Source organism: Hydra viridissima, unplaced genomic scaffold, assembly GCF_058129835.1.
Source record: "Hydra viridissima isolate aposymbiotic clone 2 unplaced genomic scaffold, HvirCarnegie_v1 scaffold_3, whole genome shotgun sequence".
Lineage (NCBI taxonomy): Eukaryota > Metazoa > Cnidaria > Hydrozoa > Anthoathecata > Hydridae > Hydra > Hydra viridissima.
In genome coordinates this window covers 2,077,459-2,365,816 of record NW_028324302.1, presented here as the reverse complement: position 1 = coordinate 2,365,816, position 288,358 = coordinate 2,077,459, and the positions used below count along the sequence as shown (strand labels likewise).

The 288,358-nt window shown below is 29.5% G+C and overlaps 11 protein-coding genes, 1 long non-coding RNA gene and 3 pseudogenes across 27 annotated transcripts in view; 7 read left to right on the top strand and 8 right to left on the bottom strand.

The window, feature by feature from the left end:
• The window catches only part of LOC145201419 (uncharacterized), a 24,387-nt gene extending 1,902 nt beyond the window's left edge, over nucleotides 1-22,485 (bottom strand). The window contains exons 1-23 of one of the 4 annotated variants that reach the window (XM_090081744.1): nucleotides 22,352-22,485; nucleotides 20,645-20,763; nucleotides 18,276-18,610; nucleotides 17,121-18,192; nucleotides 16,795-16,945; nucleotides 16,413-16,600; nucleotides 16,019-16,102; nucleotides 14,874-15,155; nucleotides 14,141-14,290; nucleotides 13,517-13,768; nucleotides 13,090-13,328; nucleotides 12,463-12,642; nucleotides 12,118-12,241; nucleotides 11,651-11,797; nucleotides 11,401-11,579; nucleotides 11,006-11,304; nucleotides 10,834-10,910; nucleotides 9,799-9,959; nucleotides 9,314-9,521; nucleotides 8,964-9,173; nucleotides 8,644-8,712; nucleotides 7,293-7,528; nucleotides 6,927-7,048 (exon numbers count right to left, since the gene is read on the bottom strand). In XM_090081744.1, the coding sequence (XP_089937870.1) occupies nucleotides 6,927-7,048; nucleotides 7,293-7,528; nucleotides 8,644-8,712; nucleotides 8,964-9,173; nucleotides 9,314-9,521; nucleotides 9,799-9,959; nucleotides 10,834-10,910; nucleotides 11,006-11,304; nucleotides 11,401-11,579; nucleotides 11,651-11,797; nucleotides 12,118-12,241; nucleotides 12,463-12,642; nucleotides 13,090-13,328; nucleotides 13,517-13,768; nucleotides 14,141-14,290; nucleotides 14,874-15,155; nucleotides 16,019-16,102; nucleotides 16,413-16,600; nucleotides 16,795-16,945; nucleotides 17,121-18,192; nucleotides 18,276-18,610; nucleotides 20,645-20,762 (4,883 nt within the window). In that variant the 5' untranslated portion in view covers nucleotide 20,763; nucleotides 22,352-22,485. Of the gene's footprint in view, nucleotides 1-6,412; nucleotides 7,049-7,292; nucleotides 7,529-8,643; nucleotides 8,713-8,963; nucleotides 9,174-9,313; nucleotides 9,522-9,798; nucleotides 9,960-10,833; nucleotides 10,911-11,005; nucleotides 11,305-11,400; nucleotides 11,580-11,650; nucleotides 11,798-12,117; nucleotides 12,242-12,462; nucleotides 12,643-13,089; nucleotides 13,329-13,516; nucleotides 13,769-14,140; nucleotides 14,291-14,873; nucleotides 15,156-16,018; nucleotides 16,103-16,412; nucleotides 16,601-16,794; nucleotides 16,946-17,120; nucleotides 18,193-18,275; nucleotides 18,611-20,644; nucleotides 20,764-21,006; nucleotides 21,420-22,351 lie in introns of those variants that run through there. The other 3 variants (XM_090081740.1, XM_090081742.1, XM_090081743.1) reach the window with 3 other exon arrangements.
• A 1,598-nt stretch (nucleotides 22,486-24,083) lies between these two features.
• Nucleotides 24,084-27,084, bottom strand: LOC149890579 (protein adenylyltransferase Fic-like). The gene is made up of 3 exons (XM_090083299.1): nucleotides 26,708-27,084; nucleotides 25,922-26,566; nucleotides 24,084-25,075 (listed from the first exon to the last, which is right to left on the bottom strand). Exons 1-3 carry the CDS (start codon nucleotides 26,922-26,924, stop codon nucleotides 24,588-24,590), a joined length of 1,350 nt encoding a protein of 449 aa, XP_089939425.1. The 5' UTR covers nucleotides 26,925-27,084; the 3' UTR covers nucleotides 24,084-24,587.
• Nucleotides 27,085-28,306: 1,222 nt separating this feature from the next.
• LOC149890578 (paired box protein Pax-2a-like) lies at nucleotides 28,307-28,627 on the bottom strand. The gene has a single exon (XM_090081935.1). The coding sequence runs from the start codon at nucleotides 28,625-28,627 to the stop codon at nucleotides 28,307-28,309; it is 321 nt and encodes a 106-aa protein (XP_089938061.1).
• A 29,243-nt stretch (nucleotides 28,628-57,870) lies between these two features.
• On the top strand, nucleotides 57,871-108,709 carry LOC145201403 (MAM and LDL-receptor class A domain-containing protein 1-like). Its single transcript, XM_090082748.1, has 105 exons — nucleotides 57,871-58,061; nucleotides 58,646-58,811; nucleotides 60,951-61,109; nucleotides 61,216-61,377; nucleotides 61,510-61,763; nucleotides 61,874-61,997; nucleotides 62,854-62,991; nucleotides 63,145-63,401; nucleotides 63,510-63,600; nucleotides 64,828-64,974; nucleotides 65,055-65,320; nucleotides 65,425-65,590; nucleotides 65,707-65,853; nucleotides 65,944-66,212; nucleotides 66,335-66,530; nucleotides 66,834-67,132; nucleotides 67,622-67,712; nucleotides 68,805-68,942; nucleotides 69,346-69,623; nucleotides 69,867-70,035; nucleotides 72,036-72,179; nucleotides 72,542-72,771; nucleotides 72,879-73,059; nucleotides 73,158-73,411; nucleotides 73,509-73,596; nucleotides 73,895-74,041; nucleotides 74,216-74,484; nucleotides 74,592-74,682; nucleotides 74,791-74,931; nucleotides 75,441-75,709; nucleotides 76,288-76,441; nucleotides 76,602-76,748; nucleotides 76,845-77,116; nucleotides 77,209-77,299; nucleotides 77,378-77,515; nucleotides 77,652-77,806; nucleotides 78,002-78,194; nucleotides 78,343-78,486; nucleotides 78,628-78,881; nucleotides 79,222-79,387; nucleotides 79,491-79,634; nucleotides 80,175-80,431; nucleotides 80,624-80,714; nucleotides 80,911-81,051; nucleotides 81,141-81,397; nucleotides 81,504-81,735; nucleotides 81,866-82,131; nucleotides 82,215-82,461; nucleotides 82,726-82,997; nucleotides 83,079-83,169; nucleotides 83,267-83,407; nucleotides 83,685-83,941; nucleotides 84,043-84,274; nucleotides 84,535-84,708; nucleotides 84,795-84,895; nucleotides 85,008-85,173; nucleotides 85,268-85,578; nucleotides 85,933-86,134; nucleotides 86,346-86,510; nucleotides 86,632-86,891; nucleotides 87,056-87,146; nucleotides 87,297-87,440; nucleotides 87,834-88,108; nucleotides 88,267-88,546; nucleotides 88,762-88,939; nucleotides 89,064-89,374; nucleotides 89,512-89,765; nucleotides 89,866-89,956; nucleotides 91,637-91,798; nucleotides 91,933-92,123; nucleotides 92,233-92,854; nucleotides 93,372-93,634; nucleotides 93,750-93,840; nucleotides 94,091-94,231; nucleotides 94,459-94,721; nucleotides 95,332-95,563; nucleotides 95,748-95,907; nucleotides 96,430-96,550; nucleotides 96,630-96,720; nucleotides 96,936-97,100; nucleotides 97,187-97,291; nucleotides 97,373-97,585; nucleotides 97,689-97,977; nucleotides 98,123-98,256; nucleotides 98,624-98,883; nucleotides 99,080-99,332; nucleotides 99,711-99,839; nucleotides 99,957-100,214; nucleotides 101,749-101,894; nucleotides 102,067-102,262; nucleotides 102,498-102,716; nucleotides 102,852-103,071; nucleotides 103,147-103,379; nucleotides 103,746-104,023; nucleotides 104,176-104,399; nucleotides 104,574-104,707; nucleotides 105,233-105,409; nucleotides 105,730-105,927; nucleotides 106,033-106,311; nucleotides 106,446-106,655; nucleotides 106,739-106,922; nucleotides 107,033-107,304; nucleotides 107,411-107,683; nucleotides 107,781-108,186; nucleotides 108,333-108,709. Exons 2-105 carry the CDS (start codon nucleotides 58,751-58,753, stop codon nucleotides 108,559-108,561), a joined length of 20,592 nt encoding a protein of 6,863 aa, XP_089938874.1. The 5' UTR covers nucleotides 57,871-58,061; nucleotides 58,646-58,750; the 3' UTR covers nucleotides 108,562-108,709.
• A 6,157-nt stretch (nucleotides 108,710-114,866) lies between these two features.
• Nucleotides 114,867-127,135, bottom strand: LOC145180295 (DNA-directed RNA polymerases I, II, and III subunit RPABC1-like). Its single transcript, XM_090082749.1, has 8 exons — nucleotides 126,842-127,135; nucleotides 122,855-122,943; nucleotides 119,862-119,923; nucleotides 118,389-118,446; nucleotides 117,223-117,304; nucleotides 116,336-116,416; nucleotides 116,113-116,250; nucleotides 114,867-115,162 (listed from the first exon to the last, which is right to left on the bottom strand). The coding sequence occupies exons 1-8, from the start codon at nucleotides 126,896-126,898 to the stop codon at nucleotides 115,097-115,099; spliced, it is 633 nt and encodes a 210-aa protein (XP_089938875.1). The 5' UTR covers nucleotides 126,899-127,135; the 3' UTR covers nucleotides 114,867-115,096.
• Nucleotides 127,136-127,384: 249 nt separating this feature from the next.
• On the top strand, nucleotides 127,385-128,674 carry LOC145202526 (uncharacterized). The gene is made up of 2 exons (XM_090082746.1): nucleotides 127,385-127,699; nucleotides 127,816-128,674. The coding sequence occupies exons 1-2, from the start codon at nucleotides 127,438-127,440 to the stop codon at nucleotides 128,424-128,426; spliced, it is 873 nt and encodes a 290-aa protein (XP_089938872.1). The 5' UTR covers nucleotides 127,385-127,437; the 3' UTR covers nucleotides 128,427-128,674.
• Nucleotides 128,675-130,361: 1,687 nt separating this feature from the next.
• On the bottom strand, nucleotides 130,362-135,576 carry LOC149890577 (uncharacterized). Its single transcript, XM_090082744.1, has 5 exons — nucleotides 135,410-135,576; nucleotides 131,786-131,876; nucleotides 131,221-131,508; nucleotides 131,017-131,094; nucleotides 130,362-130,740 (listed from the first exon to the last, which is right to left on the bottom strand). Exons 2-5 carry the CDS (start codon nucleotides 131,859-131,861, stop codon nucleotides 130,523-130,525), a joined length of 660 nt encoding a protein of 219 aa, XP_089938870.1. The 5' UTR covers nucleotides 131,862-131,876; nucleotides 135,410-135,576; the 3' UTR covers nucleotides 130,362-130,522.
• On the top strand, nucleotides 134,515-191,059 carry LOC145180696 (uncharacterized). 4 transcript variants are annotated; one of them, XM_090082662.1, is made up of 55 exons: nucleotides 134,515-134,655; nucleotides 134,878-135,004; nucleotides 151,609-151,636; nucleotides 151,785-152,279; nucleotides 152,617-152,932; nucleotides 153,048-153,226; nucleotides 153,319-153,444; nucleotides 153,526-153,648; nucleotides 158,456-158,608; nucleotides 158,822-158,944; nucleotides 159,071-159,193; nucleotides 159,384-159,527; nucleotides 159,601-159,723; nucleotides 159,837-159,959; nucleotides 160,064-160,204; nucleotides 160,298-160,420; nucleotides 160,576-160,701; nucleotides 161,344-161,466; nucleotides 162,065-162,208; nucleotides 162,290-162,412; nucleotides 162,555-162,710; nucleotides 162,858-162,980; nucleotides 163,208-163,351; nucleotides 163,527-163,646; nucleotides 163,745-163,867; nucleotides 166,180-166,323; nucleotides 168,603-168,725; nucleotides 168,974-169,120; nucleotides 169,481-169,621; nucleotides 170,007-170,342; nucleotides 170,533-170,737; nucleotides 170,952-172,109; nucleotides 172,395-172,478; nucleotides 172,581-172,823; nucleotides 173,487-173,787; nucleotides 174,325-174,552; nucleotides 174,626-174,751; nucleotides 174,987-175,152; nucleotides 175,302-175,366; nucleotides 176,396-176,668; nucleotides 176,853-177,608; nucleotides 178,391-178,609; nucleotides 178,711-178,831; nucleotides 179,403-179,565; nucleotides 179,712-180,078; nucleotides 180,189-180,351; nucleotides 180,570-180,799; nucleotides 181,212-181,317; nucleotides 182,344-182,657; nucleotides 183,093-183,267; nucleotides 183,392-184,030; nucleotides 184,451-184,729; nucleotides 184,870-185,139; nucleotides 185,217-185,432; nucleotides 190,810-191,059. In XM_090082662.1, the coding sequence occupies exons 2-55, from the start codon at nucleotides 134,975-134,977 to the stop codon at nucleotides 190,953-190,955; spliced, it is 11,436 nt and encodes a 3,811-aa protein (XP_089938788.1). In that variant the 5' UTR covers nucleotides 134,515-134,655; nucleotides 134,878-134,974; the 3' UTR covers nucleotides 190,956-191,059. The 4 variants fall into 4 exon arrangements, 3 of the variants coding, with proteins under 3 accessions (XP_089938788.1, XP_089938787.1, XP_089938789.1); XR_016451011.1 differs by lacking the exon at nucleotides 134,515-134,655 and having other exon boundaries at nucleotides 134,841-135,004; nucleotides 183,392-183,855; XM_090082661.1 differs by lacking the exon at nucleotides 134,515-134,655 and having other exon boundaries at nucleotides 134,841-135,004.
• On the bottom strand, nucleotides 138,648-139,728 carry LOC149890576 (uncharacterized; annotated as a pseudogene). The gene is made up of 2 exons (XR_016450388.1): nucleotides 138,823-139,728; nucleotides 138,648-138,722 (listed from the first exon to the last, which is right to left on the bottom strand). The product of XR_016450388.1 is annotated as an uncharacterized LOC149890576 (transcript).
• Nucleotides 144,755-148,274, bottom strand: LOC149890575 (uncharacterized). Of its 4 annotated transcripts, none has more exons than XR_016451251.1 (4): nucleotides 148,195-148,254; nucleotides 146,909-147,438; nucleotides 145,203-145,332; nucleotides 144,755-144,927 (listed from the first exon to the last, which is right to left on the bottom strand). It is a non-coding gene; the product is annotated as an uncharacterized LOC149890575 (long non-coding RNA). The 4 variants fall into 4 exon arrangements; XR_016451252.1 differs by lacking the exon at nucleotides 148,195-148,254 and adding an exon at nucleotides 147,544-148,029; XR_016451253.1 differs by lacking the exon at nucleotides 146,909-147,438 and having other exon boundaries at nucleotides 148,195-148,274.
• Nucleotides 191,060-192,286: 1,227 nt separating the features above from the next.
• On the top strand, nucleotides 192,287-194,829 carry LOC149890574 (uncharacterized; annotated as a pseudogene).
• Nucleotides 194,830-197,935: 3,106 nt separating this feature from the next.
• On the top strand, nucleotides 197,936-243,259 carry LOC149890571 (uncharacterized). 4 transcript variants are annotated; one of them, XM_090082690.1, is made up of 17 exons: nucleotides 197,936-198,047; nucleotides 206,348-206,393; nucleotides 206,607-206,922; nucleotides 209,559-209,728; nucleotides 210,344-210,466; nucleotides 225,589-226,089; nucleotides 227,243-227,564; nucleotides 227,736-227,911; nucleotides 233,600-233,725; nucleotides 233,889-234,356; nucleotides 235,732-235,884; nucleotides 236,028-236,522; nucleotides 236,919-237,074; nucleotides 237,317-237,469; nucleotides 238,719-239,250; nucleotides 239,420-239,624; nucleotides 239,877-240,410. In XM_090082690.1, the coding sequence occupies exons 1-15, from the start codon at nucleotides 198,024-198,026 to the stop codon at nucleotides 238,901-238,903; spliced, it is 3,414 nt and encodes a 1,137-aa protein (XP_089938816.1). In that variant the 5' UTR covers nucleotides 197,936-198,023; the 3' UTR covers nucleotides 238,904-239,250; nucleotides 239,420-239,624; nucleotides 239,877-240,410. The 4 variants fall into 4 exon arrangements, with proteins under 4 accessions (XP_089938816.1, XP_089938818.1, XP_089938815.1 ...); XM_090082689.1 differs by lacking the exon at nucleotides 197,936-198,047 and adding an exon at nucleotides 204,821-205,529; XM_090082692.1 differs by lacking the exons at nucleotides 236,028-236,522; nucleotides 236,919-237,074; nucleotides 237,317-237,469; ... (1 more) ...; nucleotides 239,420-239,624; nucleotides 239,877-240,410 and having other exon boundaries at nucleotides 233,889-234,554; nucleotides 235,679-235,876.
• Nucleotides 216,274-218,848, top strand: LOC149890573 (uncharacterized; annotated as a pseudogene).
• LOC149890572 (uncharacterized) lies at nucleotides 222,620-223,596 on the bottom strand. Its single transcript, XM_090080930.1, is given in 5 exon segments — nucleotides 222,620-222,756; nucleotides 222,759-222,819; nucleotides 222,894-222,942; nucleotides 223,192-223,448; nucleotides 223,504-223,596. Coding segments are annotated over 5 exon segments (597 nt in total).
• Nucleotides 243,221-257,662, top strand: LOC149890570 (polycystin-2-like protein 1). 3 transcript variants are annotated; one of them, XR_016451014.1, is made up of 20 exons: nucleotides 243,221-243,350; nucleotides 243,425-243,550; nucleotides 243,789-243,954; nucleotides 244,105-244,169; nucleotides 244,371-244,643; nucleotides 245,678-246,433; nucleotides 246,956-247,174; nucleotides 247,283-247,403; nucleotides 248,043-248,205; nucleotides 248,349-248,715; nucleotides 248,826-248,988; nucleotides 249,240-249,469; nucleotides 250,033-250,138; nucleotides 251,745-252,058; nucleotides 252,461-252,635; nucleotides 252,764-253,227; nucleotides 254,872-255,150; nucleotides 255,299-255,568; nucleotides 255,646-255,828; nucleotides 257,416-257,662. XR_016451014.1 is itself a non-coding variant. In XM_090082686.1 (20 exons), exons 1-20 carry the CDS (start codon nucleotides 243,255-243,257, stop codon nucleotides 257,559-257,561), a joined length of 4,857 nt encoding a protein of 1,618 aa, XP_089938812.1. In that variant the 5' UTR covers nucleotides 243,221-243,254; the 3' UTR covers nucleotides 257,562-257,662. The 3 variants fall into 3 exon arrangements, 2 of the variants coding, with proteins under 2 accessions (XP_089938812.1, XP_089938813.1); XM_090082686.1 differs by having other exon boundaries at nucleotides 252,764-253,402; XM_090082687.1 differs by lacking the exons at nucleotides 243,221-243,350; nucleotides 243,425-243,550; nucleotides 243,789-243,954; ... (1 more) ...; nucleotides 244,371-244,643; nucleotides 245,678-246,433 and having other exon boundaries at nucleotides 247,134-247,174; nucleotides 248,043-248,210; nucleotides 252,764-253,402.
• Nucleotides 257,663-288,358: the final 30,696 nt, after the last annotated feature.

The following is a 288,358-nucleotide window of genomic DNA, read 5'->3' as shown; positions in this document are numbered from 1 at the left end:
GAAGAAGCTAAAGAAGCTGAAGAAGAAGTTTAGGAACTTGCTCAATTCATTTTCATTCCAATTATCATCACTGAAAATGTCAAAACTTTCATGGGAATCATCATCAAAACATTTGTTATTAAAAGGGGATAAAAAGTTGCTGAATAAATGCTGGCCTCCAACTCTTAGAATACTCTCAAGATAAAAGGAAGAAACTGGCTGATATCAGGTTTTAACACTTGTTCATATTTTTAGAGTAGTTCTGTACCTACGATTGCTAAGTAGTAGCCTCCATTTTTAGCTAGACTCTTTATTTTTTTTAATATATAAAATTAAGATTAATTTTATTTTATAGAATTAAATGTAGAATTAAAATTAAAACGCAGCATACTAAAAAACGTACATGTTTAAGATCATACACAACCTCTATCAACTCCCATAACACTCATTTTCACAACATCGTTCAACATTTGAACACGTAATAAAGTTTGAACTCCTAAATCTGTAAAATGGTTGCCTCTTAACTTTACATGCTGTAATATTTTGTTAGTATAAAAATTTCTTGGTTCAAAACACTGTAGTCATAAAGCTCATTTCTCGTAAGTGTTAGAGATTGCAAACACTTTTTAGGTTCTAAAAAATCTCTAATCATTTTCCCAGCTTCATCTGTGCTATCCCCACTAACAATCCAGTTTCTATCAAGGTTTTGCTCTTTTAAACTGGTATTTGCTTGAAGTGTATTAAATAAAGATATGGCCTCTGAATTATGGATAGCAGTCCATGATAAATTGATTGATACTAAATGATTTTGGTTTAAAATAGAGCACGCTTTAGACATTCTGTTTTTCTTCATAAGTGCAACCAAAGATATGAATATAGGTATTATAACAGCCAAAGCTATTTCACCACCATATGTTCCCATATTAACATTATGAAGGTTAAGAGTAATAATAGATGAATTATGCATTTATAAATCTATTACGTTATGAAAATAAGATTTCTGAGCTCGCATCTAAATTCTTAATGTTTGTATTGGACGACTAGGCACCAGTTACATCTTTTATTCTAATAGAATACTCCTTGTCATCATCAACCATTTTTTTAGTTTTTACACCTGCTTTATCCACCTCTTCAATTGCAATCTGGGGTAGGTTTAAGTGATTGTAGCTTAATTTGCATAATTAGCATAATTAGCTTAATTTTAGTTAAAAATGGGTTGTTTTCTCCTAAAACTTGTTCAAAATTTGCTCTAATTATTTTTTCTCCAACAGTCATAGGTTGCTTGTTATATTCTTTTATCTGCTTCAATTCCGATTATGCCATAGTTATATTTTAAGTTGAAGTGATAGCTAAGGTGTGTTCCCGGAAATTTCCTTCCCAGGAATTTCCAGTAAAAGGTAACGGAAAACTCATGAAAAATCAAAGTTGAAACCTCCCGGCAATCTGAGAATTAGGGAGATTCTACAATCAAACTCATTCCGATCGAAAATCGTAAAAACAATGAATTTTTTTGGAGCATACAAAATTGGGGCAAACCCGATGATTCCAAATTGAAAAAATATTAGCGGATTCCCTCAAAACCAAAAGAGATTATCCAATAAGTATATTGTTTTTACATTTTGTTTTGTTTACATTATGACAGTTGTGTAAATTTTCAACTTACCCTGATATGTAATAGAATTTATTCCATGCTTAGTTGTCTGTTTTTGTGGCATGGTTAAGTTGTTAAAAGTGGGTTATCATAGGTTATGCCCACATGTTGTTCTACTATTAAAGTAGTTATGAAGTCTGGAACGAAGGAGACCGTGTTGTTGATTGTAATGAACAATTTAGAACTGGATTAAATCATAGAAACGAAGAACTTTGAATGTAAGATACAGGATGTCAGTAGGGAAGTTTCTTAGGCAGAAATGAACTATTCGTATTGCTCTATTTTGAAGCGAAACAATTTTAGAAAGACAGACGGTTTTAGATTGTCCCCAAACTTGGCATGCATATAGTAAATGTGAACCAAAATTTGAGTGATATATAGATAGAAATGTTTTAAAATTAACGTAGTGTAAAATTTTTGCTAAAACGCCACTGGAACGGTTTAATTTGAGAGTAAGGTCATTTCTGTGTGTTTTAAATGAAAGTTTCTCATCTATCATAACACCAAGATAAGTTATATTACAAGACATAGGCAGCTTTCGGCCACTTATTCTAAAGTTCAAGTATTTTGGAAGATTCTTGTTAGTTTTTTTAGAAAAGTTAGTATATTGTATCTTAAATATTACTATTTTGTTTTTTTAGCATTCAATGAGATTTTATTTGCTCGGAGACATTGAACAAGACTGGCCATATCCTCATTAATATATTTATTTAGTTCTTGAGAAAGTTTGGCATTAATTGAAGATTTGTATCATCAGCAAAATGATACATATTTGAATGTTTGATAGAAAGATTAAGATCATTGATGTAAATAGTAAAGAGAAGAGGAATAAATCTTTTATGAACCTTTCTCTGCATCCAGCCAGCACAGTCTTACAATGAAAAATATGTTAAGACATATCACTAAGACAATTATAAATCATAGAATTTCCAATAAAAAAATTATTTTTTCTAAGTTATAACAAAGACAGGCACGTAGCAGCAATCAAACAGTTATTTTAAAGTAATGAAATTACTATGTCATGTTAAATAATTTTCAACACACTAAATAAAAGTTATCTCTTATTGTTATTGTTGCCTGTCTGTATTGACCCTATACATAATGCCATTTCCACACTTAGTATATTATATTTAATGTGCTTTTAGTATTTTTTATCCTAACAAAAGTGGTAAGAGGGAGGGGGGGTCAAAAGCTAACTGTACTGGATGAGATTGTTCTTGAAGTTGTCGTCAAGACTAGTCTTGCTCAAAGGACTCCAGCTCCCTAATGATGCTACTGTCATGTTGAAAGATGCTTTGCCAACAACAACCCAATCTGTTTCAATCAACAATGAAAACACTATATATTATATATTATATAATTTCAACTTTTTAAAATAATTTTTAGTTATGGATCTGGGAAACTTTTTTATATTTTGGCTCAGAATGAATTATCCAAGAAAGATGTAAACTTAAATAGTTCAATAGAATGTAGAACAACAAGTTTCTAGAATCAAATCCTAAGTTTTTATAGTAAAATTCATTGTGTTCTACTGCAATGTAAAGAAATCTGAATAAAATTATATGCAAAGCAGTTTCTTTCATTATTTGTAACACTAAACTTAACAGTCTCTTAGCTTTCAAATAACAACTATTGATTGAGACTGAAATGTTGGAGATTGGATTGGATTTCTGATTTTATTTTCAAAACAATAAACTGTTAGTTGGGAGAAGTTAGCTCAAATTTTCAGATTTACGATTTCCGCTACACAAAGTTCGCATAAATTTTTATTGGGTTTTTACGTGTAGACTGGCAGAAATTACGAAATAATGTTTGTAGTAGTAATACGTACACTTCAGCGGATTTCAGATGAAATTATCGTGAATTCCGATCGGAATGAGTTTGATTGTAGAATCCTCCGGGGAAATAGTGATTTCCCGGGAAAATAGTGATATCTCGGGAAGTAATCTCCCCGAACCCGGGAAAGACTTTTCAATTTTCTCGCAAAGTTTTTTGAAACTTCACAGCTTTTTTCAGGGAAACCAAAAGTGTTGCTTGAGTGTTTTTGTAAACCTTTTAATTTCGGAACAAATTTTTATCGCAACGACTAGAAAGCGCCTTCTAGTGTAAAAACTTTGTGGTTTGGAGCCATTTTGATCTCCAGAAAAAATTCAAAGCATTATGTAGGTATTGTACCAATTTATTATTATGCAAACGGCGGGAGTAATTATGACTCTCTTAAGGTAGCCAAATGCCTCGTCATCTAATTAGTGATGCGCATGAATGAATTAACGAGATTCCCACTGTCCCTATCAACTATCTAGCGAAACCACAGCCAAGGGAACGGGCTTGGCAAAATCAGCAGAGAAAGAAGACCCTGTTGAGCTTGACTCTAGTCTGACTCTGTAAAGACTTGAAAAGACGTTTAGAAAAAATGCGTATTATTTTTTCGCAGAAAATATATGAAGATGAGCCACCAAATAAAAAAACATATTCAATTAAATTCGGATTCTATGATAAAGAAAATATCATTAAGTGGAAGGTTGCTTCGTTTTGCAGCTGTAGATGGAATTTTTGCAAGAGGAATCACGAAATTGGATCAAGTTCGTGATTTGCTTTGAGAAAAAAAGCTCCTTTCTCCCTAAAGCTCAAACATGCTCTTATGATACTTTTACATATTTGTTATAAGGAAACGAAAAGAATTTTGAATGGAGGAGTCATTGATCTTGGATTAGAGAGAATGAAAGGTTCGTTTAAATAAAATGATTGTCATAAATTTCTTAATGTGCTTGAAAAATGGAAAAAATGGGCAAGGCCTCGCCTGCTAAATATCAATCTTGTATTGATCATGCAATCCATTTAGCAGTAGTAGATGTAACTTATAAAAACCAAGATGATAATAATAATCAAAATGTTTAAATTTTGTTGCATGTTCAAGAGTTTAACGATATTTTGCAACTATGTGTTACAGGAGTTAAAAGAAATTGTATGTTATTTTAAATATGTGTGGTTTGATATTAGTGTTGATTTGGTGTTGCATTTATTTTTAAAAGTGTTCGGCTAAAAATGTGCGCTACTGCTTAGCTCTAAAGTTTGTAGGATCAGCATTTATTCAGCAACTTCTTATCTCCCTAAAGCTCTCATGTACAAACACATTTACGGAATATTTCTGAAGCTAAAGTTTTAATCATAGCATTAAGTCATAGCAGGTCTACAAAGTGGCTAATGAAAAATCTATTTTTAAAGGAAAGATTTTAGAAAAAATTAACAAAATTGTCCTCTATAACCCTTGTAAGTTACTTACTCCACAGCTTTACGTTATGTAAATGTTGATAACACCCTTAAGGCGCACATCTATATTGAGTTTCGTTGATGCTACGCTCAAAGTTTAAATCATTCATTTATATGGCAAATTTTTTTACATTAAAATTCTCCAAACACTAATCATTACGTTTAGATAACATTTTTTACATGAAAATATTAGTTTTTTATAATTTACTTAGTTTTATATCAAAAATTGAGTGATAAAGATGAAGATTATAGGAGTGAGGGATTTAGCAAAAAGACGGAACGAAACAAAACAGGGAGTATATCAAAAACTAAAACAGGATCGCTCTTTTCATAAACGAATAGAAATGTATTATAGTGGGACATTGGTGTTTTAAGATTGTGATGTCATTAGTAATGAGGCTATCAAAAAAGAACTACTCGATGCAAATTTAAAGAAATAAAGTTAAACGTTTAAGAAATCTAATTATTGAAAAAACTTTTAGTATTTCTTGTACTTCTTAAATAATTCAAATAATGAGAGCAGCGCCTGATAGTTTAGCTTTTCATCAAAAGTAGCTAATGATAAACCAAATTTCGTGTACGCAATATTGTTGATTTTTTCCTCTTTATCAGCTGTCGTTTCCGTAGGAACAACTTTGGCTACATCCTTCCCTCTTCTAGAAATAAAAACTTCTTCTCCAACCATAACTTAACTTTTGTCAAGTTATGGCTGGATAAGAAGTTTTGCAGCAATAACTCTTCCTGAAGAGTTATTGCTGCAAACGTTGAACAAGCGGGAGGTTTGACAGTTTTCTGTTCAGATAAAGAACAAGAAACCTTGTTCGAATGAAAGTTGTAGCTAACTGTTTTTCAGTGATTAAATTATCCAGGTTCTCTGTGAGTGTTGAGATGAGTCAAAAGGGTGAGTGTTTTAACATATATTTGGGAAACAACGTGTTACTACTAAAGTATTTTTCTGGCAGGATTTTTTGCATTGACTTTTGTTCTTTCTTTGGTTCGGACACTGAATACTTTTTAAAAGGTCAAGTTTTACTTTCTATCTTACAAATGAGTCACGTTACTCTTGTATTACCATTAAAAGTACAACAATCCAATCAATTATCAAGTAGATCCTTCCTTTTTTCTAAGGGTTTAACAGATTCCTTTGGGTATTTTATCCTTGTAACAATCACTGATTATGTTCTTCATCAATTTTATCTATCAATAACTGTGATCTGAACATATTCAACGTTTTCAACAATTCTAAGTGGTTTTTGGCCACAGATAAAACATCTTTTTTCTAAACTCTCAAAGCGCTAGTGCACTGTTGGGCACTTTTAAGTGTAGCTGTTAATATCCACAGATTATAAATCTTAAGGTTGATATTTTCATAGTAACAAAAGTATTTTTACTTTGAGAGGCATTAACAGGTTCGGTCACTGGATAGTTTTCTAAAAACTGGTTTTTGGTTGGGTGAGTTTTTTCGTATTTTAGTAGTTTTTATAAAGTTGTTATAAGGAAAAAGTTTAAAACTAACGTTAGAAACAAAGTAAACTAAAAACTTATTGACATATTTATAGGAATTAATGATAAAAAGTAATAATTATTCACATAAAAAGAACGCATAAACTATTTCGAGAGTATCTCGATTATATTTTGACGTAATCAGAAACAAGAAGCTGTTGCCAAAAGCGGCATTTCGCTCTCAACATTTTCCAACACTTGCAATGACAAGTGAAAAGCAATTGGTTTCATCAGATTGCCTTTTGAAGATGCCGAAAATATGCTTTCAGCTCCGCTTCAGCTGCAACGTTGTATTTACTTACACAACGTTCAAATTTACTCAAAGGATCACACTTTTCCAATCTTTAATATGATTTATTTTTAAAGCGCTTTTTGTCTTTGCCAACTGATGACTTTTTATTCGGCGAGTTGATAAATAAAAATCCAGCTACATGTTGCACCTTATGAACCCGATTTTAGGGTGAACCCAGAATATCAAAACGGAAGATGCGAAACACGAAAACGCTTTGTGTGCTTTCGTTACCTCGATACGGTTGCACACGGGATTTGTTTGGAGAGAAATCCAAGATCATCATGAAGTTTCTCAATTGCTGATTTTTTTGAAGTCAACGTCCCCCCGACACCAGTAAGAAGTTCTTCAACAATCTAATAGGAAATCAAATGATAAAAGGAAAAAAAAGGAAAAATGAAATTTACACTTCTCGTGAAAAAGATTTTTTTTGTCATCTTATCAAAATATATCTTTTTTCTGCATCTTAGTTAAGCATTCTTCAGATCAAGTACTGCTGTTTAAAAAAAGTAATGCTTTTTAGCACTTTTAGTTTAAGTGTTACTTTATAAATAGACCTATTTTCAGTAAAATTGAAGAAGAAAGATTTGTCTTTCTTACTTTTGTGGCTGATTCAAAAGTAGCAGATGTCAGCGTTTTAGACACATGTTTTGATTGAGCAGCGTATCTTCTGCTTGCAGCAATCGTTGCCATCTTCATATTTTCTAAGAACTTTTGTATATCCATTTGTTTATCAGTATTGATAACATCAGAGAAGGATTTTCGTAACATGCGAAGTGTTTCTCGGTCTTGAGTTGCTATCTGTTGCTCAACGTTGCGAATCCACTTTGAAGTTCCTGAAAATTAAAAATTTCTCTTCAATACTTCAACAAAATAATAAACAATAAAATCTAGAAAGTCTTGGTCTAAACTCTTTTTCTTACAAACAAAAAAACTCGTTTTACTAGAATCAGCGGAAGATCAAAGAGAAACGAGAGGACATTATAATAAAAGCCCTTACAACATATCAGCTAACGAATAAAAAGCAGAATCTATCTTAAAAATATCATTATTGAATTGAACAATGCGGCAAAGATGGCCTTGAAAAAATTTGATAGTGTTTTGAAAAGGAAAAAATAAAATTATAAATAAAATAATAAAAATCATACTCATTGTTTCAACACAAAATTTTTGTCTGAACAGACAAAAATTTAAAGAATATACTAACTACAACTCGGTATATGTTAGATTACATGTATGATTACAACATGTAAGATTACATTACAAAATGTAAGATTACATTACAAAAAACAGCCTGAGCGGAACATTTTCAATTTCATAGAAACGTAAACAGACTTCTCCTTATACAAGCATAGAAATAGAAAACAGAAAAACATTTGATAACTTGAAAAAATGAGACTTATTTGAGGGAGGCCAGTGTAAAAACCTACTTGACTATAACAAAGTAAAAAACTTTTCTATAATAAAAAAGACAAAAAACTTTGCATAGTTAAAGAAGGCTGCATAGAACAAAATACCAACATGAAATTTTGTTATTTGAGCTTCAAAAAGAAAAAAAAGAGAAGATTTTTGAATGAGAAGTAAAAATATAAATGACGAGATGTAAAAAATCATCAAAAAAAATTTGAATTATCACAAGAATTTTTTTTTATAAATTTTGTCTGAAAAAGTAAAACATTTTAATGATCCTTTCAAAAAAATTGATGGTACTTTATCTGCTGTTGTTAGTGAATTTGTAATTCACTAGAGTGCTTAGCTGTCATAAGTTTAATTTGTAGCAAAAACCATGACTACTATGAAAATCATTCAGTCAATAACCTTCAATTCATTAATTTAATCCACTATTTCCTAAAGTTAAAAAAATAATAAAAAAATATTTTTTTTTAAAGTGTATTCCTGTTCAAATGTTCATGATCGACTCAAAAAAAATGAAAATTTTGTAAAAACTTGCCATTTTTAAGCTTGTAAACAAAGAACAATGCATCCGCAATTTTTTCTTCACCGATGTTGTCTCGCTTACCTTAGTTAAAAGATAAATAAAACAGTTAATTATACTTATAATAGAAGAGACAGCATTTCTCAAACTTTCTAAACTAAAAAAAATTTTTTTTTTTTTTTAAAACTTAAAAGTGAACTTATGCTGTTTAATCCCTAATTTATGCTAATTATTTATACTAATTTTTTTAACTCTTAATCTCTAACAAATTTATGCATCTTTGATTATAATTGCATAATACAGTTGTTAAACATTAATTTGACTCATTAACCTACAGTTGTGTATGATGTTCCTCTCTATTTGATTTATATTGGCAATTGAACTTTTCACTTCAGTAGCAAAGCGGTCTTTCAAGCTTTTCAACTTCACCAGCAATGAATTAACTGTTTGAGAAACAATTGCATAATTTGAGACTAATCCCCTTGTTTTGGAGCATTTATCAGGATCATTGATATCTTCAGGAGTATCCGGGTAAACATAAATGTCTAAAATAAATTATAGCTAGTACCTCTTTTTGCTGACATTCTTTTTAACTTTAAAATACTATAAAAAATTCCACTTTTTCATTCATACGATACACTAAAACAATAGTAGGTAACAAAGGTTGACACATTTTATAGTTTACCTGATCCTAAAACACTATCTTTTGCTTCTATCTTCTCGTCATTTTTGTAAGGTGTAAATGGAGAGTCATCTTGTGAAAATGACCATGGAGAGTCATATTCAAATGCATCCAAGGTCAAATCATCACGAATGGTTAATAATGGTGACTTGGTATATAGTTGTTTACGTATGTATTCAGGGTCACGTAAAACTTCTGATAAAAAGACAGCCTAAACAAAATAAACAAGATTTGTTTTCAGTTAGTTAAGCTTTTTGCCTATTTTTTATAAAGAAATTGACCCAACATGCCAGTTAATTAATTATAACTCTTACAGCTTTAAAAATCTTTTTAAAAATTTTTTTACTTACACTTTAAACAGTGATAATCCAAGTAATAACTCAATAAAACAAAATTTTATATTTTATTTATAAACATTTTCAAAAAATATTTATGTTAACGCAAACACTTAATTTGAATAGGGTTTGTTAGTTGAACATAAATCATACATTTTTGCTTGGAGAATCTTCTCCTGGGTGATCTTCCTCAGGAGTTTCAATCATTCCTTCTAAATCCTGTTCTTGCGTTTCTAATTCTTTCACAAACTTTTTAAGTTCTTCCTTCTTCAGGATTACTTCATCAAAGCCTAGTAATGCTTCATGAATATCACCTTTAATTAAAAGAAAAGTTGATTTTGCCCAAATTTTTAAAGAGGAAAATAAATTGTAGAGAAATGTAATTCTAATTTATGGAGTTACAATAAAAAGCGATTCAAATGCAACAGTTCAAATCTTATTAAAATCCATTTTTTCAAAGTTGATAATATATTAACTTTGAAAAAAGGATTTGAATTTCAACTTTTGTAATGAACCTTTATTTAAAAATGTTTGGGAACTGCAGTAGAGTCATTTTAACAGCGTAAAAATTTCTTAGTATTAACAAACCTCAAATTTTATTTTGAAAAAACTTCCACAACTCATCGATCAAACTTATGGAAAAAACTTTAAAACCTCTCACATTAAGCTTTATTTTTGGAGAAAATTTTATTATCATTAAACAAACATTTAATATAAAATCTAGTTAAAAACATTTCAACTTTTTTTGAGCACGTTAAACTTGATGTGAGAGTTTTTAAATTTTTTTCCAAGAAATCATCATATTTTTCATTTGTTAAAAAGTGTGCTAGTATTAGAAAAACATTTCTTTTAATCCATAACTAACTAACTTTTAATCAACTACTTTTTTGTGTAGTTGAAAGTTGGGCTCAGGTAAATTTTTTGTGAAGTTGACAGCTGAGCTTAGATATGTTTTAAATAAAAATGTTTTGTAGATCATGCCTTGATAATTAATGTACTTTTTATTACATTATTTTTGTAATCACTTTAAAAAAATGTTGTCAGGATAAAAACTGCTGTTTTACTTAGCTTTGAATTCTACAGATGTCATTGGTTCATCATTAACTTTTGATTAAACAAACAGAAAAAGTTTAACAAATGAAAATTCATCTCCTCGTTGGACTTTTAATGTAAGGAAACATAACTTACTCTTAATAACTCCTATTCCTGGAAAAAGTTGTTCAGCAATTGCTACAGCGATGTTTTTTTCAAAACTTGCATCCAGTCTTATGAAGAAAAGAAAATTAAAAAATCATTAAAAGTAAATAAGCACCAAGAAATTTTCTTCAAAATAGGTACACATATGCAAAACACATCCTACTTTGCAAAAATATCCATAGTCAATCGCTTCCGTTGACCAAGAGTAGCATCAACAGTTAATGTAAAGTATGTTGACACTGCTTTATTTAGTGGCATATCAAAGCATATGTCATGGATTTCAATAATATTTGCCTTTGAAAAGTTAGCTACTGCTTCCATAGCTTCTTTACCAGCACCAGTAACTTTTTGGACTTGTTGAGCAACCAATACGGTAGAATTAATCAGATCTTTGGCTTTCTCAACAAATTGTTTAGTATTATCCAATATTTTATTAATAATGGACATTGAGTTAAGAAGAACCTATAGAAATTGAAACTGAAATAATAGTAAAAACTGAAACTAACTCATAAAAGATTTGACTTGCAATTTTATTGATGGTATCTCGATGACACTAACCTCCTCTATCACTTTTTTTTTATTTGCTTCTACTTCTTTATACACTTGCTTTCCTTTGCAGTTGGCAAGACATGCAACATCGTGTATTTTTCGTTTACAGGGCTCCCATTCAGGGCTAGAAATCCATCTACTTCGCATCTTTTTCCAATGCTCATTTATCGAAGGGCCACCAATACAAACTAATTAAAATAATTTTTAGTTTACCATTTCAAGTTGTAAACAAAACAAAAACAAAATATTGAAAAGTCACCTTTCTTGCATTGCTTCACACATTGAGTTTCCATTAATTCAGCAATTAGATCAAGTTCCAATGATCTCCTTTCTACAGCTTCTTGATATGCTTTTAATTTAGAAGACCATTTTACAAACTTTGCATGTGCTTGGTTATAGAGAAACACTGAAAAAGAATGTTTTTCACTTCTCATATCAGTCATTAACATCTTTCTAATACTAGAAATAGTAGAAACTTAGTTTTATCAATTACTTTAATGTTAAAACAGTTGGTAAAACTAAAGCTTTCAAAACTATACCAAAAGTAAAAGTGTGACATTTAAATTTTATATCATAAACAATACCAAACAACAAATTTTAAAAATTTTAAATTCATTTTAACATATTTAAGTAAAACACTTTAAATATTTTTACTTATACATTTCGATAAAAAATCTAACGGTTTTTAGATAAATATTTATATAAACTATATAAATATATAACAACCAGAATCAGCAATTCTTTCTTCACTCTCTTTTAGTGCTTTTGCAGTTTCATCCGCTACATTAGATATTGTTTCAGCTGACTCAGCATTTACATCTGCAACGCTTGATAAAAAGCAAGAAGAAACCTAAAAATTATTCATCAGCTTGAAAAAAGTTTTAGGAAATTTTTATAGTATGCAAGAGAAAGCATTGTGACTCAGTGTGTAAGTAAAATGTAACAGATTAAAAACAACAAACCTAATAAAAATTAAAAATGCAATAGACACAACAAATATTTTAGTGGCAATGTCCAGAGTAGGATCAAACTTTAATTCAAATATTATTATTGTCATTGTAAGAAACTTACTTGAAACACTGATGCAACTAAGTCGCCATTTTCATATGGAGCAAAGACAGTTATATTTGCCATAATTAAGTTGAAAAGTTTTCCGTATAATAAAAATTCTATCCCTTTATCATTGATTTGCATGTTGACATTTGCACCCACTCCAAGGAGTTCAATATAGCTTTTAATTTCTACATTGAACTAAAAAAAATTCCTCTTAACATTTAGAAGCCAGCTTGTATGATTGATAAAATTTATGTAGTAAAAAAATATGATTGATAAAATTTATGTAGTAAAAAAAATATAATTGGTCAAATTTATGTTGTAAAAAAAGTATGATCGATCAAATTTCTGTAGCAAAAAAGATATCATTGGTCAAATTTATGCAGTAAAAAAATATGATTGATCAAATTTATGTGGTAAAAAAAGTATGATCGATCAAATTTCTGTAGCAAAAAAGATATCATTGGTCAAATTTATGCAGTAAAAAAATATGATTGGTCAAATTTTTAAAAGATAAGCTATTTATCACATTACATAGAAAGGGTTCATAGAAACATACTTAGATACATCTTACTCCCCCTCCCCCCCCTTTCCCCTCCAGAACAATATCATTCTATTTATATATAGATGAAATATTTAACATACCATTTGATTGTTCAATGTAATTAATAATTTTCCTCCATTTTCTTGATCAACTTGACTCTTTTGTAAATAAACTAGGTCTTGACCAATTAACATTGGTGGCATGTTTGCAGAAAATCTGACTTCATCAGCAGTGACATTTATGAAACAGATCAAGTTCATGGACAAAATGTTTAATTTGCCATAAAAAATTAAACCTGAACCAGATGTAAGATCCATATTTAAATGGTTGATATGTTTATCTAAAAAAATCAAGTGTAAAGATGTTTACTAAACATGACAAGGAATCTTCTTTTTTTTTCTATAATCAAATCACATAAAGACTGTTGAATTATCTTTAAAAGGTTGCCATGAAAACCATAATACTAAGATTGAAAAGTAAACCTATCATTTGATTGGTACTTGGCTATATAAATTACAAAATGAATACTTTTCACATTTGTAGTGTAACCAAATTTTAGTCCATCTGGAAACTTGGCATCTTTAATAACTTTAAACAAAATAACTTCTTGAAGAAATGCTCTTGCAAAGTCCACCATAGTTACTGAATCAATTTGTCCATAAAAGTAATCATCAAAATGATTCACTGGTTGAAAACTGATAATAGCATCACTAACAATATTTTTCTGCAAATCAATCTCATTGTTTATAAATTTCCCAATATGCATTGATGCTTTCAAATCTGAAATATTATTTTAAAAATGATTACAAGCTAAAAAATTACATAAAAGCAATTTCTAGCATTTAAATACTTTAAAAAAGTTACAGAATCAACTGAAATTTTACTACACAAATTCTTAGTACTTTTAACTAATAACTCAACACCAACAGTTAATCTCAAGAACAAGCAGTTAATCTCAAGAACGAGAACAGAGGCTCCCAACAATTTTTTTTTAAAACATCTTTTGGCAAAAAATGAGAGGTGAACACAGTAAAAGTAATTCAAACGTAAGTGATTTATTGCATTAAACAATACTGGGATAAATATTTATTTTGATTTGCTGAAAGATATTTAAATATCTCTAAGGTAAATGTCCATAATATATAATCTTACACAGTTTATTAATCATAATATCAGAATGTAATGCTGCAGTCATTATAACATTACTAAATGCAATAAAAGGAAAACCAAATGGATGCTTCCAACTATCTGCCAAGTGTAATGTTATGATTAACTCTCCAGTTGATCCCATACTAATCAAACCTTGAAAAAAAAAAATGAGACAAAATTCAAAAAGGAGGGATTTTTCATAAACATTTTTAAATATATATAAAATTTCCTATGGATGTAATTTTTAATTAACTTTCAATAATTTGTTTTTATCTTGCTCATTTATTTTAAACTGTTTTAAAATTTTTCCACTAAAATTATTACTTTGTAAAGTGATTTTAATCATCGTGTAATAAGTATTTTAAGATTTATTAGGAAAGAAACTTAAAAAAAAAATCTCACAAAATTATCATATACACAATATGGTGGAATCATACATAGTTATAAAAAATTAAACATACTTACGCTATTGTCATTTTTATTTAAATCTGTTAAAACCCTTATTATTGTATGCATAATGCATTAAAAATGGTTTCAATTTGCTGAAAAATTAAAATTTGTGTTACTGGTTGTGTATTTATTTAGATATTCCTAGTAATAAATCTTGTTAGGTAAAATTTAGATTTTTGAATTTCACATTAAGGTTTTTCAGATAAAATAAAAAATAAAGTTCAATTTTTTAATTGAAATAAAATCAGAATTTTTTTAAATATAAAAAAAATATTTAGGTAAAAACCTTCAAAAATCAATGAAGGATCTTTTATTCCGATGATACCAACAATAGTAATTTCAGACTTCTCTTCAACTTTTATCAAAAATCTTGCTTGTGTCAGCAAAATGTTTTTGCCAATCTCAATTCCTTTTCCTCTATAAGGAGCTCTTAGAACTAGTCCTGCTTTAGAGATGTCACCTTCTATGAACAGCTTTGTGCCACGGAGCATTTTTTCTTTAGCAAACTCACATATCCTTTCTCCATGACAATTACCTGGTATAACGACTGAGGAGGAAAATGTAACTCCTAAAAAAATATTTTCATAAACATGTTATTTTTTTCTAACAGTTATATCATCCAGCTTCAACTGAAATTTTTTATTTTTAAAATTAAACTTGTATTTATTTAGAAATCCAAGTTGTTCTTAAACATTATTTCTTTTATTATAGGAGCATTGAACCATCACTGAAAATTCAGAGCAACAGACATTATTTGTAATTTTGTTTTTGGCAGATAAATAAGTGAATTTCTTGACGTTTTTATACCATCAAAACAGTTTTTGTTTTACTTTACTTTAATTTACAAATCTATGTATTGTATATAGTCATCATACCATGTATATTTAGCAATTTGACTGTAAGGAATGCCAAAAAAATTGTAAATTGACAGAAGGTGCAGAGAAAAAGTTCTATTTAGTACTCTTTTTTTTTTTAAAAAGAAGTGTGTAAATAGAGTTTTTTTAACTAAAAATTTTAATATTTTATAAAAAATATATAAGGTGTGTTTCTAGGAGATTAATATTTTCATCATTTTAACGGAACATTTTTTGACCCATTCTAAGCAGCTCAAAGTTTTGACTATATACACCTAAATATATACACCTATATATCCAGTGTATATATTTACAATAGCTATATGCTCAATGCTTGCCTAACAACTTGCAAAAAATTAAATGTACAGCTATTGAAAGTGTAAACACAAAATTAAATATACAGCTATTGTAAGTAAATACTTGCAAGAGCTGTACATTTAATTTTCCCTTATCAGTATACACATAGATAATTGAAGCAAAAGTGCAATTAAAATCTGTTATAACTTTTTGACTGCCTATCAAAATCATGTTTACAATGTAACCTATACTTTTATGTTAGAATGAAAATGCAACAAACCTTTTTTTATAAAAACTTTGTTTTTAAACTCTGGTGTAATGAATGTAATTCCTTTCATATCTTCAGTATTGGAAACCATCAATGCTAAAAAGTATTTTAAAATTAATCTCTTTACTGTGTTATCTTAAGTTACCTTTTAAAGTTAATGTTATCTTAAGACCAAGATGAACTCCAAACTATCTTTTAAGACTTCAAACAGTGAAAGTAACTAAATAAGTCCTGACTTGTCAAATTTTACAAAAAAAATTTCATAGTTACTTACAAGTCAGGTTACATGGTGTACTAGGTTACTAGGTGTATTAAAAATGAATACATTTGTAAAACTTTTTAAATCATTAATTAAAAAAAAAACTCAAAGTTCTAAAACTCAATTTAAACAAGGAATATAACATACTGGCAGATAGCTTGCTGAGCCATTTCACTTGGTTTAAATCTTTTTGATAACATCTTTGAATAAAATCATCCATTTGAAACTCATTTAAAGCTAGTCCAAATATCATTTTCCTTGCTCCATTAGAATCCAGAACATAACCTTCAAACTTTGATGAGTTGTAGTTAAAAAACTGTGGAGTTCCAACAAAACTATAAAAAACTTTTTTTACTTATTTGGAATTTCCATAAAAATCAAAATAATATAATACTATATATATTGGCTTAGCAACTTTTTTCAAGATTTTGAGTACAACTACCAAAAAAAAACTAACTAAAAAAGTTTATAAAAAAAATTTCCAATAATTATATAAAAAAATCACTTTTTGAAGCAATAAAAAACTTACTGCAGTTTCATATCCTCATTGAAATCTGCATCAATTCTTACATCTAATAAGTCATAATTTAAGAATTCAATCTGGCCAATTGTTGATTCAACGACTTGTTTTGCACCAAAGTTTGTGGCTAATTGTTTGGTTGTTATTTTATCAATTTTCCCTAATTTACGATTGATATACAATTTATTATAAATAATATATTGTAATAAATACAAATAAAATAATTTGAGAGCAAGTAATTATTAGCTGCAATTTTGTTAAAAAAAAACAACTTCTTGTTTACGTATAATAAGAAATAAACATAACTTTAAACCTAAGATTAGGTCTTTACATACCTAAAAATATGTAATGATCGTTTTTTTTTTCAAGTGAAACATCCATATATGTTCCTGCAATTTTTTTTCGTGCATGCATTTCAAACTTCCAACTTTCATTTCGCTTACGAGTAATCTCAAACTCTGAATTCCTCACTGACATTAAATCTTTTCCCATGATTAGCTCATCTGGTGCTAAGCATATTACATCAATATCTTTTGTTGTAATATCAACAACAAATTTTTTAATCAGCACTTCAGGAGGTACTTGAAACACTTTTGAAAAAAGAGTGACTGGTACTTTGGGGATTAACACATTAGTAACACTAGCCAGGTCAAAAAATAGTTTTTCAGGAAATTTGAGAGAGCAAAGAACATCATTAAGAAATACTTGAAGAAAAATTTTCCTAGGCTCTTTTATTCTTTGAGTGATTTTATCAGATGGTAAATGCAATATCAATTTGGCGCCTTTTGATATGTTTTTTTCTGCAGAAACATATTTTCCCAACAACATGTTAATATTTTCATCTCTTAAGTTGTTTAAATCTTCATTGGAAAGCTCTAATACAAGATCTGTTACCACACCTCTCAAAATTGGGAAATTTTCAAGACTTTTTCCGGTAACTATTGAAATAACAGAATTTGGTTTGATGTTGCTTATGCTAGCAAGCAAAGCTACCCCAGTAGGAGAATCAACTGGTTTTTGAACTGCAACAAAGATCAATATTGTTCCTAGAACAGCAAGGTGAATGTCTCCTCTAAGTACAGCTTCAAAACTTCCATCTACCCCAATATACCCAGTTATAACTGGGTCATGCAAATTTACATCTGTAAAAATATGTGTGTCTACAGGAGATTTTTTATCCAGGAGCGCTTTGTTAGATAGAGTTTGGTAAAAATCAAGTGCAGTTATTGTAGATATTCTGATAGAAAATTGCGCCTCAAGTGAATTTTTTTTTTTATTCAAAGATATTGGTGCTGTATGTTTTCCTATAATTACATTTCCAGTTACTTCAATTGAAAATTTTTCAAAATCTGGTGAACCTGAGACTTCTTTATCATTGAATGATGTTAAAACTTTCCCATCAAAGATCTAGAGCCAAATTGTATTTAATATATATACATTAAATAAAAACTTTATTTTTAATAAACTTGTGCAAAAGTTCCACTACAAACCTTTAGCTTCCCATTGATGACATCAAAACCTTCTTTTGCTGTGCTTTCAATATCTATTTCACCTAAGCACCGATCCAAAATGAAACGATCAACTTGCAGAATTCTCATCGGTATAAAGTCCTGAGAGATATTTTTTATGTTTGTTTCTCTATAAAATAACTGAAAAAACTTGGGCACAGTTAATCCTTGACAACTGGATTGTTTTGGCAGAAAAGTAGTTTTACAATCATCTTTAGCTACTTCAAAAATACAGCCTAAAGCTTCAAACTGTGTACCTGTCTTTATATCATCGGTCATTAAGGATGAAATCTTATCTGGTAATGCTGCAATTGAATCTGAAAAATTATTTTATTATATGTGAATATATAGAATAGAACTTACAAATATATATTAAGTCTATTTTTTAGTACCAATATGATTTCTTTCTATTCCTAATTTAAACTAAAATTTGATTTTTATTTGACATATTTGTTATCAGATGACCGGTACTTCATTTAAGTATTAGTCATCTGATAACAAGCAACGTACGTTTACTTTGTGACTGATACAAAAATCATAGAGCTCAGAGGCACATTCCTTGGTTTTTTTTTACTTTTTATACTTTAAACTATAATACATACTAGTTGTTACTGATTCTTCATCATTTGCATAAACTTTTCTTTAACTAAAAAACTCTTTAAAAAACTTATCAACCAATGTATAAGATTTATACTTAATATTTAAAACAACTTAAAGAGCAACTTTTTTTTCTAACATAGAACATTTTTTCAAATCTATAAGAACCAAAAACAAGAAGCCAAAATCATAGCCATAAACATTTGTTTAACAGTTTAAATCTTTTAATTTCTTTTTTTGTCATTAGAGTTGGCGAATATAAAAAATTAAAAAAAAAATAATAAATATATATAAAATATAAATGATTTTTTAAAGTTTTATTTATTAGAACTTAATCATGTGTTTGTGCTTATGTATTTTTATCATATTATAAAGAGAACCAAAAAAGATGCAATATTAAAATATCATTGTACAATATCAGTACTAAGTGTTTCTTTAGTGATAAGTGATGCATCAGAAGATACATAGATGTCTCAGAAGACACAATTTGTCAATTGAATTGTCAGAGAGAGTCAACCTGAGCTTTGTGGAAAAAAGGTTAAATGTACATTTTGTTGTACAAATAATAATAAAAAAGATACAGTACATTTTGCTTAAGATCAAGTTAAGGATATTGTGTGCAAAGAAATCATCAAAAGTTTCTAAAAGAATTAGTTTATAAACCTTTTGAATAGAGCACTCTCTTTTTAAAACTATTGAATAAATTTTTAAAGAAAAAACTTTCAGCTCATTTATTTTTTTAAACTTTGCTTTTTTTTTAAAAAGATTATAAAGTTTATTGTGTCTTTTTTTTTTGAGGAGAGTTTTTTTTATACCTTTAAGTCTTGTTTGAGAATAAAATATTCTCTTATATGTCATAAAACCTGCCATGTACTTTTGAATTCACAGTGGACACTTTTTTTGATATTAAAATCTTCTATAATTTTTTTGACATTAAAAGAGTTTTCTTTTTAATATTTCATTTCACATTCAATATTTTTAAGTTAAATAATTTTTCTTAAAATAATTCCATAAAAACTTTTCTTATGTTAAACCAAGATATATACCAATGATGACCAACTCATTTTCTTGTATATCTTTATTTGAATCTACTGTATTTTCAAACAACAAGATAAATTTTTTAATGAAAATTAGATGGAAAACGTGTAAATTAAAATATATAAAGTAAAATATGTAAAAGCTGAAACTTGAAAACATTATTCTAGGCCAACTTTATAGCATTAAAATTTTTGTATGTTATTAATAATAATATTAATTAATATATTAAAGTTTAAAAATATGGCAGCTCAAGTAAGGTTTATGATGAAATCAATATTTCAGCTTTGGATTCAGAGCTCTCTCATTTAGAAGCTTTTAATAATTTTAAAAAATTTTCAATGTCATTTTATAAATATTATTTGAAAACTTTATTTATCAATGCATTGTGATTATTTACCTATAAAAAGCTCAAGCAAATAATTCTGTAAAAGCACATTAAACTTCTTTATAATTTAATGTGTCTCATACAAGTACAGTTTGTGTTAATGATTTTTTTTTTCTCATTGTAATTCATTTATTCATTTTTGTTTTTTTTATTATCATTTTTGTTATTGTTATTACTGTTATTTCTATTGTTGTATTCTGAAGCATTATGTCTGTATTATTGATTTTGAGCCATTACTATACAAATTTTAAGAAATAGTCTTAAAGTTATTTTTAAAAAGTGAAATGAAAAATATAAAACAACTAAATTAAAAAACAATAACATAAAAAACCTCTTTTTAGATTAAGTTTCTTTAATTGATTGTGTTTGTCTTCATTACTTGCCATCACCAATGCAGCCAAGAAAAATAAAGCCAAACAAAATAGAACTAACCACCATTTTCCCTTCATGCTATAGTATATAAGTACACATAAAAAAGACATACCCATTGTCATTTATATAAAGTTAAATTACAAATACTATTCATTTCAATAATATTTTATATTTATTAATCACTAAAAATTATTTATTTGAAAAACTTAATCATTGGGATTAAGAATTTTAATTCTTTCTATTTTAAAACTGAAATTTTAAAATAGAAAGAATTACAATTTTCACCATGAAAAAATACAAAATACATTTAGCATCATTAACCTTACTAATTTTTATAGCAACCATCTCTCAGCACTGTCCCTGAATTTTTCAGTTATGAAGTACTCTAATTTTTCTTATGCAACAACCAGCTTGTAAAATTCTGGCTTTAATATTGCATATTTATATGACTCGTATAGATAACAGCAAATGGTTTATTCCCTAAGTAGACTTTCATACTCAGTTCATAATGTTAAATGATCGAGGAGCCAAATTTTTTTACATAGCTTATTAATCAACATTCTTTTTGTAATAAAATCTGATAGCATCAAATCAGATGGTAGAGCAGCCTTTCATGCTATCAACATTTTGCTGTTTTGACATTTTTGTCCAGATATTTTTCGTACTGTTTACCATATTATTTATACTATAAGCTCATTACCAAGCTATTTCTAAAATTGTAAAAATCGCAAAAATTGAGAACAGATGTTATAGGAGCACGAATATTTAAGAGTAAATCATAGTTTGAGGAGTGATAGAAATATAGCGTATCAAGTCGATTTCAAAATTAAAAAGTTAAATAGATAAATAAAAAAAATCAAGTATTGTTGTACCTGAATTTGAGAAGTTAAATAAGAAAATGAAAATAGAAGAATATAAAAAGTTCAAAAATGTCATATGGTATGGAACAAAACAATTGTGATCACGGCAGCTATATAGTTATCTTTCTTAATCAATTTCATCACCACCAATTTAGCTAAATGAAAACAATTAGATCCGTCTGGTGATGCAATAAAATTAGTTTGTTACACTACCAAAATGTAAACATAAGAATGATCATTTAAATGAGGACGGCTCGTCGTTGTGGAATATGTAAAACGTTGTATGATAGTTTTTAGTACTTTAGAAACGAACGGGAAATCAGAGAAAAGGAATTGCTTGTTCTAAAATGTGCTGATCTTCAAAAGATATAAATGAATGAGTTGCTGCCAAACCCATTGAGACTCTTTGAAAGAATTGAAACATCGACGTCGAAAAATGAGATATTTTTTGACATGCTGACATTTATTGTTTCAGCCTGGAATGTCAAAAAAAAAACATATCGTGTTAAGTTAACGAAATCTTTTCTTGACTAGTTCACCAAGTTTGGGTAAGCTGGTGTAGAAAATACGGCAGCCAGAAGTTGTTTTAAAAAAGAGGAAACAATTCATACAAGATATTAGACACAAAGTAAGGAATAGAGAATTTCATAGCATTTTATACCGGTAGTATCTCACCATCAAAATACCGCATTCAAAAAAAACGCACGATACGAAAAACTACACATTTATGTCACTTAATGTGACGCACTTAAAGTGGCAGTTTGCGCCATAATGGTAGACAATAGAAATGTTTAAGCAATTATTACCTTGTATGTTTGTACCATTTAGAAAGCCATGAGCAGGTTATTATTTTTTGATTTACTTCTTAGAATAAAAAGTATTGTCGTATTTTAATTTAGCTTTTTATTGGTCTTAATTCCGAAAGCACAACAAAGATCATACCCAAACTTCATTTTTTTTGAATTAAAATCTTGATTAAGATTGGTTTCTATCATAAACTTTTATATTTAACTTCAAAAGGTGTTTTATGAAAACAGCGTTATGAGTTACGATGAGAATGTTTTGCATGACTGCAAACTTTGTAATGGCGATAGAAAATTATTTAAAAAAAAGCAAAAAAAAATTACGCAAAGTAAATTTTCATACTCTTTTTAGATCCGACATTACCCCTCTAACCATCATGTAAATACAGATGATTGCAATTGAAAATGCGTTCAACTACAATTAAATTTACAATGGACGATAATGTAAATAAAGTTCTTTTGAGGAGAAATAAGAGCTATTTACCAATGCGTATAAAATAAAAAATGATTACTCTAGCATTGGTCAGTAAAACCATTCTTTTTGAAGAAATGAACAGGTGGAAACCAGTTGAAAAAAAAAACTTTTATCTTGCCTAATAAACGGCTGGTAAATGACATTTGACTGCATTTTGCACGGCAAAATTCGCAAACAAAAAATTTTTTTAGTTTTTCTAAAAAATGTTTGTCTATTATATGAATTCGTTTTTTACTTTTGTAAAGTTCTAACTCAATTTTTATCAATTTTTTTTTAAAAGCTGATTAAAAATTTACCACCTTTCTTTAACTTTCCCCTTCCTTAATATAAAATGGCCTAAAGGATTCGAGAACTTACGATTTTGCAGACTCTTTTTACTAAGTCTGGGTAATTGAAAGACAGAATATACAACCTTGTTGATGTTTAATCAATTAACCACGTAGTATTTCGTTTGTGGTAAAGCAATTAGACTGTAGCAGAATATTCGTCAGCTGATGAAGAACGATCGCGAAATTTAATGAAGGCAAGTAAAACGTGATGTGCCGAATTTACATTAGATGTTCTGAGTATTGCTTGAATTTAGACCTGTGGAAATGAAGACTGTAGTTCAGGTTATCAACGTTGATGATGAATTTAGAAAAGATTTTTTCACAATTTTCATACAGAAAGACGAACTGACAGTAATATGCTCGTCTAAAATGACGTTGGAGAAGGTCAAATAATATCTTAAAAATATTCAGTTGAATGTTTGTAATTTGCTCATCTTTCGAAAAAAAAAAAAAAAAAATTCTCATCAAGTAACAAATATACTGCATCATTCAAATTCAAAATTTATTTATAATATATAAAATAGAAGAATTTATTATAGTTATATCTATATATAGTTTGTATATGTATATAATAATAAATATATCTGTTTGAACTTAAATATATAAAAGTTGTAAATCATATATATATATATATATATATATATATATATATATATATATATATATATATATATATATATATATATAAACTAGAAAATAAATAGAAAATAATTAGAAAATAATCAAAAAATTGTAATCAGAAACCAAAGTGAATGTTATCAATAATACACATATATTTATAATATAAATCAAATATATAGATATAGATATAAAATAAATCACAATTGTTTTGATTTCTGATTAATATTTGTCCAACATAATTTTATAGAAGTTTCAAAATTCTAAATAACTTAACATTAAAAACGACAAATAATACAAATACGAATGCATCTTTTAAATGTTATCAGATTTATCTAAAAATTGTGCCCCACAATAAAATAACAGTTGGTGAAGAAAACAGAAATAATATTTACAAATAAATAATTATCACCATTCCAACCAGCAGTGGTTTGACATATCAAAAAAATTATATGTATTCATATTTTCATATAAACAAATTTTCTTATACATACAACTGAAATTCTATGAACTTTTAAAATAACTTATCATTATCACTTATCACGTTATCTTCATAAATTGTAAACCATTAAACACCTCAAACCTATCAAAAAATTTCTTTTTTTTTTTTTTTAATTAAAATTTTTTTTTAGAGATAAGAAATGTATAAAACTAAATTTAATAAAAGTACTTTTTGTATAATATCAAAGAATAGAATGTAAGAAATTGAACAAAATATTTAAACCTTTTACACATTTTTTTTTCAGAAGCTCTTTGTAAAGTTAAAAAAAAGATAGAAGTTTATGAAAAAGTTCTACCTTACTTATAACAAAAATCGTTATCGCATCTCTGCACACTTTCTATTAAAAGTCGATTCTTGTGTCAATGAAGAAGCTTGGTTAAACGGATTGAAACACTCCATGAGGTGAGCATTATTATCTGAAGAGTCTGAATCTGAATTTATTTGACGCACAGTTATGGAAGATAAATATTCATCTAAAGTATTTTCAGTGCACCGTGCAACAAACCGTATAAATGGTCTAACATCCCCCATATTTGCAGTTTGCAATAATTCATAATATTCATATCTTTGTTCTTTACGTATAATAACTGGTGGGTAGCCAGCTCGCATGAGAAATAGGTTCATAAGCAAGCGTGATGTACGCCCATTACCATCAATGAATGGATGAATGTAAACAAGTTTGTAATGAGCTAGTGCAGCCAACTCTATGGGATGCAGCAATGTCACATCACTTGATGATAACCACTTTTGAAATGCATCCAAATATTTCACCATATCCAAAGGATTTGGGGGAATGTGATCACCTTACATATATATATGTATATATATATATATATATATATATATATATATATATATATATATATATATATATATATATATATATATATATATAATTTTAATAGTAATTACATTCCCAAAAAGTTATAATATCTCCCAAAATAGTTTTTATCAATCTTACTGCTTTGCAATCCTTATCATGCATAAAAAAAGTGATTAGCAAATAATTGCTTACCAGACAGTAACACTTGATGTTTCACTATATTTCTGTATATTTCTTTTGTGATCATTACTTTTAGAGTAATATTGATTTTTAAAGTAATATTTTTTAAACTTTAAAAATAAAATTCAAGTGGATGTGTTTATTAAAAATCAGATATCAAGTCTACAGGACTTGACAAGTTTAGATCATAAATAAACAAGGCAATAAGTAGTAAGCTTGAAAATGATTAATTAATTTTATATGCAAAACTAGGCATATCTAAACCACTGTTTAAACAATAAAATATATTTTAGTAAAGGTATATGAGCCACATATAAATAGTTGGTAAATAAATTGCAAGATATTTTGCTATTACGTGGCTCACTATTTTTAACAGCTGATTTCTATCACATAGGCATTATGTGATTTAAAAAAACATTCAAGTTATGGTGTTTTCACATAAAAAATGTTTTTTCAGTTGTTTTGTTTTTTTGCTTAAAAAATTTTTTTCATCTTTTTCAACTAGTTAAAAAAGTGCTTTTTGGATGCAACAGTATTAAAATTAATTGAAATAAATCCAATTTTTAAATAATAAATTGGATAAATATAAAGTTAGATTAACTTTCTTTTAGCATTTAAAAAAATAATGATTTAAATACTTATTTACCTACATACACTTGTTCTTGTCTGTATAAACCAGCATCAAGTGGGTGTGTATGACCTAGTACTCTCTTATGTATTTGCAAAATATGCTCAAGATTAACAGGACCAGGTTCATTGATTAATGTTACATTTATATATTTAAGTGCAGAGTCCATTCCTAACACCTCATTGTGTTCTAAAATACTTTTTCCCCCAATTGCCATACCTGTTTCTAAAATAGCTCTTGTCATTGATAAAGTCATAGTATTACCTTCAATACCGTTTGTGTGATAAATATGCCTATAGTATGCCTCAAGTTTAGCTCGTGTTAATGCAGCATTTCCTTCTGGGATATCCATTAGTGCAAGGCGTTTTGATTCAATTCTCTGCAACATCTCCATATCTTTAGCTTTAACCCTAGATGAACATCTGTTTTTGTTTTCCTTTGCACGAAGATGACCAGGGTAAATTACTAAAGCTAATGCATAGTGATGGTCTGCATCTATAATATCACGTGGCTCTATTATTTCTCCATATGCATTAAGAACATCTGGGTTTCTAGGACTTAAAGATTTACAGTGTTTCAAAAGCTTGATAGCTTTTTCATTATCACCTTCATGGTGAAGACTTAATGCTTTCTGCATGATAGTATTTGCTTCCAATGCAATTCCTATATATAAAAAAAGTTTAGAAACATGAAATAACAAATTAAGAGTAATATAATACTTCAGAGTTTTAGATATACTTTATAATCAACAGAATGTAAGGACAATTACAATATAATAGAAGAAAATCTTTTAAAAAGTCAAACCCTCATTTTGTATTTCTCTCTGTGGTACCGCACTAACATCAAATACTTCATGTTTATCATCAACTATAGTTAGTAATGCAAGGGAAGTTCGGTTTGGGTACTTATTAGAAATATTTAACCAAAACAGAATTTCATTTAAATCTAACTTCAAAACCATGTACGAAACCACTGCCAAAAGGATTAAACTGGTGCATAAGAGTGTTCTTTTCAATATCATCTTCTTCGTTGTAATTCATATCATAAAACTTTTAAAATCCTACTGAAAAGCACGTAAGAAATCCCTTTTTTTTTTCTTTTTTTTTTTTTTTTTTTTTTATCTAAAATATAAAATTAATTTGTTCCACTCTCTCAAGCAAAATTAGTTTCGAAGATTTCATGACTGTTTTGATTACTTTTTCGGTTGCCGGTACGCTAGATTTAATATTTGACAAATCGCAAGGTTAGAATTATTTTGTTCTATCTCCAATTTTAAAAGTTGGAAGAAAATGAGTTATTAATTTTAATTAGTAATAATTACTTTTAAAATACGTATTATTTTTTAATTTTTTTTCTAAATAATTTGCTTAAACATAAATTATTTAAAGTATAAGTTATTATTTCTTTAAAAATAAAAGTTAAAACTTTAAACAATTTTTACTTTAAGAAAAAATCAAAAACTTCCTCCCAACATTTAAACTTGGAGATAGAACAAAATAATTCTAACCTCGCGAAATGTATCAGGTTGGGTCAATGATATACAGTCAGGATCAAAAGTTTGGAACATTGTATAAAAAAAAAAAGTTTTCATTAAATTATTCATTTATTTTATCAAAATATATTAGTAACGATGATAATTGACAAAAATAATAACTTTGAACTATTAGTAAAGGTTTTATGAATTTAATATTTGGTATGGTGTCCTTGTGAAAGCAACAATTAGCTAGGCGGGTAGGCATAGAATGAATGAGTTTTCTCAAATATTCAGGAGTCATAAGTTTAGTCCATACCTGCTTAATTTCTTCTTGAAGATCATCTGAAGATGAGGGAGGCAGTTTCTGGACTTCGTTTTTGAGATAGTTCCAGCAGTTTTCAATGGGATTGAAAACTACTGGAACTATCTCAAATCCGGTGAATTACCAGGCCAGGGGCCAATGACATCAGCCCCTTCTCACGTAACCAACTGCTTACAAGCTTGGCCCAGTGACAGGGTGCTCCGTCATGCTGAAACTTGTTGGTATTCGTGATGTTCATGAATAATTTAAGTTTTTCTTGAAGTATATCAAGATAAACAGGGCTATTTATTGTGGCGTTAGGAGGCATAAACCATAAACCGCCACTTTGATTTGCTGCAATGGCACCCCATATCATGATTTTAGGGCAATTTTTTACAGTCAAAAGCAAATATTTGGGGTTGTATTGTTGACAAGGTGCGCGCCTAACGTTTGTAGAACGACCACCAAATTTTTCGATTAATGATTCGTCGCTAAATATTACATTCTCCCAATCTTTCGCTGACCAGTCCTTGTATTTCTGACAGAAGGCTATACGGTCTCTAATATTTTTTTGAGAAAGGCAAAGTTTTTTTTGCTGGAACATGCTCTTTAAATGAAATTGTTTTCACTAACGTCTTCTAATGATCACAACACTTGGTGCAACACCTGTGGGGAATACCTCAGATGAAATTTCAGAAGCACTGGCAAATGGATATGCTTTTGCATAACGATGCATGCGATTATCTGCCCTTTTTGTAGTTAACTTTGGTCGTCCAGTTCTAGCTTTGCTTTTAAAATCACCAGTTTCGGGATATCTCTTCAATGTTTTTATAATACAGCTATGTGTTACATTAAAACGTGCAGCAATAGAAGTCAGTGTCAATCCTTGTTCACTTAGAATAGCAATCTGAGCACGTTTTTCTGTAGTTAATTCATTAGTTCTTCCCATAATTATTATTTTATTTTTTGCTAAAATAACAACACACTATGACTAAAACAAATTTAAATGTTTATAACATAAATTATGCATCCATATAATATTAATACTCAAAATTTTCAATTAAAAAAAACATATTTAAACACAATTTTCAAATTTATGAAAATTTTTTAAATGTTCCAAACTTTTGATCGTGACTGTATGTTAATATTAAGGGTCTGCGTATCGTTTCATTTCCGTATCGTTATCATTCCGATATGATAGCGGAAAAAAGTGTCATCGGATAGAAGAGAGTTCCGTTATATACCGAGATTTAAACCAACTATAATATCGAATAAAATTTTTTTACCGTTTTTTTGTTGTAATTATTCCGACGACACTTTTTTTTTTCCGCTATCATATCGGAATGATAACATTACGGAAATGAAACGATATGCAGACCCTTAGTTAATATCATTGGGTTGGGTAAAATGTAATCAGCTAGAATAGAATAACTATAAGCTCCCAGTAACAGATTAACAAATTGTCCAGTTTCAAGTGTTTAGTGTTTTATATTGCATCATGGTAAAGTTTTAAATATTTTCTGTTCCATTAGCAGGCTCTATGCCCATAAAGTCCGCTTATAGTTAACTTTCACAAATCTTTACTTCTTACATGAGTATTACATTGAGGTGCAAATGATTACTTATTAACATTAATGTTTTAATTCAATAAATATGGTTCGAGAAGTGAAATTTTATTACGGCAGATTGCTTCTGCCAGAAAAAGAGACATAATATACCCAAATCTCTTTGTCGTGCAAAGACGTTTCATAATGCCCGATACTGTTTGCGACAGCTTTTTGGACGCAAATCTGTAACTTCTTCATATTTAAAGTGTTTTTTTTTTCTTTCTGTAGGGTGAAGCACACGTAATAGCCATATCTACCAAGGTGGATAAGTTTTTAAGACACCATTTTGAGAAGTTTTTTTCGACGTTGGTTTTTTAGATAGAAACACTCTAACACATTAGGCTATCAAGCATGAAAGAAGTTGTTGGCAACTGCAGGAAAGACGGCCAAGATAAAAGATTTTCTTAAAAGGAAGGCACACACCTATATTAATACTTTTTTTTATCAAGTAGAAAAGCAATAACAATAGATCTTTGGCTTTTTTGGTCAATTTCAGCGTTTATTGCTCTAATTATTAAAGGGTTTAAAGCCGTAAGAAGTTGCATTCCATCTGCATGCGTTATTTTTCTGAAAAATTTTCGTATCAATTACTCATTAAAATTATGAGTATAATTGTTCCAATTCTTTTGAGATTCATGAGATAAAACTACTACAATATGCGGATTCTGGGACATTGATACTTTTCCATACTTAAGGAATTCAAGATGGTATTGTGTTTTTAAAATGTAAAAATGTTATTAGATTTCCATCTCATTGTTAATATCATGCCGGAACCTGCAAAGAAGTATAAAACTGTATCTTTTTCGTAATTTATTCTAGACTGAAGAGTTGATCATAGTTCATAAATGTAAAGCATGGTTTTAGTTTGTAATGTCCAAGGGCTAGGGTGTGAATACCGTCTTGCAAGATGTGTCTTTTGTCATCGTTAGCGCTGAGTGCGACTTTGTTGATTTCTTCGGTGTAAACATCGTGATGATGAGATCGGATAACGTTCATAGCTGCAAGCTTTTCATTTCCACTTAATAAGCAGTCTTTATAATCTTGATGAGTGATGTGTTTTTGAACGACTTTATTTTTAACCCCTTTGCATCTTTTCTCTTCTTTTTCATATGTTTTGTAAGAGTAGAGCTTAGGACGAAGCCCAACAAACTCTTTAATTAGTTTTCCACCGGCCTCGTCTTTGAACATGCCGATAATCTTATTATTTAACCCTACTTTAAACCCAGCGTTTTCAATAGCAGGATGGTCTTTAGAAAAGTTGCTTGTGTCAAATTTGGTTTCAAGATCGTTAGCAATGTCTTTGTAAAAGTCTTCCGTTTCTATTTCATAAAAGAGCGAGTCAGTGTCAGTCATGAGTAATTTCAGCTTATCCCCGTATTTAGGTTTCATGTAGTCGTAGTGATGTTCATACATGAGGGTTTTGCTGATGTCTAGAACGCTTAGTCCTAAGTAAACAGGCTTGTTGTAAAAGAGTTTTGTTCTTTTCATATGAACCGCTGCAAGGTTTTCATCAAAAATGGTATTTCTATCATAGTTAGGTTTTCTTGACAATTTTAAGACTTCTTTTCTTGTGGTGATTAGTTTAATATCAACATGCTTTCGAATATTCTCCATGGTTTTTCCAAAGACAGAGTTATTCATGAGTTTAAAAAATTCTTTTTCAAACTCGTTTTTAGCTTTTGCTCTTAATGTGGTGTTGAGATCGATGTATTGTTTCATGAAAGGTTCTTCTTCAAAGGTAACACCTCGATGAATTTTAGTAGTGATCAATCCAAGTCGTTCATAGAGTTTTAGGTTTTCATGATGAATGACGTATTTTTCTTTGTTGTTTAAATTAGGAACGAGCTTGTCCACTTTATTAATTTTTAGTCTTTCAGGAGCTAAAGGATAGTCGTTGTGTAAATCGTGTAGACTTTTAGGATAATCCAAGTCCACTTCGAGAATACAAGGCATGGATTTCCAATTAGCGAGCTCCTCTTCAGTCATCCATCTGAATCCTCTAAAAGGAAGAGGCTTACACATAGCCCATCCATATAAATTATTTGCGTCTAAGTATTGAATGAATTTAGAAGGTTTTGAAGGATCATAGTCTGGCATGTATTTGTTGTTAGCAGTTCCATGTCGTTTGCTGATCATGCAAATTCCACCACGTATCCCTTTTTCTATCATATTAAGCATATCAATATCAGACAGAAGCTCTAACTGAATTCCAGTTAGCTTTAACATAGCATCCCAAGCCAAACCAGGTGAGGTGTAATACCAAGCAGGGTCAAGCTTGTAATATTCCATGCAAGTGTCTCTGAAATTTTCAAAGATATCAGCAAGTATCAAGACGTCAGACATGTTGTACAGTTCTTGATAATCTTTAAACGTTTTACATCCAAATACATCCCAAACGTTTTGAGCATGCGCATAGTCTTCACAGCTTATTCCCTCATCATTCAGTTTGGAATAGAATGATTCAATAGGAGGCAATTGCGTTTCGGAGAACTTTTCAATCGAGTCCACCCAGTCATAAGGGTAAACTCCTTTTTTTCTTAATAAATCAAACTTTTCTCCAGAGTAATATTGAGCAACGTTTTTGCATTGGTCGTTGTTTAGATTTTTAGCTAGATCTTCTAACTTGAAACTCATGAACCTGTAGCTGTCGATAAACCTTAGCTCTTTCCATACTTCCTGAAGTTTACCTTTCTTATCAGTAAATTCTCTCACTTTGATTTTTTTCGAGAAACTGATATATTTTTCTTCATTGTTGGGTATGCAATTAAGCTTTCCACCTAATTTCTTGATGAACAAATGGCTGTCATAGCCAGACAAATTATGTAAAATGATGGGTATGAATTTTGGAAGTTTATAATCCAAGTTGCATTTGTTATGAGCAGCTCCTCGATACTTTCCAGTCAAATGACAGTGGTCTAAGACTTTGTCACCGTTAAGGTCTTTTTCGCAAATATGACATAGGGTTGCAGATTCATAATCTTTCTCATCCTTAACAGTCATGACTTTCTTTTTTATTAAATCAATCTTGTTAAGAATCTTTATAAGATCTGATTCAAGCATGGTTATAAACTTTTGAGCTACGTCATCCTCATCGCTTTCAGCTGTGTACATGACTGGTTTTCCCTTGTAAAGGTTATCGTCAAAGCATTTGATATAATAGCAGAAGGAGCTTGGAACGTGCTTTTGGTATTGTTTGGTGTATGACTCTTTATTATTATATTCAGTGTTATCCTCGATGGGTTTGATAAAACTTTCAAAGTCAGCAAATACAACGTATGGAACTCTCATAGACTTGTTATAGTTTTTAAACTGAACAGTCGTCCCTTCTTTAGGAAGTTCGATTCTTACTGCATCGTTGTCATAACAATAAGGTTGATGCTGTTGAAGCTTTTCTTCTTGATCATAGCCTTGCAAGCAATTTCTGCAATAATGTTGTTTTCTTTTACCTTTTGATGTTTGTGTAGACAATAACCTGCTTAAACTTTTAATAAGACAGTAATGGTCAGTGTCTTCGTTTGAAATAAACAACAAATCAACACAGTGATTTCGATCAACAAATTCAGATATTCGCAAAGGATAAAGTTTTTCATTTTCATACCCAAAGACGTTAATGTTAATGTCAGGATTATTTTTCTCAAACTTTTTAATTTGAGCGATCTTGACAGGAAACTCCATTCCATCCCAATTCAGCTCTTCTGATTTTAAAATAAGATCATTGTCAATTCTTTCGTTATGCGTATTTTTCAGATTCAACGCTCGAGCGACTGACCATTTAAAGCATTGATTGTCGTTGTTTTCCATGTTGATGATTGTCTTTTTGTCTTTCAGCTCTTTAGGCAACTCCATGTAGGAAGAACCGCTAATAGGCTCATAATCAGTAAAGTTAATGTCCATCCTTATAATCTTAGACAGGATACTATTAGATCCTAAAGCATTGTATTTGACACTACTTTCCAAGACTTTCTCTTCCATCTCACCCATGAGCTCTCTTACATTTGTAGTTGCTAGAACAATCTCTGATCTTGATGAAAAGCTTGCTTCCCGAGTCACTTCTGCACCAGTCATCATGCTTACAGATTTCATTTCGCACGTTAAAATAATTCTTACTCTGGTGTTTCTCCCCCCTTCCATGGTTTGAATAGCAGACTCTCTCACCAAATTAAAAAAGGATGCAAGATCGTTATATCGAGAAGAAGGTCTATAAGAAAATTGTCTCATAGAACCCTCCGCTGAATGTTCAGTCATTTTAAACTTTACTGTAAATGGCTTTGGTTTTGGTACAGGTTGTTTATACTCTGTTTTTGATACAAGCGATTTGATAGACTTTATCTTTTCATCGATTTTGTTCGCTGCTTTGCTTACCTGATTCTTGACTACTTCGGGAACGTAAGGCTCCACCCATTCTTTAACATCATTTAACTTAGTTTTAACATAGGACGCCACACTTTTTGTAGCTTTTGTCAGAGTTGAAAATAAACCAGGTCTTGGTGTAGGAACCGGTCTAGGTGTAATAACGTTTGTTGAATCCTCGACTGATGTATCAAGAATAGAGGGTTCATCTCTTGTCGTCTGATTTTGCAAGAGAGAAGAAGGCTTGAATGAAATCAAGTCGCTAGACCTCGGTCTTGGAGCTGTCACAGGTCTTTTAGCTGCAGGACGAGGAGCTGGCACAGGTTTTTCAGATCCAACAACAATCCTTACTTTTGTCGGTTTTACAGAAACTTTTGTAGGCTTTATAGAAACTTTTGTCGGTTTTACAGAAACTTTTACAGGTGGTTGAACAAACCTCACCACGGTAGGATTAACAGGCAAAGGTCTTGCCTCAGTCGTTCGTCTACGAAGAGCAGCAGGAGCAGAGACAACTCTAGGAGGCTGCAAAGCCATTATAAGTTCCTTCTTTCTCATTTTAGAGTATCCTCTTATTTTCTCCTCTTTAGCAATTTCTTTTAATTCTTTCACAGTTTTACTTTCCATTTTTATTACGGAAAGATTTTTGTTTAAGCCACTTTCAATTTTTCGCTCTTTGGCGGTAGTTTTTGCTTTTTGCTTTTTAGCATCAGTTTTATCACCCATTTTATTAAGGGAAAGAAAATTTTTTTCGGTGCATTCAATTTTTCGCTCTTTAGCAATTAAATCTGGTTTTGAAGAATAGATACTCATTTTATCTCTGCCGTGATTTTCTTTAAGTCAATTCAATTTTTTTAAATCTTGGCACACTTTCAGCATATTTTCTTCTTCGAAAAGTTTTTATCGTTTTTTAATTCTTTTCGCGGGAGAATTAAAAACTTATGAAACAAGATAATTGGCAAAAATTTCGCTTATTGAGTCGTATACATGTGCTTGACCCATTTCATCAAATCTAATCGTATACTTTCTTCCCCACTCGTCATGTGCAGTAAATTCACATCCAGTCGCATGAATTTCTTTTTCTTCATCAAACAGATGCGCATGACCTATGGTATCAAATTCAATCACATACTTCCTCTCCATCTTTTTATTTATGCCAAGAATTTTATTTAAGTCAATTTTTTAACATGTTAAAAGTTAAAAAATCAATTTTGCTGCTTTTTACGTTTTTCAAGCTTTTCAGAATTTAAAAATTCAATCTTGATTCCATCATCCACCTTTCCATCTCGACGCTCTAAATATCTCCATCCACGTCCAGTCCCTGCCATCGCTTTGTAAAGAGACTTGTATTCAGTCACCTCACCCGTTTCAATGTTGGTTATTCTCACAGTGATGGGTTTTTTCTTAACTAAACTAAGCCATTCCCATTTCGGATCAACATGTTTTTTTTCTTTTGGAGGAGGCTTTACTTTTTTTTCTTTTGCTCTTTCTAAAATCTCATCTTTACTGATCAAATTATTTTCAACCGCAAGCATCATCAACGTTATTAAATCATCTGCTGTTTTACTAACACCGTTTTCATTCAACAAATTTTTCAAATACGATGTTGTATATCTCATTTTTATTATACCAAGATTTTTTTTAAGTCAATTCAAAAATCATGATTCTTTAGAATACTCTCCAATGACTGGTCTTGTGTTTTTTATTGCTTTCACAAGCTCATCCTTTTTCATTTCCGAGTAACCTTTTATCGCATGGCTTTTACCTAATTCACGCAATTCTTTTACCGTTTTGCTATCCGTTTTTATTCAGATAAAAAAACTAATAAACAGCAGTCATGTTGGTTCCATCTGAAACAAATTTAAGCAGTTTGTCAGAAATAACCACTGCAAAAATAACGGTATTTGCAATAGTTGAAGTTCGAAATTTAAGGTTTACCACTAATTCAGCTGTTTCCGACGCCACTCTTTCTTTTTGCTTGCTGATATCCACAAAGAACAACGGATATAATTTTATATATTCAAGCAAGCTTAACCCAGATTGACAAACAAGTTCATTTGTACCGTAATATTTATCATCAAAAGAGAACGCATCTGAATAAGCCATGACCACTCTCTTTTCTCCAAAATTCAAGTCGTAATTGTAATTTGGATACTTTATTCCATTAACAGTCACGTAAAAATTGCTAACATCACAATGGTCAAATAGTGATGGATTAACTGTTTGACTGGAATTTCTGTTTGTCTGAAGTCCGAACAAGATAAATCTTGGAATGCTTTTGTCAGTGACTCTTCCAAGCGACCAGGTAAATTCTGTTTGACCGGCTGGAATAAGCTGTCTTTCACATTTGTTTGATTTATAAGCCACTTGAATGGGAATTTTTTGAGCTATTAAATTCATGAAATCAGTCTTTTTCGAAATATCCAATTCAACGCGAGGCATATAAAGTCTGAATTTTTTAAGGTTGATCATTCCTCCACTAACGCTCTCCGCTCTATAAATCGCATCATCACATTCTTTCTTTGTAAAGGTGATGGTATGCCTAAACCCATAAACAACTTTGTCATAGGTTTCGCAAAATCCAAAAATGTGCTTCAACGGAATTTTAAACGAAAAAGCTCCAACGGATGTAGTGTCTGCAAACAAGTGGTCTCGTCTAACATTGAATCCTGAATTTCCAACAAGATTTGACGTATCCATATACCACATCTGTTTTAATCCATCAGCAAACTGAAATCCATAAGGATATTTCATCAATCCAAGTATGGTGGTGGCTGGACCTGGATACATCACTCTTTCCACTTGCTCTCCCGACAAGTCATAAGTCACATCATTAAACAAATACATCAAAGCGTTGTTCACCAGTGCAATGTTGTCTTTAGCATCGTAAAAGGTTCCATCGCTCTTTTTCAACACTCCTTCAATAAGAATGTAAGCCTCTGATGGTACTGTTTGAATCGATTGACAGTCAATCTCAAAAGTAATCGTGCCTGAAGAATTTAAATCGAGATTGGTTGGAAGGTACTCAAAAAAATCAACTTTTTCAATACCAATATCATACTCTGGGTTCTCAGTAACTCTTAATCGCTCAGTACTTATCATTTTTTATATAATAAAAAAAATTATTTAATTCATTTAAATGTCTCTCATTGCAAGACATTGCAAGTTTATAACAAGTCATCGCAATAGAATGCTATCTTCATACTATTTTCATGCCCTGCCCCATTTTCACCAGGTCTTGAATTCGAATCGCGTTCTTTTTAGACATTTTCTTAATTTGAATAGATGAACCAGTCTTTAATTTTTCAATGGTCTTTTTACCTTTATCAATAGCCACGTCTTTAGCAGCGGAGATGGCTGAAAGGGCTAACTCTGTCCCAGCAGATTTTGCAGCTGTAATCGCTTCTTGCCCAATTTTACTTGTTGCAGCATTTTTAAGCAAATTCACTGTTGCTTTTGACACACTTGACGCAGCTGCTCTTTTCATGAAATTTTTAATCATGTCTACAATACCACCTCCACCAACAACGTTCTTTTTCACATATCTTCTTTTGTTCACAATGAGCATTTTTTTTAAATAAAACAATTTTTTTAAATAATTTTATCAATAGTGCTCATTAACGATTTATATTCCTCTTTATTAATCTCTCCTTGTCTCAACAGCTCATCGCAAATAGCAACAGCCACATTTCTTGACTCTTTATTCCCAGCATGCCATGCAGCAATACTCAATTCAAGCTTTTCCACCAACGCATTAGGATCGCTCGGAAGAATAATGACACCACTACCTTTTTTACCTTTTTCAATACGCATCATTTTTTCCCAAATAGGAGCAATAAGTTGTTGATACTTTGGTCTTCTTGATGATTTCGGTTTATGCGGTTGCGAATCAGATCTTATAGCATCACTATCCATTAAAATTTTTTCATAATTTTGCAAATCTTCATCGGTATAGCTCTTTGGTATTGTTAATTCAGTCATCAGTTCCCAAAGACCTTTTGTTCCATTATACTTTTCTTCACCGACAATGATATCATTTCCATCTATTTCAACCTCCATTTTTCCAATGTACATTTTATCTCCAACTTTGTTCACTTCAAAAGGCATTTTGGATACAAATTTTCCTTTAAGCATCTTTTCATTGCTCTCGATGATGGGTTTAAATAGCTTGCTCACATCAGCTTGAAAATTCGTATCTGAAATGTTGTCATTAATTTCTTTCACAATTTCATCCCTTTTATTCAGGTCTTGTATTTTAAAGAAAAACATCTTTTTAAAATACGTGGAAAAAAAAACATAAATTGGTTTTTACGACTACGTTGATCCTTTCTTAAAATACGTGGAAAAATACATAAATTGGTTTTTACGACTACGTTGATCCTTTCTTAAACAAATTGTTAAACGTTTGAATCGCGTCTTCTCGTCCTTTTTGGATCAAGTTTTCTTTAGTAACTTCATCTATCCCCTTTTTGGTTTTGGTTCGTATTTCCTCCATCAAGGATTTAAATTTTTGAAGCTCATCAATAATCAATTGAAACTCTGAATCGTTTATTTTTCCATCCATCAACGCTTTGGAAATGTGCTCGCTAATCGTATTCAATTTCGACTCTGCCAACACTTTGATCTTTTCATGCTTCTCTGCTTTTAATGCTAGTTTTTTGTTGACTTGTCCTCCTACAATGGATAAAAACCCCATTCCAATAGCCACACCTTCACACGCAATTGCAACAGGGGCAGCAGCGATGGTTGATAAAAGACCAATTCCAGTCACACCCAAAGCAATGCATAAGGTTTGGATTGTATTATCTACATTAGAAATGATCCTAAACACGCGATGGTACTTTTTGCTTAGATGAACTCGCTTTGCTTTTTCACTCTCTATCTCTTTCTGAATCTCGCTTATTTTATGAAGCCTATAAACATGCCCTTCATCTACAGGAGCTGATGGAAGAACTGGATAAAGTTTTTCATTCAATATTTCCATTTTTTATTAATAAAAAAACTATTTTAAATCAATATAGTTAATCTTGCAAAGTTTTTCTCCTTTTTTAACGGTGACTTCCTTGTTGTTATAATTGTGTATGGTTATAAATATCTCATCCACAGACTCGGAAAAAATAGCATCGTTTTTGAAATAATTCAATTGGTTGCTTATTTTATCCATCAAAGTGACGACAGCAATTCCTTTGTCTAATTGTAAACCTACAGACAACGATATCTGCTTGTGAGATACAGGAGGAAATTTAATGTCTTGTTGAGCAAAAATCTCATATTGTTTGTTAACGTTGAAATAAGGTGGATGATCTAACGTTTTCGTAGACACAATAATGTTGTTTGGTTTTCTTTCCTCCAACTCTCTAACCCTCTCTTCCAAAATTTTTAATTGCAAATCCAAACTATGAACTTCTGCTGAGGCAACATTTCTAAAAAACTTGTGAGGAGCATGCATTTTACATATTAAAAATAAATTTTTTAGATCATTTTATTCTTTATATGTGAGGAATAAAATGATTATCGTTTTAAGCAGCAGAAGCACACACTCTATATTCATCCTTTTTAAAACCTTCAATCAACGCCTCAATCTTTAATCTATTTCTTTTCTCCTCCTCATCATTGATGTAAATGATAAAGTTGTTTCCACCCGTTTCATTACGCATATCTTCTAACAATTCATTATATATATAATCATCATATTCATTTTGTTCTTCAACACTCATCGAATTGTAATCTAAAACTATAGTATCATTGTAAGGTCCATTGTAAGGTAAATCTTCAGGATCAACATCTTCTGAACTAGGCAAACTAAATACAGCAGCTTCGTCTAAAACATTAAAATCATCATCGCTTAAATAATATCTTTCCATAAATTCTTGCGTAAATTTTTCAGTATATTCTTCCATAAATTGTTCATAAATTTCTTCTATTTCATAAGTAAATTCATCTCTCTCTATCAACTCTAACGCATATTCTTCAAGACTAGTAATTTCTTCCGGCGTTGGAGGTTCTATCCTTTCATTCATTGCATTTAGCCGTTCTATCATCGCACGCTGATTTTCTGACATACTCATTGTTATTTTTTATATGAAAAGAAATTTATTTAACTCAAAATTCAAATTTTTTTTCTTATCATACAAAAACAGCGTGTCTATTTTTGCAAACTTAACAATTCATTATTATCTACCCATGAATTAAACGAGTCTGGATATCCTAACCATTTGACTAACGACTTGCTCTTGGTTTTGCGAATGATTTTTTCAATTCTAAATATGTCTTGATTGGTCTTTTGCATCTCCTGCTCGTAAAATGTACCTTGAATTTCTTCACCGTTAGCATCAGCGATTTTATACGTGGGTGGATTCGTATACTGAACATTTGACACGGTAAAAACCTCTTCAGTCCATCTCGGTGTATACCCCTTTTCAAAATGAGACTTCTTTTTTACAATTCGCACTTGATCACCCATGGAAAATTTTGGTTTTGCTGGTAATGTTTGATCCTTTCCATACAGACTCCACCAGACCCTACCTTTATTCTTTTCATCGCTAGCTTCCACTGGTGTCATTTTAATAGAAGAGTGCTTTGTGTTGTTGTAATTTTTCACCATCTCATCTAATACGTCGATGTATTTATTAGTGTTGTTAGCTGAAAAATATTTAAACATTCTCTCTTTCATTGTTCTATTCCATCGTTCAACAACAGAACTTTTTTCTTCATTTTCAGTGGAATACAGTTGCACACCCAACGCTCTCACATGTCTGTTGTAAAACTCTTTTCCTTTGTCTACCCACAATTTGACGCATTTTCTTTCTGTGAAAATCTTTTTCAACGCTTCAGCCACTTCAAGACCTGTTTTGCTTTTTAACGGAACAATCCATCCATACTTTGAAAACACGTCGATCACCATGAGCAAATATTTTACCCCGTTGTTGAATTTTGAAAACGATTGCATGTCAACCAAATCAGCAGCCCATATCTCATCAATGTCGTTCACAATCACTTTTCTTTTCTTAAAATGATGAATCACCGGTTTATGAAGCTCCTCTGCAAGTTGATCCGTCCATTTCAAATCACTCACACCCAATCCGAATTTAGCTTTGGCTTTGATGATGGGTTCGATGATTTTTCGCTCGCTTATTTCTCTCTGAGTAGGGTTTGGAATGGAGTTCATTTCTTCAAGCATCATTCGATCTGCTACATTTCTGCTTTTAACATCGTTTAAATATTTATAAGCTAAATCGTGGTGGTATGCTGCATTGTCTACTCTATCCACCGGTTTGCTCCACTCTTGATACATGTCTGTGGAAGTAAGCCTTTTGTCTAAATTGGTTCCCGGTCCAGCAAAATTCATCCCTGGAATGTGCATTTCTCCTGGAAACTTTACCCATGGAAGCTTTATTTTTTTTGAAAAATTGTTGATCGATTCCACCAAGTCTCCTCCTTTTGCAGCCGAAACAAACTTGCATTTTGTTATCCCACAAGAGTCGCAAGTTCCTTTAAGCATATTTCTATTGTTTTTTGTGATCTCGTTTTTCAAGTGAATGGTTTCAGTCTCTCTTTTGCATTTAACGCAGTACATTTTAACATAAATAAAAACTTTTTTAATATAAAAAATATGGAAGTGATGAAATTGTCGTGTAAAATTGGAAAAACCAAAAGAAACAACAGCAAGCTTTTACCGAGAAGCATTCGAGGAATCATTGTTGGAAAGTCTGGATACGGAAAAACAACGTTGCTACTCAATTTACTTTTAAGACCTGGATGGCTAGATTACAATCATTTGCAAGTGTTTGGAAAATCTCTTTTTCAACCGGAATATAAAATACTCAAAAGCTCGTTCGAAAATAAACTTCCTAAAAAGGATATTGTTGATTTGTTAACGGATGATGTACAAGACGAAATGGAAAAATTGAATTTAATCCATGAAGATGTTATTAACGATCTTTCAAAAAAATATTCCAACAATGATGATATGGAATGTCAATTTTTCGAAACAGCAGACGATGTACCTGAACCTGAAGATCTTGATTCATCCAAAAACAATTTAATGATCTTTGACGATTTGCAATTGACTAATCAAAACAAATGTGAAAAATACTACATCCGAGGAAGGCACTCTAACGTCGACTGCTTTTACCTCGCTCAAAACTATTTCGAGATTCCAAGACATACCATTAGAGAAAATGCTAACTTTATTTGTCTCTTTAAACAAGACCAAAAAAGCGTTAATCACATTTATCAAGATCACGTTTCCTGTGATATGAAAATAGAAGATTTTAAAGCCTTTTGCAATCATTGCTGGAATGAACCTCACGGATTTGCTGTCATTGATCTCTCTTCTAAAAAGAACGAGGGAAAGTACCGAAGCGGGTTTGATGATTTTTTATTTTTCTAAAACAATTTAAAAAATAATTATTATTTTAAAAATGACAGGTATAATCATCGGTGTAGATGGAAAATCAAGTGTTATCACTACTGAATTTTTGGATAAAATCGTTTTTGACGAAGGAAAAAGTTATGAAATGGCTTTTCTCGGTCTTGAGACTTACAACAGCATTCCAAATGTAAACAGTAAAAACAATTCTTTCAAATACAGCATGGACAATGGAGCTCATTGGGAGAACATTAACATTCCATCAGGAAGCTATGACATTAAAGACATCAACAATTATTTACAAAAGACCGTCTCAAACACAATAAAAAATTATGCGTCTCAAAGCGCTAGCTACGTCACAGCAAATAAAATCAGCTACTCTCCCGATAATATAAAAATCGGATCCAATTTAAGCACTTTAAAATCAACCATCACACTTGGAATGAATTATTTGATGGATTTGAACGTGGAAAACAGCATCGCATCAGTTTTAGGGTTTACTAAAAGAAAATTAAATTCCAATTCCGAATACGAGTCGGATCAAATCGTTAGAATTTCAAGCATTAGCACCATCAGAATCGTTAACAACGTTATCGGATCATCCTATATTAATGGAACCCAACTCAATTGCATTTACTCCTTTTATCCAAATGTTAGTCCTGGCTATAAAATCATTGAGAGACCAATGCATTTGATTTATCTTCCTGTTAAACTGTTTGAAATTTCAACAATGGTTACTCGCATCATTGATCAGAATGGAGATTTGGTTGATTTTCGTGGAGAGGATATTGCAATACGATATCATATTCGAGAAGTGAAATAAATAATTTTTAATACATAAAAAATGAGCAATTATCAAAATATCAAAATTAATATCTCGCAGAGCCAATCTGATAAAATTAAAAAAGCCATTCAAGACAAAACCGATACTAGCATTAAGCTTTCTCATCAAGACTTGAACGGTAAACATGTTCTCGCTATCACTAATGCGCAATTGAATAAAATTAGAAAAGCGTATGAATCTGGAAAAGGTGTTACACTCAAACTGAGCAAAAGACAACTTGTACACAACTCAACCATTGAAGGTGGATTTATCGGAGCTCTTCTACCGTTACTAGGTATGTTAGGCAGCACTCTTGCTACAAGAGTAGTTCCTGCTCTCACCACTGGATTGTTAGCAGGTGTAGGTTCTTCTGCCGGCTCTGCTATGGTTGATAAAATTGCAGGAAGAGGTCTTTTTTACATGAGCAAAAATGGGAAAGGAATGAAGATAAAAACTTTAGGTGGAGAAGGATTGTTTATCACCCCATGGACTAAAAATGTTTACGGTGATGGACTCTTCATTAAAACTGGAAAAGGCTATCAATCTGCTGGAGCTGGATTATTACTCGGACCTAACTCACCCTTTAATAGTATACCCTTTTTAGGTGCTATTCTATGAAAATCGCTTGTTAAAAAATTCGGATAAACTTTTTAAGAAATTAAAAAAAAAATGATCGACTTTCAATGGATTGATGTAGAAGGAATTGTTTTACCTAATGAAGCTTTAACTAACTTTCAATTGATAAAGGCTGCTAAACAGTTAAAATTAAAAAACTTTCAAGGTGTGTTTGTCAGGGATGAGTTACCAAAAAAGCCAATGAAAAAAGAATGTGGAATCGTGAATACGGGAGATTCAAGCACTGGTGGATTTCATTGGGTCTGTTGGTATAAAGACGGAGACAAAAAATACAGTTTTGACTCTTATGCCCAGCCTCCTCTTGTCGAGCTCGTTGACTATTTGAAAAGCCCTGTTTATTATAACAGCGAGAGAGTTCAGTTTGGTGATACGTCTTATTGTGGTCATTTGTGTCTTTACATCTTAAAAAAATTGAATGAAGGTCTTGACTTTCAAGAAGTTATCAATACCTTGTGGTGAAATTTTTAAAGAATAAATTTTTTTTAAAAATAACAAACCATAAACGTTATCCGATCTCATCATCACGATGTTTACACCGAAGAAATCAACAAAGTCGCACTCAGCGCTAACGATGACAAAAGACACATCTTGCAAGACGGTATTCACACCCTAGCCCTTGGACATTACAAACTAAAACCATGCTTTACATTTATGAACTATGATCAACTCTTCAGTCTAGAATAAATTACGAAAAAGATACAGTTTTATACTTCTTTGCAGGTTCCGGCATGATATTAACAATGAGATGGAAATCTAATAACATTTTTACATTTTAAAAACACAATACCATCTTGAATTCCTTAAGTATGGAAAAGTATCAATGTCCCAGAATCCGCATATTGTAGTAGTGATAAAGCACTAGCAAAAACCTATTGTCTTTAACAGCCTGAAGGCAGTGCAGAAGCACCTTGAGTAGGTATATAAAATAAGTAAAATGAATTGTTTTACTAACTGATAATTTAAGAATTAAAATATAGAAATAAAACTAGACTATCTACCTCGTTTCCTATTTCTTTTTGTAAAGAATCGGACCTAAATGTGAACAGGATACTAAAATAATAAAAAGGCAATTGTTTAAACAGAGCTCATGAAAAAATGTACAAAACGGCATTTGCAAATTCGCACAAAAGCGAGGTTAACGAAATAAATTTAAAAAGTAATTTTTTTTTTTATTTCTTAACGTTTTAGTAAATGCAATATTAAAACTGAATTCATGTATATTGGAGTTTTGAATCAAAACCTTGAAAGAAATCGTTTTATTGCTCTCTTTTTGTTGTGGAAAATACAAATATTCAAATACCTTTTAAAATTAATATTAGGAAAATATGCTAATCTAAGTTAAGAAAAAGCTGTTTATTTTGTCCTCTACAATTTGCAAAGAGGTAAAAATAATTTTAAAAAAAGGCTCTTCATTTAATTATAAAGAAAATCCAGGTAGCCGACTATTTTATGAGCATTGATTCAAAGCATAAATATTTTTAATTTAAACAACTCCTTCGTAGTTTTTAATTATATTGAAGTGTCAGACGGCAATGTTTTGGAGCATTTATCCTCTTATAGACCTATAGGAAGTCAAGCTACAAATGCACTTGTTGTCACAATTTTAGTCTTCTTAGACAAGCGTTGAATTGATATAATAAAGCTTAAGAAGACAGTCTTTCGACATAGCAGTAATTAGGTCAGAATGCTATATATTTTAAGATTTTTTCAAGAATAAATCAGTTGAGTCAACATTAGATTTTGAAACCACTTTTTAATTTTTTACACTTACTGTTTGATTACTATGACAAGAAGGCAAATGAGAACAACAACAATGGATTGATGAAGCCAGATGTTTACAAAAAGAAACAAAACAATTATAGTGGCTCTAAAGAATTTGTGCTACAAGGAAGAAAAAAATTAAGACCGAAACATATCTGCCATAATTGGAAAAAACTAGCCACTGAAAGGTTCAGAGTTAATTATAAGTAAGGATGTTGATCAGGAATATTTCAAAGGATAAAAAATTTGTATTTCTTTACAATTATAAATTTTTAATAAAAGTTTACAAAACTGAAACTACTGAGAAACTGTTATCGATTTACACTAATACTTTAAACGAAAAAGTAAAGATAAAAACGTACTTGAATTTGTTTTCGCCGTTTTCTAACCAATGCTATAATTAATATTAACTGTCTATCAATTTGGCACCACTTTAATTAACAGTACTGTAAAAAAGTTTTGATAACTAGTACCTGGCTTTCTAATTTATCACTTAACAAGATCTAAGGTCATCTTGCATATATGGTGGAATCAAAAAGGTGTGGTGTATTATGAGCCACTAAAATTTACGGAAATTATCACTTATAGCTATGACAACTACCTTAATTTAAGCCAACTATTGAAAGAGAATTTCCTGAATATGTCAACGGACACAAGATCTTGATCTTTCGATGTGGTAATGCTATTAAAAGGCTCCTGATTCTGTGAAAGATGGGATGAAGATGATTCTCAGCGCGGTACTGTATGAGGGAGGCTTTAGTCAAGAGTACTCAGGGAACTAAGGATAGGAAAAGAGAGTCTGGGTCAGTGATGTACCGTCTCCTAAGGTTTTCGAAGTTGCACAAAGTGTAATCTGGCGTAAGGATCCTGTTGAAAAAGGCGAAACAACCTTTGTAATAGCGAGAGGTTAGAACTATTTTGTGTTATCTCCCATTTTAAAAGTTTGGAGAAAATGGGTTATTAATTTTAGTTAGTAATAATTACTTTTAAAATACGCTTTATTTTATAATTTTTTTTCTAAATAACTTGCTTAAACATAAATTATTTAAAGCATAAGTTATTATTTCTTTAAAAATTAAAGCTAAAATTTTAAATAATTTTTACTTTTAGAAAAATCAAAAACTTTTTCCCAACGTTTAAACTTGGAGATAGAACAAAATAATTCTAACCTCGCGATAGGACGCTATTGAGGTGGGTTTAAGAGAAATCAATGTACCCAATCTAAATTGTCCTAATAACCTTTTTTTGGTTAAAAGAAAATGAGGTAGAGATGTACCTTAAGGAACCTGCTATACCAAGAGAAGAGAATTTTGTGAATTTTAGAAGATTAATAGGAAAAAGTTGTCAAGTCTTAGTAAGCTTAAGAGGTAATCCGTCTCAATTCCTGCTGCATTGGCAATTTCTGTAAGGGTTTTTTGACGGAAAGACGTTACAAAAATTGTACAACAGTAGTAGTATTTTATTTCTGATAAAAATTCTAACTAAAAATGTAATGCGGCGTTCCTGAAGGTTTCATTCTTGGCTCACTTTCTTTTTCCTAATTTATGTCAAAAATGTTTCAAATGTTTTCGATCTAATCAAAAGTTTGCAGGTCCAAATCTTAGAATTGCTCGAATAGAAGCTCTTAGAATCTGCTCTTAGAAACGAAACTGACTGTTCAAATAAATCATCGTTAAATGCAAAAAAGCATTTTTTTAGAGTCATTTTAAAATAAGTTATTTCATAATAAAACCTCTCTAGAATCTCGACTTTTTGGTTTGAAACCGTTTAGTTAATGGCTATTTGGAATGTTTTAAACTCCTTAGCTTATATTTTTGAATTGTTATTTTTTTTCTTTCACTTGTTTTATAACTGCATTTTCTAGTGATAAATTAAACTGTTTTAGAATTTATACCGTTACAATCTACTTTGCCACGGGGCAAGCTCTAAAAGACTTTTAGAGGGGTAAGCTGTAAATGTTTTAAATATTACACACTAAGTTTCAACATATGAACATTTAAAAAAACTAAAACAAACCTAAAACAGTTTGTTGAATAAAAAAAAGACCTTTAAATAAGATCATGATGCAATAAGACGAGTCTTTTAGCGGCAGGCCACTACGTTTCGAAAAAAGCCTTCGTTTGCACTTGTTACAAACAAACTTTTTGAGATCCTTGCATCACATAGGTTTGAAGATAGTATTGTAATGGTGTTACGTGAGTTTTAAATTTTGTATCATGATATGACGTGTTAAACACCAATCCAACTTCTTTTTTTTTTAATGTATATATATATATATATATATATATATATATATATATATATATATATATATATATATATATATAATGCATATATGTATATATATAGCATTTAGAGGACAACAAATAAAAAAAGAAGAAAACTGAATTTTGATTTTATAACAATTTAATGTAGATATTTAAACCTAATTAAGATTTAAAACAGTAATAAACAAGTCAAAAACTGAATGATTATAGCATACAAACATTAAAATATTGAAAAAGTCAAACATTCAAGAAATTGCTTATTATCGTTAAAAGTTTTATCAAGTGCATATAAAAAAAAATACGGTTTAGGGTTTTAAACTGAATTTCTTTCTATTTTCCTCTTAAACCAACTATAAATAGTTATTTAATTGATTAATGGTAGTTAGGTTATCGTAAAACCTATATGAAAGTTAAGATACTTAGAAATGTGTTAAATGAGTATGAAAGGCTCTAGGATCAAAGAGAAATACCGCGCAGATTATTACTTTTAGAGAATTGCGTATGAAAATATTTCAAACGGTGGTATCCAGGGTTAGGAAGGTAAAACAAAATTGCTGAACGCGTGAACAGTCTTACATCTCCTCTAGTTGACCCAAGGTTAAATTTCTTGAACTCACCAAAGGCTTCAACGACAACTGTGTAAAACGTGTTTAATTAAATAGAAATAGAAACATTTTACAAAAGTATTACTGCTTATACTAACGTTAAAAAAACCAGTCCGACGCACAATGGGGCAGAATTCACTTTTACTGGACAAAATTCGTAACTAATTTAATGCTAGAGCTATATTCACTAATATTAGTATGAGTACTGATATGATGTCTGCGCTCTTTATGAAGGTAATACAATCTCTCTAATTCGAATCTCCTTAATTCGAAAACCTCCGTAATTCGACTAAATGTAAAGTCACGTGAAATGCGCTTAAGAAACTCTTTTGTTTAGCTTTCTATAATTCGAATCGCAATAATTCGAAAACATCCATAATTCGATTGGATTTTTCGGACCCTTTAGTGAGAATCTCTCTGTAAATCGATTTTTTTATTTTCTTACGTGTAAAAAGTTCGTTAACCGTTGAGTTCTTTTTTCAAATTTCGAACGTTTTGAGTTTTTGAAAAACGATTTATATGAACTATTATCTTTTGTTTAAAAAACATCATGGCATCAAAGAGATCTCTGACATCATTGTAAGCGGGGTAGATGTTATATTCTTTCTCCAAGGCTCGTCTGCTGAATATTTAGTTGTTTTATCTGTATGTGAAATATTTAAAACGTTCTTGGCAGCAATAACAATAGATTCATCTCTAAATTTTTTATCAGCAGCAAAAAATAATTCATTAGATGAATGAGATTCAATTAAACAAGATACACGACTTTTTTTAGTTTTATTAGAACTATTATCAAATGCAACTAGTTTTCGACCACGTCTACTTGCAGTTGGTTCATTGTCTTTTTTTCTGACCATTAAATATTCATTAAGCCAGTTCACAAACTTCTTTTCAAAATTTTTGACAGTATAGTTTGCAGATTTCCACTTTTTCTTATACAAATAAACAAATCGTTAAACAGCATATCTAAAATCAACGTCTTTAAAATCAGCAAATTTTGGCTGAATAAATTTCAATATATCTACAGTAATATTTTGTTTTGAAATACTATGATTGTTTTTTTGGAGAAAGTTATGAATGTCTAAGTTTAATAAAACTATATCTAAATAATTTTTGTAACAAGTATTTTTTGTTTAAAAGTTTAATGTTATAATATATATGCCGCCTGGACTACTAATACTTGTTAGTAGTTAAGTTACTGCAAGTGTAAGTAATTAAAAGTAATTAAACTTTTGTTAGTGTTAGTTAATTAAATTACTAAAAACTACCGAAAATATGTTGTTGCTATGCTATGCAAAGTAAGGTATCCATAGTAACCAAAAAAAATTAACCTCATAAGAATTGTGAATCTCATTTAAATACATACCCCCAATAATGTGTACTTAGCGCTAGTAAAATACTGTTAAAACAACGTTAATGTAAAAATGAGTTGTTGCTATGCAAAATTTAGTACCACAGCAACGGGGATTTAAGGGGACGAGCAATCAATTGAAACTCGATTGAAGCATCATATAGCTCAAATATATATAAGACAACACATGGCAAACTGTGGTAATTATTAGTTAAAGTGCGGCAAAAAATAATTTTCTTAAGGAATTTTTTTTTTTTAATCTGTGATTTTTAAAGTGTAACTGAGATAACATGCTATGACGAATTTATTTCACACATTGGTTTTTCTTATCTCTAAATATTTTCGAATGACATGTCCATTTTTTGTTTCAAAAACGTTGATGTAATTGAAATATAACACAACGTTGATGTCACCGTTCATTACTAACTTATAATTTTTTTTTTTTTTTTTTTTAATTTCAATATTCAAATGCTTAGAGTCCTGGTAACTAAGGGATTTAATATAAATTAATTATCAGTAAATTTCTCCTAATATATATAGATATTAAAATTTAATAAATCTTCAAGATTAGAAAACTAAAAATATTCCCATTTTGTCCACCTACTGGCCCACTGTGCGACGGCCAGAGGTAAGCTTGTAGATTAAATTGGTATAAAGAGAGAACGACGTCATCTATGGAAAAATTGGAAGGAATCGGGTTTCAGTGGGTAAAACTTTGATTTAATAAATAGGAATGGCTCTCGTTAAAAGATTTAAGTTTGAAAAGTAATGCGATTGCTTTACCATAACCTGGGTAGAAAAGTGGCAGTGGAAGTATTAACTTTTGGGGCAGCTTTAACTTTAATGGAGCAAGTTAGTGTAATATCTATATAGGTCGAATCAATCAATACACCTGTATAGAGGCACTCGAGAATTGCATGATTCCATCAGCAGACCTTCTGATTGATCGAAACAAATGAAAGCAGTTTCAGCGTGGCTTGTGGGATGCAAATGAAATAAATTTAATACAAGAAGCAGTTCAGTCACAAAATTTGAATTCAATAATTAGGGAGTCTTGTCACGTGACATTTTATCGCGAAAAAAAATATATCGAACGTTTTTGAAAAACTTCGTCCAAAAACCGCAACAAATGACTTTATGTAGGTGTCGAAGAATGAAAACCCACCCATGAAAATAAATAGTATATATGTATATATAGATGTTATTTTTTTTAGAAAAGGTTGCACTACAATAATATTTTTGGGGACATCGTTTTGCTTTAGAATTGATAAAGTTATTTAACTTTAAATGTTTCAGTTTTGTTTATATACAAGTAAATTAAGCTAATTCTTTCGTCCCCACATAAAAATAGATTCTGCAACTATTTATTTATTATGTCAATCAGTTTTTTTGTTTGTTTTTGGCAGTCTAATAGGGTGGGTTTTTTGTTTTCTAAGTGGAAATTTTATAAATTTCCCCCGTCTTTAGATATTTTATTGTTTACGCAACTTTTTACGCAAGAAAAAAAAAAGATAAAGTTTTTTTTTTCGGTGCCAAAAGTTTAACGAGAAACTTTACGGAAATATTTCATAAAATGTATACGAATTGAAAATATTAAAACACAAATATCTTTGGAACTAAATAAGCTACAGAAGTGGTTGAAACCATTTTGAAAACAAAATATATTAAGGAATCCAATGCATTTTAAATAAAAAAGACTTACATCGGCTATAAAAATTGCCTAAGCTCCCTACAATAATATCTCTTTCGGGTTGGATCAGTCAAGGTCCAAATAAGGTTCAAATGCATAGGGAAAAACCTCAATGAATGGGACAGTTTTAGCAAAGTGCTTTTTAAACGTAGATAAAATTGTTTAATATATATATTTAAATATGTTTGACAACCACCTATTCTTGCTCAATGATATAGTAAAACAAAAAAATTGGATTTGCATTTGGCTCTTGGTAAAAAGAGAGTTTTATTGGAGCATGGCATTTGTCCCATTCATTAATTATGTCTCATCGAATGGGACAAAAATTAAAGAATTAAAAATGAACGTATTTAATTCAATCATTTTTCAAATTAGTTTGTTAATTGTAAATGTAGTTAAATATATAGATACATATATAAAGACCGCACAAAAAATATTTTTAACTTTAAACTTTTTAACTCTAATTTAATTTCAATCAAAGTAGAACTTTCTCATTTTAGAATATTTTATTTAGTTATTTTTATTTGAGTAAAATATTACAGTATAAAGTGTGTAAATAATACCCATTACCCATGGGGGTAAAAGTAAGAAACTGCAGCTTCCCTCTGTTGAGCTGTAAATAATACCTTACTAAATTCATTGAATTAGTAGTATTTTGTCCCATTCAATATGCGCATCACTTTATCCAAAAATGATTAGTCACACCAAAAACACCATTATTTAAGCTTGAATGTTTTACACATTGTAGTACTAGACTGCTATCTATTTAAGGATGGAATTTTATATCATATCTTCAAAAATTGCTGCAAAATCAGAAAAACAAAAATATTTTTAAAAAGTACTTTTTACATTCGAAAACACAATAACATCCAATGCCATTATGGTCATAGCGCAATAGGATGGATGAGTCGGTCAGTTGATTTCTTGCTTTTATCACTCTTTGTTACAGGAATTTGAATATCCTTACATCGTTGCTTCTATAAGAATCTGAGTTTGTCCCATTCAATAATCGTCCCATTCATTAAGGTTCTCCCCTACCTAAAAGAGTATGCTGGGATAATTTAGATAAAAATTTTCATGATTATTATTGTTGTGCGAATTTTGATTTATTGCATATTTCTTCATGATATATTTTTGAATTATACATGTTTTAATGATTTAATTATTATGTTTAACAACGCTTTAAAATATCGTTTTTTGTTTTAGCATGACGTCATTTAAGAAGAATTTTTCATGAATGTAACAAAAAAAAAATCAATACCTTCTTAAGTTTTTTCTTTGTATTATAAATTTTTTTAACACTATTTTTTTTTAGGTACAAGTGTACGAAAATTTTGGCCCACAAAGTTCATTAGGTTGTTAATAATATCAATTTTTTTTCAAAGGTTTCTAAAACCGTCAGTTTTCTGTTTCTAATTTTCAAAAACCGTCGGCTAACCGTCGATTTTCCGTTTTGAAAAAACTGCTAACGACAAAATAATAACATTCAATCTTTGTGATCTTTTAATATGCGATCTTTAAATAAAAAAACAAATTCAAAGCTTTTTTTGTTAAAATTATGACACTTTGAATTACTTCGTTATAAAAAAATTTAAGACATTTAATTAAATATTTGTTAAAGATTTATCAGAAAAAAGAGAAAGAATTTTTGTACATGTATTTTTGCAAACCGAGCGAAACCAATTTCTACTGATGTGGAACGTAAACATGTTCCACTTCAGTAGAGGTTGATTTGATGCTTAATAGATCATTATACAATCTATTTAAGTTTTTATCATTTATCAATTCAGAAAGGTTATTTATGTCAAAGAGTCAAGCAACCAGTTTTCCTGCGGTGGCAATAGTATACTTTAAAAGAACATTTGCAAGATCTTTTAGACAGCGTGACAAATTCAACACACCCATGTTAAGTCCATTCGTGATTTTATCTTTTCTTAGAAATCTAAACTAATTTTGTTCTCAAAATCAGCTCTCAAAATCATTTTCAAAGAATGAAAAATACAGTACCTGCTGTTGACAAATCTATCGCAGTTTGGAGTGCAATCAAATCATTAAAATCTGTTAATTATATCAAAAGCTAATTATACCTGTTAATTATGTTCAACTCCGTGAAAGCTTCCAAAAAGGGAATGCTTTTTTTTTTTGAAAAGTGGAGTAATCATTGTGGAAATCGAATTCTAACTACGTTTGACGTCTAATTTTAGTGTCGAATTCTGTAATTAATTTTTTTCTGTACGAATAACGTGTACATTTCTGTACGTGATTACATGATTGTGCACAGAATATTTTACGCGTTTAACGATATCGCGTGCGTATTTAAGTACGCTGCGATAATCAATATCTTCACCGTAATTCCCTTGCTCTTCAAATTTTAAATCTATGATATCCTTAAAATTACCACAGCCATATAATACGGTCAGAATCTGTTGTTTGTCTCACCATCAGTTTCAAGTTTTCTTGTATTAAGCGTTACAAACACCCAACGAATGTGATTTAAAAAGGACTGCGGAGCATTAGGAACTTAACGCGTAAATTTCTTATTTACCGCTACTCCATTTTGACCAGATTTACATATATCCTTCTCTACAACTCTTCCGAACGAATTTAAATTTTATATCAAATCCATGTCGCATACTCATCTATCGACTCACTCAAATTGTGTTCTTCACCCATTTTTTTTCTTTAATTTCTACAACCATTTGTTTCTTCTTATTATTGTATTCTTCATGATTTTTGTAACAGAACTTTCATTTCCTGAAAGAGTGAATTTTTTTCGCTGAATTACACATTCCAAATTGATGACGTTTCTAAAAACGAGATCATGAAAATGTCACTTTTCACAACTCAACGATTTTTTTAAATTTAAACTTTTGCTTACCATAAAGAACAATTTACTAATTTAAAAAAAATTTTATAAAATAAAATTGTAGTTGAGCAAAATTAAAGAACTTTAGTACTGTTACTCAATTAATCGGAATAATTTTTTCGCATTTTTATAGCTGCCATTTTGCATTATTCTCCCGTACTTTTCAAAGCTGATCCTAACGAGGTCTTCTAAAGTTTATGAAATATCTATTTTAGAAATTCTAGAATCAATTTTTTTCTTCAGAGGTATAATTTATGTATTGTACATATATATTATAAAAATTTATGCAGAGCTTATACGTCTACATTAAATGTTCAATTTGCATATTGTGAGGACGGGGTTTTTATAAATTAATTTAATGTTTAAGTGTTTGATTTGTGAGAAAGATGATGATGGTAAGGGATCAAGGAAGGTTTGAGCTATAAATTTATGTGGAAGGGGTATTAGGAAGATTGGAACCGAGGTTGATGGTCTGGGGATTTCTTGGTTAGGAAAAGGCAAGGTTTGTAAATAGTTTGGTTAGGAATGGGCAAGGTTTTATCTAAAAGATTAAAGTTACTTTTGCCGTCCTAAGTAAATTTTATCATACAATATATTTCAATAAACGTTCTATTAATGTGTAATGGTTAGCACACTTTCATCCATTAAGTTTATAAAATACAAATAATGCTCTTTTACTCTACTTGTAGTGCTCGATACTTTTTTTATCAACAAGCTCTTCTAGCTTTAAACAAATATCTTTCTTTTTAATTAAAAACGGCGAAAATTCTATTTATTTCTTTACTTTTTCTGTTTTATAAACAATTTCAAATTCTTTAGAAATAAAAACTCATCCTCTAAAAATTCTTCTTAAAAATCTTTCTTAAAAACTTTGACTTCTTCTCTTCATTTAAATAAGAAGAGGACCTTATCCTCCTTCTTTTTCGTTTATTTTAGAAGTCCTTTTGCTTCTTCATTTCATAAGAAGCCCTTCTTCTCACTCTTTTTGTTTGTTTGTTTTTTCAGAAGTCCTTCGTAACTCTTTTTTTATGCTTTTGTAGTTCTCCATTATTATTTGTTTCGTTGCTATATCTGCTTATCATTAATTTACTTTACGGGTAAGTAAGTCTCTGCGTGTACGTCTTCCCTTAATCACTGTTCTTATTTTTTTCTTCATTGCGTTTTATCGTGTTATCATTTATTTTTATGACTGGGCGAATAAGCCTCCGTATGTACGTCTTTTCGCTGTTTTTAACTTTTCTCCCTCCTCACAATATCATTATTAATCTCTGGTAGGTTAAATATCTTTATTAGATTGTTAAGATATTTGTGTGTGTATGTCTATATACTACAGACAGAAAGTTTATGGCAGGATAGTTAAATGGTAGAAATAAATTAACTGGAAAAACTAACAAGTATTTACATAAACATATCTGTCGATAGTTTTTATATAAATATTATGTATATCTGGGCATTCTTTACCGTGTAAAACATCAAGATAAATTGATGCAAGGATGGAAGATGGATGCAAGAATGAAAGAAACGATTCAATCAAAATCCCCTTTGTCCTATTTCTACTTTATGATGCCTCCACTTGAGTATTTACCTTCAACTTTGGCAAATTAAATTAAACTTTGTTATGCAAATCGATTTTTCTAACACTTTGTTATTGCAGTTATGATAATATTTCAACTGAGTGCTTTTTCAATTTACAAAAACAATACTAAAAGTTTTTCAAAAAAGGTGTACGTAAAGGTGTGCTACTGTAGATTTTAAAGAATGTACATCACGGCTCCAATGAAAACCGCGCTCATGAAAACCGCGCTCATGAAAACCGCGCTCATGAAAACCGCGCTCATGAAAACCGCGGGACTGAGGAGTAAAGCGAATGATTAAAGGTCTGAAACACATAACTCAAAAATATTGAAATTTTTTTCAAAAATTAAAAGTATATGTTTGAACTCTAAAAATTCATTTTAAATAAAAAAAAAAGAAAAATATACTAAAATAAACTTTTTGATTAATTTAAAAAGATAAAACGCTGGGTACGCAAATAAAATTTCATTGGCGTCATAAACAACTTAACAATGACGTTAAGTTTGCAAATCTATGAAACCCTGAACTATTTACCCCAAGTTACAGAGAAGTACAAAAATGTAATATTGTATATTAAAAATCTGTTTTTTCATGAACTGCTATTATAGAAAACTGAAGAAGAAAAAAAAACAACAGGAAATAAAAAAAAAAAACCCAACTGAAAGAAGCGCTAAGTTTTAAACTTAAAAAAGCTGAAATAATTTTAGAAAAAAAGAATTTTTTAACAGCACGAAAAAATCTTAATGTAATTCCCAAACAAACAAAAAAAGAATGGCGTCGGCGTTTGATTTACTACAGACAGTCTCACAAGGTCAACTTGAAATATTCTTTGTGAACTAATAAAACTAGATGACACTTTGTGACTTCTAACAAAGAAAATGTGTACATAGTAATTAAGCCGTCATATAACATACATTTCTAGCATTTCACGAGTCAATAAAGATATTTATCAAAGACAAACGTTTTGCACTTCCAGCTATTTTAAATACGAGACATATAAAAAGGTGTGTTATCACCTGTAAGTATCAATTAAACAAGAGAAAATATTTATCTTCTTTATCTAATCCTAATCAAAGATCCTTTTTTTTTGTCGAATTTGCAAAAAAACCTCGTTGCATAATATCTGTTTCATTCACAGACTTAGTAACTTTTGTAAAGTCTAAAAAAATTAAACAAACAGCTTAAATATAGCTCCTTCTAAATTTGCTCAGTTATAATGTTATGAACGCAACGCTAAGTATTGATTTGGTCATCAGTTGAGAAAAATCTTTTGAAATTCTGAGTTGCTAAAACATACATAATAAAAAAATAAAAAAGTACAAGAAAAAAAAAAAAGAAAAAAAAGAAAAAAGAAAATGAAAAAAATATAAAAATAGATTTTAGTGGTAGTTTACGTGACTTTAGGTCGTTAAAAGAATAATCCTTTTCATATTAGAGTTGTGTGAAAAACGCCTTGACAGTAAATAAACTGCAAAAATGTCCCAACTACTGCAATTCTTTAAAATTTTCCTTACAGCTACTGTTGTTTTGATTGAGATTTGTATTGAGCGTTGCGAACTCTAATTGCATTAAAATAGAACAATTTTTTGCTGTTACAAACGCGTTAAGAACCTTCTTTAGCGAAAGAAATAATTTACTGCAAAAATTGTTTAGATGATTACTTTCTGATTAGTATGTAAACTACTTCATGTGTTAATCATAGTCTGGACATGGTTGTTAAAAAGCACTTTGCATTTTATAAAGTTTAAATGAACTTTATAAGTGAATCTTGTAAATAACTCACTACTTTGGAGAATTTCACAGAAGTTGTGGCTTCCGTAACAGCAATATTTTATTGCATAAAGAATTTTTTGTTGCGTAACACATTTGTATTAAAACGCTGCCTCATTTTCCACGAATTGTTAAGTTAATTTTTAAAAGTCATACTTCAAAAGTATGATTTGACTCATCTTTCTGCTACATTTTGATGCTTTTCCTCATCTATCAAAATTTCCAGTTTTTTTTGGCAAATAAAAAAATCTTCTTCTAATTTTGTTACAAAAATCAGCTGTCTATGAAACTTTATCTCTTTCCGAAAGGCCCAAAAGTGTGTTTATTGAAATATTAAAAGCTCAAAGTATTGTCACATGAATGCCGTGTATGAATTTATATAATATAGTGGTAAATGCTATTAATAATAGAACTGCTTTTACATAATTTTTGTTAAGCAAATAGTGATTTTTTAAAAATTTTTCTAGATTTTTGGTTCTTACTTGATTGGACCAATATGTTTTCATTTTGCAATGACACTCTGTTTTCCTGGGTCCGAGTTTAAACCGCGTGACTTTTAATACAGGCTCACCCTGTTTTATGATCATATTTGAAGTTTTGAACTATTCTGAATCAGAATTTTTTTCTAGAAAACTTGGCTTGATATCTAAAGTTAAAATATAAGTTCTTAACTTTAGACATAAAAGCGAAGTTGAAGTCTGAAGCTTGGACTTGGTACGTACTTTTATAACTATTTTAAATTGTGTTTTCTTTTTAAATAATTTTGCAAACAAAAGCAAAGTTTTTAAGTTTTAAAAGCTATTTTTTAGTAAAAATCACTGCTTTTTTAAAAAGCAGACACATGTTTTTTCCAGCTAAATGTCAAGTTTACCCGCCTTTTTTTTTTGAGAAAATCTGGTAACTGTGAAGCTAGACATCTTGGCATTAATTAACAAAATGATGTATATCAAAATGTTTTTTAAACAAATTCCATGTCAGCTATTTTCTATTATCGTAAAAGTGAAGTTGGGAACGGAAAAGTTTTTTTTGTAAACACTTGTTTTTCATAAAATTAATCGAAAACTCATTTATATCTCAATTCTCAATCAAAAATAAAAAAAAATGCTAATTTTTTTATTTAAATTGATGAACAATGAAAGCAGAGTGTGTGACCAGGATATGCTTTCATTTTTTTGATGTGTTTTCATTTTTTAAAGTGCTTTCATTTTTGACGTGTTTTCATTTTTTTTATTTTACTATTTTTGTTGCTGAGTGTAAAAATAAAAAATTATTCAAATTTTTTAAATTTGAATTTTTAGATTGAAATAAATGAAGATAGTGTACAAAGTGTCTGAGAACTCAAACCAGTGCTAAAACTCATAAATCAACGGGGAAAAGAGGGGCGGTTATCGCCTTGCAAAAATATGGGTCGCCGTATTGTGGCATCTAAAAGTTATTCAATTTTAGTAATAGCTTCTGTTCTAGGTAAGCAGGTTAATATTTTTGTTTAACGGCTGTTTGGTTACCATGGCTATTAAGTTCCACCGTAATTAAACGTTTTAAATAACAGGTGTTTTATTACGTGGTTTTTAAGACAAACTATTAAATAGCCAAATTTTTTGCAAGCACTTCATAAATATTTTAATTCTGAGAAGCAACCTTATTTCGGTAAAAAAAAAATTTCCTAAAGAAAAACTTTCGCGTCCTTTTTTATCACGCACTGATGCTTCCCGATTACATCCGAAAATATAAGTGAAAAACCATATTTTATATCAGACACCAACGTGTTTCAAAATGTTTAGCATTAAAGACTAATGAAATCTTCACGCAAAATCTATTCCTCTCTAAACTATGGGTCTTCTTCTGTTGTCTTCAGTTGATTAATTGGTACAAAATGGCTTTGGTATACTTTTAGTACAAAATGGCTTTACTTTTGTAAATATCCTATAAAAGTTTCTAAATCCTAATTCCGCGCAAATCGTAAAAAACACAAAACTTGTAAAACCGTTTAAATAGTCGGATTGTCTCAATTGAATTGTAAACCTGAAATAAAAGTGACTTAATTTGAAGAAGATTAATTTCAGATATTCTTTTCGATCTCGACGCTCCGGTAGCGGTAAGGATCACTCAAATTCAATAGGCTTCATTCAGTTGGCTGGAGGCAGCCTAAAACCGGATATCAAGACTAAGAAACGAGTCTTTAAAGGATTGAAGTGGAATAAGTACAGCATTAAGATAGTTATTCCATTTCCTCTGCAATTAAAATTTTTCCTTAAAAATTAAAACATACTGATACTTTAGCTTGGAGATGAAAGGATCTCTTTAGAGGTCCTTTCTTCTCCAAAGGAAGTCACTCCTTTCTTCTCCAAAGGAAGTCACTCCTTTCTTCTCCAAAGGAAGTCCCTCCTTTCTTCTCCAAAGGAAGTCACTCCTTTCTTCTCCAAAGGAGGTGCACTCCTTTCTTCTCCAAAGGTGGTGCACTCCTTTCTTCTCCAAAGGAGGTGCACTCCTTTCTTCTCCAAAGGAAGTGCACTCCTTTCTTCTCCAAAGGAGGTGCACTCCTTTCTTCTCCAAAGGAAGTGCACTCCTTTCTTCTCCAAAGGAAGTGTACTCTGCAAAGTCACTAAATATTATCTTAATCATGAGGAAGCAAGTTTTCAAGACAAACTAAACCCACTTTAAATTTTTCAAATTTAAAACAATTTACAAGAAAGAAGCGGAAAGTTTTGAGTTTTGATTTCAAATTATGTTTTTATTTATAAATTTTGCGAAGAGACCTAACTTCAGAAGCAAAAATGCACTTTACACGTCTGAGAAATCGAGCGAAAATTCCAATATCACCAAATAAAAAGGTAAACCCAGGTTTAAAATTGATGGCCAAATGCGTTTTTTTTTCATTGGTGGTGATTTAGGTTTGACAGATTTCTTTGCACTACTAGTATTGTTTGTTTACAGTTTCCATAACAATGTCTTCGTCGCCTACAACATAATGGAACTTCTATAAATATTACACTAGGGAACATCTCGATTCTCTCAGGCTAAAAATTTTAAAAATCGCCATTAATGAAAAGACTCTCTTTTTTGTAGCACCACAGCTGATTGTTTAGGGGAGAAAAATTTTGTCATTTTGTTTTTTTGAACTTAAAAGCAGTGTTCCTCGTGCAGTGAGTGCTACTTACAGCATTATACAAAGCTGAACTCTTATCTACCATGTTGTTGGGGCCAATTACCAATCGTCTGTCGCAGACAATAGTCTCTCAAAAAATTGTCGTGGAGTTTTCACTTTTAGTAAAGAGCTCTTGATTAGTCTACTTCAGCTTGATGGCTCTAGATCAACCTTAGTAAGGGTTTCTACAGTACTGACATGTTTCTTCTTCATGTTTCTCAACCGATTGATCTTGAGAGTATTTGTACGGATAGATCATCAATGCGAGTGCTAGATCCTAACAACCGTCACGCACCTTTTGGAAGCCCCCCTAATTTTAACTTTATGTTTCATTTTACTTTGCCGAAGTAGCTCGGAGATTCACATTAAAAAGAAATATCTTTGCATAATATCTGCGTAAACAATATCTTTTTTATAAACAATTTTCTATTTTATTAAAAATGTTATGTTTTATATAGGTATTATTTCATGTCAAGATTGTGACTTCGAAACAGGACTTTGTAATTGGACACAATCAAATAAAGACGATTTTGATTGGACAAGAACTTCCGGTCAAACTACATCTCAAGGAACTGGTCCTCAAACCGATCATACATCATTAGTTAAAAATATTACAGGTAACACTATGATATCAATAGTTCTTACTGTAAGGTCTGCGTAATTTACTTTTTTTAAGCACACTGTCTAAAACTTAGTTTAAACAATGGTGATTTGATGTTTTAGTAAATACAACTGGTGGTAATGCAAAGGGAGCACCCTGTGTTTTCCCATTCAAGTATTTGAATAAACTAAACTATAAATGCCTACCATATTTTGGTCAATCATGGTGTGCTACTGTTTTTGATTATGATGCATCAAATACCTGGGGGATTTGCCAACCTGCAGGTAAATTAGATATTTAGTTTTTTGTTTAGCTTAGGTCAGTTTGTATCATACAGATCTTTACATCAGCTTTGTTTCTCTTTTTAAATTATGAATTACAATAAAAACTTTTAAAGTTATTTCCTATATTAAAAGGTTTTTATGTCTACATTGAGACCAACAGTCCTCGAAAGCAAGGTGACACTGCATCATTGATATCCCCAGTTATTAAAACTGGACCAAAGTGCTTATCATTTTGGTATCATATGTATGGGCTTTCTATAGATACACTAAGTGTATTCACTGTTCAAAATGGTAATCGTAGTAAACCTTTATGGAAATTAACAGGAAACAAAGGTGATGTATGGCAGCAAGCAAATGTAACCATAAGTACCAGTATGCAATTTCAGGTGAGGTACCTATTCTAACATTTAGTTACTTAATTGTTAGTTGTGTATTTATTTGGTTTTTGCAAGTTTGAGATATTGAGTTACTATTAAACATCAGTTATTCTTTTTAGATTGAATTTGAAGCTATTAGAGGATATGATTACAGAGGTGATATATCACTTGATGATATTACAGTTACAGATGGTTCATGTGGTGAATTAAAATCCAACTCATCTTCCAATCAAACTAGTTATGGTTAGTTATATTTATGCTTAATAATGCACTTAAAAAAATCTTTTAAAAATATCTTTAAAAATTGCTCTAAAATGCAAAAACCAAAGTTCACAGACAGTCATGAAAATTTATTATGATGATGAAATCATTAACATGATTGTTTTATGCATAAATTTTTTCCAAAAATGTTATGGTGTGTCCTCAGATAAATGCTTTTTCTTGGTTTTATCTATGTGTTTTCCAATTTGTTAAGATAATACAAACAATAATTACCTTTATGTGTTTCTTTTGTAAAGTTAGGTTTTGCTGTATTAAAATCAATCTACAAATGTAGTTCATTAGAAAGTTTATATTAGCTTCAATTAAATCCTAATTATCAATTAGAGTTATGCTTTACTAGACAGTACTTGATAGATAAAATATAAAAATTTAACTCTGATGATTGCATTTTAATTATAATGATAAAAAAAAGAAATTCAGTGATAAAATCTGTTGAACATTAAAAAATTTAATCATTTTTTTGATTCAACTATAATTCTATAGAAATAGGTGACTGCTAAAAAAAGGTTTTTGTTTGCTAAATTTGATTTGATTAAGAGTCTCCTTGACAGCTCTCAGCTTTCCACTCAGCTTACTGCTGACTCAGGAGTGTAGTAGTGAATCCATGTTTCATTAGTTGTTACATACTGACACCAAAAAATCCTGTTTTTTTTTTGCATAGTTTTGAAAATGCTAAAAGCAGCATTTGTAAAACTCAATAATCTAGTATATATTTTGTATTACTATCTCTGGATCCTGGCACTTTTTGATTGTGATAACTGGGACACAAAAAAATTTACAGGTTGTTCAAAATATTATTAGTATTTTGTATCCTCAGGCTTATGCACTTTTGAACAAGATAAATGTGGCTTTAATGATGATCCAACTGGCCAGTTCACGTGGATAAGAAAACAGGGTTCAACACCAAGTTCAATGACCGGTCCATCCTCAGATCACACAACAGGAAGCATCTCAGGTAAGGATATGCTTCACATATTGGAAATTTTGCAGCTAGTATGCCTTGTTTATCAGAGTTTGATTTCCTTTTTTGGATGGTAAAACTGATATTAATAGATATTGTTTCACTTTTTTTCATTTAATAAAGTGCTTCATTTTGTTTTATATTTAGGTTATTTTGTGTATGTGGAAGCTTCTTCAACCAAAGTTAACGACAAAGGACGTTTTTCAAAAACTTACACCAATTTATCACCAAAAGGAAGTTGTTTAAAGTTTTGGTATCACATGTTTGGTTCACATATGGGAGACTTGAATGTGTACATTAACCCTACCATATTAGGGAAGGGCATTCCTGATTTTAATGTTACTGGACAGAAGGGTGATATTTGGATTAATGCTGAAGTTCCAATCAACACCACAACAGCTCTGGTAAGTTTTTGCAAGTTCTATAAATAGTCAGTTTCTGAACTTAATTTTGTTTAAAAGTTTGAAATATTTATGAAGATAAAGTAAAAATCTTCTTATTCCTTTTAACAGGTTGTATTTGAAGGTGTAACAAAGTTTGGTTATGAAGGGGACATGGCCATTGATGACATAGAATTAACCATGGGTCTCTGTGCTAAACCAGGTTGGTTTTTATCAGTTGCTTATTTTTTGCAATAAATGTATGTAGCAGTGTATAAAAATGATTTTTTCCAAGTTTTCTGGCAACGTTATGATTTTGCTAAATATATACATCTCTTATACCATGAACAAATGCTAGTAAAACATTTGTTTTTTCAGCAAAAGTAAACTCTTCTGTTTTTAATGGGAGTTTTTTGTTACTATCCAGTTTCCCTATGCTCTTTGATGTAACTCTTTAATCTTACCTCAAGAATGTGATTTTTTATGATCAAGACACTTTTATTTTGGTATTTGTTTAAGATAATAAAAAAAAAAGCAAAACAAACTTCTGTTCTCTCTTATCTTGAACTTTCATTTACTTTCATTTGCTGATTTGTTATATTTAATCTGAACACTTAACCACTTTAATTGTTGAGCAATCAGAAAAATGTAGCAGCTCAGTAGTACTACAAGGATGGAGATTTTTGCAAGATCTAAAACAAACAAATAGAAATATTTCTCAATGCATATGTAACTCACTGCATTTCAAATTTATTGTTAAAAAATAAATAAAATAAAAAGTAAAACAAACATTGAGAAATTGAATTTTTATTTCTTTTTCTCATCCACTTTATGAAACAAATTAAAGATTAATGTTAGAAAATTATGCATTTTTTCACTTATTTTGATTCTTGGATAAGTAACCTCCTCAACATTTCTTTCATCACTAAAAAGGAAATTTTTTGAGAATATCATACAGAACCACCAGCAATAGATTTTCATTCACATTAAGCAAGCACCTTTTGAAAATTATTTTCTGCAACATCATTTAGAACTGTTTTGAATATGGTAAATTAGTTTAAATTTTTCGGGAAGAAATATTGTGCTTAAACAATATAGTAAAACATATTTTTTTAATAATATGACATAAAAGTATTCTCTTTAGGTTTTTTTTTTTTAAGCTTCAATCTTAAGTTTAGAAAAGTTTAGTTAAGAAATACAAATTCATTTTTTTTTCTTTCAACAATTCAAAAAAAGTTGATGTATAGTTCAAATACATTTTTAAGTTGGTGTTTAAGTTGAGGTTTGTTTTTAATTGGTTCTAAAAGGCTTAAAGTTCTAACATATACACTGGATTTAAAGCTAGATAATATACCTCAAAATTTAGTATTAAGTTCTATTTCAAATTGCTTCACAATACCTGATTTGGATTGCAAATAGTATGCATCATGAGTTATAAATTAAACTTTAGGATTCTGTGACTTTGAGAGCGGTTTTTGCACATGGTATAATATACCAGCTGTTGAATCTGCAGATGACTTTGATTGGATCATTGGCTCTGGAGAAACTCCAACTTTGTTTACTGGGCCAACTGCTGATCGTAATGGAAACACAAAAGGTTTGTTTAATTTATATTTATTTATTTATTTATTTTTATTAAAATTTCATTTTTAAAAATTGTTATATATTTTTTTCCAGCAAAATATGTTTTCATTGAATCATCATTTCCAAATAAACTTAACCAAAAGGCTCGTTTGGCTAGCCAGCTTTTTAGTCAGAGCTCAAGTGGTGTTGGCCAGTGCTTTTTGTTTTATTACCATATGTATGGCACATCAATTGGTACGTTAAACATTTATGTTAATTCAAGCGATTCTGAAAAACTTGTGTGGACGCAGTCTGGAAACAAAGGAAATAAATGGTTCAATGGTCAAGTAAATGTTGGTATTGCAACAACAGCTTATAGGGTAAATTTTATTTTATGAAATGGTGTAAAATTTATGTTAGTATAAATAAGATTTACAAAAAAACCTTCCAACAGAAATTAAGAGTTTTAATAATTTTTTTAAAGATCATTATTGAAGGAGTTGTTGGAAATAGTTATCTAGGAAATATTGCTGTTGACGATTTTTCATTCCGCACTGGTAGCTGTGCTGTTGTACCAGCTGATGCTGATCCCTTAGTTACTCAATCAACAACTGGAAAACCAACAACAAGTGTGACTAAACCTACAGCAGGTATATAAATTATTTTAATGTCATTTTTGTACTATTTATCTCTTCAAGACTTCTGCTTTATCATTCATGTTTATAAATCATACACATAAATCATGCATAGTTATTTTTTTTGTTAGCTCCCATTTTTGAATGTGACTTTGAGTTTGGGTTATGTTCGAGCTGGTACCAAGATGTATTGACAGATCAACTTAACTGGACAATTTCTAGTGGTGCCACATCAACTATTGGTACAGGACCAAGTTTTGATCATACCAAAAACAATCGTAAGTTTTTTTGACATTTAACGGTTTAAATTCTGTCAAAATTTGGTATAAAATTTCTCACTCAGTAAAAGATCAATGTTATGCATCTAGAATATGGAAAATATGCATATCTTGAAGTATCTTTACAAAAGGAAAATGATGTTGCTCGTTTAATCAGTACCAGCATTCCAGCCACTGGAGATACTGGTGCAAAGTGTCTTACATTTTGGTACCACATGTATGGTCCACATGTAAATACTTTAAATATCTATGTTTTGCTTGGTGGCCATATTGGTCAACCACTCTGGTCAAGAACTGGCACACAAGGGAATAGATGGATGAAAGGTCAAGTTAACTTGGTTGGTCGACAACCATTTCAGGTATCATATTTGATATTTTTGAACTGAACATTTGCTTCAATTCTTTTATTTGAATTTTTTTATTTTATTTCCTATTTTTTTTACTATCTGAAAGAGAAAATATTGTGGTTGTTCATTTTCAGGCAGTCATTGAAGCAACAGTTGGTAAAAGTTATCAAGGTGATATAGCTATTGATGATATATCTCTTTCCACAAGTAAGTGTGTACTTGAAACTACAACCTGCACATTTGAAAATAATCAATGTGGGTATCGCGATGACCAGTCATCTGCTTCGCAAATTACTTGGACTTGGCAGTCTCAGGCAACATCTTCAAAAAGTAAGTAATTTTAATTATATAAGGCTTTAAAAAAAAAGGATTTTGCTTTTCTAGTTTGTATCTTTATCATGGGCAAACAACATAGTACTAGTTTTCAAATTAATAAAACCAGATTTTAGTTGTTCAGTTGTTGAATAAAATAACCAGATTTTAGTTGGTCACCTATGAATTTTTCTATATATATATGTATATATGTAAGACTTTTTACAGGCGCTTTAAAAGGATTTTATTTAACACATATTTCTGATTGCATCTGTAACTAATGAAAAGTTTTTAATTTTTGGTTTAAAAAACAATTTTTAGAAAATGGTCCATTAATTGATCACACACTACAGTCCTCTAATGGTTTCTACATGTATATTGATTCCTCTAATGGCAAACCAAATGACATAGCACGTTTATATAGTCCCATAGAACCGGCAACTGCTGGAAAATGTCTTTCATTCTGGTATCACATGAATGGACAAACCATGGGCACTTTATCAGTTTATTTAAGTATCAATGATAAACTTGCACAACGGCCAATTTGGTCGGAAACTGGTAACAAAGGAGATGTTTGGAGAATCTCAACAATGACTCTCACTGCAACTGATACTTTTGAGGTGAATATTGAAATTTACAAATTTTAAGCATATAAGTTATGGCATCATAAATATTTCTATAATAAAACTTTCATGCTGGTACAATTATATTCTACTTGTTACAATTAATGAACAACTTTTTCCTAAAGAAGAAAAGTTTTAACAGAAAAGTTTATGTTAAAACACATCAGCAGATTGTGTAGAAAAAGCAAATCTGATCAGTGTTTTTGATTAGTTTAGAGACCTTATAATATTCTGTGTAGATTAATGGTGTGTGTCAACTTTAAGTAGGTAATGTCTGTAGAAAAAAGTAAAGAAAAGTTGATCATTTATATAGCAATCTTAAAATTATAATGACTTATAGTTATTGAAGTGTTTGATATTTTTTATTACTGAAATTAAAAGACAAAGGTGTTAGATTTTCAAATAAAATAGAAAAAATTTTAAATTTTGGCTATAAATTTAAAACTAGAATATATTTTTGTTTTAAAAAAATAATACTTCCTTTAGATTGTGTTTGAAGGAAAGATTGGTAATGGAGTGGATAGTAATATGGCAATTGATGATGTGAAGTTATCTAATGGACCTTGCCAGTCTCCTGGTTAGTATGTTGTAGAAATATTTACAATTATTTACAATAACTCAGTATATTTATTGCATGTTAAGGATGTTGCAAAAAAACCACAGAAACATTGCAAAAAACACAAAAACATTGTAAATAGTAATTCACTAATAAGACACAATGACCTAAATAAGATAAAGAAAAGACAAAATGAAAACATTAGAAAAAAACTAATCACATGGTAAAAGAAGGATTAAAAAAAAATTTTAACACCCACAAAACAGACTTTTAAAAGAGATAAAATATAGATCAAATAATTAATATAATGTATTCACATATACATGCACATATACACATTCACAAATAAAAAATTATAAGATGTACATATGCGCAAAGAAACAAGTTATAGAGGTAAAGAATGAAATTAAGTATATCTTTTTAGGTAGAAATGACAGAGTGACTTTAAGAACAGATTCTTGGATCTATAACTATTTACTAATAGTACGGAATATGTAATAATAATATATAATAGTACGGAATAATTATAAACTAAGTTACAATCAATCAAAAAATTTTTACGGCTAAAAATAGTTTAAAACCATGTTAGCCTTTAAGTAGATAGGTCAGCAAAAAATCTTTTTTTTTCTCTAAGATTTTTCTGTTTGTAAAATAGAAATCAAGTTTTTTTTTTAAAAAAAAACAACTAGTAAATGCAACACCACCAAAAAAAAAATTCAAATGGAGAATTCATTTTCATCTTATGTGCCAAATATTGCCAATAAAGTCTTATTTCAAATGATGACCTTTTGAGTGCTAAAGTGCTGTTGCAGTTGACAAAGGAAATTATTTTCATTACTTTTTTTTTTTTATTAAAACTCATAGCAAGCAAAAGGTTTCTAATTTAAAAAATTAAAGCTTTACATGAAAAACCAAAAACAAATGAACTTAATTATAAAATAAACATAACTATATAATGTAATTTTAACTAATATAAAAATGTAGTTTAAGTAATTTTAATGTTACAATGAACTAGTTTTGGTACATAAATGTTTTAAGATTTTATTTTGATGAGATTTTTTTTTGGATATAAAACATCTTTTGGATGTAATTTTTATGTTTTATATAATTTAGGGTACTGTGATTTTGAGGTTGATACATGCACTTATAGTAACTCTAAGTTAGATGATTTTGATTGGATTCGTGGTTCAGCAGGAACTCCTTCTGGTTTCACTGGTCCTAAATTTGATCACACTATTGGAAATAGCAGTGGTAATTTTATTTTTAAAAATTTTGTTCTTTTTTTGAATAGCATGATTGAGTTACATTTATGTGGATATATATGTTTGTTTGCATATTTTTAGTGTATAATAGTATAAAGAATCCAAATCTAAATTATAGAGTTATTTAAATCATAATTTTGAACATCAAATTTATTTTTAACAAGCAAAAGTATGAATCAGTTCTATACAATATTTTTATGACATTCCTAATTAGTTCTTTGAATTTTCCTCTGAATTTGAAAAGTCAAATTAAAACTATGATTTAGCCAAAATATGGTGAATCTTAGCTTTAATTAATTTGACTTTTATTTCAGTTCCGTAAAAATCCAATATGAAAATATTTATGAAAATTGATTAAACATTTTTTAACAATACTTTCGTTGATTTTTTAGGGTCCTACATCTTCTTGGAAACATCTTTACCAACAAAAAAAGGTGATGTTGCTATTCTTGAAAGCGAGCAATTTAATCCTGTTCAAGGCTCTCGATGTTTAAATTTTTGGTATCATATGTATGGTGCTGACATTGGGTCCTTACAAGTGATATACAAAGTATTTTCAGGCTCACAGAAGGAGCAACTTCTTTGGAACTTGACTGGACAACAACACATTTCAGAGGATGATCCATGGAAGTATGCTCGTGTTCCAATAAATATGGATGCAGACCATATTGTAAGTTCTTTCTGGGTTAGAAACTTTAATTATTTATTTCTTGAAGTGTAACTAAACTTCAATCAACAACTTTTAAAAGAAAACTTTGAAATTTAAATTCTATATATATAAAATATATACAAAATCTGTTGTTTAGCAGCATTTTTTGCTTCTAAAACACTTTCTTTTTACTGTTTTTTTTTACTGTATTTTTTAGTAAAGGAGGTGCTCTTTGTGTTAAAAAAAATTTTTATTGAATTTTAGATCATGTTTAAAGGTATAGCTGGTGATGGTTGGACTGGTGACATTGCACTTGATGACATTCAATTTACAACTCTTGCTTGTATTCTTCAACCTCCAGAAGCTGACCCAAATGGAAAACCTACTATTGGGCCTCAAACAACACTACCAAACACCAGACCCACTACATTAGGTAATAATTACCTTAAGTATATAAAATAAATATTTAATTGTACTACCTTGCTAATTAATGATGTAAGAATTTAAGCTCTGATGCTGTTTTTTACAATTTGAACAAACTGATGCTTAGCTTAAAAAGGGTGTTAAAAGGCACTTAAATTTTTTATGCTAGGCTTTGATAAAGTATTAAATGTTAAGCAAAGTAATTTTTTAATTAGCAATTAAATTAACAAAAATCTGGAAGAGTGATTCTGTTAAAAAAAAAAGTTTTTTTAAGACTTAACTGCTGTATCTAAAAATAATTTAAATGTGTAATTTTAAGGTATTCTTACCTAAGTGAAGGATTATTTCATTTAGATTTTAAGCAAAGCTCATTTTAAAATTACTTTTTAAAATCTAGCAGGCTTATGTTGAGAAATGAGTTTTTTTGTAATTTAGAAAAAAAAAATTATGAATTTAAAGTGTGTGTGTGTGTGTGTATAAACTATTAAGAAACATCTTTTAACAACAATTTTAATAAGTTATAATAGTAATGTATAACGTAAGTTATATAGTAACTACGTTATACGTTACTATTTATACTTACAAGTTACTATTTATACTTAAGAGTTACTATATAACTTACGTTATAATATAACGTAAGTTATATAGTAACTACATTATATAGTAACTCTTCATTTAAGTTATTAAGGGACAGGCAGTAATATGAAAAATGTTTTGCTTTGAATTAAGTCTCAATAACAAACAATATACAACAGTGGTTATAGAAATTGTACACCCATATTATCTTTTAATTGGATTTTATAATGTGTTTCTAAGTATTTAACTTTACTGGCGTTTCTTATGATAACTTACAAGTTGGAACTTAGATTGTTGTTTGGACGTAAATATAACAATGAAACAAAAACTTTTGTCAAATTTGCATATTACACATGTTAGTGAAGAATTTGATTTACTATCAAAAGATGGAGTTTTTTAACAAAATTCTTAAGTGAGTACTAGAACTAGGCATTGAAAATATTATTTGTAATGTACATTTCATTTTCTTTTAGTAGCTTAACATGGTATATGAAAATAATGCTCTGTAGAAAATAGAAAAATACTGTTAAATATGTTATTGAATGGGCTTAACATTTCTCAAATTTTGCATTAACTAGAGTGTTTTAGAAAATTGGTTTAAAACTGTCATAAACATATTGAAAAGTACAATACCGCTGATGATAAAACTGGAAAGCCTTTGCCAAGGAAAACTTCAACCAATATGGGTTGCCAAATAGTTAGGATGTCTAAAAAAGAACTTCTTTTAATTTCTGATAAAATAAAAACCAAAACTGAAGAACAGTATCATGTAATTGTGTCAGCCCCAACCATTCGTTGTTGTTTTTAAGAAGCTATTTATAAGTGCTCTTTCTGTGATAGGTATTTTAACCCTTTATGAGCTGAGTTAAAAAATACACTTTTTAAAAAGAAATTACTAACATTTTTAGAAAACTTAAGAGTCTAAGCAAATAAGTTCAAATTTACTTTTCTTTCTGACGTCAATTATTTCCTAAAAGTAATTGTTGCCTTTTGGCAACATTGGTCTTACATGGGGAAATATTAAAGACCAGGTTTTGAGGTACAATTTCTATTTTCTTTTGTTGCCATATGGCAACAAGGGCCCATAAATGGTTAATTTTTTATAACTTTGTTCTTTATTATATAAATCAGAATTTATAGAAAGTCAAATAAAGGCAAATAAATTTTGTCTAAAAACCACTTTTAAAAAATTCCAGAGGTTTCCTGGTTTTTAAAAACTAGGTTTGAAAATAAATTGTTCATTTTATTTCATTATTCATACAATACATGTATTTGTTAAGGATTGCTGTATAGTCTAAAAAATTTTTGTTTTTTTTAAAGTAAAAGTTAATATTTTCAAAAACTCAGTTAAAATACTTGTACAAATATTTTAAATTCAGTTTATATGTAAAAAAAAAAAAAATTATCATTATTTCTTATTTTCTTGAAATTTAGCTCCAACTCCACTAAGTTGTGACTTTGAGAAGGATTTTTGCTCACTTGTCCAAGATTCTTCTGATCAATTTAACTGGACAAGAAAGCAAGGGTTTACTGATACCCCAGATACTGGTCCTTCAACAGATCACACCTTTGGAAAAGGTGAGTTTTTCATTTCTTTCCTCTGCAAGACTTTATATTTTTCTCCTCTGCAATAAAACTTTTGCCTAAGTTTACTCTTTCTTTTATTTCTCATATAAACTTAAGTTGCAATTGAGTAAATAGAAGTGTAATTTCTTCAAAGGTATCAGCAAACTATATATATATATATATATATATATATATATATATATATATATATATATATATATATATATATATATATATATATATATATATATATATATATATATATATATATATATATATATATATATATATATATATATATATATATATATATATATATATATATATATATATATATATATATAGAAATGAAAATTAAAAAATTTTTTATCAAGGTGCTGTTGGTTTATATGGTCCTGGCTCCATTCGTCACATTAGTAGCAAATGTATCCATGTACTTAATGGTGCTTTTACCAAACCAACAGATGATACCACATTAGTACTTTATGATGGGTGTGGGCAATCTAGATTAGAATTTCAGCTCACAAGTGATGGTTTGCTGAAGCTAACAATGTATAACATGTGTGTTCGATTAAAGGGTGATTCTACAGCTTCTGAAACAGAGGTAATTATAGATAAACAGATGACATTTGAAAAAATTAAAATTTTAGACATTGGTTCATTATTAAAACATAAATTTTTTTGTTTTTTTTATCTTTAAATATTTTTAAGGTGACTGTCAGTGACACCTGCACAGCCAAATGGTTGCTGACAAAGTCTGGTCAACTTCAGCATCAAGCTACTGGCATGTGTATTTCACCTCTAGGAAGTACTTTAAATCCAGGAAACAATTTAAAGTTGGTTGCTTATAAAACATGTAGTGATGATTCAAAGAGATTCAGTTTCTCTCCAAGTATGTTAATCTCTTTCTAAATTTATTTACAAATTCTTTTTTTGTGTTTTTTTAAAATGTTTCTTTAATGTTAAAATTGTAATTTTTTTTTTTTACAGCCATGGGTTTTTACGCCTATATAGAAGCTTCATCCCCACGCAAAGAGAATGATACTGCTCGATTGCTTTCTCCTACTTTAACCTTAAGTCAATGTTTGAATTTTTGGTTCCACATGTATGGCCAACATGTAAATAGGCTCAATGTTTATAAAAAAGTTGGTCAAAAAATGGATCTGGCATGGTCAAAATATGGTTCACATGGCAACCAATGGAGAGCTGCTCATGTATTTCTAAACTCAAAAGATCCTTATCAGGTCTTCACTTTAATTTAAAATTACCATCAATAGCTCATTGATTATATTACCAAATCAAGAATTGAATCTGTTTAAATCAAAACAATTTTTTGTTTAGTATGTGTTTGAAGCAATTAGAGGGAATGGCTATTCAGGAGACATTGCAATAGATGATATAACTGTAAGCCCCACATGTCCTGCTCCAGGTTAGTATTAGCTGTAGCATTGTCAATTTTTTTTTGTTTTAATTTGAAAATGTTCTTTCTAGCTGCAGCATTATCTTTTTATTTTTGTTTTAATTTGAAATGTTCTTTCTAACTTTTGTTGATGTTGTTCAATGTGAATCATAATATTTAAATCAGGAGAATATCGCCATATGATTTGTGTAGTCATATGAAATTACAAGCAATTATATGAAATTATATCCAATCATACAGAGAATAATAATCATCATTTCAGCAGGAAAATCTTTAACAAAAATTAACGATCAGAAATTTTTTTCAGTGGAATGCACTTTTGAAGAAATGGATCCTCCTATATGTGGATGGATAAATGACAAAGCTGATGCATTTGACTGGTCTATTGGACAAGGAAGTACTGCAACCTTAAATACAGGTCCTGAAAATGATCACACATACAATGATAAAAATGGTAATAAAAAATATTTTAAATATTATTAAGTATTTTAAGTATTTTAAGTATTATATATTTAAGTATTAAATATTTTAAGTATTAAAATTTTAAGTTAAAAGTAACAGCAATAAATTTAACAAGAAAGAAACTTTAAAAAGCTTTAAAAGTCTTTTATTTAATGGAAATTTTTAGGCAAATACTTGTTTATTGAGACTTCAACATTTGTAAGTGCTGGTTCTGTCGCACGAATTTCTTCGCCAAATTACCCTGGTAATTCAAAAACTGGGGGTCAATGTTTTCAATTCTGGTATCATATGTATGGATCATCTATTGGTAAGTTAACGCTTTCAGTTAAGGGGTCTGATACAGCTGCTCCTACTTTATTGTGGACAAAGCAAGGTAACCAAGGAAATCAATGGTTTATTGGCCAAGCCACCATTCAAAATCAAAGATCATTCCAGGTAATACAATCTCATCATCAAAGATGCTTAAGTATTTATATCACTTTCATGATGTTGATGAATTTAAATATTTTTTTTTTAATATTTTATTTTATATTCTTTTATAGCTTATATTTGAAGCAACACGAGGAACAAGCTTCACTGGAGATATTGCAATAGATGACTTAATTATGTATGATGGAGCTTGCAATAATGAAGGTACTTTTTCAAATCATTAAGTTTTTTTTATTAACAAGTTCTCTTTTAAATTTAAATTTAAAACAATTTTTGTGAGCTTGATCAATTTTAAAAATAACTTACTTCCAGCAACTTGTGATTTTGAAAACGAAAAGTGTACTTGGAAAAATATTCAAAGTGAAGACACTTTTGATTGGATAATTGGACAGGGAAGCACACCCACCATCCTCACAGGACCTTCTTCTGACCATTCCAAGCAGAATGGAGAGGGTTTGTTTTTTTGTTTTTTTTTTTATAAGATAAAATATATTTTTTTTAATTTTGTTTTATTTAATAGAGTTTTTTAAAAATTTAATTAGTGAGGAAGATTATGTGTTAATTTATGAAAAATATGTATATATATATGTATGTATATATATGTATGTATATATATCTATGTATATATATCTATGTATATATATATGTATGCATTATCATTAACACATTAGCAATTTTTGCAGTAGCAGTCACTTTTAGTATCAATCACTGCGGATGGCCTAAATTACTGTCATATATGACAGTGGTCTTGGCTTGGTAGTGGTCATAGCAGCTATAATCACTATGGCAGCAATTACTACGATTATTACAATAATAGTTTCTATGAAAGTAATTGTTTTGAAGTGAATTGCTTTAACAGTCAATTGCTTTCACAGATCTTTCTTGCCCATCTATAGTAGTTATTAGTAGCGATATATGAATATATTTATATAGTTTTTATTTTATGTATACTACATTCTTAGGTAAATATATATACATTGAAGCATCTTTTCCACGGAAGCTTGGAGATACAGCTCGATTAGTATCTGAACAACTCTCAATTCAATCATCATCTGCATACTGTTTACGCTTTTGGTACCACATGAAAGGATCAGACATAGGAACATTAAATCTTTATATTAAGACTGGTACAGGAAAAATGAATGAAATTTTAGTATGGTCATTATCAGGTAATCAAGGAGACACATGGTTGGAAGGTACAGCTCCAATAAGTAGTCAAAGTGATTTTTATGTAAGTTGTGTTCATAGTTATAAAAGAACTTTTTTTAAAATTAAAAAATTCAAACATGGAATAGTAATAGTTCTTTTTAAAATCACAATGTTTAGAGTACCGTATATACTGTCAAAACTATGTATAGTACTCTGAACAGTGTGCTTCCATAAATACTGTGCTAACATAAACGCTGTGTACTAACATAAACGTTGTGTGCTAACATATAAAATTATTGTAGTGACACTGTGACAGAAAGTCAACGCTGTGCATAAATTGACTTTACATTTTTTGTAACTAAAAAGAGTAATTTTTTATAGCTAATCAATAAGTTGAGGTGATTATTCAACAAATAGATAATAGGAATGTTTTTGATCCATTCTAAATGGCTTAAAGTCACAGTATTTAACATAGCATATATAGAAAATCCTAACTTTACATATATGTTATGTTAACAACATACTATGTATACACCGGTTTGCACTGCATCTTAAATGTTAATCATAGGTAAATATTTATAAAAAAACTATAAAAATATTTAAAAATATTTGTATTTGAAAAGTTTATTAATGTTTCTTTTTTTTTCTTTTTTTTTTTAGCTTGTATTTGAAGCAGTGCATGGAGGTGCATTCAATGGTGACATTGCCCTGGATGATATAGTTTACTCCATGGGAACATGTTTTCTAGTACCACCAGCTGCTAATCCTAATTCTAAGACAACACCAGGACCATCTCAACCACCTACCACCCCAGGTATTATTCAATTGTGATAAAACTAATGCCAAAAAATGTATAAATTTAAAATACAGAAAAAAATAATAAAAAAGTTATAGTTTTTTGAAAGCTAATCTATTATTTTTATTTTGATTATGTTTATTTCTATCTTATTTATCTTTATTTTTTCTCCCCAAAGTGATAACTGTTTATGGATGTAATTTTGAAAGTAAAACACTGTGTCAATGGAGTCAGGATGCAACAGATAACTTCAACTGGACATTGAATAGTGGAAGGACATCATCAGATGGTTCTGGACCCAATACAGATCACACATTTGGAAACAGTAACTCCTTTAGATACAAACTTTGTTTTGTAAATTTTTTAAATTTTTTTATGAAACTTTGAGTTTAAAATAAAAGGTTTTTTTTATTTTATTTAGAAACTGGTACTTACTTATATATTGAGGCTTCTTACCCTCGAAAAAAAGGTGATTCTGCAAGAATACTTAGTCCACTTGTACCATCTGACAAGGTTTATGGAAAATCACGTTGCTTTCAGTTTTGGTACCACATGTTTGGGCCTCACATTGATTCTCTAAACATTTATCGCAAATCAGGAAATTCTATGATAAAACTCTGGACACGAGTTGGTGATAATGGAAATATTTGGAGGCTTGGACAAGTTGATTTGGCATCACAGTTAGCATATCAGGTTAAATTTTTTTTTGCTTGTTTGTGTAAGAAATAATGCAAATGAGTATTGTATCTTTCTGTTACAACTTGTCTGTTTTATGCATATTAAAGGTTGTTGTTGAAGCTATCCGTGGTGAGGATTACCAAGGCGATATTTCAATTGATGATATAGATTTAATTGATGGTGCTTGCCCACCGTCAGGTAATAGGACTCCAAATTTTACTTATAATAATTATTTGTTTCTTTCTTCAAATAATGTCTTAAGTTTTGTAAATTTAGATATTTGTGATTTTGAACATGGTTTTTGTGGTTATACTGCTGATCCTAAAGCAGAATTTGATTGGTTGAGAAATAAAGGGGAGACATCTAGTGATGGCACAGGACCATCTTCTGATCATACACTTCAATCAGATCAAGGTTAGATTTTAACTCTAAAGTTGTAATTAGGTTATCATTTTTATAGCAAGTCTGTATTGGAAACTTAGTGCCTAGCAAATAAGAATTTTTTAAAAATATTGACTTTTTATATTGATGTTTTTTATAATAAATGTAGGTTATTACATATATACTGAGGCATCTGGGCGGAGAAAGTTAGGCGATCGTGCTCGTCTTATAGGCCCTGTCATACCTGATAATAATCCACGTTGTCTTGAGTTTTGGTTTCACATGAGAGGATGGCATATTGGTCAACTTAATGTCTATATTCAAGTAAGTTTATAAGTTGATTCAAGTAAATTTATAAGATGAATCAAGTAAATTTATAAGATGAAGCAAGTAAATTTATATGATGATTCAATTAAATTTACAAGAGTACAAACTACTTAATCAATTAACCAATTAAAAATATCTTCTAAAGTTCTTAATACTTTATAAAAATATTGTTAAATTATATTTTCTTTTTAGGCTCCTAATGGTGGAAACACTTTAATTTGGAGGCGAGAGGGGAACCATGGTGATTCATGGAAGATAGCAAATGCTCCAATTCGACCTAGAAGTGGGCGCCAAATTGTAATTGAAGGTGTACGTGGCTTGAGCTACTCTGGAGATATTGCAGTTGATGATGTAAAACTTATTGATGGATACTGTCCACCCCCTGGTTTGTATTTTAAAGAAGTCTTAATTAATTTTAAAAATTTTTAACCCCCCCCCCCCCCCCCATAATCAAACCCACAAGATTCCCATATCTAGCAGAGCCTTTTAAAATGCAAATAAAGATATATTTAAGAAATAATATTAATTTGCAGGAGAGTGTTCTTTTGAAACTGGTACTTGCTCATGGACTAATTCAAAATCAAATTTGGATAATTTTGATTGGATCATTGGTAGTGGCGGCACTCCATCTCTTTTTACAGGTCCAAATGTTGATCACACTACAGGCACACAAGATGGTAAGACTCAAGTACTTAACACAATATACAAAAATAGAATTACATCAATATATGTTAACATGCAAATATTTGTTCACAAAACGAAATAAAGATTTTACACTGACAATATTATCTAAAGTTATTTAATTTAATTTTGTTTAGGATTTTATATGTATATTGAAGCCTCCATTCCAAGAAATGGTGACAAAGCTTGGCTTATATCAGAAGACTTTCCACCAACTCTTGGTCAATGTATTGATTTCTGGACACATATGTATGGTAGTGATATTGGAGAGCTAAATGTATATATTCGTGGACAAAATGGTACCATGAGAAGAATTTGGACTTTAGCTGGTTCCCAAGGCCCTACATGGATGAATGGCCAAGCACCTATTGTGTCATTAGAAGATTACCAGGTAACTTATTACTATTTCATTTTAAAATTTTTAATGGAGTTGACAAAAATATATTATGGTCTTTATCTTCTTTTATTTTAATTTATGTATTAGATATTCTTTTTTCAGTGATCTGGTTCCTAGTGGCATCGATTTGCTATAAATAATTGTTTGTTTTAATTAAGCATTTACCCAAAGCAAAACCCACATAAAAGTAATCTGAGTGAATATTCTTAAATAAATAAGAAAAAAGTAAAATAGGACCTCTTTAATGGATGTTTCAAAAGCATTCTCTTTTTCATATTATGTATTATTTTTTGGAGATTAGAATTTCTTTAAACAAAAGAAATTTTTTGTTTAGATTGTGTTTGAAGCAGTCCGAGGCAGTGGATACTTAGGAGATATAGCTATTGATGATATTGTGTTTCCAAGTTTTAAATGTGCAAATATTCCCGCAAACTCAGTGCCTCCAGATCCTACAACTCAAGCTCCTACAACTGTTACCACAACACCACAACCAACACCAAGTTGGTTTTTTTTCATTCTATATACTTAGTATTCTATTATTCTAATCCATTGATATTTGTTTCACATCTTTATGTCATCATTCCTCCTTTCTAACATTTATAGTTCCAAATTTCTACACCTGTAACTTCACATTTGACAAGTGTAATTGGTATGATGATTTGACAGCAAAATTTACCTGGACCCGGCATCAAGGAAGTACAAGTTCAATTGATACTGGTCCCTCCAATGATCATACTACTGGCGCTAGTAAATAGATTTCTTTTATTACTAAATGTAAATAGGATATACTTTTTAAACCCATACAGTAGCGGTCAAAAAGATATGAGCAAAGATGTTAAGATAGTGATCTAATACAAATTGCCAACTGCCTAAAAAAAAATTGGAAAAAGTGTGTAACTTAACCTAACCAAATATTGCTGAGAAAATTGTCAACACCTCTTTCCTTAAATTATGTTTTGTTTTTTTTCTATGAATAAATCAATAAGCTACAGGAAAAAAAACAAAAAAAAACTTATTTTTACCATTACTGTATTTTTAAATTGGTGAACTTGTAAATTATTTTTAATTTTTGATGTTAAATTAAATTAGCGAATTTAAATATAAAATGTTACTTTTTTTAACAGGAAAACTTTTCTATTTGTTTAATTTGTTTTAGGTAAAAAAAAAACTTTTGAACTGTGATGACTACTTTTGGCAACAAGCTTTAAATTTTCTTTGTGTGTGTGTGTTTTTTTTTTTTGAAAGTTGTGATGGATTTTATAATAGGTAATTAAAATTTGTTTTCAGGTGGGTGGTATATTTTCATTGAAACATCATGGCCTCGTGTACAGAATGATACTGCACGTTTAATAAGTGCTAGCATCCCAGCCACAAGTAGAAGCTGCTTGCAATTCTGGTATCATATGTTTGGAGACCATATTGCTAACTTGTCTGTTTACACTAGAGCTCAAAACAAATCAACTCTTGTTTGGATAAAAAGTGGTACACAAGGTCCGAGATGGAAGCATGCAGTTATACATGTTACATCAGCATCTAAGTTCCAGGTTTTGCAAGTTTTAAACTATATTGTGTTTTACTCCCAATCTTTTTGCAGTGAATATTATTATGCAATATGAAGAAGAGATGATATTGTTATTGATTTTTTTCTTTCTCTAGCAAAATTACATTCATTTTGAATGATATTTGTTTTTATATACAATTGAATTAGATGTTTAATTTTTTTTTTTTATTTAAAGGTTGTTTTTGAAGGTGTTGTTGGACCTAGTTACAGAGGAGACATTGCTCTTGATGATTTGAGTTTAAATGAAGGTTCCTGTCCTCCACAAGGTACATAAACAAGAATGTTTAAGTCTTTATAAAAGTTTACTTTTTATAAAAATCAAGAGGGGGTGATGGGAGTGATAAGTTATGGGCTTGATAAATTTTGGAGTGATTTCTTGTCTCTGAGTATTATGCCTTTTTTTTTTTTTGACTAGTTTTATTACCAATTTAAATATAAGCTCATTTTCAAATCATGTTATAGCGGAATGCACTTTTGAGGATCCAAATCTATGTGGGTGGACTAACATGATTGGTGATGATTTTGATTGGACCAGAGACAATAGTGGTACTTCATCATCAGGGACTGGACCACAAAATGATAATACTTTTGGAACTGCTGCAGGTAAGTCTTGTTGAGATTGCAAAAAGATTTTAACAATAGATATTTTATTCATTTTTGGTATTTCAATGAAAGAGTTTTCTTTTTCTTAGGTTACTATATGTACATTGAGTCATCCAACCCTCGTTCAAAAGGTCACAAAGCTTGGTTAAAATCTCCTGATTTTTCACCTACATTGGGGCGGTGCTTATCTTTCTGGTATCATATGTATGGTGAAGATATTGGATCACTCAATGTTTTAATATACCAAAACGGGTCTCGTTCTGCTCCCATCTGGACACTATCTGGTGCTCAAGGAGGCTTGTGGCGACCCTCACGTGTTACCATCAAAAGTGATGTTTCTCATAGTGTGAGTTTATCAAGATATTGTTTTTAGTTACTTGACATTAAAAATTCTTTGTTTTTACTAATAAAAAAGGAAAATGTTTTAAAAAGTAATGGTTTTCTTTTTACAGATAATATTTGAAGGGGTTACTGGTGATTCTTATAGAGGAGACATTGCTATTGATGATGTAATGGTTGCAGATGAAGCTTGTCCTGATCCTGGTTTTTGCGACTTTGAGCGTGATATGTGTGGTTACACTAATATGCCATATGGTGATCAGTTTGATTGGGAAATTGGTTCAGGATCTACATCATCTGCTTTGACTGGCCCTTCAACTGATCACTCCACTGGAAATGCTCTTGGTATTTTGTTTTTTTAAAACCTGTTTGAAATGATGATGTTGTTGTATAATATATTGCTTCTCAAGTTTTCTTACAGTTTTTTTTAAATTAAACTTTTTTTTATAAATTTTTTTATCACTTTAAAATTTAGGTCAATATATTTTCATTGAGTCATCATATCCCAGATTAGCTCATGAAGCAGCCATTATTCGCAGTGAAACAATTCCAACAACAGGGGATGGCAAGTGTGTCCAGTTCTGGTATCATATGTATGGATCTGAAATAGGAAAGCTTGAAGTGAACATGCGTGTTGGTAATGATATTTCAGAAACTATTGTATGGGAGTTAAATGGCAATCAAGATAATTTATGGAAGCAAGGTCAAGCGCCGTTCTTAAGTCGAGGGCAAAATTTAGAGGTAAAAGACCTTTCTTCTTATCAGTTGTACATTTATTTTATCCTATATATTTACTTTTTAACATCTTTCCAAGCATATTTTAGATTCGTTTTGAAGGAATACGTGGGTATGGTTACAAAGGAGATATTGCGATTGATGATATTACTGTTACAAATTTTGCCGGGTCATGCCCAGTACAACCTGCTTCTGCTCAGCCTTGGGGTTGCAATTTTGAACTTGGATTCTGTAACTGGATTCAGTCGACTAAAGATGATTTTGATTGGATACGAAACAAGGGTCAAACTTCATCAGTAGGAACTGGACCAGTAGTTGACCATACAACAAATACAAGTATAACTAAAATGAAAATAAGATTTTTTTCCATTCAATTGTTTTATTTACAGGCTTGTTAGCATAATTTGCCTTTAATTAATATTTAATCAATTTTTTTTCTTTAAAAAAAAACATCTTATAAAAAAGGCTACACTATCTAAATGGTCATTTAAAATGTTATTTTCAATGTCAAAGTATTTTTACAGAGAAATTACAAATGTTTGTTTTTAAATGAATTTTAGTATTTTAACTGTCTAAATATAAAAATATATGGGTTTATAGCCAAAGGAGCATATGTATATCTTGAAGCATCTTGGCCACGTAAGGAAAATGATACAGCAGCACTAATTAGTCCAATAATTCCTGGTAATGGTACAAAAGCCACATATTGTTTATGGTTTGCTTATCATATGTATGGTCCACATGTTGATACCTTAAAAGTGTATACACAATCACAAGGTCAGATAAGGCCACCCATATGGGTGCGAAAAGGTTCAAGAGGACCTGAATGGGGTCATGCTGAAGTTTCAGTTGATGTCATGTATGACACTCAGGTAATTTTTTTATTTCTTTGTAAAAAAACTTGTTTATATCTTTAAACCCATTCCTTCACTTCAAGCTTGTCTTTTTTCCAGGTGATAATTGAAGGAACACGTGGTACAGATTATAAGGGGGATATTGCAATTGATGACATTGATCTTTGGTGGGGTGACTGTTTCACATCAGGTTATTTTGGAATGCAGTTTTCAATGCAACCTTCTGTTTGATGTTAAATTGATGTTATTATATAAAAATTAAATTCTTTTAAATTACTTTTTTTTAGGTGTTTGTACATTTGAGGGTGCTGATATTTGCTTTTGGTATGTGGATACATCAACACAGCTAAAGTGGGAACGAGCATCTGGCTCAACAACCAGTTTCCAAACTGGTCCATCGAATGATCATACATATGGAACACCTGAAGGTAAGTAGATGTCTATAATTCTTTGTTTTGTCATTGTGGGATATGAACACTATTTGGCACTTTTATTCAGTGAACAGTTTTTTTATCAGAGAAGATTTAGACTATTATCAGTGTACAGCTTTTTATTGTATACTGAAGCTTCTTGAATCAAATCTTGAGTAGTAGAAGGAGTTAGTAGTAGTTGTAATGATAGTAATAATAAAAATAGTGATAAAGGGTAATAATAATGATTGTAGTAACAGAACAATGATATTAATGTTAATACTCTGCTGTTTAGGACATTACATGTATATAGAGACATCAAATGCACCACCTAATACAGAAGCAAAAATGTATAGTCCATGGTATTATAACTATGGGCAGAGTTGTGTTCAATTTTTCTATCATATGTATGGAGCACAAATTGGAGAGCTTAATGTTCTTATAAGATATGCACAAGGTCTCAGTGTTTATAAAATGTTTTCTAAAGTTGGCAATCAAAATGATACATGGCGCCTCGGACAAGCCTCAGTTTTGAATGTTGGTTATTTCCAGGCATGTTTTAAGTGACTTTTTTGTTTAAAAAATATTTAAAGCATCCTTTAAATTTCTGATCATTTAACTTTAATTTTTATTTACTTTTGTCTCCACTTCAGATTATTGTTCGCGGTGTTAAAGGTCAAGGCTATCAAGGTGATATTGCTGTTGATGATTTTCGTATTCGAGATGGTGCATGTCCAGCAGTTGGCGATTGTGATTTTGAGCATAGAGATTTTTGCTCTTGGGAGCAAGAAAGTTCAGATCGTTTTGACTGGATCATTGGGTCAGGAACCACTTCTAGTATTTTTACTGGGCCAAGTATAGATCATACTACTCAGACAAATGGAGGTAACTACCCTGCATGCTTAAAACTAACAATAACATAAATGTCATTTTTTAAAAATCCATTGCTAGTTTGTTAGTAATGTTCAAAAATGCCAAAATATTAAACTGCTGGAAAAAGGTTTTAACTTTTTTAAGTATTATTTAAATACAATAATTAACACTTTTCACCTGTTTTTTCACCACAGGTGAAAGAAAACCTTTCAAAAATAATTTTTTTTTTAGCTTTTAAATCCTTCAACAAATCGACCCTTTATTTTGTATAGGTTACTATGCATTCATTGAGAGTTCCTCACCTCGTGTTGAGGGTGATAAAGCTATTTTAAAGAGTGAAGTTTTTGCACCAACTCCTACCAATGGAAGATGTTTTAGTTTTTGGTATCACATGTATGGTGCATCTATTGGAACATTAAATGTTTACATTCGAAGACTGAATCAAGGTACATTTCATTATCAGCAAGAATAAAAGTGTAACAAAGGTGTTTTGTTAAAAAGATTTTAATGAGAAAAATATTTTCTTTTCAAGCTATTTCAATTGGAAATGAATTAATGTGGCAGTTGATGGGAAATCAAGGTGATCAGTGGCGACAAGGGCGCATGGGACTAAACATTCAAGTGGATTATCAGGTGATTTTAAAAAATTACAATAATATAATAAACAGCAAAAAAATTAAATAGTTTTAAAATGAGTCAAAATTGATATATTTTTATATTTAATTCAACATTGATATTTTTTTAGGTTGTTATTGAAGCCATTCGTGGTAAAAGTTACACAGGTGACATTGCAATTGATGACTTTGAATTCACTGTGGGAAGCTGCTCATTTTTACCAAATACAGCTTGGCCAGCAGGCAAGACCACATTGCCTCCTACTCCTGTTGTTACAACACTTGGACCAACTGCTGGTAAGACAAGATTGTTGCAAATTAAAGGCTGACACTTGTTAAAGATATTTTGTTAATTTAAAATATGGCTAATACAAAATAATTTTATATTTAGGTAACCTGGGTTATGACTGTAACTTTGACACCTCTTTGTGTTCTACTTTCTCAACTAACTCATCATCCAAATCCTTCACCTGGTTGCGCCACCAGGGTTCAACAGACTCTTCTGGAACAGGCCCACGTAATGACCATACAACCAATTCAAACAAAGGTTCTTATATGTATGTAGATGCATCATGGCCTGCAAAGGTCAATGATTCTGCTTGGCTTCTACAGTCTATGATAACCAACAATAATGGTTTTTGCATGAGTTTTTGGTATCATATGTTTGGACCACATGTTGGAACTCTTAATCTCTGGCTCCAGGTAGTTATAAAAATAAAAAAAAAATTCTGTTTTATATTATTTTTTAAGTAAAATTTGCCAAGTTTTTCATATGAAAATAAGCATAGGAGATGCTGTAGAATGGTTTAAAACAAAAAATGAATTTTACAAAACTCAAATGCTGAAAATTCAAAAATCTTTTCATTTAAGATATGTTTAGAATGTAAAATAAATTTGAAAAACTAATAAAAATTATTAAAATATATTTTTTAGTATTCATACAAATTAAATTATATCAACATAAAGATTTTGAGTATATCTGAAAGATCATGGATACTTAAACTAATCTTAGCTTTATCTTAAATTAAAATAGATTTTTGTTTAAAACTTTTGTAGTTCCCCACAAAACTTCAACTTAAGTGGAAACGCATAGCTTCACAAGGTGATAAGTGGAAGCATGGACAAGTATCAATTTCCCGCAATGATGGATCACCTCTTACAATTGTTTTTGAAGCCATCCGTGGATCAGGCTATGCTGGTGATATTGCTATAGATGATGTAACTTTTGTCTCAACAGATCAAGGGTGCCCTGCAGAGCGTAAGCTACTTATTTCCTAAAATTTGTAATATCCAAAAGTTTTGTAAATATCTTTTATCACACAATGATCAAGATCAGATAACGATATATATTTATATTTTATAAAGTGTTCTATGTTTTTAAATTTCAAATTTTAATTTCAAATTATGAAGGTTTTAAAAGTAGTGATAATTTTTTTTTTATTTTGATTTTTTGTTGATTTTTGTTTTAGGTGAATGTACATTTGAAACAAATCCGATATCGGATACTTCTGATTTAATTTGTGGTTGGACACAAGAAAAAGTAAAAGACAACTTTGATTGGACAATTGCAAGTGGAAGCACAAGCTCAGTTCAAACTGGACCAAGTGCTGATCATACATTTAACACAAGTCTAGGTAGAAACAAGTTTGCTCATATGTTAAATTTTCAACTGTAAAGAATATTCATATATATTTAGATATACTTTAAATGTTAACTTTTTTAGTTAAATAGTATTTTTTGTTTGTATATTATTAGGTCATTATGTTTATATTGAAACATCATGGCCACGTAAACAAGGTGATAAAGCAATGATGATATCTGCAACATACTTACCAACTCGTGGTCAATGTTTCACTTTCTGGTATCATAAGTATGGATCAACCGTCAGTAATTTTACTTTATACTTGCGTGTTGATAATGTTGACACACCGATTTGGAGAAGGGGAGCTTTTGATGAAGGTAATATCTGGCACCCAGCATTAGTAACGGTAAAATCAGCCCAGAAATCATTCCAGGTATGTTTTATGTTTTAAAATATTTTTGAAAAGCATTTTTTTTGCTCAGTTATTTTTTGAATTTTTGGGAATTCTGCCTGAAAATTACTTTTTTTTAATACAAAAATAAAATTTTTGTTTGCTTATCAAAAAATGAATTCGAATTTCTTTTTACTTTGTTCTAGCTTATTTTTGAAGCATTTGTTGGGTCAAGTTACACAGGAGATATTGCTATTGATGACATTCTATTACAAGATGGTGAATGTCCACTACCAGGTGAACTTCTTATATCTGATCAAATAAGTAGTGAAAGATGCTCATAAAAAACCTTACCTAGAAATAAAATAGTTGCTTAGAAATTGTAAATGTTAAAGGTTTTTTCTAAATTGCAATTTTCTAAACATATTGTTTGACTTTTCTATTTAGGTGATTGTAATTTTGAAGAGTTTGAAAGTTGTACATATGAACAAGAATTTGTTGAAGATGACTTTGATTGGATAAGAGGAAATGGTCAAACCAGTAGCTGGAGAACAGGCCCAAGTAAAGATCACACAAAGAATGATGATTCAGGTTTTAAACTTTTACACATTTTTTTAGATAACTAAAAGTTAGATAAACATGGTTGTATTAACATCAATAGGATTGTAATTATGGTTTGACTTTGTTTTGAATGATATTTATTACAAAACTGATTTAGTATTATATTAAATGATTTTTTTTGAATAATTAAAAACTTATTTAAATAAACTTTTTTAAGAACACCAAGACTACCACTGCTAATGATAAAATTTTTAATTAAAATTAAAGTTTAAATTGTTAACATTTCGTTCAGCTTATTACAAGTTTTAACATAATTATTACTTTTTAATGATTGCACAAACCTGTGCTTTCTTAGCAAGTACATTGAATTATTACTAAAATTATAATTGAAAAGTGTATTTTAAAGTTGTTTAAATTTTGTAGGCTCTTATTATTATATCGAGGCTTCTGCACCACGGAAAAAGGGTGATAAGGCACGTATGAATAGTGAACTTTTCCAACCCACAAGTCGTTATGGTCGCTGCTTACAATTTTACAGGCACATGTATGGCGCATCCATCGGATCACTCAATGTTTATATTAAGTATGGTGCTGGAAATTCATCTGATGCTGAAACATTAATATGGTCAGATTCAGGGAACCAAGGAGACTCTTGGATTCAATCACAAGTTCCAGTTTATAGCAGCAATCCTTATAGAGTATGTTTTTTCATTTTTTATGTTAAATATTTAAATCAGTTTTCAAATTTTCTTCTTGACTTTTTTAGATTTATATGTACATAAATTTTTATATAAAGTTTTATATAAAGTTATGTGCTGTTATTATTTTTTTTCTTTTGTTTAAATTATTGCTAAAGCTTGTATTTGAAGCTGTTTGTGGCTCATCATATGATGGAGACATAGCACTTGATGATATTAATTTCAGCAACAACTTTTATCCTTGCACATACATTCCTCCCAATTCACAACCACCAACTGTCCCACCAACCACTATAACACCATCTGATAGTAATTGCACTTTTGAAACTCCATGTCGATGGAAGCAACTTACAACAGATGATTTTGATTGGACAATAGCTAGTGGAGCTACTGGTACATGGGGTACAGGACCACTAGGAGACCACACTACTGGAACAGGTTAAATACATTTTAATACAGTTTCCTTTTTATATGAACAAAATTTTAATTGAGCTTAAAAGATTTCTTGGACTTTTAAGTAAATCAAATTTTACATTTTAATTTTTATAACTTTGTCTTATTAAGTGCTTCATTTTCATAATGACCTTTAATTTTGATTTTTCCCTAAATTTTTATATTGGCCTTTCATAATAGTCATTTTGTATTATTTATAGGTAAATATGCATTCATTGAAGCAAGCTGGCCTCGGAAGCCAAATGACACTGCAGTTTTACGTAGTCCTCCTATTCGTCCTACTCTTGGAGCAGTTTGTTTTTCATTCTATTATCATATGCATGGAGCAGATATTAACTTATTGAATGTGTATTCAGTTGTTAATGGGGTGCGAACAAAGTATGTTCAATTTTCTGTTCTTAGATCAATTATTTCTTTTTTTTTTTTTCTTCCTTTTTTTGCTAGAGTTTACTCCACTTAAATATATTATTACAAAAGTTCTTTTTTATTTATAAATACCTAGAGTTTGGACACGATTCGGTACGCAAGGTAATAAGTGGCGTCATGGTCAAGTAAATATTCGTGGAATCTCATCTATATTCAATATTGATATTGAAGGTGTGCGTGGTGTAAGCTATGAAGGTGATATTTCAATTGATGATATTGTTGTTTCTGATGGTAAATGCAGTTCACCACGTTACTGTGATTTTGAAAATGGAAATTGTGAATGGGAAAATATTTTGACTGACAAGTTTGATTGGACACGATCTAATGGTGGTACATCTAGTTTTGGAACTGGTCCTTCAACTGACCATACTACTGGTACTGCCCTTGGTAAGAAATGATTCATAAAGTATTCTTAAAGTGTTGTTAAATAAATGAGTGAATGTTTTATAGGTATTAATGAGAATTTTTTAAAATAAAACTTGAAGGCTTTTCTAGTTTTAATTGTTCACAAAATTATTTTCTAGGTTCATACTTTTACATTGAGTCCTCTTTCCCTCGTAAAAAAAATGATAATGCCATTTTGCGTAGTCCTATTTACCCAGCCAATACAAAGGGTAGTTGTTTCAATTTTTGGTACCACATGTATGGTCAAGACATTGGTTCATTAAATATTTATTTCAATAATCTAAAGTCTTCCCCAGTTTGGAATCTAACAAGTGATCAAGGCAATGTTTGGAGGCATGGAAGAGTAACAATCAAAAGTCTTGTCTCATATAATGTAATTTTTTATTCCACTTTTTTTGTTAGTATAAGATTTTTGATTGTTTTTTTCCTTCTATGATTTTTTTACTTTTATTATATTTTCTTTTTTTTTTCAGTTATACATAGAAGGAGTTGTTGGTAGCAGTTTCCAAGGTGATATTGCTATTGATGATATATGGGTTGAAGATTATCCTTGTCCTGCTCCTGGTACACTGATATTGGTTTTTTTAAATTGAATAATAGTTTTGTTATATGCTTGTGTGTGTGTGTGTGTGTGTACACGCACACACACACATACACACATGAAAAAGTTACAGATATGTAGATAGTTCAAGTTTCATTCCTAGCAGCAATCATCAGCTATGAAATACAAAACAGAAATATTTTTTTAAAACTTGATTTGTATTTCATGGCTGATGATTGCCACTAGGAATGAAACTTTAAGTACCATACATGGTTGTAATTTTTTCATTATATACATATATGTATATATTGTTCTATTCATAACAATATACATTACATTACACTGCATTACATCACATTACATTACATCACATTACATTACACTGCATTACATCACATTACATTACATCATTCCATCATTGGCTACTCCATTTTGTTACTTATGTTTGGCAACCTTTTGAAAATTACTTAAAAAAGCTTTCTGTTCTCTTAAACTTTCCTGTAGTAAATAATCAAGGGATGTAAGCATCTAATATAAAGAGGTTTGTCTAAGCTAAGTTTAATAAAATGCTACTGTAGTTGTGTGACTGCACTAGCTTACTTTCTTGTATTACAAAATTAGTATATTCATCAAGCACCATCTTTATTCCATTGGTCTGTGCAAAAACCACTAGTTTGACTTCTCTTTTCTCATTTTTCAGAACTCCAACCTGATTACTCTTAACTCCTTAACTAATTGTTTAGTCGACAATCTTTTTGCTTTATCAACTTTAGTTTTCTAGGATGAACTCCTTGTGTATCTTTTAATTATAGTGCTGGAGCCAGCTTAATACTTGTTGATATCTAATGATTAAAGAAGTCTCTAATTTCTCAGTACAACCATTCTCCTTTTTCAGCAGTTACATTTAACAAGTTGTTAAAGTCTTGCGTTCCTGTTTTTTTTTAGTGCATTTTCAATATTTTTTTATACTGTATATTTGCCTTGTTGAATTTGGAAGATTCAGCTTTTTCCGAAAGATTACTTTAACCACTATCACTAGCACCTAAATCTGTCCAGGATTCAAGATCTGTCTAATTCTGTTGTGTTGACATTTTGTTTATTTGGTCTAAACTGTTAACAACCTTTGTATACTTTCTTTCATTCTTGTCTTTTTCAAACCTCACCAAATTTGATTCCAATAATTTCTTATTTAACTCTGAAGGCAGACTATTTTAGACATCTTGAATTTCATATCATCAACTCAACTTCAAGATGTCTTAAATATGATTTATGATTAGTTAATTTGAAACCAAAAAAAAATATTTTGAGTAAACAAAAGAAAATTGTACAGTATCAAAAGTTAGGTTACCATAACAACTTAATTACCATAACAACTTTATCACATAATAATAAAGACTGTGTAATGAGCATACATATAGCTAACAAAGTCAATAAACTAAAGCTGTGTTACCTTGAGGTGTATCAAGCAAAAGATTGGAGAAAAACATTTTTTAGCTTGGTGATCTTTTCTAAGATTTAACACTTTCTATGGTATTTTTTTTTGTGTAAAAGTTTCTCCACTCAGTAGGAAGCATGAAAACAAAACATTTCCAAAAATATTTTTTATATCTTACTCTAGAAAAGAAATCATTTTTAATGATGCACAAGCTGTTGTTTTTTTTTTCTTGCTAAAAGTAAAATCATGTTTAAAAATCTTTGTACAGGGTCATGTGACTTTGAATCTCAAAGTTTTTGTGGGTGGGATCAAGTACCCAATAAAAGAAATGTCAGTGGTTTTGATGATTTTGACTGGATACTTAATAGTGGAGCTACCCCATCATGGTCAACTGGACCCACGGTTGATCATACTAAAGGAACTGCACTTGGTAACATTTTAGAAATATAATTTTTTATTGTTTTTAAAAGATTAAAACTAAGAAATAAATTTCTTTTGTTGCAAAATCGTATTCAAGTCTGTTGAAGATTGTTTTATGAAGATTTGTTTTTGACTTTCTTAAAGGTACTTATGCATTCATTGAAGCGTCTGGCATTCCACCTGGTTCACGTGCCCAGCTCAGCAGTGAAGTTTTCCCAGCAACAAAAGGAAATTGTTTGTCATTTTGGTACCATATGTTGGGTAGTGGTATAGGTTCGCTAAACTTCTATCTTAAAACAGTCTCTGGTGCTCCTTATCTCATCAAAACCATACAAGTATAAGCTCTTCATATTTTTTTGGTGCTTTTATCTTATTTTCACATTGAACAATAAAAGAAGCCAGCAAAATTTAAAAGATAAAGATTGTTTTACATTTTACTTTTAGGGTGACCAAGGTGATCAGTGGATACAAGGTGAAGTTGGCCTTCATTCTCAATATGCCTTTTCTGTGGTAATAGAAGCAGTTCATGGTAGTTCTTATACTGGGGATATTGCCATAGATGACCTTGAGATTTTAAGTGGAAACTGTGTTGGTACATGCTCATCAGTAAAACCTGCAGCACGTGTTGCGTGTGGACCTGGCTCTGTCACTGCAGCCACCTGCACAATTTCTTACGGTTGCTGTTATGACGATTCTATAGTAAATGTTCCCAAATGTTTCCAACACCCTTCAAATTGTGAAGCTGTTCCTATTACTTTGCGTTCACAGTGTGGTTTTGCATCTATTTCTAAAATAGAGTGTGGAAAACTAGGTTGTTGTTATGATAGCTCAACCACTAGTGGAGTTCGATGCTACTTCTCACTAAACAATCCCACAGACTTTCCCCCAACTGTTCCTCCAACAACAGAATCACCACCATCAATTTATGATTGTACATTTGAGACTGGTTTTTGTCAATTTTCAAATGTGAATGGAACTGATAGCTTTGATTGGTCACGACATAGAGGAGAAACAGGAAGTTGGGGAACTGGGCCTTCCACTGATCATACACTTGGTAACGACAAAGGTGTGTTAAACTTTTTACTATTTTTGGTTACTTAAGAAAAATTTGTTTAACAACAATATATACAACATAGTATATACAACAATAATATATATATAATATATATATATACACAACTGATATATACAACATAATACATACAACAAATATATGCAACAATAATATTTACAACATAGTATATGCAACAATATATACAACATTATGTAACAATAACATATACAACAATGATATAGACAATAAGTTAAACATTCATACGTGTATTAAATGTAAATTAAATGTATATTTTGAGAAAAATATAAATTAAATGATAATTACATAACTTTTTAAGAGAGAAAAGTGTTAAATTAAAATGAAAATAAAAGTTAAGAAATTTAACTTTGGTTTTAATTTTAATTTTGATCTTCTAATCTGACTAATTTTTATGTCAACATACTTTTTTAATTTTTATGTCAACATACCTTTTTAATTTTAAAGTAAAATCAAAGTTTTGAGCCTATATGATTATGATTTCTATTTTTAGGTTATTATATTTACATTGAAACATCATTTAATAAAGAGAATGATACTGCCAACTTAATTTCACCAGTCATTGACTTTCCATTAACAAGCTCTCAGGTGTGTGTAAGCTTTTGGTATCATATGTACGGGCAGCATGTTGGCAGTTTAAGCGTTTTCCACAAGACAGCAGCAAATTTACCTGCAAATCCTATATGGATAAAAAAAGGAGCCATGGTTAATGATTGGTTGTATGGGCAATTTGTTGTACCAAATGGAAAATTTCAGGTTTAATTAACTTTCTCAATAGAAAACTCCGTTTCAAAATACATGATTTTCTTTATGTTTTTTTTTTTTTTTTTCTTTGCAACTTTTGTTTCATAATGAGTAATATTTTTAATAGGTTGTGTTCCAAGGTATGCGTGGGCCAGGTTATCAAGGTGACATATCCTTAGATGACATAAAATTTTTCAATGGATCTTGTCCACCTCAGAGTAAATTTTTATAATTTTTTTTTTCTCATTTAGAATGATTTTTTTGAGTTTTTGAATCAGTTTGCATAATTTTATGTATTACATTTACTTTAACGAATAATCATTAATTTAAAAATTTAATGATGAATTTTTAGAACAATTTAATAACAAAAATTTGCAATTAGAGGAAACAAATCCTTCAAATTTTTTCTTCTGTATTTTTTTCTTTTTCTTTTCTGTTATTAATATTCTAAAAATTCTTTTTCAAAAGGGTTCTGTGACTTTGAAAACAATGACTTGTGTGGTTGGACCCAGGATGCATCAGATAACTTTGATTGGTCAATTGGGTTTGGTAATACAACAACATGGGATACTGGTCCAAAAGCAGATCACACATATGGAACTGCTTCAGGTTTGTTTATGTGTTGTAAATACATGTATTTTCAATAAACAAATATAAAATGATAAATAGTTAATTTTTAAGCCCACTGTAAAAAGTTCTATTTTGGGTACAACAAGTTAAAGGTCTATTTTTTATTTATTATTTAGTGCCAATTCAATTTTTTTTTTTTTTTTTTTTTTGTTTTCTATTCATAGTTTTACATCAATTACTGTATTTGTATATATATATTTTTAAAGGTAAATACTTATTCATTGAGGGGTCATGGCCTCGCCAACCAGGAGACAAAGCTCGCATAGAGTCATTTAGTAGAGCTCCAACAGATGGTGGATGTTTTGAATTTTTCTATCACATGAAAGGTTCAGGTATTGGAACTCTAAATGTTTTCATTCGGCGTGGAAGGAATATCGATGCATTACCCCTTTGGACCCTTTCTGGTGAGCAAGGAGATGAATGGGTTAGAGCCACTGTAAATATTAAAGAACCAATTCAAGAATGGAAGGTAGGAGGTTTTTCAATGTTCAAAAACCTATCAAGTGAAAAACTGTTTAAAGTAATTTACTATTGTATACACCTGTTGATAAGTCAAAATATACATATAACATTTAAAAAAAAAAATTTTTTTTCTTTTTGGTCAAATATTTTTGAGGTAATATAGTTTTATATTTACATGTCAGTTAAGTTTAAAGAATGCACAGTTTTAGTAGATTGTAATTGAATCTACCAACATATTTATGGAGAAGTAAAGTGTCAATTATTGAAGATTCTTTCACTATTTTTGATTCAGTAGAAACACACTTAAATAAAAAAAAGGCCCTAAATGTAAAAAAAAATAATTTTAATCCAAGTTCTGGGAAAACCTTTTAAATAATTTTCTCTACCTCCATAGAAACCAGTATTTACTTATTTTTCCCTGTATATTAATCATTTACTGATCATTCTTTACACATAAAGAATGATCAGTAAATAATCAATATTTAGGGAAAAAATTAAAAAAGTTGTCTTTTTTAAAAATCTTTAAAGTTGACTGGTGCTAATAAGAAACCCAGTGAATAAAAAAAAAATTGTATCCATTTTAAAAGATTTTCATATTTGTTGTAACTAATAATTAGATCATTTTGGAAGCAATTCGTGGAGGAGATTACTTTTCCGATATTGCAGTTGATGATTTAATATTTCATAATGGTCCATGTGTACCGGTTGGTGATTGTGATTTTGAAGATGGAAATGCATGTGGGTATGAAAATGATCCTAACAATAAAATTGATTGGTTGGTATACAGTGGGCCAACACCCAGCCATAACACTGGACCGACAGAAGATCACACAACAGGTTTAGCTACAGGTAAAAAAGTTGATTTTTTTGTTGTTGTTATTGTTACTTTTCTTTGTAAATTTTTAAGTTCAAATCATTAAAAAAAAAAAAAAAAAAAGACATTAAGTTCAAAAATTCAAAATGTCACAAGATTTTCAGCTTATTGGTTTCAAATTTTTCTTTACCAATACTGTGAAGTATCGTTTTTTTTTAGGTCAGTACCTGTATATGGAATCATCATGGCCTGCTGAGAGAGGTGACATCTCTCGCTTCTTGAGCGAAAAGTTTAAAGTTAATCCTAATTATAAATGGTGTGTAGAGTTTTGGTATCACATGTTTGGAACTGGAGCAGGAGCATTAAGAGTGAGGACAAAGTAAGCAGACAAAAGTTTTATTTGTTAACTTTAGTTATATGAATACAAAAAAAAAATGCCATAAAATAAAACGCCATGAAATAAAACGCCATAAAATAAAACGCCATAAAATAAAACGCCATAAAATAAAACGCCATAAAATAAAACGCCATAAAATAAAATGCCATAAAATAAAACGCCATAAAATAAAACGCCATAAAATAACACGCCATAAAATAACACGCCATAAAACATCGATGAGAACAAAATTCCTTTGGTTCAAATAGAACCAAAATTGTTTTGATGCTTTTTTTTTTTAATTTCGTTTTTAGCTTCTTTATCTAATTTCATTTCTTTTTTAACATTTTCTCATTATAGCAATAAAGATATTGCTATGAAAATTTCTTAAAGAAAAAATGAAAAAAAAAAAAAAAAAAAAAGAAAACCAAATATAATAGGCTTATATTAGCTTTTAGTTTTCTTTTCTTTTCTTTATTTCCTTTTTTTAACAATATTTTGTGCTATTGATGCTTCTTGTTTTAGATACAGGACACCTTACTCAAAAACCAGTTTTTATTCATATCCTATATTTGTAAAAGAAGGCAATTTAGATGATAAATGGTTCTTTGGTCAAGCTAATATTACCAGCTCATATGATTTCCAGGTACAATATAATAAATTTTGTTCATGCATATTTTTGGTCTGCATAATTTGATTAATTTAAATTATTTTTAAAATTCTAGATTGTATTCGAAGGCGAGGTTGGCTCAGGGTTTACATACCAATCAGACATTGCACTGGATGATCTTAATGTTACATTAGGACAGTGTGCGCGTAAGTAGTTTTTGGTAACTTTTTATTGCATTGTGTTTTTATTTATTTTTTATCAAAATTTATTTAGTATTGAAAGTATATCATTTAAGATTATCAAGTTATAATTTTTTTTTACTTCAAAAAAAAAATAGACTAGCAGGGCAACTAGGTTTTTTTTTCTGAATATCTAGTGTTTAGAACATTAGTATTTATGTTTGCTATTTAATGTATTTTAGCACCAGCACCACCCCCTGCTCCTTTGCCCTGTCTGAGAAAATGTAAGGATAATACATGCATTTCTAGTGACAAAGTATGTGATTTTTATCCTGACTGTGCTCAAGGAAAAGACCCAACAGACAACTCTGATGAGGAAGGTTGCGATGGTTGCGACTTTGAAACTGGTATATAGTCTTTAAAATTAAAGTAGAACTTCTGTAATTTTTTTTAAAAATAAAATTAGATTTGATGCAACATAACTATGTTATAGGTGTGTGTGGGTGGACAAATAGTACTAGAGGTTTATTTAACTGGAGAAGACAGGCAGGAAGTACGTCAACTGCAAATACAGGTCCAACTACTGACCATACAAAAGGTAACACCATAAAGAGGAAAAGTGATAGTCTAGAGTTACATTTTTAGCATTTTGTTGTTCATCATGAGGTTTCTTGTTTAGGGACAATTCTTGGCTACTACCTCTATGTAGAAGCTTCACAAGGTTCCTCATTGGACCTAGCATCATTTAACAGCCCACAAATAAAGCAAGCATCATCAACTTGTGTTTTAAACTTCTGGTATCATATGTATGGCACTAGCATAGGAGAATTGTCAGTGTTAGTTGTCAGTGGGTTTAGATTAACAAGAGTTTGGGATATGTATGGAGACCAAGGTCTTTTATGCATTATAATTAAAAAACAGTTGTTTTTTTAATTGTTATTTTTGTTAATATCATTTTATTACAAATGTTTTACTTTCATTTATATTTACTTTAGGAAATAAGTGGCAGCAAGCAATTGTTTACATTAATCGAAGAACATCGCCCTTTAACATCAGATTCACTGCAGAAAGATCATTCAGTTTTACTGGTGATATTGCTATTGATGATATTTCATTGCAAAATTGCGCTCTACCAAAGCCTTCTACTTGGTGTTATACTGACTACAGTTTCTTATGTGCCCAAACACGAGCATGTATTCCCTATTCACGCCTGTGTGATTTTACAGATGATTGTGGGGATGGTAGTGATGAGAACAACTGTCCTATAAGATTCTATCCATATAGGTGCAGTAAATTGTGTCTAGCAAAATATTTGAAATATTTAATTATAGTATTTAATATTTATATATAATTTAATAAATATAATTTTAACTTAATGGTTTCATGTTTTAAGAGCAACCAGAGTTTTATTGATTGTTGCATATTTTAGATGTAATTTTGAAAGCAGTTTTTGTCAGTGGCAAAACTTAAAAGATGATCAGTTTGATTTCACACGAACAAAAGGTTTGACTGATTCTGATGGTACTGGTCCATTATTTGATCATACAACTGGAACAACATCTGGTAGGTGATTTATTTTTAAAATTTTTCAGGTTCCTTAAATTTTTTCACTTTTTAAATGCTCTTATTTTAAGATTATGAATCTTGATTAAGCATTCATGATTTTTCAAAGCAAACATTTTATTGGATGTAATGAAATATTAATTTTTATTTTTATATTGTTCAACTTTACTAAGGCATAATCACACTTACAACAAGTTGTTATATACATATCACTTACAACATAATAATTACATAATGATTACATAATCTTACAACAAGTTGTTTGTTAAAGAAAAACAGTGAAGAGCAGTTTTATCAGCAAAAAGCATTTTTTGGTAAATTGCTGGAATAATTTTGATAACTAATAACTATTTATTTTAATTTTTAGGCTATTATATTTATGCTGAAGCCTCTTATCCACGTCAACCTGGTGACAAAGCTCGCATTTCATCTGGAGCAATAAGTTCCACAACTAACTGTAATATACGTTTCTATTATCATATGTTGGGTAAACATATTGGAGTGCTTCGCATAAAGACTAGGCAATGTATTAACTGTTCAGAAACAACTTTATGGACACGTTCAGTACCAGCAGGTAACTTCTGGGTGCGAACAAGTATAGGATTGTCCAGCGCTTTGCCATTCCAGGTAAATCAAAAATTGGACTAACATAAAATCTTTAATATTACTTTGTGTTGTGATTTAGCAGGTTGGATTAAAATTGTCATGGCCATTTAAGTATTTTTATTTGAACTCATGTCTTCTTTCCTTATGTTTCCTCATTAATAATGTTTATTAATGGATGTTAATTTTTCAACACAATAGAAGTTTTGTTTTTATTTAGGTCATTATTGAAGCAGAAATAGGAAGTGGCTACTCAGGGGACATTGCTATTGATGATATATCATTTGATGGTTTATGTTCACCTTTTTTCGGATCATTACCAACAGCCGTCCCAACAAAACCTACTATTCCAACAACAGCACCATGCTCGTCTAATTATTTTTACTGCATGAAAGATAAAAAATGCATTAAAAAAGAGTTTGTTTGTGATTACAGAAATGAATGTTCAGATGGTCAAGATGAACAAAATTGTGGTACGTTTTCATTATGAAAATGTTTTATTTCATGTTAAAAGAAAAAAAATTTTCAAGGGTAGCTTTGTTAAATTAATCACTAAATACAGTTAGAGTTTTTTGTTTAATAAGAAATCAAAAAATATCCTCAAAAAATTGACCATCAGAGAATTTTTTAAATCTTACAAAGTGTTTCTAGTAAAAAAACAAGATTTGAAAAAAAAAACTTGTGCAATTGTAACAATTAATATGTGTTGTAGCAATTATTCTGTAATAAGTTAAAAATTGTTGTTCCCATGTTCAAAAGTTCAATACTTTTATCTGAAAAATTTATCCCTGTGATGTTCTTTTTTTTTATTGCTACTTATGTGAAATTGATTTAAACCATTTTTTGCTTAGGACCATGTGATTTTGAAAAAGATAATTGTGGATACACAGATGCAAGTATTGGTGATCTTAAATTCAGTCGATCTCAACCAAAGAGTGAAGGAGGACCATCCTTTGATAAAACAAAAAATTCAACAACTGGTAATAGAACTTCAATAACTTTTCTAGGATTGCTCTAATTATGATGTGATCTACTTTTGCTACTATTAGTAATGTCATCTACTACTGTTATTCTATAAGTTCTTTTTATATATGTAGGTTTCTTTGCACTACTTGTTCCTGGAAGTGGTAGTACATCAACTGTTTTATCAAAGTACAATAGTCCAACTTTAGCAAAGACAGGTCCTAACTGTGTCTTAGAATTTAGTTATTATAGTAATAGATCAAACTATCTTGTAGTGTATCATAACCAGGATGTTGATTCTAAGAATGTAGCTTCTCGAGTTTGGGCAAAATATGTTAGTCGCAGTGATTCCTGGAAAACTGCTAGCTTTGGAGTTGGTCAAAGGCCTGAAGGTAAGTTCTTTTGATTATTTACTATTCTGGGTGTTAATTTCTTATTTTCATAATAGCCAATGCCATCTTACACAGGCCTCAACTGCTTATTTACTCTGTTTTTTGCAAAGACTAATTTTTAATTCATCTATGATTTCTCTAATTTAATATAATCTAGTTCTTAATTTTTTAATTTTGAATTAAAGTTGTTTCTTTTGCAAAATGCTTAATAAATATGTTTACGCTGCTCCTCAACTTATGATTCAAAGTCTAAAAATGGTAAACATATAACTTTAACATCAGAAGGTCTTGAGTTATGAATTAGAAAACTGCAAACTGAAACTTTTGTATTTATGAATGATAAATAAATTTGAACTTATCAGAAGACCTAAATTGACAAAGTGTTTAACTGGTTCTCAAAGTATTTTGTAGTGTAGCAACTGTTTCAGTTGTCGAATTACATGTGAAGTTTCCAAAAACCAAAGATACTACACTCTTCATTCAAACAATTGTCAAGTGGAATATAGTGAACAGCTAAAGATCTTAAAACCAGAATTTGATCTGTTTATGTGTGAAAATTGTGACAATGGCTAAAAATATGCAAGTAAAGACATGAATTTCAGGTTTTATTGTCTTCAAAACCCGAAGTTGCAATTGAATTTTAAAATGAAAACTAAAAGAACAGATTTTTTATTTTAAGTTTACTTTTTTCATCTATAATTTATCTTATATATCTGGTTCTACATGCGAATTAAGTAGTGATGTCATTTTTCTTCTTTTTTTTTTTTTTAAGGATATTTATCTTTTAACATAGTTTTGCAAATTGAAAGTGATCTGAAAAATATTGTAGATATGATCTTAAAAGCTTGTCACGATGAGCTTACAGATTAGTTCAATTGTTTTATTATGGTCAAACTATGCTTGCGAAATGTATGTTTTATTAGAAGCTAATTGAACAACCACTTAATGAGCTCTTAGCGATTCTTAGCGACTCCGTCACTATACAAGAAAGGATTTAATGATATTTTTATGAGATTTTTTATTGTACTGATAGCAAAGTTAATTGGGTTGTTAGAAAAGAATGCTTGAAAAAACAAAACTTTTAACTTTAAAATAAAATACTGTACATGTGTATTATATACACTGTACGTGTATCATATGCAGTGTATTATATATGTATTATATGTGTATTATATACACTGATAAATTATTTTATCCTAAAGTTGAAAGTTTTGCTTGTTTAAGCGACATTGATCATCAACATGGTTTAGTTTTATATTTAGATTTTTGTTTTACTATGAAAACAAGTTTCTTATTTTTCAGTTTTTAAAAAGCAAACAACTTTTTTGTAAAACTTATAAACTTTGTTTTAAATGTTTTTTCATTGTTTAGCGAGGTTTAAAAACCTTAAATTATGCAACCATCAAAGGTTCACAGTAAATAAGCCGTCGTGATATAAGATATAAAATGGCTTTTTTGTGATGTAAAATTTAAGATGGCTTTGATTTGAGTTCCTACTTCTGAACCTATAATGTAATTATGAAATTATCTTTAGGTTGGTCCCTGTCATTCCAAGCTCAGTATGTATACTCTGCCTATGATGACATTGTTTTTAAGAACTGTGAATTCCCTATAAAAACTGGCGTTTGCAACAGAATGCAGACTAGATGTGATAACGGAGTTTGCATCGACCCTCACCAAGTAAGTTGCTGTTAATAATCTACTCACTGTAAGTCAAGATGCACTTGCATTTAAAGATTTCAAAATGTTATAAAAACTGTTAGTCATAAAACTAATAAAAAAGATTATAATCAAAGAATTAAAATCAAAAAATTTTATAATCAAAAAATCAATTTGGTGTATTTTTATGTAGATGTGCGATTATACAAATGATTGTGGAGATAGCAGTGATGAAAAACCAGCCATATGTGCTAATTTTAAAGAACGCTGTAATTTTGAGTTTGATACTTGTAACTGGTATCAAGATAAAGATGATGATTTCGATTGGACTTTGACAAAAGGAGCCACTTCCTCATCAGATACTGGTCCAGGAACTGATCATACTAAAGGTTTCTTTATTTTATTATTTTTTTTTTTTTATTAATTTTTTTAATCTTAATTTATGCTTGTTGATTTAGATTTTATAAATGGTTTAAAATGAAAATGAAAATGGGATGTACTTTACTTCAGCTTATATGTGCATGCTTGAGATGTTTATAACTTATGTTGAGTAACTTTTTAAAAAAATACAATGATAAAAAAATGAGGTTGAAAATGTTTTATTTTATGAGTTTTATTTTGTAGGAACCATGCTTGGTCAATATTTATTTATTGAAACCTCATATCCTCGCAAGCCAAATGACACAGCACGTTTGTTAAGTACTATTTTCCTACCTTCAAATGGAACTTGTACAATGAGATTTTTTTATCATATGTTTGGTGATAATATTGATACTCTTAGTGTATGGCTAAAAACATCAACAGCAGCTGTTTCAGCTATGCAACTTTTATGGAGAAAGAAAGGTAAATATATTTATGTTAACAACTATACTTCTTTAAATTAATCTTTTTTTTTTTGCTGTTGAGTTAAAATGATTTGAAATGATAAAAAAAACTTTTTTCAGATAATTATTTAAAAAAGAAATGTTTCAACCTTAGGTAATCAAGGTGATATTTGGTTGGGTGCCAGTATTGATATTCTGAGTACAAAAAATTTTCAAGTTGTTATTGAGGGACGCCGTGGGGCCGATTATTTAGGTGATATAGCTATTGATGATATTTCATTTACCATTGGTTGTAATCCAGATAACAAAGCCACTCTTGATCCAAGTTTTGTTACACCTTCTCCTCCTCCTGGATGTCAAAGTGGACAGTTTGCGTGAGTTTATTTTTCAGATTACTTACAAGTTTTTGATTTTCAAACAGTTTTCTATCAAATTTTATGTATTTTTAGCTGTGGAGATGGACAATGCATTCCGGCCTCACAATTTTGTGACTTTGTAAGCCACTGCAAAAATAATGCTGATGAAAAATCTTGTCCATCACAATGTGACTTTGAGAATGGCGATGGATGTAATTGGTTCAATGCTTACTTTGGTGATACTATGGACTGGAAAGTGCATCAAGGAAAAACACCTAGTAATGGAACTGGGCCACCATTTGACCATACTAAAGGAACACCAGAGGGTTAGTGATAAAGTTTTATTAAAACTGTTGTAGTGTGTATATATACTCTGCTTTTATTGTAAAACAAAATTAAAATAATTTATAATTAAAATGGAGTAAATTTTCACGAAAAAATTGAAAAGTTGCACAAAAAAATGGATGATTAAACAAACAAATAACGTTTTACAAGTTTTTTTGTGTAAAGTTCTTTTCATTTAAGTGTTTTGAAAAATTAGCTTTATTATCATAAAGCTTCATTTAAGGTTCATTTTTCATTATTTGGGTTTACTTTTTGCTTTTTTTTTGGGTTTACATTTTGCAATTTTTTTTAACACAAAAGAATTTTCTTGTGGCATGTTTTTGAAGTATGTTTTTCATTTTGTACAGGATATTATTTGTACATGGAAGCAGACCAAACCAAAGGCTCTAATTTTCCTAATGCACATTATGTAAGTCCCATGTACTACAAAGGGGCATATAAATGTTCATTTTCATTTTGGTATAATATGTATCATTACAAAGTTGTTGGAAGGAACGACGCTCGTTTGCAGATACTGTATCGTAAAGCTGGAAAAGATACAGAGTTGTGGTTAAGCTCTCAATCTACTGGTGATGCATGGAAACAAGCAACAGTTGAGCTGCCACCATGTCCTAAAAATTTCAGGGTATATTTTTTTTAGTTTAAAAGAAAGATTAACTCGATTACTTGGTTTACTGTTTGAATATTTATGTTATTTATATAATATTCTTTTTGGTGTATAAGTTAGACATCTTGTTAAAATAGATAAATGAAATATTAAAATCCTTGTTACCTTAGATTGTATTTGAAGGTATTCACTATTTTGGAACACAGACAGATGCTGCAATTGATGATTGGAGCTTTGATTGTGCTGAGCCTGCTGCCCCCTTGTCCTGCAACAGTGACCAATTCCAATGCACCCAAACAAAACAGTGTATATCAATTGATTCACTTTGTGATTTAGAAACCCACTGTTGTGATGGGTCTGATGAAGATGCAACAATGTGCAAAGGTTATAAGAGGTAGCTGCTCTTTTATTTGGCTCTGTGATTTTTTTTATTTAAAAAAATGTAAGTAAAATTTTATTTCTGTATCCAAATAAAAAGTAAAAGCTAACAATTTTGATAATTTCCTAAATTCAAAAATTAATTTCAGTCATTTTGAAAAAAACTAAATTTTATGATTGTTTTTTTTAGACTTGATTTCGAATCTGGCTTATATGATTTTGTACAGTTAAAGAGTGACGATTTTGATTTTGACATTCAAAGTGGAAAAACATCATCATCTGGTACTGGCCCAAAAACTGATCATACTCTAAGAGAAGAGCATGGTAACTTTTTTTTTTTTTTTTCCATTAAAGTAGGAATTATTTTTGCACCCCATTGTGCTTTGAATGTTTTTCTGTATTTTGCACCCATTGTGCTTTGAATGTTTTTCTGCATTTGAAAGGAAATCTAATAAAAAGTTCTGAAACCAACTTTGTCACATTTTTTACAGTTGCACAAAATCAGGAAATAGTTAACTAATTACTAAGAAACTTTCAGTTGAATTTTTTAAAGTCATTCCAGTAAATGATGATTTATATTGTAGTATTTTAAGAAAATCAATGTTTTTTTGTTAACACGTGTAAATACTTGTGAATCATTCTAACAATGGTTTCCATGTTTGACACAAAAATCTTAATTTACCATGAAATCAGAGTTGTCAGTTTCTGAGATCTTCATGTAAAAAAGAGATAAGGAACATTCAAAGTGGACAATGTGACAGTTCCGACAACTTTGATTATTTTATTTTTTTATTGTCATTTTGTTAATTATTGTAGTTATTGTATTTTGCTTAATTTGTTTTGTTTTAGGTAAATATGCATTCATTGAAGCATCAGTTAGAAGTGTAAATGAAACTGCACAGTTAGCTAGTAGTACCATAGCAGCTACTCAGTCAGGAGGTGCATCAAAATGCTTTGTATCTTTTTGGTACCACATGTATGGTAAACATATTGGAACCTTATCAGTATCAACTGCTACTCAATATGGCAAGTGGAAGTTATTTTTCATTATCTTAAAACATTTAGTCCTAAAGTTCGTATTTACTGATTGTGTTAAGGATAATTTAAAAAGTTGTATGTAAATACAATGTTTGGGTTTTAATTTTAAGGTTTATCATCAATTAAAAATGGAAAGTGTAACATTAGAGATTATATAGAGTAGTATATGGGATATTTTAATATGGGACTATAAGATGATATTTTTTAAAAATTTTTTAAGATTTTAAAAAAAAAAAAAAAAAAAAAATTAAAATGTTTCATTTTTATATCATGCACTTTTATTAAGAAAAGAGTTTTTTCTTTTGCAGGAGTTCCAGAGAAGACAGTGTGGGAGAAATCTGGTGACCAAGGAGACAAATGGTTAAAAGGCAAAGCTGATCTAAATAGTGCTCAAGACTTCCAAGTTATTTTTACAGCAGTGATGGGCGCATCGTACCTGGGAGATATTGCTATTGATGATATTATGTTTAGCCCTGGATGCATATTTAACAACAAAGCCTTGCCAGGTTAATATTTTCTTTCATGAAAACATTTAAATCTTTTAAATGTATTTTGAAGTTTTCTGCTTTCTGCCATTTTGAGATTTCTGTCATTCTGTATTTTGTATTCAGGTGGACCTACCGTGCCACCTGTAGATCCATGTCTGCCCAATTTCCAGTGTCGATTGAATGGGGTCTGTATTGCACGAAACTTAGTATGCGATTTTTACGAAGATTGCCCTGGTGGTACTGATGAAGATAACACCACTTGTGGTTATCCACAAGGTTTTGAGTTCGGATTTAATCCTTGGAAGAATGCTTACTATGATACATATGACTTTTTACTGAATAGCGGCAGCACTCCGACATCAAACACAGGTCCATCCACTGATGCACGTGGTTTAAAGGAAGGTAGTTAAAAAACTGTTGTATTTACAAACACAAGACGAAAAAATTATTTTGAAGACAAAAATTTTTTCAAAGTTATTAAGTTTTTTAAAGTAGTTAAGTTTTTTCTTTAAATGAATATAAGTTTTTTCTTTAAGGCTTTTACGCGTATTTGGAGGTGTCAGGTAAAACGCGGAACAAAGAAGCTGTCCTTTCATCACCTGTATATGGAGCTGCATACTCTGAATGCATTTTGGAATTTTATTATCACATGTTCGGTTCTGATATTGGGCTACTTAGTGTGTATCTTGTTGATGCAGATCCTCCTATGGATGAACCTGCTGCTACAACCTTGTTGGAAGTACACGGTAAAAAACGTCATAATTCTTTTTTCTTTTTCTCTGTGCTCATACTTTTTCAAAGATATAATGCTAATTTTATAAATATTCAGGAGACCAAGGAAATAAATGGGTAAAAACGCGTATTTCTATTGGACGTCGATATGTACCGTTCTATATAAATATCTCTGCTTCTGTTGGTGGTGGTGTTCTAGGCGACATAGCTTTTGATGAAATCACCTTTAGAAATTGTGGCCACCCACCTCTATGTACAGGAAATGATCCAGGAAAATTTATGTAAACTATTTCGTTTTATTACTTGTGTCAATAATATTAACTTTCTTAAAAATTATTATTTTTATAAATAATTTCTGAATATTTTTTACCAATTTTTCTTCCTTGCGTAGTTGTAGTAATGATCGCTGTGTGGCATCCGATAAAGTCTGTAACTTGGTTGATGACTGTGGTGATTCTTCTGATGAAACAGTTGATGAGGCATGCTTTGGATATATTGGATGTGACTTTGAAAACATCGTCGATCCAAACATTGATCCTAACAGTGATCCCTGTAACTTCACACAAGACAGTTCCGACAACTTTGACTGGACCTTAAACAGTGGATGGACTCCCTCATTTAACACCGGACCAACAAGAGACCACACTCGAGGAACAAGTGAAGGTAAATTGTTTAATATACCAACTCTGTTAAAAATGTTTTATAACTAATGACTTTTTGATTCTTAAAAAAAGTTGGACGGATTTTAAACTGTTGCTTGAATTTATAGGCCGCTACATGTACATTGAAGCAACAGGTCGCAAGGAAGGAGATAAAGCTCGATTAATAAGCGTACCAATACAAGCTCAAAGAGGCGGAAACTGCACGTTACGATTTTTCTATCACATGACAGGAAAGCACGTAAAAGATCTCAACATTTATTTACTGAGAGAAAACGGCTTGGAGTTCAAGAAATCTGCCACTGGAGACTATGGTGACGTTTGGACAGAATTCGTTTTAAACCTTTCGACAGAATACAGTCCTTTCAGAATTGTGTTTGAAGGTTTAAGTTTTACTGATTTTTTATTTTTTTCCTGTTTTCTGCATAAACACTATGATATAAGATTAAAATTTTGATAACTTAATTTCTACTTGTACAGGTGTCGTTGGAAAATCTTATGAAAGTGATATAGCCATCGATGATATCGTTTTAAATCCAGATTGTTTGACCAACAGTTCTCGCAATTTCTCTAGTCAAATTCCGTGCAAGCCTGATCAATTCAGATGCAAAAGCACCGGTCAATGTATCCCTCGCACTGCACGTTGCAATGGAATTAGGGAATGCCGTGATAATTCAGATGAAGACGGATGTGGAAACACCGGTAAAAGATTAGGAGAAAATAGTAAAGGCACAGGAATGATAGCTGCCAGTGTGATTGGTGGACTGGTGCTTTTGCTGATTGTGGTTTTGGTTGCTTACATCATAACAAAGAAAAAGCGGGAAACAAAATTGCAGTTGTTCTCAGTGTTTTATGACCCAACGAAGCAACCCGAAGAAACAAAAAAGTATTTTTCTTTCTTTTTGGTTTCGTAAAAAAATGAACAGGGAACAGATTTTGATATATCAGACCTGTTGTCATTTTAGTTTTCAATATCAATTTTTATAATCGCGAAATGAAAATTTGTTTTTAAGTTGTTGGCTTCGTTTTTAGAGAGCCGAAGGGCGTGTCTTTAAAACAAAAACCGGAGGGTTTATCTAACCCCATTTACGACGCGCAACCACTCGGCGAGTTCTCGATGGGTGAACTTGATACAAACATGTTTGTCGACGATGCGTTTACCGTCCCCGCCAGTAAAAAGACTGGCGCAACCTCTATGTCAAATCCCCTTTATCAAGACCCATATATGGAAGATGAAGATGGCCCATTAGATAACTTTTAAATTTGCTGTAAAATGTGTAGTGTACGATACACATCGTGAACACTTATCAAATGTTTGACGACCGATTTTAGGAGAAAAGTTTGCAAATTTTGTTTTTATTTCAATAATACGATCTATTTTTGTTATTATTTTTGTTATTATTTTTGTTATTATTATTTTTTAAAAACAAAAAAAATTTTTATTTTTACTGGAAATACTTTTGAAGCTTTTTTTTATTGTTCGTAACATTTTTAATATAAGATGAAATTTGAGAAATTCTTTTCTCAATATAAATATCATATATAAATATTGAGATACTTTTGTAATTTTTTTTTCTAAGTGTAAATAATTCTTTTAATAATTTTTTCATTTAAATATTGTAAAAAACAAATCACTAGTGTAGGATATAAAAAATTTTGATACTGAAAATCAATGTTCGTCTTTCTACCAAAAACATCGGCTTCAAACCAAAAAGAAAAATCAGAACCACAAAGTCTGCGTTTTCTTTACAAAATCAGACAACCTCTTGAGGGTTTTGTGGTTGGTTTTCGGGAATCGCAGTTAGGTCCGGTTCGGAAAATACTGAGTGCTTGGTAGTGCGGATAACACGGAAATAAAATCAAAGGCGTATCAGTGTTGCTTGCAATTAGTAAAAAAACTTGAGTAATTACAAAAAACAGTGTTTTGAAGTTTTTTGTATTTTATACGCTTTTGAATAGCCCATGGAATATCCAATAGCGTCAAAAAAATTTTTGTACTGGCTTTTAGATTTTTTTATGACGAAGTTCGAGAAAATTACGACCATCTTTAGAGTTTTAAAAAAAATCTTAGAAACCTGAAAATTGTTCATTCACGAAATTATTTTTTGAATAAAAAAAATCATTTAAAGTTTACAAAAACAGTAGTTAACTTTTTTAACAAAAACACAAATCAGATTTAAAAAAAAATAACAAAATTAGATAAATGTGCTAAGTTCAATTTCTTCTTAAAAATCTATTTTTTCTTTTTTTGTATTTCAATTAAACTTATGGTATCAGTTATATCCTATTGCAAGAATTCGGACTTCGTTGAGGACTACGATCCTAATGAAGAACATTTGCCTTCTGCAATTTTTGCAAGATGCAGACAATGTCTTTTGGAAATTGAAAAAGGAGAGAAAATAACCCGGCGCTTTTGATTTTTCCATAGTTACAACTCTTACAACTCTGACAAGATCAAATCCTTTATGCTGTTTCCTTATTTGTGAAGTTACTCATTTGAAAACAATAGGAAAAAGCCGAAGATCAGCTAAGGTTGGTCCTTCCCATTAAGACCTCCAGTAGTAGCATAAGATTTCTCATTACCTTGTGGCACAGTATCCAAATAACAAAACCCAAGGAAAATAATTAGACATAAGCCAAGTAATCCGTTTTAAAAAAGTTATCGCTTCTGGTGTGATCAAAAAAGTGTGTAGCATTTAAAGATGGAGGATCAAAAACAATTTTAGCAGCAAGAGTGAGTGACTTGACTGTTACAAAAAATGTCCATTCTAAAAAATTAAAAGCACGTTACTGTTCCAATCCTGTTTCTTTAATGGAAATTTATCAGAGGTCAATTTACTTTAGAGCTTTTATTGAAGCAGATCACATAGAAGCTACTTTTTCCGAACTAGGACAAGGTCGCAAAAAAATTGAATCAATTTTAGTTGAAAAGTTAAGTCAATGTGACAAACCACTTGAATTTTTCTACAGTTCTAAAACTATAGAGTTTGGTATATTAAATGACGATGAACAAAAAGGAAAAGCTCAGCCTCAATTAGTGTATGACGTAGCTGGATTGATTGGACACACCGTTGATCAACGTGACCTTTGATAAAGATATGATCAAAATAGACATTGATGGAGGCAGTAGCTATCTAAAGATCTCTATGTGTATATTAAATATCCAAAGCGAATAGATAAAACAAAAGCTTTTCTACTCAAAAAGCTTATCTTCTTAAGTTTTTTATGAGTCAGGTTTGAAGTTTTGAACAAATTTGCCAATCATGGATTTGCACTTGGTTGTTGGAATTATCATCAGGCTATTTGATTATCTATAAACATCCATAGTCAATCAGCTCTTGTTGTTTCAACGCGTCTGACTGGTTAAACAAACTTAGCATCTACTGGCAATTAATATATGCAGGAGAATTCAATGAAAACCAACGGAGAAATCTCTTAAATAATGTTTACATTCAAAAAAATACGATGGAATAATTATTGTTGCATTTAAAATATTCAACACTGTCAGGCAGACATGTTTTTGAAATGTCCCCAATTTCTCCTATAAAACTCTAAATTTTCTTTTGAGAGAATGTACAAATTTTTTGGTTCCTTAAGTTTTTAAAACTCGTAAAGCAAAACTTTCTTTTGGATAAAGAAAAAATTTTTAGTTTTAGGACGTATTTGACAAGAATCAGTTATGAGGATTGTAGTGTAGCCAGAGTCATTCTGGAGATGGGCGTTAGAAATCACTCTCTGCACCAACTAGAACTTCTGCGAAGTGCATTAAAGTTTTAACGGTTTTTAAGCTTATGAAATCTGTTTCTAAGATTTTAAAATTTTCCTGCATTTTAAAATTTTTGTATTGAACATGAACTAGTATTCGGATAAAAATGAGACTGTTCTCCTATCAAATTAAATTGTGTAACATGTATATTTAATCTTGGTCACATGCACCTTATTAAACTTGGGTGATAGACCGTGGTGAATTTAAGTTCTTTTTTTATGTTTGTTTCCGTGACCGTGGTGAATTCGTATCTGATTGTGTGTGTGTGTGTGTTTTAGGAAAGTCATAGTGACTCGTTTGTTGAAAGAAATTGCAAAATCTGAGCAGAATCCGTTTTTATGATGCCATTAAGCTTAAATATTTCTCTAGCATTTGCTGATAATGTTGAGTAAACAAAAAGTAGCTTAGCAAGCTTAAAAGGGGCCACATCAGTTAGGTATGTAGCACTAAACCTTAACTTTCATTGCCGTTTATCTTTTATCGTGACCAGTTGGAGTTAAAAAGAAAGTTGCTATTAGGTGCTTAAATCTTTATAAATATCATAATTAATCTTAATTTTTTTGGCGGTCATTTTAAAAATTCTTTATTATATCAAAAGATAATCATTCTATTCAGTATTTAAAGGATATTCTTGTAATTCATTTAGCAAACAAACAAAAAAAATCTATAAAAACAGACGTCTTTCGAGGACAAAATACAGGTATTTCGAGATCTAGGGTTGAAAAATTCTAAAATAGCTCGAAGATGGGTTAAAAATATTTAAAATGACCGCCAAAAGGTAAACACGACCGCTTAAATGCTCAAGGCATTAAATTTTGACAGTTATAAATGTTAAATGAGTATTTCCGTTCAAAAAAATTGCTGTTATTTTTTATAGCATTGTTGATGCTATAAAAAATAACAGCAATTGGTGTAAATACAAAAAAGTTAGTATCAAAAAGTAAAACCAACTGGTCATGAAAGTGTGCTATTTATGTTGTCGCTATGTAGATATTTCCCAGGTTACCAATTTTTTCTACTCAATATTTTAATAATAGAGCCAAGAAATGAAATAAGTGTGATAATCCATACTGCACAGTTTAATTTCTTGGTTTTATAGTTAAAATATTGAAGATATTTGATATTCGGCTTTGTCCCGGTTGGCTTCAAATAAACTAATCTCTTTCTTCAAAATTTTAGAACCAATCCAAAACTTTGGGATTGGTGCCTGACTCTTGAACAAATGGAATCTAATTCTTTTAATGAAGACTTTTTTATCTTCTTTTTATACAGCTTGGCCTGCTGCAAGTACGATCTATACTCCAAAATCTGCCGATCTCTAATCGAAGTGTTTTTTTCCCATTCCAAACAATCTTGTAAAAGAACTGAGTGGAGTGGGAGGGACATTTCCGTGAGTTTTATTTTTCATCCATCGTAACATTTGTATTTATCCGAAATTGGATATAAAAGTATAATTTTTACAAAAGCTATTTCTGTAGCAAATGGAGAATTTTCTTTTTTTTAAAATAGATTTAAGGTGGCTTCACAGGAAATAAAAGGTGTAAAATCAAAAAAAAAAAAAAAAAAATTGAAAAACATGATTTTTGAGACTTTTAACAATGCTGAAAATGATGGTACAATTATTTTTTAATAATTTTAATTTTTTTAGCAACAATTTTGCATTTTGCAGGTATGATATAAAGTAGCTTCCTTAGCAACGCCTATAGCAACGGAAAAAAGCAGTATGAAAACTTTTGTTTAACCACTCTTTTGGTATGTTTTCGTGTTCTGCAATTATAAAAGATTTATTTTAGAGGCTAACCATGTTCAGTTTTAAAAATAAAACCGTTCCACTTATTAAAATTGCATCATTTCACGATCATTTAATTACTTCTTGTGACAAAACCATTATACTAACACAAGTTGTGTTGATACAATGTTTACTTGAAATATTTTTTTAGATTAATAAATTAAATATATAATGGGTAATTATAAGAATACTTCAAGATCTAAGAAGAGAAAATTTAGTGGTAACAAGCACACCAAATGTATTAAAGATACGAATGTAACTGGTAACTTGTCTGAAAATGTTTCATGTATCAGTTCTAAAAAGTTAAAGTTTGATGTCGAAGATACAAGTAATGCCAACACAAATGATTATTTTCTTCTTGTTAATTTTATTTTTATCAAACAGTTATTTGATTTGGTTAGTGCATGTCCTGATTGTAAAAGTAAAGTTAACATCACAGATGATTATTCTAGCAGAATGGGTTTCTCCCATAAACTTATTTTAACATGTACAAATGCACAATGTTCTTTTACATACAGTAATTTTACTTCAAACATTGTTAAAAATGATAAAAAAGGTAGAAACATGTTTGATGTTAACCTGAGAATGGTAATTGGATTCCGTGAAATTGGAAGAGGACACCAACCAATGGTTAATTTTTCACGACTTATGAACATGTCATGTTTAACTGTAAATGCTTTTGACAATATAAGTAGTAATGCAGATGCAGATGAAAACTATTCTCGTAAATTAAACTTGCCTGAATGGATTTATGAAATTATTAAGAAAGACTTTGATGAATTGAGTAATGACAGTTTATTGAAAAAATGTCTTCATGGGCAAACTCAAAATTGTAATGAAGGACTAAATAATATCATCTGGTCCCGATGTCCTAAAAATGTTTATGTAAAGACAGATGTTCTTGAAATGGGAGTAAACTCAGCAGTTCTTTCTTTTAATGAAGGTTCATCTGGTATTTATCGTGTATTTAAACATTTAAATCTAGACTTTGGAAAAAATACAATAACCAGTTCAGTAAAAAAAGACCGAAAGCGGTTACAGAATATGGTGAAAAAAGGACAACCAAAAAAAAAAAAAAAGAAGAAAAGAGTTGAGAGGAATTAGGAAAGGTTGGATTGATAAAGATCAAGAACAATTATCAAAAAATAGCAACAAAAAGGGATGTTTTTAAAACTTTTTTAACTTATTTGCCTTATATCTAAAAATGAAGATTTTAACATAATTTATAAACTCAAAACACGATATCTCAACATTAAAAAATGCTTAGACCTTCAAATTTTCCCTAATTGTCCAATACATATATATGTAGAGAATGAACTAGAATCTTGATAATTGAATGAATATTTATTGATTGCTAAGTCTTTTTTTGAACCCTACCCCCTAAAAATTAGTCAATTTTCAGTTTTTAGGGACTTAAAAGAAATGTTTTTGTTTTTATATATTGATCTTAGTTCATCCTCTACCTCATATATCAGATAATAATATTGCAAAGTTGCGAGTTGTTTTAATTAGCCATTCTGGTTTAATCGTGTTTTGAAAAATAAATAAATATATGCTTTTTTATGCGTTTTTTATAAATAAAGTCCTCTTTTTTTTTTTTTTTCAATAAGCATTTATATTTTATTGTTATTTTCATTAAATTGAATTTATAAAACTGATTTTAGAACAGATTTAAGTTATTTTACTAAAAAAAAAACATTTCCTGTGAAGCCACCTTAACAGTTGATAGATTTAGCAATGTTTTAATTTCTTGTGCTTTGATTGAGTTTTTACATCTTTAATTAAACTTACAAATATTATTTTGAAAGAATAGAAAATAAAATTATTCACCTCATGACCACTCCCTAAAATTTGTTTGAAAGTTACAAAACTATCAAAAGTAAAGTTTGTCTTAATGCACCCTACACTTACATTTAACTCGCTGCTTATGTTAAAATATTTTAGTATCAATAGTATTTTATGGCATGCGTTACAGCAGCGCACTTGAAAAAAAAAAGTAAATAAGACAGACTTAATTGTGAACATCGTGTTTGACAAATAATGAAAGTCTACAGGTTCCTATGCAAACTACAGTTCTCTTGACTTCAATATTGACTTAAACGACAATTCTATTGACTTGATCAGATGTTTGAGTAAAAAGCTGAAGTGCAATACGTTGATGTCGTTGTGAAAGACACCTGGTAATATCAGTATATTATCGTTTGTTGGAATCGACTTTAATTGATGTTTAATGCCAGATCTTTATTGAACAATACGATACGTTACGTAACGACCAGCAGTTACACTAGGTCGGATTATTTTGACAACCTAAAAAAATACTACATAGAAAGATCATTGATGAAGAAATCACCTAAAGAATTTTAATTTATCAAATAGAAAAATAAGCAAAAAAAAAAATTAGCAAAGAGAATTTTAAAGTAACTTTATCATAACTTCATCATAAAAGTAACTTTAAGTCGAGAATTTGCTACATTTGAGGAATGGATTTTTACCACGAGGCATAAACTGAGAAAAAACTAAAATCCTTTTTAATTTGTGCTTCAGCTCGCTTTATTGATCACATTAAAGACATTTCACCAAAACACCGAATCACCAAAAGTAAATCTCATTGAATGAGCTCAAACTTAACTTGTGGTTTGAACGGATTTAATGTTCTTTGCGAAGGCAACAGCTATTTTTCTCTGAGGTACAAAAAGCTTATTATATAGGCAAATCTCTCAAGACAACCTTTTTAAAAAATAGAACTCATTGATTTTTTCAAAATATTGAAAAAACGCGAACTATGTTTGTTTTCAAACTCTGTGCCCTCGAACAAAAAAACGAAAAGCAACTTAAACGAACATGAAAAAGTTTGTACATTGTAAGAACTTGATTATTTTAAGCGCATTATTTCAGGTATATGTAAACATAATTACATACCTTTTATTATAAATATAAAAAAGAAAACTACATAAATAGTGTTTATAATTATTATTATAACTGATCAACTTTATCCTCTTTTACTGATTAAAAAATTGAAAAAAACTGCTCTAGGTCTATTCTCCTCAGTTTAATTCATGCCTATTTAATCCGTGTGATTAAAAGAAAAATAATTCATGTTGGTTAATCCATGAGATTAGAAAAAAAGTAATTCATGTTATTTTGCTTATAAATAGTTTCTTTTTCCTTTAAGAAGCCGATTTCTAGGAATAAAACCTAGGAAGCATAATAAGCTTCAAACATCTTTAAAAAGAAAGAAATTGCTTTTATAATAATACCTGGCCTCGTTTCAATCCAAAATATCTTGCAATTGTGTCACCTTGTTGAATTCTGGGTAACTGGTGATCCTTCAACTTATATCTGGCAAGGAGTTCAGCCTTTTCTTCAGGATTCAGAACAACATGTTCAGGAACAAGCTAACGAAAAATAATCTTAAATTCTTAACATAGATTAAAACATCTAATGTGAGAGAAAAAATGAAAAAAAATGAAAAAATCTTACACTATGCTCAGTTACATTAATAAGTAACTCTGCTTCTAGAAATTGCTCAAGAATGTATTTTGGTGCCATATCTACAAGTGCCTTAAAAAAAAGTAAATAATAAATAATTTGAAAACAAAATTGGTGCTTTTAAAACAAAATCTTAAATTGCTCAATTTATCTTAATTTATACAACATATCCGGGAGAGATTGTCATACTTTTAGATAACTACACGTTGGGTAAGTCTAGGAGAGATTGCATAATCTTTACATAACTATTGGGTTGGAAAAAAAGTCATTGCGTCATAACAAAGGGATCTCATGAGTGGTTAGATCACTTAACCACTGGCAATCAGAAGTGGGTAATAAGCAAGGTAATAACAAATATCATGACATTGTCATTTTAACCACATAATTCAAGGGATTTATTTTAATACTGCTAACAGTAGAAAAAAAAACAAACAGTTAAAGGCGTTACAAAATGGTAACTCCCACATTCACTTATATACATATATAGCAAACTCTCATATATAGGTATAGCAAACTCTCCTAAATTGAAGTTACAAACTTAATGAAACACTTTCTCTGAAAACAACATCAAATATAGTATTTGCTAATATGTGTGTAAATCATAATCTAATTTAAAACTTGCTTTTTAGAACAATTAACTATCAAAATATTTTTTTATAAGTAAAAATGTTTAAATATAAAACGAGGTTCAGAAAATAAAAAACTCTGTATTAATTGTAAAACACTTAACAACAAAACAAGCTCACTAAAACTGGCTTTAACATAAGCACTGAAAATAAAGGGGGGGAATTCTTGTCGCATTTGGTTAATGAAGCACAAAACTCTAAAACATGGAAAACTCTCCCGGACTTACCCTATAAGCTACATGTATATGAAACCTGTTTAGCAGATGGTGTCATGCCAGTTTGTACCACAATAATTGCTCTGTTAATACCTTCCTCTTGCATACGTGTACAGTACCTATATGAAAACAAATAACATCTTGCACAAATCTCTAGATAATGACTTGGTACCATTAAATTTCAGATGGTCTTTTAACACTACTGTTTTACAACTATCTGGTTTGAGTAACACTTTAACACCTTGAAGGTGAAATAGCATCTTCAATTCAGCCTGTTTGTGATTCACTAACTTCCAAGAAGATTACAGGAAAGTTACTATGTAATCTTAGCGAAGTAATAAGAAAAAAAATGTTTGCTGAAGCTGGAAAGAAATACTTTTGAACAAGATTGAAAATCTAAAGGACTGCCAGAATTGCAAATTTAAAGTGCACACAAATTTGCAAATGGTAGGGAGAAAATCTTTCAACAGTTTTAATTCTTTTTTTTTTTAACTTTCTGATTTAAGATTTTATGTTAAATTCTTTACAACTGTGTATAGTTACAACTTTTATTGTCTGAGGGAAAAATTCATTCTAAGTTAAAAAGTTTTTTTTTTTCAAAACTTTCTAAAAGTTGTTATTGATCACCCTAACTTGACTGCTTTATTAAATAAATTTTTGTGTGTGTTAGTGACCTGGCATGCTTACAAAGTTCATAAAAGATAACACAATAATTTTAGGTGGGATAGGTATGGGACTTGCTTATGTTCAGGTTTTTATTTATTTATTTATTTTCATTTTTGCTTTAAGCCAATTTGGTTTCTTGAATTTATTGATTTATATATTTATTATTTTTAGTTTCTTGTATGTGTTTTTCTTGTTGTCTGTTTTTTTCTTTTTATGATTATCAAGTCGTAAAACAAAGCATCACTATTGTTTTTTAATAATGATCACTAAAACTCAGTGTCATGTAAATAACTTTAACCAAAAAGGAAATTGTTCAAAGCTTGGCTGATGAATGCCTGTAAATAAAACTTTTTTATGATGAAAAATTCAAATTTTATTGCTGTCACATTTTAAAGGGAAGTGATATGCAATTTAATGTTAAATACATCAATAAATACAATTATAAAAGGGGACATTTTCTGTTTAAAAAGCTAAATTTTACTAAATAAAATTTAATAGATAACATTGATTTGTTAAAGAAGAGAAAAACTAAATTACTGCTTGATGGTTTTTATTCCAACTTTTTCTTCTTCAGGGAAAAATACAAACATCTGATCTAAAACAAACAAGTGTTTTCTAAATGATGGCTTTTGGTGAAGAACAAAAAATTAAGACGTGTTAGGTACATGTCTTGAAATGTTTTACAGAAAGTTAAATCTGTAGTGAAAATAGAGAGCAGGATAACAAAATATTGATACAAATCTAATTAAACCAATAATTTTTAATTTTAAATTCTTTTTTGTTTGTAATTACAAGACAAGACAAATCAACCATTTTTTTATTTATAATCTTTTGTTTTAAGTCAGCAAGTTAAGTTAATCAGACTCTATTTTTTTTTTTTTAAAAAGAAACTTTTGCATTACTAACTTAATTTATAATCAAATTATGCAGAAGCAATCATGAAAAATGGTAGAAAAAAGTGACGTTATGTAATTTCTTTATATGACCAAATAAATGGCTTGTGATGTGATGGAGTCATCAATAAATGGGTATGTGATGGAGTCATCTTTGAAACTTTCAAACCTTTTTAAAAAATATAATGACATGTCTGATGCAGCAATTTGGCTGCAGCAAACCAAGGTGGTTGCAGAGATGCAAAACAATGAGTTGACAGTGCTCTGCACTGTATTGCAGCATGACTTAAAATTGTCTAATGACAAATGCAAGTCACACCGCAATAATATATAGTAATAATACTACTACTACTATTACTATTACTACTACTACTACTACTGCTGCTGCTGCTGCTGCTGCTGCTGCTGCTGCTGCTGCTGCTGCTGCTGCTGCTGCTGCTGCTGCTGCTGCTGCTGCTGCTGCTGCTGCTACTACTACTACTACTAACAATAACAATAACAATAACAATAACAATAATAATAATAATAATAATAATAATAATAATAATAATAATAATAATAATAATAATAATAATAATAATAATAATAATAATAATAATAATAATAATAATAATGATAATAATAATGACGTAGTATGATTAAATTTAGTAGTTCATTAATTGTTTAATTCCATTGAGAAGCAAAATTTCTTTAGGATCCATGACTTTTAAGATTTTAAGATCATTTTTTAATGTGATTGCTTTCAATTTTTATAAATATAATTTAGTTCTTTTTTTTTTATTTTTATGATGGTTTAAAAGGGATTTTAATTTTTAATGAGCATGTTTGTAATTGCAATTGAGTTTGCTACAAGAAAGCAACAACCTTGAACCTTGGAAAATTAAAAAAATCTTTGTTAGGTGCATAATCTCTGAATAAAGTTTGAAGCTTATTTAGCCTTAAAAATTTTAGCCTAAATTGTTGGTAATAAACATCATTTCCTCGTTTTTAGTTGAGAGTCTATTTCTAATCCTCAATCTTCGGATGGCCAAATTTTTAGTTAGCAAATAATCAACATATTTAAAAATGAAATTAAAAGAAAAACAAATAGCAAATAGAACATGAATAAAAAAGTTACCTGTAGGATCATCATTGTGAGCTACAAGAACTGATATGTCTCCTCGTGATGGATGACCCTCACTATAATCAAACAAATATAATATAGTCAATTTGAAAAATAAAAAAAAAAAATAACAATAATGTTGGTGTTTTTGCATTTAAATTTTTTTTTAATTTTAAAAAAATATTCTTTTTGATTTTAAACTGAATATGGATTTTTTATATAAGATAAATAGAAGTAGATAAATAGAACAATAAGCTCCTTTACTACACAGCTCTTACATTTTAGAGGCACAGCTCTTACATTTTATCTAATATTATAGTTGTGTTACATTTTAGAGGCTGTTTTATCTAATATTATAGTTGTGTTACATTTTAGAGGCTGTTTTATCTAATATTATAGTTGTGTTACATTTTAGAGGCTGTTTTATCTAATATTATAGTTGTGTTACATTTTAGAAGCTGTTTTATCTAATATTATAGTTGTGTTACATTTTAGAGACTGTTTTATCTAATATTATAGTTGTGTTACATTTTAGAGGCTGTTTTATCTAATATTATAGTTGTGTTACATTTTAGAGGCTGTTTTATCTAATATTATAGTTGTGTTACATTTTAGAGGCTGTTTTATCTAATATTATAGTTGTGTTACATCTTAGAGGCTGTTTCTAGCGTTTTATACAGAAAGATAACTGTACTGAACTAATATAGCTTTATGAGCTGATATAACTAATTGTGCTCAAGTGCATTTAAAATACAGTTTCAATCTTCTGTAAATGATAAACAATTTTGGGTTATCATTTGCAGAAGACAGAAATGATGTTTATTGACATCAATTTTAAACAAACTTTCAGCCAACTCTAAGTACAAGTATTACAATATAAGCCATTCCAAAGAATTTTAAAATATGATAATTAGACCATTCCAAAAAATTTTAAAATATGACTGAATAAAAAATTTCTCAGCACAATTCTTTTAGGTATGAAAAGTATGAAAATTATGAAAAATATATTTTGGCTGCAGAAAGTTTACTAACAAACTTTCAAACTTCAGATTTATTATGGAATCCCAGTAAGAAATAATAATAATAATAAAATCTATTAGGCATGAAGTAATCTATCCCATCATGCCACATTCTTTCATGAGGCTTTGTCAAAAGAAATATATCCAAAAAATTTTGCCTGAATAAAAAAAAAAAAAGTTAGATAAAAAAACGTGATTGTTCAAGATAATTAATATACTAAACAAAGGGAGATCTTTAGGGTAGTAAATATTCAAATTGTAAACATTTTACTTTTATGAACTTTTTTTTATAGGCCATTTAAAGTATTTAAAAAAACAAGGTTTCCAGAAATTTTAGATGTTGTTTTAAAATAATAAATTAAATAACAAAATAAAGTAAAAAAAAAAAAAACAAACATCTAAAAAGTTTTTTTCTTTCATTATTAATCTTTGAAACGCATTAGCATGAACCCTAAGATACTGAAGCCATTTCTGCTATGATATTTTGCTTTAGCTGAGTTGATGTCCTCAGTTTACTTTTGTACAGACTTTCTTTCAAAAATCCCCCAAAAAAATGGTTCAAAGGACTTAGATCAGGATTGTTTGGTGGACAGTTAACATCAGTTCTTTACTTGATGTGACAAGTGGCAACATTTTGTTGAAACCATGTTCTCCTATTAAAGCCAAGAAAGTGTTGCAAAGATTAAGCTAAATAATTTGAAATTATTGTGCAGTATTGTTCTGCATTCACAGTTTGTGCTTGACCTCTACAATCTTCAAAGAAAGGGCAGATTATTCCTTTGATTAACATTTCAACCAAAACCGTTAACTTAGACTATGTATCAGCAATTCATGTTTCTGTTTGGGATTTCCTATTGACCAGCAACAACAATTTTTGTTTATTTACATGACTGCTTAAGTGGAAGTTCATCACTAAATAAAATGTCATGATAAAAGACAAAATTATCAAACTGCTGAAGTATAAATGTTGTTAAATTCAATCTGTGAAAATAGTCAGCTTTAAATTCTTGCACTAGTTGAATTTGATATAAGCCATGCTTTAAAATCAAATATAGAGTCAATTTTCTTAATTTAAATGCTTCACTTATGAATATTTTTTTATTTATTTATTGTCAGACACATCTCTTTATTTCTTCAGCTCTGATGGCACACAGACTGAATTGCTCCATCAGTACTAAATTTCCATGAATTTCACATCACTATCCACCCAAATCAGTAATTTCAAAAAGAAAGAGTACTCAACCTTTCTGAACACGTTGTATAAATGTTCAGTAAAAAATCTCATAAATTAAATAATTTTTTTAAAAATTACAATCTTTTAGAAAATATAGGTCTTTTAGAAGTGGCTCCTAAAGTGTAGTTTTTACAACTGTGATATAAAAAGGTTGTGGTAGAACTTAATATCTTAAAGCTTCATTAAACTATTATTTAAGAATTTTCATATTTAAACAAAATTATTTTTAAAGAACATGAATAAAAATTCTTTAGAATATAAAGCTGAAAAGCCATATCATCCAAATAACCATATTGAATTCTATTACTAAAAAAAAAGAATGAAGTGTGTGCATGGCAGAAACTTACTTTCATCTAAATTTAAAAACAAATTGAAGTTTTTATTCTAAACTTGATTTTTTTTTGGAAATCCAAAACTGCTATATACTTAAAAAAAAGGCACAATTTATGAGGGTACTTAGAATTTACAAAATGATTGAATGTTACAAACTATAGCCTTTCTTCACAAAACATGTAAAACCTCTTTATATATTGCGGAGTTAAAGAGTTATTTATATTTTTTGTAAATGATTATGATATATATTACTATTACTATTATTATTATTATTATTATTATTATTATTATTATTATTATTATTATTATTATTATTATTATTATTATTATTATTATTATTATTATTATTATTATTATTATTATTATTATTATTATTATTATTATTATTATTATTTTCTACATAGAAAAAAAAGTCACAAAACCTGGGTCTATCACCAAATTGCTCCACAAATTGTTCCAACGTCTGATCTAACTCATCTTGCGTAACCAGGTATCTTCTATCATGACACATCTATTAGAAATTTTATATATAATTTTCATATTTTGTTTTAAACATTTTTTTTTCCATACTTAACAACAACTCAAATGTGTCAGGAAATGTTATCATTGGTTTACAAGATTTTTTTTTGGAAATCCAAAAAAGCTATATACTTAAAGAAAAGGCACAATTTATGAGGGTACTTAGAATTTACAAAATGATTGAATGTTACAAACTATAGCCTTTCTTCACAAAATAATAACCAATCAAATTTTTCTTTTATACTTTAAAATCTTAGGAAAATACTTTTTCGAGTTTTTTTTTTTTGACTAAACGTATACAAAAAGAACTAGTAATTTCTTTTTTAGAGTTTTTTAATTTAGATTATTGTACACATATCAAAATATTGAAAGTGCAAATATATGCTTAAATTTTCATGAGGTTTTAACAGTTATCTAGAGAATATAATAACTAAATTTTTAAAAATTAAGTGTTAGGTTTTCAAACTTTTAATTCTTCGTTTCATATAGTTGCAAATTTGCAACAAACTCAAAAACCTGACTAAAATCCCATATAAACTTAGAGCAAACCATTTCATATTGTTGTAATAATATTACATACTGCAAGTACATGTTTAATTTAGTTTCAAAAACATTTTTTAAATTACTTTTCCCATGATCTTTTCACAAAAAAAAAAAAAAAATCATGCAATAAAGGGTTGAAAACTTGCACTCCCAAAAGAGTCCAAAAAAGGTTGAGCAATAATAGAAAAAGGATCCCTAATTAATGTATAAACAGAAGAGAACTTCCTAGTACAAGAAACACATTTTTTTTTGGTAAAACATGGGCTATGATCTCAGATGAGGTCATCATTGAAGACTGCTGCAGGCTTATCAAAACAATTGGCAAGTAAATAAATTTTAGTTAAATATAAAGTGAAATCAAAAAATATTTGTAAAAAAAAAAAAAAAAATCATAAAGATCAAAAGATTGAAATATAAAAAGAAATATTTTTATTTTGGTAATATATATGGCATCAAATGACAAATTAAACTCTAATTATTTTGATTTTAGGACATCCTGAAAGATATTTAGTAAAGTTTGTAGTAAAATAATGAGGTTTTTGGGCCACAGCCTTCGTTTTACCTCCAAAAATCATGAATTTACAAGTCAATAATTTTGAACAAAATTGGATAAACGAGGCATTTCCTGAGACAATTGAGTCTTGAGGGTGCTCTTTTTGGATTCCACAAGTAAAAATCTATTGGGGTATCAAATTTTAGGAAAATTTCCCAAGCCATTATGACGATACTATATGTCAAAGTTGCTTTGTAGTCGCTTCAGATAATCACTAAGATGGTGAGTCAGCATTATTTTAACTGACAATATCTCCGGAACCCATGTATATTTTTAAACTAAAATTTTCGCAGTTATTAATTCTTTAATATGGGCTGCAAGTGAGACGTAAGGGTGTCATGGTCTGGATGATTTCATATGGAATGACCCATTACATCTTTCAATTTAACAGTTCACAGTTTAACAAATATTTCCACTTCAACTCCATCGATTGATGTCATTATAATAGATCATTAAAACAGTCTTTCAATTTTCATTTGCACAGCAGATGTTAAAGAAGAGAGCTGAATTAATACTTATGATGAAAAATCATTTTTCCTCTGAAATAATCTTTCTATAAATTTATGATAACAATTTATCAAAAAATTATATCTAAGGTTCTGCTGTCTAATAATATTTTAAAAAGCTTGCATAATTCATTAACAAAACTTTTTGATCATTTATTTTCATTAACTTGATAAGTACAGACTTCTTTTAAATTTCATTCTTATATCCATATTTTGCTGTAATCTGTAAGAGCAACATTTTTATAAATTCCATTTTTGATTGCAGATGCTGACTTTTGTTTCAAATCTTGAAGAAATACAAAACCTTCATTAAAGCTTAAAATTTTTATATAGCAACTTCATGGCTCCTCATCTATTATTTATCCAATTTGGCTTAGCAGTTTTGTATCCTCTGGGTATCTGTCAACCCACATGAAAGAACCACAATAAGAAATAGTCACATAGAGTATTTATTTCAGTGTTTTTTATATTAACATTGAACACTGGTCACAGCATTTTATATCAATACATGATATAACTACTTTAAGCTAAATATCATAATTAGTCCAGTCAGTATCTTTTCACTATTTAATTTCAGATATCCTAAAGAAAAGATAAAGTTAAAGATGTTTTTTACATATTTATTATTGTGGTAAAATGTAAAAAGAAACATAAGCTCATTACATAGGTGCAAACATCTACTTTACAGATAAGCATTAGGCATTGTCTTTGGCGTGGAGTTAAAAACATTTACTTTAGCTTTAACTTTTTCTATAATTTAAATTTTAACATTTAGCTGCACTTTCTTTACAAGCATGTTTATAAAATAATAAATATATAAAAAGTAATAAATATTATATAAAATAATAAATAAATTTATAAATGTTTATAAAGAGAATGTAGCTAATAAGAAAAATGAGCTTAAAAAAATTCCTATACTTGTACATTACGGAAATTCTCAATGTTTTTTTATAAAATATTAAAGTGTATTTATTTATTATATATTATGGTAAACTTAAGACAGTGTTTTATAGTAGTTATTTGCTAAGATTCTTTCTGTTTTCTTTACACTTTTCAATTTTGAGTTCTCTTTGAGCTTTTTTTTTTAATTTCAAATTATTGTAATAATGTATAATATGCAATAAATAATAACAACTGCTGCATTTCTTCCTTGTACAAGTAATTTATGAACAAATTCTTGTTGAGAGTAACTGAAGAGTATAAATAATTCTCCGTACAGAAAAAAAATTTTTTACAGTGAGTATGCAAAGTAAACAAGTAAATAACTATGCATAAAATAGGTTGCAACATTAAAAGTAATTTTATTAGGCATTTGGTTAAAATCATGTTCACTTCATCCTGTTAACTTGTGAATTTAGTTTTGAGGAGTTTCTAAGTATGATTGAAATCAACTAACTATAGAGTAAATTGTCCACCCCACCCTAAACAGTGAACTCAATAAGAAGTCACACTTATTTGGTTAACCATAAAACCTTTCATATGTAAAAATATTGCAAACACTACAGTTACACTAAAGCATCAGTGAAAGATTTAAAAATATATACAAAATATACAAAGTCAAGATATTTTTAAATATCTTATAAATGGTTTATAAAATGCATTATGATCAGTTTATTAACATAATTAATTTGGATATTCTACCTTAAGTTACAAATTCCCTTAACAAGTTAACTTCTAAATATCTGCTTTATTACCCTCATATCAATATTGATAGTGCTGAGATAATTTAGTAAACTTTGCTTAGGTTTCATTTTGACAAAATTGGATTTCAAAATACTTAATTAAAAGATGCATTTTTTTAAAGCTTTTTATAATTGTGATTTTATTCCATTAAAATTGCGCTTTTGAACCACTTACTAAAACATAGTAAACTTGGTATCATTTTCAAGAGTATTTAAAACTCTACAAAAACCTAAAAATTGTGTATTTTTTCTTAGAATTCTTATTATCAAATTTATTTATGCAAATAAATGGGAAAGTAGTCAGGTTGTTTGAGCAAGGTAAAATGAATATAAAATTAAATTGTTTCTAAAATTTTTAAGACAATTTGAGCTAGGTTTCAGAGTCACTGATAATTGGTAGAAGTTTCTAGACTTAATTACATTTTTGCTTTTAATGGAAAGGCAATTTTTTAATAACACTGAGGCACTTTCACAGTATATAAGGAGTTGCTTGTTTTGTTTAATTTTATTGAAAATTGTCATATTTATAATAGTATACATTTAAAAAAAAACCTTTAAAAAGTTTCTTTCGATACCCCTAATTGTACATTATGATGTATGTCTTACCTGCATAATGGTCTTTCGAATTTTCCACATCTTATAAACTTCTGCCTCATCATCCATTATCTAAAATATTTATCTAACGATCTGTGAAAAATATGATTCAAGTTGAAAAAAAAAACAGGATCATTTTTAAATAAAATTAAGCTCAATTATAGGAAACTGCATATTAAAATAAAAAGTGCGTTTTAATTTATGAAAATAATTTGGGATGACTTTTAAAAGACGGTTAAAGTGTAAACATTGAGATTTAATTTGCTCCTGTTATTTCTTAACATGAGGTTATCTATTCAGAAAAATAATTACGCACTTTAAACATCATATTTTACAGACTGGATGAGTGTTTTTTTAAATGTCGATTATTGTTAACAATAAAAATTTTTATGTTTTATTTTTTAAAAAATGATTAAAAAAATAGATATTTTAATTTTTAAAGAAAATTAGAAAGAAAAAAAATAAGATTTTTTTTTAAATTAGTGATAGTAAAAATTAAGATTTGGTCATTTTTATGTGCCTTTTTTTTAAAAAAAATTAAACGAGCGCCGAAATTTAAAGTGCCCTTTGTTTTTAAATCCATTTAAAGTTAGGACCAATTTTTGAAGATGGAGGAACCTCAAAATAGTTCGCGCTGGTTTATACCAACATTTCAATCGCAGCCTAATACTGTCCTTTCTCCCTTGATAACTTGCGACTCTTTCATTGACAAAGAATGTTTTGTAGATCACGTCTCTTCATTTCATGAATTGAATTCTATCTTTGCTGCTAGTGGAAGTCATAGTCGGTTTCCGCCCATGAAATTGAATTTTTCTTTAGATTCTATAACAGTGCATCCATGCATACACGATGATACATCTAGTAGGAAAAGTAAGATGTTGTATTTTTATTATCATGAATTTGTTGATATCTAAAAAAAAACAGCTTTTAAATAAAGTCTTCTTCATCCTTTGAAGTTGCATTTTCACTTTTAAATTTTGTTATAGATATTGTTGATATAACAAAAACACGAGGTCGTCCTAGTACTGATACATTGCAAAAACTTTACCTAAATAATATCCACAGACACAAGTGCCCTGACTGTCACCGCAGCTTTCCAAGAAAAAAATCCCTTGATACACACTTACTTACTCACAGTAATGTTAAGCCTTACATATGTGATTATCCAGGATGTACACGGAAGTTTAAACAAAGTGGACAACTTAAAACTCATCTACGATTACATACTGGTGAAAAACCCTTTCAATGTTCTTTCCCATCATGCAATGTTTCTTTTACTCATGCAAATCGAAAGTGCCCGCACCATCCTATGCATCCTTTATATAGAGTTTCTGGTGAAAGAGCAACTTTATTTGGAAAAAAATTACAAGATAATGAAAATGCTGTTAATTGGCTCAGAAATAAATATTTAAGAAATCCTTATCATGATAAAGGTTTACATTTTGATTCTCTTTGCAATAGTCAACCACTTAAAAGTAGTAACAATAGTGGGTCAACAGACGAAGAACAAAAGCGAATGCTGTCTGCAGTGGCCCTTGTTGAGTTACAGACTCAAAGTGGGTTTCTAATAAACTCTAGTAACAAAGAAAATGAATGATTTGAATTTTAGTTCAAGAATTGTTAATCTACTAAATTTTTTTTTTTTTTTTTTTTGTTACTGGTTTTTTTTTAAGTGAACATTTAGTATTTTACATTTCGTAAAATGCTTTTTTTCATTATGTATTTATTTTGATATTTATTTTGATATTTATAAATAGACATACATTTATAAAATATATTCGGATATCATTCTGTAATTCTATTTTTGATTTTTGTTTAGAAATAAATTAACTATGGTTTGAATTATTTGAATTTTACAAATAGCATGATTAAATTGGTTTTTTAAGTATGCAGATGATTTGAATAATTTTAAAAAGAGTGCGTATAGAAGCTAATTTTGATCAATATACATCCTACCAATTTTCCACAAGCTTAAAACTAAATTAATTAAGCAACAAGTTTCATCCGATTCACATTTAGGTGTTAATATGATTACAAACAAGATCTCTTAGCACGGATTTTCTACTCCATTTTAAATGCTGATTTGATGTATTCTTTAATGGGAAAACTTTAGTAAAATTCAATAAGATTTGAGAAAAAAATTCTCACTTTCATTTGTTAAAGGTTAAAAAAATTCGTAATAATTCTAATTTATTCGGCCATTTCTTCCTAAAAGCGTCTTTTAACTATTGCAATAGTTTTAGGGCTCATTTCAATTTGCGTTATCTCTTTAATTATCCTGTATTTAATGATAGCGATTAATAATAAAAAAAATAGTAATCTAGACATGTACAGCACTCAAATTTTTATTTAAATAACTGGTTTAAAATGATGGTAAACATTTTGAGTGGTAAGTTAAAGATATGCCTGATGTTGTAAAAGTTGTCTAACTACTACTTCGTTTTACCCAAAGTTGACAAAATGAGACTAGGCATTTTAACAATCAATTCAATTATTCTTTATAATAGCATCAGTTTGGACAGTTGTTCATTTAGCAGAATAATATTTGGTCACAAATGGCAGTGATTTGCTATAAGTCATTCAAGATGGTGTTAAACGACTGAGCCCATTTCACTCCGCTACTCCCCCACAAAAAGAAACTTTCTATTTTTGATTATGAAGAATTGCTTATTTTGTTTACTAAAATGAGGAATAGGAAAAAAAAACGTCCGATCACACTTAACGCAGTATAATCTTTCTTCAAGCTTTTTAAAGAGCTTAGTGAAAAATATTCTTCGAAAATGTAATTAATGAAACCGAGGTAAAAAAAATAAAATAAAAAAGAGAATAGGCGTTTGGTTTTTCAATTCTTTACGAAAAGAATTGAAAAACCAAACGCCAGTTCTAGCGGATCATTTACAAGTTTCTTTGCCTGTTATTTGAAATATATCGAATTTAATAATTTACATATTTAGACATAAAAAGCTGTAAGATTAGAGAAAAAAATGATGTTATTTTGTTCCAACCCTTCAAGATTTCGCGCAGAATTGCTGTTTGATGAAAACCGTTAAACTTATTTTAGTGATTTGTTTTAAATAACTAATTTACGTTTGAATATAAGCTTTTCTCATTAAAACTTTTGCTATTTTAAATGCACAAAGAATTCTATGATAATAAACTTCAAAAAATTGGGTTTATCCTGTTCGATTAAAACCATAAATCTTAATCTTATAACAGTTATAAATAATCATTATTTATGAAAAAAAAAACTTGTGTCATCAAAAGCCTTTGCTGTTTAAAAAGAATAAAGAATTCTATTTTAGTAATCTTTAGAAAATTCAATTTATCTTTAAAAAACTGATACAAGAGTTTTATATTATTCTTTATTTTTCGCCAATCCTTACTTTTGTATCAAGGTCATATATAGATTACAGGCATTTTCGGCAAACAAAGGGTTTTTCACAAATGGACTCTTTAAAAATCTGCTGATCTAACTCTTTCTACGAAGAAGAATGCGAAAAAAATGCTTTAATAATTATAGTTCTTTACTAGATATTTATATATATATATATTATAACCTATAATAGTATATCGTTATACACACCAAATAAATTTGTGCACGATAATGCTGAATTTCTTTATACTTTACTCCATTCACTAAGTTACTGTTCATTTTATGAAAATGATGTAATTAGCGTAATTATTTAAACACCGCTAAATCATTTCTACCCAATCGTTTTCAACAATTATACCCTTTATTTCGTCGAAATCGTCAATTTTCAAATAAACATTTCCGATTGATCGCAAAGGATCTCTTCTTGCACCTTTCAACGATGCGTACATGGAGAGACCCTGGTCGGATGCCAAATGATATTTCAAAATACCGTCAATTAGTTCAGGTTTATTTCTTCTTATGCTGTAATAAGCGTAACCTTAAATTAAATTTAGAAGTATTAGAGTAGAAAAATTTATAAATAAACTTTAACATTTTAAAATTAATTTTAGAAATAGTATTGCTAAAAGATTTCCTTTCACGATTTTAGTACCAAAAGTTAGACCTTTTTTTTTTTTTGTGAAACAAGTTTTAAGTAATTGCGTTATTTAAAAAAGAAAAAAAAAAATTTTTTTTTTACAATTTTTAAGTGCACGTCTTTTTTTAAAGATCTTAAAATTGCTTCTCAGTTTATAGGAGGTTTAAGAAACATTACCAATTTTAGATTTATTCCACGGCGGTTGACCTTTGTTGTTCCATAGACTCGTTTCCAAGTCGCTAATTAATCCTAAACCTAGGAAAACATAGATCAGTTATAGGAAAACATAGATAAGTTTTGCTCGCAATCATGCTCCCATGCATGATTGCGTGCAAAATATGTCATTTTTATATCTCACATCTAAAAATAAGTAATACATACTTATACTTTCTTTTCTTAAAGAATTCTTTTCTTCCGATACAGGAGGCTTAATAGTTTGCAGGAAGTCATTATTGATTTCAACACAATCATCGTCAACGATCATTCCCGTGATGATATTGCTTCCGTCCAGCTTTTTAATTTTCAAATAACAATTAGTAATTGACTGCAATGGGTTTCTCAACGCGCCGTACAAAAGCGTGGTGCAAGGGTCGCCATCTTTGTTAGACATATAATACTCGAAGTAATCTGTTTTTTTAGACTCGCGATAAACTGTATGCTTTTCATAACCTGAAATTTTAAACATAAATATTAAAAACATATTCTAAATTAACTAAAGTATAATTCAAATATAATCATGAATATCAATGTGGGGCTGAATTATAAATACAACGACCTGTAGATAAAGATTTTAAAATCAAAATCCAAAAAACGTTTATCAGAATTTCAATCCACTCGTAGAAATTTTGTCAAATGCAGCAATTCTTTAAGAACAGAAACCTTACAACTGAATATTCCAAATGAATGTCGAAAGAAGAAGAAATATTTTAAGGGTCTTACTATATACCTGAAGCTTGTAAGTTTGATGGAGGTGACATTTGATTAGACCACTTCTGTGTATCGAAATTTCCAAACAAATCCATTTTAGATACTTCTTTCTAATAAGTTAATATTTAACGAAATCAACTTTTCCTTTTTTACAAACATCAACAATATAGGAAAATAGTTTTAAAAAATTCGGAGAAGGAAAACCATTATTGATTTTTTAACTGATATTGTTTTGTTTTTTTTTTTGTTTGATTTTTTTGCCCACGGCGCAAATAAACATTCTCATGATTTGCACACGCGTAATGACGAAGGAAAAAGAAAATCTTTTTTTTTTTATTTTTTTTCAGGTATGTTACAAGCGTTCATCTAAGTCGACGAAGAGAAATTTGCAGTTTTAGAATATTTTACCAATCCTGAAAAATTAGTCAGCAAATCTTTTTCTAAACTTAATGTAATTCAATAATGGTTTTTTGACTAATAAAACATTAAATCCATTTTGTAAGTTGTAAAAATTGTACAATTAGCATATAATTTAAAAAAGTTTGTTTAATCACTATCTTTGTTGGTTTCTAAAGTTACTTCATAAGTAAAGTTTCTAAGCAAACACAAAGTTCAAACAAAAACTACAGTCTAATAACAAAAGTTCACAAAAATGAATCTTAATACAAATCTGATAGTTTATAATTCTCAGAGTTGCAACATGACAAACAGCTTTTTCTCCTGCATCACTTTTTATCGCTATTTAATCATCGCCTTCTCAGAGCGAAATATTCTTAAATTAATAACTGCGATCAATTTATTTCCTCTCATAAAGCACGCCTCAAAAAAACTCTTAATATGGTGCGATTAGCTACACTTTATTTGTTTGTCCAATGATAAAAAGAGAAGTGTTGTCTATGACTTTCTAATATATCATGCTTGCTTTGTTTATGTTGTGCATTTCTTATAATAATAATTAATATGAAAAAAATAAATAAATAAAGGTAAAACCTATCCCTAATTGTTAGTTTTTATTAAACGTTTTTTTTTTTCTTTTTTCATTTTGTATAATAAAATAAATGTCTGCTATAAGAGTTTGACCTGAATTTACTTTTTTAATTTGAGTTATTCAATGCAACCCCACACTCAGCGTATTCACTGTTTAAATATCAATTTCGCCACAGGGATACTTTAGGGTTAGAATTAATACAATAGGAGGATTGATAAAACGTATTCAAAAGAAACCGAAGGAAGATATTACTACAGTTTCTAAACAAATAGTTATGAGACATTTGTAAACAATCGCTGTTAAATTCTAAATAACAGCGGGAGTAAATTTATTTTTGGGGGAGGTGAGCTTTTTCTATTGTGCAAAAAAAATGTTTTCTGGCAAGGAAAAAAAAAACAATTCTATTTACAAAGAAAATATCGACCTTTAAGCAAAGACCAGTGAATAATCATTAAAAAATTTATTAAAAAAAAAAACACGCGCCCTTAACGCACGGCGTTGTTACATACAAATTTTGGCGAAAAACTTTTTTTTTGAAAAAAAAAAAATTCAACTGAAGCACCATTTTAGAACAAACAAGCGTTCCAAGGTGTTGGCGAGTGGTGAAGTGTTGGCGAGTGGTGAAGTGTAGGCGAGTTGTCGAAAAAGTTATTGATGCTTTTCTTGTATTTAACTGTTAATTTTTCAACTTTGAATTTACAATCGTTGTGGTTTCATTAGAAAATCTTCATACATTATTGTTACATAAACACAGATTGATATTTTAAAATACGCTTTTCATAGAAATCAGCTATTAATTAGCTATTTTCGACATCTTTATTTTTTTTTAATTAAAAAACTTACTCTTAAAATTAATATCCTTAAACAACATCCGACAATTAAACAAAATAATTTTGCAGATAATCAAAATTTTCATTTTATTTTTCATTCAACCTTCGAAACTAAAAAAAAAAAAAAAAAAAGAAATTTTGAATTTTTGGGCACTTTTTTTTTTGACAGCTTGTAAGACTGATTTGTTACCATTCACTCGATGTTCCACAACTGGCCGAAAAAGCTCGCTTACGATCCGTTAGCAATATTTTTAGTGTTTTTCATACATGCAACATAAGGAGGTTCTTATGGATATAAACATCGACAACAGACTTCATATTGATTGAAAGAAGCAAGAGCGATTAAAAAACAAACAAAAAGCGACACGAAAAAAACATACCTCGGTATTTTACTTGAGCGCTTTAAAACTAGTGTTATCATTTATTTACTATTTTTTTTTTTTTTTTTTTTTTTTATCATTATTTAATTTAAATTTTTTTTGACATCTTAAGAGTATTTTAAAAGGATTTGAAAAAAAAAAATCATTTTCAAATAGTGTTCTAAAATTAATTTGTTTTTAAAGACATTTTTGATAAAATTTTTCATAGAGTTCCTATTTCCAATTTATTAGAAGTTTCAAATTATTCACGAGCATAAAATAAATTAAAAAATTAAGCAATTGCGTCATATTTACGTACAACGTATTTGAATCTTCTGCGCTTTATTGGTTTATTTCATTATCGTGTTATTGCAATTTCATTTTATTCAGAGATTTTAAAAAACTTTTTCTGCAAAAAAAATTCCCATTAGAAAAAATGGAGGAGAAATGAAAAAATATAAACGTTTAAATGGAGTATTTATTAAAATTTAAAGAATGGCTAAAAAGGCTCGGAATAGGAAAAAAAAAAAAAAAAAAAAAAGTCTCTGCAGCAAATGCAATGCACTCAAAATACAAATGCGATGCACTCCAAAACGAAACTTAACAAAGTGGTCAAAATAATCAAATCTTTAAAATAGAATCTCAAAATGTTTTTGGGGTTAAGAATGCAAGATGGAAAAATTTTCTTCAACGTGTTTTATAGAGATCAGTTGTGAGACATTTTTTTCATTTTTAGATGAAAGATGTAAATGTAAAGTAACTAAAATCTAAATAACTGCAATAAAATACAAGTTTTAAACCTTTTTATGTTTTATGACAACTTTAAATTAAACTTTAATGAAACTAGAAATTCTCGTTCACTAATTAAACATTTAAATTCACTAATTAATCGCTGAATAATAAAAGAGAATATAAAATATCTTTCGTTAATTAGCTGCTATGAGAGTTGATGATAAGTTGCGTTGTACTTAAAAAAGTCCAGAGAGGAATTACGTAAACTTGCGCTCATTGTGTACTTTTCAATTGTGGGAATGATTTTCAAGAACTTTTTAAAATTTATGGTACATTTTTCTATTTTAATTTTGTCGTATATTGATGTTTATCGTGCTTAATTTCGTTTTTAACTTAACATTATAGTATTTTTATATCTATCATATATCATGTATGTTTACAAACCATAGTTACGCAAAAAAACAAATCCTCAGTCTCTGCAAAAACACTCTAACAGTGCAGTGAGTTCGCCGTCTAGTGAACTATACTTTGCGTCTTCGTTTTATGTCCCGTCCAAAATATCTTACTAAAACTGACGTATTAGTTATTATCAAATATATATAACAATTTATTTATAAAAAACAAGAACCCAAAGAACAATCGGCGTAACCAGGTTAACTTCTTTTAAGCCCCTTTTCTGTTTGTTTAAAATTCAAAAGTTAATTCATTGGTTTGAAATAAAAACGAGAACTAACCTGAATCTATGATCTCATTAAGGATGAAAATGATGTACGCTTACGCGTTCTTTCAATGAATAGCAAATATACGGGAAAACATTTTGAACATATTAACAATAGCTCTTTTTGAAAAATATTTCACGCCAACCTTTCAATTTTAAGCTAACGGTAGATTAACTTACCATAGTGCACAATATACCTGATAAAATCGGAACGTCAGCTGAAGCGTAGCAAGGAAGTGCGTAAAGCATGATTAATCGTTATGTCATTTTGCATTAACAATTCTATTTAAACAACTGAATAAATGTTTTACTTTTTAAACTATAGTTCCAATCCAAAATTCCTTCCATTCAAACGAAGAAAGGACAGAAAATCATAATGAGGCCTTTTTCCCCCTTGTATTAAATAAAACCAATAAGATACAAATAGTTTGATTTTATAGTAAAGTGACAAACTTAGTGCCCAGGATAGTTTGTGCAACTTATATGTTGCTGTAAAACAACGTTTCCAATAATGTAGATTAATTAGGATGGGTTATTTATAAATTTTATTTCAAACAAAGGTCAAAATTAAATTTAAATTCATTAATTGTTTAAACTTTTTTCCAAAAAAAAACAACAACAAACAAATCACGACAAAACCCCCCTCTTAAATATACACCCATATTTTTATTTCAATTTAGAAAAACTTATCTCCGTTAAACATCCACTTTCTCCCCCTCTGCTTAAGAATATTTAATGATGCTGCCCCGTATCGTATCTAATGATGTTGTCTGTCATACTAGTATGAAATAAACGTAACATAGTTATTATATTAACAATTTTGAAAGGAACCGCATCATTTCAGTAGCATTTCAATAGCATTTATCTTTGAATTTCAACTTGGGGCAAATATCTCATTTTGGATAATTAAAATAGGAAATTTTGTTTCATTCAAAAGAAATTCATTTCATTCCACGTTTTTTCAAATGTCTTAATGCTGTAAATAAACAAAAGTTGGTGAAATTGTTATTGATAACGACAATATATAATAATTTGTTGGACTAACCATAGTTTTTAATAACGGAATTAATGACTCACTAAAATAAAAGCATAAAAATTCAGAACTTCGAACTTTAAAAATAGTAGGCAATTAAATTGCATGTCTCACGTCGTTGCGAAGTAAAAAAATCTTAAAAAGAATTTTTTTTTTTTATTTTTAGATCATGGTTACAACTTTTTTTATCAAAAACTATTTTTATTAATTTACCACACTCAACTCAATTATCTATTAGAAACTCCAGTCGTTGGTGTCTGGTTCTTTAGAAAAGGTACAGAAGTGCGTCATTTGCGTAGAAAAAAGCGGTTCTACAGTAAACTACGTCATTTGCGTAGGAAAAAGCGGTCCTAAGAGAAATAGTGATATTATTTAAATAGCGCTCCGTTTCAGCAAAAAAAAAAAAAAAAGATAAAAAAAAATCATTAAACCATAAAAAGAATAGAAGTAAAAACAAAACAAAAAAACAATTAGATTGCTACAACCCAGAGAATATTCATAAAACACGAAGGTGGTGAAATAATAAAAAATAACTTTCAATTTAAAAGTGTTATCATTTTGATCTGCTTTCTTCATTCCTCCTATTTGTAGCTTTTGTTTTGTTTGAAAAATCTAAAAGTACCAAAATGTGAAAGGAAAATCATCTCCGTCATTTATTTGCGCATTGTAAATCAATCGTAAGTTAAAATCTACCCTTTCTGACAGAAGTTTTTCTCTCAACCTCTGGAAAAAACCTTACGTTGTTTGCAGGAAGGACTTTAAGAATATCCTTTCTTTAACTAAAAACAGTCTTTCAAAGTCATGTTTTTATTTTTCTTGAAATATATGGGAAGTAAATGCCATCATAGCATTAAACTTTTTTTATTGCCATCTTCATTGTCGTGCGGTTCGTTGAATTTTGGAACGTTTTCTTTGATTTTTTTTTGACAACAATATCTAACGGAAATGGTTGAAAATTTCTCTCGATTTTGTTATTAGTCTGATAGGGAAGAGGGCTTAAAACTTTTATCAATTGCTTAAATCGAAGAAATTAATATTTGTTTTGAAAGAAACTAGGCATTGGATAAAGTAAAAAGTAAAAAGAAAAAAAAAAAAAGAAAAAAAAACTATAAAATTCTCTAATAAAATAGTTACAAAATATGTGTACGTTATAACCAAAGTTTTTTACTTTTTAAAAAATTGATTTTTTACAGAGCATCTTCGATATTTAGCGGAAATAAGTAAAAAATTATTAAATGCTTATAAACATGCTGAGTCAACAAAAAAATATAATTTCAACTGCATTTATAAACAGTGATTACGCCTTAGCTAGTCATATCAAGAACATATTGATAATGGGATTTGACGAAAATCCCCATCATAGGATTTATAAACTCGAAATAGCAAACTTTTCAATAAAGCTTTTTAACTTTACTGTAAAATACGTGATGTCAATATCAGTATCTCAAGAATAGCAAGTTGCAAAAAGTTTATGAGAATCACTTCACAGGCACCTGATTTGTAAACGCTTAAGATATAATCACTAAATTTGAAAAATTCATTTACTTAAAAAACTAGAAAACAAATTAAAAGATAAAAATCATGTATCTCTCTTTTTCCTTTTCATTTTTGTTATTTCTATAAGAGTTATGGAAGTACATACGACTTCATACAAGTTCCGGAATTTTTGTCTTTTTCAATTGCATCTAAAAGTTTTACATCTAAAATATTTCCCCTAGTGAAAACCAAGCTACTGAAATTTTTTTTTAATTTAAAACGCTTAAACCTAAAAAATAAGTGATGAGAAAACATCTAACTCTAAAATACCTTTTGAAACAAAATGAGTTTTTAGGCAATTTTCATTATTTGATTAAAAAACTCATTAGGGTTCTGGGAGAGACCGTGCACATTAGGGTGGTTCTTATTTATAAGGAAAAAGTTTTTTTTTTCGAATTGTTTTGAAATTATTTGCCAGAATGTACCTTTATATAAGACATGAAAATATACCAAATTTCAGCTCAATCCAATAATATTAACACGTGCCGCATCGACGCTGAAGTTGTGAGATTCAATGTAAGGCAGTTACCTATATGAACGACAATGTACGCTCGACTGTAAACATAAAATTACGCTTTTTTTTTTAAACTAAACTTTAAACATAATAATTAAAATGAAAACGTAAAATAAAGATATAGTTTATCCTAATACTATAGTTTTTATTTATTGAAATGATACATCCACTTCAGATACATATTTTGGATTAAAGTAAGCCTCCTTTTGTGGCGACTGGGAACTCTCTCCGGTACTCCTGAACAACCTGAATAAAATAAAAATAATATTGAATGTGTTTTCTAAACCTAGCCTATAGAATGTGTTCAAGAAAAAAGTAACAAAAAATTAAATTTGTTTATACATACCTGTATCAAAAATTGTTTTTGATGCTCATTTTTCGTCATTTTTTCACTGTAATCCTCAATCAACTTCACTCCTCTTTCTGCAATATCATTTGTACATTTTAAAGTTGAAATTATATTTTTTCCTGTGCGATAATCCTCTCTGTTTTCCCAATTCAGCGGATCGTCCTGAAGAAATTCAACACAAATACCGAATCGTTTAAATAACTGAAGTGAATTGGCGGACAATAACTCAGTTGGTAGATCTTTTTGAACAAAATTTTGGACATCTCGGATTTGCAACGATAGTTTTTTCTCAATGACTTCATTTTCTTCTTCTTTTTCATTCACAGTCTCTATATTTTTACTTGCACATTCCATAATTTTTTGAGCCATTCTAATTTTTTCAACTCTCTCAATTCTATCGTCAAATATTGCCATGGCAGCACACTCTTCACTTAGATACCATAAATGGTTTAAAAATTTTGTTATTGCAATGGTTGCAATGTTTTCATTAGTATTTTTAATTTTAACCAATTTTCTCAAAAAATATATATCATTTAGGGGAGCTCCTGTAGTATTCGTTGCTGAAAACCAGGCCTCTACATAACAGTATACAACGAAAACGCAAATTTATGCATTCAGTTTTGAATTATCCTTTCTCATTTTCATTTGATCGCGAAATAAAAAAAGTTTTAAACAATAAATCGCTTTAGACATCCATCTCGCTAAATGATATGCACCGGGGGCCCTAAAACTCACATTTGTTTTATCTCCCAAAAAAATGAGCGTCAATTGCAAAAACTCTTTGTAGTCATCACGTGGTTGCTCTTCTGCAAGTTTCTGTTTCACAAAATAAATAATTTCGGGCGCTACATCTTTCAGTGCATTATAAACGGCTTCATCGCTGGTATAATCTAAAAATTTCATTTTATCAATATTCTTCCAGTTTTCTTTCAGTGCTTTGAATTGAGCAATTTCAGGGCCGGATGCTACAATTGCTTTTGTCCTCGTGAATAAACCAGCCAAAACGACCTCAAATATATGGTGTCGGCATGGAAGCCACAAAATATCTCGCCCTAACCTTTGTTGAAGCAGAACTGCAGCTCCTTTTATACGTCCAGTGTTTGATGCTGTAGTATCAAAACAAAAGGCTTGAATTTTTTTCGGTTAAATTCCATTCATCAGTGATATGGAACACAGCAGAGCAAACTTTCGATCCTCCTGATGATGCAATTCCAGGTACTCCTAAAAATAGTTCAAAATGTAAACCAACCGCGATCACAGGAAGCCGATCAATTTTCTCATTTTTTGTGATATCAGGCAATAATTTGGAATCCCAATGCACTTCAATAAAATTTGCATCATTTCCTACCGATTTTATTGATGAATATTTTATTTTCCGCAAAATCTCTCTATTTCTTTTGATAGACGATCTATTGAGAACAAACTCGGTGATATCTATATTAAGAGCTTCTAGGACGGCAGAATTAATATGCATTGCATCCCTGTCACTCACTTTACATTTGTCCAAGGCAGCGGCCAGGCAAGGTGTTATTAACGTCTTTCGTCCTCTCTTGTTTGAAGATGGACCCTGTTCAGATTCCGATATTAAATATGTGTCATCTTCACTGTTGTCTTGATTTATCACTTTTTTCTGTGAATCTTCGTTTTCTTTATCTTCCATTTCAAAATATGCAATCGAACAACTAGAATTTTCCAACAAATCTTCTTTTCTTTTCAACTCTGCAGCTGTGCGTTCTTCTTTCCGCTTTTCCTTACGTAATAATTTGATATCTACTCCCAACATACAACCTACTCTACCTTTCTCCCTTTGCTTAATTAAAAATTCTCTATCTTCGGCGATTTTAATCTCATTTAACGCATTTAAGGTGGCAATATCGAAAACGTTGTCTAAATCTTCTTTAAAATCATTTTCTTTTTCTCTCTGCCGTTCAGTATCTCTATTTTTAGATTTTTCTAAATTTCTGACATTATCGTACAAAGATTTTAATTTCGAAATGCAGTTTGAACGGTTTTGAACTGGGATTCTTGCTTTTTTCCAAAAAACGTCCACTTCATCAATAACTAAAGCACTGCTGTCATTAAGATTTAAATTTACCACTCTCATGTTATAAAAAAGTACACTCAAAACATCTCGTTTACATGGTAATTTACTACCGCAGATTTGATTTTTCATCACTCCAACCAGATAAATATTTTTCCGAAAAGTGGACATTTTAGCACTTTTATCAATTACTTATATAGCACGTCTTTTCTTATGCACTTCATGTACGAAACTAAAACGAATGTTGCATTGAACAAATAATATGTAAAAACAAAATTGACTTGAAGAGACTTGTAGTTGCGCTTGTAGCGAATTCACAATGCACTTGGTGGTTAGTTGCGCCGACTCGTCATAGCATGTTAGACAGTCAGACGCATGAAACTTTAAGGCCAATGCGGCACGTGTTAATATTATCGGATTGAGCTGAAATTTTGTATTTTTAATGTTTTGGTGTAACTGAACAAAATTACAAATAATTTTGAAAAAATATGAACTTTCGAAAATAAGGACCACCCTAGTGCACATATTACAACAAAAGATTGTTTGAACTAAGTTCTATGAATATTGGACGCAATGATCTTCTAATAGTAAATGGTAAGTTCAGTTTTTTATAGATGCTTTACCTTAAAATCTTACCCCTTCATTATTTGCACCAGCTGGTACTGATTCAGGGACAAAATTACTGAGAAGTGGCTAGGCCATATTCGCTATAATACCATAAAATTACTTGTTGCAAAGCAGCTATTAAGGGGCTCATTTTCAAACCATGCTCATGAAACGGACATTTTCTGTCATTTTTGTATTTCTTTATACTATACATTTTATAAATTTGCTTTAATTATATTTTTCAAGTTATACGAAAAAGATTTTAAATTTTGATTTTTTTTTGTATAAGCCAATACCACCCTAATAAAGTAAAGAAAATTTTTATACATAATCTTGTGGATTATAAAATTATTTCGCTAAAACAGGTTTCTATTAAACTTTAAGTTGATTTAATTTTTAGTATAGGAAAATGCGAATCTTCAAATTATTTATAAAAAGAAATCATTTCATGTAATTTAATTTCGCTCTGATTATTCTAAGGATACAATTTCCCGTTATGACTTGTTTCTGTTCTAAGATATTTTCCTTCTGAAATTCTGATATTTTACCATTTTGACATCTTTCCACCTGACATTCAGACCTGGAGCAATCCATAAACGTCATTACTGATAAATTTTTAATTCCACACTCTTCAACGTATAACAGTCTAAAAACTATTAGCGTCAAAACTAATGGCTTTTACGTTCGTGTGACCATTTGAAGACTCGAGTGGGTGAAGACAGCAACGAACAACTTAGAAAAATTTGAGGTTAAAATTATTTTGTAACAAAAAAACATTGATACATAGCACCTTCATGCACTGTCGTATTTCTCTTCATTTTTTAACTTTGGAATTTTATGTTTATGTAAAAGATCGGTGCAAAAAAACTTTTAGTCGGCGTAAAAAAGTAAATTTACTTAAATATTTTTTAATTTAATTTGAACTTTTTTTTTTCAGTTTTACATTTAATTAGTCGTAATACAATAAAGTCCGTGATATATGCTCTCGTAATACAACAAAATCCATGACATTTGTTCTCATAATACATCAAAATCCGAGGTATATGCTTTCGTGATGCAATAAAATCCGTGATATATAGACTAATCTAATAAAAACTTGGTATCTGATAGAAGATCTAATGATCTTGTCGCCAGAACCATAAAAAGTTATAATAGAATATAACTTAAGCCATTAATAAATATAGACAAATAAAAATGACAAAATACAAAAAACAAAAGAGCGTGTTTATACAAATTTCTTATCTATAAAAGTATTTCAATATATTGTCATTAAAGAGAATGAATTTTTTAAATTTCTTTTTAAAGACTGGGAAGGTAATTGATAAATCAAAATTAGGTAAGACAATTTTGTTCCAGAGATTGGGTGCACGATAAGCTGCACAGAACTGATTGAATTTTGTTCGACAAAAGGGTTCAAAGAGTGAGTTATCATTTCGTAGTGTACATGGCCGCCGAGAGGGTGGGTGGGGGGTGGGGGTGGGTTTACGGGGAAGATTCCCGGGGCCCCGCGTGTGTACAAACAATTTTTTAAAGTAACTTTTAAAATATTTAAATAGTTTTGACTTTTAAAAGATGTAATTAACTTTTATTTTTCATTTTCAATGACCAGAGCTTGCTTCTTTTGGTCCTGGGTATGTAATTGATCATAATGAGGGTCCCTTAAGAAAACTTCTACGGGGACCGAAATTTCTCTCGGCTGCTATGGTAGTGTATACTTATTTTTTGTTTTTAAGGTAATAAAATCTTTTGAAACGTGTAAGGACGGATTGATTTTATATTGAAACATAAAACATAATAGTTTATATACATTCACTTCATAAATGTTAAGTACTTTTATATTTTTGAATAAAAACTTTGAATGCGAAAGTCGATTTTCAAAACAAACTAAGCGTATTGCGTGTTTCTGACGATGGTAAAGAGTACGCAACTTACTTTTGCTTGTACTTCCCCAAGCAATATTTGCATAGTTAATATAAGTATGTATAAGTGAGTAGTAGAGTTGGATTAAAATGGTTTTGTTTAAATAATTTCTTGACCTATAGAGGACTCCTATATTTTTAGAAACCTTTGTACAAATGTAGTCAATATGTGGTTTCCATGTAACATTCTCACCAAGATAAATGCCAAGAAAACTTGTAAAAGTTTCCTTTTTGCAATATGCAGCATGACGCCTTCTGGATCATTTACATCAAAACAACCATGTCATGTAGCCGTGTTTATCAGATTTTTTTTTATATTAATGCTAATTGTACAAAGCCTTTCGTTAGGAGTGTTCCCAAAAGTTCAGCTCACAAAGATTTCTTCGGAAGTATTTTCTGGTTTTAACTTTCTAGAAAAACAATCGGTTTTAATTTAATGCTTATAAAAAAAAAAAAAAAAAATGGTTGAATTGCTGATCAAGAGCTAAAAAATTTGCAACTTGATTTCTTGTGACGTTAAATAATACGATAGTAAATACGTTTTGTTATCTTTTGAAAAAGTTAAGCATTGAGAAAACAAGCGTTGGATATAGTCGATTTTGTTAATTTTTTTTTCTTTTTAACTAATTATTTTATTGATGGTTGTTAATAAGATATTGTATGTTAATGATGATTACTCAGTTTATTGATCATTAATTTTGAGAGTGAATTAATATTAAAATGTTGTAATAAACTAGTAAACAAAGCTCACTGGGGCGAATTTTATTTCTGTATCTGTCGGTGCTTAAAACATTTTAAGGACGTTTAATTTTTCTTTAACTAATATATACTACATAAAAATAATTAAAATCAAATTGTTTTTGATTATAATATATTATATGAAATTGATGCTGTGGCAAATGACGTGTTACCCAGTGGGCACAAGAACGTTTTTTGAACGTTTTCTAAGCGTCTTACGAAAACGTTTTTTAATGGTTTTTTGAACGTTCATATGAAACGGTGACCGGACGTTTTCCTAAAAACGTTTTTTGAACGTTTTTTAAGAGTCTCACAAAAACCTTTTTTGATGGGTTTTTATTATATGTAAATGAAACGTTTTAACCTTTTCAAGGATTATCCTAAATGCATTTATTTAAGTATAAGTTATTTCAGTAAATAAGTTATGTTATGCAGAAAAAAAATCTTTTACAAACGAAAATTTAGGAACAACAGCTCCTAAATTTTCGTTTGTGAAAGATTTTTTTTCTGCATTACATAACTTATTTACTGAAATAACTTAAATAAATGCATTTAGCTCCTAATTTAATAAATTTCTAAAAGTTAAATTTTTTAATTAGCTCCTAATTTAATAAATTTCTAAAAGTTAAATTTTCTGTTTATTTATAATATAAGCATACAAAAAAAAAGCATACATTTATAAATAAGCCTACAAAAACGTAATAAAATAATTGTTATGCTATTCTGTCAAGAGCTCTCTTCAAATGATCTTCAACTTATCGACCGAATCGAACTTCGTTGTATGTGACACCAGTGTTTCTAAAAACAGAAATACTATAGAAATCTTTCATGGATTCCAACTAGCACATATAAAGGGTGTTACTTGAACACACATTTATACTCATGGTAAATTCTACACTTTACTTTTAGTTTATTTAACAACTTTTTTAACCATGTTATAATTAATAATAGGACTTGCTTCTCTTATGTGCAAATAACTGTGATATGTTGCAATTTTTCATTCAAATATGAATAGAAATAGTTTCATACATTTATTAAAAAAGTTATTTATAATATTTTTAACTCAAACATACCTTGCATTCATTTGCTTGTAACTATGTCTGCACCTTTGATACTCATAATTCTGGTCAAAATTAGGTTCAATGAAATCAATAATAAATTCCGTTTCTACTTCAACAGTCGCATAATTATCGCTTTGGGAAACTAAAAAATTTTGATGGTTAATTCCAAACTTTACTAGAACTGCAATTCTATTTTTTCTCCATATACTAAAATAGTAATTTTTATCTCACTTACATTTCATATATATATAGTTTAAAAACTTAATTCATTTAAAATTATAAATTCCATTATAAAAAATGCTCTTTAAAAATAGCTTGAATTTGGTTGAGTTGTTTTCTTGCAACTATTTCTTTGCTCCTCATTACTGAGAACATATGCACAAAAATCTTTGTATTACATTATATCTATAATTTAAAATAACAAATATAAAAACTACCAATTAGAAATTAATAGAAATGCACTAAACTGTTGTTAAATTTGAATAATTTTATTTTAAAACTTTATAATAAAATGTGTATAGCAAAAAATAAAAAATGTAAAATTTCATACATTAAATAAAAAAAAAAAAAGATTAATAAATCTACTATAATAATTTACTTTAATAATACTATAACATTATATAAAAATACTTTTATATGACCATATGAAAAATCATAAAGTGTATAACAGTTACATTTAAAAAAGTTTTATTTAAAAAGGCAAACTTGTAGAGCATTCATATGAAGGCATTCCATGTTCTTGTAAAAGCATACACATGTGTAATTACATGATTACAGTTTGTAAGATAAGTGTTGTGAAACCATTTTTATAGGTCCTGCAAAAATATTATGTGAAGTAAAAATTGTTATTAATTTAAGAAGTTTTTAAAACGTTTTTTAAAAGATTTAATTATAAAAGTGTTACTCGGGCAAACATCAAACATTCCTGTGTCCATAGGAAACATCCATGTTCTATACTCTATTTTTTTTTCATTATATTTCATATACACACATTTATAAAAGTAATTTATTGAGGGAAAAATCACATTTTAAACATTATGTTAATAATTTTACAAAAGTAATTATAATTAATTACAAAACTTGAAAAAGTTTAATTTTGAAAAAAATAAAAAATGTTATTACTTTAAAAGTTTTAAATTCCAGCTTAGGTAGTCTTTTTTAAATTGTAAAAAAAAATTAAAAATATATTATTTTTAACTTATTAAAAACACATAAATATTTTTTAACTTAATCAAAATAAAATGTTGAATAAAAATCAGAAAAATAACAATTAACCCTTTTTTTGACAAACTTATATTCAACAACTTTTTATACTGTAATATATGGACTTGCTTCTCTTATGTTCAAACAAATGTGATATGCCACATCATTACATTTAAACAAATGCAAAAAAAGAAGATTATTTTTTGTCAACTAAATAGTCTACTATAATCTAAATAGTCTAAAAAGTCTACTAAACTTACAGTCATTTTTTAAATTTTAAATCTTCAATAATTGATATTGTGTAATAAAGAATTTTTACTTAGCTAAAAACATGTAATTGCTCAATAATTTTATAGAAATATTATCCTATGAATGTCATTATGGAAAAAAAGTGTTTTTACTTGTACATAGGTTGTAAAACTGTTTCTAGCTGGAGTAGAACAGTCCTCCTAGAAATAGCTACATACATTAAAAATAAAAAATAAAATTTTTTTTTTTTTATAATTCAAACTTACCTTGTAATAGGTTCTGACTATTTCTGTGTAACAACAATTGCTTCCTTGTTGCTTATATTTGAGGATGATAGTTTAACTTTAGTTATGGCAGTTTATTACATACATACATACATACATACATACATACATACATACATACATACATACATAATATATATATATATATATATATATATATATATATATATATATATATATATATATATATATATATATATATATATATATATATATATATATATATATGACATGTGACCACAATATATATATATGACCACACGGGTAAAACCACAGATGTCACATTTTTCTCATTTTGAGAAAAATGAAATTTTGTGTTTAGAGACATCAGATATCAGTTCATTGATAATCTATTCATTCCAAAGTATTTTTTATGACATTATATGACAAACTTTATAGAAAGTACCCATGCAACAAATTGTTTCCACAAGCCCATCTACCATATTATCTGTAATCCATCACTTTGCATTAAAATTCTATAGCCCAGACAAACACCTCATTGTGAAAAAACCCTTAATAAAAATAAAGGTTATTTTTATTTTCAACAAAATATTTCTACAAATATTTAGATAAACGTTTTCTAAAAAGTTTTACAATATTTTTTTACATTCTCTTACTCTGAGTCAGAGATTTGCTCTGGTTCTGATTCCTGGACAAGTAGGTTATCAACTGGCAAGTGATCATAGAAAGACTTATTTTGTACACTTATAAATTTTTTTTAGCTTTAATAAGTCTTTAAATTTTTCACAAGAAAGTGGCAAAGGGGCTATGTATGCTTGTTTTGGCTTATCAGGCACTTCAGAGACATGTTTAGATTGGGTCAATCTTCTCCCTCTTATTGAACCAGAACATGATCTAGACCTATGGGATGTAACACGCATAGAACTAAATACACCAATTCAGTTTTCCCTATACATAATAAAGTTAGAATTAGCCTTTGATATTTCAACTTCTCTGAGTGAACGTGTCTTAAATGGACAAACAACTAAAAAGCTTGGCTTTAAAAACTCTGTAAACTTCAGAAACTTTTTTTGTGCCATATTTATAATGTTGAATGGCTCTGGTTTTTTTGCGAGATGCCTGGAAAACACTCCTATATATATATATATATATATATATATATATATATATATATATATATATATATATATATATATATATATATATATATATATATATATATATATATATATATATATATATATATATATATATATATATATATATATATATATTTTATAAAAAATTAACTTTGCTTATATGCTTACCTTTGCTTATATGCTAAAAATTAACTTTGCTTATATGCTTATCTTTGTTGTTCAATTTTGTCTAATAATACGCATGCGCAGTTAGGCGTTTTACAGTTTTCAAAAAGCGTTTTTTAAAGGTTTTTCTAAGGTCCCTCAAAAGTAATAAAAAAAAGTCTTATTAAAACGTTTATCAAACGTTTTTAAAACGTTTTACCAATATATTTGACGTTCAACCGACCATTAAACGTTTACTAAACGTTTGCAAAACGTTCCTGTGCCCACTGGGTAGCGCAGAATGGCAAATTAGTCTAAAGGCTTTATATTTCCAATTTTGTTTTATCAACTTATTATTTTAGTATCACATCACAAGTCCTGTAAATTTTAAAAATTTTTAAAATAATGGTAAAATAAAATAGGTTTATGATACCCGCTAACAAATCGGTCAAAAACAACCGGGGTTTACACACAAAGCAAAAATTCGTAAAAGTAATATTATAAATAAATCCAAAAACAATTTATACAGTAAATAAATATAATTTATATAATTATATAATTTATACAATATTTAGCACGAAAATTTGTTAATGAGAAAACTTTTTACCAAATGCATGCAACGTGTTGCTCTCAGTGAATAAAAACAACGACGTGTTGACGAAGGAACTGTTTCAGCAAAATAAAAAATATTTTTTGCATCGGTATGTAAAAATGGATAAACCATAGATCCACCACTAACATTCCAAGTCAGCAATCGTCTAAGAAAACGAACCTTTCCGGCCGAATGTCGGCCAAAGACACAACATTTATCCGGAAATTATTAAAAAATTCTTCAAAACATCCAATTTTCTGAAAAAGTTTTACTGTTTGCCTGAGAAAATTCAAATGCTAATGAATGAGCAACTATTGTTAATAAACCATGACGTAATTGGATAATGTAATTACATATTCAACCTACAACTTCTCTTCTTCATAATTTGTCTGAAAATGGAGAATGCTTTCATTATTTGTCTTCGTTAGCTTTTTTATCTAATTAGATAAGGTTGACTTTGATATTTGCCAGAAACTAGCGGCTGCACACAACGACATTTCCCAGTTGTCTACAGCTTTGGATGTAGACAATACATCCACACCGCTGGTTACTCCAACTTTCGGAGTAACAACGGTGTAGAAATTCTTTTTCAAATTGTTGGTAAATTCTTTTTGGAACCATTTAACAAGCCTATCTACCAATTAAATAAGAAGCAAATGTAACAAGCCTATCTACAAATTAAATAAGAAGCAAATGTAACATGCACTTTAATCAAATATAATGTTGTATATATCGTAAATATATTTCATTCTACAAGCCAACAGCAAACATTAAAAGGATTTGAATTTGTTAACATTAAAGATAAATATACTTGTATGGAACTTTATAAATAAAATTTACGAATAATTTGAAAAAAGAGGCGGAGTTCATTTTTAATTAATGTACATTAGCTTTCTGATTACTTAAGAAACATGTGTATTCCGCCATTTTATTTTAAAAAGTGACTAAAAAATTTCAATTCCCCGTGATTTTTGTTCAAGAGTGCCCACTGAATTTTGAATATTGCTCAGGTGTAAGCAATGAGTCAGAATAGATTAACATAATTCCAACTTTTAAATAACCTGATGCCAAGTGCACAAACAAAAAACTGAAGTTTTGATTATGTAACAAAAAATCAAAAGATATGAGGTTCAAAATTGAACAAAAACTAATTATTGTCTTTTTCTGTTTTTATAAATATTAAATTTCAGTTAAAAATTATTATCCGTTTTTATTAAAAAAGTAACAAAGTAAGCTTTACTTTGTTTTAAAACTAAAATTTTCAAAGTGCTTTAAAACTTTTTGATTTTTACGACCTTAAACTGCATTGTTCAACTGTGTATAGTGTTCAATTGTGAACAATCTCTTAATCGAATATCTTGTGTTAAGCAAAACAACAGCGTATATTAGCGTTAATGGATCGAAGGATTAATTCAAAATAAACTGCACACATATGGTAAAGAAGAAACCTCTCTTTCACTAAGACAATACAACGTATCAAAAGTCGATTAGGTTTCCAATTTCTCACCCATAAGCGACAGTTACTTGTTCGCAAGTCTCAAAGCCATTTCCCTAAAAAAACAGATAACCATATCGGAAACTGCCGCTCTTTTTTTTTTTGGATATCTTGACAAATTCTTTGAAACAGGGCCAAAAAACGCGTTTGAATGATTACGTCACTTTTCAATGACACTGTTGATAAGTGAAATTTTGCAAAACAAACATCCTTTTTTTAGTTGTTAAACAATTAAATAAATTTTTTCTAGTTATAATCAAAATCATTTCAAAGTCATTACATGCAACAACCTAATGAAGCAACAACTATGTAGCCAATAATTAAAAAAAAAGTTTGAACTGAAAATTTTTTCGAAGTTTAAGGTAAAATGAGATACAGAATTTTTCATGCAAACTGATTTTTCGCCAACAAAATCACTATTTAATTTAACAGGCTAAATAATAATGCAGTAATCAATGGCTGACTAATGTCAGAAATATCTGCGTTATTTGCAGACATATTTCATTGAGTAAATGGTCTCGGTGCCCTGGAAAATTGCGTAAATTTGCAAACTATTGCGTCTGATTACACCTGTAAGTTAAATTATTGAAAATAGAGCAGGAATAATCAATAAATCGTCTGTTAGAGTCACAAAACACAATTATGAAGAAAATTGAGTTAAATGTCACTAAGTGATTATTTTTTTGACGTTCTATAATATGAAAAACTCGTTAGTGTCAATAATAGAGCATAAAGCATTCCAACGAGAAATACATTTTATTATGTACAATATAAATTCCTCTTTTTTTTCCGAGTGACAAGTAAAATTTTTTCTCCATGATGCGAAATTGATGCTTTTATCTTTAAATCGAAAAAAACATATTTAGGACCAATAAAAGCCCAAAGAAAAACAACCCATGTGGAAATTTTCATATCCTCCATATTTGTAATGCGCCCCTGGTTACAAGATATACAAAATAAAAAACCATTCAAAAAGCCGTTTTTTCTAAAGAAAAAAATCCAAAAAGAGCATAACAATTTACTTTCTTTAAACTTTAAATTAGTGCAATAAACTCACCTAACAAGAACAAAAACACTATGCCAAGGAAAAGTTGTTTAATAGTTCCACTAAAATGAAATAAAGCAGAACTAAAATGACTTTCATTTATCAAGTACAATTTCAAGTTTATCTGCAAGATCTGAATCTAAAACACAATAACTATTACTAAACCACAATATTATTAAAGCATACTAACTAATAATTTTTTGAAATTATTTTGAATATTTGACACACACACATATGTTAAATTATATATATATATATATATATATATATAAACACACACATACATGTTAGTCTTTTTTTTTTTAGGTAATACTTGTTATAAGAGCAATTGAAAGTAAGTTAAGAGCATTAATGTTTTAAATTTTTTAAATGTTAACTGTTCATTATAAGTTAGTATTTCAATAATTTTTTGATTAACAAGTGGTGTTAACAATTAAAGTTAACAGGAGTTATGCAATTGATTAAAAAATTTTTTTTTATAGGTAAGTTTACAGTGGAACAAGAAATTATTGTGCAAAAAAGTTATCCCATTGCAATACTGCAGACTCTTGATAAAGAATATTCGGTAGAGTTTGAAGTAAAACCAACAAAATTTCAAGCAGGGTTATTTAGTGTTGTTCATTTATCAACTGGAGGAAATGACAATAGTTATGGTGACAGAACTCCAACCATATTATTTTATGATTATGGTAGATTGTATATATGTTCAGCAATAAATGGGAATAAAAATAAGTGCATCTTTTCTCCTGACCGACTTCTTTTAAATCAGTGGTTTTTTGTCAGAGTTTCACAAGAATATATTAATCAAACCAGCTATAATTACACAGTTAACTTCAATGGAATAAATACCTCCATACTTATTAATAATGATGCTAGAGTATTTTCAGATGTTCAAGTGTTTACATCAAGTCCTTGGTATTCTGCTCAACCATGCTCAATCAGAAAGCTTACTATTACTGGAGGTAATGTTAGTGAAGGTATGAATTTCATAAGTTGAAACTTTGGCTTTTTTAAGCTTTTAATTTTTTTAATAAGTATAAGATTTTATGAGCAAAAGTTTGAATTTTTCTAAAATGTGATAGGTTCAGAAAGTATGTGACTATTATACTATCTAATACTCCTTTCTGGCTATTAATGTCTTTAAAGATATATTTAAGAATTATTCTATCAGCTATTGTGTGTATTCTAAGTTAATTTAGATTTAAAAGAAAGTTTCTTTTTTCAAAATGTGAATGAAGCAAAATGTAGATAGAAAAAATTGCTTTAAAGAAGTAATTTAAGTAAATTATAAAACCTTGTTGCTATTCTTTTTAGTTCCCAAACGACTTATTCGTGAAGTTTATTTGGGGAATTCTTATGAATACGGCATTGATGGTCTTACTACTAATCCTAAGTTCCCTAAATACCCATCGATATCTGGTTTTTTAGAAATTTTCGATGTCCCTCAAAATTTTGCTTTTTATTATGGTCAAAGGGTTAGAGGATGGTTTCAAACAACATTTTCTGGAAACTATACTTTCTTTAGCTCCTGTGATGATTATTGTGATTTGTATCTCAGTGAAGACATTTACCCTGCCAAGAAAAGTAGAATTATAAGTCAAAACCAGTGGACTTACAACACATGGAACATGTATTGTTTTTGTACATTTTAAGTTTAAATGGGGTTATAGAGTAATAAAATTTATAAAATTTATACTTTAGATTGAGAAATTCAATTATGTTTATTGTGTTATTGCTTTTTTGAGGTATCCCGAACAAGAGTCAATGTTGATTTTCTTGAATGCAACTCAAAAATACTATATTGAAGCTTTAATGTATGCAAATACAGGATATGGTAGCTTATCTATTGCTGTGCAGTTGCAAACAAATCAAACCCAAACTTTAAGTTTTATTTCAAATGATTATCTAAGTCCAATGAGAATAGGTAAAGCTTCTTTCTTTATTAAAAAATACTTATACAATGTAAGTTTTATTATTAGTTTTCTTATTGGCTATAAATTGTTGTTCTTTATTCAGGAGTATGTTTTCCTACCAAGTGTAATGCTGGTGACAATGAAATTTGCATTTTTGAAGGTTTAACTTATCCTATTTGCACATGTAAAAGTGGTTTTAAATATAAAAGTAACAGCTTTTTTTGTGAAGGTAATCATAATATTTTACTTTATGAAAAGGCTTAAAAATATTTTGATGGAGAACATAAATGTATGTTTTTTATTTGTCAAGATATAAATGAATGTGATTACCTTTGCAAAGCTGAGAATGTCACATGTGAAAATCTTTTTGGGTCATATCAGTGTCTCTGTCCTTATGGTTCCTTTTACAGTGATGCATCTCTAACTTGTCAAGGTAACTTTGCTTGCTAGATTTGTAGAAAAATACATAACCATTCCTTTGATTAGTATGTTTTACATGTTAATCAGATACTTTACTTCCAGATCAAACAAGATTTCTATTTAAATTTCTAGTTTGAATACATAAAATGTGTTTCTCATTTCAATCTAATAAGTTCTACTGAATAACATTCAAAGTTTATATTTATGACAAACAATGCTCAAAGCCTCTAATTATGCTAAACAATATTATTATATTCAAAACTTTGTTAAAAGCCTCTAATTATGCTAAGCATATTATTATTTTCAAAACTTCTAATCATACCAAACAATATTCAAAGCTTTTAAAAAAATCTTTACTTATTTTAAAATATGTATCTCTAAAGTTTTTAGAAAAACCTTTTTAACATAAAATGCGTTTCTCTTCTTTAGAGATTAATGTATCTGAAAGCATATTTTAGTGTTTAAATGTGTTCATTTTAACCCTTTTGTACAGCTGATTAATGTACAACAACAAATTAAAACAATACTTTCCTGATAAACTGTGCCATACTTGCTGATTGAATATATCATTAAAACAAGTACAGATAGATGGTGTTTATGAACTATTTAATTTCTTTTTTTAATAACTCTGGCTGTCCTTTTGAAGTTAGTTTTTTGGTGGGTAATTCCATTTAAAGTAGGATAGTCATTCCACCCCCCCCCCTCAGATTCCCATTAAATTTTATCCAGTGTCAATGAAACCTATCAATGAAACATGCAAAGTTTGAGCTCCCAACTCCAAATGGTTCAAAGTTTATGATGTTTTGAAATTTAGCCTAAAATGCATTTTTTTTGCCATAGTTGATTTTTATAGCATCACCTTTTTTTGAAAGTGCTGAATCCAAATATGTGAGAAAATAACACAAATGATATATAGACAAATTTTCTGTTTTTTTTACCATGGGTTACACTTTCACTAATTCCTGAAATTGCCCAACTCTCATGGGCTTGAATTTTTTTAAGAGAAAAGAAGAGATGTTAAACCATCTTAATATAAAAAATGGTTTTGGTATTTTGAATCATTATAAAAAAAGTTGATCATCATTTTTTAATTTGAAAATGGTTAAAAAGTTTCTGCGCTTTTTTAAAGTTTTAATGCAGTTTTTATAACTAAGCATTATAAGTAGTGAGCAATGTTTGAGTTTCAAATAATAGGTATTGATTGTTTTAATATATATTAATTCAAACCATCCTAAGTAACAAGGAACATTAACACAATATTGGGTCAATATTGGTTGCTACATGGGATACTAAGTGTCAAAAGCTGTATTTGTTCCACTAACTTTGCAATAAAATTGTACTAAAAATTACCTTTGCAATCTTGAAGTTATATATTAGCTTCATAGTTGTTAACTGAGGACTCATAAATTATTATCGATGTTCATGTTTATCTTTTTATAAAGAAATTGTTGAAGGGCCAGTGTTGTTTAGAAGTGACCTTGTAATGCTTAGTTTTTTTTAAAGTAAATATTGTTTTGAATTACTTAAATAGTTAGCTTAATATTACAAATGCCTAAAACAAATATTGGCGGTATTTTGTTTTATTACTGTATCTAATTGTTGCTTAAAAGGGTTAATAAATTTTTGTTTTTAACCAATTATAACAAAAGATTTTCTATAATTCTAGTAATTTTATAAGGTATTGGAGTCCAGGTTTAAAGCTTCTATCTATAGAAAGTATGAAGAAAAAGTCAGATGATATGGTTTCACCTCCGCATTTGTAAAGGACATATTTAACAATACTTTAATTTTTTTGTTAAATATGACCTTCAAAAATATTCGATTTGTTCAGTGTCTTTGAGTAAAATCTAAGGATTGAAACAATTGGGAGTCTGGGAAGCACATACCAAATTCTTCACCAACAACAGTTACAAGCTGATTTACCATTAATAGTTATGTACTGGAAATATTTACCACATTGTTACATCAAATATTTACCACATTGTTACATCAAGCCTTAATCAATTAAAATATCTTCTATGGCAAATTGATTTATAAGGGAGTTTCAATGTCTACATATTTAACTATCATACTAAAATTAGTGCTATCTGATAAATTTGAGGAATATCAAGCTTTATATAATGCTTCATAGAACTTTTACTATAAACTCAGTGGCAACAACATTGTTAGTATTTAGCCATGTTTTGTAGCTGCGATAATTTGGTAAAATCTCTAAATGAATTCTTTATGTTAGTGCAATATGTAAAACGTTTTTCTTTATTTATTGATCTTTGTTGCATAGTTTTTAAATCCTTTCCAGTTAACATTTATTAAAATTTTTTTTAAAATTTTATATTTAAGTATATCTTGTTGTTGTAAAAAACACTAAAAAAAAATAAAAGAACTTTGAATAGTTATTAAATCATAAATAGTTTGTTTTCATACTTTAAATCATATCATTAATGCAGCATTTAAAAAAAAAAGTTTTTTAATTTACAGAACTTGTAAAGTGTTTTAGATAAGGAAAGTGAAAATTTTATGAGTACATCCTTTTTACATAACAGGAAGTATAATTCTTGCTTAATCAATGCAGATTGCTTTTAGCCAATCAGATTATATATTTATTATTTTATTGAACCATCAATTGTTCATTTAACCATTTGTTAATCCTAACCATCTTCTAAATTTAAAAGTAATACTTTTTACTAATTTTCATTAGCACAAAGTATGATTTTTAAATCTGTAATGTACTTTAAGTAAAATCAACTGTAAATAAAAATTCAAAAACCTTAAATTGTACTTCAAGTAAAATCAACCGTAACTACAATTTTTAATTCAACAATATTTAATTTTTATTGGTTAATGTTTACACTATTTATGTTATGAATTTTCTTTGATAAATTCACGGCTTGTAAATTTGGTACCCCAATATCAATAAAATATCCTATAAAAAATCTTTTGAGGGGTCATATACGGCAATAGGAGTCCATATAAGTAGTTTTAAAATCCTGCATTAAAATCCAAAGGGTTTGTTTAATCTTATAGCTTTTAAGACTTTGACTGTTTTAACTGAAATACTTGTTTCTTAAAAAATGTAAAAAATATAAAATATTGCAAAATGCACTCAAAAAGCATCAAAAAATTTGCATTATGACTTTTTACAAAAGCTTGACCTACAAAACTCAATTTTGAGTGGAGCTGCATGGTTTTGTAACTTTTTGAAAAGATAACAAAAAATGAACTTATTTTTTTCTGTAAAAAGGCAAAAGTTTTTTATTTAATTAAATTCATTTTATTGAAATTTAATTAAATGTTTAATTCAATTTAGTTAAAGTTTACATTTTTGATTATAAAATATTTGTCCATAAGAAAAGCCAATTTTTTGTCAAAAACCATCAAGAGTACACAAAATTTGTGCATTTTATTTGCAAAAAGTTTTTAAAATATTCAAAGTAATGTGAACTTTAAGGATGACAGAATCACTTTGACCATCTGCACTTTCTTTAGGTTTTAAGTTGAAAAACTAGGTGAATGTAAAATGACAGTTGTGCCTAAGCCTTATAACTTTGCTGCAATTTTTATCAAGTCTTCAACTGGTTCATCATCAGTTTGTGATTTTCTCAATTGAAAAATTTAAAGCAGAAGAAAAGCATCCACTTTCCAAAGTAACAGCTCCAAAACCCAAAGCACCTCAAGCTGGGTAGTGGCTTTATGACTACATCACAGTAACCAGTCTTAATTTGTTTGACAGCACTGAGAGATGCCAAGTTGTTGATTGTTGTACCATTACCAATCTCAGTGATATGTTCCAGGCATCTAGGAAGCTTACAGACTCTGCAATTTTATAATTAGGAATAGATAGAGGAGATTCTTTCCTTAAAGTTATTCACCTATATTGCTATTGAAGGTAGTGAACCCTTTGCAGAAGGCCATCAAATTGATTACACTGCTAACAAAAAACAATAAAAAAGCAAATACTAGTAGCACTCTAACAAAACACTCCAGAAAATTATCAGAATATAAAAACTGTCCTTGAGTTGATACAAGTTCAAGAGAAATGTCAGGTGTATTCTTTGGCTATCTCTTGTGACTTTAGACTTAAAAATATCCTTTGTTGCATTCTGCCCCAGAGCAGCAAGCATCTACGTTATTAGTGTAATGTTTCATCATTAAACCTTCAGAAATTTTGGTCATCCATGTACATTTGGATATATAAGGAGACAGTTCTCAGGATTCATCAGTTTAAGTAGAGATATTAAAAAATCAAAAGACTTTGATAACATCATACACTTACCAATCCTTGAGTTTTTGGAAGTTCAAGTTAAGTTATGTCAGCCTTTCAGTTTCAGCCGCACCTAAGGTCCATGCAGTGTTTCATCACATCCTTTAATTCATTAAAATAAAAGAAACAAGCTTGGGCTTTTCAGTGAACAAACAAAATTCTTCACACCCAGACAATGCGAGTTAACTGCTCAAATGTGTCATCAAAACTCAAGTCTTAAAGTATTTATACAATGAGAAGCTGAGAAGCTAAGGAAGAACATCCTTAATTCTATACCAGAAGTCAAAGCTGTCTACAATCAGTTTTTATAAAAATTAGAAAAGCAAAATTTTTATTTGAAACAAAGTAAAATTGAAAATCATTAAAGAATAAATATTATGTTTTATTTCTTTATACAATTTGTTGATTTATAAATTTTTGCAAAAAAACAAAACTTAACACCATAAGTAAAATAAGAGATAATTTCATGGTAAAATAAAATTTTATAGAATGCTTCATTGATTTTATCGTCTAAAATTTAAAAAATGTGAATAATTAATTTTAGCTTATCTCAATTTAGATGTAAATGAATGTGAAAATACCCTCTCTCGTCCTTGTGACTCTGTGAATGGAATTTGTCAGAATGAGAATGTTTTCATTTTAAACATAACTCACACCTGTTCGTGTGTAAATGGATATCAACTTTCTCCACAAGACCAGAGTCTTTGCATTGGTTAACTTTTTATCTTGAAGATTACTTCTTTTTTCATTTATTATTGCATAAATTATATTTATAACTATATATTACATGGTTATAAAATATATTATGTAGTTGTAAGATAATAAAGTATAAATTGTTTTTAAAAAAACTTTTTTTTTGAAATATTTTTTTTTTTAAATAGCGCTTTTGTATTCAAAAATCTTTTTTAACAAACACCCAATTTAGATGTGGATGAGTGTCTTGACCACTGTAAAACTGATAACGCTTTTTGTATAAACTTGGCTGGTTCATTTGAATGTAACTGCTTTCAAGGATATCTTTTCAACACTTCTACTCTAAAGTGTGACGGTTTGTGATCTGTTATAATACAGAAATGAATTCCTTGTTCTTCAAGTGTAAATGCCTTTAAATAGATTTTTAAAAAATACTTTTATATTACTATTATTAAACATTTTTTTGTTTGTTTTTATGAAGATATAAATGAATGTGAAGACCATTGTAAAGTTGAACATGCTTCCTGCCATAATCTTAATGGATCTTTTGAATGTATTTGCATTCAAGGAGCTTTTTATAATGATATTACCTTGCAATGTCAAGGTTTGTTTTAAAAAGTTTACCTTTATGTTTGAGCCTTTTATTGTTTAGTGCCTTTTCTGAGTTGTTACCTTTTTAAAGCACTTTGGGTTTCTATACCTTTTTAAAATACATTGTGTATTTTATTTTGTTGAAAAATCAAATTGAGTGAAGCAGAAAATTTTTTGACATTTGTAAATTTTGCAACTTTTAGATGTGAATGAGTGTGCTGGCCAACCTTGTGATCCTTTAAATGGAATTTGTACAAATGAAGATATTTTAATATCTAACAAGTCATATACTTGTTCTTGCAAAGATGGTTGGAAAATTTCATCATCCAATAGCCAAATTTGTATTGGTGAGCAGTTTAAAAAAGTTTCTACATCATATTATTAGATAATATGCTCATTTAACCAGAGAGTTTTTTTTAGATATTGATGAATGTACTGATCATTGTCAAGTTGACAACGCAACATGTGAAAACCTTATTGGATCTTATAAATGTGTTTGTCCTGAAGGATTCTCCTTCAACTACAGTTCTCAGCATTGTCAAGGTTATAAATGGAATACAAATTTTTTGAGTTGCATAAGTTTAATTACCAATACTTCATACATAACTTTTAAATATTTTTAAAAAACAGTTTCTATTAAATAATTTTTTTTGTAGACATAAATGAATGCCTCAACTATTGTAATGCTGAAAATATGACTTGCATCAATTTTTGGGGATCGTATGAATGTATATGCCCTTATGGTTCTTTTTTTAATCTATCATCTCTTGCATGTCAAGGTTTGTATTAGTTTAATTTTTTTGTGAGTTTCTTTTTTTTCACATGGCATTTAGTTTTATTATTTAAATACATTTATTTTTTTGTATCAGCAAGTTTCCTTTAGATAAGAATGAGTGTGATGGACAACCCTGTGATCCTGTTAGAGGAATATGTAAAAATGAAAACGTTTTTCATAATAATATAACACATACTTGCACTTGCATTGATGGTTGGGAAATTTTGTCTTTTACTAACATTTGCACTGGTATTGATCTTTTTTTTTTATCATAAAATTTTAAAATAAATAAAAAAGCAATATTTTTAATTAAATTTTTTTTATATTTGAAATTGTATTTAGATATCAATGAATGCAATGACCATTGTAAGGCTGATAATGTCACATGCAATAACCTGAATGGAACTTATGAATGTGTTTGTCCTGGTGGTTATTTCTTTAATAATGTTTCTTTAGAGTGTCAAGGTGTGACTTGTTCTATTTAATTTTTACCAAGAAATTGTTAATAAATATTATCAATATTTTGTTATCAATAATAAAGTTATTATATCCTTCATCTTGGCGTGATAATGTTAAATTTAACAGAGTCGAAGTTTTCATTTTATTTTGGGTTTTTTTAGATATTGATGAATGTGTAGATCATTGCAAAACGAATATAAACACTTCATGCATTAATTTAATTGGCTCCTATGAGTGTGTTTGTTCTGAAGGCTTTTTTTTCAATTATACAACTCTGGATTGTAAAGGTAAGATTTTTTTTTAAAGAAGCTGAATAAGTGGCTTAAAAAAGTTATTATAAAAAAATTGGTATTATAAAAAAAATTGGTATTATTATTAAAAAAAGTTTAATTAAAAAAAAAACAAAATGAAAAAAAAAACAAAAAACCTACAGCTTCTTTAAGACTTTTTGTTAATGATAAATTGATAAATTGATAATAGCTATAAGTAGGAAGTAATTTGCAATAAAAGAAGTTGATAAACTATATTTTATAATTTTATATTCTCTTTAAAAATTTTAGTCTTTTTCTCACAAGGATTCATATTTTGCCAGTTATACAGTAGTAGTGAAAATAAACTTTAGTTTAAACTAAAAAAAGTAAAAAATACTGTGTTTAAAATTCAACTAAAAAAGATTAAAAAAATAATCTACAAAAAGTTAGCAATAGAAAGTCAAAATCTTGGAGCAATTTCAAAAATAGTGTCATTTCACTTTTTCTATAAAAATAGAAATAAAGCTAAAAAACGAGATGCATGTTTGGAATATTTATCAATTATAATATTAACTATATTACAATTATTAATTTGATGTCATTAAAAGTATTTTTGAATTGTTTATAAAAATATTTTATTCATATTTTTTTGGTAATAATTTGTCAATTTCCTTTTAGATGTTGATGAATGTATTGATCATTGTAAAGCTGACCATATGTCTTGCAATAACTTAAATGGATCTTATGAATGTACCTGTCCAAAAGGAGCTTTCTTCAATAGTACAACTCTGCAGTGCCAAGGTTTGTTTTCATCACTTTAACTTTCTGTATTATATTTTGATAAATCATATTTGTATTTGACAATTTATAAGCGACGTTTAGGATGAATATCATTTTTTTGTTGCTACGTCAAATATTTATAAAAAAACAAAAACAAAATAAGAAATAAGAAAACAAAAATGAAAAAAAAAGGTATCCTATAAAATAACCTTATAGAAAACATTTGAATCATCTGGCTCTCTCAAAGTCAAACAAATGAGCTCATAATTTGTGCAATTTTATGCAATTAAAAAAACTAGTATTTACTCTTTCATACCTGGAAATTTAACCCAATAAGAAAATATTTCAATCTTATTACTGAATATTAAGTACACTTCTTTTTGAAAACATCTAAATAGACTACTGTTAGGATATTTTTAAGAAATCTATACTCCATTACGTGTTTCTTTTTATTACTGTTGAATGAGTTTATCATAAAATATAACTTTAATACAATTAAAAAGAGTATTTTTCTATCAGAAAATTCACTAGAAGAAGATTCTGTGCTGTTTTTCTGGTTTTTGAATTTATAAATAGCTTGTTTTACACTCCTCATTATTTTCTTTATCATTGTTATCAGATGTTGATGAATGTAAAATGCAACCATGTGACCCTGTCAGAGGAGTTTGCATAAATGAAGATTTCCTAACACTCAACAATACTTACAACTGCTCTTGCATAGATGGCTGGCAACTGTCATTAGTACACCAAAATGTTTGCATTGGTTTGTGCCACCTTCTAGTTATCTTAGTTTTTGTTTTGTTTTTATTTCATAGTGTTTGCATCAAATCATGTTTTTGTGTAGATATTGATGAGTGCTTAGATCATTGTAAAGCTGATAATGTTACATGCATTAACTTAAACGGATCTTATGAATGTGTTTGTCCAAAAGGAGCTTTGTTCAACATCTCATCTCTTCAGTGCCAAGGTGATTATACTTTTTGTTTTTGATTTTTATAACTTGTTTCTGCAAATTATTTTTTAGTGGTAGTCTTACATGTCACACACTATGAATGTTAAAACATAGAGATGAAAACTTTTGTGTAAAAATATTTATTTTCTGTTTACAGATATTAATGAATGCGATGGAGGTGCTATGAGCTATCCATGTGATCCTATCAATGGCATATGCGTAAATGAAAATGTCTTGGCAGTTAACATTTCGTACAAATGCTATTGCAAAGAAGGATGGCAAGTTTCTATGATAAATCAAAGTCATTGCATAGGTTTGTTTTTTTTACTAAACATTTTCTGCCATCATAAATTTTTTTATTTGTCATCTTGGTTGCTTTGTGTTATTGCTGCATCTTTTTCATATATGTTGCTTTTTTTTATTGTTTATCTTGCTCTCCTGTCAATATTTTTTTAAATAGATGTTGATGAATGTCTTCACAGCTGCAAAGATAATAATGCAAAATGCATTAACTTGGAAGGATCATATGAGTGTCACTGTCCTAATGGATCTTTCTTCAATAGTTCTTCTCTGAGTTGCCAAGGTATTAGAGAACTATTTACATAAAGCTGATAAACTATTATAAGTTGAGGTCTCTTTGCTAGAATGTGCTGTATGTTGACTATTGTTTTTTGTTATTGCTTATATTTAAAAAGAACAACTGACCATCAGTAAGCTTACAAATCAACACTGTTTGTGCTCTTGATTTGTCAGCTTTGGTGTTGCACCATGATACTTAAATCTTCTTGACACAGTAAACTTGCCTTTCAGATGTGAATGAGTGCAATGGACAACCTTGTGATCTCATCAGAGGAGTCTGTAAGAATGAAAATGTTCTTCTTACTAACAAGACACATACCTGTTCTTGCATAGATGGCTGGGAAATCACATCATTAAACAGCACCACATGCAGTGGTAATTTGTTTGCTCATGTTTTGTTTTTAATGCCAGATCACCAATATCAGTTTTGCTTCAAACAAGTGCATGAATTAGAAAAAAAATATATATATTTTTTGTTATCAAATGTAAAATGTTATTTGGAAAAGATGTTGAAAATCAGTTATATTTTGTTGTTGCTTTTCGTAAAAAGATGTAGATGAATGCGTTGATCATTGCAAAGCAGAACATTTTAAGTGCAACAACCTTAATGGATCATTCGAATGTAATTGTAGCGAAGGATACTTTCAAAACAGTTTTCTTCAATGTCAAGGTTTGTTATTGTTACACTTGCTGTTGTATTATCTTTTAAGTTTCTGGCAGAACATGTTTGAATTGACAGTTGTAAAAAATGTTGCAAACTATTTTTAGATATTGATGAATGTGTTGATCATTGCAAAGCTGATCATATGTCTTGTAATAACTTAAATGGGTCCTATGAATGTATCTGTCCTGTAGGATCTTTTTTTAATAGTACAACTTTACAGTGCAATGGTGTGTTTCATAATTTTTGAATTCATTTAGTTTTAGTAGTTTTTTAACTTTATTTTTGTCAGATATTTTTCATAATTTAAGAAATTTTAAATTTTGTACTATTACATATTTTGCACTTGTTTTTGCATTTTATTGATGTATTTAATTTTTAAGTAACAGCATTTTTGCTGGGGCAGAGTTATATTGGCAGTGCAACATTTAAGTTATAATTTTCAATCATGCAAGAGTTTTAGGCTTGGTTTTTTTTAAAAAACATTTTCCATTTAATTATTTTAATTTGTGTTGTTCTAATTTTCATAAACTTGTTGCATTTCTTGTGATTGTCTGACTCCTTTAACATTTGTTTTTTTCAAGTTTTTTTTTTTATAAAATCAACATTTTCCTATAAAGCAAATTCATCATCAAAATAATAACTTGAAAGACAGCATTTAATCTTCGATTATCATTTAAATAAAAAATTTAACTACCCTTCCTTGATTATCCAATCTTCTTACCTTAATCTTAACCCTAACCTAAGAAGTTCAACAATTGTTAATTTAGTTAGATAATTGTTAAACTTGTCTGTGGAACTAACACCTTGAAGATAATAAGTTAAAATTCAGTATTTCTTCTTAGATTGAATAATCATCAAGAAAAGAAGATGATAAGCATTTAAATTAGATAAATATCAATTTGTCTTCTTAAGTTAATGGCTGTCTAATGTAATTGCTTACCAATATTTTTTTATTCACGATTATAATTTTTATTCTCAGCAAACTTCATTTTTTTAAAGTAACAACCCGTTTTTATTATTTTTTTCTCATATTTTTTTGGTTCCTATGATTTTTTTACTTTTCCTTTTAGTTATTTTTCTCTATTCTGACTTTTTGCTTTTTTTTTAAACATTTCTTTTTCATATTTTCTTGATATGAGTTGTAATCTTAGACAAAACTTTTACAATTTATTAATTTCTGCAGCATCCACAATCTTTCTTTGTTCATACAACTTGCAACCACAATTTTCTGATTTTTGTCAGTTAAAAGGCAGTGATATCAAAAGATGGTGTGTTTGTAGGATTCAACAATGCAGAATCAATAATGATGCATAATAATAAAATACTGCATATAATTTCAATGGGAATTTTTTTTTTGGCATGCATGCTTGGAGTATGTTAAACATCCGTTCATGGAATTATATGTCGCTACACAGTTTTAAAATAGCAATAACATTGCTCAAAATCACACAAAATCCTTACGAACAAGGTGTTGCTTTGAAGTTCATAGCTGGTTATTTTGAACTTAAGTTATTTAGTGATTTTAGTAATATCAAATTAAAAAACTTAGGGATTTGAGTCAGTAAAAAATATAGTTTTAGTTTTTGTTTTAGGTTCTATTTGCCTTTAGTATTTAAAATATTCAACATTTAAGCTGCTACACTATTTGTATAAAGCTAAAATGCCTTACATTTGATTGTCCTGATATGAGTGCAAAATTTATCTTTATTCTAAAATTGGAGAAAATAGAAAATTTATGATTAATTATGCTAAATGAGTGAAATATGCACAAGTTTCATACTTCAAATTTTTTCATCTTTCTAAGTATTGTCAACTTTTTAAGAATTAGAACTAAACAATGAAGTATAAATAATTAGTTGAAAATTATGAGAGCATGGTTTTAAATGCTACAGTGAGTTGAAATACTGTTTCATTAAATGAAAAATTCCCTTAAACATTTTCAAAAACACATATAAATCTTTTAATTTCTTGAAAAAGAGAAAACAAAAGTAAGTTTAAATTAAATAACACTGAAATTAGGTTCCATGTCTACTGCAAGTTGAAGGAATGTATAATTCAAAGCATGCCCATTTAATTTTTTAGTATTGTGGTGGTAACACATATAGCTATAATGGATAGAAAAATGACCAGAGAATCTTATTTGAATATTTTGATGGAATGAGGATAACTTGTTGAATCTTCTAACATGAACCTAAGCTTACATCAAGGTTTAGCTAATCAGTACTTCAAACAAAAGGAAATGGAAACACTTGATTGACCAGCTCATGTTTTGTTTAGCGTGTTAGATATGAATAGCTAATTAGATTACTTAAAATAGTAATTAAATTACTATATACTACTATAATTATATCTTTCTCATTAGTAGTTTGCTATGATAATCAGTTAGACATAAAAGTTAAATGATTGCTGAGATATTTTAGTTGTTAGAGAACGTCTTCAATCGAAAGACAATCGTTTATCTATTTTTTGTCTTGTACTTGTGTATTTTCCTTATAGTCTTAAGTAGTTTTTAAATGTTTTTTTTCAAAAATAATTTTAGATGTTAATGAGTGTGAAGGACATCCTTGTGACATTGTCAGAGGAATTTGTAAAAATGAAGATTTTCTATCATCCAATAAGAGCTACAGTTGCTCCTGTGTGAATGGCTGGCAAGTATCTCCTTTGAATCAAAGCCTGTGTATTGGTTGGTACCTTTTTTTTCATTTTATTTGTTAACTACAATGTAAAATGGCTTTATTTTCACAGTCAAACAAAAACAACTTTTTTTATAAATGATTGTTTAAAGTTTTTGTATTTATAGTTTCAAATGCATTTAAAATTTAAATGTAAACGAATATAACTGTAATTTTTATAATTGTAATTTTACAAAGTCCAAGTTTTAAGGCAACACTAACTATAAGCTCACCATAAACATGCTAACTGCTCCATCAAAAAATATTGATATACCATTGAACAATATGCTAAAAGCATGTTTTATGAAGCATGAGATAAAAAAGATTGTTATTTTGTTCCTGCTCTCTAAGTAATTTAAATCAGGATGCAATTTATATTGGCATTTTCAATAGTGATTGCTTTGTATTGCATTATACATGACATCTTCATACTTTTTTTAATGAGTTAAAAAATATTTTTATGTTAGATATTTAAAAAAATAATTCAATTTATTTATAAAAAAACTTTCTTCAAATATATTGCTAAAATCTTTATCTACATTTCTGATTGAAACTTCTACTAAATCTTATTGTAGTTAATTGAATAAATTTTATAGAATGTTGATATTATTTGGTGTTTCTAATGTTGAAAAAAACTTAGATATTAGAAATTTGAACCTTTTTCCTCAAAAATGGGTTTCATCTGTTAAGAGACAATAAACGTAACTCAATAAAAAAATATTTCCATGGAAGCAGTCTTAAGAAAATTCACTAGCTAAAGCTAAATTCAGATATTTTTTATTTATAACTTTTATAAAAAAAAATCTTGAAATTTTTTTATTAGACTTTGGTGCTTGTGTTGCTTCCTCAAATATTACTCATATGCAACAGTTGAAGCTGTGATAGCTAAGATTGGCGTTTTCTGTAAATTGGGATACATCTATTTACTCCACTAACCTCAGATGTCAAAATCATTCATTCTTGTTAAAAACTCTTCACCAAATTTTGTTAACTTGATATTGTATACTAACTAATATTACTAAGTTGTTCATTAATTTTAAAGTACATTTAGTGACATGATTTTCAACTAGATATTAAGGCTAAAAAATTCTGTAAATAATGATAATAAAAGGTAATTAAAGTAGCCTGTTAAACAAAGCATCCCAGAAATTATGCTAGGAATCAGGGGCCCACAATCTTAATTTCATTTTCACGTAACCAAATACTTACAAGTTAGTTCTGTGTATTCCAATGTAAACATGCTCATATATTGTTGTGTTGGTAGAAATAAACCATAAACACAACTTTCATTGGCTATAATTGCAACCAAATCCTAATTTTGGGATGATGTTTTACGTTTGGAAGCACATAATGGGAATTAAGTCATTATCAAGACAAGCATCTAATATTTGTAGAGCAACAATCAAACTGCACTGTTAATGATTTGTCACTAAACATCACATCCTTCCTTTATTCATTTAACCAGTCTTGTGTATCTGAAAGAAAAAAAAAATATTGTCTAAAATATTTTTTTGAGAAAGGTAAGGTTTTTTTGCAGGAGCATGGCTCCTTAAATAGAACTGTTTGCACAAATGTCTTTGAAGAGTAACAATATTTGGTGCAACACGAGTGGGAAGTGCCTCAGATTAAATTTCAGAAGCACTGGCAAACAGATATGCTTTTGCATAAGGGTGAATCCAATTAACCTTTGGAGTTGTCACCTTTTGCTTTCCAGTTTGGGGTTTGCTAATAAAATTTCCAGTTTCATGATATTGTTTCAATGTTTTTACAATGCAGCAATGTGTTACATTAAAATATGCAGCAATAGCAGTCACTATGAACTTTTGTTCATGAAGAATACCAATCTGAGCATTGTATTCTGTTGTTAATCTGTTAGTTTTTCCTATGATTAGTATTTGAATGTTTTGCCAAAATAACAAAAAACTATGATTGTAAAGTAATTTAGTGGCTGAAGGTTTTAATTGTGGATGCATACAATAATACTACTTAAAGTTATGTATCTAAAAAAATATTTTTTAATAAATTTTTTAAATTTTCTGCAAATTCTTAAAATGTTTCAAACATTTGATTGGGGCTGTATAATTTGTTTGGTCATTTGAGGAAATGTTGGTACAAAAAAGTATACATTTTGAAGGAATCTTCTTTTAAGTCAAGAGCTATAATGTTTTAGGTGACTTCTATAACAATTTCTTTTAAAAATAGTTGAACAATATCAAATATTATCTATTTTTTCAAATACCTCTACATATCTTTATTTAGAGATTTGTGCAAGATTTTTTTTCTATTATAGATGTTAATGAATGCATTGATCATTGCAAAGTTGATAATGCTTTATGCAATAACACGAATGGATCATATGAGTGTGTGTGTACTAATGGTTTCTTTTTTAACTACTCATCGGACCAGTGTGAAGGTTTGAAAATTCTTTATACTTCATTTGTAAAAAAGCTTGGCTAAAAAAGTTGCAAATTATGTAGTTTATTAAAAAAATTATCGACAACTTTTCAGTATTTTAAATTTATTATATTTTTATGATTTTTCCTCATTCCTGGTTTTTCTAAATAAACTTTATTTCATAATTCATTCCATAAATCTATTTTAAAAAGTCATTCATAAAAGTATTTTTAACAAAATTCTTTTATGAATGACTTTTTAAAATAGATTTATGGAATGAATGGACTGCTTGGTCTGATTGCAATTCAACATGTGGAAATGGATTTGCAACAAGAAGAAGGAGGTGCAAACTAGTTGATTTTCTATGCATTGGTAATGACTTTGATGTTACAGCTTGTTACTCAATGTGCAATAGTAAGTTTATAATTTTTTTAAGCTAAATTTTATTTTATCACAATATTTGTATGCATAGAAAATGTCAGCCATGTTTAAGTGTAGGCTGTCTTATTCTGATTTAAACATCATATTTTCAGCTATTCTACTTTGTACTCTGCTTAAGAAACCATTTCTAGTGCTATAAATAAATTTATTTAAAATGATTTTTTCTTTTATGTTTCATCCTAAAATTTTAAAATACTTTTATTTATCAATTTTTGTTTTAAAACAATTTTTTATACATCAAACATATTTAGTTAAAATACTATATTTATTATACTTACTATATTTAGCAAATTTTATTTTAAAAGTAAATAAAGTAAAAAAAATTTTTGACAGACATCTGGGGTAGCTGGTCAGGTTGTGATTATTCCTGTGGTAATGGATTAAAGAGAAGAACAAAATTATGCTACAACTCCAGTTTACCACTTCAATGTGTGGGCAATGATACAGAGGTTGAAGGTTGTAACACATGTACAGGTTAGTAAACTTGTAGTTGTTTTGATCTTTGTTTTGGTTCTTGATAAACATGAAGGAGAAAATCTTTACTATGAAATTTGAAACTGAAAAAACAGTAGCAAATTAGCTTCAGTTATGTCAAACTCAAATTTATCAGTGGCATAACTTGTTTCCTAATTGTATATGTTGTAAATTTCCTGATTGAAATTTCAAAACAAAATTCAGATATTTTCCCTCCTGTATACAATTTTTTTCATGTCTTTTCATGTCAAGTCCCATAAACAAAATATGAAACTTTTTGCAAAAATTATTTTTTTCTTATTTGTAAATATTGGTAAGAAAAGTTTTGTTAAACATTGCTTGTTTCTGCAAGAAAAAGTAATGTTGGAGTAAAATGCTCTTTTAGCAAGCTACTCATATGGATCAAATGGAATAATGTATAAATTTTACAACAACCCTTTGACTTGGAATAATGCAAAGTTGGAATGTGAAAAGGATGGGACCAGGTTAGCTATCAGTACAGAAGGTGATTTGTGTAACTTTTGGAATGCTTGTTTCCTTGAAACATTCTGGATTGGGGGAAGCAAAACAAATCAAGAAGATAAGTGGATATGGTTGGATGGAAGAAATGTTTCATCGTGGTTTCTGGATAAACCTGAAAGTGTAGGTTGTTTGGCAGCTAAGCAAGGCCAATTGAACAGTTCTAATTGCAACTCTACTTTTAAGTTTATGTGTCAAGGAAGTGAGTTTCCTAATTTTTTTTTAAGCAAGTGAAAATCAAAATCTTTTATGAAAACTTGTTTTAGACAAATGTTTGAGTATTTTATGCTTTTTTTTTTTTAAAAAAAAACAAATTTAGCTGTCATACTTTTTCATACTTTTGGGTTTAATCATTTTTGGGATGAGTTTTAGAAAACTCTTTGGTTTTCTAGGCATGGTCGATTTCTCTCAAATAATGGAGCACAGTCTGTTTGTTGGAAAAAACATTCTTCAAAATGAATCTTTTGATGCCATTATTAAAGTAAGGAATGCTTTCTTTGTGAATTTGTTGATTGATTTTGGTGAAGGAAAAGCACAAGTGTTCAAAACAATATCAGGTTTTCCAAATGCTTCAGGGAATTACTCTGTTTCTTACAGGTATAAAGAAGATTCGTCTCAGTTTTTCATTTATACAAATAAAATTTCTTTTCTTTTGATTCTTGTTCCTCATCAACTTTATTTAGTTTTGCTTTTTTTTTTTTGCTTTTTGAGCAATTTTTGTTAAGTCATTCTCTAAATTTTTTATTTGCTCAGAAATTTTACTTTTTTACTCTTAATTTTCTTACCCTGAATTCAAAAGTCTATTTTTCAGATACGCCAAATGTGGGAAGTATCAAATAAATGTCAGGTTTAGAAACCTTGTCACAGGAAAGTTGTTTATGACACCTGTTTCCTCTAGTAGTACCAATGTGACTGTTTTCTGCACTTTATCAGAGATAAGTATTGCCAGTAATTCCTTGATGTCATTAGATCAGGTATTGGTGATATCTGCTGGCACTGAAATCAAGTTGGGCATTAGTCAGCATTCTGGATCCTTTGTCATTTATGCTATATATTGGGGAGATGGTTTAAATAATACTTTTGACCAATCAAAGGAATTAATTTTGATACCATTTTTTGCATCACATGTATACAGAAATGAGGGAAACTTCTCAATTTTAATTACAGCAAAAAATGAAGTAGAGTTTACAAACAAAACATTGCTTGTACAAGTAAAGAGTTGTTCTTTTCCAGAGATAAACTTTTATTATGGAAGCAAAATGAACCCGGTAACTTTTTTTAATAACATGGATAAAGAGTTTATTGCTACAATTGATGAAAATGAAAACTTATGCAAAAAAGAAAATGCAAGTGTTTATTGGGTGCTAACAGTAGGTAATAATGCTACAAATACCACAGGAGTTTTGAAAAACCAAAAAACTTCATTTGTTGTCAAAAAAGAAACATTAAAAGTGGGTTTCTATACTCTCACTTTGCTATTTTATTATGGCAGCATCTCTTCTGTGTCTGTTGCTTACTTCAACATAATTCAAGCCCCATTTGTTATTGAAATTGAAAGTGGTGACTTTCGCACAGTTGCATATAAAAGAAAAGTTGGGAGTGAAAGATTTCATCAAAATATCACAATCAATGCAATATTCTACAATGAAAGTCCTATTCTGTCACAAGAGATCTCATTTAAATGGAGATGTAAACTTGCAAGCAACATATCAGCTGCTTTAAACATTTTGAACGTTTTAAAAGAAGCCATCTCAAAATATAACTCGACTACCTGTTTTAATGATTCATGGGTTGAGTTATTTGGTTCTAATGGCTCAGTACTTTTCTTTAATACTGAGATGTTCTTTGAAGGTCTTAGTTACCAGTTTGAAGTTTTTGGAATGAGAAAAGTAGGAGACAATTTTCAACCATCTTCATTTGTCCAGGAGATATATTTTAGTGATGCAGAAGTTCCAAATGTAAAGCTAAAGTAAGTCACATTCAAAGTTTGTATAAGTAAATTGAGGAGGTTAAATGGTTTTATATTTGTATTATATCTGTATATACTTAAATCCAAATCTTTTAAGCTTTTGTATTTTTAGGCTAATACTAAATCTACTAATGAATGTTTTTTTGTTCACTGTAAATAACTTAACAACCAGTGTGCAATAAACTTTTACTGTGCAACTAAATATAGTTTCAAGACTCATGTTGATACTTCAATAAAATTTGTTTTTTCTTTTTAATAAATTATTCTCTGGTTTTGTCTTTCAAGATGCTTAGCAAACTGTGATAAGAAGTTAAACCTGAAAGAAAGGACCATTTTGTCTTACAGTTGTATGGATTGTTTAAATCATGGGTTAGTCTATTCATTTGTTCTATTTTTTTTGGTACATAATTAATTTTGTAATTGAATTTTTTTTTAAAACTGTATTTTTTTTTTGCTCATTAAATGTTACAGTGTGATAGCTGAGTGGGATGTTAAAGATGATACTGATAAGTTTCCTGATGAGTTAGTTCAAAAAGATTCAACTTCAACTGGCTTCTCAAGCACCAACTTAGTTGTTAATGTAGATATTTTGCTGGAATCAAAAAATTACACATTTATTTTAAGAATTGGGTATCAAGGCTCATCATTTAAAGCGCTCTTTAAAGTGAGAAGGTTAACTTCTTCCCTACCAACTCCAGGATTTTGCAGCATCAGGTATAATTACATATTAACTAATCAAAGAAAGTTCTTAATATTTAAGGTATAAGCTTTAACAAAGATTTTGAAAACTAAAGCTGTTTTATGATATCAGAAGTTTTTTTTTTCACAAATTGCTAAAAATGTCTTATAAAAGGAAAACAAGATATGTTAGCGCTTTTATTATTTCATATAAGTTTTTTTTTATTAAATTCCACTTTTTGTTTTTATTTTTTTCATGCATAGACTATAAAATATTAGTTACAAAATAAAATAATACTTATTGATGTTTTTTTGTTTTCTATTCTCTTCTTATTTTTTGTTATTTTTTTATTTTATTTGGTATCCAGAAAAAAACAAAGAAATAAAAATACATATAATTTTGGTGATTTACAGTAAAAAAAATAATTTTAAAATTTTGCTAGTGAAAAGCTTTTGTCAAATACTTCTTACATTAAGTTTCCTCGTTCTTTTTCTTAAATATAAAATTTGAAACTTGCTTCACTTGTATAAAACTATAAAAGATTTCAGTGAGTTGGAGAAGGTGTCACAACAAATAAAACTAATTAATTTCAACTTTAAGACCAGCCTCAACCAACTTTAACAAACTTGGACTTTAAATGAATTTGATTCAGAATATAACATTTATATGGTTTTTTAAAATTTTTATTGTGTTTCCAGCCCTCAAAAAGGATATTCGGTTATAACAAAGTTTAAACTTGTTTGCCAAGAATGGACTGATGCTGACAGTGTTTTGAACTATTATTTTTACTATGACAATGGTAGCATTCAGAAGATGAACTTAAACTCAACCACTCACAGTTCCTACCCTATTCTAAATGCTAAGACTGCTGACCAAGCCAGTTTAATGAATTTCAGATTGGGTCCTGGTGATAAGAATAACAACTACACAGTTACCATTTATGTTTTAGTTAGTGGGATTTATAAAGCTTACAGAAAATACAAAAATCTTTTTGTTCAGGCACGTTGCTTTTATTTTCTTTTTTTTTTTAATAAATATTTCTTATACATAGATTAGTATAAATGCTTTGGATAGAAAAGGTTGTTCTAAGTGTGTATTCAAAAGCAAAATGTTTGTTTTATTGGTTTGTATGATTTTAGTGTAACATAAATTTGTTCTACACATTTCAATATTTACAACATAAGTCAAATATCTTCAGGTAGTTGCTTTGTATAAACTTAGGTGACAAGTGCTGAGGTTTACTTGTTTAATAATAGCAGAAATGTTTCATTTGAAAACAACCCAGAATTTTTTTTAACTTCAAAAATTAATTTTCTCAAGCAGCCTTAAAAAAGCTTTTGTCTTCAATCAAACTAAAGTTCTCTCCAAAACAAAAATTAGATCTCCTAATCTGCAGCTTTTTGTAAACATGGTTAAAAGAAGTGATGAAGAATGCTTCCTCCCTCCATTTTTTCCATGCTTAACTGCCCTTTGCTTAAAAATTATTTGTATTATGTATAACTTAATTATAAAATTTAATTTTTCGTTGTTATTAAGGTACTTCCCTTTAATCAAATAAGTATTAAAGACATAATCACAGATATTGATATGAATGACTCACAAGACCTGTCAAATGTCCTTCAATCAATAAGTGCTGGTGTCAATGAAGATTTGAAGATATTAGAGAGTATGTTTGACAAAGTTGTTGATAATGCCACTGGAATTGAAGTGTCATATGGAGAGATAAATCAGATAGTTGAAAATAAACTTGTTCAATTACAAACTGTAAGACATAGTATTTCAAAATGATTTCTGATGTAGTTTTTTATTATTTATTTACAAGAGTTTTTTATTTAAGGTTTTCACTGATATAATTGGACTACTTTTGAAGGCCCCTTTAAATGATATGAACGATTTTAAAGTTATTGGTGATGCATTAGCAATAACTTCTCAAAACTTTGGTCAACTTCTTTTCCAGGATCAGGTATAAACATTCTTTGATACTATACAGATATATTTTGTAAAAATTTTATAAAATCTGAATTTTTTAAAACAAGTTTTCACGTATAAGACAAGAAACTGATAACCAGTTGTGGAAGCTTTTTTGGTGGTAGATATTGTTGGCATTTTTGTAATTATGTGTGGAAATTTTCAAAGTTTCTAGTAATTGTTAATACCAATTCCTGCTAATTATGGCAATATTTTGTAATAATTTTTAGCAAAGCGCTGGTGATATCATTGTTAACTTGGCTAGATTGCTGACTAACGAAAATTTAAAATCTCTTGGTCCTGATGCATTTGATATAAACACTCAATCTTTTATTTTATCTGTATCAAACTTATTTAAAGCTGACTCTCAGTTGGTGAAGTTTTCTATGTCAGATGGTTAGTACCTTTTACAAGATTTTTATTAAGTAGCTATAAGTTGCTTAATTATAAAAGAAAATGCAGCAGCTTTGTAAAGCAGTTAAAGTTATGAAATATTTTCAACTTGTGGTTTATTACAGTAGCTTCAGCAAATCTAGCACTTTTAGATTCTGCACCTAGTCCATTTGAAGTTATCATATCAAAGTTGAGAAACAGAAATAGAACTTACCAGGTGACTAAGCGCTCTGCATTATTCTTTGTGAATATTTTTTTGATACTTTTCTTTTATTGTGGGACTTTTTGATTAATACTATAAGATGTTGTTTAGTAGATTAAATATTATAGTTGTTAGTATTATTACTTTACATTTTGTGCATTGTTTTCTTTTTAATAAATCAATCCAAAAAACTTTTTTAAATCCAGGTCACACAGCTCCTTCAACTATATGGTTATATTTTTGAAAGCCACTGTATATATTTCAATGAACTGAAATTCAAAAACTCTTAAAACTTTAGATAGTGAATTATTATCTTAGCCCTCTGGAGGAAACTTTTTCATATCAAACAAATCAGTTGCTTGATCTGCTTGATCTAATTTAACAGGATGTCTAATAGGTGTTAATTCTGCAGCTTTTGATTGCAGTACTAAACAGAATAGTATCCCAAAAATATATGATACTTTTACTACATTGATGAAAAAGAAAACAAAAAACAAAGAGCACTTGAATAATCTTACCCCAAAAAACTTTTCATATTGTCTCTCTCTTTTGATATAAAAAAGAAAGACTATATGGTTTTACTAATGGGTTAGGCTCATGCCTTACCCATTAGTAAAACAGATAATGCGTTTATTATGCTGACTAAATCTTGAAAGTTGTCATTATGAACAGGCAATAAACTGCATTTTTAAGTTGAAATTTAAAAATTTTTGATTTGGATTCAAAGTTGTTTGGAGTTTAAGAAAATTAGATGTTTCAAAGTTTTTGTTGACTTATTCTGAAGTTATTTATATATATTTATATATATTTATATTTATGATATGATTTATTGAAATGTTATTTATGATATGAGTTTCTGTTTCTAATCTTTTCTTAAATTATTTCAATTACTTTTTGTGATAATATTTATTTTTTTTAAGTTTCTAAGTAAATATTAAAGTTACCTAAAGTAATTTAAATATTTACTTAGAAACTTAAAAAAATGAGTTTTAAAGGAGAAATGAAAAATAAGAAAAAAGAAATTCTTACTTGAGTATCTTTTAGGCTAGAAAAAGTGCTGATTTAGTGTCAAAACTTATGAGATCTTTGGATGACTATTTCTATGCTATGCAGAGTTATAAAGTTCCCAGTGAAAAAGCTTCTTTTGGTGACACACCTTCTTTTTCTTTTACTCTTAAAAAAGAATTTGGGAGTGATTTAAGTGATATGTATGTTGGTTCATCCCCAAATGGTAGTGATGAAGAATATGGTTTCATATTTCCAACTCTAACTAATTTCTTTAATGAGTCATTTCAAAATGAAATAATCTTGTTGAATGTAAGTAAATACTTATTAACAAAGTAAGTTTCTGTTTTAAAATGAAATGAAATAAATTTAAAAAAAAATTACATATTCATATATTAAATTTAAAGCAAAAAATTAATTAAAATAATTAATATAAAAGCAAAAGCAAAAGTAAATGAACCTTGAAAGCGCTTTAAATGGTTTATGCCTAATTTAGAACTTAAGAATGAAGGACCAACCATATACATGGGATTTACAGCGAGCTGGTAATATCTTATCTGAATCTCAAATTCTCTCTTTGACAAACACAAACGGAACATCCATTGAGCTAAAGAATATTCCAAAACCCATTCACATTTCAATTAGAAATATACCTGAAAAAGTTTTAGGGCGAAATATATCATTACAAGCTCCTTTTGAACTGAAAGTTAAATCTCTTGAACTACCATCAAAAAACTGCAAGATGTTGTTAGGGTTTACACCGCTAAATGATCCAAACAATGAAACCACCCTTAAAGTTTTAATTCAATACGGAAAAGTCCCAACTAAGAATGACTATGATATTGAACTACAAATTTCAAACAAAGATGGAACTTTGGTTAAAAAAAGCAATGCTCCTCCCATATTTGATGCGAATGAAAATGGTTACAATAGCACAACAAGTGTTTTATCTTCTCAAAAACCTCCTGTAACTTTGACTTTTCAACGAAATCAAAAGGCTCAACTTTTGACCAATGGTTCAATACTATTATGGGACTTTGTTAACTCAACATATGGCTTCAGCAAGGAAAAAGCTCTTTATTTATCATATCTTTATGAAGGACCAAATCCTCCTCTACAAGTTAAATCAAGTCTCTATACATTTGATGAGGAAGAACATAGTGGAACCTTTGACTATGAGATGAAATCATACTGTGTTGAATGTAACTATTGGAATGAGTTGAAAAGTAGTTGGATGTCAGATGGATGTGAGGTATCACTGATTTCTTATTGATGTTTTAGTTTATTAAAAGTTGAAGAGTTTTTACTTAAAGATTGTTTTAACGTTTCAGCATTGTTAAAGTTAATTTTGTTGTTTTTGTACTTTTAATTTTCTATTTCACACTTTTATTAATGCATTTCTAATATCTAACTGATATTAGTATGAATATAATTCTGTGTTTGCCTTCTTTTTCTTTTTATGAATTGTTTATGAAAATGGTTGCTCAATTAGACTCATGATTTTTGAAAATTTCAAATGATGCAAGATGCAAACATTGTGACTCAACACAGTTTTTTTATATCATAAAATAATACTGTATTCCATGTAATCTACCATAACTGCGATCAAATAAACGAAAATAGGAATAAAAAAAATAATAAAATGTTGTAAAATAAACAAAATAATACAAAATAATAATAAAAAGCAGTCTTAAGTCTTCTTAGGATTATTTAGTTGTATGTTGATTTTCAAAAAGCTTCATATATGATAACTAATCAATGAATTAAGCTTTCTGTTACAACTAAAATATCAGTTATAACCTGAATTTTAATAAATTATTGTTTGAACGTTTCATGAACAAAATGTTCCATCAAGTTGTATTCCATCAATGAAGCATTTTATAAACGATGGTAACGTTGATGGTTTTTTTTATAAAAAAATTTCAATATTCAAGCCACAAATTACAGACCAATCATTTTTTTAATTTGATGTTTTCATGTAATTTGTGCATTATTTTCTAACTTTTTTTGTGCTCATTCTTTAACTTAATTTAGCTTGATCTGAACTCAACAAATTTCGTAGTAACTAAATGTAAATGCTCTCATTTGACTGCATTTGGAGGATTCTATGTGGCACCCAATGTTCTTCCTGCACCCTCCTGGGAGTTATTAAAAGAGGGATATGTTCTCCTAATTGTTGTTTTATTTATTCTCTTGGTTTGGGTACTTGGTTTATTTATCATGAGACGGTTTGATATCAGTGATTCTACGAAGGCAAGTGTAAAAAACATAAATGCTTTTTTTTAAAACATCTTCAATTTTTTAGATGTAAACTTTCAAGTTATTTGTTTGTTAACGCTATCTTCTTATTATAGTTTGGTGTGTGTGCACTCTTGGATAACCACCCGGAAGACCATTATATGTATGAAGTCACTGTTAACACCGGAACTCGAAGGAATGCTGGAACAATGTCAAATATTTTCTTTATCTTAACAGGTGGACAACTTTTGGATTCTTTTACTTTTTAACATCGATTGTTGAAATGCTGGTTATTTATGTTTGTTATTCGTAGATTGTTTTCCAGTAATCTTTACAAAGTTTTTTCTTGTAATTTTTAAGTTTTAATTGGTAATCCTGTGCAACTTTCAGAACCTTTAATCAAATATACTTTTTAATTTTTAAAAGATAATTTTATAATTTGATGTCATACCTACCTATTTTCTAAAATGATTATTTAATTCCTTAATTGTTATTAATAAAGATTTCATCATTAAATTATTGCTGCTGACTTTTGATTAAAGTTGACACTTTAGTTGTCATGATGCTTTATTACTTAAATACATTATTATCAAATATATACATCATTATTATTTACATACATCGTTTTATTCATATTTATTATCTATATAAGTCATTTTTATTTATATACATTAGTATCATTTACATACATTATTACTAATTATATACACTATAAATAACTGTAAATTTCATTATTAAAATAAATTGTCATCATTTTGTTTTTCTATTTGTAAAATCAAGGTGCAAAATACAATTTGTTTTGTTTAAGGTGAATTATGCGAGTCGGGAGTGCGACGCTTAAAAGACGGAGAAAGAAAATGTTTCCAGCGTTCAAGCACTGATTTCTTTATAATGACAACAAACAGTTGCCTGGGTGACTTAAATTACATTCGTATTTGGCATGACAATAAAGGCGGAGGATGGTATCTAAGGTTAAATAATAATTTAATTTAAATTAATATTCATTTGTCAGATTCGTAAAGGTTTTTATTGGAGTTATTCAATTCAAACTCTCATTTGAAGAAGGATTTGATTAAAATTTTTTAATTTTTTTTTATGCGGAAACAACTTTGTTTAGGAGTATTGTCGTTACTGATCTCCAAACAGATAAAAGTTTTCACTTTATTGCTAATCGTTGGATTGCCGCAGACAAAGGTGATTGTTCAGTTGATTGCTGCATACCGGCGTCTGGATCAGATGACATAACTGAGTTTAGTTATATTTTTTCACAAAAGACGAAACATGATTTATCTGATAGTCACATATGGTTTTCAATTTATGCTCGCCCCCCTAGAAGCTATTTTACTCGATGTCAGAGATATTCTGTCGCTATATGTTTACTGATGATGGGAATGACAGCGAGTTGTATGTATTACAAAAGTATACCGCCAGCCACTCCGGCAACTGAAAATAAAGTTGCTGGATACACTTTCACATGGCAGCAGGTAAAAAGTAGCATATTTACTTCTATATGCAGTTTTAAGGTGAGTCAACTCATCTCGTCCCAGTGTCCTAACGTGTTGATCCATTTAAATCTATTTTCTTTTTCTTTTAGCTATATGTGGGTTTCGTTAGTGCTTGCATTACTTTTCCAGCTAACTTGATCCTCGCTGGTCTCTTTCGAATTATAAAACCCGAGAGAAAGTTGAAATATAGACAGCTATTTGGGAAGAGCAAATTTCAGTTCTTACTTTTGCATGGGTTTCGAAAGAGAAAACGTAAATTATTATAAGTTTCTTCAATTGTAAAGAAATTTGCTGGGTTTTAAAAAGTTAAATCTTTTTATTTCTTTAAAAAAAATAGTTGTTGTGTAAAATTTGATTAAGACGTTACAAATGTTGTTTATAAGAGCGCTGTTACAAAGCTTCAACCGACCCTGTTTTATGATCGTTGGATGGCATTATATTTTGTCTTGATTTGTTTCGCATTTGTTTAGTTTCAAGAAGAAGAGACGTAAGCGTTTATGAAAAAGTAAGTAGCAGAAACACACCAGAAAAGCAACACACGAAGAGTGATTCTTTCTCCCTTCCAAGTGGTTTTTTATATATTACTTGGTTTATTTGTATTTCAATGATTTTGGGTGGCGGGTATGTTGTTTTGTCATATGGAATGAAGTTTGGGAACAAAACGTCCTTGGATTGGTTAGCCAGCATCTCTGTATCAGTTGTAAGTTGAGGGTTATGTTCTTGAGTTTTTTTGCATTTCCATTGAATGAGATATAGAGAATTAATTTTTTTTAAAATTTCATTGCGAAAGACAACACATCTTTCTTTTTAAATGTTTAAAAAAAAAAAAGAAAAAAAGATAAATCTATTCTACTACTCGTAAATGATTTAAACCATGCATACTTCGAACTTTGCAAAAAAATAAATTTCCAAATATTTCTACATCACCTATTAATTTTAGAGAAATTCAAACCATTATAACAGTTTTTTTTTCTCCCTGAAACCTATAAAGATTTCCATGTCACTTCAGCTTCAGGATTGAAATAATATTTCGTTTAGTTCAGCTTCACGATAGATTTTTGATGGTTGCGGTTGTGATACCGCATATTTCTTTTATTTTATTGTGTTCTTAGGTACTTGATGCATTAATATTTCAACCAGTTAAAATTCTTCTTACGGCGTTGTTCGTTGCGCTAGTCAAAAAAACAGTCGAAGAGAAATATTTAATTGATATGCACTGTAAGACTATTAACTTATTTTCAAATATTTTTCAACAATAATATAGTAATAATCATTTGTTTAGAATGTTTTTGTTATTGTAATGTAAGCTTAAAAAAAATCAATTTGTAAAATAAATTTGGTTAGTTAATTTCTACATATTAATTGATAGCTATAATATTACCAGTTAAAATTTAAAAAAATATTTTCGTTGCTTAATGTAGACATTACTAGCCACATTGTAACTAAATTTATATTAAAAAAATCTTTTACTCATAGAGAAGATCCACCTTGACATTAGATGACATTAAGTTACAGATTTTTGGTTTATTTTACATCATTACGTTATTTTATGTTACTTTATCATGTTATTCATATTTTTATCATGTTACGTTATTTTATGATACTATATTACGTTATTACGTTATTTTATTTATTTTACGCAGCAGATTACATAACGTTACAGATTTTTGGATTGCGTTCTATTAATCATTGCATTGTTTGCTATGATATCCTATTCGATTTTTCTTGTAGCATGTTCCAGAGGGTTTGAGTTGAAGATAGCTGCTTTATAGAACTTTCTATCAAGTTCTTCCCACTGTAACTAAATGGGTTTATGTTCGGGGGACTGGGGGTGGCCATTGCATTAATTCTAAAGTTTGATTTCGTTCAAAGTGTTCCTTATGATTTTTAACGATCTTAAAAGTATGTTTCAATAAAGATTGATGTAGATACTACATCCAAAAGATTACTATTTTTTAATCATATTCTTGTTTTAAATAAAAATTTACAACTTTTCCGTCGGTAGTCTATGTGTTATCAGTTTTAAATTTTAATCGTTTCAAAATTATTTTTGTTAAAAACTTGTATTTTTATTACAATATTAAATATTTATAATTAAAAGAGTCTGATCAAATTCGCTATGGTTTTTATTTATGTTCTCAAATTTAGAAAAATGTTGGACTTGGGGTTGTCTTTTGTTAGGGAGAGAATTCTCAAGATACAATTAAAACTTTCCTATAAAGATTTTAAATTTTCTTTTCGAAGGTAAGGAGCTGGCGTTTGATGAAAAATGGCTTAACAAACAGAAGCACGACGTGAAGATCTTTGATATGGAAGACGTTGATGTAAAACCCCTCGACGCTTTCACCTTGAGTAAAATGAAAGAAGTATCCTTAAACAAAAAAAAAATGTATGAAATTACAAATGAGTTGCTGTTGTATATTATCTTTGCAATCTTGGTCTTTTATATTGGTTATTTATCGCAAGAAAGTACGGTGTATTACCAAACGCGTGATGTAATTGATCTTTTCAAATTTCAATCAACCAATGTAATAAACGAATCTATAAATTTTAGCCAAGTAAGTTTTTGGTGAAAACTTTTTTCTTTGTTCTGTTGTATCTTCAATATTTGATCCGGGGATGTTTTCCATTTTTCAGAAAATGCTCCGGGTTTTTTTATTATTTCCCTTTAATTTTTATGGTGAGTAAACTACTTTGTAGATTTATTCTGTGAAATCTTTCTTCTTTTTTTTCTTTTTATAAAAACGATTAAAAAAATAATTGAAATAAATGAGTTAAAGAAATGCAAGAAAAATAACGATAATAAAAAAAATTATTCAAAGATTCATATAAATAAAAGAAACGGAAGTTTCAATATTCATGGCAGAGTATAAATCTACCTTTAAAATACCTAAAATTATTGGTTTTGCATCATCCATTTATTTGTTAGATCTAATTAATCCGTTAATATAACATGCAAATTTGTACTTTTTAAAATATTCTTTTAACTGCAGCTTCAATCTGCTTGCGATTTCTGGAATTGGCTTGAAATGTTCTTTCTTCCTCAAGTCTTCCCAGAACCTTGGTCTAACAATCGAATAATGGATTTTCCTGGAAGATTGTTTTTAAGTGATCTTGTGTCAAAAATTGTTAACGGAGTAAGAATTCGGCAGATTCGTGTACAACCACGTTCGTTTTTTTTAGTTTTTTTTTTCTTTTTTTTTTTTTGCATTAAAAATATTAGTAATAAAAATACTTTATCATGAATAATGAAGTTTCTTAAAAAAACTAATACTTTATTTTTCACCATTAGATTCTTGCCAAAAAGCTGAAGATGTTAAAAAAATATTTACTTATGATTGTTTATCTGCTTACAAATCATCTCTGGAGGAGACTCGTGATTTCAATTTTAGTTGGTCTGACCCTAAAAAGTACAGTACTCAAATGAATTCTTACACCATGCCTTGGCGGTACCAAACCTCTGAAAACCTTGATAGCTATCCACTACCTGCGACGCTAGAAACCTATTATGGAGGAGGGTACGTAATTGAAATTTTCCCAAAATGGAAAAACAAGAATATTATCGATCTGTTAAAACAAAAAAAGTGGATTGATCGCCAAACACGAGCTGTAATCGTAGAGTTTGCTCTGTTTAATGCCGCTACAAATCATTTTAACATGGTAACTATTGTGTTTGAGTTTCCTCCTTCAGGTGGGATGATACCTTATTTCAACGTTGAGACAATGAGGTTGTATACGTCTACAGCAGGAAATGAGGTAGCTAACATAGGATCACAAGTGTTATTTATTTTATTGATGATCCTTTTCTCCGTCCGTGAATGCAGAGTTATTTATAGAAGTGGTAGGGAATATTGCAAGGAATTCTGGAATCTTGTTGAAATTGGACTAATTTTTTGTTCCATTCTAGAAGTGTTTTTCTATTTTTATAGAGGTAATAAAAGTTATTTGTGCACTTAAGAATATTGAATAACAACTTTCCTCATAAAGCGATAGTTGATATCAAATTGGTGTCAACTAGTTTTTGTTGTGCAAGCTGTTAAGAAAGGTTGCGTGTAGTTTAAAAGTAATAAGATAAATTATACTCAAAAAAAGATTTATTTTTTACTTTTAAATGTACGGTTATTAAAAAATTGGTAAATTTTTTTACCTAACTAAAGTTCGATACGTTCCTAGCACAAATCTTGAGAGTAGATTTAAAATTGCTGAGGTACGCATGGGCAGAGAAACAGCGCTCACCCTTTCTGACATCCTTTTTAACCCAAAATGAATATCATCTTTAGTATTAATGATGATATTTGATTTGTCACGTTGGAAATTTACGGACGCCTGTTTTTTTTTTTTTTTTTTTTAGGTCAACTTGCTAAAGATTTGTTAAGAAGATTACCAGAGAAGCAACCACAACGATTTATTAATTTTCAATTCGCATCGTACTGGGATTTAATTTACACCGACATTATTTCCCTGGTCGTTTTCTTTGTGACCATTAAGTTTATTAAACTACTTCGCTTCAATCGACGTGTTTCAATGCTGTCATCTACTCTTAAAATTTCGTGGTATCCTCTCTCTATGTTAGGGATAACATTTGTTCTTATTCTATGTCCGCTAATAATATGTTCAAATATTATATTTGGTTAGTAAGATTTTTGTTTTGTTCATAAAATATATCAAAGTATCAAAGCTTAAACAAGTATAAAGGGTTAAACAAGGTAAACGAGAATAAAAAGAGTTGTTTAAGCATAACAGCTTGGAATATCTTTCTTTTTTTTCCAGGCGTTTCATTAGATGGCTACAGAAATTTCTCTAGATCAATCGTCTCTGTTATTGGCTTGTTATTAGGAAAGTTCAGCTTTTATCAGTTTGAGAACGCCAATTCATTGCTTGGTCCTATGTTTTTTTTTGGTTTCAACATTTCAATGAACTGGATAATTATGAGCATGTTTATATCAATCTTGAATGACTCGTTTACTGTGGTACGCTCAAATATTGCTCTACAGAGTAACGAATACGATATTCTCGATTTTATAACTTCGCATTTCAAAGGTATTTCGTTTGAGTTGCATATTTTAATTATTTTTAGCCTTTGATATTATTACATGGCTCCTGTTACATCGATTTAGGCTGGTTTGGAATCCATAATAAGATTGAATCAACGAACCTTGATTGGGACAAAAAAAAGAAGAAAAGTTCAGTTGCTGAAAAACTTAATAAAAAAAAGGAAATTTCAACTAAAAGTCAGGTTTCTTCAGATGTCCCTGGTGGAATAAAGGTTTCTTCGGGTGTTCCTGGTGGAATAGTGAACGAAGAGGAAAGAATCCAGAAAGATAAGTTGTATGGTAAGTTGGATTTAAAAGAGGATTTTTCAAGCTATACTTTTTTTACCTTTCTTTATTTTTGTTTTCTTTCAAAAATTTTTTTTTAAATCGCAGCCATATATTGTTTTCATTCACGAAAACAAATATTACAGCTTACGAAAAAATTTTTTTTTGTAAACTCTAACTCAAAATGACACTTCTAACAAAAACTCAACAAAAATAAATAAAAAGGAATGAACGCGAAATGAAGTTGAAATATTCGTTTAAATACTCTGTCAATTTGGACTGAAAAATATATAAATATATTTCGTACGATTTTTAAGAGGCACAAGACTGCTACTGCTGTGCAAAGGAAAATACTTTTAAAACTCTCTATAAATTACTGGTAGTTCATTTCAGTGAATTAAATTTTCGCTAATTGAAATTTAATCTTCAGTTAATGCAAAAAAAAAAAAGGGATGCTAAAATCAGAAATATATTTAAATAGTGAAAATGCATTTAAAAAATAAAATATTACTGGTCAATTGCCTTATAATTTGATTTGGTACCAGTATATTTCGATTGAAAGAACATATTGTTTGTCAGATGTTTCACATCACACCTAATGGACCTTAACATGTAGGAGACAAATATATTTAAAAAAACACAGAAATTGAGTTACTGACTATACCAAAGAAAACTGAAATCTCAAAAGAAAATGAAAAAGATGATAATATTGCTGTTTTAATAAACAAAAGCTTTCTCAACTTTTGCTTCTTAACGTTTTTGTTATTTTAACACAAAAGTAATTTTTTTATTTCACATTTTTAGAGCGTGTATTAAGTTAAGCTATTTAATTTTACTATAAGGCATGAGTCAATAGTTGGTCTTGGGGAAATAAAAAATTTAGCTGCTTGTATAAAATGACGTAAACAATCAATGGACTGACCTCTGTAAATGAAATCATTTTATGGTCACGTGTTCCATAAAACGAAAATTCAATTATCAATTGCGCACTTAGTGTAACTCACGTGTGCGGTTTTTTGTTTCGCAGAAAGAAAATTTCGACATCAGATGGTTTAACTGATAATAATTCACCAATCAAATCAAGTTTCCAGAAATTAATATAGTCATTAAAGAGTATATCCTCTAACAATAAGTGATTCTTCCCGGGAAAAATTTTATTCCAATTTCTTTTTCAAAAGAAATTTTTTCCGGGATTCCGGGATTTTGATTTAAAGATTTATTACAGTTAAAAAAGCAGTTTTTAAATCTCTGGTGGATTTCAGTTTAGAAAACCTAATGTTGTCTGATGATGAACTTACTGTAATTGAAAATTTAGCAAAAAGTCTGGAACCTATTATCTTAGGTTCTGAAATGATTTGCAGAAGGGAAGCAACTTTATCTACAGCTGACGACACATTAAGTTTATGGTTAAAGAACTTGATGTTCAAGATTGCTACCTAGCAAAAGATCTTAAAAATGCTTTAGTTAAAAGAACATGTCAAAGAAGAAAAAAGATCTTGTTGGTTTACTAAGATTTTTAGAAAATCCAAAATCTTTAAAAAGTGATATCGATGACGACTTATTTAGCATACCATCTAAAGCAGTTATGATAAATTTAGCGATTGAAATAGCTGGTCAACTTTTTCCCATAATTTAAAATATAGCAAAAGAAGAAGATAGCGATAAAAAACTTAACAGAAGTGTTATTAATATAAATCAGTTATTTAAATCTATGGCTGCCAGATTAGAAAAATTTGTAAAAAAAAAAGATGTTTTTGAAGTCAAGTGCAATAAATCAACTATGCGGTAAGAATTCAATCTGTTTGAAGCTACTAATAAAAAATCGCATAACTTAGATATGCTTTACAATGCGCTTTTAACAATTCGTTCTTTCAGTGTAGAGGCTGAAAGGGTGTTTAGTTCAACTAGATTTTTTTTTTACCAACTTTAGAACTAGATTGACAGACAGCCATCTCTATGCACTGGTTTTTCTCAGAAGTCACTTTAAAATCGTAAACAGTTACAAAAAATAAATAGAAAAGTGTAATTAGCTTTTTTTATTTTCCCTGATGAAGATTTTCTCGGGATCCCGGGAACAATGTAAATAATTCCCGCTATCCCGATAATGAAAAAAGTCCGGAAAATCGCAATCCTTACTAACGATTTTTCTTGTGCAAACCTTCAAGAGATAAATTGAGATTTAAGCAGCCATTTTTTTTTAAAATGTATAATTTCATAATGTAGTTAGCCTGTAATATTTACGGTGTCTAAGTGATTTCCTAAGAATAAAAAAAAAAAAAAAATTGAAAGAAGCTACATCATCATCCCTTCAATTAAAATTGACGCAATAAAATTTTGTTCGCATGAAAAATAATTTGTTTTGCATCATCATAACTCTGCGCACCATCATCATAGCTCTGCGCACCATGTAATTGTCCGTTTCAGTTTTATGCAGGTTGATCTCAAGCGAAAGTTTAAAAATTTTATATAAAACATATAAGCACTTTTAATTCTCTTTTAGATTCAGCGGAACAAAAATTTTTAGATCAATAAAATATTTAATGTTTAATGTTTCCATTGACTTTGACAAAAACATTTTAAAGTACTTTTATATAAAACATCTTTATTCATTTACAGAGTGTACAAATTTTGTACACTCTGTAAATGAAATCTTTGTTTCCGAGTGCTCAAATTTTACTCTCCGTTCCCGCTAATAAAAGGAAACTGGATAATTTGTGTACCACTTGGCTGCCCAAGCAAAGAACTTATCATTTTCATATCTACACCCTTTATCCACTGACGCTCATCGTATGATACCAATAGCAAGTTATTTCCAGAATGTCTTGAGGCTAGAATCTGTGACAATCCTTTGAATATAAATCACGAATTAATCATCTATTTCATTCTGCGAGAACCTCTTTAGAATCAATTCTTGTATGCAAATTTTATCCAGCTTATCTAGCAGTTATATTAGCACTTCAACTTTTTGACTCGATATCTCAGTATCATAAATTTCTCATATCATAATTTTGTATCATGACTGTTCTTCCCACATGAATTTCTTTAGTAAGCAACTTTTTGACTCGATATCCTCACCACTTTAAGGTTGTTAAGTTTTATTTTTTTAGGAACGGGGGGAGGGGGGGGGTCTCATTACAGTAATCATCTACATTTGTCAATCGTCGGATTGATGATGACGAATTTATTTTTTGAATCTTCGACTTGTTATTTGATTTAAAACCTTTACCGTTAACTAGATAAAAATAACAATCTGTAAAATGATCTATAGCTTTTTTCCAAATGATTGCTATTCTAATTTTATCTCTTACCTGTTTGATATAGAAAATATTAGTATTTTCTGCATTGAAGTGATAGGAAACTGCATTAGCGAAATCTAAACTTTTACCATCGTTTGTATGTGTGGTTCTTTTCATATTTGCAGAAACAGGGACAAAATTTAAAAAATTTGTTTGCCTCTGTTACTTCAAACGGTGTTTTCCTCTTTGCTTTGCTAATGATGTCGTGCCAATCTTTTGGAGAATAAATTTGTGCTGCATATTTTCTATGACGTTTTTCTATAAGAGCAAAGACTCAATACGAAGGAAGATGAGTATGGCCACTTAAAAGAAAGTTGTGAGTTATACCTTAAAATTTTTTCTCTTTTACCAACTGTTACCAGAGAGCTATCACTAGCGAATTGATTTTTTTGTCCGGGACAAAATTTATCAGTGAGGAGATTATTAAGTCATCTGCTTCTGTCATTGTGCCTTAAATACTTTAAAAGAATGGATGCTACTTTTAAAACTAACGTTTCTAATTTTAGTTTTTCTTGCATATCAAGAGGCTTTGCCCTCTGTAATTTTAGTTCATCTTGCAATCGAATCAAGTCTTGATCGTTGGAAAGGATTCTTGCTGACTCTATTTTAATAGTTAGTTGATCACAAGTTTTTCAGGTGTCCGATTTTGGTATTTAAAACCAATATAGGGTTCTGAACAAAAAATTTTTCTATAAGTATGCTCTAAAACTGGTTCAATATTTTGTTGTATTCACCACGAAAAATTAATAATCCGAGTAAAGAGTTGGTATAATTATGTCGCAGTTCAAGTATTTTTTTGTGTAAATTTTTAGTTCTGCTATAATCCCTTTGATATTTTGGAATTAAATTTATACGGTTTCTAACACCTGCTTTTTTTTCCTTCACTCACTTTATTGGGTCTGTTAGCATGTCTTCCTCTTTTATCTTTTTCTGGTATAGAAATCCCTTTTCTCTGTTTTAAAACAATATTCTTTAATCTGCCCTTTAATAGTTGTAATCCATGAACATTTAGGAAATCATTTTTACATGTTAAATTTTTTTAATGCATTTATTTTTCCTTGCATTTTTTTTTACAACCACAAGGTGATCCTAAAGTTCTAGCCGGAACTTTTTAGTTTTATCACTAAAGTAATCGTGACGTAGATTTTTATTCTGGAATAAAAGTAAAACACGACGTGCTTTCATTTTTTTGTCTCCAGCGACTCATAAGGTGAGTTTCGACTCATCCGTTTTAACTACGGGAAAGGAATGGGAAAATTAATCGCATGAGAATGCGCAGTGATTTTCAAATTTAAATTACAAGCTGCGCATGCTCACGTGTTTAATTTTCCAATCCCTTTCCCGTAGCTAAAACTCCGGTGTTTCATAACTCGTTTCGACTTGTAACTCGTTTCGACTCGCTGAAGGCTGTTTATTCAGGATATTCAACAGAATCTGTACCGTATACAGATTTGATCGGAATGTTACTTTAAAATAAATATACAATTATATAATAAGCCACAATGATAAACTGTTTTTCTTGCATCATAATGTTAAGTGTAATATAATAACCAGCCACAAAACAAAAATAAATGTTTACCTGTTGATTTGAAGCTATATTTTCAATGTCATCAGGAACATGATCTTTATCACCATCACTATCATCAAAATCACTACTTGTATCACTGTTATTTTTTTATTTTGTGTGGCATGTCATTGTATATCCTCAAAACATTTTGCAGGAAGATGATTTTAAGATTGTGGCTCCAATTTTAAGATTTATACTTAAATATCTTTTTGGCTGTTGCTTATATTATTTATGACTATAAAAATGACAATGACTCATTTTTGAAAAAAGTGTGGCGCGTCATTGTTTTACAATAAACCCTTCAATTAGATGTTGTTTTTAAATTTTTAGTTGCCAATTATTGCTTGAATTAGGTGCTAGTTATATATGCATTGAATTTGTTTGTTTTGAGTGATTTTATCAAAAAGGTGAAAGCCAGAAAGACTGTTTAAACAAGAGCTGTTTAACTTGCTTCTTAAAACGAGATTCTAGAAGTAATTTTTTAGATCATGTAAGTTTATAATATAATTCTGTTAAAGTTTACTTCTAGATGAGTTCGAAACGCAGTTAGAAGAAAAATTTGAATATTGCCAACGCTTACTTTCTCAACAAGAAGAAGAAAATGAATACATGATGAATTATTTTAGTAAATTGGTTTGTCTTCGCAAGCCTGCAAATCTTCAGCTTGAAAACTAAAGTGCGTATTTTGTAAGAAGCAGCATCTTACATTAAAATCATTGAAAATCAATTACACATTTTGTAAACAAAACTTTTATAGAAAAAATAAAAAGGCGAAAAGTTGTGACCAGTGTTTTTATTTTTTACTATTAAGTACGAGTTTTTTTAAAGAAATTTTTGTAAAAGATACAAGAATTATTTAAAAAATATATAAATTATCTATAAAATATGAGAAAATATTTAAAAAAAAAATATAGATAAAAAACACTAAATATATAAAATATATAAAAAAGATATTTCAAAAGTATTTTAAAAAGTTATAAAAAATGTTCAAAAAGAATATTAAAAATATATATATATATATATAACATTAAAAATATATAAAGTTTATTTAAAAAACATGAAAAATAAATAAAAAATATTGCCTATTTAAAATATGTATACAAAATACATACTTTTAAAATGTTTAAGTAGTATGTAAAAAGTGCAGAGCACATGTTTTAAATATATACAAAAAATATATTAAGGATACTTATAGAATGTATAAAAAATATAAAAAGTATTCCAAAAATATATGATAATAAAACTGATATTTATAAAAAATCTATAAATTGTCTATAAAAAAAATATACAAAAAATACATAAAAGACATAAAACATAAATAACTTATACATAAAATAAGGTATAAAATATACATAAAAGTTATATAGCACATATTTAAAAAAGTATATTCAAATATATATGACATACATTTAAAAAATCTATAAAAAGTGAACCAAAAATGTATAAAAGATATGTAAAATAAATAACATTATATATATATACAAGATATATTTAAAATTTATAAAAAATATTTGAAAATAATATAATTTAAATATAAAAAATATACAAATGGTTTTTAGAAAATTTATAAAAAACTTAGAAAGTATATATAAAAAGTATTTGTAAAAATTTTAAGTATACTTAAAATGTAAAATATCTCTAAAGTATAAATAAAAAGTATCTTACAAATGATAATGATAGTGATGATGAAGATGATGTTGAGGATGATGATGATGATGATGATGATGATGATGATGATGATGATGATGATGATGATGATGATGATGATGATGATGATGATGATGATGATGATGATGATGATGATGATGATGATGATGATCTTTTGTCGGCGCAGGTTAGGTGAAATTTTATTAAGCTTACCTAGGACAATTTTAGCGCTTATTTAAAAGTCTATCCTTTTAAAGTAAAACAAATTTTCCAATTTTTCTTCATTTAAGTACCATGAGTTCATAAAGTACAAAACGACAAAAAATTGCTGTGGTCGTGGCAAAAATAGTTGAAGAAGCTTCTCTAAATAATAAACCAAATCATGATTTGTTTGTGCAAGATAATGTGATTGATATGAATGTTCTAACATGAATGAAAGCCAAAGCAAAAACGATACTAAAGAACTTTATGATACTCAAGATTTATGAAGACTCAAGATTGGCTTGGGCATTCTAATGATGATTCTGATATCGAAGAAATAGAGAAACTAAACCCAAATAAAAATAGCTTGGATAATGATTAAGGAAAATAGGCAATCAGTTTTATTATATCTTATAATGTTTAAACAGTTTCTATAGATTTGAGAAAAAATTGATCCAAAAGATTCTAGATTGCTTCAACTCAAAAAAAAACAAATCGAAAGCGATTCTGTTGCAGGTGGTGAAATTCACTACATTGAAATGCAATTTTGTTTTCTCTACTATTTAAAAAAAAACTACTTCTTTCAACAGACCTTTCAGTTTTTACATAAAAATATCGACGATTATTTTTCCATTGTTTAATAACTCTAACATATAACTTTGGCCGATTCTTGGTTCTGTTCTAGAGTTTGATCGGAGGATTCCGATTGCTTTATTTTCCAGTTCTTGAAAACCAAATTCTGTATATAACTATTTCAAAGATTTTATTAATGAAATAAAACGTTTTTAGCAAGTTGGTGTTATTTGTGACAACACGAGAAAAACATACAAAATAAAGTTGGAAGCAGTTATTTGTGCTTCACCTGCTCGGTCATTTGTTAAATGCATCGAAACACATAATGGATACAATTGATGTGAATACTGTACTCAACGTGAAAAGCAGTATCAAAAAATAGTTTTACCTGATATATCTGCCCCTCCAAGGACTGATCTAGATTTTTCAATCAACGTGATTCAGTACACCATAAAGCAATATCTCCTTTCACAAAGCTAAATTATAAATGGTAAGTGGGTTTCCAATTGATTATATGAATTGCAATTCTTTGGGTGTTTTCAGAAGAACTATAAACTTATAGATTCAAGGCCCATTTTTGCGTAGGTTGTCAAAAAGTATTATTGTATTTCTGAAAACCTGGCTGCTTTGCAACAACATATTTTAAAACAATTTTCTAGAAAATGCTCCAACTTTTTTTTTGATTTTTTTTTCGGTTTTGAAAAGAATATTGTTACCAAATTATTATCAGATATTTTATGGAGCCTTGTGCTTACATTCTTTTTAAGGAGTTTATTTTCAAAGAATCTTTTTTTTAAAGATCCGTGAGATTCTTAAAAATTAAATATTTATTTGGTTGAAAGACCTGACGGTTTGTATAAGTGTTAACCACTAAGTGAGGTCGTGAAAAAATTTTTGCTTACGTTATAAAAATGGGTTTGTTACAATGCCACAATTGCACTATCGAAATATTTTGAATTTTGTATTTGAATATCGAAATATTTTGAATTTTGTTTTTGAATATTGAGTTTTCATATGACCATAATCTTAAATGTTTTGTTTTTGTGTGTTCTCTACAATATAAACGTATATATGTGAATCTTCAGTAACTGTAAATCCCAAACAGTATGTCTTTTTTGTTTGCAACGCTGCAGCTTTAATCTCTATCTCGAAATTTTAAACTTGATTTACTCAAAACTTGATTTTGGTTGGTTTGCCCTTTTTTTTCTCAACACTTCATACTATACATATCCACGTCTTTTCACTTTGCACTGAATGATAACTTTTAAATATAATTTTTTATTTGTTTGTTAGAAAATTTATTTCTTTTTATTATAATCAGTTTTTTAAGTATAACATATTTACTACACAGAGATTAAGACTAAATATATTTCCTTCAATTTAATTATTGATAAAATCAAATCATAAAAAGTTTGTTAGTTAGACAGCGTATAGAACTATATTGCATTATCATCTCCTCTTGCTCAATTCACTATCAGGCCGGCTTGATTTGCAACTATAATATCAAGTAAATGCTATATCTTATGTATAGCTTATCATCTCGGCAACATTAATCTCGGTGTAGTAAATATGCTATACCTAAAAAACTGATTATAATAAAAAGAAATATATTTTAATACATGTAGCTTTCCACTTTGCCTCATGATAATTGTTGTATATCTTTTGTAAAAATATAAAAATATGTCAAGCCGGCAGTCACATTCACATCTACACAGGGTGACCACATTTATGCAGTCAGAGTGTGTGTGTATGTGTGTGTGTGTGTGTGTGTTAGCAATTATAATGAAATATGCAGATGTACAGACAAATGTAATATAAAGATGGTCAGACCATTGATTCACTATCGGGCCGGCTTGACATACTTTTTATGTAGCCACAATTAAAATAGAATTCACCCCATAGGAAAACATTCTCAATTCGATTGCTAGCAGATAAATACAACACAACAGTGTGTGTGTGTGTGTGTTAGCAAAATGCTACTTACAAATCAATTTTTAAAAAAATATATATATATTTAAGCTAAGTAAAAGTTTATATTTCTGCCATGATTTTAGGTAATAAAAAAGAAGCCTGTGAAAAGATGAAAATAGCAGAGGATACCTCTAACGTTGAAGAGAAGTTTAGCTAGCGAAAAAGAAAAAATGAATAGATGTAACAGATGTAAATATTTGGATACAAACTCAGTAAAAATTGGTTAAAGTTTGTAATAGTCTGACCATCTGCCCTTAAATTCAATCTTTTTGCCCATTAAAGTCTAACTTTTTAAATTGTATTTTATTGTTTCTTGTTGTATGGTTTACAATTTTACGATTTATTTGATTTTATATATGTATATATCTTTTAGTTTTTTTAAGGTTCTTGTAATTAAAGTTGATTTAAATTGTGTTTTAGACATGAATCTAAGATTTGTAGTCGAATTCACTATAATGATCGAAATAATATAATAATCAGTACTTTCACATTCCATTATGAATGCGAAAGTATTCGAAAACGTAAGATTCGAAAAGAAACAGCATTATTTTTTGTTTACTTTTTAACATAATCCTAATTGCATTGTTTTCTTGCAAGATGTTTTTGCTTCTGTTCTTTATTAATATTTTTGTTTTTGAAAAAACCTAGAAAAAAGAAAGGAACGTTAGAAAAGCTTCTTATGCCTGTAGTTGAGCAATCGGGGAAGATTTAGAAGCAAGTTTTAGTGCTTAAATTAATTTTTTACTTTGATAAACATCAATGAAATGCAATAAATCATTAGTAGACAAATAATGCATCAGTCTCTCTTTTTTTTTTGCATGCAACAACAGTTTAAGTTATTTATTGACAATGTAAATCTCAAAACACACTTTTAAAATAAGTAATCTTATATTCAGCATTTCTATGAATATCATCAAGTAAATTATCTACAAAAGAAACATGAATCTCATCTAATCTAAAATCATCACCATTAGCATTTTTAATGATTCTCATGGCATTTAAAAAGTTGTTGAGGGAGTTTTTTATTCTTTTTATTTTATATTTATTTTGAAGATTATATTTTACTTTCAACGTAAACTCTTTTAACTTATTAGTAGATATTATAATTTAGTTAATCATTTCACCTAAACATACAATTTTACCTTCTTCAGTGGTTAACGTTTTAAAATCCTTATAAAGCTGTTAAACTTTCTTTTTCCATGTTACAGTTGAAACTATCAATGTAATTAAAATTACCGGGGTAATACTTGTTTACTTTACTTTTTATAGAATGATTATCACTGCGATTTGGCATTTCTTATTCTTTTCAATATAAAACTTTATTCTGCAAATGAAATTCCTGTTGCAAATATTTTATATGTAAATATGTAAAATATTTGCTTTAAATTTTGGTAAATCTGGATGTGGCAAGGCCACTACTTAATCCACTCAATAATGCACGATGGCTTAATTATAATAGGCACGTGGTTTTTGAAAAAAGTCTTTTTTAGCCAGAGTATCGCATTGTAAAAAAAATCTTTGAAGAAAAGTCACCAAAGGAAACGATATCAAGATTTTTCGCTAATAATTATGCAATAGTTCAAAAAGATGTTTCCGTTTCTTCACTCAATAAGGCAACAGGAAAAGAAAATAAACAACTATGGGATACCAAATGTAGTTTTTTTGAGTAGGCGTTGAATAATCCAGGTCCTAGAGAGTTATCATCAGAAAATAAAAATCTTGTCATTTTTGACAATGTTTTATTAAAAAGAAGCAGAATGAGTGTGAAGTTTATTACACTCGTGGAAGACATAGTATTGTGGATATTTTGGATATTTAGTTATTGTAGAGCTGATTTGTCAGCTGTATTTTAGGTTATAGTAGCTAGCATCTTTAGAAAAAAATTGAAAACAAGACTGCCTATTTGTTTTACTGTAATACTTTTTTTTCTGAAGAGTGTTGTCAAGAAGCTTGGCATGTATTTGGATAAATGTTTTAATGAAAATCTTTTTTTCAGAATTTAACATATTTCCCTAGACTTAGGATTCGTCATGTGAAATACATGTTAATTTTGCTGGTATACTTTCAGGATGTAAAGCTTGATGTTGAGAAACTCTTGTTAAAGGGCCACAAAGATGAAGTAACATGTTATCGTGTTAATCCTGATAGACAAGGGTTTATTTTTTCAAAATAGTTTTTTAAAACTTTAAAATACAGCTATAGATTTTAGATTGCTCCTAACCAGACGTTTGAAAATGTGCTAGAGAATCTGACAAAGCAAGCATCATAGAACTTGCACAGAGTTATTTTAAACTTCCAAAACAAACGATACGTGAGAATGAAAACCTTATTTTCCTATTTCCCCAAGATGCCAAAAGTATAAACCATATACATAATGATCATGTTTGTCAAGACAGGCCAATCACTGAGTTTAAAAGCTTATGTAAGATGGCTCGGAGGAAACCACATGGATTTGTCGTTACAGATCAAACGAGTAAAATAGCAAATGGAAAGTAAAGATGTGGCTTTGATACATTTTACTTTCCACAATCTTGCTTTACGGAGCAGAGTGCTCAAGTTTTTTATTAAATAATAATGGAATGTTTTAAAATATTGGAATTTCAGAGGAGACAATACAATTTGCATACCAGATTGTGTTTCCTGATAAAAAAATACATTTCAGAATTAGATATAATTCTCCATTAAAACTTGAATTGGTAACATTTTGACTGATCAAGACGGAAACTTGTTAAATCTTAAGTAGGTTTATTTATATTAACATTAAAAACTCCAACTAAAATGTTACTTAAAGTGGAAATATTTCAACCTTACCAAAAGTAATCTTCAATGCTTTGATATTCAAGCGAACTTGTATTCAATTGGGAATAAATAATATAAACTTTCATTTCCATTCAGCTTTTTTAAGAACATAAATTTATTTAGAATAAGAAAGTCGAATTTTTCATTAAAATTTGTATTTGTGGATGGCAAACTGATTGCAGACAAAATAATTATTTACAGTTATTAAAAACAATGAAATAGTTAAACACAATAAATAGAAACGATGAACAAAGAATCACCCGTCGTAAACAAAACTGAAATATTCTTAATTCAGACCACTCTTCTACCAAAGCTCTTATCTTTCTCTTAATTTCCCCCTAAAATCATAACACATTTCAAAGAAATACTGAAATCTAATTTTAAAAATACTTTTTTAATATTTAAATTTTGAATTAAGTTGTCACTAACTTCAAATAAATATTTCAGGTCGCCTGCCAAAAAATGTTTCTTGGACGAAGAAAAAAATCAACCCGACTGCAAACGTTTCAAGTATATTAAAAAGATAAAAAGTTATGCTTTCTTAAAAACATAATGGTTGTGGACTTCTTGATTCTTGTAAGAAAGTTTTAAAACTTTTCTTGTTTTAATATTTTATAGTTATTTTTAAAATGTTTTAAAGCAAAATTGAATAAGATAAATTAATTTTTCTTTTAATTAAAATCGGTAAAAGCGACTCGTAAGTCAAATAGTTTGTAAAACAACCAGGTTTAACCAGTTTGAAACATGAAAATTAACAACCGCTAAAGTCGCGTAGTTGCTGGTTTTCACGTTCGAATAACGCAAATCTGTAAAAATAAAAATCACATTTATGAAAATGACTACATTTTAGGACGATTTTAGGTTTCAAAAGATTAGAATGAAAAGCAAAATTTTTTTTCAATTATGACATAATTGATGGTTGTAAACAATCGCTTTCATCAAACTAAAAGTGCGCAAACCAGTAATTTGTGCTGATTTGATTGTTTCAAATGAATAGAGTTTAGTAATTAGTCCACAAGAGAAAAATCTGAAAAGTGTTTTAACATTCTTTTTTTGCTCAAGAACGAAAAATGTGCTTCACTACTTGAGTCTTATGCCTTTTTCAAAATAACAACGCGTGATATAAACCAAAGTGTAAAATTAAATTATAAAATTGATGAAAAGAACACAAACGTAACGAATTAATTAATTAGACCTAAAAAAAAATCATCAAATGAAAATAATCTAGCCGTTGAAAATTGACGGTTGAATTAATCTAGCCGTTGAAAACTGACGGTTGAATTAATTTAGCCGTTGAAAATTGACGGTTGAATTAATCTATCCGTTGAAAACTGATGGTTGAATTAATCTAGCCGTTGAAAACTGACGGTTGAATTATTCTAGCCGTTGAAAACTGACGGTTGAATTAATCTAGCCGTTGAAAACTGACGGTTGAATTAATTGGTGGAATCAGTGATTTTTAAAAGATTGTATCTAAAATATCTATCTTCAGTGATAATTGAATCAAAAATTAAGAAAAAATATTTGCCTTTAGTTATGTATATAACTCATCTCATACTTAAGTTTGAATATATACATAAATCATTAATTACGTTTTTTATAAATACTACTTTATTTAATGCATTCTTAGAACGTTTTTCGTAGTAAAGTTGTTCAAAGTTGTTCTCCCATTGTTCTCTCAAAAAATTGCCCATTGACTTATATACTTATCACTGCTTTAACTTCCTTTCTGCAAGCTTCCTTCGTGTTTGTAATCTCATGTTTAACTCTTAAATATATTTTACTGTTACATACCCCCTTATTGTGCCGAAGACATTCGTCACATTTTTTCTTTAATAAAAAGGTAATTTTTCACTCTCGGCATTATTTCCAGTCAAACCTTTTAATGACGAACGATTCTACGAAATTAAAACAAAGTTACACATCGTTTAGCCGGCAATTAAAGAAATTGTAAAACATCTGTTTTAAAAGATGCTTAACATCTAACAAATTGATTTAAAATAAACCAATGTAATTTAACATAAAAGTAAACTATATTTATTGTAAATCTAAAAATTAGATTAACGAATTGCAATAATTTTGAGATTTGTTAAAAATAATTTCTAATAAAAACTGCTAATAAATAAATAATTATCCAAATAAATTATCTAAATACGTTAAGTCCAAAAACTGCTAATAAATATCTAAATACACTAAAACCAAAAACTGCTAATAAATATCTAAATACGTTAAGACCAATTGAAAATTTAAAAAAATTTACTTGACTCTTGACGTTACTTCTACTAATACTGAACAAGGTTTTAGTTGATTGAAAACTATAAAAAGTTATTTGCGTTACGATATAGCGAACGTAAGACAATCTGGGTTGGCATTACTGTAAACTGAACGTGATCTCACAGAGAGCCTTAACTTTTAATCAAATCGAAAATCGTGTAATCAGTCATTGGGGCAACTTCTTTTCCCTAAAGAATAAGCAGCAACTTAGATTTTACCATAGAACTTGTAAGTTCTTAGCTATTGTGAGGGCGGTGGATTTTATTCAATTATTTTGTTAAATTTTTTATCTTATTTCTTCTGTTTAGGGGAAAGGGGTAAAGGGAAGGGGAAAGGGTTTGGTTTGGGTTTAGTGTGTGTTGATTAGGTATATGGAGGTTGGGAACAAGGTTGATGGTTTGGGGAGTATTTAGTTAGGAAAGGGCTAGGTTTGGGTTGTAGGAAGGTATATGGAGGTTGGGAACAAGGTTGGAGGATTTATTAAATATTTTTGTCCCTCAGGTAATATATGACGGCACGGCTATGGTAAGGTGTGCGGTTAGAAAATCATACTTTTCAATAACAATATTTAACGCATATAGTAATAACAATAATATTAATAATCGAAATGCAAACAAAAATACTTACTACTGGTTCTTCTTCTCTTACTTACTTTTCTTAACAAATATTCTCAAATATTCTCATCAATATATTCTCTTAATACTAACTCATGCAAATATCAATAAATCGTTACAGATAATAACGCTTATTTAAAGTTACTCAAATATCTTTTCTTACCAATTCTTCTCATAAGCTTCTCTTAAAATCTTTATAATTTCTTCTCATAAAATCCTCTTTAAATTTAAAAAAATACTTTTCTCATAAATTCCTCTTTTAAAGTTCTTAAAATCTCTTAAAATCTCTTTAAATCTCTTACTTCTCCTTCACCCATCCTCTCTTCTTTTTTTTTGTTAAGCTTTTTATAGTTTTCGGTTGTTTATGGCTTTGCTTCTTCTTCATCATTTATTTACATGACAAATTCAATAAGTCTCTGTGTATACGTCTTTTCTTGGTTGTTATTTTTTACTTTCTCTTTTCGCTTTATCGTTTATTCATATGACAAATTCAATAAGTCTCTGTGTGTAGATCTTTTCTTGGTTGTTGTTATTTTTTACTTTCTCTTTTCGCTATATCGTTTATTCATATGACAAATTCAATAAGTCTCTGTGTGTAGATCTTTTCTTGGTTGACTCACTCTTTTCTTCGTTCAAATGTTACAAGCTTGAGTCGGGTAAAACTTAAAGATAATGTTTACAATTTTATCATTTTCCCTCCTCACATTATAGATAACAAAATGTTAATATCACGAATTATTTGACAATTTCAGTTAATAAATTACTCACAATGTTATTCAAGTGTCATTGTTGATTTAACACCTTATTGAAGGATCACATTAATTGATAGTTAATTACATGAAGAATCGTTTAGCTTTTTTTTGCAAGAATTTATTTCAAAAATTTAGAAAAAATCTAGTTACTGGTTGATAGCGCCACAAAATTAATTAGATTAGTCAAAATTCATATACAGGGTGTGGCAGCGATTCGCGAACTTTTTAGAATATTTTTTTAAATGATTTTTTAAAGCACTCAAAAACTATATTTATGGAATATTGATAGGAGAAAAGTTGAAGATAAATACTTTTCCCACTTCAACATTAAATTAGGTTTCCTTTTTTTTGATCACTGCCTCAAGCCTAGGGCGGAAGGACTGGCAGGTGCTTATTATACAGTCCCTTGACATTGGTTTCCTACCACGGGTAATTGATGACTTTAGTGACTTAACAAGTGGGCCTTTTTGCAAGCCTTACTCTTAACTACTCTCCACACACTATAGTCAAGAGGATTCAGGTCAGGGCTGGATAGTGGCCAAAAGTGTTTGGGCCAGAAATTAGCCCTACTGTCCTGAAAATACTGTTGAGTTTTTCTGGACCCATGACAAGGTGCATTGTCCTGTTGAAAGATGTATTTGTTTTCAGGAAATGTCTTCTTCAGCCATGGCACCACATAACATTTTAGTAAGCTAATATACCTACCAGAGGTAACTATTTCTTTCTCTTTGATGTAGATTGGTGGATATTTGATGATTTCGAAGATCATGATGGAGCGAGGGTGCTTAGCGTGACACACAAGTGGTGTTTTGTTATTCTTCTGCACAATTGATCTGTCATTTTACCTATTGAGCAAAGAGCCAACACTAAAATATTTTTTAATTGAGAAAACTTTATTTGCTGACGAAGCATGGCTTTTTAACTGATTCGATAATTTGATTTCCCCAATCTCAAAAATTTTAGCATGATTTTGTCGAAAGTTGGCATGTAGGTCGGATCACATTGACCTTTCCAAGCGTTTTTAGAGTTCTTCTGACTGTCCTCTCATCAATATTGAACAATTTTGCTGTCTTTTCAATGGATACAGTAGAATTCTTTTCAACATGCTTTTTAAGTTTTTCAGTAAACTTTTTTTTATGTTTTTGATAAGTTTGTGCTTTTTCTATTTATATACGCGCTACACGACTATACAGCTATTCACGAAAGTTTAAAAGATTGCAGAATTTTCAGATCTAATCTTCGGTTTTTCTTGAATAAAAATCTAACGAAAATAGATACCAAAAAAATTATTTTTTCAATTTGGTAAATTTGGTTATTTGTTAATAGAATAAAAAAAAGTAGGATTTGACTCATCACCGTTTACTCAGAAATTTCATTAAAAGGTAGGTGATACAAATTAAGAGGTTTCACAAAAGTTTAAACGATTTTATTTAAGATCAATTATTTGCTAATTAATTGATAAATCCGCTGCGAAATTTTTTTATTTTTAAATAAAGTTAAAATTAGTAGTTTTTCAATCAAAAGATTCATCACAACATCATCAGGCAGCTTTTAATTCATTAAAAATCAACTTGAAATATTGTTAATTTCAAATTAATTTCAATTGCGTGCAAATAGGTCAAAAATCAGTTTCTACTGACATCAAATGGCAAGTTATTGGTATGGCGTGGACAAAAAATCACACAAACGTTCAAATAGGCAAAATAATTAACATTTCTGAATATTGCGTTAGAAAAACCATCAAAACCTGAGAACTTACCAAGGACGTCTCCGACATGCCGCGTACTGGGAGACCATCCAAACTCAGCAACCGTGACAAAAATGGTGTATTCAGAATAAGCGGAGAAAACGCCAGACTCAGCTACAAAAAGCTAGCACAAATCTTCAATGAGCCAAAAAATAATCCAAAAGTAAGCAGAGAGCTCGTGAGACGAACATTGTTGGACAAAGGTATTGGAACGCACATAGCTGCTAGAAAACCTATTCTTTCAATCACGGATAAACGTAAACGAGTGTGGTCCAAAGAAAGGCTGGACTGGTCTGTAGAACAGTGGGCAAAAGTTATTTGGAGTGATGAAGCTAATTTTCAAGTTGTAAACCGCAAGGGAAGAATTTATGTCAAAAGATTTGCAACTGAGAAATATTCAGACAGGTTTTTGCAACATCGTCGACAAGGCGGTGGAGGTTCGGTTGGCATCTCGGGATGTTTTTCTCACAAAGGTATAGGCTTCTGTGAGCTGTATGAAGGCCGAATTAATCAATACACTTACAAGAACACATTGGAAACGTGTTTAGTTCCATCAATCAGACACTTGTATGGCAGAAGCAAGCAATTTATCTTTCAACAAGACGGGGCTTCAGCTCATACAGCACACTCAATCAAAGAATATTTTTTGAAAAAAAAGTTCAATGTGATGCCCTGGTGCCCTAGATCACCAGATCTCAACCCAATTGAATTTGGTCTTGGATCGACAATCAACTGACATACCATGAAATTCAATCAACTCAGCATTTAAAGCAACTTTTAAATGAGTACTGACTGAAGGTACCTCGCGTGATGTGCATGAAATTAGTTGAATCAATGCATAAACGAGTTTATCTTTGCTATAAAAACAAAGGAGGACACATTAAATATTAATTTCGCTTTTTTTTTCATTTTTTGTTCGAATGTTGCAATTCGTTTAAAATTTTGTGCTTCTTATTTTTCCTATAAGATTTTTTGTAATAGCTTTTTTTCTAACTAAATATTAAAGTTTTTATAATATGTTCATATTCATTTAAAGCTAATTACTTTTTCTTTAATAAATAAAAAAAATTAAGTCGATATCATTTTACAGTTTTTCTTTATTAAACAAAAACCAAACATACTTGATAAAAATTCTGCAATCGTTTACACTTTCGTGAATAGCTGTATAAATAGAAAAAACGCTAACTTATCAAAAACATCTCTCTCCTCCCTCCCCCCCCCCCATTTTTATGGTTGACTATGATGGAAAATTATATGTTGATTAAGAACCTTATAAAAGTATAGATCTCAAAATCAATGTAAAGTGCTCTAATCTGAAATAGAAAGAACCAAAATATACCACTTATCGCAAATATATGCTCTCTAGAAAAATGTTTATTTTGGTTTAAAAGTTATCTTTTAAATGTATTAAAAGCCTGGTTTTTATTTTTTATAAAGATTTTGAATAATAGAACGTGATGGGAATTCATCGCCTATAATTATTATCACGCCAGATTGTTTTAGCTGGATTCTTAATTAAAATATCTTTGAAATTTTTATGGAATTAGTTAACTACCCCCTCCTCCCTCCCCCCCCCCCGTAATATACGTCAAAAAAAAAGTGGGCGTATTGACAATTCTATTGCCAATAATAACAATGGAGCTGTCCCACATTAGGCCGAAATGAAAAAAATATCAATTTAAATTCACGAAAAAACCCTCGGAAGGGATTACTACATACACCTTCATGATTCAAAAAATGTAAAAGCTGAAATCAAACTATTTCACCCAAGAAAAAAAAATTTATTTGAAAATTTCCTTCTAAAAAACTTGTTTGAAAAATGACTTCATGCCAAAATTTTTCATTTTTACTGCACAGATAATTTTTTTTCTATCTTAAATCATCATCCTAAATGATTTGTAAGGTAATTTATTCAACTTAGGTGAATTTTAATGAGTTTTCATTTTTCATTTTTTTCTGGGAAAGAGCAAATTATTGTATAAAAATAGAAACAAAACAAGCAAATGTCATTTACTGGGAAAAGGTATTTGTTTTGCAAGTTGTTGAGAAAACCGTAAGTAAACATTTACCCTCCTGTATTAAAAAAAAATGCCTAATTCGGACAAAACCCATGATAGCTGCAGAAAAAGTCACTTTTCTCTGCCTTCAAAAGTGCTTTTGACAGCTCACTTCTTTTTTGATTGATCGTTTCAAAGAACTGTTTTCTTTTCAAATCAACTTTACTGATCCAAGAGTACCGGTTGGAATGTGTGATTATCGCTGAGTTCGCCTTCAAAAAAAGCAAAATGAAGAGAATGTATCTCTTCACTGTTCAACTTTTTCTCTATCAAAATTCGCACTCCAGCTAGAGGTCAGGGATGTGAGTGTCTTCTCAGCTAAATTGGCCATCTGAAGCTAAATGAAACACACTCCTTATAAGCACCTCAACTATCTACTGCTAATCAGCAAGCCAAAGTTGAAAAAAGGTACTCTGTTTGCTTTTCAATCATTGGAAAAGAAATGCCACATATGTGCAGCATGTCTACCTTCCGAGAAAATACCAGAGATATTGTTTTTACTGACAGGAATGTCAGAGAACAAAGTGCTTCCTCTGTGATTGCTTCAAAAGAGGCTTCTCCTCATGGAACTATTAGGATTGCACAGCCTGCTTGACTACTTTCAATTACTCCTGGTAAAAATTTAAGAACTTATCTTTTTCTCCTGATTGAATGCATTTTTATGCATGTTAATAATATATACTGTTTACTGTAAAAAAATTAACAAAAAAAAAAGATAAAAAAATTTAGACTTCTTAGGAATACGAATGCTTGTATGAGTGCTGCAGGTGTAGGAAACTTGGTTTTTATTGATGGAAATATGGACCAACATGTCTATTTAAACATTCTGAAAAATAATCTAGAAGAAAGTGCTTATAAAATGGAACTTACTAGGTCATTTTTTTTCAGCAAGCTAATGATATAAAATACACAGTCAAACATGTCAAGAAATGGGATATTTAAATAGCTACCCAACTTTATGCACTCCCACAATTCAAATCCCATTAAAAATAAGTGGGATGATTTGGGTATAAGAATTAGGTAACATGATGTAAGGAATCTCTATCACTCCAGAAATTGCTAAAAAATTAGTTTTTACTATGAAAAACAGACTACATGAGGTTATAAATGCTCATGGTAATCACAAAAGTTATTAAAAATTAAGGAATTGAATTTTAATAACAATTTTAGTTGATTCTTGTTAAGCAAATGAAAAATTTGTTTGGCAAAAAAATGTACATTTTTTGTTTTTAAATGCTGTAATTTGTTATTCATTAAAAAATCTTTTTGTAGAATATTTCTTGAATGTTTTATTGGTATAATTTACATGAAATTATTTTTGCTGAATAAAAAGTTACACACTTGCAAAATGTGCAGGACAGGTGAATGAAAACTTTTTGATATAGTGTATATACTGATTTATTTTACAAAATAATTGTTATGTATTTTCTAGATGTTCATTTATGCATCAGACCAATCTTTAAATCAAGATAACTTTAGTAAGTTAATACTTAATATAATACCACATAAATCTATCAAATATTTTAAAATTTGTTTCTACATACTCTTCCTTTATAAAGTATGATTTTTTATACAAGAAATCTATTTATTTATATACTTTTTTATCTAAAAAAAATTTTCTTTAAAAGATTTTCTCTAACTCATTTTAATACATTTTTCACCTAATAATGTTCTTTTCTACCATTTTTTAGCCCCTCCTGGATTATTTCGTGAAGTTTTTTATAGCAAATATGACATACAAAGTATTGATACATTGAAGAGTTATCCAAATTACCCTAAAAATCCAGATAGCTATGAAATTATTGATGTTTTTGCTGCGCCACAAAATGTTGGGGATTTTTATGGACAAAGAATTCGTGGTTGGTTTCTTGCTCCAGAAACTGGGAATTATACATTTTACAGTTCCTGTGATGAATTTTGCGAGTTGTATTTAAGCAATGACACTAATTCAAAAAATAAAGTACTTATCATCAACCAAACAGTTTACTCAGGTTATAACACATTCAAGTAAGTTTTTATGCTTTTTTTGTTTCTTATGCCTAATGTACTAATATATTATTACATTAACTTAAAAATTAGAATATTAATAACCCATTTTTGATATTTTTGAGAATACTTTGAAAATTTCAGTTTAATATTTTTTGTCATCAATATTATGTTATTTTCCTTTAGAGCTAATATTATATTCTAATTTAATTCTGAACAAAATTTTATATACTTACTATTTTGAGCAAAAAATTGATCAATAAGTCGTCTTATAAAGTTCACAAACAAAATTTGTTCTAAATAAAAAAGCAATTATTTTCTAAATTAAACTTGAATTTAAATCTTTAGGCTAAAAAGTTATATCTTATAATTTAAATCTCATTTTCTCATAAAACATGTCTTATATATCAAATAAAAAAATCTCAAAAGTTGTTTTGTATGTTTGTCTCATAAATCTTATACAAGATTTTAAAAAAATTAAGCAGAAAAGAATTACTTTTTACTCTCTCTTTTTTTAAAGCATCATAAAAAAGTAACCATATACGATGTTGGCATGAATTTTTTTTTTGCATAATCTGAAAAAAGATTTTCTCTACAAATGATTTGACTTTGAAGTTCTCATTATTTTTAGAGGTGACAGCTATGATCTTCTAACCTTATAAGGTTCTTAAGAATCTGTCAGAAATGTCAAGCTCTTTGCCATCTTCCTTATACTTCTTCTTGGATTTGTCTGTATTCTCTTCCTATTGATCTGGAAGACTCTCTTGGTTCTAACTAAATGCTTTTTTCCTGGAATTGAATTGCATAGGATTGACTCTGGCTCTTTAAATATAGACTTTGTTCAAATTTTGGTTGAAGCACTTTTACATAAGGCTTTCCAGCTATTAAATTTGTTTAGCTAATTCTTTCCCCATCGAAGCTCAAACAGATTTGATTGACGTAAAATATTTTCCTTTATCCATGCTCTAAGTGTGCAATAGTATCTTAGAAAAAATTACACAAAATCATGAATTAATCATATTATATAATATATTTGCCATTATTAGCTATCTTTCGATATCTTGTAAACTTCCTTTGGTAGCCTAACTCATTAGATTAGACCTTTTCTATGAATCTTAAACTATTTACCTATTTCAATAATAAGAAAAAGAATTTTATTTTGTAAATGGTTGTATATGCAGCCTTGAAAATATATAAACCTAAAAAGCTATAGTAATTACTCTGTCATATCAATGTTAAAAAGTTGTTATTGGGACCATTGGTATTTATGGCTGCTATAATTTTAATAAAAGTAGGTTTCTACATTTTTACAAAGGCTGAATCAAATAACACTCACATAGAGACTCTAGAACAATGCATAGTTCCAGTTACCTTTCTCATAAGATTGTTACTTATCAACCATAGCTCTCTCCTGTCTGCTTCTCACATTTGCAGCCAAGCCATTTAACCTGTTCAGGACATGGTGTTCTGTTTTGTTTATTTAATCCAGATTGTCAACAACATTTATAATCTTTCTTACAATCATTCATTTCAAACCTTATCTAATTTGATTCTATAATTTCTTATTCAACTCAAAAAGAAAACTATTTTTAGGCATCTTAACTTTAATCTCATTAAATATTAGTTTGATAGTTATTTTAATTAGCTACCAATATTAAACAAATCTAATGAGTTAGGTTACCAAAGGAAGTTTACAAGATATCGAAAGATAGCTAATAATGGCAAATATATTATATAATATGATTATTTCATGATTTTGTGTGATTTTTTCTAAGATACTATTGCACACTTAGAGCATGGATAAAGGAAAATATTTTACGTCAATCAAATCTATTTGAGCTTCGATAGGGAAAGAATTAGCTAAACAAATTTAATAGCTGGACAGCCTTATGTAAAAGTGCTTCAAACAAAATTTGAACAAAGTCTATATTTTCATTAGTTCTTGTTCTTTAATGTACTTACAATAAACTATAAGTAAAATACTCTTAATGCATCATTTTTTTTGCTCTGTTTATCTCGTAAATCTAAATCTTTTAAATATAATCTTCATCTGTAGTCTTTAATAGGAAAAGATTAAAGAAATCCTCCTGCTGTTTCCATTTGTAATATTTTTTATCTTCGGTAAATAAGAGAGTTATTTTCCATTTTTAATTATGATATTTTTGCAAAAATATGGATACTCCTTATACTTACAGTGGGGTAAAATTAACAACATATTAATATCTAAGGGTATTGCTTACACATCAATACATTATTGTTTTTAGTCCTTTTCCATATCTGGTTCCTAATAACTCTTACCTGTTTGCAATTCTCAATAAGTTGCTTCAGGAAAAATATTTGCACAAATGATAAAATCATATTTAAAACTTAAATATTTTTTAAAACTCTTGACAAATACTTTTTCAAGAAAGGTAACAATTTGTTAGAATAGGATTGAAATGAATCTATCACTCTCAAAGGAGACATGGTGATGAGTAACATTTAAATTATCCATAAAAAGAAAGTTCTTTTAGTAGTAAGTCCCTGGACTTTTAGATCAATCTGTTTAAAACATTTTTATATTTTTTTAGTTTTGATAATATTTTAACTAAATACTTTTAATGTCATGACTTACACTTTTAATGATTTAGCTTTTTACTTTGAATGACTTTTTTTAGTGCTTTTTCTGCAAATATACATTTGAAGGCAAACAACAAATACTACATTGAGGCTTTAATGGTAGAGATTAAAGAGGCTGATCACTTATCTATTGCTGTTCATATTGAAACTGGATTAATGTTTTCTCTACAACCTATTCCTGTGAATATGTTAAGTACAATTCGAATGGGTACTAGTTTAAATATGTTTTATAAAATTTTGTTCAATTTATATGAGAGTACATATTATAGAGTACTTCATCAATTCTTTTATGTACTTTGATACGGGAGACCATTCAAACATTCATTTCTTGAATGATATGAAAAACAAAAAACTTTGTATGTATGTATGTATGTATGTATGTATGTATGTATGTATGTATGTATGTATGTATGTATGTATGTATGTATGTATGTATGTATGTATGTATGTATGTATGTATGTATGTATGTATGTATGTATGTATGTGTGTATGTATGTATGTATGTATGTATGTATGTATGTATGTATGTATGTATGTATGTATGTATGTATGTATGTATGTATGTATGTATGTATGTATGTATGTATGTATGTATGTATGTATGTATGTATGTATGTATGTATGTATGTATGTATGTATGTATGTATGTATGTATGTATGTATGTATGTATGTATGTATGTATGTATGTATGTATGTATGTATGTATGTATGTATGTATGTATGCAATGTAACGTATGTGAGTAAGTATGTATATGTATATGTGTATGTAATGAGTGTGTGTATGTATGTATGTATCTATATATATAAAATATTTTTTTTAGAATATTGTACCTCAGATTGTGTTAGATATGAAAATGAAACATGTATGTTTGAAAGCAACAGTTTTGGAATTTGTACTTGCATTTATGGACAGAAAGTAGTAAATAACCAAGTAATATGCCAAGGTTTAAATATCATTTGATAGTTTATATTTATTGGATGCGGGAGCAAAAATTTGAAAATCAAAGACAGATAAATAATTTATTTTTTAATAACCAACCAAATGACATCAATATAACTTTAACAAATGTTTCTAGGATCATTAAGAAATAATTTAATCATTATGGCTCTCTTTATGGCCTATTTTAGCATGCACACAATGTCAGCATATGGTGATGTTTTGTATTCTAATTCTTTTTTAAAAAAGACCAATAACTTGTAATTATCAGATGTTAATATAAGATATCAGAAATAAAGTAATCTAGCAAAGAAATATAATCTATGATTGTGAATATATTTATTATTTTGGTATGTATGCATGTTTAAAAGTTTCCAGCCACTTTGTTCTAAAAAAAAATTATTATTCCAAATGTTCTATAACTGACTTAAATTGAATTTTTATGTTAATATTTTTCAAATCAAGCTGCACTATTCAAATTATTGAAGGAAAAATGTGATATAATTCCACCTGTTTCTATTAATTGATTGAATCAATGTCACATTGCTATGTGGTTGTTATTGCTAGAAAGGTTATGGCTACAAAATAATTCTTCTCAAAATAACATTTTCATTTGTAATGCAATATTTTTGCATTACAAATAAAAATGTTATTTAGAACTGCCATGATGAAAATATTATTTAGAATTGCCAATTTCCTTTAGAATTGCCATGGTGACTATTAAATGGTACACATAGCCATCATGCAGATAATACCCTAGAGATTTCAATGAGTTTTTCAATATTTTGTGATCAGAATTTTGTGAGATAATCTAAAAACTAAAGCGGTTCACTTTTTTGAACTATTCTATACACAGAATTCTATGTAATTTCAAACTTTTGCATTCAGTAAGTTATTGAATTCTTATAGTATGAAGAAATATAAAGCATTTACTTTGATTTCATGGAATATTTAAGGGAACATCTACTAGACGGACTAGACGGAACATCTCCGTCTACTAGCTCAGTTTTATAGCAGAAAAGTTGTTAGTTTGTAACAACTTTTCTGCTATAAAACTGAGCTAGTAGACGGAGAATTGGAGTTTTCTGAATGTTGTTTTGTAGTCTTTTCCATAGATGCGATTCCAACTTCAAATATTTTTTTGTTCTTTTTTGCAAGAATTTTTTTTCTTTTCCATACGTTTGTGTGAACCAGATGTTTACAAATGTTTGGTTTTCACAATCAATTTGTATCTAAAATAATGTTTTCAAATCATTTGAACGCTGTTGATGGTTCAAAAACAGAGAAGTAATTCAAACTATAAAAAGTTTAACTGGTAATGTTTTTAATCATAGTTTTATTTTGAGTCTTGTAATTGACAGGTTGTAATTGACAAAATCTATTCTGATGATTTTGTTCTTTTTGTTGTGAAACAATTAACCTGAATATGTTCATTCATTTTACAAATGATAATTCCAACACACCAGTATCTATCTTCTCTATCATTATCCCAAGAATTGAGACCACAAAGCCATTGGTTGTTGAAGTCTCTATGATTGACTTCCATATACCTTTAAGTTTCCATTGGATAAGATTTTATATATATTTTTCTTCAGATGGAAAAGGTGTAATGTATCATTTCTCTCTGTTATTGAAGCAATCTAGTAAGATTTCTGAAAGAAAATAGCAGAATTGTAAATATTTAAAAAAAATACAAACTTCAATGTTTCAATTGTAATTGTTCAAAAATAGTTAATGCATGAACCAAAATACACAGCAATGTGTTTTGAGTAACTTTAAATATATTTAGCAATCTTTTTTAACTCTAGTCTTTGTTAAATTTAGCCAAACTAACTTATCAATAATTCTCTCACTTGACAAAAAAATTTTATGCTTTTTTTTATAATAACCACTTTTACCATTTTTTATAAAAATTGTTACCAATTACTGGAATCACCAATAATTACCGTTTTTTTTGCATTTTTATGAAAATTTACCTTTATTTTTAGGTAAAATTAAACTTTATTTAAGGTAAATATAAACTTCGTAACGCTTTTTTTTTTTAAAAAAAAGCTTAAAATAAAAGTTCTTTACTGCAGCTCTGCCTAAGTTTGTATAAAAGTAAAACCTTTTATTGCAGTGCGGTAAAAGTACATATTATTTTCATTTTATCAAATTATCAGTGTTAATAATTATTATCATTTTACTAAATTTTACAGCAATTTTTTATCACCAGTGCGGTCACGTCGATGCTTGAAAAACTAGTCATACTTTATAAATTACTAAATCTAAGAAATTACACTAACTTTCACACCTATGACCTCAATTATTGATTAGTTAGTGATGGAGTTGATCAATCATTAAGAAGATTACTAACCTTTGTGATGGCTGTGCCTTTATATTTATTGTAAGCTTTATAAAGGTCTAAAAATAGATATTTTATGCAGACTAAAATCCCATATAATTTTTTCTTTCTAATCTTGAAACAGAAATCCTATGTTGGTAAAACCAAACAGTAAACAAATTTAAATTTTTTTTGTTTTAAGAAAGTTAAAAAACCATTTTAAAACTTTATTTCTTTAATTTTTTTTTCCACAGCTTATTTGGTTTAGTACCATTATTTATCAGATGCTGAAATTGCCTCGTTGATGCAAAAACAAAAATTTGTGATCTGCAGAACACCAGTTAACAGATACAGTACCAACAAACTGTTCACAATTTTCAAACCATTTAACCCTAAATATTTGATAATTTATTTTTGACTCACTCTAAGAAAACTTTATTTGTTGAAATGTAAAAACGTAGTAAAAAAATAAATAAAAGCAAAGTATAACTGTCAGTGATATCAACTATTAAATTATCCACTCATCTTTTATATAGATATTTATAAAGCAATAAATAGTGTGGTACTTGTAAAAGTCCTCTACATTTTGCTAATTTTAATGATAGAGAGTAGTTTAATATTATACTAGCTACAAATCCCGGCGTTGCCCGTGATAAAACTTAAAAAATATAAAATAAACGAAAATTTAATTCCACAACAATCTGTTTTACAAAAAAAAAATAACTAAAATGAAAAACTTTACAATTCCAAAATTATTTCCATTTTAAAAAATCATTCTTCTTAGTGAGTGCTTTTGAATACACAATATTTTTTGTCTTCTCTTCTGGTGCCAAAATGAACAAACTATTTGAAGTTGCAACCTTTAAACATGCCACATAGAACTGTCCATGAGAAAAGCACGGATTTTCTAAATGGATTCCAGCAACTTTTAAGGACTGTCCTTGAACTGGAAACCGGAGATGCCTGAAGTCTCCAAACTTGCTGGTTTTGGTTGAAATCAAATTTGCTGGTTTTGGTTGAAATCAAACTTGCTGGTTTTGGTTGAAATCAAACTTGCTGGCTTTGGTTGAAGAAGCTCTTTGACATCATTTCTTGGAGTCTAACTTCTTGTTCATCATTTGTTTCCAAGGCTCTTGATGAAGCTGCTTTTGATCTTTTGTCTTTAAGCTCTTTCATCATTTGTTTTACAATCTCTTAAAGTAGCCATCCTTTTGGAATTGTCAGAAGATCTTCCCAATAAAGTTCTCTTCTTCGGTAGCATTGTTATTAAATGACTACTAGTTTGGTTATTTTGCGTAAATACTTTTTGCTCTTGACAACTTTTCACTCTCAAAAACTTTTAGCGCTGGATAACTTTTTACTTTTAAAGACTTTCTGCTTTCGAAGACTTTTTGCTCTCAAAGATTTTTAGCTCTTGAATACTTTTGCTCTTAAAGACTTTTCACTCTCAAAAACTTTTCGCTCCCAAAAACTTTTTGAAGTTTAAAAAATAAGTGTTGACTCTTCAAATAATAAACACAAATCGAAAGTTTTTTTTTCAAAAATTTCATCTGAATTTTTTGTTGGGGCAATTTTTTATATATTGAGAACTTAGATATTTTAAGGTCAGTTTTAATGAAAGTTTTCTTTCAAAAACTTCAAAAGAATTTAAGTAGGAGCTTTTTTTTAAATTGTGAAAACTAAAATATTGACATTATTTGTTAATAACTAGAATTCCTGGTGCAATTCACCAAGTTTTCCAGCTGTTAGATGTAAGACTTTATTACAATCTCTCTAAATAAAAACTTGTTTTTATAAATTTTCTTGTTCATTATACTTTTCCAAAAATATCCCTCAAAAATCGTCATAAAAAACCGCTACACATATTTACAATTTTTGGTTTTCAATGGTAAAAACTATTAAAATTATTAACTCCGTAATCACATTTTCGCAAAGGGCATGGAGGCTGGTAGGGGGCTGGAGTTTGGTCCTGTCATAAGCACCTTAAACATGGAGTCCGGGGTGGTCCAAACCTGGCCTTAAACCTTGCCTTGGGGAAATTAGACCTTTGTGCAAAATTTGGTGAGGATCATATCAAAACTATGGATTTGTATATCACACATTCACACATACACTCACAGCTTTATCTTTACATTAAAGATATTATATTTTATTTCACAAAATAAAATATGTAACATTTTACTTTATTTTTTTTTTGTTTCGCAAAATAAAATGAAAAGTTATAAAGTTATTTAAATAAAATTCTTTAACAACAAAAATGTTTTGATAAACAAAAATTAAAAATGAGAGATAAACAAAAGAAAAAAATTTTCTGTTACAAAAACATAACATAACATAAATAAAAAAATGCAACTATTATAACTAAAAGTTTTTTTTCTTGGCATAACTTGTTACTGTAATTAACAAAACAAATTACTTTATTGTTAAGTAAAGTAAATAAATAATATTTAAAAAGCATTATAAATGATTTTACCATACTTATTGAAAAACCATCTACCTCAGAATCAATATTTTACTTTGTGAATTGTACCTTTAAAACTATGTTATACATTTTGATGAAAAAATTATTGTGGTTGAACTTTTAACAAATCTTGAATGGTTAAAGATGATTTTTTTATCCCATTTCTGGCTGTCATCATAGCATATCCATTAGTTCCAAAAAATACCTTATACTTAAGATCATTTTCTAGGACAAATACTCCAATTATAGCATTTACTGCTTTAAAATGTACATTATGTTAAACTACATGGCCTAGAACAAAAGTTGTGAGTGAGTTCTTCTGCATACTGTTAAAGAAGCACTCTCTTTATCTCTATTTACTCTCTATATGTTATCAAATAAATATTTAGTCATTCAAATAGACAGTGCAAGAAAGTAGCAGTAAATAGTTCCATCTGTCCACTACAACCAATGATCTTGGCTTTTGTGCAAATTCTGATAGTATATGCCATCTCATGTTGATAAATAACTCAGATATCTAATTCAGCTAGATTTTAGAACTTTTGCAGCATGCAGGGCCTTTTTTTTTAAATTTTCGCATTCTTTTAAGTACAACAAGTTTAACAGTGTAATGTACATTTGGGCATCCCTTACTCAAAAATCATCATTTTTTACCATATACACCTGATCCCAAATATTTTTTAGCTTTAAGGTGCAAAAATGTTGGATCTGTTAAAAAACAAGGGATATTGTGAAGTCTTTATTTGCAAAAATGGGCTTGATTCTTTTATTTTCTAGATGAAAAAATTAACTTCAGGTGAAAATAAATTTCTTGCGCGAGCAATAAAAAACCCATTACACTTCTTGATATAAATAAACTTTTTTCAATAAATATGAAACAAAGTTTTAGAAAGAGTACTTAAATAAATATATTTTGATATAAGGATTTGATATATCCTTATATTTATATATTTTTTATATTTCGATTTTTTAGTAGTTATTTATTTTTACCACTAATATTAAATTGTCAAAGTAAAGGAGATAATTAACAATGAGTAAGAATTGGTATGAAAATACTAATGGTAATGGTGTGAAAACAAGAAAAAAGGCAACCACAGCTATGTCTGAATTAACTGGTAATATATACTTTTTTTTCAAATAAATATATATTATGGTAATATTTAAATATTATAAATAATGTATTTATAATATTATATTATTTTAATTATGTTAGAATTGTTTTCTTACAAAAAAAGTAACCTTTATTAATATTATAGTGTTAATAATAAAATTAATAATATCAATAAATAATACAATGATAATATTTTGTTTCCAGGGAAAGGAAGAGATTTTATGCCGTCTGAGCTACCAACTTTTGGTTCTGCTCTCCTTAGAGCTAAACTGATTAAATAGTTCTAAGAAAAAAAATCTATCCATTAGATGATTTGGTTGAGGAGACTAGATTGGAAGTTGTTAAACAATGGCAAAAAGCAAACTCAGACTTTTCATCTCCAGTAATTTTAACAGATAAGTCCATTGACAGAAAGATTAAAAAAGCGTATAATGATGTACAGGACATTTACAGAAAAAGGTTAACCAAAAAAGGAAGAAATTGACAAGACAATAAAGTCTGTCAAAACTGTTTGATATAACTAACTGCAAATTTTCTATTCTTTTCTGTAATGAATCAAATTGTCTAATAGGAAAGAAAGGTTCACATCAACTGTACATGTGAAAAATAAGCAAGGAATCTCTTGATGGAGTTAGAATTTATTGAAGCACAGAGAACAAAAGAAGTTGTAATAGGATTGAAAGATTACAAAGAGATTATAAGGAAACAAAAGGCAATAGAGCGAAAAAGTAAGAAAGAAGAGTAGCTGAAGAAGGTCAAAGAAAAGGAGGTGTTAAGTTGGTGCCATTTAAAAAGAAGATATGAATTTTTGGAAAAATGTAACAGTAAGGAAACATATTCTTATAGTGACTTAAAATGTTCTAATTAGATAAAAGCAAGGATTTTAAAGTAAAGCGAAATTATATGAAGATTAAAAATAATTTTTGCTTCAATTAGATTTGATATTACAAACACTGCTGCTGCTGCAATTGTTTCAGAATCAGCTCTTTTTTGTTGGCGGACAAAAATAAAGTGCATAGAGCCCAAGATAAGGTATATCAGAGTGTCAGATTCTTGGAGATAATAGACTTGAGTCTAAAGATGTTTCTTGTATTCTCTTTGTTGGAAGAATTGACAAAACCAATGTATTCACATTTTATGAGGAAACATTTTATGAAAAGGAAAAAAAAATTTATCCCCAAGGTTTAAAAGAAGGTCACTACACTACACTTTGACTAATGAGTATGGTAAATATCTTTATCATTTAACCAAAGAAGAAATACCTAAAAAACCAAAGATTAAACCTGCTGAACACATGGCAAATATGTATTAATGATATATTAAAGTTCATTGGTTGTGATAGCACAACTACAAATTCAGATCATAATGGAGGTGTTACCCATTGTTTAGAGGCTAAATTAGAAAGAATGTTAGGATGGCTGAAATGTTAACTTCACACAAATGAACTTTTCCTTCGACATTTAATAGAAGAGTTTAATGGAATGACAACCTCAAAAACAGGGTTTTCTGGACCCCTAAGGAAGTTGCTTTCCAAGGTGGCTAAAATTAAAAGAAACTACAATTTCAAGCGAATATCTGTAGGTCCTGCCTTAGTTGAACTTTGTGAAGAAACAGTAAATAAGTTATCTTCAGATCAGAAGTATGCCAATAAAATATGCCAGATAAAATATGCCTATAAAATATGTAATTTCAGGAACTCTTACTGAAAGTTTGGCAAACCAAAAACCAGGCACTATAGTCCATTCAAGGGGGCTCAACACAGGTTCTTCCTTTTATTGTGGGTATGTAATCATGGGTTAAAAGGAGATGAGCTAAAAAACTTAGAACTAATTGTTAGGTTTCTTGTATTAGTTTACTTCCCTATATGGTTTCAAATCAAAGTGAAGCATAGTTGGAAGGAGGGGCCGTAGCACATCTTGAACCAACACACTCTTATCAAATTCAAGATAAAATTATACAGAAGAATATTGAAAAAGATGTGAGATCTTCAGCATGGTATTCTCATTCTTAAATCTTACTGCAAACATTACTTTGCAGGCAAAACAAAATTGAAAGGGAATTTGCTGTTAATAAAATTCTGGAAATTAGAAAATATCAGAATATGGGAAGCCTAGCTCCCAGAGCAGACAAGATTCCTAATTTAAACTTGCATGCAACCACATTCACTGACCATGTAACATGGATAGAAGCTTATGAATCCATCTTAACCTATCAAATAAATGATAATGATCTAGAAAAGTTCCTGGAGTGTTCTATAGTAGTTCCATATTTCCCAGTTCACACACAACGAGTTAAGTGGGCAGTTAAGAAGGTAAAATTAATTTTCCTTCTTAACTGCCCACTTAACAGAGAAGAGATTTTGAGAAAATTTAGCAACAATGCCTTTTTTTAATAGCAAGAAGGACCTCCATTCATTTTAGCAATTATTTTAGTCATATTTAGTGCCTATAACAGAATAAATTATGGAGAAATGAGTTTAGTTTTTGTTTGCTAAATTTTATAATCTTGATATTGTATTGTAAAATAAGCATTTATGAAACCTGGCACCTATACATGGGGTATGAAGCAGGGCTTACGTGTCATTCCTTGTTTTCTAAAAAAATCCATTATTATTAACATCCAATCTGGTGAAAAAAATTGTCTTATATCAGCATTGGATACTCTTACACATTTTAAATTTCGCCCTACCTCCCCATTTTGGAAAATATTATCAAAAATTATGGTCTATTTTTGCAAACGTTGCTTTTACTTTAATAAATTTTTATATGCCTACCCTTAATGTGTGTACCTAAAGGCAAAAAAATCCTTGGTGCCAACCTTGTTAATGAAAGTTAAAAAGTACAGGATACCCTAATGTACATTTAGTCTAAAATAAAACCTGTGACACAGAAGAGTGACAGTTCCTTTAAGGGAAAAGCATTACTTTGACGAATATCCTTATAAATAAAACATATCTTATAAATTCTTCACCTGTTCATTTTTTAGGGACAGCTCCATTGTTACTTTAGGCAATACAACTGTCAATATGCCTAAATTTTTTTTGGGCTTCTTTCAGAATCATTTTAACCAGTATGGCTCTTTATACATTCTAAACAAGACCATATGGTGCGTTATGAATAAATGCTAATATGAACACAGAAAGTATTTTTAAAATGTAGCAAATGTCATCTGATTACAACTTTGAGTATTCAGAAATAAAATCTGATAAAAATTCATGAACAGTATACAGTTTACATTTTCCGTAAAACAAACATCCCACAAAAAGCCTCTAGTTGACCAGAAGTTATCAGCTGATAATTTTAAAGGTTACCCATTAATATTAATCTCATTTTCTGAACTAAATAGTGGTCTGTCAGTGTCAATATCAGAATCTAACTCTGAATTTAAGTAAAATAATAATTATGATGTAATAATCATACCTTTTCTCCCATTGACTGATTGTAATGCAAGTTAAATTATAACTTGAATAAATAAAATTTAATTTAGTTTTTAGCTGCCTACCTTTTTGACTCCATGTAATAAATGTTTCTTTGTCATACAACTTATTTGTTTCTGTTCCATGACATATCTTTCGTTTTCTCCATAACATTAATTCTTCATAACATCATTTCTTTGATTAACCTCTCAGATCATGCTTTAAACTGAAGTTACTAACAGTGTGTTAACATTTCTAAGATATTGAACTGTAATGTTAGAGCGCAACCAATTTGCAACATTTTGATAATTTTTTTTGCTTGGTTGGGTTTCCAGAAACTTCTTTTAACTGACAACAAACTATAAAATTTGTAAAATAATATAGCCTATAAAGTTTTCATTATAAGCTACATTATTATTTCTCTATTTTGATAAATCAATAAAAATTTATTTTATTAGATTTAATATATTGTGTTTCTTCCTATATATATTTATTTGTAAAAAGATACATTATGCCACTATTTAAGAACTTCAAAAGTAGGGCTAATCTAATTTATTTTTGTCATGGCTTGCAACAGCTAAAAGATTTGCGTCCTTGAATCATATCATCAATGGCTATTAGGTCATTAATAGAATATAGGTCATTTAAGATGAAGCACTACCTGCCCAGGGGGTTTTAGCAAACTAGGTTGTATAAAATGCTGCAATGAGCGCACCCATTAGTTTGATAACAATTGCCTCCTTAACAAACACAAAATCAGGTGTGTGTGTTGGAATTTGTAAGAGTAGAAGGTCAAATGTTCACTTAGCCTTGACCATAATCCTGGTTCTTCTTTATATCTCTTGAGATCTGTGTAACATATGCCCATCTTAACTATTTCATTCCTTTTTGTCTCAATTTCTCTAATATGGGCCAGAAGAACTTGATGTTTTTTGTTCTTCCAATAATAGCATTGCTAAAATGCTGAAAAGAAATTTAAAAAAATCTTGACAAGTCTTGTTTTTAGTATTTTTTAACATTAATCTGCATCGTGCATAAGATAATAATAGAAGTAAATTATATTTGATACTTTGATGTAAAGCTCATAGAAGAAGATGGGTAGGGTTGAGCCACTTCCTTTTTAAATGGTTATACTAATGAAACAAAAAGTGAAAAACTATTGGTTTAGGAGCCAGCAATGAAGCTTGGCATATTCGGTTTCTAATAGTAATAAAAGAAATATCAAAATACTTCAAATTAGGTTTTTATACAATAATACATGTATACCTACTGATTCTCTCCTACCTATACGTGGGGTAGAAGTGAAGCATGCAAATGGTAAGAATGAGCCATTAGCTTTACTTACAAGAAAATTAAAATTGGGAATTGTCTAAACTAATTAATTAAAAATTAGGCAAATAACAAACACTATCATTAAGCATAGCATGATTAAGTAATAATGTAACATAATTAAGTAATATTAAAACAATTTTTAACACCATTTTAAACTCATTAATAAACAAAAGGTAAAAACTACTAGAAAAATAATTTGTTCACATTTTGCATTACTAATGGAACAACAAAACAAACAACTGAAATGACAAAAAATAATTTGCAAATATTTAGATAATCAAAAGTGGTATAGTAACACTATATTACATGTAGTATGTTAATAAAATAACACTATATTACATGTAGTATGTTAATAAAATAACACTATATTACATGTAGTATGTTAATAAAATAACACTATATTACATGTAGTATGTTAATAAAATAACACTATATTACATGTAGTATGTTAATAAAATAACACTATATTACATGTAGTATGTTAATAAAATAACACTATATTACATGTAGTATGTTAATAAAATAACACTATATTACATGTAGTATGTTAATAAAATAAGTATTTATGAAATAGTAATATAGTCAAACACAACCTCAAATTTTTAATGACAGTGCTGCCTTTTACTTTTTCCAGAAAAAGGGAGTATTGATTTAACATCCATTTGAGGGATAGTCAAATTATCTGGTGAATCAGGCATTCTTAAATTATCACCTTTTCACTTAAGAAAATTATAAAAGTTTATGCATAATGCCTTTCTAACATAAAACAGCCTTTTTGCTGTTCCAAGTTTAACTAATACATAGTCCTTTTCTTTTGGGTATATATCCCAATCACACAAATCATCTTCTAGGATTATAAAACCTTTCTTCTCTGAAATCACCAAACGCTCCAATACAGAATCGTCTTCCTTTAAGTATTTTTTTTATTACTATTCTATAAAGTGGCTTATATTTCTTAGGTAAGTTTTGCTACCTTTTTATTTCATGGCTTTTTTCAATCTGATCTCTCTCAGGAGTATCTGTGACAATCATAGATCAACCCTTTTTCCTTTCCTATCTTTTTTAACTCTTTTTTCCAGCTATAGGAAAGTTTTTAAATTGTTTAGGGCTGATATAAGAATCTGATGATTTAGACAGATCGACCCAACTTTTTAAATGCAGCTACAATGTTAGACAGTGTTCTGGCTTTTTGAAAAGCAAGCCCTACACATGCAGACACTTGCTAAATTGTAAATGTTTTGCCAGCAGCATCCATGAATCAATTGCTGTATTATATGCAGTTTTAAGTGCATATAATACAGCAATACAAATAACTCCAATATCAAGTGGCTTTAACTTGTGTGTAGAATGGGATGGTAATGTCAAAATGGTCACTCCATACTCCTTTGCTTTATTTAATACTGCAATGGACAAGTGAGCTTCATAGTTGTCATATATTAGTAACGATGGATTTTCTTTGGTGCTAGATATGTATTTTATAAATTGACTCATAATATCTAAAAAGAGTTCATAATTCATCTAGCCTGTTTTGTATACAAGCCCGAGAGATTTAAAAGGAGCTCCTGACAACATATACACCTTGAAATGCATTCTTGGAAAGATAAGTATTGGTGGAAGATATTGTCCAGAAGCACTCATTATTACTCAAGTTGTACAAGGGTTCCTCTTTCAGCACTTGCAATGTTGCAGACACTCTTTATGCCTTTCTTTGCAAAAACCTAAAAATTTTGAAGTTTAATGAAAGAAAAAATTAAATTAACAAAGTTATACTATTTATTGAAGATTAGAATACTTTCTGTGGGTTTGACACACTAACAGTTCCAGTTTCATCAACATTATTTTTTACACATTTAATTTCAATATATTTTTCACTCAAGATTTATTTCTTACACGTTTAATTTCGATATATTTTTTATCTTTCCTAAAGGGTAATGATAATTAATTATAAAATGCTTGTATTTAGTGATAAAGTTAAAATGTATTCATTTTATTGTGAGCGTGATGATGATCACAATAACAATTAAGATAATTATGATAGGAAAGGTTATAATGATTATATAGAAAAAAACTAATCATAATGATACTGATTAACCCGCGTTCCGTTTGTGAATGTTGGAGATCTTGCAAAAACTCCTTTTAATATATCAAAAAATATATTTGCATAATAGGGATCGAAATATGTTGCCCTAAAAAGAGAGCATCCTTCAGGTGTTATAAGGAAAAAAGCTGGATGTCGTTTTCTAAAATTATTCATCCATTCAATACCTGTCATTAAGTCTTTGTACCACTTCTGTGGAATAACAATTTTATTAATAGTTGCCATTTCAAAAGCTACAACAGCATTCTTCTATGTCATAGAACATTCTTGAAATAATTTAAATATGTTCCATTACTTCTAATACTTGCTTGCCTGTGAATATTATTTTCATATAATAATTTGGAGTAGGTTTTATATTTTCATCAACCAATATTTTTTTCCAATAAGGACAAAGCATTGCATATGGGATGTTGAAAGATTATGCTGTTTCTCAATATTTTCCAATATTTCCTAGTTGATATATTGTTAGTTACTTTTCAACCACTGTTTGATTTCTCGAAATAGCTAGCAAGTTCTTTAAAAAAATTTCAAAAAGTACTTTTGCACAGAAAAAAAGTGGAATACACTGCTTACACAGACATCCGCACCAACATCAACTAAAAAATTGGACAGCTTTAACAACAGTTTGTTTGTAATGACCTAGTGAAAACTTGGGGTCTTTTTCTGGGTGCATTTTAGCTATGGTTTTAATGATTCACTCTTTCCCGTGGCTCACTCCAACCAATCCTCCTCTACTTATGAGGCCTAGAATCTTAACATATTACAGCTTTTTTTTTGTACTTCTCTAGTTGTTTACAAAGACCATTTAACCATTCAGTGTTTCTGTCATCAAATGACAGAAATTCAACCATATCAATTAGTTTCCATTGTCCAATAATAATTTTAGTTGCTTTTTGCTTGTGTGCTTGATTTATCATTATTAAGAGGAGCAAAACCAATAAGTTAAGAATTGGGAATGCCTATACATGGAATGATAACTGCCACTCTCAATTTTTTCTTTTTACCCTAATCTCTAGTTTCAGTCATTATCTTTGAATCAATATGTAGAGTAAAACATTTATCTTAGATAAGATTGATAAACTCTTTTATGATTTTCTCAGCATTTTCGTTACTTCTTTGCATTTTTGTCTCTGCAAATTGCTCTGTGATACTAAGAAATCATCAATACTAACTACTGATATTTATGATAATAGTCAGTGTTGCCACTGCTATATTTGAAGAGATTCCAAAACTTGACTAAATAAATTCTTCCTAAAAGTCAAATTAACCACACTTACACTTTTTGATTTTAAGTAAATTGTGTTAGCAGATTCATGAGTTTTATTTTTCTTTGGTTTGCAGCAGAAGCAGATGAGATTGAGTGTAGCCTATCTTAACCAATTGTGAAGCAAAGCTAAAATAAGCAACTTTTACGGCTTTGGGGTTAAAAGTTGCTTTTTTTATAAAGTTATGTTCTGCGGTTAGTAGGTGCATTGTTAAACCTTGCACTTTGTGTTTAAAAGTTGTTTTGTTTTTTTTTATAAAATATTTTTCTGTGGTTAGTAAGGACCTATAAAAAAAGTTATTTTTAGCTTAAGGTTTAAAAAAATGTCTAAAAGAAAAGTACTTCTTGTGGAAGGAAGAACAAAGGTTATTAGTTAATACTAAACTTTCAACTGGTAGAGATGCTTAAAAATAATATCTCTGTTAAAATAATCATTTTTAATTTGCACATTTTCAACAGAAACAAAAGTGCAAGTAATGATAAGACAATGTTTAGATTTTGCTTAGATGGTAGTAAATGTGGAGTTATCACTGTAGAACTAAGCAACTTCTTTTAACAGTTAAATTGGAAAAGATCAAAGAAAGGACTCATCTACTAATCTAAATAAGATAAACTTCTGATAGAGGACATTTTTAGTATCAAAACTAGCAATTTTTTTTAAGTGTAACAAAGTAAATTTATTTTTTTGAATTTGAAGCACCAAACAGTTTTTCCTTGTTTTAAAGCCTTTCTGAAAGGAGGTGGGCTTAAAAGACATCTATGAAAAATACGCCTCAATTCAGTTAAGTTAATAACTTCTAAATAATGCTTAAGTTTAAGCAAGTATTATAGATCATTAACTTTTTGTTAGTTGATATTTACTATGCTAGCATGTGGTTAGTCAGATTAAAACTTCCAGAAATAACTCTTTGACTGTTTTTTCTATTGTACCAATGCAGGAATATTTTATTCTAATAACTTTTTATCTCATAATAACTGCAAAAGTGTTTTTAGAATTAATCTTTATTAATGAATAAACATATTGTGTTTGTTTATGTTACAATATTAAAAAACACAGGTCAATAATTATATTTATTCACCTTTAAAATACAATGAGTTTATATGATAAAGTTTTCTTTTTTGTAGATGCTATTGAAACTGCGACAGAATATGTGTTCATAAGTTTTGAAATACCTTTACTCCGAAACACTATTGTAACAACATTGATAGAACTTGGTCAAGAATTCACAGTATCATTTGATGTGTATCCAACAAGTTTTAGTGATCACTGGGCAAATGTGATTCATTTGACAATTAGTGGTCATAATGAAGACAGAAATCTAGTTGCTTTTTTTCAACCAAGTTCAAATATTCTTCAAATTGCATCAATAAGTAATATAACAATCTTACGCTTTAATACTCCACCTATTCCCTTAAAACAGTGGTCTTCAATAAAGATATCACAACAGTTAGTCAATGAAAGTTGTATATTTTACATTTGTGTAAATGGATCAGTTGTTTACTCAGTTGTGAACAAGACACCAGTGAAACTATCAAATGTTAAAGTATATGCTGCTGATCCTTGGTATGTTGCTCAAAATGGATTCATCAGAAATCTGATCATCATTAGTGGATCACCAGCATACGGTATAAAAGTATTTTTTTAAGGTTATGACAAAATACATATTTAAAAAAATTTTTTTTTTTAAATCATTTAAAAGATCCAGTTTTATAAAATGCTTTTTTTTAAAATCTTTTAAATTTTGGCCAGAACTTTTTCATTTTTTTAAATTAAAACTGTTAACTGATGTAAGACATTGCTAATGAATCTGTTAATTCATATATATTGTTATATAATTAAACTATTATTTTGTAAATGAGCTTTAGTAAATAGAAAAAAAACAACTACATTTGATGTTACGCATTAAGTCTCCTGAAAAAACATAATTTTTTTGTTCTGGTGAACAGTCTCTCCTGGATTATTATGTGAAGTTTAATACAATAATAGTAGAATTTATGAGAATGGCATTGATGCTTTAAAGAAAAATCCCAAATATCCTCTTACACCTGACAGTTAAGGAATTAATGATATGTTTAACGCACTGCAAAACTTTGATGATTTTTTATGAACAAGGAATACGGAGTTAGTTTCTTCCTCCACAAACTGGCAATTTCACCTTTTACAGTTCATGCGACAGTTTTGTTGAGATTTTATTTATGGTTATCAAAATGCTGGCTTTAAATTTTTGCTGATACTTTTAGTTTTGAAAAAAAATCTTTCATCATTTTTTTTTTATTTACTTAAACTATATTTCGTTTGCAATAAAAATTTTCATCAAAAACTTATTTCATTATTTAAAGAATAAAATATATATTGATATCTAAGTTCTTTGTGTAAATAGATTGCAATCATCTATTCATTCTCATTCATCAGAGGAAAACTATGAATGAAAATATGTTTCCTTCATTGACGTTTATAATTTTTCATACAATTTCAAAAAAAAAACTAAATATGATATGAACAGCTGAGTAGAAAAAGGATAGCATTTCACAAATAAGAAAAATAAAATGCCATTTAGTAGCTGAATGATTAATTAATTAAATGAGCCTATAAAACGTAATATTTCATAGGAACTACATTAAATATTAGTTATAAATGGATCAATACCTGTATCAGGAGATTGATAAAACAAAAAAAAAATTGGCACCAAAACGGTGCTAACAAACGAAGCAAAATCTATTATCCAGTTTTACAAATTGTGTCTCTTGGAAAAACGTAATGTTTTTTTCTTTTGTATAGTCTCTCCTGGATTATTACGCGAAGTTTACTACAACAATAATAAAAGTATCAACAGCATTGATGCTTTAAAGAAAAATCCTAAATATTCACTTACACCTGACAGCTATGGAATTATTGGTATGTTTGATACACCACAAAACTTTTCTGATTTTTATGGACAAAGAGTACGTGGTTGGTTTCTTGCTCCACAAACTGGCAATTATACTTTTTACAGTTCATGTGATGATTTATGTGAGTTGTTTTTAAGCAATGACTCTGATCCAAAAAATAAAAGGTTGATTATTAATCAAACGACTTACTCAAGATATATGCAGTTTAATAAGTAAGTTTTTTAGCTTATGGTATTATATATCAGTTTTTTAGCTTATGGTATTAACATTAGTCTTCAGTTTATTTACTTTTGTCATAACTAAATATAGAGTTAGTTAGTTCTGAAAAAATAAATTTTATTGAGCACCATGTTAAAAAGACTGAATTTAATTTATTTCACTAGGACTGCCAATCAATCTTCAGAGATGGTTTTTTTAAAAGAAAATTGTAATTACTATATTGAAGCTTTAATGTCTGAGATAACAATTGATGATCATTTATCTATTGGTGTTATCACACCTTATACAAAAGGAGGTCTAATGATGGTTATTTCAAACTTTCTAAGCCCAATACGAATAGGTAAGTAATAATTTTTGATAAAGAAATTTAATAGAAACTATTGTTGAAAATATAAAAAATGATCAACTACTATTTGATGCTTGTTTGTTATTTTCAGGTGCCTTACAAATTATTTTAATCAATTAGTACTCAATCTTATTTGCAATCAACTTCCCAAATATAATCATAAATAATCAATTTAAAGAACTTTTAAAATACAACTTTTAATTCTTTATCAAAGATATTTGACTTAAAGTAATAATTATTCAAATATAGCAGTAATTTATAATGTTTATGATTTAGAATAAAATTTTTTTAGTCATTTTTTTCAATCAAAATTTTTATTTAGTCATTTTTTTTTAATCAAAACACTCAAATTACAAATCTTAATAATGCTAATGATTCTCTTGCTTTCAAATTCTTTTATATCTTCTGAAGTGAAACAACAGTAAAAAGTTTAAACTTGTTAAGGCATAAGTTCTGCTATGATTCATGACATTGATCAACAATTATGTCTTTTTGAGATAATCTGTTCTTTTTTCTATCATTTTTTAGTGTAAATATTAAAATACTATAAAACATTTACACTAAAAAGTGATAGAAATAATAGAAAATTGTTGATATTATAAATTGAATTAAATTACTTAAAAATTACTATTGAATTCTTAGAATTAAAGTTCTGAAAGATTTTTTACTGGTTAACTCAAAACATGATGCAACACTTAATTGGGTGGTGGTTGTTCTAATAAGTATTCCATTGAGTCTCTGATGCCAACAGATATCACATGTGGTTATTTAGTGGTGGATGCTGCCATTTTTGAATCTTTAACTGAATCTGAATCAATAGAGGTGAAGGGGGAGCAAGAAATTAAAATACCAAAAAAATTGGAAAAAAAATTGGAAAAAAATTTTTTTTGCTATTTTTCAAATATATTAGCAACATTTTAATATAACTTACGTTCAGGAACGTTAATGGTTAAATAGAATACTTTTGAATTTTCTGAACATAGTTATTTTGTACAAATGCTCCCTTACATGGGGAGCATTGTTTCATATAAAGGAAAGCTTTGGTACACATCAAGTGGAGTGTACATAACGCGTTTACATTTATACAGTAAGAAAATTCATCAAATAAAACCAACAAAATATTTTTATAAAACTATTGAGAAAACATAAACATGAAAAAAAAAAACCCATACAAGTAGTTATTTTACATTGTAAATTAAATAATCAATGATAAATTTTTGAAAAGCTTCGCTAAATCATTTTTTCTTACTTAGATTGATTTTGGGCACTAGGTTTTTGCTTTAAAAGTCTTTCCAATTTCTTTCTTTTCAAATCTTTTTTTTCGAGGAGTGTTTTTTTCTTTTTCTTGCCTAGTTAGTTAGCTATATTCTAGACTTAACTTTTTGAAGTGAACTTTTTGTTGATTCTGGTTGTGTATTATCATCAGATTGTAATTCTTTTCCTCTATCTGTTGTAGCAGCTTTAGCAGGAGGTTTTTCACCAACCATTGTTTTTGGATCAAGGTGGTCTGTTACATAAATAGAACTTAAATAATTTTCAGAAAAAATTGACCTACTGAACAGCCAGTTACCAGAGTTAATAAATGTTGATATGATATTTTTCAATGAGAATGTTCCTAAGTATGTGTTAATTAAAGCAGGCAAGTTGTAAATGGATTTAGTTTTACTAGGATTTTTTTAGGAATTTCCCTTTAAATGGCTCATATAAACCTACATTAGAGTTATAGTTAATGTGTACAGTGCGTTAGATATGTTACAAATACAATTCCATTCTCTCTGCAAAACATAATTGCTTCAAGACTAGTATGGGATTCATAATTATCTATCAAAATTAATATAGGGTTATCTTTTGTACAGTTAATGTGATTCTGGCTTCAAAACTTCAATGAAGCTAACTCCATTCAACCAACCAGTAGGGTTTGCTAATCCTAAGCTAGCCTCTGGTGCATGCTTAAAAATTCTTTTTTAAAATAAACTTGAGGAAAAATAAAAACTGGTTGCCAGTTGCTCCAACTAAGACTCAAAATAAGATCCCTTCCCATTGTTCTGTAGTTACAACTTGTCCTACCTGCTTTATTCCTCTAGGAGAAACTATAAAAGGAATTTGCATTACAGTTAATATTCCCATTTAACATATATTTAAAATGTGTTTGGGTATAATTTTATGTTTCCACAATTCTTTTTTATAGCTTCTTAAAAAAAAATGGATACATTGCCCTGACTCAAGAAATACTTTTTTAGGTTTGTATAAACTAAGTAGCAGATGCCTTCTCCTGAATCCCTTTATCCATTCTCCTGAATCCCTTTATCCATTCTACTCCAGCAAGTTGATTATCTGACCTAGATTTATTAATTTTAATGCCGAAGCTCAAACATTAATTGTAAGACCATTTTCTAACTTGTTCAAAAATAAGACCATATTGGATTTTACTACTATTAATTAAATATGCAACTAGGAGTTCTTACTGAATTGTAAATGGTTTAAATTGTAAACGCTGGTTTGCATGTTTAGAACTAAAAGCATACTCCTTTATCTCTTCTAATTTTGAGGAATCTTTGTATTTTTTAAGTCTGTTATATAAAATCATAAAAGGTATGTTATTGACTTTATCACTATCTCTCTTTCATTACTATATTAATTGCAACAAATACTTTCTCTAATAACATTCATCTTGTTGCTTTTCTAATGGACTTGTGTGCCATTTTTTTGAAAACATTTAGATAATTTACTTAAATTAAAAGCTGTTTTTCTTCTGACCTTTTGAAGTATATATTTGTTTATGTGAACTACCATTTATAGTGCGCTATAGAAATCACATTAAATCATTTAACAAAGTGAGTGATTTAACAATGACACTGAGTTGTCTAATGAAGTGTTGCGTATAACAGAAAAAAAATTGTACACTCAAAACATGATTGAAACCAGATCAATCTACTGCTGGTATTTTACATCAAAGCTTACACCTACAGTGGTTTGTATCAGAAATTTCTACTCTTAAGCTCTTGCAAGTACACACATCAACTTGAAATGATTTTTGAATGATGCAGATGAAACTAATTCTACAATAAATTCTTAATTAATTATTTTTCAAAATTATTGATTTTCACTAAATCAGAAGTCAAAAAAAAGACACTAACATTTTTTGCCTTAATTTCATAGGGTGCTTTAAACTTTTACAAAGCTCTTTATAATATGAATATAATACTATTATCATGAATCATCAACATATAAATATATATATATATATATATATATATATATATATATATATATATATATATATATATATATATATATATATATATGGGTGTGGCAGCGATTCGCATACAAATTTTTGGCTAGGTTTTGTGATTTAAGTAAAATACTAGGTTTTGTGATTTAAGTAAAAAAATTTGTTTTTGTTAGTTCAATGTTCAATGAATGTCTTATTTTTGAATAAAATTGTGAATAAAAAATGTTTTAGTTAATTTTACAATGGGTGCTAAAAAAACTGAAGTTTTAAATTTAATTCATGTGTGTTTGGCTGCACGTGACATGATTTGTATTTCTTGAGTGTCTAAAACTTCGTTTTACAAAGCGAAATAACGTGACAATGCTGAGAGAGCCCAAATGCTCTCTCTAGTGAACGAAAAAGTTGATAAAAATTTCACTGAAAAGCTTAAAAAGCATGTTAAAAGGAATCCTACTATATCCATCAGAAACACAGTAAAACTGTTCAATGTTGATGGAGGGCAGTCAGAAGAACTAGAAAAACACTTGGAAAAGTTAGTGTTGGACGACCTATATGCTAACTTTTGACAAAAAGGCTAAAAACTTTGAGATTGGAGCCATTGAAGAAGCATCTGAATCAGCTGAAAAGCCATACTTTCTTAACAGTCAAACCTTTATCAGATGAAAAACCTTTAAGTGTTGACTGTGCAATCAATATGCAAAATTATAGATTCATTATGCAGAAGGGTGACAGAACACCACCTGTGCGTCACACCAAACACCCTCAGTGTGTCATGATGCTAGAAGTAATTACTTCTAATAGAGAGAAATGTCCACTAATCTACATCAAAGAGAAAGAAAAAGCTATCTCTGATGTGCATACCAGCTAACTAAAATGGTATGTCGTGATATGGATTAAGAAGACATTCCCAGAAAACATTTCCATCTTTGAGCAGAACAATGCACCTTGTCATTGGCCAAGAAAAACCCAACATTATCTTCAAAACAATATGGTTATTTTCTGCCCTAAACAGTTTTTGCCACCTTCCAACCCTGACCTTAATCCCCTTGACTACAGTGAGAATAGAATAGTTGAGAATAAGGGTAACAAAAAGGCCCACTTAAGTGTCATGTCACTTTAGTCATCAATTACCTGCACTTGGAACTCAATATCAAGGGACTAGATATTCAGTACCTGGCAGTCTTTCCTTCCTAGGCTTGGTTGCAGTAATGAAATACTGTTAAAAATTATTACGACCCAATCTTAAAAAAATTTGAATTCAATTTTTTTATTATATTTTAACATTTGCCAACTTTTAGTCATAGAAATGTGCTATTTTTCCTAAGAATGTAAAAAATACATATACGTTTCAGACAGCCAATAGATTATTAAAAAGTTTTCCCAATTACAATTAGAATACTCTTCAGACAGGTATTAAGTATCTTTAGACAACCTATTTATATAATAAAGAAGATTTACTTGTTTTTGAAATGAGCCTTGGTATTCACTTTAGGCAATTCAAGCTTTGGTTTCTTACCCAACAAAACCATGCCATTTCAAGATTTATATCCAAAGACTTTTGAACTAGATGTTGAAACATCTTTATATGTCCGTTCATCAGCTTGTGAATGGCATGAAAAAGTTGGAAGGATAAGTTACTGAAATGTCTTAAGATAATTTCTGGACACTTGTGACAGCAGAGGTGTTACCTGGTAGTTCTCCCAAACAATCCTGGCTAGAACTATCAAAACTAACTGGAATACCTGGGCAATGCAATGGGTTTTCCAGATATAAAACTTAACTATATTAATCAGAAATGCAGCTGTAGCTATGTATTCATGTTTTTGGGAACTAAACCATACTTTAGTGATGTAGCTAATTCACAACAAATATATTGATAAAATACAATAATCTTCTCTCCAAACAAAAACCAGTTTTTGTAAATTTTGTTGTTCATTATACTTTTCCAAAAATATCCCAAAAAATCTTCATAAAAAACCGCTTAAACATATTTACAATTTTTTGGTTTTCTCTGAAAAAAAAAATTTTTTAAGTTATTAGCTCTGTAATCAGCTCCTTGCCAGAGGCAAGGGTGGATCAATACTGTGGATTAGTATGGAGAACATATCCACATACACACATACAAGTTTTGGGCTATTTATAATATGTGTTTATGTGCGTATATATATATATATATATATATATATATATATATATATATATATATATATATATATATATATATATATATATGTATATATATATATATATATACATATATTTGGGCTATTTATAATATGTGTTTATGTGCGTATATATATATATATATATATATATATATATATATATATATATATATATATATATATATATATATATATGTATAGCAATCAAATGTACATATCCATACCTGAATATTTTGTTGTATTCTTTTTAATGTATATGCTAAAGATTTTTTTTTCAATTTTTAGAGACATGCATTTCTGCTGATTGCATCAGGACTGTTTATGAGAAATGTATACTGGAAAATGGTTTTTATGCAATATGCACTTGTATAAATGGACAGAAAATCATAAATAATCAAATTGTTTGCCATGGTATAATTTACTATTTACCAAAGTTTTTGGGAAGACGTTTCATTTAGATTATAGTATTACAACAAGTTTTATTAGCGTCATTTTTTTATCCGTTTTTTTGAGAAAATAAATAAGATCATGTTTAATTTTATTTGTTAATGATACTATCAATAACTCATTTCAGATGGCATGAGGATAATTCAAGATTCAATAATTATGGAAGAGGAAATTCCTCTCATAAGAAATACTTATGTAGCAACATTGAGCACTCTTAAAAAAGAATATATGCTATCTTTTGATGTAAAGCCAGCAGCTTTTTATAATGTTTTGGCTTATGATGGTTACAGTAATCTTGACATACAGTTTACTCCTTTAAGCGAAGGGTCATTTGGTATTTGGTCTTCAATAAGTAGTTTAGTAAGCAGTGTTTTTCATACAAAACAACTTCCACTAATGCAATGGTCTTCTATAAACATTACACAAGTTTTAGTGGATGATAGCTACATATATTCTGTATATTTGAATGAAACACTTTTCTCTTCTTTTGTGAACATGGCTCCTGTTGTATTATCGAATGTTACAGTTTATGCTGCAGATTCTTGGTGTGTTGCTTTAAGTGGGTCAATCAGAAACCTGATTATTATTTCACGAGGTGCAAATCCTGTTTTTTTTTTTTTTTTACTATTTAAATATGATTTGAACAGTTTTTATTTAATTAAGAATAGAATTTTTTAAAAGAATTTTTTAAACCTTAATAGATTTGTTTGATAAATTTTTTCTCTTTGTTCAATTTATGATTTATTTTAAGAACATATTGACAAAAATTGTTAATAATGTAATGCAAAAGTTAGTAATGTAAAAGGTTGTTTATATCAAAGGTTACTACTATATTCCCTTAAGTGTTAATATTCCCTTAAGTGTTGTCAAAAAGTGAGTCAAAAAATGTTTTTATTGATTTTTTTTGTAAGTTTTAAGTCATCAAAAGATCCATTTTTTGTACTTTTTCATTTTATACTTACATTTATATATAAAACCTTTAAGGAGATGAATCAAACCTAACGATTCTTTATCAACAGATTGCCATAACATATTAAATCCTCAACTATTCTATGTTCTCAACTGGTACTTCAAACAAATTTTTGGCATATAATGTTTGCAAGAGATCATTTCAAATAAGTAAATTTCCTTATCTATTCTCTGCTTTGCAGATATAAAGGGATTTCTTTTTTATTGTTGATTATCTGTAAAACAAATTGATTGAATAACAAATACTGTTTTACACTGATTTTGATTTGCGTTCAAAGTTGCTGTGCTTTTTCTTTGATCAATTTTTGAGTAAATAAGTTTTTTATAAATATTTTCAGTAGCTGTTCTTGGTCTTACTAAATGTATCTTGTTTTCTACTCTTAAGTGAATCTAAATGTTTTTAAAAAAGGACATTGTGCATAACTAATGCATTTCATGGCTGCTTGGAAACACAACCATTTGCAAGTGAAGTTAGGTTTCAAAGTTACAAGAACTAAGTCATTTGAAAGCTTCCATAAATGGGGAAACTTTCAAATGACGTCATTTTAAATCAGATAATCAATAAAATTATTTTAAAGCAATAGCTATAGTAAAAGACAACAATTAAAATGCCTTTTATGATTAAAATGACAGAGGTTATCATACTTAACATTAGGCAAGCCTGCTAAACTTTATGATTTAAAAGTTTATATAAAATATTATTCTTCAGATATGAAGGTTGTAAAAAAAAGACAGTTCATTAAAAATATTTTCTTACTGTTCCTTATTAACTGGTGGCAAGATTTTATGTATGCTTTATCACTTTCTTTTAATTACTGTTAGTTGAAATTGTTTTAAATGAATTAGATAAATATATAGTGAGATAAAACTCAGATAAATGAATTTTTGTTTCTAAAAAAAAATAAATCAGCATTGTATTATTTACAATGCTGATTTATTTTTACTTAGGGTTTTTAAAGTTTGATAAGAAAAATAAATTGTTTTTTGCTAAATATTTGTAGCTGAATGGGCAAATTGGAATAATTGGTCAGCATGTAATGCATTGAATGGTACTGGGCTTATGAACAGGACACGGTTATGTAATAACCAATCGATATTGGAATTATGTTTTGGGAACAGTACTGAATTTTCACAATGTGACAAAAATTGTTCAGGTAACATTTGAAACTTTTTTTTCAATTTTGTTATTTGAACATTAATAATATAATAGAATGTAAAGTTTTAGATTTTTTTTTATTAATGGATTTTGATGGATTGTTATTAACTGAGAATCATATTCTTTATTTATTTTCCTCAGAATTGGAATCAGTTTTCCTGCCAAATGAGATGTTGTTAAAAAAAAATAACACTGTTGCTTCTCTGAGAAAAATTTACAAAGAATATATTGTTTCATTTGATATTAAGCCTATTTCCTATAATCTTGGTTGGCATAATGTAATTCATTTGACAAATTTAAGAAATGTTGATAATTATGGAGACAGAATTCCTGCTGTATTTTTTAATGAAGACAGTAGTGGAACAATGCAGATATGCTCAGCAGTCAATGGTTATACAAATTATACTTTTTTTACAAGATCCATTCCATTGATGCAATGGTCTGCTTTAAAGATATCACAAGAGTTATCAAATGGAAGCTATGTATATTCAATCACTTTGAATGGAACAATAATTCATTCAGTTGTAAATAATCAAACAATAGAGGTTTCCAACGTAGAGGTTTATGCTGGAAACCCATGGCTTGATTCTCAACCTGGATTCATAAGAAATTTTGTAATAATTACTGGACCATCTGGTATAAATATTACTTATAAATTTTGCACAGCAAAGTTGTTAATAAAATACTTTTCAAGTTTTTAAATTTTTAACTACTTTGTATACTTTTCATATACATACATTTATATATATATATATATATATATATATATATATATATATATACATATATATATATATATATATATATATATATATATATATATATATATATATATATATATATATATATATATGTGTATATATATATATATATATACACACACACACACACACACATATATATATATATATATATATATATATATATATATATATATATATATATATATATATATATATATATATATATATGTATATATATACACACATAATAAGTTTAAAAAGATTTTAAAGTTCTTTTAATAAATGTTAGGGATCAGCCATCAATGGAGTGATTGGTCAAGTTGCAATGTGTCTTGCGGATATGGATGGAGGATAAGGACTCAAGATTATTGTTTGAATGATTATTGGGAAAATAGTACTACCTCTAAAGATCTGATAAGTTGCTTTAGCAATGACACTTGTGAAGGTGTCTAGCTTATTCTTAAGGTCTTATCAAAAACTTTTGAAATATATGTTTATGACAACGAATGGTTTATCCCTTAACATAGTGATTTTAATTTAACATGAAATAGTTTTTTGTATATTTTGTATGTTTTTATATATATGGTTTTCTGTGTGTTAGTTTTAAAAGTGTATTTCAAATAATATTCTCTCAATAGTTGATATTTTGCGTTAAGTACATTCTAAAATGAGTTCACTTCTTTCCAGTAAATTGGTCCCAATGGAGTGATTGGTCTAAATGCAATTTGTCATCTGGAAATGGTTTCATGAAAAGATCACGGATATGCAATAGTACAAGTACTTTTGAATGGTGTTCTGGAAACAGCAGTGAAATTTCTGCTTGTCTCAATAATATTTTGGGTAGAACAAGTTTGTTATTCATTTACCTATATATTAGTTTTATAGTATTAACAACTTACCAAGCATAATAAATGAATAAAGAAACCTCAAGGAACCTTCTGGGTAACACTCTTTATGAAAGTTGAAAAAGAGAATTGTTCAGTTTTTTAAAAATCTTGTAAAATGAAGTTCTTTATTAAAATCTTTTTATGGAATTGACAATTGACGTCACTTGCTTTAATGTGTTTTATGAAAAATGAATATTCTAGATTATACTACTTTTTAATGAAAACCCTGAATGAATTTATCTCTAACTTCTGTAAATTAGAAATTCTTTTCCATAAAAAAAACAAACTATTTTAATCAACTATTTTAATAAGGTTATTTCCTATTTCCTCTAAACCTCTGAAATTTTTGATTGCTTCAGTAATGAAACATGCATAGGTAAGTATGAAATGTTTTGTGTTTTTTTTTTTGTCTATCACTTTTATTGTTACCTTGTTTGCAATGCCATGAATTTTAGATAAAAAGAAACTTGCTTAACCATACTAAAGTTTCATCAGTAATTGCTCTGAAGTGAAACTATAAAATTTGTGATCTAAATTTCTGACCGTTTCATAAAAATTTTGACAAATGCACTAAAATAGTTCATAAAAGATATATTTGTCATAAAAATTATCAGTCTAATTTTTTTCAGTACTTATAATTAACTGGGATTACTAATTATGATATTCCAACTATGCAAATTTACAATTATATACGCCAAACTACTTATAATTTTAGTAAAATAAGCCTATAAAAAGGAAAAAATTACTTGTAAAAATTATTTTTTACTTGAATATAAAAGAGACATGACATTCATTTTACAAAGCACTACTTTTTCATATTGATAAATATCAAACTTGTATTTTTTAAAAACACCTGTTAAACTATCAACAATTATTTTATCACTATAATTGTATGCATTTAAAATGTCAGCCATGATAAAATGTTGTCCTACTTAGTCTGATTTAAACATCATATTTTTAGCTATTCTACCTTGTACTCTACTTAAGAAACCATTTCTAGTGCTATAAATAAATTTATTTGAAATGGTTTTTTCTTTTATGTTTCATTGTAAAACTTTAAAATACTTTTATTTATCAAATTTTGTTTTAAAACAATTTTTTTATACATTAAACATATTTAGTTAAATTAATATATTTATTATACTTGCTATATTTAGTAAATTTTATTTTAAAAGTAAATAAAGTAAAAAAATTTTTTAAAGAATTCTGGGGTAGCTGGTCAGGTTGTGATTATTCCTGTGGTAATGGATTAAAGAGAAGAACAAAATTATGCTACAGCTCCAGTTTAGCACTTCTATGTGTGGGCAACGATACAGATACAACATTCATTGAAGACAATAAAGTTGTCTTCAATGTTTGTACAAGAGAAAGTAATGCTGGAGTGTAATGCTCTTTTAGCAAGCTACTCATATGGATCAAATGGAACAATGTATAAATTTTACAACAACCCTTTGACTTGGAATGATGCAAAGTTGGAATGTGAAAAGGATAAGACCAGGTTAGCTATCAGTACAGAAGGTGATTTGTGTAACATTTGGAATGCTTGTTTCCTTGAAACATTCTGGATTGGGGCAAGCAAAACAAATCAAGAAGATAAGTGGATATGGCTGGATGGAAGAAATGTTTCATCGTCGCTTCTGGATAAACCTGAAAGTGTAGGTTGTTTGGTAGCTACACAAGGCCAATTGAACAGTTCTAATTGCAACTCTACTTTTAAGTTTATGTGTCAAGGAAGTGAGTTTTCTAATTTATTTTAAACAAGTGAAAATGAAAACTTATTTTAGACTAAAGTTTGAGTAATTTATGATTCTTTTTAAAAAAAAAATTTAGCTGTCGTTCTTTTTCATACTCTTGGCTTTAATCATTTATGGGTTGAGTTATAAAAAACTATTTGGTTTTCTAGACATGGTTGATTTCTCTCAAATAATCAAGCACAGTCTGTTTGTTGAAAAAAACATTCTTCAAGATGAATCTTTTGATGCAATTATTGAAGTCAGAAATGCTTTCTTGGTGAATTTGCTGATTGATTTTGGTGAAGGAAAAGCACAAGTGTTCAAAACAATATTAATTCTTTCAAATGTTTCAGAGAACTTTTCCATTTCTTACAGGTATAAAGGAGATTTGTCTCAGTTTTGTAAGTTACAGAAATAAAATTTTTTTTGATTCTCATCAATTTTTTTGTTCCTCATCAATTTTCATTAGTTTTGCTTTTTTTTGCTTTTAAAAATTTTTGTAAAAATTATTCTCTAAATATATTTATAATATATTTATTATTTTTTATTACTTTTAGTTTTTTACTCATACTTTTTTTTACCCTGAAATTAAATGTCAAATATCAAAATCAAAAGTCTATTTTTCAGATATGAAAAATGCGGGAAGTATGAAGTAAATGTCAAATTTAGAAGCCATCTCACAGGAAAGTTGGAAATGACACCTGTTTCATCTAGTAGTACCAATGTGACTGTTTTCTGCACTTTATCAGAGATAAATATTGCCACTAATTTCTTTACATCATTAGATCAAGTAATAGTGATATCTGCTGGCGTAGAAATCAAGTTCAATATTAGTCAACATTCTGGTTCCTTTGTCATTTATACAATATATTGGGGAGATGGTTTAAATAACACTTTTGACCAATCAAAGGAATTAATTTTGATACCATTTTTTGCATCACATGTATACAGAAATGAGGGAAACTTCTCAATTTTAATTACAGCAATAAATGAAGTAGAGTTTAAAAACAAAACATTGCTCATACAAGTAAAGAATTGTTCTTTTCCAGAGATAAACTTTTTTTATGGAAGCAAAATCAACCCAGTAAGCTTTTTTAATAACATGGATAAAGAGTTTATTGCTACAATTGATGAAAATGAAAACTTATGCAAAAAAGAAAATGCTAGTGTTGATTGGGTGCTAACAGTTGGTAATTATGAAACAAAGACAAAAGGTGTTTTGAAAAACCAAAAAGCTTCATTTGTTGTCAAAAAGGAAACATTAAAAGTGGGTTCTTACACTCTTACTTTGCTATTTTCCTATGGCAGCATCTCTTCAGTGTCTGTTGCTTACTTCAACATAATTCTAGCCCCATTTGTTATTGAAATTGAAAGTGGTGACTTTCGCACAGTTGCATATAAAAGAAAAGTGGGCAGTGAAAGATTTTATCAAAATTTCACAATCAATGCTATAATCCACAATGAAAGTCCTATTCTGTCAAAAGAGATCTCATTTAAATGGAAATGTAAACTTGCTAGCAACATATCAGCTGCTTTAAACATTTTGAACGTTTCAGAAGAAGCCATCTCAAAATTCAACTCGAGTACCTGTTTTAATGATTCATGGGTTGATTTGATTGAGTTGTTTGATTCTAATGGCTCAGTACTTTTCTTTAATACTGAAATGTTCTTTGAAGGTGTTAGTTACAAGTTTGAAGTTTTTGGAACTAAAAAAAAAGATGATTTTCAATCATCTTCTTTTGTCCAGGAGATATATTTTAGTGATGCAGAAGTTCCAAATGTTAAGCTAATGTAAGTCAAATTCAACATTTGTGTAAGTATATTGAATAGGTTAGATAGTTTTATAAACTCTAACTCTAATATTAATAAATCATTGTGTTTTTTTAATTAAATCTCATTTTAAAACTCTCAACTGCAATATTAAAATGAGTTTTGAGAGACATTTTGATATTTCAATAAAATTAATTTTTTCTTTTAAATAAGTTGTTCTCTGGTTTTTTTTTGCAGATGCTTTGCAAACTGTGATAAGAAATTGAATTTGAAAGAAAGGACCATTTTATCTTACAATTGTATGGATTGTTTAAATCTGGGGTCAGTGAAGTATTCATTTATTTTTTTTTTTTGTACGAACTTTATTTTTTAATGGCATTTTATTTTACAACATTTTTTTGCTCATTAAATTTTACAGCCTGATAGCTGAGTGGGATGTTAAAGATGATACTGATAAGTTTCCTGATGAGTTGATTCAAAAAAATTCAACTTCAACTGGCTTCTCAAGCACCAACTTAGTTGTTAATGTAGATTATTTGCTCGAATCAAAAAATTACACATTTATTTTAAGAGTTGGATATCAAGGCTCATCATTTAAAGCGCTCTTTAAAGTGAGAAGGTTAACTTCTTCACTTCCAACTCCAGGGTTTTGTAGCATCAGGTATGATTACATAGATTAACTAATCAGAGAAAGATTTTGAAAACTAAATCTGTTTTATAATATCAAAAGTTTTTTTTTCACAAATTGCTAAAAATGTCTTATAAAACAAACAAAATATTTGTTTGTTTGTTTTATCATTTCAAATTTTTTTTTGTTTAATGCCACTAAATGATACTTTTTGATGTTTTTTTTACTTTTTGTTCTCTTCTTACTTTTGGTTTTTTTTTAAAATTTTATTTGTATAGATGGCTTACAATATTAAACTTGATTTTTAAAAATTGCTACTTTAAGTGAAAAGCTTTTGTTAAAAAACATCTTCCTACACTAAGTTTAAACTTCTTTTTTACTTCTAAATTTATAATAAAATTGTAAATGATTTCAGTGAGTTGGAGTGGGTGTCACAATAGATAAGTTTAATTAATTTCAACTTTAAGACTAGCTTTAACTAACTTGAAGAAACTTCAACTTTAAACGATTTTGATACAAAACATAACATCTCTATGTGTTTTTAAAAAATTTTTGTTGTTTATTTCCAGGCCTCAAAAAGGATATTCAGTTATAACAAAGTTTAAACTTGTTTGCCAAGAATGGACTGATGCTGACAGTGTTTTGAACTATTATTTTTACTATGACAATGGTAGCATTCAGAAGATGAACCTAAACTCAACCGCTCACAGTTCCTACCCTATTCTCAATGCTAAGACTGTTGATCAAGCCAGTTTAATGAATTTCAGATTGGGTCCTGGTGATAAGAACAACAACTACACAGTTACCATTTATGTTTTAGTTAGTGGGATCTATAACGCTTACAGAAAATATAAAAGTCTTTTTGTTCAGGTATGTTGCTTTTCTTTTCTTTTCTTTTTCTATTAAATATTCCTTGTAAATAAATTAGTAGAAATATTTTGAATAGAAAAGGCTTTTCTAAGTATGTATTCGAAAATATGTTTTTATTGGTTTGTATGATTTCAGTGTAACAAATAGTTTTGTTCTTCATTTTTTATGTGTGCAATTTAAGTTCAATATCTTCAGGTAGTAGCTTTGTATAAACTTGCATAAATTATAACTTTATTGAACTTTGTATAAAATAAGGTGACAAGTGTTGAATTTTAATTATTCAATAACATCAAAACTATGTTAAATTTCAAAACAACTCAGAATTTCTTTTAATTTCAAAAATTAATTTTCTTAAATAGCCTTAAAAGTTCTTTTTTTCAAGAAATTCTTTTGTCTTCAATCAAACTAAAGTTTATTCCAAAAAAAAAATTAGATCTTCTAGTATGCATTCCAAGAATGTTCTGGTTTTTGTGTAGACATACTTAAAAGAAGAATGAAGAATGTTCCCTCCGTCTATTTTGTCCATGCTCAACTTTTCTTTGCTTAAAAATTAATTGTATTATATATAACTTTATTACAAAATTTAATTTTTTTGTTGTTGTTAAGGTGCTTCCGTTTAATCAAATAAGTATTAAAGACATAATCACAGATATTAATATGAATGACTCACAAGCCTGTCAAATGTCCTTCAATCAATAAGTGCTGGTGTCAATCAAGATTTAAAGATATTAGAGAATATGTTCGACAAAGTTGATGATAATGCCACTGGAATTGAGTTATTAAATGAAGAGATAAGTCAGATAGTTGAAAATAAACTTGTTCAACTACAAACTGTAAGACATAATATTTCAAAATTTTTTTTGTTGCAGTTTTTTATTTATTTATTAATGAGAGATTTTTATTTAAGGTTTTCACTGATATAATTGCACTACTTTTGAAGGCCCCTTTAAATGATATGAACGATTTTAAAGTTGTTGGTGATGCATTAGCAATAACTTCTCAAAACTTTGGTCAACTTCTTTTCCAAGATCAGGTAAAAACAATCTTCAATGCTAAACAAAAATATTTTTCAAGATTGCATAAAATCTGACATTTTTTAAAACAAGTTTTCACATTCAAGGCAATAAATTGACAACCATGCAGTGGAAGGTATTTTGGTAGCAGGTATTTTGGTTAGCATTTTTAAAATTATGGGTGGGAATCATCGAAGTTACCAGTAATTTTGTTATTTATAACTGCTAATTTAGGCAATGTTTTGTTCTAATTTTTAGGAAAGTGCAGGTGATATCATTGTTAACATGACTAGATTGCTGACTAACAAAAATTTAAATTCTCTTGGTCCTAATGCATTTGAGATAAACACTCAATCTTTTATTATATCTGTATCAAACTTATTTAATGCTGACTCTCGGTTGGTAAGATTCTCTGTGTCAAATGGTAAGTAACCCTTTACCAGAGTTTTGTAAAGAAGCTATAAGTACATTAGTTATAAAAAAAACTGCAGCTGCTTTGTAAAACATTTGAGCTTGTGAAATATTGTCAACTTGTGTTTTATTACAGTAACTTAAGCAATACTGGCGCTTTTAGATTCTGCATCTAATCCAATTGAAGAAATCACATCAAAATTTAGAAATAAAAATAGAGAAAACCAGGTGACCAAATACTCTTCTTTATTCTCTGTGAATGCTTTGTTGAGTTAATGCTTTATTCTCATCTTTTCTTAAATTATTTTACTTATTTTTGTGATAATTCATTTAAGGTAATTTTGATATTTACTTAGAAATATAAGAATAAACGTTTTTAGGAGAAATGAAAAATAAGAAAAAAAAAATTCTCACTTGGTTATCTTTTAGGCTAGAAAAAGTGCTGATTTGGTGGCAAAACTTAAGAGATCTGTGGACAACTATTTGCATGCTATGCAGAGTTACAAAGTTCCCAGTGAAAAAGCTTCTTTTGGTGACACACCTTCTTTTTCTTTTACTATTAAAAAAGAATATGGGAGTAATTTAAGAGGTTTGTTTATTGGTTCATCCCCAAATGGTGGTGGTGAGGAATATGGATTTGTATTTCCAAATCTAACTAACTTCTTTAACGAGTCATCTCAAAATGAAATAATCTTGTTGAATGTAAGTGATTACTGTATAAGATAAGTTTCTTACTGTATAAGTTTATTACTGTATAAGTTTATTATAATATTATATAATTTATAATATTTTATTATAATTTATAATATATATAACTTGATTACTGTATAAGTTTATTACTGTATAGTTACATTTTAAAAAGATAAAAAAAAGTAAACAATTAACTAGTTTCTTGCATTATTGCATAAAAATTTAAAACATGCTCCGACTTAGCCGACTATACAGTTGATTTAACCTGGCTAAGCTGGACAGCTTCAGTTTCCTTACTGGAAATTGAAGTTGTTATTCATGAAGCTCCTCAGGACACCAAACTCAATAGGGCATTAAGCTGAACATTAAATGAAGCATTAATTCATAAAAAATTTTTGTTTATTACAAATTGAAAATCATATATTATTTTAAGTCATGATTAATCTATATACTAACAGTAATTCAATCTTTACATCAAAATTGACGAATTACATATTCATATTTATATATTAAACATCCAGTTAAAAGAAAATGGAGGACATTATTTAAATATATGTAAATAAAAATGACCAAAGATGCCAAAAATCGTTTTTTTTTTCTTCCTGTTTGTTTAAGAAAATAAAAATAGAAAAAAATAAATAATTTGTGAACGTTTGATAAAATGTTTCTTTAGAGAAGATACTAAAATCTTTTTTAAATTAGTCTATAAATTCCTTTTTTTAAATAATGTATCTTAAAAAATACGGCATAAACTATACCATGTATGATATACAAACATTATATGTAATTGGAACGGTTTTTGATTTACAGCAACCTTTTAATAGACTTATTTTTTAATCTAAAATAGAAACTCATCTTTTTTTTAAAAAAAAACAGAATTTTTTGATGTCCTTTCTTTGGTTCTCGGTTTAGTTTCAGGTTAGCAGTTTTGAATATGATTAAAACAATTTAAAGTTAAAAATTGATTAAAATAATTAACATAAAAAGAAAAATAAAAGTAAAAGAACCTTGAAAGAAATTTTTAAAATTGTTTATACTTAATTTAGAACTTAAGAATGAAGGACCAACCATATACATGGGATTTACAGCGAACTGATAATATCTTATCTGAATCTCAAATTCTCTCTTTGTCAAACACAAACGGAACATCCATTGAGTTAAAAAATATTTCAAAACCCATTCACGTTTCAATTAGAAATATACCTGAAAAAGTTTTAGGGCAGAATATATCATTACGAGCTCCTTTTGAATTGAAAGTCAAATCCCTTGAACTACCATCAAAAAACTGCAAGATGTTGTTAAGGTTTACACCATTGAATGATCCGAACAATGAAACCACCCTTAAAGTTTTAATTCAATATGGAAAAGTCTCAACTAAGAATGACTATGATATTGAACTACAAATTTCAAACAAAGACCGAACTTTGGTTAAAAAAAGCAATGTTCCTCCCATATTTGATGGGAATGAAAATGGTTACAATAGCACAACAAGTGTTTTATTTTCTCAAAAACCTCCTTTAACTTTGACTTTGCACAGAAATCAGAAAACTCAACTTTTGACCGATGGTTCAATACTATTATGGGACTTTGTTAACTCAACATATGGCTTCAGCAAGGAAAAAGTTCTTTATTTATCATTTCTCTATGATGGACCAATGCCTCCTCTACAAGTTCAATCAAGTCTCTATACATTTGATGAGGAAGAACATAGTGGAACCTTTGACTATGAGATGAAATCATACTGTGTTGAATGTAACTATTGGAATGAGTTTAAAAGTAGTTGGATGTCAGATGGATGTGAGGTATCACTGATTTCTTAATGATGTTTTAGTTTATTAAAAGTTGAAGAGTTTTTAATTGAAGAATATATTAATGTTTCTGCTGCTCATTTAAACTTCAGCTTTTCAAAATTTTAAATGATGCAAGATGCAAGTATTCTTACTCAAAGCATTTTTTTTGTATTGTAAAACAATATAAAAAAGCATTCTAGCATAACTGGACTATGCTTCTTTGCACCAATTATTTTTATATTTAGAAAAAAAGTTATTTACAAGAAATTTACTGTAAAGATAAATGATTAATAACTACGCATTCTTAAGGATTTTCAAAAAAAAAAAAATATTTGTTATAACATGTTTTTTAATGAATTGTTGTTGAAACGTTTTATGAGCAAAATGTTCCATTAATGAAGCATTTCATAAACAATGGTTATGTTATTGGATTCCTTTATAAATATTGTCAATATTCAAGCCTTAAATTAGAGACCAATCAGTTTAAATTTGATTCTTTCTTGTTTTTTGTGCATTACTTTTAACTTAATTTAGCTTGATCTAAACTCAACAAATTTTGTAGTAACTAAATGTAAATGCTCTCATTTGACTGCATTTGGAGGATTCTATGTGGCACCCAATGTTCTTCCTAAACCCTCTTGGGAGTTATTAAAAGAGGGTTATGTTCTCCTAATTGTTGTTGTTTCTATTCTCTTGGTGTGGGTACTTGGTTTATTTATCATGAGACGGTTTGATATCAGTGATTCTACAAAGGCAAGTCTAAAATGCATAAATGTTATTTTTTAATACATCTTCAATTTACAAAGATATCAACTTTTAAGATTTAGTTGTCTGCTTAGTAATGTTTTCAGCTTGTTATAGTTTGGTGTGTGTGCACTCTTGGATAACCGCCCAGAAGATCAGTATTTGTATGAAGTCACTGTTAATACCGGAACTCGAAGGAGTGCTGGAACAATGTCAAATATTTTCTTTAACTTAACAGGTGAGCATCTTTTGAGTTCTTTTACTTTTTAATGTTGATTTGCTCATCTTCTATGTTTCGATTATATCTTCTATGTTTCGATTATATCTTCTATGTTTCGATTATATCTTCTATGTTTCGATTATATCTTCTATGTTTCGATTATTGAAATTCTGATTAGTTTTTTTAACTCTCACTAAGTTGCTTTTAGAAAAATTCTTATACAATGTTCAAAAATTTTCATTTTTCTTTTTTTAATATTATATCAGTTTTATTATAATCTTGTGCAGCTTTAAAAAAGTCGAACCTCTTTTGTAGTAATTTTTAAAAGATAATTTCATAATTTGATGTCATGTCTACCTTTTTTCTAAATTGATAATTTAGTTAAGTAATTGTTACTAATAAATCTTTCATTATGAAATATTTACTAGCCTACCTTAGTCTTATGAGTAATGTTTTTAACTTTTAAGTTATCATTATAGTAAAGCTGCTTTATTACTAATATACATAATCATAATTTCTATATACATTATTATTACTTATATACTTATTACTTATATACATAATTGTTACTAATATACATTGTTATTGTTTATATTAATCATTTTGTTTATCTATTTGTAAAATCAAGGTGTATAATACAATTTGTTTTTTTTTTAGGTGAATTATGCGAGTCGGGAGTGCGACGCTTAAAAGACGGAGAAAGAAAATGTTTCCAGAGGTCAAGCACTGATTTCTTTATAATGACAACAAACAGTTGCCTGGGTGACTTAAATTACATTCGTATTTGGCATGACAATAAAGGCGGAGGATGGTATTTAAGGTTAAGTAATAATTTAAATTACAATAATATTCATTTGTCAGATTCGTTAAAGATTTAATTGGATTTATTCAATTATAACTCATATTCGAAAAAGAAGAATTTTTTTTAGGTATTTTTTTTCATGTAAAAACATCCTTGTTTAGGAATATTGTTGTTACTGATCTCCAAACTGATAAATGTTTTTACTTCATTGCAAATCGTTGGATTGCCGCAGACAAAGGTGATTGTTCAGTTGATTGCTGCATACCGGCGTCTGGATCAGACGACATAACCGAGTTTAGTTATATCTTTTCACAAAAGACGAAACATGATTTATCTGATAGTCACATATGGTTTTCAATTTATGCTCGCCCCCCTAGAAGTTATTTTACTCGATGTCAGAGATATTCTGTCGCTATATGTTTACTGATGATGGGAATGACAGCGAGTTGTATGTATTACAAAAGTATGCCACCAGCCACTCCGGCAACTGAAAATAAAGTTGCTGGATACACTTTCACATGGCAGCAGGTAAAAAGCAGCATATTTATTTCTATATGCAGTTGCAGGATTAGTTAACTCATCTCGTCCCAGTGTCCTAACGTGTTGATCCATTTAAATTTGTTTTCTTTTTCTTTTAGCTATATGTGGGTTTCGTTAGTGCTTGCATTACTTTTCCAGTTAATTTGATCCTCGCTGGTCTCTTTCGAGTTATAAAACCCGCGAGAAAGTTGAAATTTGGAGAACTATTCGGGAAGAGCAAGTTTCAACTTTTAGTTTTGCATGGGTCTCGAAAGAGAAAACGTAAGTCTAGCGTTTTCTTATTTTTAAAAAAAGTTTCTTTGATTATAAAGAAACGTGCTGGCTTCTAGAAAATGAAATACATTTCTTTGTTCAAAAAAACGTTAAAAACATAGCGGAGGGAAAAATTTGATTAGGACGATAAAAATGTTATTTTAGGAATGCTATTACAAAGCTACAACCGACTCTGTTTTATCTCTCTTTGATGACACTATATATGAAATTTTGTCTTAACTTGTTTCGTATTTGTTTAGTTTCAAAAATAAAAGATGTAAGTGGTCATGTAAAAATAAATAACAGAAGCACACCACAAAAGCAGCACACGAAGAGTGATTTTTTCTACCTTCCACACGGTTTTTTATATATTACATGGTTCATCTGTATTTCAATGATTTTGGGTGGCGGGTATGTTGTTTTATCGTATGGAATGAAGTTTGGGAACAAAACGTCTTTAGATTGGTTAGCAAGCATCTCTGTATCAGTTGTAAGTTGAGGGTTACCTTCTTGAGTTTTTTTGCATCGCCATTGAATGAGATATAGAGAATTAATCTTTGTTTTAAATTTCATTGCAAAAGCCAAATTTATTTTTCTATATAAATTTTTTTCTTTTAAAAAAAAAAAATATATCTAAACTATTGCTCGTAAATGATTTAAACCATTCACGCGTCAAACATTGCGAAAAAATTACGCCTAAATGTAACCTCTTAACTAATTTCCAATATTTCTCCATCAACTTCTAATAATCTTATTGATATTAAAAACTTTTTAACAGTTTTTTTAATTCTTTCTGAAACCAATTACGTCTTCCTTGTTGCTTCTGTGTCAGGATAAAAATATCGATGGCTCCGCGCAAAATCGATATGTATCTTCAGTTATATATCAAGTTACCATGATATAATCGCTGAGATTGCAGATAGTCCGATTTTGCGCGGAGCCAGCGATATATTTCATTTACTTGAGATGGTGTTAATTATTTTACATATTGCTTCATTTGCGTCACAATTTTCGCATCACATGTTTCTTTAGATGGTTTTTTTGTGTTCTTAGGTACTTGATGCATTTGTATTTCAACCAGTAAAAATTCTTCTTACGGCGTTGTTTGTAGCGCTCGTCAAAAAATCAGTCGAAGAGAAATATTTAATTGATATGCACTGTAAGACTATTAATTTATTTTCAATTATTTTTCAACAATGAATAAAATAGTAATAATTTACTTTAGGTTACAGATTACATTCAGTAACAGACTATTGGCGTTCTATTAATGTTTGGATTGCTTTCATAAATTAGAGTTATAATATTATCAGTTAATACTTTAAAAAAATTTTATTGCTTAATGTTGACATTTTCCACAATATAAGTAAATTTATATTAAAAAAAATCTTTGACTCATCTGAAGATCCACATTGCTTTTTGATTACGTAATGTTACAGATTTTTGGTTTATTTTACGTTATAAAGTAATTTTATGATAGTTATAACGTTAGGACTGGGGTAGGCCATTCCGTTAATTCTAAAATTTGCTTTCGTTCAAAGTGTTCCTTATGGTTTTTAACGGTTTTATTTTAATCTACAAAGATTTATGAAGATACTACATCCAAAACATTGCAATTTTTTAATCATATTTTTGTTTTAACCCTTAATTACTCGCGCTGGTGTATTTTGTACATCAAACTTATATATCTTTGTATTTATACGATCGCACGCAAACTTAAACGGAGTTAGTACCATCTATCTTTTGTTTAATATACTACTAATATGGTGTTGCTCCGATTTTGTCTTAGTGTGTCTTAAGTTGAAGAATCATCCTGCTGACATTCAATATTTTTTAAACAAATATAAACCACCGCAAGATGATGAGGTCACAGTTAAGCCTCCTACAAAATTGCGAAGAGAGTGTCATCTTTGTAGGAGATAAAATAACAGGGTAACTGCAATTAGATGTTCTTCTTGTAAGGAATTTCTATGTTGAGGACATTGGTTAATTGAAGTAAAATGCGATGCGTATGCACATCCTGCAATAGATAGTGATGGCAATCGTGTGCACATCCTGCAATAGATGGTGATGGCGATCGTGTGGACATCCTGCAATAGATGGTGATGGCGATCGTGTGCACATCCTGCAAGAGATATTGATGGCAATTGTGTGCACATCCTGCAATAGATAGTGATGGCGATCGTGTGCACATCCTGTAATAGATAGTGATGGCGATCGTGTGCACATCCTGCAATAGATAGTGATGGCGATCGTGTGCACATCCTGTAATAGATAGTGATGGCGATTATGAATAAAATCTGTAATATTTAAATAATATGTAAAAAATGTATACTTTTTTGTAAACTTTAAAATAGAGTTACGAAATTAAAATAATTTTTAAATTCAATATTTTAAATAATCGTCTCATAAAAGTACAATTTTAACAATGGTGTATAAATTACAACGCGCGAGTAGTTAAGGTATAAGATTTGGCGCGAGTAGTAAAGGGTTAAGTAAAAATTTGAAAACTTTTCGTCGGTAGTGTGTTATCAGTTTTAAATTTTATTCGTTTTAAAATAAAGTTTTTTTTTTTAACTAAAAACTTGTATTTTTATTACAATACTTAATATCTATATTTAACATAGTCTGATCAAATTCGCTTTGATTTTCATTTCTGTTCTCAAATTTAGAAAAATGTTAGACTTGGGGTTGTCTTTTGTTAAGGAAAGAATTCTCAAGATACAATTAATTTTTTCCAATAAAGATTTTAAATTTTCTTTTCAAAGGTAAGGAGCTGGCGTTTGATGAAAAATGGCTTAACAAACAGAAACATGACGTGAAGACCTTTGATATGGAAGACATTGATGTAAAACCGCTCGATGCTTTTATCTTGAGTAAAATGAAAGAAGTATCCCTAAACCAAAAAAAAATGTATGAAATTACAAATGAGTTGATGTTGTATGTTATCTTTGCAATCTTGGTCTTTTATATTGGTTATCTATCGCAAGAAAGTACGGTGTATTACCAAACGCGTGATGTAATTGATCTTTTCAAATTTCAATCCACCAAAGTAATAAACGAATATGTAAATTTTAGCCAAGTAAGTTTTTGAATAAAAACTAATTTCTTTATTCAGTTGTATCTTCGATATTTGATCCGGAGATATTTTCCATTTTTCTAAAAATGCTCCGGCATTTTTGATTATTTTCCGGCAATCCATGTTATGGTGAGTAAACTTCTTTGTAGATTTATTCTATTTTCAAAAAAATTGAAATAGTTGAGTTAAAGAAATGTAAGAAAAATAACGATAATAATAAAAAAATATTCACAGCATCATATAAATGAAAGAAACGGTAGTTTCAATATTCATGGTAGAGTATAAATCTACCTTTAAACACCTAAAATTATTTATTTTACATCCATCTATTTATCTGTTACATTTAATTAATCCGTTAATATAACATGAAAATTTGTACTTTTTAAAATATTCTCTTAACTGCAGCTTCAATCTGCTTGCGATTTCTGGAATTGGCTTGAAATGTTCTTTCTTCCTCAAGTCTTCCCAGAACCTTGGTCTAACAATCGAATAATGGATTTTCCTGGAAGATTGTTTTTAAGTGATCTTGTGTCAAAAATTGTTAACGGAGTAAGAATTCGGCAGATCCGTGTACAACCACGTTCGTTTTTTTTAGTTTTTTTTTTCTTTTTTTTTTTTTTTTTGCATTAAAAATATTAGTAATAAAAATACTTTATCATGAATAATGAAGATTCTTAAAAAAACTAATACTTTATTTTTCACCATTAGATTCTTGCCAAAAAGCTGAAGATGTTAAAAAAATATTTACTTATGATTGTTTATCTGCTTACAAATCATCTCTGGAGGAGACTCGTGATTTCAATTTTAGTTGGTCTGACCCTAAAAAGTACAGTACTCAAATGAATTCTTACACCATGCCTTGGCGGTACCAAACCTCTGAAAACCTTGATAGCTATCCACTACCTGCGACGCTAGAAACCTATTATGGAGGAGGGTACGTAATTGAAATTTTCCCAAAATGGAAAAACAAGAATATTATCGATCTGTTAAAACAAAAAAAGTGGATTGATCGCCAAACACGAGCTGTAATCGTAGAGTTTGCTCTGTTTAATGCCGCTACAAATCATTTTAACATGGTAACTATTGTGTTTGAGTTTCCTCCTTCAGGTGGGATGATACCTTATTTCAACGTTGAGACAATGAGGTTGTATACGTCTACAGCAGGAAATGAGGTAGCTAACATAGGATCACAAGTGTTATTTATTTTATTGATGATCCTTTTCTCCGTCCGTGAATGCAGAGTTATTTATAGAAGTGGTAGGGAATATTGCAAGGAATTCTGGAATCTTGTTGAAATTGGACTAATTTTTTGTTCCATTCTAGAAGTCTTTTTCTACTTTTATAGAGGTAATAAAAGTTATTTTGTGCACTTATGAATATTGAATAACAACTTTCCTCATAAAGCGATAGTTGATATCAAATTGGTGTCAACTAGTTTTTGTTGTGCAAGCTGTTTAGAAAGGTTGCGTGTAGTTTAAAAGTAATACAAGTTTAAAAGTAATAAGATAAATTATACTCAAAAAAAGATTTATTTTTTATTTTAAATGTACGGCTATTAAAAAATTACTAAAATTTTTATCTAAATTATATTCAATACGTTACTGGCACAAATATTGAGCGTAGATTTCTTAGTAAACCTTACCACAAAGTCTGAGATAGTGAAGCTATTTCTGCTACAATTTTCTGGTTTATTTGTCTAACTATCCTCTTCTACTTTTGTACACCCACTTTTTAAGAAATCCCCATAAGAAAAAGCGCAGAGGTCTCAGATCTGGATTGAGTGGTGGCCAGTTAACATCAACTTTTCTCGAAATCAACGAATCTTAATGGAGAATAACTCCTTTTTAGCTTCAGTTAAATCAATTGATGTATAACAAGTGGTGAAATTATTTTGAAACCATGTTCATATAAAGAAGCCAAAAAGAAGGTGTTGCAAAGATAGAGCTAAAAAGCTTGAAACTATTTTGCAGTATTGCTTTGTATCTACAGTGAAAGCTCAACCTCAACAATCTTTAAAGAAAGGGGTAGATAATACTTTGGTAGACATCACAGGCGAAGCAACAAACTGAAAACTTTGAAGTAGCCGTTACTGCCTCTGAAATAAATAAATGTCAAAATTATCAACCTGCTGAAGCTTAAACGTAGTGAAATTCAATCTGATAACGTAGTCAGTCTTACAATCCAGACTTTTTAAATTTTACATACTTTAAGATATAAGTCGTACTTTAAAATCACATGCAGAGTTGACTTTTTTAGTTTTAATATTTGACTTTTCTTACGAACAAACAATGCTGGTTTTTTACTCACTAAATTTTGAACACGTTCAATTAGTTTTTTGAGTCTGCCGGCACTCTTCAAATTAGCGCTTCGAACTTTAATGGTAAACGTAGTTGATTCAAACATTTTAATCCATTTTCAGATGATATTCTGGTGAGACGGGGTTCGAATCTTATAATGAGTACAAAAAAAAAAAAAAAACGCTGTGCAATAACTAATTGATAATTGGTTTTGGTAATATACTCAGACACTAAACACATGCTGTTGACCGGTGAGTGACTCCATCGCTACTAAAGTTTCTCGGAACGATCTGTTTAATATTTCACCACCCACATCCTTACTAATCCCCCTTCCCCCACGCACACACACCGACAGACTGTTCTGCCCATGTGTAATTTAAAGTTGAAAGTAATTTAAAATTGAAACACCACTCACCCTTTCTGGACGCCTTTTTAACCCAAAATGAATATCATTTTTAGTATTAATGATGATTATGGATCTGTAACAATGCAAATTTACAGACGCCTGTTTTTTTTTAGGTCAATTTGCTAAAGATTTATTAAGAAGATTACCAGAGAAGCAACCACAGCGATTTATTAATTTACAATTCGCATCTTATTGGAATACAATTTACGTCAACATTATTTCCCTGGTCGTTTTCTTTGTGACCATTAAGTTTATTAAACTACTTCGCTTCAATCAACGAGTTTCAATGCTATCATCTACTCTTAAAATATCGTGGTATCCTCTCTCTATGTTAGGAATATCATTTGCTCTTATCCTATGTCCAATAATAGTTTGTTCAAATATCATATTTGGTTAGTAAGATTTTTGTTTTTTTTCATAAAATAAATCAAAGTATCAAAGCTTAAACAAGTATAAAGGGTTAAACAAAGTAAACGAGAATAAAAAGAGTCAGTTTAAGATGAAGCATAACAGCTTGGTATATCTTTCTTTTTTTTGCAGGTGTTTCACTAGATGGCTACATAAATTTCTCTAGAGCAATCATCTCTGTTTTTGGCTTGTTGTTAGGAAAGTTTAGCTTTTATCAGTTTAAGAACGCCAATTCATTTCTTGGTCCAATGTTTTTTTTTGGTTTCAACATTTCAATGAACTGGATAATTATGAACATGTTTATATCAATCTTGAATGACTCGTTTACTGTGGTGTGCTCAAGTATTGATCTGCAGAATAGCGAATACCATATTCTTGATTTTATTACTTCGCATTTCAAAGGTATTTTGTTTGAGTTGCGTATTTTAATTATTTTTAGCCTTTGATATTATTACATGGCTCCTGTTACATCGATTTAGGCTGGCTTGGAATCCATAATAAGATTGAACCAACGAAGCTTGGTTGGGACAAAGAAAACAGGAAATGTTCTGTTGCAGGAAAATTTAATAAAAAGCAAGGAATGCCAATCAAAATAATGGTTACTTCTTGTGTTCCTTGTGGTATAGTGAACGAAGAAGGTGCCCAGATAGAAATATCGGAGGGTAAGTTGAGTTTAAAAAAAGAATTTTCCAGCCATACTTTTTCACCTTTCTTTATTTTTGTTTCCTTTCAAGGACTTCTTTAAAATTGCAGCCAAAAATTTTCTTCAAAAACGTTTTGATTCACGAAAACTCAAATCTTTTTTTGTCAATTTATTTTGTCAATCATTTACGAAAAAATCTTTTCTTGTCAACACAAACTCAAATTGAAAATTAACAAAAAGATTAAAAATGAAGAAGACATCTGCCATCATCAATAGTTGGATTGATGATGGCGAATTTAAAACAACAGTGATCAGTTTTTTGCTTACATTTTTGTCTTTTAAAATTCATATCATTTTTACATGCGTGTTTATATATAAAGGCGGTGTGATAGTAAACGTGGTATTAAAAACGTTAGGTGGCTTATATTTTGAAGCATTCAAATCTTCTTTAAAAAACTCAAATTTATTATTGTTTTATGAATATAAAACTTTTATTATTGTTGGCATTTACCTGGATTCTTATACCTAATTAACTCAAAACACCTTTTCAAAACGGATTTTGCGTATTTAAGTATCCTGTAAATTTAAGACGCGATTCACCGAAGCACTAAGGTAATATCAAAATCATCTCTAATAATTACATCGAACAAACACTAAAGTTCAATTTTATTGTTGGCTTGTGTCATTCTAATCTCTCATAATTTTAAAGATATTGCTTGATTACTATATTTATGCCAAACCACAGAATTTTATTGAAAAGCAACCCTTTTACAACTGTAAAAAACTTTACAAAAAAAATTTTCTCTTTTACCAAAATGGATGTTTAGTTTTTAGCAGAAAAACATTTTTCCAATCGGTACCGAGTACCCTTTTACAAGCATGTAACTAAAGTATTCTAGCCTTTAAGACTAAGCATAAGATGTTGTGTGAAACTGAGGGCTTTATTGTTCGGGGTGTATTACGTTATCAAATGTAATGAATTCACTGGATTCACTAAAAATGAACACAGAGGTCTCTTTTTTCTATTGAGATCCTTTGGAAGCTGAACTCAATCGTCAAAATTTGGCAATTGGGTTCAGTGGCAAGAGAAGAGCAAATGTTCAAAAGTTTGCTTTTATCACAAATCATCCCGGTATCCTCTAATCTGCTATATTATTATGCATCATAAGCCATTCAGTGGAATTCTATCTTTCAGAAATAACTACAAAGACCTGTTTCACTCAAATCGAGCTTTTAATTTAAACTTCACATGTAACAAAAATATTTAGTATGATGCAATTGTAAATTTTTAATGTTAATTTTGTTGGCAATAAAAACCCAATTGAAAGTTTTGGTCAAGAAAAAAAGTTAGAAGCGTTAAAAAAGCATCAAGTCATGATAATAAGATGTTGTTTTTAATGCTTTTGTTGCCAGTTATTACTTCAATTAGGCGCAAGTTGTATTTGCATTGGATTTGTTCGTTTTGAGAGATTTCATCAAAAAGGTGTAAGCCAGAAAAACTGGTTAAACAAGTGCTGTGTAACTTCCTTCTTAAAACGAGATTTTAGAAACAAATTCCTCAAGTCATGTGAATTTATAAAATAACTCTGTTAAAGTTTACTTCTAGATGAGTTCGCAATACAGTTAGAAGAAAAATTTGCATATTGCGATCGCTTACTGTCTCAACAAGAAGATGAAAACAAATACATGATGAATTACTTAATTAAATTGGTAAGTCTTCGTAAGTCTGCAACTCTTCAGCTTAAAAATTAAAGTGCGTATTTTGTTAGTATCAGCATCTAACATTAAAGCCATCGGAAATCAATAATGCAATTTGTAAAAAAAACTTTTAAAGAAAAAATAAATAATGGAAATAAGTATAGTTTTACTTTCGTTTAAAGGTATTTGTAGTATGCACTGACAATAAAAATGTCTAAAATGAGAGAACTTGTGCGGGCTGAAACCACTAAAGTTGATAACATTCGTTTGTTCTTTTCATTTTCAAAATTCAATTGAAAAAGATGTCTTTTCGAACTGACAATATGTCAATTAGTGAACGACTAAAATCAAAACTTCAGCCGAAACAATAGATACCAAAATTTCGGTTCAGTAAAACCGTAATTGTAATTCGGTTTTTAAGTGTCGGCCTGTTTCGACTTTGTTTGAAGTTTCAGTTTCGGTCGTTCACTATTGTCAACTCAGAAAAAGCAATAAATTTACAAGCACAACTGAAAATTGCTGGTGCTAGATTCGATTGGGGATATAACTGATTTAGTTTGTAGCTGGATGTAGTAAATTTAATGATAATAAGTATATTAAAACTACATATATCTGCACTTATGACATCATTGACTTTGATTTACATGATGATAAACTAAATTATTGCGCTTGATATAATTGCAGGCAAATTATACAACATGGTCTGAAGTAGGTGAGTTTTGGCAAAACCTCATACTTGAGGAAAAGTTGACTGTACAAAGATGATATTTTAAAGAGGTTTATGAAAACAATCCAATTCTAAAGTATGAAGATAACCTGCTAAAATGTTGTAAAAAAATCAAGATACTGTTTGAGATCAAGTTTGAATAAATAAGTTTCTTATTGGTAAATTTTACCCTCAAGTTTACTACTCTTATGCCCTTTCTTACGTAATAATATATATATACATGGATACATACATACATACATACATACATACATACATACATACATACATACATACATACATACATACATACATACATACATACATACATACATACATACATACATACATACATACATACATACATACATATATATATATATATATATATATATATATATATATATATATATATATATATATATATATTACGTAATAATTTAATATTTAATTAAGAAGAATTAATATTTAATGAAGAAGAACATTTGATAGAAATTATGAAGAATAAGCTGAGATTGAATGAAGTCTATCCCAAGTTTATAACTGGATACAATCCATTAAAAAGATGCTAAATATTTTTTTACTTTTTATTCAATGATCGTGTAAAAAGCGCAACATTGCAGAAATAAAGGAAGCTTAGTCTTCAATTTTGCCAAATCTTTATGGCAGTTTTACCCTTGTGCAACTGGTTCTCGATCCATTAAAAAACTCCTTCGACATTACTTAGAGCAAACTTAGAAATCGTTTAGGACGAGAAAAATTGAAAAACTTAAAATTAAGATCTACAAATGCGGATCGCTGTTTGATGACTTAATTATAAACTTTTAAGTTGAACTATTCTTGGTTGACATGATTATTATAGATATGGTTTATACTTTTTGGCGACTTGTGGAAATAGATAAATAAAGTTTGCATTCTCACGTATCGATTGTCGCGGAAGTTTGGAGTAATTTTGTACAAAGTCAATGCAACATTTATATGTTTCCACAAGTATTATGAGCCTTGCATTTTATTAGTTTCTCTATCAACACATCGGCAAAAATGACATAATTTTTATTTTCCGATGGTAGTTCTCTAGGATCTCTAGGATCTGGAACATCTGTTCCTGACTCAAAAAAACTACATTCAATATCACAAAATTGCTCATTTTCTTTTTCTGTTGCCTAAATGAATGAAGAAGCAGATATACTTTGTATTATTGCTTCGTTATTATCAAAAAATTAAGATATTGTCTCCTTTAATCAAGATATTGTCTCCTTTAATCAAGATATTGTCTCCTTTAGTTGCTTATCTTTGCTTTCTTTACAATGCGATAATTTTCAAAAACAACTAAACAAGCCATCCTTGATTAATGAGTAGAATAAGTTATAGTGTTATCCCACCACACCCAGGTTACCAAAAATTAAATCACTAGTATTTCTAGGCAACACCTCCAGGTTTTGAAGCTTGTTTAACGATTTATTCTATGATTATTATTTAGTTTTCCTTCTGCATGTTCTAGACTAAAAAGTTATAAAGTTAAAATGAATTGAAAATAAAAGGGGGTTAAGTTTTACTAGATAACAAACCTCTCCCTAAGATTGATCTTATTAAAGCACCTAAAGATTTCAAAATAAAAATTTTTAGAAACAGAAAAAATCACTGCGGTACTTTTAATTTAGATTATTAAAAATAGTTGAACAAATTAAGAAATTTGGTATAAAAAACAAAACGAAAAGTATCATTTTGATAGCTATGGTTTACAAACACCGAATAATTAGCATGACTATTTGAAATCTTCAATATACTGTAGCAATCATATATTTTGCGATCATTTGTGTTTACTTATTTTAGAAATGATGAGCAAAGAAAAAACTCATGATAGAACTGACAAAATGATTTTAATGATTGAGAAAAAGATTTTATGATAGAATTGAATAGTAAAAAAATCTAATTTACGAAATAGAAATATACGGAAAAAGTATTGGTTGATATCGTTTTAGTTTAAAAAAGAAATCATTAAAATATTCAAGAAATTTTTTCAACTTAAGCGGTGGAAGGAAAATGCTAAAAATTCAAAGAGTAGAAGAAATTTTTAATTCTTTTAACGACAAAACATCACATGAATATAAAATAGATGCATATATTTCTGAATTAAAAACGAAAGAAAATGAGCTCAAACGAGATTTCGAAAAGTTAAAGAGAAAAGACCAAACTACTTGTAGATGTCTTACAGAATCTATGGAACAACTGAACGAGTCTCTAACAGAAGCTAAAAAGCCTGTAATATCAATTGAAAAATAATTCTATTATATGCCAATACCAAGAAAGATAGTCTTAATGTGCATGTTGAAGATAGAATTAATTATAACAAGCGATCTTTTATGATTAACAACTACAAAAAATAACTAAAATTATTGAAGCACACAAAAATCAACGATTTAAGAACCAAAAAAATATTAATAAACATTTCACATGTCTTTTTATGTGATCTTTGCAACAGAAATTGAATTTATAGAACAAAATAGGTATAGAAAAGAGGAAATGGAAACTTGAAAAAAATCTTGGTCATTCTTAAATAGAAAAAAAAAAGAACGCATGGTGCATTCAAGTATGACGAAGCTGTGACTTTTATTTACATTCATTTGTGTGCTAAAGAACAGGTAAAAAAGCAGAGTTTTTGTTTGCTATTACAGAACATCAATGGCATGGTATTATAATAGTAGAAAGTAGGTGTAGAGATCCTACTGTATTGATTCGGATGATGAAATGACAGATAAACAACAACTAGCGTATGAAGAGCAAGAAAAGGATGTGATGAAATAAGAAGATGTGGAGGAATTATCATTTCTATGAGTAATAATTAATGAGAACATTTAAAATAACGTTTTACATTTTAGTGAAATATTTTATATGCTTATATATATTTGAAATATACTTGCACCAGTGATTGAACTGTACAACAAATTATCATAGAAAATAATCATTCTAACTTAAAAAAGTGATCATTAGAATGTTCAAGAGATTTTATCAATGTAATAGGTGGAGACAATTTTCTTAATTTTAAATCTAAACAAAAAATTTTCCGCTTTAAATGATAAAGAAGCATAAGATATAAATTCATTAAAAGTATATTTGTCTGAAATAATAAAGAAAAGAAAATAATTTAATAAAGTTTTTTCAAATTTAAACAGTAAAGAAAAAAAAATAAGATTGCTTAAATGAGTTAAAAATTTTAGTAAATCTCAGAAAGAACTGAATCTCTAACAGAAGTAAAGAAGCTTGTCAAAGGTTATACCATGAGATAAAATAAAAATATGTGTTATATAAATGATGCACCAGATTAAACTAATAAAAATGTTGAACATAAAATTAAGGATCATAAAGGTCTGCATCGCGAACTGTTGCGTAATAGAATAAAACGGGTTTTTTAAATCCACCAAAAAGATAACGTTTCACACAATTGTGCTAAAAGTTCTAAACTATTTAAATAAAAATTTTTTTGTTTTAATTCTATTATATTTTTAAAAAGTGAGATATTCTAATGTAAAGTTAAAATTTCTGATTGGCAAAATCAAAAAATATAAAACGTTATCAAATCAAATGGTACTGTGAGTCTTCATCTAAATTATGAAAGATATTAAGCCCAGCAAATAATAATGACGTGCTTGTTTTTACAAAATCATAACTGGTAAAGAACTTCGTATTAAAATGAGCAAAACTCAAGCAGCTTTTAATACTAAAAACAAACGTAGATTTATAGGTGCATCAGCAGGTCTTGCACCAAGTCTTTTACCAACAATAGCAAGATCTTTACAGCACAAGGTGTAGGTTTTCTATTTAACCTTAAAAAAAGTTAAACAAGTAGCTAAAAGTATTCTTTATCTCTAATTCCAGTGTCTTCATGTTCTTTATCACTAGTGAGTGGAAAAGAATATGAACGTACTCAAGGTCTTCTGGAATTAATCATGATGAAGGAGCCAGATGATAAAACACACACTTATAAAAATACACATAAATCTTATGAGTTTCAAAAAATTTAAACTTTTTACCTGAATTTGTTGAGCTTTAACTACTGGAGAAAATTGCGATGGGTCTTTGTTGGTTTCCATATCTGAAGAGGGAACCAGATCCTTCTGTTTTCATTTCTTAGGCAGTCAAAACGTTCACAAAATCTGCCGCACTCTGAACACGCACCCTTCACTGAAGAATCTCACTCCACACCTTACTTTTCACATCCCTCCAATGCCATTAACTACCGCATTGTCATGGCTGGTGGCAAAGTGTTTCCAAGAGATAAAAAATCCCAGTCTGCATGACAGTTTGAAGAATGCGGTGACAATGAAAATGTTCTTAAATTGCGCTGCCTGATCTGTGATGAATAACGCCTCAGACTTGTCTCACTCCCACACCAGGCTCCGTCACTTGGAAATTATCACTGTAGTCCATCTTAATGTAACAAATTTATTAAACAAATAATGGGAAAGTTTAACTCATTAACGCCGGCGGGCATCATATGAGATCATTTTTTAATTACCAATATTTACCATAGCAACCAAGCTTTAAAATATTAGCTACACTAAACAACAAAGATAATAGACCGTTACACTATAAAAGCTGAACATGTTGACCCTAAAATAGACCATTTAAAATGATCAGCATGAAAAAATAAATCGGCTTCACACTGGTAACTAAGATCTGAAATGTTTATTTCCCCATGCCTTTGTTAAAGGGTTAAATTAATGAAAATTACAAGTAATGTGCTTAATTGATAAAAACACTTACAAGCAAGTTTTTTTAACTGATAATTAAAATAATGAGTGTAGCTACTGACCTGAACTATGCTTCGCCTTGGATGGGATGCACATTTGGTCCATAATCAGATGAAAGTGATTGCTCTGTCGCCGTTTCACTAGGGTGTGACACAAGTAATGAGGGAGTTTCTCTTTCATCACAGACAGATTCTTTGGAGCGCTTGTAACTTTCTATGCTCTTTCTCAATGCAAAGGTTACCTCCTTAAAAGGTTAAAAGATTACCTCCTTCTCCAGCACTTCTTCCATGCACGACAACAACCGCTCCGAAATAGTATCAAACAGCCGAAGACCACATGTCTAACATTAACCAAACTTACAAGCAAACACATCATCATTACAGACAAACGCAGCAGGAGGGTTACATGGGAATTCAGGACACACATTTTACACACTTAATAACAACAAGTCCATGTCGGCATGCTATACACAAACACACACATTATATGACATCTCACATAATATGTGCGTTTGTTTTTGACAAAAAATGGAAAATTCTGTTCCCTGCATCCAATTTTTGGCAAAAATTGGAAACAGGTACCAAATTTTTTTGAGGGAAATCAGAAAGGTTGGATTCAATTTCTTATAAACCGCATGCACCTCACGAAGAACAAACAGCATGTGACGTGATTGGATCTAAGAAAACAAATACAGATAACTATTTTTGCATCAATAATATTTATTGATCTGCATGTTATCAATATAAACTTACCTTCTCTTTGGCCTCTTTATTTAAGGGATAGTCTTTCCTACCAAGAGCTTGTCGAGAATGTCATTGCGTCTTTGTTTAGAACTGTCATCATAACTTTGAAGTTACAACTTTCTTAGTCTTTCTCAGGTGATTGCCTTTTCCATAGCTTGTGGAGTCGAAACATTTGAAGCTTCTGCCTCATTCTGTACCATCTTCCTCCGCTTTCTTACGCAACCACTCTGTCTTTCTTTCTCTTTTTTTGTCATTAATTATCCCGAGCCCATTATTCAGCATTCCCTTCACAATATTTCTTTTGGGCAACTATTAGTGCGTTAAGCATCTGTAGAAAAGCTTTTTATTTGTATACCATGAATACGAAACGTCACTGTAAGCATACATGTCCAACAACACGTTTTAAAAAACATCTCGCAGGAGTATCACAAATAAAATTTAGAATTTCCACTGCTCTCTTTTGATCATTATAATATAACCATTTTCGTTTAATTCCTTTTATTCGTTAATAAAGTCCTCTAAGAAGTCATCCAGAGAATCAGGTTTCCCAGTGCCACAAAAAACTGCAACAGTAAATACGTCAAGACCTTCAGAAGAATAAAGGATTGCCAAAGCTGAGTACTGGATGATCTTAAAAGAGGAATTTTATCTATATTAATGGAAAAACTTATAGTCTTAGTATTTTTAGTGTAAGGTGTTCCATTAAATACTTTCAAAATACCATTGAGCAATCCAAAGTAAACATACTCACCACCGCACTTTTTAATGGTAGAGACTTTCCTAGGTGTTTTTATCAGTGTGTGGACATCTTTCGGAACATTCAACCCTGAACTTTGTAAGATAGTTAACAATTCATTAACAGAAGAATGAGACCATTGGTTTTTAACCACACAAGATGTTAATTCTTGCCATAGATTAAACACTTCAACAGTCTCCTCAATATTTTGTCTATCTAAATAACTTTTTCTGGTATTATCAGAACTACAAGAAAAAATTTCACTTTTAAAGTTATCTGTATCACTTAATATGGTATCAGATTCATTTAAACTTATACCTGTGTTTATTGTTTCAATGTTTGGGTCTTCAAAGTTAATGAGATATTCATTATTTTTAACTTCAACATTCTGTGCAATAGACAGTAAACTATTTATTCATTTCTATACATTGACATAACTTTCAGACATTTAAAATAAATTTTTTAACAGAATTAAGTTTCTATGGTGTGGTTGATTTTAATAAATAGTAATAAAAATAGAAATAAACAAATGTTTTGAACTAAAAACACTCAAGTATATTTAATAACTTAATTTTACACGAAAATAACACAATCCGTTGGTTGAATAAAAGATACAATGTTGATTCAAATAATTTTAACCAAAAAAAAATGATTCGTCTAATCAACGTTTAAGCCATCAAGTGCATATGCTTACATAAAGTTATAGCAAGTACCGTTAAAAAAAAACTGCATGTAATTAAAAAAAAACGTCTGAAAAACGTTTAAAATTTACTTTCAAAAAAATGTTTATGAAAAAACGTTTTTAAAATGTTTGCATTGGTTCTTTAAACGTCCGACCGTAAAATGAACGGAATTAAAACGTATTAAAAACGTCCTGTGCTTACTGGGGCGTTAACTACAAATTTTTTTTTTTCCATTACGAAGAATAACCGGCACTGTTCGAAAGGATATACAGTTCATAACGTGATTTGAATAAAGTTGGATATTTGATGTATGAGAGTTTTCAATTACCATGTCTTTTTTCTTGGGTTCTTCCGAAATTCTCTCATTTTGATGTATTTTTTAGTGAAGCAAACGATTGTGAGTATCTGTACGGCCGTCAATCCCACAAATTCTTGTATTCCTGCATTCCTTTGACAAATGATTAGAATTCAAACATCTGAAGCAGAGTTTACTTTTCTTTGCTGTTTCTCTTTTTTTTTTCAACAACTTGATTTTTAAATTTTGGGCACTGCCATATATTATGTTCTTTTTTGCAAGCAGCACATTTCTTTATCCAATTTATTTTCTTTTTTCGATCATTGTTAGTAAAGTACCAGTGCCTTTTTTAAGCCATGAAGAGTCTCTGTTGCTGCCATTTGAAAATCTGCTTCTTCAACAATAAACTTTTTTAGAGTTTTAACATTTTCTTTTCATCTGTACCCAACGTTTATATCGTATTAACATCACCTCTGGAACCTTTTTTGCTGTTGGTGGTATAAAGTTCCATCACCAAGTTCTTCAGCTCTATTAGCTTCTTTTAAGTTTTTTACTGCCACATCCAACAAGTCGGCAAATTTTTCCACATCTCTTGGTTGGTTTTCCCTCATAGGTTTGAAGTTGTTCAATTCATCCAATTACATGAGGACCTTTCTCCTCGTTCCACCATACTTTCTTTCAAGTCTTTCTTTCGCAACTTCATAGGCAAACAATGAATGCCCAAATCCATCAATTGCTTTTAATGCGTCACCACATAAATATTGACGTAACTGAAGTAATTTATATTCCACTGTCGCTGGAGCTTGGTCGATACATGCGTTGAATGAAGCTGTCCAATTTTCGTAGCTCTATTTATCGCCATTGAACATTGGTACAGAGACTCGTTTTAGTTGTTTCCTTAAATCCTGTCCAAGTTTTTTAGTCTTTTCATCCAAATCATTTGTTAAAATTTTTGTTGTACACAGGCTATATGTAGATTTGATTGATCAATATTCGCTATTATCTTTCTCTTTGTCCTTTAATTTTTGAATACTCGACCATTGATCATTTGTTGCTTTTCCGTTATCAGCGTAGGTTTACGATCCTCCCTTGGTCAAAATTGGATCTTTCACTTCCATTGCACAATATCCATCTATTTACATGTTCCATCGCTTCCGTGTACTCGCCATTTATACTTTCAGTTTCTTGATTGAATTTTTCTAAATTTTCTTTTGATTCCAGAAACTCGCATCTTTTGATAAATCAACCATCAACTCGAGAACTTCATCTTGTGTTTTTGTTAATTGATGAGTCAAATCGCGTAACTCGTTTTTACATGTGGAATCGTCGTCTCCAAGAAGTTGAATAATTTGATGTTTAGCTTGCGTAAACGTAGATTTTAAAATTGTTTTATTCCTGTTTAATGCTGATACTTCACTTTGGACGATTAGTTGATCTTCCATTTAATTCCCTAATTTTTGATTTCTTCTTTTTACCATTCTTCCGTTGTGAAGAAAACTACCCTCTGCTACCAACCATGATCCGAAGGTGATCATGAATAATACCTGTGGAGAATTATTTATACCTTCCCTGAGACACTTAAAGAGTCACTTTTTCCTTTAATAGCCCCCATAAATGTGCTCCCCTTCAAATTTGAAGTCTGACTTGAACGGAATGCAAGAAGTGAACTTGAACTGACTTCAGTTCAAGTTCGCTTTTTGCTTGACTTCAGTCTTGAAAAATGAGAATTTTTGAATTTTCAAGTCATTTTTTCAAGTCTGCTCCAGACCAATCTTGAAACCAAACTTGAAAAAAAAAAAAAAAAACGCCATTAATATTTTGCTGATGCGTAATAAAACCTGACTATTACTATATAACTTATTACAACCTTTGCAAATATGAAAATGAGTTTTTAACAGGCAAAAGTAGTTACTTGGGTATATTGACGTGATTAATTAAAAGATTACATTGTGAAAGCATATTTGTCAATGAATTTATTATAGAAAACTGAAAACCATCATTGTGAAAAGGTGTGTCATTTAAAACTTCCTGTAACTCGTATGTAATGATCCAACATGTCATATTATGATGCCATTAGAAATGCTTATTAGCATTTTGAAATGTCGAACATGCTAGCATTATAAAATCCTAACAACTTATGAAGACCTTAACAGGAGATTTGAAGAAGCTGAAAGTTAATCAGTCGACTGTTTGTCAAGTGGTTAAGAACATTTCAATTCAAATGGCTAACAAAAGATATCAGTAGATAAAGTTTCCAACAGAAGCTGTTTCTTTGAAAATCTGTATTGCGTTTTATATTCTATATTGTTGTAAACTTGTAAAAGATTGGCTCTGTCAATAATAAACCTTGGTATGTGATTTGGCATATTTCTTCTTCTTCTTCTTCTTCTTCTTCTTCTTCTTCTAAAAATCAGCTCATACCGATTCATTTTTGAGTGTTTTAAAACAAGTTTTTTTTTAAAATACTTCATATTTTTGTAACTTCTTCTCATGAACTCTCTTTTACTCCTTTTACACGTATCACTTCTTTGTATAACAGCAACTGGTTATTACTAAATGGAATTTACTTTTGTACTGTATTACATAAACGTGCCTTAATCAACAGCCTTGTGGAATTGGTATATTTGAATACAATTAGGCAACAAGGCTGTTTATTATCTTAAAAGTGTAAGGTCTTGATTAGTTGTTAGGATTTTATTGTGCTAGGACGTTCGACATTTCAAAATGCTAATAAGCATTTCTAATGGCATCATAATATGACATGTTGGATCATTACATACGAGTTACAGGAAGTTTTAAATGACACACCTTTTCACAATGATGGTTTTCAGTTTTCTATAATAAATTCATTGACAAATATGCTTTCACAATGTAATCTTTTAATTAATCACGTCAATATACCCAAGTAACTACTTTTGCCTGTTAAAAACTCATTTTCATATTTGCAAAGGTTGTAATAAGTTATATAGTAATAGTAAAGTTTTGTTACGCATCAGCAAAATGATAATGGCGGTTTGTTTTTTTTTTCAAGTTTGGTTTCAAGATTGGTCTGAAGCAGACTTGAAAAAATGTCTTGAAAATTCAAAAATTCTCGTTTTTCAAATCTAAATTCAGTTCAAGTTTGCTTCCTGGATTCCGTTTAAGTCAGACTCTAGATTTGAAGTCTGACTTGAAATTTTAAGTCCGCTTCTTGCATTTGGAAGGAATTTTTGCTCTCTCAAGTCTGGTTTGAAGTCAGACTTGAAAACGTTCTATTTTTGGCGGTTTTCAAGTCTGACTTGAGTTGAAGTTCGGTTTATGCAATCGCTCAAGTCGCACTTAAGGTTTGAAGTTCGACTTCAAATTTAAAGTTCGGTTCTTGCATTCCACTCTTAGGGCGGAATGCAAGAACCGAACTTAACACGTTGACTGCCAATAGGATTTTCGTAAAATGTCAAAAAATTATTTTCACGTTTTAGGTTTAATTTAAATAGAATAGGTCAAAATAAAAGTATTTCATTTGTTTTTAGATGTTTTTGAAGTGATACTTCATTTGTTTTGAGATATTTTTGAAGTGATAACTTTAGCTTGTCATTCTGCCCCCGAAGGGCAGAATGACAAGCTAAAGTTAATATGTCGTGTCGGCCACCGGTTACGGACGCGGCTCAATTGGAATACCCCGGTGTCGGCCACCGGTGGCTGACACGGCGGTCAACGTGTTAAGTCAAGTTCGACTTGAAATCTCAAGTTCGACTTTATCAAGTCAGATTTGAAAATTTGACTTGAGCGAATGCGTAAACGAGACTTGAAAATTTCAAGTTCGTGCTTGAGAAAGTCAAACTTGAAAAATAGTCGAGGGGTTGAATTCAGGGCGTTTATCGGAAAAAGCACTTCGTCACCAATAGCGGTAATGCATTTTTTTACGGGAAAAACCTTTTAATAAATCAAGTTCGTGTAATGATATTTGTATAATATACGATTAAATAAAAAGTTAATAACAGTAAAAAAAAAAAAACGGTCTTGCTATCTGTTTTTCATCAGAAAATAAATTCATCTTGGCACTTTCAGTTCCAAATCCTAAGTTAAAGGTAAACAACGGTTGGTCATATGTACCACTTAAGTGATCAAGACAATAACTCTTGATTTCTCCATTTCAACAGATTCCATTTGAATTAAAATACATGGAATGGTTCTAGAAAATACAGAATTTTATTTTGACGCCTTTTGGGGATGATACTATACTAGAATGTATTTTTACTTATCTTTTTTCTAATACTTTAATGAAAATAACGGTTTTTTTTTACAAATACTGAGAAAACTACTTTAAACAAAATTAGTTTTCTCAATTCTAATACTACATAATACTATGTATGTGTATGTGTGTCTGTGTGTGTGTGTGTGTGTGTGTGTGCGTATGTATATATATATATATATATATATATATATATATATATATATATATATATATATATATATATATATATATGTGTATATATATATATATATATATATATATATATATATATATATATATATATATATATATATATATATATATATATATATATATATTATTATTATTATTATTATTATTATTATTATTATAATACAAACTAAATAATTAGCTTGGTTTATATTACATTACATAAAGTTTCACGCAATAGCGATCATCAGATGTTATAAACCGAAAAAAGCTTTTTACGGTTTATAACATCTGATGATCGCTATTGCGTGAAACTTTAAGTAATGTAATATAAACCAAGCTAATTATTTAGTTTGTATTATAATAATAATATATTCGCTCTACTTATTCTACGCTGTATTGAGCACTCTTACTGGAAGTATTAACATAATTTCTACAATACTATATATATATATATATATATATATATATATATATATATATATATATATATACACATATATATATATATATATATATATATATATATATATATATATATATATATATATATATATATATATATATATATATATATATATATATATATATATATATATATATATACATATACATACCATTTACATATGTAAGTCAATCGAGATCACATATGGAGACAGGTCTTCTGAAATTATTGGGCCACTTATAGAAACAGAAAAGAAAAGAAGAAACCATTGATAGCATCTTGCTCATTAACACATGAAGAACAAAATTTAACGTTAAACAAAAATCCCTTATTAAAAAAAAAATACAAAAAAACAATATAATGAAAGTCATGATTTTGATAAAGAACTAATGCAAAAACTAATTGAAATAGATAATATAAAAAAACTCACTCCAGAAAAAGCAAAAATACAAACAAAACTTTGTGAAGTTTTTCACAGTTAAAATTTTCACAAAGTTTTAAAAAAGCAACACAACAGAATTATTCTATGCAAGGATAATTATTTTCAACAATATCAGATCCAATATTTGCAAATAATGCTTTTGTTGTTAGACCCTTTATCCATAATCAGACACAAATTTTTTTAAAAAAGAATCAGTCCAAAATTTGATTTCTCTTTGTTTCTGCAAAAATATCTCTAGTGAATGCTTCAGCACCATATTCTTCATTGCTATTTTGTATTTCATAGCCTCCACAATAATCATTTTGTAGAAGGGCAATGTTGTGAAGTACAATTCAGGATATTATTATAGCTATGGAATTTTGCAGTTTTTTTCGTAAGGGAATGTTAAGACAAGGGTATTGTTATAAATATTGGATCTTTGATATACCAAAACAATATTCAACAACAACATTTAACATGTGTGTACTCTTCATTTTTGGGTTAGAAAAAGGTGTCATTAAATATTGTTTACAAGGATAGCCAGAATCACCTGAAACATAAACATGTGTTGGATGTTATTGAATGTTTTTTGCTAAACAATATAATAGCAAAGTGATCAAAACTTTTTCTTTTGGTTTAGGTTAATATTACTTTTATTTAAGGGTGGGCTTTGCTAGTCCTTTTAGCAAGTCTTTTGTTAAAATGCAAAAATCAACTTCTTTCTTCCTGGTACCTGGAAATTGCTCAATAAGTAATAATTGCAGATTATTGCAACATTGTGTTAATTTTAGCAGAAATTGAATCAATTTAGCAAATAGATGTTGTAATCAATTAAAGCTTTCTTATATGATAACAGCCTATTTATCTAATCTTTTTACAATCCATATATAGTTTCCTGATATGATAACAACCTACTAAACTAATCTTTTAAAATCTTCTCTTCTTTTAGAACAAAAGTATTTTCGTGATATTTTCACTAAATGTGTAAATTTATATCATTTAAAAGTTACTAAGTTTAAAAATATTTCAAAACAAAAGATATCAGTAAAAAATTGATTTCATTCTCAATTTTAAATAAAAAAGCGTTATAATTTTTAAATAATATGTAAAATTATAAATATAACCTTTACTAAATAATTGATCACAAAATTTTCAGACTAATAATAATATGTTTCCTTGTTCTACATATAAAACGCGGCTGAATGTTAGTTAAAAGAATAACTAAGGATTATTAACTATTGGTGTTACTTAGTAGGAATTGTAATTAGCGTAAATAACTGCATTATATACAAATTGTAATTAGTGTAAATAATTGCATTATATTTAAACTAATATTGTGTTATGTCAGAAGGAACGTTGTGGGTGCGTCATATATTGTTTATAATGTTTATTATATCTTTGGGGGTATTTGCAAATGTATATATATTGAGTAACGATATTCACGAAGACAGTGAAAAAGTAACAATTAAAGATTTATTATTACACGTTATTTCGGCAAACGCCCCACCAGGAACAAATAAGGGGAGCACCACGTGCAACTCGTCAACTTTTTGAAGTTTGGCTACCAGTTCCAATTTCTGTATTCATTCTGAAAGTTCACCCGAACCATTGTACTGTGACACCAAATCCGCGAATTTAGTTGTACATTAAGTATGATATACAACAACAGCAACAAAGTTGCAATTATTCGATTGCAATTTTGTTGCTGTAGGTGTACATCATACTTAAGAAGAAGATATAGGAGAAAATAATTGAGTCACATATTTGTTCTCTTTTTTTTATGGAAAGTCAACTGCAAGATCATTGCATTACTGGTAGCAAAAGTAAATACCATAGATAAAATGATTTACCTATCTGACATTTTTAGATGACAGATGATGTTTTTATGATAGAAACTTTTAGAACTTTGTGCTTTAATGTAACCACTTTAAAAACCAGAGCAATAATGGTTTTCCCTTCTACATAATATTTTCTGATGTTAAATTTGTTTGAAATATTATGCGTATCTAGTTTTTAATAAAGATCTAGCTTCTTCAGACTTAGAGCTGGCTTTTTTATACTTAGAGTTGGCCTTTTTCCTAAGTTTTTCGCCATCCAGGGCTCCTGCTCAAATTTCATTACCCTATAGATTTTTGTTGTTATCATACCAAGCAATTGATAGAGTTTCAGGTTGCGATAGAGCACGGCATACCGCTCCTTACGTCGGAGGTTGGGCACAAACTTAACACACCCCTTACATCTGCACTTAAACTTCTCAACTAGATTATTTTGATTCTCACTTAACCAGTCTTCGGATACTATCACTGTTTCGGGGGCTGGTCATAGGATATAATTTCGCTCTTCGAGGTACTCGATGTCTACCTCAAGGACATAGCTTTCTGGCGCATCATCAGCTGCCCCTAAAACTTTAACTAGCTCCGGCAGAGTCCATTCGGAGCCGTAAACGGGTAGTGGCTACATTAAAGCCCAGCCATAGAGATTGTTGGCGTCCAGATAGAATATGTAACAGTTGGGATTTGAAGCATCATAGTCTGGACATCTTTGATTGTTAACTTTGGCAAACTTTTTCAAGACCATCGAGATCCCCACCAAAAAAATTCTCGAAGAAGAGGTGCAAATTGATGTCAGTCAGGAGCTCGAGTTTGACTACAGTCTTTTTCAGCATGGCAACCCATGCCATTACTGCGACGCTGAAGTAGTGGGCTGAATCAAGACCATAGTGTTTCATCAATGCCTTCGTCAAATTTTCGAACACATCTGCCAGCAACGTTACATCAGTTTTCCGGAAGACAACTTCATAGGCACCGAAGAAGTTACATTTAAGCTTTCTCCAGACATCTTGCGAGTGGACATAAATTTTCATCCTTTTACCCACTCTTTTCCAGCTTAGAGTAAAATGTCTCCTTTGGTGGTAGACAAGCCTCATCCAATCGGTCATGGTTGTCGACATAGGGATTGACACCCTAATAAAAAGACGATTAGGGATAGACACCCTTGGGACTCAACAATTCTAGCTCAGCATCTGCAAGACCATCGCTTGTGATCTTAAGATCTTCTTCAGATTCTACGATGGAATAGCGAGCGAGTCATTCATGAATTGCATGAAGTCGATTAAGTTCAGCCGGCCGATCGAGATAATCATATAATTCCCCATAGTGTTGGGGATGGATCTGATTTCGTCTTTTTCCGTATCTCTTCCGAGAGCTTGCATAATGATATTCCCATCATATCCCCTGTTATGGAAGATAACCGGGAGCTTTGTGTTCTTACGCTCGATCTCATACTTTTTGGTACTAAATCGGTAATGGGCGGCTCCTCAGTATCTACCACTCGTTTGCAGACAAAGCAGTCTATCTCTTTTCGATAGAAGTACTGATCTCGTGAGCTCATTATTTTCTCTTTACCTTCAAAAAATTCAGTAATCTCAGCCTGCTCAGCCCTGAAGTTAGCCAAGAAGTGCTCCACTAAACTATCACCACGGTACTTGAAGTGTACCTTAGTTTTCTTATCGCTCTGCACCCTCACATAGCAGTAGCTACATAGGACCTGCTTCAATAAGAGATGCATCGAGCTATTTTTAAGGTTGGTTGTGGCACCTTCTACACGTATGTTTAGAAGGTGCCCCAACCAACATTGAAAATAGCGACTTCGCTGGGATCGATTTCCCCTAATTGGGAAATCGTTTCCCTTGAAGTCGCGCTCTCCCAGATGCCTTGCATAGCTTTTTGTGCATTTGGTTTTGGATTTCACTGGATATTTTGCGGATAGGATAGCTTACTCAAAGCATATGTTATCCCTATTCTTCACGTTGATGATGGAGCGCTTGGGGATGCACGGAGTTGTCTTTCCATAGTTTCTACCACGTAAAGAGTTGAACACAGCAATGCCAATATAAAAAGCTCACAGCGCTTGAGGTGCCAGCCAGAGCCTTGTTTCGTGAACTTATCCAGTTTCCATGTGATCCTCGATGCGGATTTCTCAAGCATCTGCCCGTTGTCATTTTTATTAAAGACAGCTATAGCATTAATACGTAGGTAGACAGTCTTCATAACCTTATTTCGTTCATCATCATAACCGTCACCATAAACATTGACAAGGCTAAAGTCTTCATTTACCAAATCAACTACAAGAATCAGCAAAATTTTCCAACCTTTCTCCTTTTCCACCACTTCACCGATGATGGGTGCCTTACTTTTTATGAGCTCAAGCGCATCAGATTTAAGCTTATGACCTGGTGGGATGATGGTTTTATGGGTCTTGAGTAGGTCAGTACTATTGTAAATGGTGCAAACTGGTAGCTTCTCAGTTACCTTTCCCACAGGCTCACCACCAGCCAAACCAAAATATTTCTTCTAAGCCACAGGCTCAGGTATTTGATTAGGAATTTTCTCTGGCCTGGGTTTTAATGGTAGAGATGGCTTTGGTGATAATAGAAATTTAGTCCAAGGCTTTGGTAGTTGTGGGAGCTAGGATAACTTTTTTGGTTGGGATCTTGTCTCTATCTCTCTATCATTGATCCAGCCGTAAAACTGCCAGGCCCTCGATAGCCTCTCTTAAATCCTTGAAACTTATCAGTCCATCTCGGAATAACCTCTCATAAATTTGCGCATTTTCTATATCACGCTGTCACGCTGCTTATATCCTAATATAAGAATAATCTCTAAATGGAAAATATATTGTCCACTACTCGGTGTCTTAGGCACCAATCCTCCGTATACCCTGTCGCTAGCCGCGCTAGACGCTGTAGGACCCAGAGCGTTTATCTATTGATAAAGCAGTTCCGTAAGTTACAGGTCTCAGCTCCTAATCGCTAGACCTACTTCAGATAGCCTAAAAAGCCTAACCATGGGCTCTAGCTGAGATAGGGCTAGTCCTATCTCAGCAGGGTGATCTATAGTTGGTGTTTTACATCTACTAAAACTAGTACCAGGGCAGATGAAGTGCCAGGAGTTATATTAAATCAAAGAGGTACAAGTGCTGTGTTTGAGATCAGCATATAATTCTACTAAATACTCTATCTGAAGAAGTTTCTCGACTTACACATACCATGTGCACTACTTCCTGATAAAGCTTCATTCATACCTTTCATATACTAGTCAAAGTTTCTGACTCGCATTATTCGCCTCAGATTCATAATCGTGATTATTAATTTAATCCGTGGGAACATTTAAAAATTCATAGTATTTTCTTTGCACTCTTCTTAATTTTTCAAAAAATTTCCACATCAGTTTTGCAATTTGGTCCTCCGCAAAACAATTATTAATCACCACGCATGTTGTATTATCATTGGATACTTAAATAAGGCATTTTGTTTCTTTCTTTCTAAAGTCTACTAACAGCAAAAAATATTGCTTTAACTGTTTGATGATGTCATAAGAGAAGCTTCATATTTGTTTTTGGTATTTCGTGTTTTTCAAGTTAAGCAATACATAAAAGGTTTCCTTAATCAAGTGCTGTATGAACTAATGATAGCAAAATATGGCCGAATCATAAATAAATCACTCCCTATGTTTTAATTTTGGCACTTTTTGAGTATGACATTTAAAGTTCACTGTCTGATTTATTGAACGTTGAATTTTTATCATTTTTGAAGTTATTTTATTTTAATAGTCTACTTTTCTCGGAAAACTCGTACATTTCAAAATTGCAAGAAATTGCATTTATTTCTATATTTAGTTAAAAATCTTTTTTAAAACTCTCAGATTTTTTCATCACTAGTTTCTAACTCTTAATAGTTCCCATGAAACTTTTAACAACAAACAATTTAATATTATTTACAGTTTAGTAGAATATGAAAAATTTATTAACAAAATTTCACTCAGTATATTGGTAGATTAATATTTAATATGATTACACTAACTGTTTAATTATTAATAGTGATAATATTTATATATTTAATCAGTATTACTAGTATTATTAGTATTATTAATTTCATTACTAGTTTTAATTACGTTATGAATATATTGCATTTTAAAATTATAAATAAGTTAGAAGACGCTCATAAAAGTTTAATTCGTTTTTAAACAATATGAAGAATTTGATGATAAATTGGAAATTATATAGACATAATATTTAAAATACTATTGAATTTTAAAAAGAGTTTTCAAGAAAGTTTTTTTTTTCATTAAGTTCAAACATAAAGACGTAAAACATTTTCAAAAAATAGTTTTATTGTTTACAGAAAGTCAATTTAGAGTAATTGAACGTTAATAAATAAAGTCATACCAAAACTAATGCAAAAATGTCACAGCCAATAATCTTTTAACAATATATAGTTGTAAATGGTTACAAAAAAACACCTTTTAGGCAATAAAAGTTATTTCCATTTGGTAAAAGTTATCTTCCAGATGTAAATATTACTATTAGAACTTGTAAAGTCAGTTAAACTTTTTTTAATAATTCTAATTTTTATGACATAAAAATGTTTTAATTGAATCTATTTTGCCATTATTAGTTTTCAGCCTTTTTTTTGTTAAACATGTTTTAATTTGCAGCAAGTTAATCTTCTTATTAAAATAATAACCTTATTATTTTGCATTTTTTATTAAAAAAAAGGTCCTTCGCAAGTTCGATTGAACAATAAGTGGTTAATTATACATTTATTAGTAATTATACATTATGCTTAAAATATTCCAACCAATAGAGAACCTAGTAGAGAAGGTACAAAGAAATTACATTCCCATTTTTTCATTTCTTAAAGCTGCTAGAAAATTAGGATGAATATGTAACTTGATATCTTTAAAGATGAAACATAGCTATTAGATTTACTTTGCTTTGTGTGATGAAAACGTTTTGTATGAAAATATCTTTAAGTAAATCACTGATTTTAACTTTCACATATCAGTTAAAGCGAGTAACTAATTGCATGGTAGATTATTGTCTTGATAAGTTTTAGTCTCTTCAGTACCTTCCTTTAATCTGAGCTAAGATGTGCGCTCTTTATTTTGCATTCCTTCAAAATGCTTACCAAAAGCTTAACAATGAACTTTTTTCTTACCAAATAACTAGAAAATAGTTACTGGAGATATGATAAAGACAGGCTTATGCTAAATGATAGAATTGAGTGAGTATTTTGCCATAAGCACGGCTGCTGGTCAAATTCCTGAAATCACAGAAGGACTAACTAAAGCAGGCTTAAGAGTTATATCAAAAAGTATAAAGGTTTACACCGTGTGTATCTCGTCAGCTCAGCTTGCGGCTCGTGGGAGCATCGTCGGGTTTTCAGCGAGCGGCTTGGATGCTCAGACTGAGACTGTAAACATTCTGGAAGCTTATAGATTACGCTCAATAGACTTTGGTGCCGATATCACACGCTACCATATTATCGAACGCCAATAGTACTCTAAATTTTACCCTTACCTCAGGGTTATATCTGATTGCGAGTGACCTTGGATTAATGACCGAACCGATGCAAGAGTACAACAAGGAACTACTCTAAGCACCAACCTCTGCCCTCAGCCTTACGATAGGCATCAATGGGATGAAGAAAAGGTTTATAAACAAGTTTTTAGACCCGCTAACACCTCATTCAAGGGACAAAAATTTAAACAATCCATTAGGGCTAGGTGATAAAAAGACCGACACAGACGATAAAAAGCCTGAGATATTGCTGTCTGAAGGTAAGTCATAGACATACACCTGGCAGAACTCAACGCTTTAATCACGGGCGGTTCGGTAGCTGCCTTGCTGGATCTAGTTGTATGGTACGTCTCACACTGAATCAACAAAAATATTTTTATCCATCGTCGAGCGCTTCGAGCACTAGACTAAAGGTCACATGTCTCGAACACAAGTATAGCTTTTGTTAGGACAACTGGAGTATTATCAGGCTCATAGAATATAAAGTTTATCTCGTCTTTACAAGTGTTAGGCCTCATTTTCCGCCGTCCTGGCGTACCATTGGAATCCCATGACATGAAGGAGGCCGTGTTATCTAGAACAGCAACATCGAGAACCATGCTTCCTTTACCCTGGAAAGTTGAATCCCTCGAATCAACAGCGCGACATGAGACAAGAAACATATTTCTTAGAGGTGACTCTAAAATTGTGGATAGTCGTATCTTCTAGCACTGTGAGGTAATTATTGGTGAGGCTAGCGTGCAAGTGACACTGAGCAACGGACTGCTGTTATAGACGATGTATACCTGATGCTTTCTCATGACGCTTGCGAACTTGGACGATATAATCTCACAACTCACTGATCTAATTGGAGAAAAATCTCTTCAATAAATCTTACATAAATAGTCCGGAGAGAGGCTCTACTCGATGTTGTTCAACCTCTGATCGCACCTTCCATAACGAGATCCGCACCATCCGTGATCTCAGAGACTACACTGACGGCATTAACAGCTGACAAGACTAGTCTGCTGACCAGTGTCATTGCTGTTTGCCTTACAGTGTCTGTTGTTGGCTCAATCCCTGGGTTAGCGCTTGCATCTGTTGGCGCAACACGCGGTATCTTATCGAGCCTGCGTTTTCGAAAAGCGGTACAAATCCTCCTCAAAGCGTTATCACACTCTTTACACCCAATCTTGTGCGGCAGCAGTCTTCCTTTGAAAGTTGTAAACGCTGCCATCAAAAATCGAGAATTTATTGGTAAAGAGTTCAAGGCTCTTCAACAAAAATATCGGGCCTTTACACTGTTAGAACGGACGTGCAAAAAACGTCCACCAGCGAGATAGATGAAAAACCCGAAATTCTCGAAGACATCAAGCGATACCTCGATATGAGGAATCCTAAGTTGCAGCCAATAATCTCGAAGGCATTATCTATTTTGAGTTGACGTACACGTAGATCGCTACCGCAATACGCTTGCTCAACCATTCTCGTCACTGGTTCTTGTTGCTGCGAGGCTATGACTGGCACCTGCTTGAAGCGCACCGGGGAAAGAAATTCAACCCTTGTGTCAACCTTTTTCTGTAAATTTTGTGATTGCACAATGAAGAAAATGAGAGCTACAGCTCCTATAGTGAACGCTATATAGCCGGGGTTTGCAGTAAAGCTATTAGTAAAACGCTGCTTCTTCACCTCTTTCTCGACTATCTCACTTGTTTCACTTGCTTCGCTAACAGTATCCAGTTTATTTTCTGGTTCTGCTAGCTCTTGCGTCATATCAAGATCATTTTTCAGGGCAGCATGATCACCCACCGGAAAGAATCTCTTGAGGAGTCCTGTGTACGCTGTCGTTGCCATTTTACGGTGCCCATGCTCCTGCCTACCCTTGCGGTATGTTCCGTGTACACATCAGTCACCTCCTAAGGATCTATCTTGCTGACATCGACATGCTTTACCTTCCTCCCGATCAGTTTTTTCTTGTTTTTACTGCACACAACAGCAGCCGACCGACTACGATAGAGCTCTAAAGAGCTATCTTTGCATGGTTCTGAGCTAACCTCGATTGATTAGTAAGAGTCATCTCCGAGCAGTTTTTCCAGGACCTCAGCCATTATTGACTTTAAGATATCTCTTTATAGGGCCTTCCTCCAAATTATTACTCAAGTCAGGCCTGATATACATATCGCCAGCAAAAACCACGAGACAATAAAAAAATCATAGCAGCTCGACACCACCATTACCATAGGCGAATTTTAATGTAGCGGTATATCAACTCTTCTGGACGAAGAGCTGCTCAACGATTTTCGGCTTTACTACAAGTCTGGTTCTATTCCAATAAGGAGCATATCAGAACTTTAATGGGTCTGGGCGCCAATCAAACAGATGGATTCAGAACTCTGTCTTACCTGTTTTACCTGTTAGTCGCGCCTATGCAAAGATGTTGACCTTTTATAAGGTTCACCATTTCAATTAGAGGTGACCAACATTTCTGAAATAAATGACCACTAATTAGACTATTTTATTAGAGTTAGTATAAAAATCATGGTTGCAGCGAAAGCGCGCGATGCCCCTTTCCCCAGCATGACTAACCTGCGTCACTTGGCTATAATGTTGAGAAACTATGACTACTGTGGTATGTATAACTTTATAGAGGACTACATTGAAATTGGGTTCTTTAATGAACAGACATGCATCTCGATCAGGCAATACCTTGAGTTTGGGGCAATTTTGGGTAAGAAAGATGATATGCGAGCCAAGATAGGTCTAGACTGGTCTTTATAAGTCACTGGGCTCCTATTGAAGTTGTGATATATCAGCAATAATACCTATATTTTTGCTTGCAAGATGTCTATCCCTGCAACTGAATATCAGAAAGCAGTAGATGACGCTGTGTATCACAGCGCAGTGATTAGCGTTGGAGCCCTCGTCGCCTCATAAGGCTTGGAGAAAACCAAGCTAGTGTTGAGGACTGAACTGTGTTTTGATATGCAAGACGCCGGGAAGTTCATTAATTACTTGATGTTCAGTAAGTGGGATCTGCAGATGATGCTTGATAAGAAATTGATCCCCGCCAGCCTCACTCCCAGAAATCAAAAAATCGATGCGAGACTCGTAGCGCTTGCGAGCATGACGGGAGCTATTTTGATAACTACATTTAGCGCCATTGCCAGAGCGGCAGCTTTCACTGGCAGCCAAGTCGCAGGACAAAAGCTCTCACGGAACGAAACCAAAGATGAGATTGAAAGACACAACAAATCCATGGAGGCTCTCACTAAGGCTCAGCGCAAGACTACGCAAAGAATTGCGCCAAGATCCTTGATAAAATCAACGCTCGCCTCGCAGCTGAGGGTGTATCCAAGTCTCTACTCAACAACTATGTAATAGCGAGCCATCTCTACCGTGAGATGATGAGTTCCAGAAGGGAGGAGCCCGACCAAAAAGTTCTCTGTCTTCCTAAAAACTCGAATTCTTAGATTATTACACGCTTAGCGATGACGAGAGGATGTGTAACTACGGTTACGTAAGCGCAAAAAATAAAAAATAAAAAAAAAATGGACCAGTGAGGCCAATAATTTTCCAGATAGGCGCAGAGCCCTGGCGACTGGCCGGTTAAACCCTATTTTTTGAATTTTTTTACCCCTTCTAGTCAGTCAATATCGGATCATGGAAGCTGCTAGTGTCAAGCACATAGTCACGAATCAGTTTTATCTCGTTCTTTACGACACAGGTGAACACGGGCTCAGGGAGTGGTGCTGTTAAGTTTGCATCAGCACTGGCATCCCAAGGATTTTGGTAGGCCTGAATTGAGATAGGTAGGTCTACATGATTTGCCGGCAGTTCTACTGGTACTGGCATCCCAAGGATTTTGGTAGGCTTGAATTGAGATAGGTAGGTCTACATGATTTGCCGGCAGTTCTACTGATACGAGGGCAGCTGCAAAAGTTTATGAAAATGTTGCATGCGAATGGTTGAAGAAGCAAGCTATTTGGCAGATCTACTTGCCAGCCTCTCCCTATATACATGTGCATAGGCCTATTGTTGGTGAGAGCAAATCTAATACTTTTCACTTAGCAGACTTACTCTAACACATGAAAACGTCGTACATACAAATATGCTCTGGTAATTGCCGATGTGGCGAGCTATTAGAAAGAAGCGGAGCTAATTACCAACAAGATCGCGGTAGAAGTCCCTGGTGCTATTACTCGCGGTAGAAATTGCTGGTGCATATACAAACGTGGTCCGTTGATGTGGCTAAACCTGCTTAAGATAAATCTTGTCCGCAAGCTCCGTAGGTGCTACTTCTCAGATCCTCAAGGTACGGGTAGCAGCTGCCAGAAATTATCATGAGCATGGGATAGTAGAGCATTTCAATCGAACTCTTGCTGAGAGACTGTTCGGGGTGCAGTATGCTAAAAAGATGCTGTTGATGGCACGTGGCTCTTTAGAAAGATCTAATGAGTGGGTGAGATCACTACCATCAGTGTTAGTCTTCCTTAACGACGAGCCGACCAGAGTGCTAGGTGTTAAACCCAAAGACGCAATTAAGACTGTGAAGGTCTATCACATACCCTCACAACCAGCTCGGAGGGCTGCTGGTCTCAAGGAGCCTATAATATCTCCTGGCGCTTTAGTGCTTTATATCACCAGGTGAGCTTGAAGGTGGGCATAGTCGCGCTACCTACCCTAACTGATTAATTACTTCACACACTATAGATTCAGTCCTGATGAGTGAGGGGCAGCCCGCCCTTTATAGTCTCACCGATGGGCCAGCCAAACGCTTCGTCCGTGAAGAGTTATGCATAGTACCGGATGGTACAGAATTACCATCTGAAAGACTCACTCAACGCATAGATGGTGGTTTTAGGCGTGGGTTATGATACCTTAGACTCTATCCATCTCTTGATGTCATTCGGGTTAAGAGATATCTTCACTTGCTCGTTTACATCAATCTGATATCCCTGACTCCGGATGCGAATATTTCATTTCTTTTCGGGTTTCTAGACACTTTTTGTAAGATTCATATTTGAGTTTCTCTTCTACCAGTCTTATCAATCCCCTTTGCGTTCTTGATATTTTTTTCAACTACTAGTGCAGAATACATTTTTGGTCTTAGTCCTACGAGTTCATAGATACGTCGGCCCTTATACTCATCCTTAAATTTACCAACAACCCTTTTGTTTTGTTGGTTCTAGCAGAAATGGTTTATAGGGTATTCACTATAGTCGTAAAGATCTGAGCTTTTCGGTATTTCTTCGTAGATATCATTTGTCTCAACCTCAAACATTAAGCTGTCCTTATCAGTGTACACCAGCTATGACTTTAAAACTTGTCTAGCTTTTATCTGATTGCACCAGGAGTCATACGTTAGACTTTTCGACAGATCTAGTAGGGCTTGTCCTACATAGATTGGTCTGTTAAACTTAAGAACTGTTTTTTTGTTATAAATAACTGCCAGATCATCATTGAATGTCCTGTGCGACTGGTACCCTAATGGTATACTGTTTCGGCGACTAGCCTTCGCACTAGATCCGTCTGTCTGGTTCAAATAATATCAACGCGCACAATTTTCCAGATATTCTCCATAGTTTTTCCGAATACGGTGTTGTTCATAAACTTGAAGAAGTCCTTTTCAAGTTAGAGCTGGCTTTTTTCCTCAATTCGGTGTTCATATTGATGTAATCAGCCATCCAAGGCTCCTGCCTAAACTTTATAACCCTGAGGATATTTGTTACCACCATACCTAGTTAATGCATCTCCTTGGTATGCATTATTAGTATGGCCCACTCATAACAGATGTTATGAGTGGGCCATACAAATAATGCATCTCCTTGGCATACCGCTAAGTGTCTCCACCTAGCTACTACCTCGAAACGGTCTATACTTGGCAGATCTAATGAATATAAACTCGCATTGTTTTATTGACCAGCCAGAATTAGCGGACGTAAAAGACATAATCTTTGCTATATTGCTCCACCTGAGGCCCACAGATATGCAGTTCTGGTTGTATCATTGGGAAAAACCTCAGTACTCTTGCCAACCCTTCCAAATACTATAGCGAGCATAAACGAATTTTCCCCCTTCTCCTCTATCTCCTTCTCAAGAAGTTTAATAGTTTTTGATTCCATGGCTGACATTAGTTCAAGTGGGAACAACTCAAGCATATGTCCTTGTGATATGGTGACTATATAATTCTTAAGTTTGTCGGTACTCAAAAATTTCGAAGTTCGGCAACTCTTCCTTTTTTAGTTTCTTATATAAAGACTTGTGTTTCTAATCAGTTGGCTCTGGCTCATTTTTTTGATCGGCTGATGGCAAATCATTTGGTATCAATCCTATTAACTCAAGTTCTATCTTGGTGAGCTTCTTATCTAGAGACTCGTGTCTCTGATCGGTAGTAAGAATATGCTCAGGCTCATCTTTTTGGTTGGTTGATGAAGTTACCTGTTTCTTGAAGGCTTCCAGGTACTCGTCTAAAGTTATTATTTCATCTCTGAGCCAGCTCTATAATTCTTGCAATACGGCACTGTCCATGTTTTATGGTTTCAATCTATACTATATATAATCTCTAATAATAAAAAAATATGTTGTCGATGTATGAAATACACTCCTTAAGCCACTCGCAAGCCTCACCGAGCGCTTTATGCTTAAAAATGTCGACTAGTGATAAAACATAACGCTTACCAAGTCGAAGTTCTGAGCCATTTAGATTTTCTCAGATTACTTAATAAGACTTTTCACTAGTTCTATGCTCTGCTATTTAATACCTTTTTCTGGGGCTTTTTTAGTCTATTAATTAGCTATATCACAAACTTCGGAACACCCATTCTTAGTGCTTTTACTTAGGCTTTGTCCTTATTCCACCATTGATTATACTACTGTAACAAATATTTGAAAGAAGTTGTATCATTATCCTTTATTGAAGTATCTTTTTTACTATGATCAAGCCTTACCTTTCCAGAAATGAAACTAATTCAATCTTGACTAACATATCTCATTTGTGTTGGCTATGGAAGTCTGATACTATTTTTACACTTGCCCTAACATTTTAGACGAAAGTTATGACAAGAGATTGGCTCGACTACTCCATCACATCAAGTCGTTTTTTAAAATTGCTTCAAGAGAATGTTTAAGATGAATTGTAAACCATTTTGAAATCATGGTGAAATTTCTTTGTAAAAATTGTGTACAAATATAAGAAAAGTTTTCTTTTACATAAACTGCATACCGTAGATTTCCCTTATTCCGAACAAAATCGTACTTAAAGTTGAATAACTCCGCTTGCTTTTTGAATTTCGTATTAATTTTTTTAAATAAACAAACTGGAACCTAAACTGAATCGAACCATATTAAGCAACAAGTATATTTATTATGAAAATATTGTTAATTTTTAAATTTAAAAAGTAAAGTTTTCGTTCGGAATTAGGAACACGTGTTCCTAATTCCGAACGTACATATCAAATCCCATAAAATGGCATTCGATTTAAAAAAGTAAATAATTTATACTAGCGTAGACTAGATTAGAGTTAGGTAAAAAGATTTTTAAAATTTAAAATCACTTTTATTTTAATGTAAGGGTATAACATTGTGTTGGTGCAGAGTGTGCATTAACTATTTATTAGATCCTGTCTTCCATTATTTTTTTGTAATCAGTTAAAAAAAAGACCTTCACAGTCACTGCCTGTTTCTGTCAGCTAACCAGAAGAACTTTCAGTTATTAGTATCAGGTTGGTTGGAGCCTTTGCGAATGCTTCCCCATTAATCAAATAGGAAGCTTTTTCTAAAAACGTTAAGATAAACAAGACGTTTAGAAATTCAATAAAAAAGTTAAAAGCGTTTATTTTATAAGTTGATGTCCTTAAAACTCTATTGTTAAATATTGTTGTTAATTATTTGCACGTAAAAACGCTAACTTTTGAAAAAAAAAGTGTATTCCAAAATCTGTTCGGAATTTGGGAAACGTTTTAATTATGCAAAAAAGTACTGTTTTTAAGATATCTTACGAAGTATTGCTGATTTTTGACTTTTTTTTTCAGATAAATAATCACCATCAAATTCTACATCGAACAGTACGCAATTTAAATTGCCTTTTTTTTTTAAGTCGGTTTTAAATTGTTGGTTTTTCAGGGTTTTAAAAAGTGTTCTGCTTGCAATTAAAAAATTTAATGGTATCAATATATATTTTGAAAATATTTTTTTATATTCTCATTACCCTAGTCTTCCAATTTATTTATCAGTTTTCCTTTTAAAAATCCCACAAAAATAAAAGATGTAGAAATAAGTCAACTAAAGCTGTTCGGAATTAGGGACTGTTCGGAATTAGGGAAATCTACGGTATATACAATGCATACATACAATATGCAATGATATTATATATAATAAATTCATAAATTTTAAAACAACTTTCCCAAACCCACTTCTTTATCAGAGACGATTTTTTTTTAGTTTATAAAATTAGTAAAACAAGATGTTAACAATTTTTTTTGTTCGACTTATTACCTTTAAGCGTCAAGTGAGTAAAACCAGTACTCTAAAGCGTAAACCCGTGATTTTATATTTATACCGGGGGTTACAAGCATAAGAATAAAACTTTTTATTACAATTTATAATATCAAATTCTTTTAATACTTTGATACCATCTCTTCCTTTTTTAGAAAGTTCAACAAATACTTAACAAATATTACAACAAATATTATATTTTAATAAAATATAATTTTAAAAAATACAACAAATATTATATTTTTTTCTTATTCTCTACTTTGCTTTTGTTTTGTTTTTTTTTAACTTATACTTAATATTTTACATTTACCAGCTTTTTTTTACTATTTAGTCGGTTTATTATTTTATTCTTCATATTTATATATACACAAGAAAATTATCTTTGTTTTAAAAAATGTTATCTTGAATTTTATAACATGCTTAATATATTTTTAAATTTTCAAGTATTTTGAAACGACTCCATTTATACTTTAACAGAACATAATTAACATAACATAAATTAACATAACATAAATTAACATAACATAAATTAACATAACACAACATAAGCTAAAACAAGTTTTCTACTCGCTCTGGACATCATGGCCATCTTGGTAGTTAGTTTATATTTATTACTTTGTAAATGTTGTTTAACCGTAAATAAATTCATTAAATAAATGTCGGTTTGTTTTTTTCAAATCAATTTCTTGGAAAAATCGCTATGAATAGTAAATGATTAGGATTGATAAAAAACTGAATGCTTAAATATTTTTACCACCAAGTATAGTAATGTTTTTCAAAAATTTGAGATCTGAGCTTTATATTAAGAAATCAAAACTGTACTAATAATTTGATATTCATGATTTGATAAACATAATTTGATATTCACTATAAAGAAGTTTGTTGATCTCGGAATTTGTAAAAATGAGTATCTTGATATATACTTTTCAGATTTTCTAAATTTAATGCTTTTGTTCATATAATGTTATAAAGCAAAAATTACCAAATTTAAATAACTTAAAGTGTATTTAATTTTTTTAAATATAAAGACAATAAAAAAGGGAAAACTGAATGTAAATGAAGAATTATTCTAGAAAAATATCAAACAAATAATATCAAGGGGGCCTAAACAAAAATGGATGATGGGAAGAGGTTAGGCAAAATTTTTACTTCATTTTCATTCCTATAAACTTTTACTTTATGTCAAGAAAGTAATTCTAAAAAACTGGGTCACGACATTGAATTATTTATAACATAAAATTTAGGATTTTGTTATCTGATTAGGAGCAACAATTTCATGTTGTCGTAGAGCCAAACACATTTTGAAACAAAATATAAAATCCGAATTTCAGAACTTTAACTTCTTTTTTATTTTTCTAAGTTTGACTTAATTTTATTCGAGATCTCTTATGTAATTCAGGGGTTTAATATTAAATATCCCATCGGTCCTTTAAATGATATTGATGTATATAATAAACTTTTTAATTTTTAAAAACTTGAATAAATTTCGTTTATTTTTATTAATATAATATTTAAATTTATCAAAATACATTACGAGATATTTAGTCACAACAAACTTGGTGGTATCCTCCTCGAATTTTCTTCTAAAACTGCAAGTGTTCTTTTTATTAATAGTAAGTTACATTATTTAGGATTTCGTACATAATAATATAAAAAAAAAATATCAAATAAAAAACTTTCCAAGTATTATATGCTTTCATTCAAAAAGTGCGAAAGGAATTTTTTTTTGTAAAAATTACAAATGTAGTGTATGCACTACCTTTACCATAAAATTATAAAGATGCTTTTAAAAAGAAAGAGAATTCAAGCTCGTGAAATAAACAAAAGCAGGTTTGCTT

Coding starts and splice junctions, on each gene's coding strand:
- LOC149890579 (XM_090083299.1), bottom strand. CDS start 26,924: ATGATATTGAAAAGAACACTCTTATGCACCAGTTTAATCCTTTTGGCA. Junction 26,567..26,707: donor GAGAGAAATACAAAATGAGG/GTTTGACTTTTT, acceptor TTTTATATATAG/GAATTGCATTGGAAGCAAAT. Junction 25,076..25,921: donor ACAAGAACAAGTGTATGTAG/GTAAATAAGTAT, acceptor TATATATGTAAG/GTGATCACATTCCCCCAAAT.
- LOC149890578 (XM_090081935.1), bottom strand. CDS start 28,627: ATGGGAAGAACTAATGAATTAACTACAGAAAAACGTGCTCAGATTGCT.
- LOC145201403 (XM_090082748.1), top strand. CDS start 58,751: ATGGGTCGCCGTATTGTGGCATCTAAAAGTTATTCAATTTTAGTAATA. Junction 89,375..89,511: donor TACTACTGGTACTGCCCTTG/GTAAGAAATGAT, acceptor ATTATTTTCTAG/GTTCATACTTTTACATTGAG. Junction 97,978..98,122: donor ATAAGATTCTATCCATATAG/GTGCAGTAAATT, acceptor TGCATATTTTAG/ATGTAATTTTGAAAGCAGTT.
- LOC145180295 (XM_090082749.1), bottom strand. CDS start 126,898: ATGGATGATGAGGCAGAAGTTTATAAGATGTGGAAAATTCGAAAGACC. Junction 122,944..126,841: donor TTCGAAAGACCATTATGCAG/GTAAGACATACA, acceptor AATTTCTAATAG/ATGTGTCATGATAGAAGATA. Junction 117,305..118,388: donor GGAATAAAAACCATCAAGCA/GTAATTTAGTTT, acceptor GTTTTCATATAG/GTACTGTACACGTATGCAAG.
- LOC145202526 (XM_090082746.1), top strand. CDS start 127,438: ATGGAGGAACCTCAAAATAGTTCGCGCTGGTTTATACCAACATTTCAA. Junction 127,700..127,815: donor TGATACATCTAGTAGGAAAA/GTAAGATGTTGT, acceptor ATTTTGTTATAG/ATATTGTTGATATAACAAAA.
- LOC149890577 (XM_090082744.1), bottom strand. CDS start 131,861: ATGGATTTGTTTGGAAATTTCGATACACAGAAGTGGTCTAATCAAATG. Junction 131,509..131,785: donor ATCAAACTTACAAGCTTCAG/GTATATAGTAAG, acceptor TTAAAATTTCAG/GTTATGAAAAGCATACAGTT. Junction 131,095..131,220: donor TTTAAGAAAAGAAAGTATAA/GTATGTATTACT, acceptor ATGTTTTCCTAG/GTTTAGGATTAATTAGCGAC.
- LOC145180696 (XM_090082662.1), top strand. CDS start 134,975: ATGATTTTCAAGAACTTTTTAAAATTTATG. Junction 153,649..158,455: donor TGCATCTCTAACTTGTCAAG/GTAACTTTGCTT, acceptor ATCTCAATTTAG/ATGTAAATGAATGTGAAAAT. Junction 166,324..168,602: donor GAATCAAAGCCTGTGTATTG/GTTGGTACCTTT, acceptor TTTCTATTATAG/ATGTTAATGAATGCATTGAT.
- LOC149890571 (XM_090082689.1), top strand. CDS start 205,479: ATGGAACTATTAGGATTGCACAGCCTGCTTGACTACTTTCAATTACTC. Junction 206,394..206,606: donor TTTAAATCAAGATAACTTTA/GTAAGTTAATAC, acceptor ACCATTTTTTAG/CCCCTCCTGGATTATTTCGT. Junction 210,467..225,588: donor TAACCAAGTAATATGCCAAG/GTTTAAATATCA, acceptor TCTTTTTTGTAG/ATGCTATTGAAACTGCGACA.
- LOC149890570 (XM_090082686.1), top strand. CDS start 243,255: ATGTTCGACAAAGTTGATGATAATGCCACTGGAATTGAGTTATTAAAT. Junction 248,716..248,825: donor ACACTTTCACATGGCAGCAG/GTAAAAAGCAGC, acceptor TTTTTCTTTTAG/CTATATGTGGGTTTCGTTAG. Junction 255,569..255,645: donor TATTACTTCGCATTTCAAAG/GTATTTTGTTTG, acceptor ACATCGATTTAG/GCTGGCTTGGAATCCATAAT.